This window comes from Alligator mississippiensis, chromosome 14 (genome assembly GCF_030867095.1).
Source record: "Alligator mississippiensis isolate rAllMis1 chromosome 14, rAllMis1, whole genome shotgun sequence".
In the NCBI taxonomy this organism is placed as follows: Eukaryota; Metazoa; Chordata; order Crocodylia; family Alligatoridae; genus Alligator; species Alligator mississippiensis.
In genome coordinates, this window is record NC_081837.1 from 31,670,156 (window position 1) to 31,881,319 (window position 211,164).

Sequence of the window (211,164 nt, forward strand, 5' to 3'; positions counted from 1 at the left end):
CGGAAACACAGTAATGACTACACTCCAGCAGACTCGATTTAAATCAAGTTGGCTCCGACACACTGCAATTACAAAGTGTTGGAACAGCAAGGATGTCTACAGGCACCCAAAGAAACTAAGGGCTGGAACCAGCAAAGAACTTAAGCACCTAAATGTTACATGCTGCCATGCCTTACTTAAGTGCTTGGTGCCCAAAGTTTTTGAACCCGAAAGCTTGCTTAATAAATATTCTCCAACTATTTGGGTTGGTCTAGTAAAAGATATCAAATTCACCCAAGGAACCTTGTCTGCCTGGTGCCCAAAGTGGAATTCAAAATCTTGAGTGAAGCACCTTGATCTCATGCACAGTGCAGAAGGAGAGCTCCCTCAGCTGGACTCCAAAGCCCCAAATACACTGAGCATGAAGCCTTCTAGAGCTAGTCAGTAGGAAACATTGCAGATAAAGGTATGTCTAAAATCTAGCCCCTCGCTGAGAGTTAGATACCTCACTCAAGACTGCTAGAAAGTGGCTGTTTCCATTTGCAGTCCTCAGCCTGAAACCATCTCCTAGGTGCTTAGCTTGTTCTTTGAAAGAATTGGGCAGAGCTCACTTTTTTCTCTTTAAGCGTGGCTGAAGGAAGACCTAGTGCCCACTGTTTTTTAACAGTGTAATGTACTTGTTCTTAAACTCTGGTCCTCAGGCCATCCTAAAAGGTATGTGGATCAGACTGGTACCACACCCCCTTTTCAATTAAAAGTTCAATTAAGGGCAGCTGGTGGAGTGTGGGAACCATTTATCTATTGGTTGCATGTATTGCCTAGGAAGTGGGATAGCTAGATTCAATTCACTCTTCAGCTTGAGGGTGTTCAAGCTCACATCTAATCTCCCAAGAGTCCTTGAGCCACCCAGCTTTCTGCTGTTGTGGGTGAGAATACTGTCCATCCCTCATGTTGCATTCTTTGCTGCACAGTCATATAGCTTCAAGATCTGCTGGATCAGTGAAAATGCCCCAAGGGGGATTGTGACTGTATAGCCAGTGGTTGGTTCACTTACCTGAGCGAGAGGAGCCCTGGGTTCTTCTCCCTGCTCCAGAGGTAGCAGAAATGGCCCTGGAAGGAGAGATCATAACCTAGCACTTCCCTACCTTCGGTGACTGCTCTAACATCTAGGCCTCTGGCCCAATTAATTTTGAATTGTTTTCTGCCTGGTAGTCCAGCTTCAGCACCCCAACTAGTCAAGTGTCTGGTGGTTGTGGACATCTCATGGGATAGAAATACCAAGCTGAAGAATTTGAACGTGGTCATTCCAGTTGCAAAACATGCTAAGCTCTAGGCATTATACACAGTGCACTGCTGCTTTGCTTTAATAAAAAAAATCAAGTGCACTGTTTCACTTTAGGATTCTGAGGCTCTGCATGTTACAGGTATGCTGGGCATGCCTAGTAGATGGAGCCTCTGAAGGACCTGGGCAAGAAATGCTTTAGTTCTGAATCCTGATTGGGGTTAGGCATGAAGCTCCCCACTCTTACCAAGGCTGGGGCTGTTTTACTATGGTGCAAAAACGAAGCTAGATGCCTAGGAAATTCCCCCTCCACCAAAAAAAATCAAAGCATTTTTAATGGAGTTTAGGCACCTCCAGCATTAAACGTCAGAATGAGAGGGCTTTCAGGACCAGTTTTAGACTGAGTTGCCTCAAATTACATCCTTTTTTAATCTATCCCTTAATAATTTCCCAGTTGTTTTGATGGGGTCAGTAATAGTCTGGATTTTTCAATTCTGTACTTTAACTGGGTCTCACTGAGATACTAGAAGCTACACAGTCTATCAAGCTGTACAGGCAAAATCATGGTGCCAAATATTTCTCCTAAAATGCCATTACATCTTTTGCCTTATGATCGTTTTGTTACTGGTTATATGATAGTCTAAGGGTATATGTGCTGATGCAGAGTTCTAGGGCAGGCCCAGAATTGAACCTGTTGTAATCAGTATTAATTGAACTTTTTGTGAGCACATAAGCTAATTGCAACAGGAGCATATTCTGCCTTTTAACTTCTAAAATAAAAAAAGCAAAACTTAGGCCAGGCACAGCTGTATTAGCCTGTAAAATGACCTCATCAATCATAGATGTGCTAATTCATATGGTCAGCTGCTCACTGGCTACAGTCCTGATGTGTTAAAATTCCTTTTGGCTTGGGAATATGCTGGTCTACAGAACTCCTGTTGCAAGCCAAGGGAACTTCTATGGGACCAGAGGAATTGTATGTTTCTACAGTCTTGATTCCTTGTTTCTATGCAACTTGTGTAGCCATTCACACTAGTGTGACAAGATACAGAATGCCGCCAAATGGCTCAACAGAGCACAAGGCAGGAAAATCAAGTCCCCACCAATCTGCAAGGGAGCTAAGAGCTAGTTATTCCTCTACTACTGTTACCAGTCTGATCCCAGGGGATACAAGTGATGTGAAGAATGCAGTAATGTTCCGAGTGAGGCCTGGGAAGGAGCAGGGCCAAGCACTCACTTTGGAAATGCATCTAAATTGAAGGCAGCTCATGCTCAGGGAATGTTATAAGATGATGCATTTTACCCCAAGCCTTTCATTTAACCTACTAGGAAGATGTTTTCATCTCTGTCCTGATAACACTTCACTCTTCCCAGGTGGTAGTGTTTGCTCCTTGCTCTTTAGAAGTGTTTCTCCTGTAATCTATGCCATGTAAAGCACACCCAGTTACTATGGTAATATATAAATGCCTGTAATAAATAATGGAATAAATAAACTCTACCCCCTTGCACTTATACAGTATGATACAGTCTTATTTATGCTGCAGGTTATCTTAGATATATGTATGGACATAAGACCATACAATTAAATGCAAAAGTGACCGGGATGAGCATGGGCATTATATTTCATGTGTCCAAAGAGACATCAAGTTGCGCATTCAACTCGAAAAACTTCCCCGTTTCTGTATTAACGAGCTACTGGAGGGGCTGTCACAGCAAGAGTCTACTGAACTTCCTGGAGCACCAGACAACGAGTACAAAACTCTTGAGAACAACATGTAACCTGTACCTCATTGAGCTAGCTTTCCCTCAGAAGCCACAGAGATGATGAGAAAATTTCCTGTGTGTGGGTGACAGAGGGAAACTGAGATGGGAGGGGGGGGTAAATGTATTAAAAAAATGCAGTGACAAGCTGTAAAACACAGACACTGAGCTAATTCCATGGCCCCCACCACTCTGAATGTATGCAGATGATGTTTGGCTGTGGTGCCACAGGTTACCTTGCTTTTCATTTAAAACAGAAATTCAACACTTGCCTTACACTGTGTTCCTATGCATGTCCCACTCCTCTGTCCTAGGCCAATATTATTACAGACATTGTAACAGGCATCTTTGTGGGTTTATAAGTAAATGCTCATTTGAATTAAAAAAAAAAAAAAAAGATAAGAGAAAGTCCTTTAAGAAATGAAAGCTAGTTTCAGACATTTTTCCTCGGTCAACAATTCAGCAAACCAGGTAACAAAATGTTCGTGCTCGCTGTAATCAAGTCTGCTGGTTGTTCTGCATTGTCTTTATGGCTTTCCCCAACAGGTGAAGAATGGCTTTTGACGGCTTATGGACGTGGCTGAAAACGGCATGTGATGGCCCTTTTGAAAAAGGCACTTTTTTGTTGTGGGTTTGCCTGAAGGGGAAAATTCTGTGGTCCGATTTTGAACAAAAATGTTCTAACAAAAATGTAATGCAACACTCTAGAAATCTTAGTTCAGAGATGATACCTTTATTAGACCAACTAAGAAGTCACCAAAAAATTACCTTTTTCTGCAAGCTTTTGGGCACACACGCCGTTCCTCAGGCTCAGGGAAAATGGTAGAAAGTCCCCATCGGTAGAAAATAAACTTCATTTTTGCATAGAGGAAGCTGAAGGTGGAAGTCTGTTCCTCTGGGTCCAGGAGAGTGTCTTTGTGAATTGCTCTTTGATGTGCAGGTAAGGGAGGATTCCTGCCCTGGTGGTATCAGATGGCGGGAAGGCAGGGAGGTGTAGAAATCTTTCTTCTTGTTCAGCAATGAAGTTTAAATCCCAAATCAGCATCCTCTGTACAAAAATGAAGTTTATTTTCCACCTATGGGGACTTTTTACCATCCTGAATTTTCCATGAGCCTGAGGACAGGCATGTGTGCCCAAAAGCTTGAAGAAAAAGATACATTTTTTTGCAATTTCTTAGTTGGTCTAATAAAAGGTATCATCTCTGAGCCAAGAGTTCTAGAGTTTTGCATGTTTTTTGTCTCAGACCAACACGGCTACCAAATACATCCCTAACAAAAATGTATTCCTTCACCTGTAGTTTGTATCTAGGACTTACAACTCACATAAATCCAAGATAAATTTCTTCTACATCCAACTGAATGGGAACTGGACATAAAGGCATTTAGACTAGAAATCAGAGAAAAGTTACTGAGGATTTGGCTTCTGGCACAAATTTCCTATGGGAGTAGGAAGTGCAAAAAAGCTCAAATGATTTTAAGATGAAACTCAATAATATTACAATGCCAATGATAACAGGGGAATGGACTTAAGAATGGAATAGTTTCCTTCCAGTCCTTATGTTCTTACCCTCAGCAGTGTTCACAGGCCAAATCACTTACCTTTACATTTTTGGGGGCAGGGATGGGCATTTTCTTTTGCATTGGTGTCCTGGTCTGTGATGGGACTCTAGTAATAACAAATCGTAGCTTCAGCAATGTTTCAAGAACATATGTTGGACATCTCTAGAGTGTAAATGTAGCAACGACTTCATGCAACAGTGTGTAAGCTTTCAGCAACTTTTTGAAACGGTGCAGCCCGCTCTTCCAGTACAACCATCGCTGCTCTCACAGGATGGAATACCTGACCACATCCTGTTATGCCCTCCATTTGGGGCCAACAGGTAGTGGTTACTGCCCGCTCCATCTCACATTCAGGCAATGTACTCTAGAAGAATGCACTACTAGGGCATAGAAAAGGCCAGCACCTGCCTGTAAATCTGTTGCAAACATCACCTTTCAGGGGATGCACCAATGTTAACTCCGAAGGCTTTTAAAACTCATCTTCCAAAACAAGCACAAAAAAACCCCCATACAGTTGTTCAGCAATAGACACTGCTAGATCTGAATAACACTTCCTCCAAACTCCAACTGCAAAATTTCTCATTTCCTTTGCTGCAACACGTCCCACACAGCCTCTGGAAATGGTTCAAAAAAGCCTATCCATTTTAAATCCCTGTTCTACTCCCTCAGTCTGCTTTAGGATACTGTTTTGAACACCCAAGCAAAGGTGACGGAAACAAAACTACACCAAAACCAGGTGAGCTACTTGTAGCTCTTTCAGGTTCTGAAAAAAGAAATGTGTCTATAAAAACACAAGCACAACCACTTCAGAAATAGCAGGAGGCCTTCTGAAATACATACGCTGCAGGACACTGCTCAGCTGAAAAAAATTGTTTTAATTAAAATATTTTCTATCAATACATTCTATTGCAATAATTATTCTACATCCTTGGTCATTTCAGAGCAAGACCACAGTCTCACCTCGAATTCATTCAGTTTTCACATAAAGTCCATGCTTCTCTGCAGCACAGACAGCAATAGACACTTGTTACAGGACCTGGGTTGCTACTTGTTCAAACGTTGCAGGTTAGTTGGACTGCAAGAGCAATCCCAGGCCTGTTTGTTAGCTACATAGAAAAGAGCCTTCTAATGCAGTCATGCCCTGAAAAAGAAGAGACAGAGGAGGAATCGGGCTCCTGTGCTGACTCGGCTTCTCATTATTCACAGATAGGTGGAGGAGGGTAGAGATGCTCACAGCCAGCAAAGTCCACAAACCTCTCTGCCTTTGAAAGAGCCATTTGCCCAGTCCAAATAGAGTACAGCTATAGGCAGCAATCTGCCCAGCCCAGTTGGGCTCCTCTCTTTAAGAGCAGTAGTTCAGGAATTTTTCCTTTGTTTCTTTTGTTCTTGATATTCAGTTATTTTCTGCTGGAAGTAGCACCCTGTGGACAAGAAAAGGCTGGATCAGTCGTACAACTTTCCAGTTTCCCAATAATTCAGGTCATAGGTTGGCTTCTGTTGTATTTAACATGCTGTGTGCTACGCAAGCAGAAGTTAGCCAAAGAAATGAAACAATCAACCAGAGATCAAGGCACAGAACCCGAAGATGGACTGGAGTAGACTGAGATCAGGGCAAGGAATATAAAGGAGTGGAGGCAGTTTTACCATATCGATGATGGTGGGACTTAGATACCAAGGAGATGGAGATGCAGAGACTAATTTCTCAGCCAAGGGGCTGGGGGACCTATTTCACTGCAGGAACAGAATCCAGTGCTTCCAGCAAATGAGAATATAAACCACAAACTCCTCTCAGCCTACATCAGGAAGTGCACTATTGGCAGCATTTGATCTTCATTTACATGAAGCAGTAACAAAACCTGCTGCTGTGCAACTGGGGGTAAACCGGAGCTGAAACAAACTGCCCCACATTATGGGGACGTGAAGCTGACTTGAGATTATGCAAAACTAAAACCCCGTCAGTTGACACATGATGGCTGGAGAACAAAACTCACCGTCCAGCTGGCCTGCTGGAACTGGGACTGGTTGCAAGCTGTTAACCTGCATCCAACACAGGTGACCACTTCAGTTGGTGCATAACAGCTGTGATGTCTGAGAGAGGTTTAGCCTTGTCCAAACACCTATCTAAACCTTCCTCTCTCGTAGCAATCTTATCCTTTTCTCCTTGGCTATGCTTTCAGAGGCAGCCACACAAAACCAATTATTTCTCACCTGCACAAACAGATAGGTAAATGAACCCTCTCTGCTCTAATCCAAGCAATCCAAAGGACGATTTCTGCATATCCACCAATGTGATAATTACCCAACTCTTCTGAAAACACTTTCATTATTTCAGGCACCACTAACCCCCAGTGCTGGCACTGCAGCTGCCAGATTTCCAGGCATTGGCTGTGAGCAGGGCAAGGGGAGGAGATGGCACAATCTACCTTCTTGGGTTGCTCTGTTCCTTTCTGCTTCCTGGATAAACAAGGAAAACATCTGCGTCTTCACAAATTTTTTCACAAACTTGCGGCAGGACTTGGAGGTGATGGATTTGCAGAACGCTCGCTCCTGCAGGGTGCCCTGCCCGCTCTTGCTCCATTTGATGTACGCTGCATAGTGGCCAACGGTTCGGACAAAGAAGTGCACAAAACACTCTGAAACCTGGGCGTTCACTTGTTCAGAGGCTGGAAGGAAAAGAGAAATATGAACGGCTGGGAAACAGGAGGCGCTGTCTGTGAAGTTTTTACATGGTGCCCATTACCTCAGCATATTACCATGTTTAATGTACTTATCCCTGGAAAGAGGGCACTGCTATTATCCCCGTTTTTCAGATAGGAAACAGAGACTTATAGAGGCTACATGACTTGTTCAAAGGCAAATTGATTCTGTGGCAGATCAGGGAATTGAACCCAAGCCTCAGTCAGTGTACAGCCTACTAGACCATCCCTCTCACCCTCTGTTTGACATTGGAAGGAGTTGCCTTGAGAAATCAATCCACATTCTTTGGTTTAAATGCAGCAGTAACAAACACCTGACCGATGCCAGCTTGTATGGGTCCCCATTCCCAAGTGCAGAAGAAAAATGGGAGAAAGCCCTGGAGATCACATTTGCTTAGTAGCATGAATTGTAGTTGAATAAGTAGTTGAACTGAACTGCTGCTCAGACCCAGCCTGGTATTTAAATGCTCAGTCATGATAGTAGCAGCAGGTCTATGTGCAATGGACAGGTACCTGGAACAGCCATGCTTTGCTTTTCTTGTAACACCTTGTGTCCACAGACCTTATCACACTGCAGACAACCTAATGAAACTGTGCCTATAACTTTCAAACCAGGCATGCACTAGCTGACAGAGAGGCTGGAAGGATGATCTCATCTTACACTGATTTAATTCACAAACTATGCTTGTGTCAGAAGCAATTGTCATCACCTTCAGACACTAAAATCAGATTTTTAGAGATTAAATCAGTAAAGAGCTGTAACAGCCACTGGCATATGGCACTGACCTGCACAGACAGCTCTGGGCAGATAACTGTGCTAATGAAGCAGACATAATCTGTAGTGGCAGAAGGATGTCTAGGTGTCAGGAGGTTTTCCTAGATCTATATTTCACAAATTTTCAGGGTCACTGGCTCCTCTGCTTTACAAAGACAAAAAACCCCTACATCTTCTGGACCTTTGGCTGCCCTCTCTAGTAATGGATTATTTCTCTCCTTGTCTTTGCAATCCCTTCTGATGGTAAAAATTATGAAGCAAAATATTTGTCTCTGAATTTGTTCAGAGCAAGAGAGCTACAAGAACTGCTGGGTGACTTTGACAGTGGAGTATTACTCTGAAGTGACTCAATATAAATTCCACATGTAGTCTCTTCTCAGTTGCTTTAGTTCTATTATATACTTATTTTTGCAAAAAAATGACCCCTGACCCCTCACAGATCTATCAAAAATAGCCCATGGGCCAGATCTGGTCCCCTGGGGCTTCTTGTGGGCAGAACCATCCACCTCTGCAAGCCAGCTATGGCCCACAGCGCTTGCTACCATTGCTGCTGGAGCCCCTGCAACTGCAATGTTAATTCCTGGAGCTGCTCTTTCAGCACAACTCCAGTTAATGCCACTCACCTTCCCCTACACACCCTGATTTCAGCAGAGGGTAGAAGTTACCCCTGGTGACCAAGATGGGCGGCAGGGGACAAGTGCCAATGGCATTGACTCCTTGGGCTCTGCAGTCACACCAAAACTGCAGCTCTGGGAGCCATGGGGATCAGTGTTGCCACCACCACTCACCGATAGTCTGGCTCGTAGGAAACCACCTGGTGTGGATTCAGCCTGCGGGAGCCAAAAAAGTTTTACATACCAGCCTTAAACCATGCAAAATAAACTAACTTATGAGTTGCTGGGGTATCTTATTATATCATCACCCAGCCCTGGATGCTGAGCTTGGGATTGGACAGTAAGGCTGCACTGTTTCCGTTTCACCCATCATCACCAGTCATTCATGAAGACTGGAACTTTTGGAAGCCAGACCCATGGCCTTGTCGAAGAAGATTTCCTTTCCCTCCCCCACCTCTTCCTTTCCTTGCTGGTTCTGGATTTGAAGGATCTGCATGTATCACATCTCTTGAGGATGTAAAAATTGCCCGAGTAATTTAAACAGTAGGTAAAGCTGTCTGAAACAGAAGTCACCCCTTCACAGAAAGGGCAGTGATGAAACCATGGAGGCATTGGCAAAATCAACACCAAAAGGGGAAACTGGCTTTTATGTCCTGCAACAGAGTGACTGAGACTCACATCTAAAATGACGGGTAGGAGAGAACTAAATTAAACTGAACTAAAGCAAAAAGCAGGTCTGTAAAATGGTCGCTTCACATGGCGCAGCTAAATGAAGATCAACAGAGGATGAAGAAGACTACTCAAACCTGAGGTCTTCTGCCTTTGCTGCTAAAGCGCTTGGGGAAGGACAAGGAAAAAGTTATAAAGTCAACTAAAAATGTTATAAGAAAAGGCAATGGGGCAGAAGCTGTGATAAGAAAAGGCAATGAGACAGAAGCTGTGCAGAGCTTTGAACAAGCTGTAGGCCACAAAGCAGACTGATGGAAGAAGCTGCAATTTGGCTGGATAGTTGAGAGGAACTCAGGAGCAGGAGGTTTGCCTTGGCCTCAGCTGGAGAACTAGTTTTGGATACTGCTATGATGCAAATTCTCCCGTCAAGGCTCCAGGGCGCAACACCCATGAGACTGTCTATACGGACAATTACGCAAGGAACACAGCAGGCATCTCACCATCTGCAAAAAGACAACACTCCTGAAGGGAACGCATCCACCTCCAGGGAGCATCACGGTGAGCAACAGCAAGCTCATGGGGTGAGCAGATGGGGAAGAACCTCAGACATACAGGGAAGTGTGTTGGGATCCTTGGTAATTCAGACCTGTCTTTTACAGTATCAGTGTAATGGCATCTGAGGCAAATGCTCACTTGGTGCAAGCTGCCACAGCTCTACCTCCAATGACCTTCAGTGGAGCTGTAGCAACGGAGGCCGCAGAAAATCCACCCACACACCACAAGCTGCAGGGAGCTTAATCCTCCCCCTTAGGAAGGGTAAGGCCTGAGTTGCCTCTGCTTGGGTCTAGGCATGTTGTTCCAGGGTCTTGGCTGTGCTCTCCAAATCAGCAGCTTGCTCTTAAAGGGTGCTTGGGACTGAAGTACACATAGCCTTAGAGAATTGCAGCTAGGAGGCAGTGCAGACTGCAGGTCCCCGGGAAAAGTGCTTTGCCCGGAGCCCCAACAGTCGCTCTATGTAAGCTCAAGACGCGAGACTCCTCTGCTTACTCTGTACGTTGTTGTTGCTGTTGTGTCTACCCAAAGATGTCAGCATCTCACTCTGCAGCTTAGCAGGCAATACCTCCTCTTCATCCCCAACCTGAAACAGAGTGTTGTTAGGTTAGCCCGCTACTGCAAAGTGGAGCAACCTGGGACCATTGGTCTCTACAAGCAGTGGGAACAGAAGCACCAGAGAGAAAGGAGTCTTACTTGCTGAGTTTATCTTCAAAACTAAACCATCCTGGGAATTAAAACCATGTTCTTACCAAATCCTCTGAAATACACTCTACCACAGATCCAGGGCCAGGATCACCGCTGTGTCTGTGGTATTTATTAATCATCATTAGATGCCATCACCTATTCATTTTCATTCCAAAAGGTGATGGAGAGAGACCTTCCCCAGAGAATTTGGTACCTCTCTTTCTGATACCACCTCCCCTTTGCTATTCCTACCAATGCAACAACACCTGAGAAATCAATCTGCAATACACATCCATTGTTCTCTCCCTGGAGGGCAGTGCCCTGTGTGTCCTTAACACAGAAAACTCGTTACATTTCATCGTTTCATAGTTGGTAGAGGCTGGAAGGGACCTTACAGATCATCAGGTCCAGCCCCCCCTGCACCTGGGCAGTTGATCAGTAAGAATTCAGGGAAGAGGCCTCCCTTAAGCTTGCAAAATGCAAATAATCACTGTCAGGTGGGGCAGAGCTGTGTGTTATACCCTGACCAGCCAGTATTAGGGAGCCCACAGGGCCTTAAGAACAGTTTTTTTAAAGCCATGTAACAGCCTGAGAGGAAAACAGGTACGCTGCAGGCACCCAGGGCTGGGCAGCAGGGGCGGTGCTTCTGATACGAGGAACACCTACCGAGGTCAAGATCTTTCCTTCAACCAAGTTGACCAGCAGAACCTAAAAGCGACAGAGAGCATCCAGGGTTAGTACAGCAAAGCCACTTGGAAGCAGACATCGTTCAAAAATCAATCCTATGTGCCCCAAGTTGCTTGGCCCGCCTCCAAGCCAGGACTGCTGAGTAAGAGCAAGGCAAAGGGGAAGTGCTTGATAAACAGCAGAGGCAGATCTGGAAAGGCAGCCCCAGTGCCTAAAAAGGGACTTGCACAGAATGAAGGCCCCTAACAATGAATCAGAAACTCCCATTCCAGCAGCCTCAAGCCCCTTGGACATATATGTTCATTTGGCAGCTGTGTATTTGACTGCAAGAATCCCAAGCTGCCTAAATGCAGGGTTTTGTGCATACTAGGATAGCAGCCAGGCATCTAACTCCCCAGGAGATCCAATCCAGTAGAGAGCAGGCCTGGTACATACCAGCAGCACTGAGTCCAGCACAAAGAGCAGTCTCCATGGTCACAGTTATTCAAAAACACAGCAAAAAAAAGCAAAATGTGGCCATGGCACCTCCCCACTTCTGTACAACAGACTAGAGGCGAGGATGCTCCCCTGAGAAGTGGCTGAGCTGCGTTCTAGGCTCTCCTTTACCTGTGGGGCTTCAAACTCCCACCTCCCAAGACAGCGCCCTAACCAGTGCGGCAGCCACTGGGTAAAGAGGGCACTCTCCATCCCACCCCCGTGCAACAAGGTTCCAGTTCCTGGTCGAGACAGATCTTGCTTTTTGTTCAACAACGGTCTACTGCAATGTGTATGAGTAGTCCTGGGAGCAGAAACCAGAACCAGCCCCAGGTCTTCCAGGGCGAGTGGTCTAACCAAAGCTATATACAGGAGGGCACCATGGCCACTGCCACTGCCCTGTTACACTTGACCCTCACAAGAAGATGCTGGTCTTTGGCTCAAGTACTTTTGAAGGCATCTAACATATCTAAATCACACCAGAGATTTAGGCAGGGGTCCAGACATGTCCTGGAGCTCAGTGTTTCTATTGGTTCCCCCCTCACTATGCAAGTATTTGTGAATTGTTCTTCAAATAACCCTACTTAGACCTGCTTCCTTGAATCACCTTGCTAGAGCAAGATGCAAAATTCTTACGCACTGAGGCCAAAGATGGAGGTTTTCTTTGGATCTGGCCACCATTACCTTCCCAGCCTTCCAAACTACCTGCCTGCTGAAGAGAGACAGAAGAGCCTGCACTACAGGAGCACATCCAGCCCAGAGGGAAGATGCCCCCATCTGATGGCTCTTGGGAGGCTTGTGTGACAGGAGTTCAGGAGTTTCCACCCCAATCCCACTGACTGCCCCAGAAACCACCCCCAACCCCCATCCCCACAGAGGGGAGAAGAGGCTGTAAGGGCTTGGGATCCTGATGTCATGTACGATAGCTTTTCAAAAGCGCTCCCAGCACAGCTACCAAGCCCCACAGGCTGCGAGAGGAGGGAGATTCAGGCTTTCAGAATACAGGGTGAAGGGGAAGGGATGCCCCTTTGCTCCACAGAAGAGGATAGGGTCCCTGCCCATCTACAAGGAGTGATATCAGCACCCCATTAGCCTTACATAGCAGGTTGGGGGTCACCTTAGGACAGGGGTTGGCAACCTACAGCCTGCCAGCTGGACCAAGCCTGTGGTGCCATGAGGAATCAGTGGCCCTGCTATAGATCCCCCTCTCCCTCTGTAAGCCCCCTCTATGCCCTCTCTTGCCCCGCACTGCTTACTATGAATACTGATTTTGCCCCTCTCTGGGGCCAGGGGTCAGTAACACATGGTAAGGTGACAGCAAGGGGGCTTGGGCACTGCAGAGGAAGTCATTACACAGTGGAGTGGGGGCCCATAGTGACAGGGGAGGAAATGGGGGGGGGGGGGAGGAGGGAAATCAGCAGCTTGCAGTACTGCCTGGGTCAGAAGCAGTGACCTGCAGCTCCAAAATATTGATGGAGAGCAGATTTAGGTTAGACATCAGGAAGAACTTCTTTACAGGAAGGGTTGCCAGAATCTGGAATGGGTTTCCAAGGGAGGTGGTGCTCTCCCCTGCCTTAGGGGTCTTCAAGAGGAGGCTAGACATGCACCTGTCTGGGGTCATCTGACCCCAATGCTTTTTCCTGCCCAGGGCAGGGAGTCGGACTCAGTGATCTGCTAAGGTCCCTTCTGACCCAAACATCTATGAATCTATAGGATTGCCAACCCCTGCCCTAGGTAATAACTTGACCCATTGCTGTTCCCTTCTGCAGCAATGAGTAGCCCTGTTCTTTTTCCCCAGACACTGGAAAGCTGGTACAATCTCAGTCTTTCACTCAGGGGCCTGGAACAGTTATGAGGCATGAATGGGGAAACAGTTATCTTCAAAGCCAGTTGCCAGCACAGCCAACCCTTGATGCTGCACAGAGCGGTACCTCCTCCATAGGCTGATCCTGAACCTGCTGCAGGTGGCGTATCTGGACTCCAACCATGAAGGGAGTGGGGCAACACACAGTGTCGATCAAGCATTCAGGAACCACAGGGATGTAGGTGTGTGCCCAGGTGAAGGGGTAAAGTAGGGCCGCCACGGCATGGATGCACTGGGATAAGACACTGCAGAGCAAACAAAGGATCCAATTACAACACAGATGTGGCACCTTCGGGGATTCCAGAGCCACAGGTCAGCATACCAGCAGGTCAGCTCTACAGCTTTAAAAATGACTTAGTCCCGTAGGAACCCAAGTCCCAGGGGTTCTCAAAGACACAGAGGATCCTCAGTCACTTTGGCACTTTTGAAAAGTATGCCCCCAGTTCAAGTGGCCTAGTCTTATGAGCTCTCTCTGCCCCTCAACTCCTGGCAGCACTGCCAGCTGTTGACATTTTATCATGACTTGCTCGATATTAGGTGTTTATTAAAATCCCAGGTTCCTGGAATTAGCGATGATGATCAAACCTCAGCTTTTATTTTTGAAAAAGCTAAGTTTTTAGCAGTTATAGATATGGAGAAAAGATGGAAAAATGCCCCATTAAAGACTCAAACACTAGAGGGGAGAGAAAAGGGACTAGAAACTTTGTCTTAAAAAAAGTCATGGTTTTAGTCCATCTCATGATCCCGGGGGGTTGAAAGCATGGCTGTCAGCAGTGAGACACAACCGGTGCTCACAATGGCAGGGCACCAACACTTTGCATCTCTAAGTTGACTTTTTTGGTAGCAAAAATTTGTCCCATTAGAAAACAATGATTCTGTTTCAGGCACCTCCTCCCCTTAACACACACACCATGAAAAAATGCTGAACAACCAATCTGCCTCACTCCGCATGGGAGTGGGAAACCTCCTATTTCTCTTTCCCAACCTCCCAGTTACAGCACAGTTGGGAGAGCCATAACTCTCATTCTAATATGAAACCTGAGCAGTGACCTCAGCAGTGTAAAAGCAAACTAACTTCCTAGATGCAGGAAACTTGGGATAGTCAGATATGCTGAGCCATTTACACAAATTCAAAATCACTGCTAAGGTTACACATCAACAATAACCTGCAGAGCTTTCCATCAGCAGATCTCAAAACACATCCTACAGGAGGTCAGTACCAGCTTCCCAATGTTAGAGACAGGGAAAGTGGAGTGGGAAGGTGACTGGCCCAAGAAGGAAGCAGGGATTCCTATTTGAAATCTCAAGGTTTATCAGTGGCCACATCTACAAGTTAATTAAAGCGCTTTAGGTAATGTGCATTAAATCTAGTACTCCCATTGTGACATACTAGAAAAATGTACATTAGCCTATTTTTAATATGCATTAGCTAAAGAGAATGTTTTTTTTGTGACATTTGAATGCACAATGAATTAGGCTAATGCGCATTAAAGTGCGCATGTAGATGCTTTACACATTCCTGAGTCCTGTTTCAGTGCTTTGCCCACTAGGCCACCCAGTGCTAGAGTGCAATCTTGAAAAAGCTTCTGATTTGTGTCAGCTGGTGATTGCAACTAAAGCCAAAAAGGGTGGACAATATCAGGGTAGAAAGGAATATGGAATTCCCCTCAACTCCTTATTTTCCATTGCAAGGCTTCAGAGGGATGGGCTGTGTCCTGCTAAAGCCTTAGTCATCATCACTAAGAGGAGTCACTGTTTGCCAGCTGGACAGAGAGGATCCTGCCATGGCATCAATTCTCATCTCTCATTCTGTAGGGTGAAAGTCTGGCAGCCACAAGTCTGCCGAAGAGTCTGACGGAAGGAATCCAAGACAGAGGACAGATGGGAATCTGCAGGCTGTATAACTAATGGAGGAGCCTGTTTATACTTCCCTGCCACTGTGAGAGCAGAGCTCTGCTACTGCGTCAGGCTGTTCAGCGCACAGAGAATTAACCCGTAGGTCTCCACCAGGAACTAAGCCTGGGGGTCAGATTCCAGGGTGTGGTTATTCTGTGAGCAGCCTGTGTCCCTGGTGTACTCTTTCAGGCCGGCTACCTATCATGTGCACATGCTCTTTGTTGTCCCAGGGTGAGAGGTTCCTTGCTTCTCTCCTCCTCTGTATTTATGGTTGGATTTATCTTGTGCTCGTAGGAAGGCACAGAAAATTAGCCACCACTTGGGGCTTTTAGGTGTTCCTAGCCACACGCAGAATGTGAATGAGCGACCCGGAGCAGAGGTAGCTCATTCACTTTCTCCAACTTTCTAGCATGAATATATAGAACCATGGAAAAGAAGGGCTGGAAGGGACCTCTGGAGGTCATCTAGTCCAAACCCCTGCTGGACTAGTCCAAACCCCATCCAAACCACCCTAATCAAGTCATCTAGTCCAAACCCCATCCAAACCACCCTATGCAAGTATCCACCTATCCCAGTGGTTCTCAAGGTTCTTCGATTCAAGGCTTCCCTTGCTAGCCTCAAGGCCCCCTGCAGAAAATACTAGCTCTTAGCTTTCATTCACTTCTTGATTATGGAAAAATAATAGAGCAACTCTTCTACTGCAGAAAACTAAGAAAGACCACAGCAGAGCAAAGTATTTTTGACAATATGGACTCCTATTTGAAACTCCTGGGTTTCTCTTGTAAATAATGTGTAGGCTTTTGCACACCTAACAGTGCTAATATTGCATGGTACCCTTAAAAGGGTCTCTTGGCATCCCATGGTGCCATGGAAACATGGCAGAGAATCACTGGTGTAGCCCATTTCAAGCAAACTGCACAAACTACCAAGCGCAATGCCCAGAAAACATTAACAACACCTTAACTTGCCCCCAGTGATGCCAATGCAATGAGGCAAGTGCCAGTGCAAGGACAGCAATGTGTCAAAATCTGCTTGAGAGATCCAAGTAAAAGGAGCATGCTCCACAGGAAGGCAGAAGCGCTCACAGTCCATGTCAATCGGATTATGGAATAAAATTCCTTCCTGATCCCAATATGGCAGTCAGTCTGATCCTGTGCTTCTGACACATCGGGAACAAACAGTAAGGTTTAGAGCATACACAGGCTGTACTGCAAAGCTGGGGGAGTCACATGTGCCTAGCACCTGAGAGTTGAACAACTGAATTCCCAGGACAAATGCAAGGGCCCTACCTGAGTTCCTCTGCCAAAAAGATGATGCGACGCTCTAGAACTGCAGAGGCAAAGATCTGTATGATGATCCCTGGAGTGAGACGCTGCAAAAGAGCCTGAAATTCCACATGTTCCAGCCGGGAGTCCAGGGGCCGTGTCAGTTCAATGAGCTGTTGGGTTAGAGATTGAACATTTTGTGATCTAATGAGTCACAAATGAATGACATTAAAGCACTGGGCTGGCCCTTGCCTGCTACTACAGGCTGAAAAAAGGAAGCAGCAAAAAGGCAAGGTGATACTAGATGAAAAGCATGCTAGGAAGATTAACAGTAATTAGCATGGCTTTTATTAGCACCCACCATTGGCCAGACGTTTCACAGAAACTGTCCACCCCAAAGAGTTTCCAGTGCAAGGTGATGTCTATACCTACCTGCCTCTACCAGTGGCAGATCTGGAACAGACAACAGCTACATCCATAGGTCAAACTGCTAAATAGGAGGTAGATCATGTGGTGGATCACTTTGTCCACACTGGGAATCTAACTATTTATGCAGGTGATTGATCACCTTGTCCCCAGCCAAGTCCTGGTTTTCCTCTTGTGCCCCAGGCAGCCATGACATGGCTTAGAATCAGGACAAGCTCCCAATAAAAGAAGGTTTCAGTGAATGGCTGCTTTATTAACATAGATAGTATAGCTAGATAATCCCCAACACCAATGCTCCACAGAAGGGTTTCTGATAACAACAAGTCTTTCAGGAAGGATCTGAAGGCAGCACTGAGGACAGGAGCTGTATAGAGCTACTTGGAAAGGGAAGGACGAGGGCAAGATAGAAGAGCATGCACCTAAATATCTGGAGAGTCAGGTTTGGCCTGCCCTGGTTTGGCTGGAGGATTTCTTTGACCTTGTTCACATACAGACTTGCACTGATATAAATAGTTTAGCTCACAAGGCCACCTCCACTTAAAAGCCTGTGTGTAGACAAGTTTTTGAGGCTTTAGAGTACTGTGGGCCTGTTTTAAATGGGATGGTGTTAAATCCTTAACAAAAATGCCCAGTCCCCAAAGTGTTTATTAGCTGTTGGACTGTACTGATATTAAGGCCAGAAAGAACTATGATGACCATCACATTGGATATCCTGAATAATACATCAGGAAGCTTAATTCAGTTTTTCTAGTAACCCACAGGTAAGCTAAAGCAAATCTTTCTTTCTGAAGAGGTACACAGGCTCAATTTAACAACTAAAGCTGATGGAGAATTCACTGTGCTCCTAGGCAAAATGTTCAGATGGATAACAGACCTCAGTCCAATTTCTGCAGCCTGTTTTAGATTGAATTTTTCTCACTTCTGATGGTTGGAAGTCAATCTACCTTTGTCTGCTGGCCCTGTACCACATAGCTGCTCATAAAATCCAATGAAGATGCCTTCTAAACATATTTTCCAGAGGCCACAGCATGCATCATCACAAAAGAGATAAGCAGTTATGGGACAGGGACATGATCCACCTCTCTCTTACTTCACGTACATGGAGTCTCTCTACACATGCACTCTACTTGTAATGTAGTTTGAGTAAAGCAGCACATTCCCAAGATTTAGTACCTTGAGCAGAATTTGGTTTTGATTGAACTAAGCAGCCCCTTCACAGTGGAGACAGCTACAGAATCAGAGGGTTTAAAACAACACTGGGTTTGGTACAAGTCCTGGCAATTGTTTTAAATGGAGGCCAGTCACACAGTCCAGTCCAAGTAGTTGCTTTCAGACCATCCCACTATTCTCTAATCTCCCTCAACTTCACTCCAGCTGCCTGCATGTGCCTCCCACATCCCCTCCAGTAATGCTCCCAGAGCCCCTCAAGTCTCTGTAGTTCTGCAAGCAGCCAGAGCATTAAGCAACAGGCAACAGCTTTGCACAATATCAGCTCTCTTCCTGGATGATGAAATCTCCTGTGACTCAATGACAAGTTGGTAGGGATGGCCTGGTGCTAGAGTGTGCAGACAGAGTGATCTGCTAAGTTACACGGAGAGTCAATTTTCCCCCACATATATGTAACCATGTGGCTGTAAAGGTAGCAATGCAATGCCCCATTACCTGGAAAGACTCCTGTATGATTGCATGGCTGTAAAAAAATCAAGGCCTCATCTACACAGGTGCATTTAGCATCTATACAGACCTTGGAGCTCATTCAGTCTCCAGCACAGCTCCCACCAGTTCCAAACCAGCGTAAGCCATGGTGGTACAAACCTTAGTTTAGAACCACGTTACTTCAATGCAGCTATGCAATGCAGAGAAGGCCCTCCGGGCTCACCTCCGGTAGACAGCTTGTGCAGAGTGGATTTAGCTATGCAAATGCAACACTGACACAGGCACAACTTTACTAAATTAAGTTAACCACAGACATTAGTAAGGAGTAAATTGATTTTTATCCCTCTACATTAGATCTTTTTACAGTTTTGCTGGCTGGACACTTTTAGAATTGATTCAATTAAAAATGATGCAATTTTCTAATGTAGAACATCTAGCACTCAGAGCGGAGCAGAGCACAGAGGAGACTGCAGTGTGAAACAAGCTCCAAGAGGTGTGAATGCACCCTGCATGTCAGAGAGGTGTTAATGCGAAGCTTGATGGAAATAATTACATGTCAATGGTTTTTAACTCTCTCAGCAGATCGCTCTTGCAAAAACTTTGCGCCAACTACTTTTTTGTTGCTGAACTCGCTCACCCAAACATGTTTCCAGTTTCTGATGAAGCAGGGGTTTCCCCCCCCCCACACACACACACACATACCTCCACCCACACCTGCTCCAACTTCTCCTCTTCATAGCAATATTAAGTGCAGTGCCCAATGCGAAGGAAGCTGCTGGCCATATGGCTGGGCCTGACTGAGCACACAGTAGTAAACCAACACAAACCTCTGTCCCTGACTCTGGGATGAAGCTTTTGATGGTGACGGTTTTCCCAGGTGCAGGGAAGGGGGATTCACGGAGGCCCTGCATGAATGGATAGATGACTGCCATAGAGATCTGACGCCTCTTCTCCACTTCATCCAGGATCTAAGGGAAGAAACGACTCTTCAGACACAGCAAGGCAATGAAGCATTGACAGTCACCCTGCCTGTGGGGAGCAGCGGCTGTACCAGACTCATGCTCCTAGGTCCACGTTCTGAGCACCCAAACAGGCCAGAAGTTTCCCCAGGAGAGGTCTGCCCTGTTCACTTATTACAGCATACAGCCCCAGCTGCTCACTGCTCCTCAATCCTGTCCACTCCAGTGCCATCTCCTTCTCTAAACAGAGGTGGCCTTCAGTGCCTGTGGCATCTCCACCTACTGCCGCAGGAAGAAATCCTCCCCTCCACCAAAGCAGGGAGATTCTTACCAACACCCACAGACCAGCAGCTGCCTGGGCCAGGCAGGCAAAATGATTCAGCATATGGAAGTGTATGGGACTTGGTGCTCATACCTTGGAGAATAATCCAAAGCAGCCCAGACAGCTGATGATGCAGAAAACTTCGGGGAGACGAGCTCCACGGCCAACAGGCTGAAAGAAAGATGGGTGCACAAAAGAGTTAGCTTGACAATGTTAGGTATGAAGTACAAAAAGCCCCATGTCTACCGCATCACCCCATGGATCTGTTGGCAGGGCACTGCCAACAGCAGCCACAACTGCCTCCATAAAATGGAAGTAAGGAAGGTCATAGGACAAGCTGCTAAGGAGCCTGAGCCCAACCCTGCTCTCCTCCAGTCGGTGCACAGATACTTCTTCCCAGCACCGGTCACCTATACACATACTGGTCTGCAAGGTAAGAGGGATGACCATAAGAGCCCTCCTGTCCTGCAGTGCTCTAGGTCAGTGATTTTCAACCAGAGTGCAGCAACACCCTGGAGTACCACAAAATTCTTTCAAGGGTGCCACATCCTGTTAGCACTGTTAAGTGTGCAAACATGATTCACAAGATCAACCCAGAAATAAACCAAATGTCAGTGTTTAACACATTCTGACTTGCTGTGGTCTTTCCAAGTTCTTTGCAACAGAAGAATTACTCTATTCTTTGTTTTCATGCATTTTTTGACCACAGAAAAAGTGCTGGCATTTTTGGAGGGGTGCCTTGAGCCTAAAAAGGTTGAGAACCACTGCTCTAAATGAAGACTATGCAGACCTCCCAGGGTAAGGGTCAGCAACCTATAGTCCACAGGCCTGATCCAGCCAGCCAAGCAACTGTATCCAGCCTGTAGAGGCTACAGACATCAGCAACAATGTGGTGACAAGAGGGAGAGGCCCAATAGTACAGACAGGTGACAGAGGCACCAGCACCGCTTTACAGATGCCTCCAGGTCCACTCGGTCTGCTATGAAGCAGCTGGCCCTGGTGTATCCCCCTTTACTGCCCTGCTCCATGCATTTATTTGCACCTGAACTGTTTTTTTGCAGTGCTGCTTGCTACCACCCAACCTATCTTCTCTCTCTCTTGCCCTCCTACAGCAGCTGCTGCTTCTCCTGCTGACAAATTCATCACTGGTGGTATTTAGTGGCCACTCCATAAAGGTTGCCAACCTCTGCCCATGGGCAGTAGATTGCACTGAAATGTCCCCTAATTACACTCCCATGGGGATGTGGGGAGTAGGGGCAGGGGACATGGAAGGGAAGCAGAGCATCAGGAAGGCATGTGAGGAACACCCAGGCAGGTTTGAGAGATGGGGTCAAGGACCCATGGGGGATTGGAGGCCTAAAGCAGAGCAGAAGCATAGGCAGATGATATCCAGGCTGGGACAGCACACTGCAGATGCTACAGGAGAGCTGTCATTCTCCTTGCACCCTGCCTCACTTCCTGCAGCCTCCAGCACTGCGTGCAGGCAGCTGGTCATATAGGCCAGGAGGGATTCAGCCTTCCCCCAAGGTAGAAGTCAGCACTAGCAAAAAAGCCCATGTACAGTACAAACTACAAGGCCAGTCATGCGTCATTTGGTAAAGACTGGATTTGTGCAAGGAATCCACTAGAGATGAGCCAAGTAGCACAAGCTTGTTTTAGTTCAGTGCACAAAGGGGCTTCAGAGTGACAAACTGGGGGTCAGTGCTTTCAGAAAGCAGCTGGGACTGAGTCATCTCCCCAGCCACAATGTAAACCAACAGTTCAATGTTACCGTCCCAGAGACATTTGCAGTTTGACAGAATTGAACCAGACAGATTCCAGAGCCCGTGAGCAGCGCTGTGCTATTACCACGGTGCAAAATAATTGCAACAATTCCTGTTGCAGAGTTAACCTCATATTTTGCTACAGAATGTCAGGCCTTGAGTAAAATGAACAGCAGGGAACACGAGTCTTGCTAAGGATAGACACAGGAGCTTGTACAGTCCACAGGTCCTCAGCTCCAGGACTGTTCTCTAAAATCTTAGCAAAAAATGCAAGAGATTCTTTCAGGTCCTTCACTGCTGCTCCTGAGACCTGGGTCTCTGGCATGCTTGAGTGTGACAACAGGGCTTCATTACCTTACATTGCAGGTTGGGCAGTTGTGGAGTGGGAATACATAGATGGGGCAGGGTTGAGAGCAGAACAGACATCCCCTGAGGACTGGCAAGGAGGTTAGGTAATTTATGTACTGGTAGCGTAGTTGCAGTGCTGCGGGGAAGGAACAGCTGCTCTAATCACTGGTGCTTGTCACAGGAAGTGTACTGGTATAGACTATGCCAGCATAAGGTGTTTTTACACCAGAGCTGTTTCCATACTAAGGGTTTGTACACATACAGTACAACTAGTTCACTTCAGTAAAAATATTACACTCCTAACAGGAATAGTTACACTGCTACAAAAATATGGGGATGCCTTAAAAGATGACTGTGTAGATGACTGAATTATTGAACACGTCACTGCTGATCATTTTAGCAAATACTTCTTGCTTAATTTGCTTGATACTCTGCAATCCCCAAGCGCCCCTCCACCTCCACAGCACCTTCTGCATTACAGCTAGGCACTGTCACTACATAAATCTGTATCCTATTGAAAAATGGTGGCATGAAGCCAGCATACAGTATACATGCATCAAAGCTCCCTTGAATATCAAAATAACTCACTGAGCACTGTACTGTTATTTGTGTTCATATTTTAAACCCTCCTAATAAATCTAGCTTATCTCCTGCCATCCAGTTACAACCAAGGGCTGCAAAATCTCATGATCTTGCCACAGACTTGAGGGGGCCCTGCACCTGAGTACATGGTATCTTGGACATAGTTCACTGGTAAGAATCTTCTACTTCTTAAGCAGATGGGATACAACTCAGCAGTCAAGTAAAAATCAGTCTATCCTTCGGCCTCTCAGCCATCAATACCCTCGAATGTAGCTGTTCCAGTCTAGCCCACTCTCTATAAAGATGCTCCAAGAATAATTTACTCCACCGATGTTTCAGTTCGTTCTTGGTGGATAACAGTAGTAGCACCAAAATGCAAGCTCTCTTCTTCCTTTTGCTTTTTTGCACTTTTCTCCCCTCTCCTTTTCTCTCCACTAATACCCACGCATACATCACCTAGACATAAGCTGATGCTTACTGATAAAACAAGACTCTGAAGAAGCGCTGTCTGCAAGAGACAACCACAGTGCACTCCCTAATTAGTCTCTCTGCAGCTGGCTCCCTAAGGCAAGCCCAAAGCTGCTTGGCTTGTGTTGATGGCACAGTACATGGGGATGGTGCTGAGGTCCTTCTCCTGCAAGCAGATACTGCAGAGTAGCTCTGAGCTAGCAGGGAAAGGGATTATTAAAAAACGGGATATTCACCAGCAAACGCCTGCAGTAGCCGATCTTTCTGCTGCCATCAACGTTGGTCAGGACAAAAGAAAAAGTTTCACTGAAAGAAAAGAAGATATTTGAAGTTATTGCTCTGCTAAGTATCAAGCAGAGAGAGCAGCAGGCCCTGAGCAAAGGAAGTGGGGGATTTAAGGATAAGAGCTACTGCCTGAAGGTCCCAGGAGAACACCATCCTCTCCACAGCCTAGCTTCCTACCCTTCCACTGACCCATCCTCCCAACAGATGGACCATTCCCCTAACTACCAACTACATCCACTGAGCAGGAATTAGCAGAGGAGCTGAAATTAATAATATCCCTAAACAGCCGAGACAGAGCTCCTTTACAACAACCTGCCTTGGACAAAGTATTAACAAATCAACCTTTTCTTAGCAGAATTTCCTGTTCACCTCATAGCAATGCCCAGAAGTCCCACAGTGCTGCATTGAAAAAGAGACCTGGCCACAAAGAGCTTTGGAAAAAAAAAAAAAACCCTTTCAGTAAAATACAGCTGGGGAAATGCCTTACTCTTTGAGCACCCTATATAAATTAGCCAGCTAGATCAACTTTAACAATTTCTTTGCCTCCATTTCCCTGAGCAGGGACTGGGTCACCCCCCCACTGGGACCTACTTTGACACTGTCTCTCACCCCATTCTCATTAAAAAACTAGGGGACGGTGGCATCGACACCTACACAGTCAAATAGGTCGCTAACTGGCTGGAGGGCCACACCCAGAGAGTGGTGGTGGATGGGTCTTATTCAACTTGGAGGGATGTGGGCAGTGGTGTCCCCCAGGGCTCAGTTCTCAGACCCGCACTGTTCAATATTTTCATCAGCGACTTGGACAAGGGGGTAAAAATCACCCTGTTCAAGTTTACAGACCACACTAAGATGTGGGGGGATGTGAGCATGCTAGAAGGGAGGAATAGGCTGCAATCAGACCAGACAGGTTACAGGGGTGGGCGGATGACAACAGGATGGGTTTCAACACTGACAAGTGCAAGGTGCTGCACCTGGGGAGGAAGAACCAGCAGCACACCTACAGGCTGGGGAACTCCCTTCTCGTCAGTGCAGAGGCAGAAAAGGATCTTGGGAGTCATTACTGATGCCAAAATGAACATGGGCCTGTAGCAGAAAGCCCCCTTTTCCTCTTGCCTGCATTTGCTCTCCCCTCTTTAAATATGTTTTTCCTCTTCTACCTTTTCTTCCTTCCTCTTTCTTTCACTTTAAGATAAGGAACTGTGTTTTAAAATTTGTATGTGTGCATTTTGTATCTCCCCTTGTATTTTGGTATTTTTATCTATTTGTGTGCCATGGCATTTGTAGCTTATATTTTATACTCCTCACCTTTAGTTTCATAAGTAAGTTATACATTGTAACAATGTTAACAAGGGCAGGAATCAAACTGTCCTTCTCTGTATCGGGCTGGCCACTGAAAGAAGCCAGTGAGTCAGTCATTGAATGTGTAACATGGTAGCATGCAGCAATTAACACCTGGAAGCTACAGATCTGCCAAGGGAAGAATTCAATAGAAGACAATGTAACCACCGGGAAATCTCTAAACCTCACTGTTCAAGGGCTAGAAGCCCTGGTCTGAGTTAATCAACGCCGGGGACCAACTTTTGGGCTGAGTATCTCCAGATCAACTGCTCTCAGAGCCCTATTCAAAATTAATCAACGGACTCCCAAACCTGCACGTACATGCGGACAGCCCCGGGGCTGACAGATGCCATCCAATACCCACGCAGGGGGAAGTCCCACGAGGGTCAACGACCCCTGGATTGGGCAAACCTGAAAACTGGGGAGTCACCAAAGTCTGCCAGGGACAGATAAAAAGCAGTGAAAAGTGACCCTCAGTGGCACCCTCTTGATCTCCAACTTGACCAGACCTGTCCAGCCAGAAGGACCAGACGGCGACCCCCTTCTGGAGGATAACACCACGCTGAAAGAAGCCTCGACTGGCCATTGACAGCAGACTCCAGCGCTTGTAGGATAGGTATACCTGACTCTGTAGCCTGCTACTGTGTGTGTGTATGTGCGTGCGTGCATGCGTGCGGGGACCAGCCCCAAGGTTTATAATTTAACGTCATTACAGTGCTTCAATTCACCTAATAAACTAGAATTTTAAGGATCCTGAGTTGGACATTTGTAGCCAACAGGCCGACAGTGTGGGGACGTGGTCAGGAAGACTAACTGCACCTTGTCATGCATCCACAGATGCATCTCAAGCAGGTCCAAGGAGGTGATCCTCCTCCTCTATGCGACACTGGTCAGGCCGCAGTTGGAGTACTGCATCCAGTTCTGGGCACCGCACTTCAGGAGGGATGTGGACAGCATGGAGAGGGTCCAGAGGAGGGCCACTCACATGATCAGGGGGCAGCAGGGCAGGCCCTACAATGAGAGGCTAAGGGACCTGAACCTGTTCAGCCTCCAAAAGAGAAGGCTGAGAGGGGATCTAGTGGCCATTTACAAACTAGTCAGAGGGGACCAGCAGGCACTGGGGGAGTCCCTGTTCCCCCAAGCACTACCGGGAGTGACAAGGAATAACAGCCACAAGCTGGCAGAGAGAAGATTCAGACTAGACATTAGAAGGCGCTACTTCAGTCAGGGCGGCTAGGATCTGGAACCAACTTCCAAGAGAAGTGGTGCTGGCTCCTACCCTGGGGGTCTTTAAGAGGAGGTTAGACGAACACCTTGCTGGGGTCGTTTGACCCCAGTACTTTTTCCTGCCATGGCAGGGGGTTGGACTTGATGATCTGCTCAGGTCCCTTCTGACCCTACCAACTATGAAAGTATGAAACTTAGGGTAATTAGGAAGTTTAGGTAATTAACATAGTAACTTATTTTGCATGTACTATTCTGGAGATTTTTGTTAGAGTTAGAAGGCTGATGGAAGCAAACACAGGAGGCTGTCCTTTGAGGAGAAATAAGAGTGGCACCAAGAGCCACAGTCTCAAATGCATACTCCTAGGGGATAAATAAAGCTCTTGGGATAGACATATCTCCATGCCCTGCATTTACACAGTGCCTACCACAGTAAGGCCCTGGTCTAGAGCTGGGGCTCTTAAGTACAACTACTCTATGTGATCATCATGAACAGTAAAACAAAAAATAAACAGATCAGTATTAGGACAGTACCTAAGCCAGGAGAAGAAAATAGAGAGGGGATTACAAGGCATTAACCTGCTGCCAGGCAAAATTTAAAAACAAGGTAACAATGAGAAATCTGTCCCCAAGTGCTAGGCTGCTGCTCAAGTCAGGCAGGATGGCTGTCCCTACAGCACAGCTGATGTGGCTCCTGTTACCTCTAGGGCAGTCAGCATGGGTACCACGGCTCTCTTCCCCTCTCCTGTTCTCTGCCCCCACCTCCCCAGTCAGGCCAAGGCCCCACACACCTGCCTCCAGCACAGGTATCATACTAGTCCCTTTGCCCAATTCACATAGGAAGTTACCTAGTGTATTCTGTGAACGGAGCCCAGTTTTTGCCATCAGGGAAGCAGAACAGAGGAATGGCTTGAAGCAACCTCTCCTCCTCCTCTTTCTGGCCCCTCAACATGTTCTCACGCTGCAATGAAAATGAAGCAAGAAAGAAAAATCAAAAATGAAAGAGAATCCTAGACCTCTTGCCTGAGGGACCAGACCTGAACTCTCCAGCGGGGAGATGCAAACCAGGATAGAGACATGTCAGCAGAGCTAAAGGAACCACAGCTAGAACGTCATGGGGTGCTGTGTGTCAGGGTTCAGGTTCATTCACACAACAGTACAGGGACCCAGGACTGGAGCAAGACATGACCCAGCCCATCCTCTTGCAGCAGCATCCTCCTTCCAAATCAGTGGTGCTCCACCTATGGCCTGTAAATGACAGTGATGTCATCTAGCCCACGGGCTTCCCTACAGTCCGGACATTTCATGGTGAGAAATGTGCTCGCAGCTCTGGCTGCCATCATTCCCCCACTGCCAATTTCCAGGCCTGTGCACTAGATCAGGCCCACAGCCTGATCCTGTGCAGGAGATCCAGCCCCATGACACTCATCTGGCTCCCATCTGGCCAAATAGGTTGAGTACCACTGCTCTAGACTTTCCAGTGTGGACAGAAGGACCCCCCACAACAGCAGCTGCCTCACTCCCCAGGGATGCATTGCTTTTGCTGGTAGCAACAGGTCCATGTACATGGCTCAGAGACACCACTATGTCTGAAAATAAAGCATTCAAAGCTGGAAATGAGGCAGCATAAGGTCAATAAGAGGCAATCCAATACAGCAGCCAGATTCCCTAGCTTCTATAATGCACAATCCTACAGAAGCAGGGCCATGAACCCCAAAAGGACTCAAGGAAGACTATTACTTACAAGCACTCCATGCTTCCACAGGCTCTGCTGATAGTGGGAAGTGACCAGATTGTGCCAACCTAATTTACACCATAATGGTATAAACAATGTAGCCTCCTTACCATCAGAGGTCATAAATAACTTGAACTGGTACTAATGGGGCATGACCTAGCCCAAGTCTCCAAGGAAAAGACTCTTATTAGAATATTAATTAAGCCCTCATGTGGAAAGCAAAATAAAGCCTGCCAGCATTAATGGGAATTCAAGTTTTTCTTTTGGGGAGCAGGAAGAGAAATGCAGAGCTCAGATGCTATGAATTGTCATGGGCAAAAGAATTTGCAGCTATAGAAATAAGAACTGTTTTACTCTCCTCTTCTTTCCTCCATTCACTTGCGACTCAAGGACTGCTGCTCTCATTGTTCCCATCAGGGATTTGTGTCCTGCTTTCCAGTGTTAACAACGAAACTTCTTCACAAACCTGTTGGTACTATGATAAATGCAGCAAAGATGTGCCCCAGAGCAGGGTGCCCCTCCTAAGGTAATCTAGCTTCCAATAAGAAGCACAATTTTTGCCTCCACATTTCACACAAAAGGTGTCAATCCCCTTGAAATCTTCCATGCTACAGCTCATGCCCAGTGAAGCTCAGGGCAGGTGAAAAGAGAATTTCAGAATGTGGGGTTCCTCTTTTCAGTTTGGTCTCCTTTGTTTCCTTATTCTGAATCCATTTGGGGACCAGTTTACTCCCCACACGAGTAAGTTATAAAAGCCCTATTGCTTAGGGAAGCCCATGGGTTTGGCGGTGATGTCTAATAAATACACGCACATTCTGTTTGCAGGGCAGGCCCAGCTCCTTACCTTAGGGAACTGATAGGTTATTGTGGGCTCATAATCTCCTCCTGACTTCTTCTTTAGTGAAACCACAACTAAATACTCAAAGAAGAATTGTCCTCCTAGACAAGAGAGGGAACTTCGCTCTCCTGCTTTTCTTGGAGCCTCGGGTGCGCAATCCTCAGCAGGTGACTCCTGATTTCCTTCTGTAACCAAAAGTTAGAGTGAATGATGACAGGACAGGCAGTGAATTGTCCTTACACCAGAATGAGAGGTGCAGAGCAATTTCTAAACTCTCCCCACCCCACATCAGTCCTTAAGATGGCTTCAATGATCCTGAATTCAGCTCAGACAGCAGAGCACAGGCCACTGGGTCCTGTATGAGAACCAGGAGATGGAAATCATGGACACAGACGCTGGGTCAGAACTTGGACAGAAACCAATAAGGACTGCTGCTAAGGCAGACTGAGTTAATACCATACAGGGAGAATAAAAAGGGCTTTTAATGAGTTTGTTAAGGGAAAAAGGAAATCCTACTGGGTGTAGGAAAAACTGCCTGGCAGCTTCCGGAGAGCGGGGAATTGGAAACAGCAGCAATACTGGGATGTGAAACTGTGCTTAAGGTTGCCCAAGTCACTCTCAAAAAGTCTGCTGCAAGCCTGTGGATCCTGTAGTCACTCAGAGCTGGGTGTGTTCAACTTCTACAGCTGATTCTGAATGCAGGGCAAAGTAAGTGAAGAAAGGACCAGGATGAGGCACCTCCTAGCAGCAACACAGCCAGGCACACGGAAGATGCAAAGGGTGTCAAGGCCTGTGTTACAATACCACCTCACCTAAAAACCGTCTTAAAATTAAGCCAGATTTTTAAATAAATCAAAACGTTTGGGGCTATTTTTATGTGTCTTCTGGTTTCAGAGACTCAAGAAATCAAATTTCTACCAAGGAGCTGAAACTTAGTTTCCATTTAAAAACGCGAGATTCTCATGAAATGTTTTGTTCTTAACCATGCAGGTCCTTAGGCCCCTGCCAGGCATTACACTTAAGATGTGAATAGTCGCAACAAAATGGGGAGTAAGCCATAAAGTGATCACATAAAATATGTGTAATAATTTTGTGGCTGGTTCCTATCATGCCTTAAATTGAACAAGTGGCCGGTGCACTTCCAAGGCTAGGAGCACCAGCCAGCTGAAAGGGGCTCCCAGCTTGCTGCTTATACTGTGTACCTGGCTTTCTACTTACTCATGCAAGGGAAGCCCAGGATCACGATCAGGATCCCAGTGCTGGCAATAAGGGTGTGATGGGGATCTGATTACTGATGCCACAATGCACATGCCATGGAAGAAAACACAATTATTGGGATCAGATCCCATTGCACCTTTAACTGAATGTCTGCCAGCGGCCTAACCGTCAGCCACCATCACAGCCCCCTTGTGACAGGCTGTGACCAAGCACAGAGTAGTGGACAGCTCCCAGTCTAAACTGACTCGCCAGTGTGGGAAAAGGGGACAAGTGGGGATTAAAGAACAATAGCTCAAAACTGAACATAAAAAGCTACAAGGACTAAGAGCACCATAGTCCCCACAAATTAGCCCTGCAGCTGTGCTGGGAGCAGGTGACACAGCCCTTAGTTGGCTTTTGGAGTGTGTCTACACAGCACAGTGACGGTTCAAATATAGCTTTAATCTGGCCAGCCAGGATAACAATAGCAGGAAAGAGGCAGAGGCTCTGGTTTCAGCTCAGGCTGGCAAGCCTTGCCTCCTGGGGACCTTATGTGTTAGTAGTTGGGTGGCTAACCTTATATGTTAGTAGTTGGGTGGCTAACCTGCACTGAAGCCTAGGCCACCACATCTTTGCTGCTCCGGGTCCCTGAGCTAGCTAGTTAAAACTAGCAGAGTCAAGCCCACCTGTGCTGCCATCACACCGTCACTGGAAGTATAGAAATACAGCTAAAGCTCGGTTTCCAAACCACTCTGAATTTAGATTTGGCTGTGCTGTCAGCCCTCACGTAACATCAAAGGTCAGTGTGCCAGGCTTGGATGCTTGAAAGAGAATGAAAAAGGTCTTGAAAGGAAAGCTGAAGGTGAGAAAAGAGTGCAGTTTTCATTATCATTTAATTAAAAAAACCCGAACAGTTCATGTTCAAACTACCCAAAAAGACTCCAATAAAAATTAAACCAAATCCACAGATTTCATCAGTCAGTCCTGACAACAGGTTCTCAACTCTCATGCTTTTTATAGTGGTATCTCTTGGGGGTTTTCTTGGATTGTTTTGTTTTTTTTTTTGAAGCTCCAACTCTGGGAAACAAGTGATGCCACAAGACTCTCATTTTTCATTTCAAAATAAGTTTCCAGCTCTGCTGGTTGTGAAGAAAGGTGGGAAAATGTTCTACCCAAAGGCTCAGAACTCCAGGGTCAAATACAGAGAACCCAGCACATTACCCTTCAAAGCCTCACGGTGTTTAAGTCGAGCGAGTGTGATCCTGGAGGAATACAATTTATTGTTTTTGAAACACAAGTGATTGGCAACACTGGAACCAGGTTAAATGTATTATCATGGTAAGACAAGGGTTATTGTAGTAACTTCCAGAGTTTCCATAGTAACTTCCTCGGCTCTGCAGTTGCTCGTGGCTTTCCAAATCTCTCACCTGAGACTAGGAAATTCCTCACCTGCTCCCAGCTCCAAGGGCCAGGGGCAAGGCTTGCAAGCTGGAGCAGGAACACTCAAGCCATTCCAGAGAGCGACGAGCTGGGGTGTGGGGAGAACAACCTTTTTCCAGGATGAAAGTTGCAAGTTTTTAATGTTTTTAAAACAAAGCCATGTTGTCTACTGGAAATTTCGGAGCTATGCTCCCACTCTCATGCCACTTCTGAGCCTGGCTAATTTACAGTCTCTACGGCCAGTGTCTAAAACCCACCACCCGCTCTGATCTAGGGTTCAGTGTTGGTCAGATATCCAGCTAGCTGAGACCTGCCTGTTCTTGACAAAACTGCTGCAAGCAGAGCTGAGCACACATGGCATGGTGATATCTGGGCCTGGTGTCTGCCCCTTTCAGAATACAGCAATAAAAAATGCTAACTATGGAGCCATGCTTGCAGCTGAGTTGCTGCCCTGCAGCTCTCTTGGATGATACCCATCTTATTTTAAGCAAGAATGATGCCTTGGTTCATACAACTTCAGACTTAAAACTGTAGCTATCATTACAAAGTACATTGTTCTCCAATCCCTATCCCTCTTCTTGGCATCAACTGCAAGTAAAGAGGAGGAGAAGGAATCTGAGGATCCAGTGGTGGCTCAGTCCCTATCTCATCAGCTTATGGAGCATGTGGGACCTACGATGCCCAGATGTACGGTAGAGTACTGGACATCCTCACGTCCCTTTTCCCTCTACCTGGAGCGCAAGGGCTGGCTTTCACATCTGGCATCAGCCCTCTCTAATGGCCTCTCACATGTAGGGTGCTTCTAATAGGCCACTGACAATCCTATTCCTCTCCATTCAGAGGAAGAGCAAGGGTGCAGCACGCTCCATGTAAGCTGGTACCTGACCTCTCCCAGTCCCCATGCTCTGGTTATGTATTCTTAAGGAAGGAATATCCTTGTCTTAGGTGGCACTGACAATCTTAGGTCAGAAAGACATGCTAGAGCCTGATCCAGATGCCACAGCAACATCAGACCCCGTACTAACGCTGAAATGCCAGAACCAGCACAAGGAAATATGACACGAGCAATAAGCCAGCTTTGCAACAAGATTCTCCCTATTCTCTCTTCTCTTTCCCTCCCCTCCCCCTTTCCTTCCTTCCTTCCTTCCTTCCTCCTCACCCCTCCCACATGAGTGTGGGGGAACCTTAAGTCCTTTGATTGCCTGTCTCCCTTCAGCTCCCAATTACTCAATGGCCTTCATTCATGCTGCTCTCCTACCTCTGTGCTTACACTCTCCAATGCAAACTTGTCCTGACAGAACAGATTACATAGGTGAAGAGAGGTGGCTCACTGGGGCATCACCTATTTTCCTGAGCAGAATTGCATCACCTATTTCCCTGAGCAGAGTTACTTTCAGCGCCAAAACCTGCCACTTTTGCTCATCTGTTTACTTCTGAGATGGTGGGGACAGAAAGTCTCTATATATCCACAGTGCAATTCCAGTGTAGACAGCAACCCTGCTATTACCATCTCCACAATGCCTCCCACCACCAGTGACCCAGGAAGGAACAGTCCCCTCTAAGGAAGGGAAGAGATTTATTTCCAGGAGCCAAATTCGGAGAAGCCAGAATGGGATAACAAAAAGCAATCCATTTCCCAGATCTGCTCAGTGTTCACCACGCTCTTCCCAGCGAAACTTGAAAGTTGTCCCTCTCGGGAAGCAAATTTATCTTTACCCCCCAATAAATTCTCGCACGCAGGAAGGCGAAAAACAAGAGGGCAAATCTGACTTAGCTGATGGAAAGGGCAGAAGCAAGAGAGAAGCTAGGAGCAGGGGAGTGTCTCGAACAGGAGCTAGGCAGTACAAACACATCCCTTGTTTGCTTTGGGCAGGTGGACTGCAGCATTACAGGTGACACACTCCTATCCCTGGGCAATAGAGCAAGCCTGTACTTCCCTGTGATGGTTATGCAAGGTGCATATGCCAGCAGTATTGCCACTGGCCTGACTGTTGCTTGGAATTGCCATTAAATGCAGATGTCTCTTCATCCACTGGGCACCTAGACGAATATGTTCTTTCCTAAAAAAAGATTAGATTTGCCATGTATAGGCTGTGGCCAGGCTCAGCAGTTGGCTCTGAAGTTCCTGGAAGAGCAGCGTTGTCACACACAATGGAGGGCACGTGGCAACTGATAAATAGAGAGTGAATGTTTCGGGCCAGTTCCTGTGTGAAGCAGCTCTGGGTGCCTTTTGACTGGAACGCACTCTCCTTGTCAGCAGATCAGTAAGCTGTTGCCGCAGCTAACTGCAAGACCCGTGTGAACTGGAGGAGGCAGAATCCAGGTATTTGTTTTCCAACAACACAACTCCCACATGTAAAACGAAGCCTAGTTCCACCACATCTAGCCTATCCCTACAGAACCATGCAGTTTTGATCGCCACTGTATGTCCTCTAGAGCTCAGTCAAGTCTAGATTTAAAAGAAAAGTACTACCACGTCAGTATTCACTGGTGACAAGATAGAGAAGACTTCTGTCCAAATCCCTTCACCACATTCCCGGGGACTAAGCAATAGCAGATGGCTCTCTTTTAAAATCCTGCCACTTGTAAAACAGCCTGGGTTAGGTGCAAGTATAGTTTACAAAACTGCACCTTGCAAATGAGTCACCTTCATTAGAAACAAGTTAAACAGTTCCTCATACTCCATTAAGCAACTCGGCAGCCACCAAAGCCACAAATACATCCACATCTACTCTTATGACGTGTATTAGATCAGAGTATGCTGAGAAAAATCTAAGCAGCTATCCCAGAGTCCCTTAGCAGGACAGACTACTCTGCACAGAAAATCAGGAGAAAGGAGACCTAGCCAACCTGGTGAGACCAGCGTGGTTAAAGGTCCCATGCACACACAATCAAATAGTGCACTGAACTCACACAGTTACAGCCAAGGTCATAATTCCCTATGAGGGAAAGAACCAGGAGAGTGGATGCCATTACAACAGCCTAAAAAGCCAGATGTGAGAAGAACTGCTCACAAATTCAATTAGCACTACAGCATGGCCAAATCCTTGATCTACAGTGCACTTTTACAAACACTAACCAATTCATATGACACTGAGGAAGCTTCTGAGCCTGGAAGGGAAGATCCCTGCTTCTGTAAAAAAAGGGTTTAAGGCCAGTACAGAGTTTAAGGCCAGGGAAATACAATCACCCAAGACCCTTTCCCTTCCCAGCAACTCATGAAGCCTGCCCTGTTGACTGCAGGCTTTTGGGTGGCTGGGGCAGTGAATAAGGGGTTGAGGTGGTCAGCTGAAATTGGCTCCCTTTGGTTATTGAGATGTGGAAGCAGCTACCAGGGTGCAAATGAATGCAGGAAGGATTCTGAGGAAGGAAGAAACAGGTCTCTTCTGGTTTTAAATGGGTGATAGGAATGCACACGGGAAACAGCCCTGCCGGGGAAGGTGTGGTACATAAGAAGGCAGAGAGCAAGGTTGTGTCGTCATCCCAGAAGAGTCTCCTTCCTATTCGCAGAGCTCTGTCTATTTGGCTGGAAAAGGAGGTGCTTGGAGTGAACAGAAAGGGGTTCCAGCACCGCAGCTGTCTGCTCCATGCAGGTGCAACCAAGTTCAGCCTCTTTCTTGCCTTGCCTGGTACAGCACTATTGAAGGGCAGGGAGAGTGTCAAAAAGACGTCCAGTCTACTTCCTGCAATTGCACCAGCCTAACTAGACTGGCTTCTGACTCAGCTGCATTAAAAATCCATGTAAATCCCATTTGCAGATAAGCCCTACCTGCATCCCCCTAGATCCTTGACAGTGTTGAAGTATGGGGTGCAGAAGGGAAGTTTTCCTTCTTGCCTGTGTGAGATCAGAACTAGAAACAATCTTCAGGCTTCCTACACCCCTGCCAGCTCCACAGGGCCTACTGGTTCCCACAGTGAAGCCATCAGGGCTTAAAACAAATAATTATTGTAATAGTTTAGAATCATTTGCATAAAAAGTTCCAATTCTCCAGCTGCTGTTGTAAAGCAGCCGAGTTTTGCTTCGTACTCTGTTTGCAACATGCAGCCACCCACCTGCCCAGTGAAGAGGAAATGGGTTTTGTTTTATCTAACATTTTTGATTCCACAAACATTTAAAAAAAAATATCAAAACCAGCCTCCCCCCAAAAAGCCAGGGAACTCAAAGCTTCAGCCCACGCAACACAGAGGAAATAGGCACACACACTGCAGCAAGATTGGTTCGTCGGCTCTGTTTTTCTCTGAGTGACACCTCAGCCCCGCATGGCAGAAAGACTGCCCAGCCACCACCATGTCTCAGGATATAGCTTCTTCCTTATGTCTATTATTCAGCCAGGCCATTTCCCCCATTCAAGGTATCTAGGATGTTAAAAGCAGGTGGTAAACAGCCTCTCTAATTGCCAAGGCCAAAGTCCTGTGACAATATCTTGTAAAGCCACCATAAATGGCAAATGCTCACAACTCCCAGTTTTCTAATTAGGGTGAAAATATTTGCCCAGAGCTACAATTCTGACCTCCTTATTGAGGCTGCTATCTCCAGGGCTGATGGAGCTGGACCCAGATAGGGGCAGAGTCTTGGAGGCAAGGGGTTTAGTTCAGTGCATCCGGTGCGACTCTTTCTGCCTCATTCACCATCTGGAAAATGGGGATCAGAACTGCCCTGCCTTAAAGAAATGCTGTGAGATGCAAGGCCTTCCTGGGGATAGCTTTACTGATCCAATAAAATCTATAACCAATAAAACATATCACCAAAAACACCCGCTTCAGACGCATTTTGCGATGGCCACAGCAATGCTTCAACCCTATTGCAGGAGCATTATTCACAGTGTAAGGGCCCTACTACACATTCAAATTAAAACTGGACAGAAAGCAGCTATAGAGTTGTTACACATTTTCAAGCACTAACTTTAAAGCTGGTTGGTTCTTTTGATAGCTGGACAGTCATTTTTATCATGTGATAATTACTGGTCGTTCTAAATTTATTACACAATTAACCAGTTAATCCCACAATAATTACTTTGCAAGCAAAGCCAGGCTTCCTTTGCACCTGTGACCCATCTAAATATATTATACTATTAACTGCACAATACATGTAACATGTAGCAGGGGCTTAAACAAGGGAATTAAAGACTGCAGAGTACTGGGATACTTCCCTACCCTAAAGTCTGGACAGATACCACACATGACCCCCGCTTTATGTTACAGAAATTATCTAATTAACTGGTTAATTCTGCAATTAATTCAAGACAGGCTGCACATACAAAGTAACTGTCCCACCACAAAAAGGTCCATCCAGCTATAAAGCAAAAGCTGGAAAATGTGTCACAACCCTATAGCTAGTTGCTATGCAGCTTGAATTTGCACGTGTAACAGGAAACATAGCTTTCATAGAGGTTAGGGCTGGAAGGGACCTTGTAAGATCATCGGGTCCAGCCCCCCGCCCCAGGGGCAGAAAGTCAGCTGGGGTCATAGGATCCCGGCAAGATAAGCATCCAAATGTTTCTTGAAAAAGTGTGCAGAGTAGATGCCTGCACCACTTCTGGAGGGAGTCTATTCCAGGCTTTGGGGGCTATCGCTGGATCTTTGTGTTTTATCATCCCTGTGCACACGCAGCCAGTCCGCACGTACTGCAGGACTCACCGGTCAATGGCCTGATCCTCGTACCTAAGGGACCCGCTGCGCTGCGCTTCCCAGCGAAACCTGGCTGCAAACCAGCCGTGGAGCCGCCGCACCTTTTCAAGCGCTAACTTGAGGGCACTTCCCAAAGGCATTTTTCTACCCGGTGATCATTGCCCTGCACGTGTGTGTCCGCAGGGGCGCGGTGTAACGCGCGGCCGAGGAAGGGGCCGGTGGAGGGGAGGGGAGGGGAGGGCCCGGGTGCGGGGCTGCGAGCGAGGCTGCCCCGGGCCCGATCCCGCCCCGCGGCCGCACCTGGCCGCGCTCTGCTCCGCGCCCGCCCGCCCGGCCGGCCTCACCTCTGCGCTCCAGGCGGCGCCGGAGGCTTCTCCGCAGGCGGGTGGTGAAGCCGCGCACGTCCATGTCCGTCCCCGCCGCACTTTCGGTTTCCAGCGCCGCGCCGCGCAGCGCAGCGCCGCACCTGGGGGAGGGAGCGAGCGAGCGAGGGCCGGCCCCGGCCGGCATCCCGGCGCCTCCCCCGAGGGCACCGCCGCGAGCCCCGCGTGTCCCAGCCCCGCCGCCGCCGGGCTCTGAGGACAGAAGCGCCCGGGCGGCCCGAGCGGGGGCTGAGGGGACGGGACTGCCCCGCGCCTCGCCCGCCTCGCTTGGTGGCATCGCCTCTTCAACGGGGGCGCTGGGGGCGAGGCGGCATTCCCCCCCCCCCCCCCCCCGGGGCATCGCCGCAGTGTCACATGCAGCCGTAGTGCCACCACCCCGTCCTACTCCAGACACCTTCCCTGCAGCAGTAATGCCACCCCCTAATCCTACTCCAGACATCTTCCCTGCAGCAGTAATGCCATCCCCTGATCCTACTCCAGACACCTTCCCTGCAGCAGTAATGCCACCCCCTAATCCTACTCCAGACATCTTCCCTGCAGCAGTAATGCCACCCCCTAATACTCCAGACATCTTCCCTGCAGCAGTAATGCCATCCCCTGATCCTACTCCAGACACCTTCCCTGCAGCAGTAATGCCACCCCTAGTCCTACTCCAGACACCTCCACAGCAGTAATGCCACCCCTAGTCCTACTCCAGACGTCTTTCCCACAGCAGTAATGCCACCTCCCTAATCCTACTCTAGACACCTCCACAGTGGTAATGCCACCCCAGTCCTATTCCAGACACCTCCACAGCGGTAATGCCACCCCTAGTCCTACTCCAGACACCTCCACAGCAGTAATGCCACCCCTAGTCCTATTCCAGACACCTCCACAGCGGTAATGCCACCCCTAGTCCTACTCCAGACACCTCCACAGCAGTAATGCCACCCCTAGTCCTATTCCAGACACCTCCACAGCGGTAATGCCACCCCTAGTCCTATTCCAGACACCTCCACAGCGGTAATGCCACCCCTAGTCCTATTCCAGACACCTCCACAGAGGTAATGCCACCCCTAGTCCTACTCTAGACACCTCCACAGCAGTAATGCCACCCCTAGTCCTATTCCAGACACCTCCACAGTGGTAATGCCACCCCTAGTCCTACTCCAGACACCTCCACAGCAGTAATGCCACCCCTAGTCCTATTCCAGACACCTCCACAGCGGTAATGCCACCCCTACTCCTACTCCAGACACTTCCACAGCAGTAATGCCACCCCTAGTCCTACTCCAGACGTCTTCCCCACAGCAGTAATGTCACCCCCCTTGTCCTACCCCAGACACCTTCCCCTATGAACACATCCCAGCTCCTTGCACTAACTCTCTTCAGGGTACTCTGCTCCCCTGAGGGTGGCCCTGCCCTTCCGGCTCTGCGCTAGCCCCATGAGACAGTGAAGCCAGGGTACGTCCTTGGCTAAGCACCCAGAGAGCAGTCCACACACCCACTTCTTTATGGGCCTGGAGTTTATGCTTCCCCGGTTTCTACCATGACCCCTATGTCCTTTCCAGTCATGGTTTTCCAGGATATGCTGCCTTGTTTTGTTAACATGACCTTCATTCTTTGTTCCTCCCTGCATGTCCTCGCATGCAGCACTGTTAAAATGTGTGTTGTTCAAAGAAGCCAAATTTAGCACATGATCCAGATTGCATTGTGCCACCTGTAAAGCTGTACCAACCATGGCTTAGATGTTTGCTGCAAGCTTATTGCTAAAGATATGAAACAGGATCGAGCCATGAGCAGAACTCAGCAGATCTTTATTAGAACCGTTTCTTTTTAAAATACTTTTTGAAGTATAGCAGCTTTTTTTTGTATTAAAGTTATAAGATACTTCATAATAACGTAAACCTTTAAATCAGAATGTTTCGCAATGATAAACCAAATGCCATTTATAAGGCCCATGTGCCCACCGTTATCTTTATGAGCTAAATTTGTGATCTTATCAAAAATGCTATTGGATTTGTTTAATGTAACTTAATTCCCCCCCCCCCAAAATGTGGGTGTGCATTAATTATTCTCCCCTGCTTTCATTCTTTTCTGATTACATCTCAGACCAGCTGTGTCCTGATTTTGCCTGGGATATACATGTATGTCAAGCTAAATGGCCTACAGTCATCTGCATCAGCCTGTTAGCATGACACAACATGGGCTTTCTTCCATTCTCTCAAAATTTGTTAATCAACATTAGAGATTCAGAGAGTTGCTAGGCCAATTCTTCTAATACACTCATTTACAAATTTGCTGGGTGTGCGGATTAAACGTTTAACTTAGTAGGCGATGTTTACCATCCTCCTAGTTACGGTTGGAGTGGGAGTATTTGCTTATCACTTTAAACTGTGATAAGCTATGTAAAGCACACTTTTTTTTTCCAAATACAGAACAGAAATACTTATTGGATACCTTTGCCACTTCTGCACCATTCTTGACAATTTTGCCGCCTTCATCTAGCAACAGGCCTAACCTATAGCCAAAATGTATAGGATATTTTAAAGAGTCCCTGCTTATTGTCATTCACCTTATGGGGCAGAGGTTTTTTTACATTGACATATTTTGCTTCCCTTTCACAAATGCCATCATTTTATAATGGCTAATTCGTGATCATCTTGATCAGCTTCCCCTTTTTAGCTCTTGCTTACACCTAATCTCCTTTATTACTACTTTTATTTCCTTTAGCCAGGATGTTTTGTTTAAATTGAAGTAGCAAATGGGACACAATCCCTCAACTGTGCTTTTCTTACATGGGAAGTGTGGCTGGGCTGGAGCAGTACTGAAACTGGAGGAGAGATCTTAAGGGAGAGCCTGGATGCTGCAGGCTTTGCTTGTGTATCATTTCCTTGAAGGCCTTGGTGTCTCAGAAGGGGGCCCCCTCTACTCTGCTAAACTCAGTGACGTTGTTTCTGCTGATGGAGCTCAGTTTTGCACTCGTGACTGTCAAAGATAGTGTGTGCACAGAGAAGCAGCAGCTGTTGTGGAAATCCTTACTTCGGCTGGCAGCAGACAGGCCTGGAAATTCACTCTATGGTGAATTTCAGACGTTAGAACAGTACAGCGGTGGGTGCTTTAAAGACGCACAACATAAGAAATAATCAATCATCATCATAATGATTGTGCTGACTGAGCAGCATGCTGCTCCAGTGCTGCTCAGTGACTCAAGGGGTATCAGATCAATACCCAAACATGGCACTAGGTGGTGGTCTCTTCCAGAAGCTGATGCTGGAGAGTTGTAAGTATGGAATGAATACTGGGATTTTTTTCTCACTGAGGATCACTTAGCTCATGGGTGACCAACCCGTGTCACACATGCCCCAAGTGGCACACGGCAGATCCAGGAAGGGACAGGCAGTGTGCAGGAAGCAGAAAGCAGAGCTGTAGATCAGGCAGTGGGCACGGGGTAGGAAGCAGAAAGCATACAAGGCAGAGAGGAGATCATCATAGTGGTTTTTGCGGAAGATGTGAAGTTGGTATGTGGCATGCCTGCAAAAAGGTTGGCCCCCACTGACTTAGCTGCAGGAGGTTATGCTGGGGACAGAAGGCAACCGTCGTGATGACAGCCTGTCCCTTGGGTGCTCAGGGCCTCAGGTCAGGACAGAATGGTTAAGACTCAGCTGCACTTCCAGAGGGAAAGAACTCAGCGATATAGCCACAGGTTTCATTGTGCACAGAGAGGGGATTCTCTATGAGACTGTCATCTTTGCTTAAGAAAAAACCCCCAATGCTTGTTACTCAGTCCCAGAGGAAAATCTCTCTAATTTCATTTCCTTGGGAACAGAAGAGAATCACCCTCACAGAATAGATGTTGCCACTGCCCTGGCATGAATTCCAAAATGCATTCTTTTCTTCGGGGCTTTTATACATCTCTTTTCTTTTCCAGCGCCTTGACTGTGCTGAGGTTGCTTCTGGCTAGAAAAGAATAGAGCCATGTTTTTCTCTATAGAACAACCCTACCCTTGGAGAAACACTATCCCTTTGTACAGATAACACAATTGAACAAACTTTGCAACACTAAAAGAACTGAACGTTTAACATTTGCACTGAAAGCTGCTTTCTGAGGGATTCCAGCCACAGTGACAGCAAAATCTACACTTGTGGGATGTGAATTGTAGTCGTTGGGCTTGTTGCCAGGGCAGATGCAAAATTGTCTGTCAAGCTGTTTTGTCACTGATGGTTAAATCATTTCAGTTCAGGGAATGAAATGTATTACGCCAATGCTTATAAACAGAGGCTGGGCTTTTGGTGTCTGCAAACAGCATATTCTCTCAGGGAAAGGTCTCTTTGTTTACAGCGCACCCTGACTTTGGTGGCAAACAGCTGCTAGTGGTAGCCTCTGAGTGCAATATAGCCTTTATAATCCTTTGAACAACCAACCCTAACTAAATAAACTCAGAAACTGGGTGGGTCTAGGGCAGTGGTCCTCAAACTTTTTAGGCTTAAAGCACCCTTTGTTAGACTTGAGATACCCCTCAGAAAATGCCAAGTTTTAGTATTCACTTATTTTTTGACTACAGAAAAGTAAATAAAAAGGTTTCTGTTCCAATGAACTCAGAAAGCCCACAACAGGTCAAAATGTTTTTACCACTCTGGATTGATCTTGTGAATCATTTTTGCATATCTAACAATGTTAATTTTGTATGACGTCCTGCAGCACCCTTGAAAGGATCTCAAAGTACCCCAAGGTGTCACAACACCCTGGTTGAGAATCACTGGTCTAGGGACATGGTTATACCATGCAGATTTTATCTAAATCCCTCAGGACCTGAAATGAAGGTGCCAAAAGTATTTCCCAGATATGATCAGCTACCTCACATACGGGAGATACTTGGACACTGTGGTGTAACAACTTGACTTACAGATGAGGAAGTAGTTTTTCAAAGGGATTACAGAGGTCAAGAGCTTAGTCAGACTCAAAAAGAGGTTATAGTTTATATGGATAACAAGAACTTGCACAGTCATTATAATGAATGCTAACAGAACAGATCAAGGCTTGGGATAGGATCTAAATCTTTTTACTTCAGAACTTAACCTGACCTCTAACTCAAGAGCTGGAGGACAAGCCATCCCATTACTGCACCTTTTTCTGATGCTTCTGCCAGGTAAGATACTGGGCTAGACAGACCCTAGGGCTGATTCTGTTTGGCAGTTCTTGTACTCCAAAGTGTATGCAGTGACTATGCATGGATGTTTGAAAGAGCGTAGCTATACCTCCCTTGTCCTTCATTTGCAGATCTTTCCTCATATTAATCAGCATGTTTTCTCTCCAGATGTTCTTTTAGTTTCTTCCCCCAACAGGTCTGTAGAAGCTCTTGCAATTCCTGTTGAACCTTTCTATGGCTGTTTCCCAATCCATTCTGCAGACTCCTGCACTCTAGTCTGATCGCTTCTCCTTTCCCATTCCCCATGTGGGTTTGTGCTTTTACCATCAGCTCTTTGGAGCACTTTCTGGTAAATCCACACTGCCTGCTTCCAATTTCTGGAATTCTTATTTAATAGGGAATTGCAACCTGCTGCCCTTTATTTATAGTTTCTGAGTCAACCCTAGATACTTACTTGGCCCCCTGCACTGTAGTATCTGAACACCTCAGGGTCTTTAACATATTTATCTTCACACCCCCTCCAGTGCCATTGTCTACACTGTACACATAGGGAACTGAGACTCAGAGTTTAAGTTAGGGGCCAGATTTCTAAAAGGACATAGGTACTAAAATAGACGGCATCATACAAGAACTCTCTGCACCTAAATTTCCATTGATTGGTGCTTTCAAAGCAGATTAGGCAATGCTGAAGTCCTGCAGCTAAGTGAGCTCTTCAGAGCCCAGTGGTAGCTGAAACCCCAGAGGCCCCAAAGCAGCTAATTTAATTTATGAAGGAAACACCTGTCGCCAGTGGAGCCCTATCCCATAGGCATGCCTAGAGCATGCCTAACTTTCTATGATTTATCGTACTGCCAACAGCAAGGCACAATGCAAGCCAACCATTGGAAGTAGGGCACAAAGCACCCACACACAACCCAGCCAGGGCACAGGGCAACACAGGTGAGCCTGACAAGTAGTGATCATAAGCAAGGGCAAGCAAAAAGGGAAGAGGGCATCAGACCACAGCAAAGCAAATTGGGGGAATGGAGAAATCTAGCAACAAAGTGAGCAGGAGGAGGTGTTCAAATTTCCGCCTGTGGGAAGAGTGGAGAGTTCTAAGCAAGAGGGATGGAGGGAGGGAGATAAGGTGGTGTACTGGTCAGGGCATAATGCCAGGGACACTGTGTGTAGATTGTCAACAGCGGGCACGTCTACACGAGACACTAAATGCTCAGTAGACTAATTCTGCTGTGCATTAGTGCATCACAGCAAAAGCTGTACTAATGCCCGGTGGGATTAGTCTACTACGCATGAGCATCACTAAAAGACCATGCACCAGCTCTACTGTACAGTAGCATCAGTTACTGTGCATTGAGTTAACATCTGTTATGATAGGTACTGGTACTAAGCTTAACAACAATGCATTAATGCACATGTAGACACGCCCAGTGTGTATATTATCTGTCATCTTCACTACTTAGGCACTTCCTCTAAATCTACACAAAGCTTCCTCTAGTGGTAAAGCTTTATTTCTGATTTAATCTTGTTCATAAAAATGCCTGTCTCTAAGTATGTTTGTGGACAGCATGACCGAAGTATGCGGATGCTTCACAGGGCATTTAAAGTAGTTGCCTCTCAGCACCCTATAAGGAAAGGCAGATGGGAAACTGAGGCACAAAAAGACTAAGTAACTTATTCAAGGTCACACAGGGAGTCTGTGGCCAAACTAGATGAATTATCTTTTATCTTCTGCAAAGTTGTTTTCAGCATAACTTACAAGGAAGTTCTGTGATGCCTGGCTTGCTGTGCTGCCTCCCCAGCAGAGATGGGTGGAGGCAGAATTCATCTTGACTGCAGGGCGGGCCTGTCTTTGAGTTTTTGAGCGTCTGCAGGATTGCTTGCTTTAATGAACTTGTGTGTCATGTGGGAGAATCTTTCACAGGAGCAAAGCCCTTGGGAGAACACATACATGCTCCTTGGAGCCAGCTTCTGAACCTGAGGATACAAAGCAGTTGCCTCCACACAACACCTCTTGCCATGACTGAGTTGAAGGGGTATAGCAATATTAGTGTGAGTGCAAGCCTCACATAGTACTCAGGACTGGAGAGGGAAGATGTCCAGTGGCAAGAACATTAGTTTAGGACTTAGTAGATGGAGTTCAGTTCCTTGTTTGGCCACAGGCTCCCTGTGTGACCTTGGGTAAGCTACTTAGTGTTTCTGTGCCTCAGTTTCCCCATCTGCCTTTCCTTACAGAGTGCTGAGGGGAAACTACTTTAAATGCACTGTGAGGCATTCATATACTTCAGTCATGCTGCCCACAAAAATACTTGGAGACAAGCATTTGGATGAGCAAAATTAGACCAGCACTAAAACTTTACCATTAGAGGAGGATTCAGTGATACAAATCCAGATTTCCTTACTGGAAAATGCCCTGGTTCTGATATCACAGAGGTCTTTTAAAACCAAACTCAAGTTGAAGGAGGTGTCTGCAGAGGATCCAAGTTCCTGATTCAGTCTGTTTTTCTATATCATTTCCCCCGCAGGATGGCAGTGTTACAGCAAATAAACGGACAAGTGGGGAGGTGAGAGCAGAGACTCAAAAGTTTTCTGGCTTGAAAAACATACACTCATGGTTGCCAGAGAGAGGAAAATCCCTGAATAAAGACTCCACCATTTTCCTTTCCTTGTTCTGCTGTTTCCTGTTATGCAGATCTGGCTTTTTGCATATCTTCTGTAGTATCTGGAGGCTTGTGAAGTGGAAATGTATTTCCAGAAAGTGCTATATGACTATTTACAGTACAGAAGTGACTGTACTGCCCTTGCAAGGGTCTTGCAACTGGCCTGTTCCTGTTCTGCCACTCTGAATTTCCTGCTGACCTTACCCAGACTGTCTTGTGGGGCAGGACACCATGTGCTAGGAAGACTTACCTTTGTGCCCGTCCTGGGGGAGATGCCTCATGGAGGTGAGATGATTCATAGCCTACTTAGCTCTTCTCCACAGGTTCTCTTCCCTTCTCTCATTCCCGTATTTAGTTCTGCTCAGCTCTTCATGAATAAGCGAAGACAAGGTACACAACTCCCCTACACCTCTGTTAACTCAGTGCCTTTTAAACTGTGGCTGTGCTCAGCATAAATAACAGCTTCCTCTCTGGCTGGTTTTATACCACTGCGGTATAAATCAGTGAGGTTATTCCCAAACCATCACATGCACATGACCCAGAGCACTTCCAGCCCCCACATCCTTAGTTCTCTACTTCCCCCTCAGCAGCAGCCGCCCTACTGAATAGTAGACATGGGGCTGGTCACTGGAAAGAGCTACCTGCATCTCCCCCAGGCCATGTCCTAGGAGGCCTAGTGAGCAAGCAGTGATTGGCTGGCGCACCACAGGAATATCCCCTGGGGTTAGTTTAATAGATGCTTTGCGGCAGAACCAGAGAGGTTAAGGAAATGGTTTCGTAGGACTGCAAGATATTATACATTGCAGAAGGCACAGGGGATCATGGGCAATGCATTTAACTTTCCTTCATGTTTGGGTCTAATGAAGGGAGACAGGACCTTGCAAGAAAAGGCAGGGTGCCGTGACAAGGCAGTTTCAGGGAGGAGAATTGTTAGTTGAGAAGTAAAGAATATAACCTGGATCCACTCATTTTGGAACATCCCGTAGAGTGACACTGTTGGCTGTGTGGACCTTTGATCCTCTGGATTTTCAAAGACAAGTCCCTGTTGTCATATCTAGGAAATTCAGGTTTGGTAGTGGAAGCTGTTGCAGGTCCCTCACGCTCTGTAGGGGACCTAACCACCCCCAGACGGGGGTTAGAGTGCCACAGGGAATGGCTCAGGGGTGTACCTGGTAGTCATTTTGGTCTGAGACAAGAAGACAAAAAACTAGAACTCTCGGTTCCAAAATGATACCTTTTATTAGACCAACTGGGAAATGGCAAGAAAATTGCCCCTACAGGGAGCGGCTGTAGGTTACGCGCCCAACCTAACGATGCAGAAGGGAAGAAATCTAACGGCCTAATGGGAATAGCTCAGGATCAGTCAGGTGCTATTGGAACCATTCCCTGGCCGGCGCAGGCTTCCTCCGGTTTTTCATTTAGTCACCCATCTCCCATCCTAATACAGGCTGTACTTTCTCAGTTATTACCTGTATAAACTGAAAGGCTGTGAATACATCTGCTTCAGGGCACAAACCAACCATGGTCTGACAGGTTTAAGAGGAAACTTCTCTCCTGGGCAGATTTTTCTATAATTGTGTCCTGGGAAAGGGGGGAACGGGGAGGGGGCTGGAATGTACTCTGAAGCAGCTGGTGCCGGCTGAAAAGACTGACCTCAGCGTCCCCTTTGCACTGAATATTCCCAAAGACAAGCACTATATGTCAGAGTAGAGGCCAGCTCCACATGGGTATTTCCAGGGGCAGATCTGTGAGGTGGGGAGGATGAAGTGATGCAGTGGCACCCCTGCCTTTGATTCCTGCTCCCCCCAAAGTTTAAAACAAGCTGTCTGGCAGCGGCAGCAGCAGCATTTCTATTCAGGCAGCAGTGACAGTCACTTGCGTTCATGGCTCATTATAATCTACCTGATTCTTCTAAACTCTTCATTCCACAGGTATTAATGACCCGCTCCCCTTTTAATGGTATTAATGTTCCACTAATCAGGCTATTCTTTCTTCTGCAGTTTTGCTCTGTCTTAGATCCTCCTATTCCATAGCCCTGCAGACTCTTTTTAACTATTTTAAAAGTAACTGAAGTGTGGAAATAACTTTCAGTGAAGTCTTGGATGCACTACCAAGATGCTCAAGAAGCTCGATATTATGAATTAAAAGAGATGCCCATTCAATTTTAATGGCTACAGGACTGAACAAGAGACAATTTCCGATTATTTTTGCCTAGCTTGTTGTGTTTTTTAATACAAAATATGTGCTATAGGAAACTAATGAACTTTCCAATAAAGTTATATTTGTGCTTGCTTTGATCTTAAACTGAATAATATAGACTGAGCCCCCTACCATATTAGCAAGAGCTCCTAGTTTCTTTTTACTTGGAGAAAAATATGCATGGTCTTATATACAGTGAGGCACCACGCCATCCACACCCCTCTTTTCAAAATTCTAGATCTGCCCACGGATATTTCTTTACCATCATATAGTCAGTCACAGGGTGATTTTTTAGAGCAAGAGTGAATGCATCCAGTTGATAAAAGTTTCTTTCCTGCACTGTCCCATCAAAGGATTTCTGCGCAGCAGGGTCTGACTATATACACATCAAAGCATGTGTGAGGCCCAACTGGTTGAGTTGCTATTTTTAAGTGGACTGTAAGTCACTGGCTAGACATCCTCCGTCCTTCCAGATAAGCCCACTGGGCTGATGCTCTTCTGCAGCCTGTTTCTACTACTTCCTTGGCTGACAGGTGCAGCAGCTGTGCCTTTTGTTCCGACAGAAACATAGTGCTATGCTGCATCAGTGTCAAAGATAGTCGTGATCTGATATTCCACAGTCATCAGCTGAGGGGAGACTTGAGATATTTTGGTAGTGAGGGTGCCCCACTGAGTGGAAAACTCATGGCTCCCAGGATGTTAATGGGAGCAACAGCTGCTTCTTTATCTTGGGTTTTGGGTCAAGTGCAAGAACTGCAGAGAGCTGGCTGAGTGATTGCTTGGTAGAGACTTTGCACGTGGGCCATGTGGCTCAAGAACATCTATCAAAAAAAGGTTGGTACAGGTGACTTAACTAAGAGAGGAAACAATGCTGAGCAGAAAGCCGGTGGCAGGTTCATAAAGAAGTCAGCAAATTGGAAAGAGAATTCCCAATGGGAGCTTTACTTGCAGGGTGTCTGTAAATATTGAATCTCATCTCATGGCAAAAGTCCAAATGATTAAACCAAATTGACTGGGGATGGAAGTGGTGGTAATTTAACAGCCTGTAAGCTAAGGCCAAAGATTACGTGATAGAACTATGAAATAGCAGTAATGTGTTTCTTATCAAAGTCCTTGGAAGAAAAAAAAAAGGGTAAAACTTCTTCAAAGATTCCTGACTCCTAAGGAAGAAAGTGGCCTGTTTGCACCCATCTCCACAGATAGTGCCTTCCTAACTACTCCGTGCGAGAATCAAAGGACCCTCATCTTAATCACCTCCTGACTCTGCTTGTTCCAGGTATATTCATCCTACCGGGAGGCAGGACTCCTGTTATAAGTCTCTGAGGGACTGAGAAGTCTGATCAGACAGTGAGTAACCCAGACTAACGTAAGTTGTTCATTGACTGAAAATTATCCACATAAGCAGGCTTTATAGGTCTCTAGAGAAGGATGTGGTGAAGAGATGGAAAGGAGTCTGAGTAGCTGAGTCCCTGCTGACCTATTTAGTGCTAAGGAGATTTCATTGTATTGCTAATTATTTGCTAGGGGGCCTAGTCTTTGCATAGATACCCTGCTAGTCATGGTTTCCCTTGGCTAAAAGTGAGGATTTACCTGGCATTAAATACCTATGTGCCTGGGCCATCTTGCTGTTCAGCCAGAACATATCCCTAATTGAACATGCTTAATGCACCTTTATGTACCCAGAGCTGATTCCCAAACTATGGGTAAGTGTCCAAAACTTCAGTTATGCAGCTGCATACATGCCATTTAGGCATGTCAAGTGAAATAGGATTTAGCTGTTAGCATTTTGCTTCAAACCTCATCAGCTGGAGGCCGACGATTGCTTGGAAACGTTAGCTTTTATTTTTTATTTTTTAAACCATCTTCTAGCCCTTGCAGGAATAGAGGGAAGCTTGAAAACAAGAGTAACCCTGATCTATCACAGACCCGTGGTCTCCAGTGCCAGTATTTTGTGTTTTACTATAAATCTATAAATGGGGGAGAGAAGGGAAAATCTGGGACTTTCATCTCCCCCAGTTACTTTCAAGTCTGTCCAAGTAAAGATTAGTTACAGTTAATGCTCGCAGTTTGGGCCATTTCCAGTGTCACCCAAGGAAGAAATGGAGAGGTGGTGTTGATGAAAGATTAATAGAAAGTTCATTTTAGGGGTGCTCTGGGGAGAAGTCGAGAAGTCGAGTTGGCATACAGTCCCCTTCAATGGGAGATGATTGCAATGATGCCTTGAGAGAAGAGGTGGAAGGATCAGGTTGGCATGCTAGGGTGTAGCTTGCCTGCCTGGGTAAGCTGGAAGATAATTACTGGGGCTGAAAGCCTGTTCCCATCAGATCTGAGCTTTCACCCAAGCTGCTTTATAAGTTTTGATAATCCCTAAGTATTTGTTGGCATTTGGAACAGTGATTTAGTGCGTGTTTCACCACTGCGAGTACTTTCCAAAAGGCCATGCTAAGTTTACACTAGAGCTGACAGGATCAGATATCTGGATGCTGGCTGTTCCTCCAGTACTCTGGCTCTCAAGGTCCAGGCTGAGTGCTGTATGCACTCCTAACTATCAAAACTTCCCAGCTTCTCAGAAAAATGAGTAAGAGCCCCATCCAACAACACTTGGAAAGTTGGGGAAGTGAAAGCTGCCTCACACAATAGTCAGCAGCCCCGAGCAAGGTTGAGGAAGGGAGACACTTTCAGTTTAATTCATAAACCATAAACTGACTTTCAGGGAAATATTAGCTCACCCTGTGGCCTCCAACTCCCTTTGGAGTCACACAGGCAGGCACAGAAAATAAACCAGCCCTCCACATGCCAAAGTAGCTATCGGCCCACAGGGTCCTTAACGGCTTTACAGGCTGTGAAACTAAACCAGCTTCTCACCTTGTATGACACCTCTCAACTCGGGGTGCTACAGCATTTACAGGGTGGGCAATAATAACCCAAAGCCTTCACACTCCTACATTTCTCAGCCTCCTCCCGTGGTCCTGAAGAGAATCAGACTGCAGTTATACATCTCCCCCACTCCCTAATGTGTCCTATAGGCTGTACAAGAACCACATCTGCCAAAGTTCACTTCTGTTGAGTAAGTTATTGCCTATTTAATTTCCTACAGAGCCCTGCTGGGATGAGACACATTCTCTGTGGCATCTACGTCTGATAAGAGCCGAGTAGTATCACAACTCATGGAAGAGACATGTCACAGTCTCACCTAGTGGCTTCACATACATATTAAACAGAGGGGTTATAAATAGAGGCCTACTTAGGGTCTCCAAGGAAAATGGAGTTTCTTAGATAGAGCCGTTCTTCCAAATCACAGGTGAGGAACTGGCACGGCATAGTCAGTTGGACCTAGAGTCTTAACAGCCCTCAGAGACTGTACCGGGACAGACACTTACAATAGAGCCCAATAAGATTATGAACAGGATTGCAGGATGTGGTTGCCTGCACCTTCCTGGGCACCTGACCATGTCATTATACCAATACTTCAATATCCATATGGCCTCTGCTTCCTACTGAGACTGATAGCTATTCACTGAGCACCCAGAGACTATCGCAGAATAGTGAAGTTACAGTGTTAGCATGCATGTCTGTCTACAGTTCACACTGGCCGATAGGGTGGAGAGAGGAAGGTGGCTATTGGTGTAGCTACTCAGACTGTTATGAGCTTATCTTTAAGGTCCTTCTACATGTACAAATGCAAAAATGTGTGAGGTCAAAAAAACTGTGCAGTCAAAAAAACTGATCTCACAAATCCTTGCATTCAAGGAAAATTTATGAAATATCTTCAAAGACAGGCTGAGGGACAAAAATAATTTATCTAGGTTGACTTCATATGGTTCATTATAATCTACAAGCTCATCACTCTGCACTCCACAAGTGATAATGACCCTCTTCTCTTCTATATGGTCTTGTTCTTCCCCTATCGGGTTATCCTTCCTACAGAATTTCTCTTGTTTTTTAGCTAATCCTGATAATGCCTCTCTGCTTTTTTTTTTTGTTTTTGTTTTTTACAGATTTTCTCCATTCCTTTAAGCCTATGGTCCTCAAACTTTAGATTCAGGGCACCCCACCCTAATGTTTTTGAATCCCGAGGTCCCTTCCAGCCTCACAATCTATGAATTTCATAGTTTCATAGTTTCTAGGGTCAGAAGGGACTTGAATAGACCATCAAATCCGATCGCCTGCCCTGGGCAGGAACGAGTGCTGGGATCATAATACCCCAGCCAGTTATCTATCCAACCTCCTCTTGAAGACCCCCAAGGTAGCACCCTAGTTGAGAACCACAGTTGTGCTCAGTGTACCTCCATGGTGCTCAACCTGAGTCCTGCTGCCACCATTGTGACTGGGTGAAGCCAGTCTTCTCATCTTCTTTATGCAACAGTGTTGTCTGTTGGGTTTTGGTTATCTCCTTATCAGCCATACTATAAATTCTCATTCAGTGCTGCTAGCATTTCTCAGCATTCCTTTGTCCCTATATCCAGCAGTTCTTTGATGCCTTAGGGCTTGGCTGTCCATGCAGCAAGAGCCTCTGAGTGTTTATGGGACAGAGTCCAAATAGCTGTGTGTTCTAACAATGCAAGGGTCAGATCTTTTGAGCAGCTTATTTATTTATGCTTTATAAGATTTATGAGCTGCCTTTCCCAAAGGCTCAAGGCAGCTTACAGCGAGAGTCACAAACAACATATTAATGTAAATGGAATAGAATATGAAACAAAACTTCCTTAAACAGTATCCCAGCCTAGCGTGGCTTGCTAAATGCCTACGCGGATAGGAAGGTCTTACACCATCTCAAGAATATGTCCAGGCTCAGGCTCTGGTGGGCCTCCGAAGGGAGGTAGGTCCAAATCTGAGGACTGACTACTACTGAAATGTGTAATGAGAGAAGCTCTGATTTAGAGATGTTCCCTAACTTAAAAGGCTGAAGAAGTTAACAACTGGGAGATGGTCCCTGAGTGAGAGGTTAGTTAGGGACAAAGGGACTGTAGAAACTTGCCTACTGCTGCACAATAAATGTTGTGGTTTAGTTCTTTCATTCATGCATGATTGCCTTTATTGGATGTGATGCATGTTACATGGTGTCAGAAGTGGCGAATGAGAAGGAACTTGAAATAATTTGAGATTCAAATGGAAGAAGTTGGAAATTGAGGGCCTTGTTACATATTTACTGGTTCCTGGAGCTCTTAACCCCTAGGTTATCCTCAAATTAACACCTGAAAGTGGTTTTAAACTCACTTTAGACAGCTTAAAGCTTTGCTGCTCCAGGGCAGGTTTATCTCTAATCTCTGTTACCCAGAGTCTATTCCGTTAATGTGTGGCCACTCCCCACAGATGAGCTGTCCGACTTGCAGTCCTTCTGCACTGCACTCCAGATGCAGCATCCCCTCTTGATCTGTATGGACAAACTTTCCACCCCCTGAACTGTACCCAGGTCTGGCACCAAACCAACTCCCTGTCCCACCTCTGGAGGTGTGACCATCTCACCCCCAGGGTGCAACCCCATGCAAAGTGCACATGCCAGCTAGCCAGGTTGCAGGGCAGACAGGGAGTAGGGTCTAGGCGGGGTGGAGGGGAACAAGGTAGGGGGCCATATTGGGTCTCCGTAAATTGGGGCTTCCTTCCCAGGGTACAGGCAATATCTCCTCTAAAAGTACTTTCCCTCACCACTCTTACCTTCCATCTACCCTGGGAAAGACAGCCAAGAGGTGAAGGAGAATGGAAAAAGTAGTTCCTTAGGTACCTAGGGATCAGATGGGTTAGGGCCTTTAGGGTTAACCTAGTACCTTGAATTGCAACTGGAAAGCTATTGAGAGCCAGTGCAGAACTGGGGCACTGAAGCTGTGCTCCTGATGGCCAAATGCCAGCAGAAGTGTTCTTTACCAAGCTTCTGGGCAGTCATGGATGGCAGCCCCACATAAAACAGTGTGGTAATTTAGCTTTGAGGTTACAAAAGCATGATTTTGGTGGCCAAATCCAAGTCTGAGAGAAAGAGTTGTAGCCTTCTCACCATGGTGAAAGGCACTCCTTGCCCCTGCCACCAACTGAAGGTCCACATGCAGCAGAGGATCTGGGAGTACCCCTATGCTGCAAACCTGAGTGACAAGGGGAGGCTGAACCCCATCAATTATTGGTGTCCTAATTCCCCAAGCAGTCTTCTCACCACCATCACATCTATCTTGTCTGGATTCAGCTTTAGTTGGTTCAGTCCCCAGCTTAACTAGGTACTGGAAAAGGTCCAAGATAAAAGAACCTAGGTCAGATGAGAAAGAGATAGATGGCATACTTATGATCAGGGATCCTGGTTTTCTCTGTTTAAAAATCCCAACTTCTCTAATTTAAAACCCCCAAATCTGCATTTCTCTGTGATTAAAACTGGCCCTGTAGCATGTGGATTCCTTCAATAACATGAGTCTGTGTAAGCAACAGGGACAGGAAAGAGCTTCCCTTGTGTGTAGTTCAGTTCATAATTGTGCATTATACTGTTTCATATACTTTCCTCTGAAGCAGAAAGTGGTGGCTGCTATTGGAGATGAAGTTGGACTTCAGAGATATCTGATTTGACCCCTTCCAACAAATTCTTTGCTCTTAGGGAGAGACTAATGCACACAAAAAATCCTATTAACTGTCTTTAAAGAAAATACTTGTAGGTAGATTTCCAAAACAGAGTATGGTGCAAAGGGAATATGTACATTAACAACAAACCAGGATGTGCTGTCCAGTAAGATTCCCCAAATCACCTCATTCTTGGGCATTCCCATCTAATCTGGATGAAGATCTCCCCTTTCCTTCTAAAATAGGGTAAGGTGCCTGGTGATCCCTGAGGAACCCTTCTCTATTCATCACAGGTGTCTAGTGAATCCAGCATGAACTTTCATGTTGTTCAGGCATACTACGTTCCCCTTGCCAGAAATAGAAATGCTTGAAATTAGGTGCATGAATACCCTGCATCATCCCAAAGTCTTTTAATGATGGAAAGAAATGAGCAGCAACAAAGTTAGCTTTCTAGTCTCCCTGCTATTCCCTGCAACAGGGGATTTAACTAGTGGTGCTGGCAGCCAGGGGAGGTCATTATGGCTACAATTGTTTGATATGATAGTTTTCTGAATAAAACCTGAGACACTAAAATGGCCTTCCCTGTTGCAGGATGCTGTGCAGAGCCCAGGGAAATAAACTCACAGCCACTACTACCCCCATGTTACATCAGCCTGTCCAGGTCTTTCTGACTTGGAATACACCTGCACAACAGAGAGAAACTTGAAGCCCAGCAGTTTTTCTTAAGGCCTGTGCCAAGCATCACGGTCAGTCCTGCAGGGGTGATCCCAGAGGCTCCAGGCACTTTTCCCAACACTTCTGCTGCATGGCCTCAGGTACAGACTAGATTTTGTTTCCCTGAAGGCTCCTCTACTGGGGTCTAGGGGTTCATAGACAACCATTCTCTCCCAAAAAAGGTATTAAAGGGAAGCTTATCTCCCCATTATTTCTCAATTCAATTCTTGGGGAGCATGCATATTAGGCAGATGATTTCCTTCCCCCTGACCAGCATCTAGGCTAGGTGCTCTTCCTATTCATTTTTATAGTCAAGAATGACAACACAATTACTGTAAACTCCTATCAGATTTCCCTCAGCTACTATTTATCTTATTCAAGAGTGAGAGAGATATCATTCTCTACATAAGATTTATTTCTGAAATGTTCTTAGTCATCGTCTAGGCTAATGGAGACATTTCTCTTTGAAATGTATTAAGCCATTTTTGATACACCCTCTGATCCAGGAAAGCATTCAGAGTCTTGCCATCTCCATGGTTGATCGATATGTTTGCCAAAGAAGAGTCACTGTATGCAGAAGAGTCGCTATCTGGTGAGAAGGAGTCTTGACATCTGATTTAGTGACTGATCATCTTTTGATTAAGTCTGATTACAAAAATACAAAAGATACATTCATACGAAATGCCATGGTCTGTACCAATAAAAATGATAGAAGTGAAAATAGGTTAATACTAGCTGTTAATAAAGACCAAACATGGGAGTAATACATCCAATTAGGGACATTTATTTACTGTACAAAGATATGTTCCCCAAAATCAATTTCTGTACACAGGGGTACTTCAACCATTGCATAGAACAATGCGATTCAGTCAGAGCTCTTTCAAAGGACATGCATCCTTTTTTTGTTCACCTACGGGGTATATTTGAAACTGCACCTTAAATTTAATGCTAATGCTCTCAAGTGCATACATGCCTCTACCAGCTGAGTTACAGGCTACTAAATTATATCTATTCCTGCACATAGACTGGAAACACAAGGGGACACAGTGTGACACACACCCTTTATCTGTAAGTTTACTGCCACATTTGGACAGCAGAAGAAAGTGGGGACTCGGGACTTGTGGGGTCAATTCTAGGTTCTGGAGGGGCATGTGGTTTAGTGATAAGCTGTGCTCTCTTCTTCATGCCACCCTCTGCTTCTCCACACACTCCTATTCCAATCTAAACTCCTAACCTACCCTTGCTTTTATCTGCATGGATCACAAAGCCCCCTACAATCTTTACTAACAGATTGACTTGGCTATTTATTGCAAGAATCCCTTTGTCAAACTCTGGGCTATACCCATCTCTAAGGTGGAGGATGGTGGCTACATAACAGTGCAAAAAAATTGGAAGCAAGAAGGTGGGCAGAGAAAGAGATGGATCTTCAAAGAGCAAAAAAAAAAAAAAAAAAAGACAAGGTGACATTGGCAGGGGAAAGGAGACTGGAACAGGTCAGGAAGTTTGGGGGAGAAAAGATCAGATGAGCTTGGGAAGAGTTGCTTTATTATGTGGAACTCTGTCTAGGACCCTCAAATGGGGAGCGCTCAGCCACCCAACCCCATACTTTACGTGGAGCACATCAAACAGGTTAGCAGCATCAATTTTCAGAAGTGACTGGTTACTTTTGGGTGTCTTGGTTAAGAACCCATTACAGGGGCCTGATGTTTAGGAAAGCTGACCACCTGCCTTCTGAAAAATCAGGCCCTTACTAGTTCCTTAAGTTGAGCATCCAGAAACACTAGTCATATTTGAAAGCATAGGTCCTCTTCTTTTCCCCTCTCTCTGCCTGCTGGCAGGAAGACTTATAATCACTGTGAAAGGAGCTTGGAGATACCAAGGGCAGGTAAAATGTAATCGTATTATTGATTGGATACATTGTATAGAAACAAATAAATGTCAAGCAAAATGGCATTAAAAAAAAAAAAGAAAGATTCCAGTGAAGGCTGAAAACAAGGGGCACCAATACATGTGCAGAAAGGCTGCTCTGATGCATTGTAATTACAGTGCATTGGAGCAGACTCAATTAAAATAGAGTTTGCTGGAGTGTGGCAATTACTGCCCTCCAGCAGACTCAAGCATCGTGTGTATCAGTGTCTGTGCACTAAAAAATGGCAGGAGGGGCACTTTAACTAAAGCTGAATCAACAAGCTTCAGTTAAAGCAGCTCCACCGCCATTGTTCAGTACGGGGACACCGATACACGCGATGCTCTGGATGCTTTAATTAGAGCAGCTCTCGGAGCTCCTCCAATTAAAGTGCCTCCCCCCCCCACCTCCTGGAGCACATTGAAAAAAAACCACCCAAGGTGCCCTGTGTAGAGGTGCTAAGGAACAGGGTACACTAGAGAGTTTGCAGGTTGAACCCCATCCTACTGTTCAGTCTCAGGATATTATTCATGCCATCATTGTTTATGAGTGAAGTAAGCATCTAATTGTGTGACACACAAAATGGGAAACTTTTCTCTGTGTACAAGTCCACCTGCTGCATATCTAAGGGATTTGACTCAGCCTGCTGTGAATATCATGATGACACTGTGCTTGGAAATGCCTCTTCTTGGCACTCAGGGACACATGAAATGACAAGCGCTGTATTTTGCCTTTAAGGGTTTTGTTTGCAGTGACATTTGCAGTTGGTCTCTGTGATCTTTCCCCATGATCTTAGTTTTTGTAAAACTCTGACTGTATCATCCATGAGAACAACACAAGAGCCAAACCGTGAAGTAAGTGAACAAAAGGTGGGGGAACCCTGTGGGCTTACAGCTCAGAGACACCAAACTGTAAATTCACACCCACTACTTTTCTACATCAAATTGTGTAACACATCATGTCCCTTAAGGGACCATAAACACAGGTAACTATATACAACATAGACGATGACTTCTTAGTGTTACAGACTGAAGACAAACACCTTGGGGTTAGACTGTCTTCTATACTATCTACAAAAGAGATGCCATACAGAAGAGGTGCCTAGTATTCTGCATTTCATAGTGGCATAGAGCAGATGCTAAGGGGAAGGGTACTTAAGTAGGGCCTAGCCAGGCTAATCTGTTCCTGCCTCTCTTCCTTTGGAGCTTCCAGTATTTAGAGGCCAGGAGGTCCTAATTTAGAGCTTGTCCCAAAAACTATAGTGTTTAATACACAGTGATGGGCCTACCTACCTTGCCCAAATCTGTCTAATCTCTTTTGAACCTGGTTAAATTGCTGGCTTCTGCAATATCTTGTGGAAAGAAGTTCCATAAGTTATTTACATGTTGTGCCATTATAGCTCCAAGCCTTACGTCAGGACTTGCACCAAGAGTCGGCTACACCGCATTCATAGATTAATTATGGGATGACCCACCTGGAGAAGTTCTGGGACATTGCCCCATCGGTACAGCATGGTAGCCTTATGAATACAAACAGGTAGGGTGGCACAAAACAGGCGTGCTGCTGAAGTCACACCCCAACAGTCTAGGTGTAGGTCTTGTTGCATCCCAAGGGGTGATACAGGCTGTTCTCTAAAGGAACAAGAAGGGGCAGTTCAATAGGGATACCTCTTGAACCAGGACTGCATGTCTCTTGATCAAATTCCATATTGTAATGTACACCTCCATCTGGTGCTGAGATACAAACACATTCCAGGAAAAATCCACATGATAGGTTACCTGCCTTACAATAGAAGAAGCAATATTCATATTACCAAGGATAGCATATCCATTTAGCATCTTAGGAAAGCCATGACCCAGAGAAAACAGTTTTCCCCATTCTGTTCAATCACTCTCCCTTTTCCTCTTAAAAGGAAAGTAGGTGTCAAGGGATGTGGACAGTTGGGACTTAGCACTAGCAAGCTAGGAGCCTAACAGGCATCTATCCTGCTGAGTAGCCTGCTAGGTACTAAAAGGACTGCTGCTTATAAGCAGGCAGCAGTGCCCATGCAGGTAATTAGCTAAGCTGTGGTGGGCAACAAGACTCATTTGGGTAAACACAGCCACCTGGGGCTAATTAGCTTGTCTGCTGCCCGGGCTCCTGCCCTAGATGGGAATTAAGGGGTGGTAGGTAATTTCCCAAATGAATTCCATATAAGAGCATTGAGAGGCAGACTAATGCCTTCCCACTTTAAGTGGCATCTTGCATCTGACACTTTCAAAACATTTTGTAAACAGTAATTAGCAATGTCTCACCACTTTGCCCTATGGGACTGAAGGAAGTTGTCGAAGTTTTGGTAAAACTAAATTATATTTTAATCTGTTGTCTGATGATACCAATGTCATAGGAGAATTCAACACGACCGTTTCTAATCCTGTGGTCCTAACACTCTTATCTTATGTTAAGTGGGTCCATTATGGAGATGGACTACAGTGAGATACATTCCTGCTTGGGGAAGAAGTAGTAGTCTCTCCAGAATAAAGGCATGAATCTTACCTCCATCTAATTCCAAATACTCATTTAAAAAAATACATGGAAAGCAGCTATGATTGATTCTTCATATGATTCTATGATCTTTTCTTTCTTTTAAGAAAACACTAGATTAATATAAGTAGCTGCTTTCCATGTATTTTTTTAAATGAGTATTTGGAATTAGATGGAGGTAAGATTCATGCCTTTATTCTGGAGAGACTACTACTTCTTCCCCAAGCAGGAATGTATCTCACTGTAGTCCATCTCCATAATGGTTGAATGGACCCACTTAACCTAAGGCCCAGGAAATGGGGTATCTCAATCATAAAAAGTATTGTTTTCTTGGCCCTTGGTGCCCCTATGGGCCCAGTTAGTCACGTGAGTTGAGCAAAATGAAGCACAATAGAAGGCAACTCAAAGACAATTGGAACAAAGTAGGAGCTAAAATATATGAATATGAACCAAGATTTTTTTTCAGTTGAACATCATAGTCATAGTGGACAGTGACACTGAGATACTTCTTCTTCTCTGCTTGATCAGTCGCTGAGTCATAACCTTCAGAATATGAACCACTTTGTAAACCTGATCTGGTTCCACATTACTGCAGACACAAGTCGAGCTGTTTGACGTCCGTTCTCGTGAGGAATTGCTAATATACTTCCTGACGAAGATCACCAGCCACAAAAGTGACACACAGATCCAGAGCCATGCTTTGCTTTCCCTCTGTGAAGTTCAACCCTTTAAAAGTAAAAACAACCCCCTCCGCCAAAAAACAAACAAACCCCAAAGGTCTAGTGGAAACTGAATGATTCAGAGCCTTCCCCCTCCTAGCTGGTGAATGTGATTCAGGAACATCTGGGATATTATTGAGACATTTTCAAAGCCGACTGAAAAGTACTATACAAACCTCTCACCTTCGTAAGCAGGTGGACTCCAACAAGCCATCTCTTGATCTCACAGACCTCACCTGCTACTGCTCAGGAGCCGCCTGATTTTGAGTTTGATGACTGCAAAATCAGCCGAGTTACCTAAACCTTCACTTGTCCCTTGCCAATATTGTTTCCCCTTCTTACCTGGGAGGTGGAGTGGACATAATAGGGTATGTGCTAAAGAAGAGAAGAGAAGGGAAGGATGTTCATCTTGCTAGATCTCTGCTTGACTTTTAGTGCTAGTGCTCATGATACGTGTTTGTCCCAAGTTTAAACATATAGCAAAGGTTAGCAGAAAAGAGCTAACCTGGTGCCAGATCTTCCTTTTTTCAGTTCTCAGACCAAGGGTAACCTGGCGCTTGCTTGCAGAGTTCAATGCTATGCTCTTCTTTTTCTTCTCCCGTTTAATACATCTGAGGCCCTGGAAGGGACATGAAAAGACACGATGGTCTCAAGCATCAGCAACATGTGGCTGACACCCTAGTTCAGTGGTTCTCAACCTTTTTCAGATCCAAGACACCCCTAAGTACACTCAAGATGTCCCTCGGAAAATACCAGATCTTAGCTTTCACTCGCTTTTTGACTACAGAAAAATAATAGAGCAATTTGTTCTGTCGGAAAGAACTCAGAAAGACCACAAGTGGTCAACGGGTATTTATGATGCTGTGGATGCCCATCTGAAGTCTCTGGGCTTGTTTTGCGAACCATGTGTAGGTGTTTGCTCACCTAGTATTGTATAGCACCCTTAAAAGGATCTCATGGCACCTCTGGTTGAGAATCACTGCTGTAATTTAACAGATGATTGACATGCATCACTTGGGAGTGCTATTATTACCTGTCAGCAGTGTAGTGCCTGGTTGGGATCTGCACCTGAATCAAACCGGGATCAGGACAAAGGTGCCCGAAGAGGAAAATATTTGGAAGATGTGACTTCCTCTACGGACGCTGGAGAAGTCTCCTTTCAGCTTGCCAAATCCGTTTGCAGTCTCATGGTGTGTCTGGATCCTGTCCTGCTGCCGCTACCCTGCCTAAAAACATCTTCCTCCATGTGCAGCTGTGCAGGAAATCCTATTAGCACTGACCTGGCTGTGGCGTAACCTATTCCTGCAGCTCGGGAAGGAGCGCCCCAACATTAAAAAGCTTTACTTTGTCCGTGACAGAGGTCCAGTTGCCGTGCGACCTCTTTAACAGCCTCACACGCTCCATCCAGGTCCTCCCTAGGCAGCAAAATCCCTTAGCAGTTATGAACCAAGAGCCAAGCTGAGGAGAGGTTTCAGAGCAGCTGTCCCGAGCGGCGGGGAGCAGGGGCCAGCCCGCAGCCGCAGCAGAAGGGGGGGCAAGGGGAAGAAAACCCTCTGGCTGCTTCTGGAGGGGCACAAACCTCAACCTTCCCACAGGGAGGGGAGGGAGTGATATTATTACGGGGTTTTGGCTGTCCCCATGTCGGTCTAAGGACGCGGGCAGGCCAGGTACTTCGAGTAGAGGTGCTCTCTTTTATTAAACCCACTGAGTAGCTGGACAAAAAGTTGGTAGCAAGCTTTGGGGCGCAGTCGGTGTCTGATGAGGCGCTGGAGTGACCCGCCTGTGCCGTGCCGGGCGGGCTGCGGCTGAAGCGGAGCCGACCTGCTCGGCGGAGGGACAGGCTAAGAGGCGGGGGGCCGGTGGGAGCCCTCCTCCGCCCCGGGGCGCGGCGGGCGTGTGCCGGGGCGCACGTGCGGCTATTCCTGGCGCCCCCCGCCCCGCGGGCGGCCCGACATGTGGCAGCCGCGGGCTATAAAAGCCCCGAGCGCCGCGGCGGCCCCTGCTCCGGCCCCGTGCGGCCATGTCCGGCACCCAGACCGCCGCCGCCCCGCCGTCCGAGCCGGCCCCGGCCCCGGCCGCAGGAGCGGAGCCGGCCGCCGCGGAGCGCGGGGACCCGCCACCAGGTGCCGGGGCCGAGCCGGGCCGGGCGGGCGGGCGGGCGGGGACCGGGGACCGGGAGCGTGTGCTCACGGGGCCCTTGTCCGCAGAGCCGCCCGGGCCGCCGGCGCACGTGGCGGTGCAGGACGTGGACGACAGCTCCGTGACCCTGTCGTGGGCGGCCCCCGCGCGGCCCGGCAGCGCCGGCCTGGACGGCTACGTGGTGGAGCACCGCGCCCACGGAAGTAGGCGTGCGCACACGTGTGCGCGTGCATGGGGGGACGTGTGCGCGTGCATGGGGATGTGTGTGCGCGCGCACACGTGTGTGTCTGTGCATGGGGATGTTTGTATGTGCACATGGGGGCACGTGTGTGTGTGTCCACGCATGGGGATGTGTGTGTGTGCGCGCATGGGGACCTGTGTGCGTGTGCACGGGTGCTGGGGGAGGAGCATCTCGGGAGTTCAGAGCCGGCTGCCGCTACCCCCTGGTGCGGGTTTAGCTGGAGGAGCAGACCGCAGCTCCCCGTGTAACCCCTCGGTATAACGAGGCAGGCGGGTGCAGCCGCGACCCGTGGGGACAGCAGCCACATTGGCTGTGGCGGGCACATTGCACGGCTCTGGTGGCCACTTTTTCCCCCCTTCTCCCCCACTCCCACGAGTTGGCACCAGGGCGGCTGAGCTGGCCACCCAGCCCTGGTTAGGTGGGTGCAGTGGATGCGGCTCCCTCCCCGCAGCACCACGGCTCCTCCCGAGCCACGCGCTTGGGCGGCGGGACAGAGGTGAGACCACCCAGCGCTCCCATTACTGGTGCCAGCTCCTGGATGAAGGTCTGAACAACTACAATGAACGTAAACCTAGTCCTAGCAGGCGCAAGACAAAAGTTCAGGTCTTTCCTTCGTTTTATTTTTTTTATAGAAAAAATAATAGAAGGAAACTCTGGGAGTGCTCAAAAGCGTACGTCCAAATGTTTACGCTCGCATGCCTCATGCAAGGGCCCCTTTATCGAAAAAAGCAGCTTGATTTCCAGGGGTCTGCTGAAGCCAGTAGGAAACACGGCAAGTTTTTTGCCTTTAAAAACCAGGTTGCATACTGAGGTGCCTAAACACTGTCAGAGCCTGCAATTGAGGGTCTCAGGTTTGAGCAGGGTGAGCTTATGTTCAGTTGGCAGATGCAGTATATTTTGGCTTTGAACCCAGGATGCTTAGTTAAGGGGTGGCAGTTAGGAAGGAAAAGGGAGAGGAGGTAGGAGGAATAACTAAACCTCTTGGGCCTGAAAGGAAGTTTAAGGATTAGGAAGAGATAGGTGGTGTTAGCTAGCAAACCATGTCTTTTGAGGGTATAGGCACTGGTCCTAGGGTTTAGGGCACCTGGTAAATTAGATGACTGGGAGGTGTTTTCTGAGGTTTGGACATTGCAGCCTATGGAGGCTCCCAAGCCTTGCCTGTCCAGCTAGTTACAGCAGGGCTGTCGTGTTGTAGCCGTGCTGGTCCAGGAAACATGCAAGAAACAAAGGCTTGTAGGTGATATCTTTTATTGGGTGACCGTGCAGCTGGGAGAGGTGATAGACACGCTTTTGGGCGCAAAGTGACCTTCTTTAGGCCTGGGAAAGGAGCAGATGAAACCTAATCTAAAAAAACAAATAAAGCAACATTCATTCCATTATGGATGGCAGAAAGTAGGGCAGGGTGGCACCTTAGGGTGCTTGTAGATGTGCCAGAAGGCTGCTGTAATTGCAATGTGTCGGAGCAGGCCGATTAATTGAGTCTGCTGGGGCATGCTACTTAGCCAGCCAACATCTGCTTCTTGCACATCAGAATGGCGGTGGGGGCACTTTCACTGAGCTCGTACCATGGGCTTTAAATAAAGTGCTCTCCCACTGCCATTTTGAAGCACAGGGATGCTGATACACGAGATATTTTTAATTAGAGGGGCTCTTGGAGCCGCTCTAATTAAAGCACCCCACCCCTGGAGCACATGTAAAGATGCCCTTAGAGAGTAACTGCTTCAGAGAGGTAAGAGCTTTTGTAAGCAACAACCTACTTCATCAGCTACTCTATGCGAGCATGTTTCGGCCACTATGCGTGCTCCTTCGCCTGTTTGATATTCACCGTTCCCTTGTTGAGCAGTGTGACTAACCACCTGTAGTTGCATGGTATCTTTTTGGCCTTAATGCCGGTCTGCTGCTCGTGTCTCAGTCAAAGTTGTTTGTGCAGTGCAGTGACTCATGACCACGGGGTGAGTTATGATGAAGCGGTCTGTGATCATTGGGGCCATTACAAATGCTTACGTAAATTGCATGAAAGAAAAGCGAGCCGGTGTCACAATGAAAGTCTGATCCCGTTTACCACAATAGCATTATTAAGTCTTGCTAATTCTGCATGTGGGCCTTGCGGGATTGCCTTTTACTGGGGGTAAAGCTGACAACTGGCTAGTGAGGATCACGTTGGGAAGCAAAGGAAAGTTCATAAGAGGTAAGCTGCTGAGAAGGTTTTTCAGTGAAGTAGGTTTTGAGAATCGTCATATAGAAAGAGTTAGGTGGACCCAGCAGACCACACTGCAGACCCATTAGATCGCTATGCCACTCTGGATCTGATCCTGCATAGACCTACTGTACATTGGTGGTATCCATTTATCTCTGTTGCACATTTCATTTGGCAGCTTCAGTCTTTTGCCTGTAACTTAGTGTATGATTAGTGAAGATCTTTTGTATGTTTGTTTTAGCTACAGAGTGGGTGACTGCTAACAAGGAGCCCTTGCTTTCCCCCCGGTACACAATCCACAACCTTACATCTGGAGATAAACTTGAGATTCGCGTAAAGGCTGTGAATTCTGTTGGAGTTAGTGTCCCAGCTGTCCTGGAACAGCCTGTCGCCATCCGGGAGATACTTGGTAAAGTATTGTTTCCACTGTACAGATTCCAAATAGTGCAACACTCATGCGATATAATAGTCGTACAAAGAAGGACAGAAGTCAGCATGTGCTACTTGAAGGTTGAGTTCCTTGTACACCCTGACTCTTCCCCTTTGTGCATTACAAATTAGATCAAGATCAAACAGTATTTTTTTTTAATAGTAAAATTAACAGCTGAAATTCCGTTTTGGTATAAATGGGTGCAAACTCCATTGACTTTAAGGTACTCTATTAAGATGGCCCTGACCCAGGGGTGGGCAAAATGCGGCCTGTGGGCCGGATGCGGCCTGCCAGGTCATTCTATCCGGCCCGTGGGGCCCCTAAAAAATTTAGAAAATTAATATTGATCTGCCCCTGACTGCCTGTCATGCAGCCCTTGATGGCTTGCCAAAACTCAGTAAGCGGCTCTCCGCCCGAAATAATTGCCCGCCCCTGCGGCCTGACCTATGTTAGGATTCTTAACTATTTTGTGTAAGACAGAAGATGTGTCATGAAATGATCACGTACCATCAGAGATTCAACAAAAGGCTTTGATACATGTCCTAATTATTGAAAAAGGTATTTGCTGTGTTATTTTGCTCTGAGCTCTTAGAAGCAGATGCACACACACTCATCTCTTAGTGAACACGTGCTTTCCACACTCATCTATTTTGTGGTACTTATTACTTATGTATGCATGTGTGCAGAAGCACGTGTGTGTGTGTGTGTGTGTGTGTGTGTGTGTATACACACATCTGCTTGGACCTGGAGTGATGCATGTTTATTTTGTTAAGGAATGCTAAGCAGTGTTTGTCTGCATTAGAAGAGGTTTAATTGCTTCTAACTTGTTAATCAATAGTTATTCCCATGCTTAGCGAGACTCGCATTCCTTGCTGAGAGCTATTAACATGCCAGATCTGATATACAGATACAGAGCTGTATTTCAGTTATCCAAGAGCATAAAAAGGCTAAGCTCTTTCACAAGAATTTGCAAACATGCCTATTTTTATATTTCTCAAAGACCCCAGCTGATTTTTCTCAAACAACACCCTTCCCCCCTGCAAAAAAAAAAAATGACTTTAGAGACATCTCATCCCACAAAGAAACATTTTGAGAAAGCTACAAGCATTTGTAAAGAGGGTTATAGCTGGAATGAACATTGTGCCTTTGGAGCAGTGCTTTCCTTGTCCTACGGTGTCCCATATCAAATATGAAATGATGGGGCTATATATTACACTGGTAGGATGACTGAACTGTGTGGCTTCATGTAAGTTCCAGATAATATGGTTTGTGTGTTTGCTGTGGGGAGGGATTATTTTTAGACGATTGTGCTAGTGGAAAATGTTTTCAAGACCGATATTTTTCTCCCACAATCCGATTTCCCTGCTGTAATTCAGTTTGTAACTATGTTACAGGGGAGCACAATCAATCTGTGCCTTTATTTACACATTGATTTTTTTTTTACCAGTTTTCTACAAGTGCTGTCACTACCCTAGTGCCAGAAGTGGGAGCATTAACATATGCAGGGTTGCAGGTTCTTGGCAGGAATTTGTCCAACCCAACTCACAACAGATGTACATAACACTGCATTTAGTAAGCTTGTAGCCACCAGTGGCTTGTCAACACCATATGCTCCAGCTAACATCGCTGAACCAAGGAGCAGTAGTAGCAGAAATGCCCTAATGTAGACAAGGCTGGTTTTATTCATACCTGGTGCTTTTCTGTCATTTTTTTCAGTATCGTTACCCTCATGTTACAAATAGGAATACTAAAGTACAGAGAGGGGGATATCAGTTGTCCGAGGTTACTGAGCAGCCTCGTGTCAGAACTGGGAATAGAACCACTTCTCTTGAACTGGTCCAGTACCAGTCCAGTACTCTATGTAGTGAACTACACTATCTCACAGAGCCAGCTCTTGTCTTAACTGTTTCAAGAGTGTTCACTGACCCTCTTGTGAGTTTGTAGTCTACTCAGGACCTTATTCCTGTAACAATAATCTCTTTTAGTTTTCCACTTGTTCTGTGTCCAGCTCTGTCAAATACGACCCCTGGAGTGGCTATTTTTCAAAAGAACATAAGTGAGTTAAATACCCAACATGCATGAGCTAAGTACCCAACACAGTCCTTGCTGAGAGCTATTAACATGCCAGATATGCTATGCAGATTCAGAGCTGTATTTCAGTTATCCAGTTCTGTTCAGTGGGAACACTTGTGGGCCCTATTCAATTCCAGATGAAGAGCACTATGGCTGCGCTACCACAGCATGAATTCAGGAAACTGAAAGATGGGTCTTGACCAAACTGTAACATGCCCACAATGGATGGAGTTGTGCATTTCTGTATCAATGAGATGTTAGTCAGTTTTATGGCTTTGTGCTTATGTAGAATGGCCAAGTTCTAGCGTGGTCATGAACACAGGATTGAACTTCCTGGCTTTTGTTGATCTGTCTCAATCAGAAAGTGGCATTAACTTAATCTTTGCAGTTATTTCTATATACAGTAAAAGCTCTGTTATCTGGCATCCCCCGGGAACGGGGGATGCTGGATAACAAAATATGTCAGTTAATTGAGCGGCCCCGGCTGCTGCTTCTCACGCCATGTCTGGGGCATCCCTCCGCCCCTCCCACGGCATCACCGCCCCTCCCGTGGCATTGCTGCCGCTCTCACGGGGCCCTGTGGGCTCTGTGGGACAGGGAGGCAAGTCCCGCACAGCCCTGCACAGCCTGATATGCCCCCGGGCCATGGGGGCTCGGCAGCACAGACTGCTTTGCCCCGAGCCATGGGGGCTCAGAGAAACCAGAAGTGCTACGGTGGGCACCTCCGGTTTCACTGTATCTTACAAGCCAGCATACGAGTTTGTGGAGCATGCCGGCTTGTAAGATGCCAGATAACAGAACTTTTACTGTATGTGCTCATGACTTCTTTCTTTGATCTCCTGGGAACATGTCATACTGGGTGCGTCTACATGAGATGCTTACTGTGCATTAGCCTAATAACACTGTGTAGTAGCATGTCACAGCAAAAACCATGCTAATAGCGTACTGCACAGTGTTATCATTAGGCTAACATGCAGTAAGCGTCAATAAATAACCATGCGCCAGCACTACTGCGCAGTAACTTTTAGGTACTGCACATTTAGTTAGTACTTTATTAAAGAAGTCCTCAATTAAATGTGCAGTATCTAAGGCACATTAATGAACATGTAGCTGCACCCACAGGGATCGAACATTGCATTTTTGGTTACCAGAACCAAAAACCTACCAGAACCTACAGTAAACTAGAATAGACTAGCATATTTCACTCTGTCCTGAACCTTCCTTTCTGTCTTTTTCTTTCTGCGCTTATTTATAGAGTTTTCTTATTTCAGTTGATCATGTACAGTGTTTTGAGGAGAACAGAAGGGATTTTTAAAAAGCAGAAATGTGGCAGACAGATGGTTAAAAGCAGGTGGGATGGGAAGAGAAATATATCTTTTTGGAGACCTGAAAAACAAAGGAAGAAAAGGAAAACTATCAATGTCTGACATGCATTTGGGATGTAAGTAGGGCTCGGAGAATGCTTTCACACCTGGAGAAACAATTATGAGAGCTCTGCCAGGGCATGCCACACCTATCGCTCCCCAGTGATGCCTCTGTGTAGGAACTGAGAAGGATACACATGAATTAACATTCTTTCTTGGAGTGTCATATTTCTGTGCTCCATCAAAACTGATAAGGGCAAGTGTCAGCATCAGCTAAAGATTCCAGGGCCAAATAGAAGAGTGCATGGCAGAGATGCAATATCAGCTGTTGGCCAGGCCATCTGGGACCGTCAGGCATTTCTCTACTACCTCAAATATGTTGCCTGTGCTTTACACTCACAGCTGTTTAGGCCTCATTCTACTCAGATTTAATTCTAAATGCTCCTAGACAATATCCCTGCTGGAGTTAAGCTCCTGCTTGTTTAATCCTGGGAGATGCACAGTTCTTTCGTTATGCAGTAACATAAATTCTCGTCCTGCAAAAGACCTGCCACCAGAAATGGACACGGTAGGGTTACACCACTGCTATTTTGACTCTCCGAGGCAGCAGCAAGTCCATATACATTCACATGGAAACTATACATTCACAAGCATTTTCTGCGTATCTCTAGGATGTTCCCTAGGGGACATTAGATGCAAGTTTCCAGCACACACTGTTAGCTTTTCAGCTCCTATTTACAGTAACCCCACACCATTTGGCTTACAGACTTCTCCAAGCTCACATCTAAGCAGGAGAACTTCCAAATGAAACCCAGTTGTTGAAGGAAGGGTGTTACTGGACTATAGGAAGCCCTTATCCCCTGAGTCGGCAAAGAAACAATTTCCCAACTGCGGGGTGCTGTGATGGAGGGACTGGTGTCACATGAGTCTAGGGAATATTTTCCTCCATGTCAGCATAGCATGATGCTAAGGGGTGCTGAGCTGCAGTGAGTTGTGGGGCTGCTCTGCCTTGTGAGTCAATACTGACCTCAGTGTCCCAGCATGATGCTGGCCAGGGCTGGGCTGCAAGGGAGTGGTGCGAGTGACTTCAGGACTCAGCCCAAAGTATGGTGCATAGGGGAGCTGTGTCCAGGGGTTGGTGCCATTGACAACTGCAGGCACTCTTCTCTACATGAGTACTTGCCCCAGAGACTTAGCGGTAGGGTTGGTTGGTTCAGTACTGCAGGCGACACAACCTAAAAGATGAACTACAAGACATGCAGGCAGTAAAGACTTCAAAGACCTGTGCCATTATAGAGAGGCCCAGTTGCAATCTGCTTCCACTAACCTCAATTGGCTTCTGCTAGCCAAGTAACACCCCTGCCCCTCCTCAATCCCTTTGCATTGTGTTACTAGGTGGCAGTGGCTGCATTTCATTGCGTGTGAAGTAACCTCTTGCTGCCCAGGTAGGGGAGATGCTTGGGATGTCGGGGTGGGTGGGAAGGAGTTATGGGAACGTGAGGAGCTGCTTTAGGCTAAGAGCATGAGGTTGTGATTTTCTGGAGGTCTCTGATGAAAATGACAGGCAAGCGTGACTTCTGCTTTGCCTAGAGTATCCCAAGATCCGAGTGCCACGCTCCCTGAGACAGACATATGTCAGGCAAGTTGGAGAAGTAATCAACCTGCTGATCCCTTTCCAGGTATGTTCCCAGTTAATGGTTACTGGAGCTTGTCCTGTGCACATTAAGCAAACTCCCCCGGCATGGGAAGATACTGTGGTCCTTGCCTTCCAGAACCAGCATGGGCTCAAAAGGAGACCACGGTTATGGACAGGTGTGGATTACTGGTGGGGGGAGAAACATCTCTCTTGAATTTGATGTGGTGAAATGGGGGTGGGGAAGCAGTGGAGGGGCCAAAGGCACACAATGACATCAAGGCATAAGAGGGAAAGGATGACTCTACTGAGTTAACTGAGGACTTGAGAGGCCTGGGTTTTTTTTCCCTGATCTACCCAGGGCTCCTTTTGTGACTATGTGACCTTTGTCTGAGTTCCTCACTGGTAAATGGGGACAGTGACACTTCTTTCCTCTGTGGGACACATGACGGTGGTTGTGGTAAAAGGCGAGTAGTAATGGGGTCAGGTAAGTACGGCCGATGGATCCTAGCAGCTGTATTGCATATGGCTCTGAGGTGGACAGCGCAGAAGTTACGATGGCACAGAAGAGATAACAGCAACCAATGCAAGAAATAACAGGGGCTTGGATTAGGGTTTTGGTCACTTGGACAGAAAGGGAGGACTGATTTGTTCCCCCTTCCGGAGGAACAAGAGCCTGCCAGTTCTTGCAACATGAGGCAAAGGAGGCAACAGAGTAAAAGATGAACCCCACACTGGACTTCATAGAAAGCGGTGATGGTGGATTCACCAGTGACTGAGTAGGGGGCATGGGAGGAAAGATTAGGATGGCACTTACGGTTGAGCCTCCCTACAGGGGGCTGAGATGTGGGGTTCAGCGGCAGAGGACGGCAGGAGTGGAAAACGAACTTTACAAATCTAGTGCATGGGAATATGTACCCTCTCTCCATATTGCTTCTCCCCTCAGTCCTATCACTTCAGCACCCCAATATCCCTGCCTCCCCCCCCACATCAACAGCATTTGCTTCCTTCTCCAGCTCCACTGCACTAAGCCTTGGAGTGGCCCCCATTGGGATACTTCCTGCCCCAGTGAGGCCCTGGGAAAATATGTAGTTTTGTGCTGGTGTGGGGGGACAGAGTCATGCCACCAGTTTTTTTTTTTTTATGCTCAGCAGGCTGGAGGGAAAGATGGATTTCTCATTAAACAAACCTCCTGACCCCTGAAACCCCACAAGGGGAAGAGGGGCTCACTGGATGCTTCCAGCAGGAGTGCTGAAGGTGGGCTCTAAACAGTCCTGCCTCCCTGCACTCTGGGTGCTTGGGGGAGGGCTAGGAGGGGGCTCCTTTAGCCCAAGTGTCATCTCGTCTGTTTGCCTAACTGAGCAGCTGCAAAGCTCTGTGTTGCATACTGAACAATCCTCTTCTGCTGGCTCTCATGGCTATGTAGGTGTCTGTGAAGGGCTGTGCATACTCCAACTGGGTGCTTAGTGCCCTGATCTCTTTACCATGCCAGTAAAACCCTAAACACGAGGAACTGTCCTTGCCCTTCAGTAGATGACACCTAGTGTAAGTCACTACCAGGGACCACGCGATCAAAGGGAGCAGCCCCAGCTGCCTGCAGACTCTGGGCTAATGTGTCTCCCATTGGGTAGGTGTAGCTAGTGTTGAGGGACAGGGCAGGCAAGCAGTGTGGGGGTGGAGAAACTGGGAACCTCTTGTGCTAAGTCTTTGGACTCAGAAGTAGTCTGAGTCCATGAATGCCTTTCCCCGGAAAGTAAATCCTTGTGTTTATTTCCCTTGGTGATGATTTAGGCAATGATTTTCTAGCTAGCATGGCCCAGGCAGGCTGTAGAGGGGACCCCGTCCACTGTGCTGAGGGATGTTTGCTCACAACAGGTCAGGCATGTGCCAGGGGCATGATGAAGATTGGAGAGCAAAGGCTCAGAGATGCCATGCTCTGAACTCTCTGGTTTTTAGACGGCTATGTTTCCAGTGCCCCTGTTGCATCATTGGCAGAGCTGAACTGTTACCCCTGGGGCAGTAGCTGGCTCTAGGTGCTGCCAGAAGCATACCACAACAGCTACGTTTAAGTCTGCTAGGGATGGCCAGCCTCCTTCCCCCATCTCAACTTGTATTATATGGAAGGTTTTACATGAATTCTGTAGCCTCTAGTTGTCCACCTGAGCCCACCCTTGGATAGCTTGATCCACCTCCCCATAATACAGCAAAGAATTGAGCCCAGATTTCTCAAGTTTCAAGCTAGCCCTCCATCCACTGGACCACCCTTCTCTTCCTTGTTGCTGCTTTTGACCTCATCAGACCTCTTGGATCCCTCCACTAGCTTCCTCTGTTTCGCATAACCCTTTCTCTGTGTGTAGCCCAGGTTGGCCAGCCCTGTGTCCCCATCTCCGTGTGTGCCCAGGGTTTACTCTGAGGTTCCTTAGCACTTCATCCCCAGGATTCAGACTGTCACATGAAATATGAGTAGCTACATTTGGAGCACAGTTAAGGTTGGGAAGAACAGTTCATTGCTGAGAAGAGGGACTTCTCCCCAGTCCTGCATTGTCAGCCCTGTTCACTGACTCTCACACGGGCTGGGATCTTTAGCACTGGCAGCAGGACAGTCCTTTAAGGGACGCAGACTAAATATTGCTGCCTTGCAATGTATTCATTCCATTCAACGTGTATTGTTCAGGTTGAGAGGCCCAGCCAAGAGATGCTGCACATTCTCCTGGGTCAGCCTGGCACAGGGCCCAGACTGCCTGCACAGAGAGAAGAAGGGGCATTGCATTCATTGTTCTGTCCAGTTTGGCTGGCGGCCTGGCTCACGTGCCTGGGGTTTGGGCATGCCACAGGTGTTCAGTGCACTCTGGTGACAGGTGGGGAGGTGCTCCCAAAAGCTACAATTGGGCAATTTTGCAACACGTGATCCATCGGATCCTTTATCTTTTAAGTCTGCTGCTGATCTTGGTGTAGAGAAGCCTCTGCACTGAAACAGCCCTGTGTCAGTATGAAACAGCTGCTTTATCACATCTGTGCTACGTCCAGAGATGAAGCTGAGCACACAGCCAGCCCAGAGAGAGTGTGCTTTGGTCTTCTGGAGAAAAGTCAGCAACTTCTAGCTTTTAGGGATACAGGAACTGATGCTAGCTGAGTTTAGCCTGCACACTGGCACCCCAGGATGGGAATCCATGAAGACTGCAAGCACAGCCCCGGTGCCATCTCTGCAGTCCCTCCCCAGCCCCACAGACTAGGGCCCATCTTCACAAGCACTCATGCTACCAAGGTACAAGGAGCTGGAAGGATGGTCATACAAGCTTCTTGCTGTGCTTGGGTTCTCTGTGATATCTTCTTCCACTTATAGCACATCACTATCACTCTTCCTCATTCTTTATGGCATGGAGGGGGGTCTGAGTACCTGAATGGGTCTGTAGCCCAGTTCTGCCAGCTGTCATTGCTACACATGAGATCAAGGTGAAATCTGGGCTCATGAAAGATGATGACTTCATTTTGTTACAGAACTGGCAAGTCCCAGTACTAAGCATTGAAAGTACTTTGGGGTCCTTCAGATGCTCACTTAGGCAGTGCTTGGGTCACTTCAGACTGTCTCTGTTATGGTGATCCAGACTCCAGGAATTCCCTAGATCCCTGGCATGGATCTATCTGACTGACGACCTGCTCCTGTTTCACACTCATGTTCCTTCTGGGACTAGAGAATGGGGCAGGAGCTGCTGATATCCTTAAACATAAGCCATGGTTTATCTTCCAGGTATCCCTCCTATCTGGCTTTTTTTAGTGAAGTATCAGAGCACCTCATATTTATCCCAGGACACTCCCATGGTGTTGGGTAGTGTTGTTATTCCCTTTACAAAGATGCAGCTAAGTGACTCAGCTGAGGTCTCTCAAGTTCCAGGATCCTGATGTAACCACTAGGTCAGGGGTGTCAAATATATGACCTGCATGCTGGATCCAGCCTGCGGAGCTACTTTATCTGGTTGGGCCACCAGTGGGTCACCAGAAGCTAGGGAGCATGGCCAGGGAGAGCGGCCTGTCCCAGAATCCAGGGCCCTGAGGCCCCAGTAGGCATGATGATGGGTGATAGGAGGGCAAGGGAGGGCTTACACAGCCCTGGTCACCCTCCAGCCACTTCACCTGACTGGTGCCCACTGTGCCCTGTGCCTGAACTAGAGCCAGACCTGGAGCTGCAACCCTGGCATGAGACATGTGGCAGCAGCAGCTGCAGCTCCTGCCCCCCACCCTGCCTCCATCCTGCCAATGCCCAGAGTCAGAGCTACTGCTGCTGTCACTGCCATCGCTTCCTCATGACCTGGGCTGGTTCTGGCCCACAAGGAGCCCTGTGTTCCAGATCCAGCCTGGGGCTCCCTGCATTAGGCAATCCTTCCTCTCCATGTCTCCAGCAAGGCTGCATTAGGGTGATGTGGAGACACCAGAGTCTTCCAGCAGCCCTGGCCTGATGTTTTTCTGTCCCAGCCTTCAGAGTCATTCCCCACACAGGAGGACGCTGTTGAGCTAGCAGTTCTTCAGCTGGCCCACATGCTCTCTCCTTTCTGACCTGCAGCTGGGCTTTGTTCAGGCTGGGGAACAGGAAGGCTTCAGCCTCCCATTCTCCCTTGGACATTCTGGTGTCTCCCTGTTCCCAGTCTGGTTGTGGATGTCCTGAAGGTCTCAGACAGGGGAGGATTTAACTCTGAGCGGGGGACCCTGCACAAGGGTGGGCTGCAGAAGGTTCTGTCGGTGCAGCAGAGAGCCCTTCCTGAGCAGGCTTCTCCCCACGGGAGAGGCTTGGCATGCCTTGCCATCCTTGTGGCAGCCCTTTGTGGGGAAGACATTCAGAGTAGGACAGCATTGGCAGGACCCTCTGTTGCTGGCTGTGGAGCCATCTGCTCTTTTTGCAAGCATTAATTACTGCTGGTTCTCACCTTCTGTAGGGGGGCATTGCTTCCTCTCACCCAGGAGGATGTACCCATAGCCACTGCCATGCCTACAGTGCCTCAAGACCGCATGCACCTTGGGGCATCACGGTGGTCAAGACTGGATTGCCTCCTCCCCCTGAAAGTCAGTGTGCAACCCTTGCCTACATCAGTGTGGATAGATAAATCATAGACATGGCATGTGGGGCCTCTCAACCCCACTGTGCTCTGGTTTGGTCCCCGTGCTTACAGTGCTCAGTGATTCCCTTCTTCCAAGCAAAGCTAGCTGCAACTGGACTGCTCCCCTGTTGGGAGAACGTACTGCCTGGGTAAATGTGCTGAGTGCTTTGGGTGCAGTTAAAGGATGAAACGCTCTCAGCCTAGGACTATGCAGTGAGAGACATACAGGCAGTGTGATCTAGTGGATACAGCACTGAAGCGGGAGTCATGACACATGGGTTCTGTTCTTGGCTCTACCATTGACCTGCCGGGTGACCTGGGATGTCTCCTGTCTCCTTTCTGTGCCTGTTTCCCTTTCCACGCTTTGTCAGTTTTGTCTGTTTAGACTAAATTCTTTGGGGCATGGACATGATCTCATTGTGTCTGCGTACCCTGCCTAGCACAGTGGGGCCCCGGTCTCTGTTAGAGCATATAGGTGTTATTGTAATGTGAGCAATAAACAGAGAAAAAGCTTTGTTAAAGTACACAGGATTTAAAATAGCACTCACCCTAAATCCTAGGCAAAGTAGAGGGAAGGCGAGAGTGTGAGCCTACTGCATGCACAAGCCATAGCCATGAGGGCATGGAGGCTGGCCTCTGCAGACCCTATCATAGGAACAGGACCAAAGTTTGTCAGGTCTTTGAGGCTCTTTTGGCACCACTGCTGCAGCGTTATAGGTTCTTAGCAGTGGCATGAGCATGGGTTGGCCCAGTCTGTATTGCTAAAAACCAGCTAGCCACAGCCACTCCCAGGACATAGCTGTCAGGGAACATCACAAGGGCATGAGAATGGACTAGCGTCCGCAATGGAGACTTACCCACTAGGCAAAGCTAACCACCCTACTCTTCAATTTGCTATCAGAGAGGCCATCCTACTTCCCCTCCCCTCCATCCCCATCCTGTACATCACTCTAGTAGAGACCCCAAGAGAACCACTGTCTTGGAGCTGGCTAGGCTCGATGCAGTCCAGGAGGTAACAAATTCTTCTTTGGCTGTGTTCTAGGGAAAGCCAAAGCCACAGGTGACCTGGACCAAAGATGGGCAGCCCCTGGATCTCAAGAGAGCGAACATACGCAATAGCGACAAGGATACTATTTTCTTCATTCGCATGGCAAAACTTGCTGACTCCGGCAAGTACGAGATGACCCTCAAGGTAGATGGGTTGGAGGACCGAGCCACCATTGAGATCCAAGTCATTGGTAAGCACAGTGCATTCAAAGGACTTGGGGCAGTACTGGGATGGGACTTTACTCAGCCTCTGCCCTGTGTCCTTATGAAGCAGGATTCCTAGCAGCCTGGTGCCAGTAGGGCACATTTCTGCCATAAGGCATCTGTTGCTGGGATAGCAAATCCCTGGGACAGCTAAAAAGAGAATTAGCAACTTAATTCAAACCCCTTACCTGACCAGAACCCCCACACAGGACGCCTCAGCTGAGCTGGCAGGAGCCTCAGTGCTTTTTTTCCATCATCCCAGCCAATGCCTCCTTTCTGACCTGCAGCTGGCATTGTTCAGGTTGTAGAACAAGAGGACTCGGGCCCTCTCACCCTTGAGCATCCTGGCATCTTCCTGGCAGGTAACCCTGTGGGCTGAGGGTATTCCAGGGCCAAGAAGTTTGCTGAAGACCTCTTTGTTCTTGTCTGATGTTGGGGACTCCCAACAGTGACTTGCCATGGTGGGTGCCATCCTTCATGTGCAAGGGACAGAGTGTTTGCTTGAGGGTCTTTGCAGGCATTGCTATTGGGTAGAAGGCTAAGATGCTCTCCTAGAGTGGCTGAAGGTGGCTCCAGATGCCTGTATGTTCCTCCCAGTCTTTTGGAGGCAGTTGTGTGCCATTGCAAATGCGTAAGGCATGACATCAGGCAGATGTATGTGCACATCTCTCCTCTGCCCAGATGCAATAGTTAAGGGCATGCTATAAAACCATAGCAGATAGGACAGTTCTGGGGGAGAGACAGCCAGGATTACTCATACCCCTTCTGGGTACCCAAGGTCACAACTGTTGATGTGCTCTGCAGAGCAGCTACCATTGGTGCAGGCAGATGGAGGTGCAAGTGGCTGGTCATTTCTGTGAGCAACTGTGTCCACTCTGCACCTGGTAGTAGATGGCACCAGGCTGTGAAATGAGCTTCTGATGTGTTGTATCATTGCAGAGAGGCCGGGCGTCCCAGAGAATCTGAAGCTGGTCGACGTGTGGGGGTTTAACGTGGCACTAGAGTGGAGCCCGCCAAAGGACAATGGGAACTCAGAAATCAAAGGATACACTGTCCAGAAATCAGATGAAAAGAGTGGGGTGAGTCCTGGAGCTCTGCCTAAATTGTCCATATTAGCCATGGGTCACTGGTGTGGGTGTACAGCCTGAGCCAGCTTAGGCCATGTCTATACCAGCTTTAATCCAGATAAGTTGTGTCCTTACTGTAGGGAAACTGCAGCAGAACAAGCTCCAGTGTAGACCTCTTCATCAGTCTGCTGGGGACCCTGTGCATTGCCAGAGCAGCTGACGCTAATGCTGCTGCAGCTTCTCTGCTGAGGGTACCTGAGCTAACTCAGGTATACCGACACCCACTGCAGTCATGTCTCCCATAGCAGTGTAGAGAACCTAATGAAGGCAGATGTGATGAGCATCTGTATGTCATGAGCAAGCCTAAGAACCTCACTCAGAAGGACAGGCATGGAAATAGACTCTGCCTTGGGAAATTTGGGTTATGTATGAAAGTGTCTTTCTGCTTGGAACATGAGTGGTTTGCATGGAGCGTTTCTTGGGACCACAAACTCTATTTGTTTCTCAGCTCTTTTCCTCTTCTTATTCTGGGCATTACAGAGGGCTTAGGATCCCCAGTCCTGGTCCTGGGCTGGACACGAAACAGATGCAGAACAGAAAGACAGACCAGGCGAACAGGATGCAGTGTAGAGTTCCTGATATTGCAGCTAGCTTGTGACCAGTACCTGAGCTATCTCTGTTGCTGTTAAAATTATATGCATCACAGTAACTGCTAGAGGCCCCAGTCAACCTCAGGGCCCTGTTATGCTAGGCACTTTACAGAGTTGAATATGGTCCTTGCCCCAAAGAGACTACAACCTATGACAGGACAAAGCAGATGTGTCATAAACAGCTGGAAAGGATGGGGGCAAGGGCAACTCATGACTTCACAAAGGCCAGAGCTGGTCCCAGCCTGCTCTTCTAAATCAGTTACTTTGTGGGGCGGAAATCAAGGAGGCAAATAAATACGATGGATTCCTGAGTCCCTGTTTAAGAGCTGGAAGTCTCCCACAAGAATTACAGGAGGAGTGAGTCTGGAGGAGAGATCTGAGGATAGCAGTAATTCTTGGGAGGGAGGGTGTGGGGAGGGCTCTAGGTCTGGAGGCTGCAGTTTGCAGTCCATGAGAACACATGTGAGAAGCAGAGAGACAGGGAGTGGAGCTGTGAGTTGCTGGGGGTGGGTGAGGGCAATGCAACGTCATGTAGCTAAATGGGGAGGCTGAGGCTAGAAAGAGCCTGAAAGGTCTGCCAGCCCGGGGCTGCTCTCCCTGGCTCAGTGTGCTGCAGGAGTGGCTGGGGCACGAGGGTGCTCCAGTGCAGGGCTAACTAGCAGGCAGCTCCCTTAAGCCCCAGCTAGCCCTGTCATTATCTACACATATGTTGTGGTGCACTAAATAATGCCACCTCTGGATAGTACTTGTGTTTACAGCTACTAACCTACAGTGGAGTGAATTAGTTGACTGCGGCCAAAAGGGCCACATGTGTAGATGCTGAGACTTTACTGTGGAGCTAATTAGGCAACTCCGCAGTAAATGTTTCTTGTAGACGTGCCCAGAGACAGTGAAAGGATGGTACAACAGGCTATAAAAAACCTCATAGAAGACAGTTAGGTATGTAGGTCTGGAAGGGTCTTCCCTGAGTCATTGAGGCCAGTCCCACACCGTCACGGGCACTGTCTCACATAACGATACGCTGATTCAGTTCCATCTGAAAAGCAGTTACGTGGTTCCCTCCCTGCCTCTTGGTTGGTTGTGCCAAAACCTATGAAATTCATGTGATTAGAAGTTTTCTAAATTTATACATGGGCTCTTTATCCTCATTTATTCTTGCATTGGTATATTTCCTTTAGTTTAAATAGCACTTTTCTTTCCTGGGTGTTTGCCACTGTCATGTATTAGAGACGGCAGTCGGATCCCCTCTCAGTTTTCTTGAGGAAATGCTCTATACGAAGCGCTGTGGCACTGACCAAGGTGTTGTTCTCGTAGCAGGAAGAGCCCACCAGGTTTTCAGCATGCTACTGTTCTCATGCTGGCTGACAAATAGGTGACTGCCCACTGATCTCAGGAGGCAGAGCTCTGATGGCTATAAACCAGCAGGAGGTCCCGCAAGGGGGTGTGCTCCTGGATTGACAGCAATCCTTGCTGGGTATCTCAAAAAGGACCAGAAGATAGCAACACAAGTGACTTACTCACTGGATGCATTGACTTGAGCTAAGGGAGAAATGGTAGGTGGGGAGAGGGAGGCCAGAGGAAGGGAAGGGAAGGGGAGGCCAGAGCCTCTTGGATTGAATTAGTTAAAGCACTGAGAGTCCCGTGCTTGCTCCCCACAGGCACCTGTTGAAAGACCACTTGGTGCTGAAAGATGCCTGTGTGCAGGCTAAAAGGAGGACTGTCACACAGTGTGGTGAAGGCAAAACCTGCAACCAAGACAACTGCTAAATGTTGTGTCAACAGCTGTAGCCTCTCTGCCGGCAAACTGCTTATTTTGAGCATTAAAGGCTTATCCTGGCTGGGATTGCCTGCCTGTGCTTGTCTTTGCACAGCCTCACTTGTCACAGCTCAGGGTGGTCAGTGGCTCATGCTCTGCATCTAAGTGAATTTTCTCCAGTGTGCATAAGGTGTGGGCAGGTCTTCCTTTCACCTGCAAAGTATTGGTCAGATTGTCCTAGCTTTAGCACAGAGTAGTTGTCCACTTCTGTGGAGTGACAGGGCAGTGTGGGGCTTGCATATCATCCCTGCCCTGAGCTGTTACAGGCAAGCAGTGTGTTGGGGAAGGTAATGGCAAGGCGAATAGAGAGAGAGAGACCTTTGCTGTCATCCTGGGGATGCTGGGAGCCCGGGTTGACCCCACTGGGTTCTGTCATTTGCTTGTAATGACATTTTTGTTGTTTAAAGGAAAAGTCAGGATTGCAAGCACAGGGCAGTGGTGCAGGGAGCAGTCCTGCAGGTCACAAGCACACAATGGCCTGGGCCAGCTGTCTGGGTTGTGTCCAGTCCTCCATCTGGAGTGGAAAGGGGTACCTAGCTCCCCCAGGAGTCAGTGTCTGAGGGCATTTTTACACGTGCTCCGGGAGCCATGCTAATTAAAAGTGCCTGAGTGTCACGTGTATCAGCATCCCCAACGCTGATCGCAGGGTATTTTGAACTAAATAAAGCTCACGAAATGAGCTTTAGGTCAAAGAGCCCCATCGCTATTTTTCAGCACGGGGACACTGATACACATGACGCTAGAGCCTGCCGAAGTGTGTTAATTTCTGTGCTCCAGCAGACTCAATCAATCGAGTCTGCTTCGACGTGCTGCATTTCCAACCTATTGCAGCTGGCTCCTTGCACACGTATAGGAGCCCAGAGTTGCTGCGACTGCTGGCATCAATCACGCTGTCTCGGCATTGGAACTGCTTCTTGAACATGTGGGGTTTGCAAACAAAAAAAGAACTGGGGCTAGGCTATCCCTGTGCCCCTCAGTCCACCTGTTAACAGCATGACACCCTTTGGCTTTCAGAAATGGTTCACTGTGCTGGACCGCTGCACCCGCACCAACTGCACCGTGTCGGACCTCATCATCGGCAACAGCTACTTGTTCCGGGTGTTTTCAGAGAATGCCTGCGGGCTCAGCCCAAAAGCTGCCATCACCAAGGAGCTCGCCCATATTAAGAAAATAGGTTGGTGTGGGAGATGCTACCGTGGAGAAGTTGCCGGCTATTCCCTGTCCTGGGGGAGTAAATGGCGTTGAGGCCAAGAATGTCCTAGATGTCAAAACATCCTGGTGATAATGTTCAGCGCCATGGGGTTAGGGTCCAAACATCTCTTAGCCCTGCTGGGCCCCAGACAGGAGCCCTGTCTTGTGGGAAGAGGGATTCCCAACACAGCTCTTGCTTCTAATCCTGCCGAGACCCAAGAGAGTGGGTGATGTTTTAACAGTCACACAGCTGGTTCAGATCATTGGGGGAGGGGTTGGGGACACCCATTGGACTCAAACTGTTGGATTTAGGTGACTAACACCCCTACCTGTACAGGCAGGACACAAAAAATAGTCCCAATAATTTCTCCCGTAAGCCATACTAAAACAGGTTGCCAGGGGTTGGGCTGATTTCCCTAATAGCTTCCCCTACCTTGAAGCATGCTAAGCTAGCTTCTCCCAGCTGCATGCTTCTTAAGCAGGGTTGTTCTGGAGTATCCAATGCTGAACTTTCCAAGGAGGGTCCCCAGACTGTACCACTGCTTCTGCCCAAGCCCCAGGGCACTGCCCGTCATTGCAGCAAACTGTTGTCTTATTTCTTAGAAACCTCCTTCAAGCCTGAGACGTACTTATGCAAGGACTTCTTGGAGGCTCCCAAATTCACCCAGCCCCTGACAGACAGAACCACCACCAATGGCTACAGCACCCATCTCTTCTGCTGTGTGAGGGGCTTCCCCATGGTAAGCATCTAGCCTTCTCCTTGCCCTGCTTTCATTTGCCCTCCCTTGTATAGTGCACCAGGGAGGTGCTTGGCTTAGATGCTGGGCCCTCTAGCATGACCCTGCCGGGCACATGCATTGAGCCTGTTGTTGGGCAGAAGAGGCTGGGGTACCCTGTCATTAGTGAACTCAGGGAAGGTTGCTCAAAGGAGTTTCTGTGCTGATTAACAGGTCAGCTTCCCTCCATTGTGAGTGAGGGAAGGTTAGGGGAGCACCACAACCCTTGCTGAATCTCTGTGGGTGCAATGAAGACTTCTGCATTTGAGAGGCAGTGGCTAGAGCTCAGGGCCTGGTCACCCTGCCTTGGTCAATGGCTTATTCTTTGTCTTCAGACAAGTTACTTCACCTCAGCCCCAATTTTTCCATCTCTCAAATAGAGCTGCTTTCCCCAGCAGAGCTGTGAATGGCAAGTGTTAGTGTCCAGGCTGCCCACCTCTATGGCCCTGGGGTGCTTTACCACAGCTAAGATAATGGTACTTGGCATATGGTTAAACCCTGCTTTTTTGCTGTGTCAAAGCCCCATTAGTCACATGTTGGGAACAGATTTGCCAACTGGTCAGTGCTGGGTGTTGTGCCCTGAAGGGCTGTTGTTCTAGGGATCCGCTCGCACATTGATATATCAGAGAAGCTGGGCTGCTTCTGGTTCACTGCAGAGTATGGACAGAGACAACAATAACTGGAGTCCAGCCCACACAAGCCTTTATAAATCCTAAACATCACTTTCCATCGTGCTGGGAAGCCTTTGAGCAGTCGGTGGAGAGCAAAGTGTCACGTGCCCCTGGCGACCCTTGCTAGGAGGCAGGTTGCTGCATTCTGCAGCAGCTGAAACATCTAGAGGCCGCCTGATCAAGTCTCCTTGTAGCCTTGAGGAAGATCAGAGCCTGCAGGGAGCAGCCTCAAACTTGGGGTGGATGAGGTCCCTTTGTCTCACCACCAGCAGCTCTTTGAGAAACCAATTAATTCCTGCTGCTAATAAAAACTTGTGTCTTTTAGCCCAAAATTATCTGGATGAAAAATCAGATGGAGATTCGGGAAGACCCCAGATATATATCCATCATTGAGCAGGGAGTTTGCTCTCTGGCAATCCGTAAGGCCAGCCCATTTGACGGTGGGGTCTACACTTGCAAAGCTGTGAATCCCTTAGGTGAAGCCTCAGTAGACTGCAAGCTTGATGTGAAAGGTAAGGCTGACATGTGTATGAATGCACCTGCTTGTGGCTCTCTGCCTTCCCTGGTTGATCAAGTCCTTTATCCTGGCACAGTTACATTGCAGCTGTTTGTTTTGCTATGAAATTCCAGTATAATTTTTTTAAGGGAGCGCTGCACTTAACTCCTATTGAATTCCAGTAGACTTGGAGCCTTAGGCCTGGGCAAAGCCGAGCCTTAATTTGCTTTATTGAGCTCTGTCTCCCGTGGCTTGTGTATCAGTGTCCCCGTGCTTCAAAATGGCAGTGAGAGCACTTGAACTAAAGCTCATCGGATGAGCTTTAGTTTTAGTGCCCCTGCTGCCTTTTTGAAGCAAAAGGCTGCTGATACACGAGATGCTGAGGTGCTTTAATTAGCACGGTTCTTGGAGCAGATCTAATTAAAGTGCCACCCCGCCACCCCTGGAGCACATGTAAATGGGCATTTTTATGTGTGCTCCAGGGGTGTGGGGGGGGTGGCACGTTAATTAGAGCAGCTCTGAGAACTGCTGTAATTAAAACACCACAGTGTCTTGTGTATCAGTGTCCTTTTGCTTCAAAATGGTGGTGGGGGTACTTAAACTAAAGCTTGTGCTATGAGCTTTCTGTTCAAGCAACCCCTTTGCTATTTTGAAGTGCGGGGATGCTGATACACAAGATGTGGGAGGCTGCTGGAGCGCAGCAATTACCACGCTCCAGCAGACTCAATCAAGTCTGCTCCAAGGCGCTGTGATTACAGCGTGTCGGAGCAGCCTCCACGCTCATGTACAGGCTCCCAAAGTGCCCTAGCCGGCACCGTGGTGGAGCTTATCCTCTGCAGATCCAGGCCAGAGGGGGCCTGTAGCACACACATATCAGTGTCTTATGTATGAGGGTCAGGAGTGAAAAGTGTTATAATTAGCCCAGAGCTAGAGAGCCGAGGTGGGCATCTCCTGTGCCCAGAAATATTGCTGCAACAACCAGCTGGGACATTTCAGCACCTTCTTCATGCTTGGTAGAGAGATGGGTGAGTGCTAGGAACAAGACGTGAAGTGACAGCACTAGAAATAGATGTGCTTCTGTCTGCGCCATAGGCACTGGTTCCATGAACTCCCCCATCCTGCAACCCATATCCCAGGGGAAAGGACCTCAGCTCTGCCTGTCCTTATGCTTTTGTTAGGCACTGCCGTACTACAGTAGTAAGGGCCATACAACCCCTAGCTGGGATGGAAACAGGAGACCGTCCTCCAAAGCCTGCCCAGTCCTTGTCTTCCATGTGGAGGCTGCAGCAAAAGGGGCCAGTGAAATCCTGATTCGCAAGAGCTCAGCAACCAGTGTACTCAGTGAAAATCTGAACCCAACTGTGGGTGTTTTCTGTGATATAGAAACCTGCCCATTAAGGAATGGATTGAATCAACCTCTTCCTGCCACTCCCTCAACAGCTGTTGGAGCCCTGAATTGATTTGGTGACACACCATGCCCTGCACTGTCTCAGTGGGAGAAGCCCTATAGACCGTTACCACTCTGTGTGCTTTCTCCTCCTCCGGGAGAGAAAGAGGTGCACTCTGGTGCTCATAGGTTTCATAGGTTTCATAGGCATTAGGGCTGGAAGGGACCTCGGAAGATCATCGAGTCCAGCCCCCCGCCCAAAGGGCAGGACGTCAGCTGGGGTCATAGGATCCCAGCAAGATAAGCATCCAGTTTCATCTTGAAGGTGTTCAATGAAGGCACTCGAACAACCTCCGGTGGCAGGCTGTTCCAGACCTTGGGGGCTTGGACAGTAAAGAAATTCTTCCTTATGTCCAGCCTGAAATGATCTTGTAGTAGTTTGTGACCATTCGTCCTCGTCATCCCTTGGGGCACTCTGGTGAACAAACGTTCCCCCAGGTACTGGTGGTCACCCCTGATAAACTTGTAGGTGGCCATCAGATCACCCCTGAGCCTGCGCTTTTCCAGGCTAAAGAGCCCCAGGGCTCTCAGCCTGTCATCGTAGGGTCTGCTTCCCTGACCTCTGATCATGCGCGTGGCTCTTCTCTGGACTCTCTCAAGCTTCTCCACATTCTTTTTGAATTGTGGAGCCCAAAACTGGACGCAGTACTCCAGCTGCGGCCTCACTAAGGCGGAGTACAGGGGGAGAATGACGTCCCGGGATTTGCTTGAGAAGCATCTATGGATGCAAGCCAGCGTTTTGGTCTGCCTTTATAGTGCATCTTCTATTCCAGTGCCCAGATGCAACAGCGATGGGTGCTGCAGAGCTAACTGGGAAGAGATGTAGCTGTGCCTGGCTCCCCCAGGCTGCCCATGCTGGTTGGAACGAGGAAATACCACGTGTTGGTCCTGATCGTGTTCCCTCCCTCTGGAATCCCGCAGCCTTGCAGTATTTTCTTAACATTATCCCTTTACGCTGAACTCTGCAGCGGGTATATTAGGTGTCTCCAGGAGTGGACTATTGGCAAAGAGCTTTCTGCTGGTCTGGGCAACTGGTCCTTTCCACTTGCTGCAGAAGCCAAATGTAGTTGCTGTGATTTATGTCTTGCAATGCTATACGGGGTTTCCTGCTCACATTTCCCTGCTTCAGCAGAGACAGGCCCCGGCTCCTCCAAGTCCATCCTCTTTAATGCAGGTGCCATGTTTGCCCTTTTTTAGGCAGCAGATTTCCCTTCTGGATCCCTGCACCCCACCCTGGGATAGGTGAAAGGTTGCCTTTTCATGACTGCAGTGTGTCAGTGCGCTGAGTTAGCACAGTCGCACACAGACCTCGAGGCAGGTCATGGTTCCCTGGTCACTAGATGTTCCCGATGTGCAGCTGCGAGGAGACTTTCTGTTCTGATTATAACTAATGTATCTGTGATCTGACAAGACCTTGGGCACTCTTGTGCCCCAGTGAGGCTGTGGGGGACATAAGGGTATTTGGCACAATGTAAGGAAAGGTGCTTAGCTTTTAACACCTGGTGCCAGGGCTGCGGGAGGGAATGTACTGTGTAGCCAGCTACATAATATCTGCCAAGCTGTTCCTATGTCACAGCAGTGAGTATAGCAACTCAGTCACTGGAATGGGAGTTGAGCGAACATCCTAGACAACTTCTCAACAGTGTGCCAGTCACATGGAGGTTTAAAATACACTCACATAGTTACTCCTTGTAGCTATGGAGGCAGGGGAGGAGGGGGGTGGTTAGGCAGGGAGTAGAGCATCATTGGGGACAGTCAGCGAAGAGGCCAGCAGCAGAAGAGAAACTGGGGTGGTGTGAGAATAATGGTGGAGGGGCTGGCAAAAAAGTCCCTACAGCTGTCTAGCTGAGCATGGCCCCAGCACAGCAGCCATTCAGGGGCAGGGGAGAAGATGGTGGAAGTGAAGCAGTGACACATTCTGCAGAACTAGTGACCGTGACACCAAGGGAGTTTTTCTGACTCCGCTGTACAATTGTTGCAATTTCCTGTGTTTTTTCACAGTGCCCCAGTGAGGATGGTTCGAGGGGCTGATGATGAGAAAGGTAGGTTTGGCTCTGGGTCTTGGGAAAGGAGATCTGATCTGTTTAAGTCAGGTGGGTCAGTGCAGAATCAGTCCATATGGGCTGCTGTGGCTGAGGGTGCTATTTCAGCAGTATTTGGTGCTATGGTCAGAGCAGCATGCAGGCAAGGTGGGAAGTAGCAACGTCCTTCCCTGCCAGGAGCTCCAGCTTAGAGCAAGGTAACCCCTTGTCATTACTGAGAGGTTCTCATAACAACGTAAACCCTGCTAGGGAAGCAGTCTGCAATACTCATGACCTTGGTGGGCCTTTATGTGCCAGTGGCTGTGAGAGTCCTGTGGAAGATGGGGGAAGTTGTGAGCATGTGAGCCTTGTGCGAGTGGTATGCCAGTAAACACAGATCCCTTGAGCATGTGGATATGGATGGGGGAACCAGGGCAGGGAGGGAACAAAAGCATGGTTAGACATGCGGGGGAGTTGCGCATAAAGGGCGAGACAAAGAGCCAGTGGGATTTGGGTCAGGGTGTGTGTTTGAGCATGTGCCTGTGTATGGGAGACCAAGTCTGGGCCCCAGGTGACCAAGTCTGCAGTAGTGGGGAGATAAAGGAGTAGTATTGTAAGTTGGGATGTACTGTGTGTGTGTGTGTGTGTGTGTGTAAAGGGCCATGACTCATCCATTGAAGGAAAAGCTGGATCCTATGACAGGGGGTCCATGCAATGTCTGGCTCCCCATCCTGCAGGCTCTGCTCTCAGTGAGTCCCTTTCCTCCTGACTCAGTCTTGTCTCTCTGTCCCTTAGAAAGAAGCTGCAGCTTGGAGTGAAGTTGCCCCTTTGTAGCATACCAGACAGAAATGCAGCAGATGGTGATGCCTGCCAGCTTTCTTCCTGCCGCAAGGCCTGGCTGTGCATATCCCATCAGTTCTGGCTTGTGTGAGCAGCATCCCATCGGGCGGACCTCACACCTGCCTGTGCATTGGCCCTGCTGTGATGTTGTAACTTGAGAATGTGCATTTAGCTGTGTTAATAAAAAGATGCCTGTGGGAAGTGTGAAGACCCACCAGTCCAAATAATAACCTCCTGTGTGCAAGCCAGCCTCACCGATGCAGGATGGGGACCAATTCAGAGTGGCAGTAGGCTGCTTGCATGGCTCTACTGCTCTGGGTGATAAAACAGTCACAGATACTTTTATAGGACCCTGCTCATTGATTTCATAGAGCCTTGGGCATTGTCTAGGCAGGTGTCCAGGGTCACTGACTGGCCCTTTATCATTGTCATCATTAATATTAATGTAGGCTGCTTATTAACATAACGTGGGATCCTGTGGCACTCAGCACTACACAAGCACTAAGTTTTTTCAGTGTTTGTCACGAAGGTGGGCCCTGCCCCAAAGCACTTCTAATCTACGTAAATCAACCAGATGCAGGGTGAAGGGGGACAGGGTAGAATCTGGTAACAGAGTGACTCACGAAGTGGCAGCAAGTGACAAGTTGAGGCCAGGAGATGTTTTGAGGAGGGTTTAGTTAGGAGGGAGTCAGTTAATTGGAAACAAAAAATGCTTAAACCTGGGTGACAGGGCTGGATAGAAGAGGACAGGAAGGGCTGGTGGGGAGGAGGGCAAGGGAAGGAGTCTGGGAGGGCTGAAGCAAACAGGCAGCTGGAACGGGGCTGAAAATGTCCAGATCAGCTAAAAAAGGTATTTTGAATAGCTGAAAGTGCCACTTCCCTCTCACTGGTGGGATGATGTGTGGCAAGGAGAGGAGAGGAGGCCAGGGTGGGGAATGCAAGTGTTGGCCAAGTCATGAAACTCAGTGGGGAAGAGGAATGATTGGGTATGGGATGAGATGGTGCTAGTTGGACTGGTGGGTGTGGATGGGGAGCATCCAAAGGGAGGAAGGTGAGAGGGAAAGCAGGAGAGAGCAAGCACAGAGTGCAGACTATCACTTAAAAGTCATGGGCAGGCAGATCTAGGATTTTGAAAATGGTGAGGTACATCATCTCATATAAAACAACACGTATTTTTCTCCAGTTAAAAATAAACTAGGAACTCTATTAGTATTCAAGGGCCTAGGGCTATATTATTCAATTTAGGATTGAAGCAAAAACAAATATAACTTCATTGGAATGAGTTAAAAGCAGCCTGCAGGGCTATGAAATAGGAGCTTCGCTACCAGGAACAGCTACCAGACAGCAGAATTGCAGAAGAAAGGATACCTTGATTGGTGGAAGATCAAGACTGTTAAAAAGCAGGGAGGGTCATTAGCACCTGTGGAATAAAGAGTTTAGAAGGGATCAGGTAGATTATAATGAGCCATGACATCAATTGACTCCCTCAGTGCTGCCTGACTAGAAATGCTGCTTCTACTCCCTGGAAGTTGGTGTTAAACTTTGGGTGGAGCAGGAATCAAAGGGGTATGCAAGTGCACCAGTGCAACTCCCTGGACCTGCCCCTGCTTACAGTGACAATTTACCCCTACCCAGCACTGGCTGCAAGGTAGTCAGGAGCCCCAGAGCTGCTTAAGGAAGTGACAGTCCTGGAAGGCACTGAGCAAGTCAGCACTCTGCCGCAGGCCTCATATTGCTGCTGTCTCTCTCGGGAGATGTAGATCCAACCTCTGGATCGTTGAGAGCTATCGCTTCTGCTTCTCGCCACCCAGCAACTCAGCCACTGCCATGCACCCACTGTGCTGAACATGTGACAGTCTGGCCCCAGATTTGGGTGCTGAGTCAATTTTCAAGTCAAACCTTAGTGCTAATGCAATTCCTTTTCCCTTTCTCAGCCCTCCAGCACCTCCGGGGCTACATTGTGTTGCTTGCCCTCCCAAACGGGGCATGGGATATCCCCTGAACTGAAGGGTCCCCCTGCTCTGCAGGGTTAAACACCAGCTGTCTTTTGTCCTGGAGGGCTGCATTTGCTTGGTCTATCAGTATGAAGTCTTGAATATCCCTCAGTCATTGTGTGAAGTGATTGCTACACCCCTGCCCTGGGCTCACCTGGAAGCTCACCTGTGCATGCACAACCCACGTGCAAGCCTTTGAGATAAACAGAAGTGGAAACAATATAGCACAAGGGGCCATAAAGGGTGATGCTGGAGGTCACCAGTGGCAGGGATCCTCAGGAACCATTTCACCAGGTGGTTCAGGATAATCCTGAAGGTTCGCCTCCCCCAGACCTGTGCATGGAAGAGCATCCGTTTTCCCTCCTTTCACCCACTTCCCCACTCCCCTTGTGCCCAGTGCTGATCACAAAAGCCATGTGAATAATGTTTTTTCAGCTGGTGGCTATCCAAAAGTCAGAGGAGCAGTCCCTCAGGCTGACCCCAAATGTTTTACCTTGGGGTCTTCTTTTTTTTAAAACTCTTTTAATAATTGAAGTGTCCCGATTATATACACAAAATCATCTATTTGAAATGCTAGCTAAAAGCGTTCCGTTTGGATGTTTCTGAATTATTTCTCCCCTATATTTTTATCTCAGTCAAAACTTTCCATTGATTCCAGCATGGCCAAATGATCAGGTGACCCAAAGCTGCATTTTTTTCTAGCAAAAATTTAGTCACCAAAAAAACCAACCAAACAAATAAATAAAAAAATAAAAAATAAATTGCAACCATCCCCATCACTTGGCTGACACCATCTTTCCCTCCTCACCTTTCACATGGGGGGAGCCAGGATGCAAGGACCACTGTGTCCTGTACATGGGCAGTAGATGCAGCTGCTCCCTCTTAAGGTCTCAGGGAAGGGCAACCACATACTCCATAGAGGAGACATTTTCTTAAAGAACTGTTGTTCCCTTGAGTTAGCATGATGATTGCCTAGGCAATAGCAAAAGAGAAGAAACTCTAGGTCTCCCCCTTGTGCAATATGAGAGGACAATGCTCCAGTGTAACAGAAAGCACAGCACAGATGACTGGCACATCTGGGAACCCCCAGCTGAGACAGACTGCTGGGATCAGGAAGAGATTGCTGCTGCAGAGCTCCATGAGCCTCCTTTCAATGCACAGGATACAGGCACAGGGTTTCCCTCACATGGGGACCTAGGGCAATACAGCCACAGGGAAGGGAGTTTCATAGATTTCATAGACATTAGGGCTGGAAGGGACCTTGTGAGATCATCAGGTCCAGCCTCCTGCCCAAGGGGCAGGAAGTCAGCTGGGGTCAGATCACACCAGCAAGATAAGCATCCAAGCATTTCTTAAAGGTATCCTGAGTAGGTGCTTGCACCACTTCTGTGGGGAGTCTATTCCAGACTGGAGAGTCAGACAGTAAAGAAGTTTTTCCTTCTGTCTAGTCTAAAATGGTCTTCCAGCAGTTTGTGACCATTAGACTTTGTCTTCCCCTGGGGTGCTCTGGTGAACAGACATTCTCCCAGATCCTGGTGTACACCCCTTATATATTTATAGGCAGCCACCAAGTGACCCCTGAGCCTTTGCTTCTCCAAGCTGAAGAGTCCTGTACCTCTCAGCGTCTCCTCATAAGGCCTGCTCTCTTGCCCGCTGATCCTGCACGTGTGTGGCTCTCCTCTGGACTCTCTCAAGCTCCACATCCTTTCTAAAGTGTGGTGCCCAGAACTGGATGCAATACTCCAGCTGCAGCCTCACCAAGGCTGAGTAAAGTGGGAGGATGACTTCTTGGGTCTTGCTTGAGATGCATTGGTAGATGCAAGCCAGAGTTTTATTTGCTTTGCCAGCTGTGGCATCGCATTGGTGGTTCATGTCCATCTTGTGATCAGTCATGACCTGTGCATGCATGACTCTTTCGGTCATAGTGCTACTGAGTGTAGCACTGCTGAGCCTATAAGTATGACGTGGGTTTTTTCACCCGAGGTGGAGCACCTTGCATTTCTCCGTGTTGAATGTCATCAGGTTTTGATCCACCCACCTTGCAAGCCTGTCCAGGTTGGCCTGAACTGCCAGCCTATCCTTTGGTGTGACTGCACTTCCCCTTAATTTGGTGTCATTTGCAAACTTAGCCAGTCCGCTTCTGACACCTGAATCCAGATAATTTATGAATATATTAAAGAGTACTGGTCCGAGTACTGAGCCCTGGGGGATGCCACTGGTCACCACGCGCCATGTTGACTCGGTTCCATCAACTATGACTCTCTGGGTCCAGCCACAGAGCCAATTCCCCAGCCATCAGACTGTAAGGTTGTTGAGGCCACAGTTCCCCAATTTTACCATGAGGACATCATGGGAGACCAAGTCAAACCCTTTTTTGAAATCTAAATACATGATATCAACCTCTTCTCCTTTGTCCAGGTGATGAGTTAAGTCTTACTTAGCTCCATTGGCCCATGCAACATGTCAAAAACCATTAAACTTGAATCTAGAGCTCAGAGAAACTCATTAGCCAGGAGTTTATTCACCAAAAATGCAGTTTTGGGTCAAATTCAGCAAATGGGCTGAGCCAAAAGAAAAAACCCCCCCAGCTAAAATCAACCAATACCAAAATCCCACTCAAAGTGATTTTTTAAATTCATTTTTGTGTCTCATCAAGTAAACAGACATTCTTCCATTTTAGGGCAACCTGAAATGAATTTTCATATTTTTCCCCAGTTTGGTACGAATGTCCTCAGGTGAAGGGTATATATTTGCGAGCAGGCCCCTTGTGATCTTTCATAGTCAGGATGGTAGAACACAGATTTCGTTAGAGGTCTAACCTTTGGACTTCAATTAACACACAGCAGCTACATGGGAGTCAGAAATGTATTATTCCTTTAATCAGAAATATCCGCAGCAGACCATTCAATAACCCAGCACTGAAAGGTGCAATCTATATATGTAGAAAAGAATATCAAAAGGGATAGCAGCAGTCTTAGTACACAGCCATCATTTGGGGCCCAAATTCTCCTTTAGGCATTAATAAACCCCATCTATTCTGTGTAGCAAGAGACTGCATCATAAAGTACATAGATTTGTTACCTGGAGATAGAATTACACCCATTAGCTAACAATAGCTCACATGCAGAGAGAAAGCTTCATTATTTACTGATTCCAGAGAGCTCAGTTCAGAGGCTGTTTATTAACAAAAATCCTAGAATGATTCATCGGATTAACGAAACGCGCTGTTCACTGAAGGTCAACAAAACACTTTTCTCCTTGCTCTGTAAAGTCTCCACATAATCACTGCTTGATTGAGTTAAGGCAGGGTCAGAGACCCACAACACTTTTATTCTGATGTCACATTGCTTTTATAACCTGATTTAAATGACTCAGCTATCGAGTGGACAGAAGAGCAGCTCTTCCAGGATTGCTGAATGCAGGCGGGCGCTCGTACCATGCCGTGAAGGAAAGAGCAACCCCAGGATACCGTAAGCTGTGAACACCCAACACCTATACCTGGGTCACTTGTAGTTTTATCCCTGATCTTTCCCAGGGGAATTTTCTACCACACTCAGGTAAGGTACACTGGAGTAGGGACATATGCAGAGTGCCTACTTCCTTCTACACCATTTTAACAAGGGATTATATGAATGAAATATGTTATGTGTCCAAGCCCTGAGTATAGCAGAGTGCCCTGGAAGCTATGCATCACTTCTCTATCAGCGATGGTTTGTGCCAGACACAAAGCCATCAGGCAGGGAAGTACAAATTCTCTACTACAGTGTATTTGCAGGCACTACAGATCTGGGCAACTGTAGCACTGACTTTGCCTCTCCCTGTGGCCTTGTCAGGCTAGAGAAGTAGTAATTAGCTGTGTTAAGTAAGCCACCGCTTATGAAAACGTATGCATCTATGACTTAGTCTATAAGGCGCAAATTTACCCTGCCTTCTGCTCATCAGACTAGTCAAAGGCTTGGGAAGGTGTGTTCAGGGTTGGGACTGCTAGTCACTTCTGCAATACGAATAGCAATATTTACATCAGCAGTAGCAGTTATGGTGCCTAAGAGCCATCCTCATGTAGCAGGGCACGTTGCCTGTCTCTGTTGTCTGTGTGTAGGGCCGAACACAGAGTCAATGGTGTACTGCCACCCCTCCTGCCCGCTCCTAGGCAGCCCTGCTGTGGGGTGTGGAGTGGAGGACTACCTCTGCTGCTCTGGCCTCCTGCTCCCTGCCTGGCCTCTGCCCACCTCAATCAGTTTACAATCTAAATAAAGGGCAAGAGCCAACAGCTGGCTGCAGGGAGCTGGGGGTGCACAAGGAAACAATGAGACAACGCCAGTCAATACCAATCATCATCTGGGAAAAAAACAGCTCCTGTATTTCATATGGAATTTTTTAGCAGCTCTTGGACATTAGGAAATGTCTCATGACAGAAGAGTCGCAGCACTCAGTCAGCATTTATAGAGCGCCTTACGTGTTCAGATGGGAGCTGCTGAATCCTCACCCCCACATCAGCGAACAGAATAATTTTTGCTTCCTCCAGCTAAGATCATATTGATCCTGGGCATCTGCAAAGGCTCTGGCAATAGAGCTTTTACTGCTCAGACCCTTATATAGTCCTGCACACAGAGTGGCCTCCCCACAGTAAAAATTTCTGATCCTCTGGGCAGAGGGTGAGGACTTCAATAAAGAGAAATGGTTTCCAACCTTCAGGTTGTTCTGCAAGGGATGAGCAGGGTGGGTACCACCAGATTTATCCTGGACAGATATTCCTTCTCTACACTAGAGGCATCCCCCAAAGTGTGTGTGTGGAGGGGAGAGATTTTCAGCTCTTTTGGGGTCTTCTTTTTGCAGGAAAAGGGGTTGCAGCAGGGCACTGATGACTTCCCCCATCTGTACTGAATGCTTTGTGGGTGGAGGGGCTGCAGGCTCCAGACCTGCATATGGGGGAACATCTGAGAGACACAGACTGAGGTCAAAAAGGACAGGGCAATCTGTGTAAGGCACAGCTGACCAGTCTCCAGACTGTCAATAGAAACTAGAGTCCCTTGGGTACCATGAGAGCTGGGTGCTTATACAGACAGCATCCCCCCTTCCTTCTCACAGCCATAGGGTAGATAGGGCTCCAGTCTCAAGGTCTCCAGCCATGAACTTACCAGCCTCAACAGCACTGCTTCTACCGCATATCATTATTTTTACCACGAGAGGGCACAGTTACACCAAATTCCAGCCCTGCTGTCTCTCCAGGTAGCTTCATCAGCTTGGATTATAGATGCCAGAGAGTCAAGAGCAGTGGCCCAGCAATCTAGACAGCAAGTTGAGGAAGGTCCAGCACCACTGGGCATGGAGAGCACACCTTCTTTGGTCCCATTTGTACTTCTCCTCCGAATCTGAACAGAGCCACCGCTTCCCAGAATATACATAGCACCTAGGCACACAGAACTGGGTGATGCCCTCCGGGGGCTGGCCATGCCCCTGATGGGGTTAACAGCAGTCAGCACCTATTTGTGATAGCCCAGCCATGGGGCATGGTGTCACCAACCCCACAAATTCAAAAAGCCAGAGCCTGACCCCCAAACAGCATTAGACTGGCCCAAACACTATGATGACTTTTCAGATTAACTAACAATTTTCTCTCTGTCTTCTGATCTTTGCCTTTGCCTTCACCCGGCCCCAGTGTGTGGGTGGCAACAATCCCAGTGCTGCTAGGTCTAGCGAATGAATGGGAGTGAGGCAGTTTCACCCCTGCTCATTGAAAGACCTTGACTCAAAGTGAGCCCCAGGCACCAGGTGCTATACAAACATGTCTGGAACAGCTTGCAGCCTTCTGCAACGACTGGTTAGGTTTGTGGTGCAGAAACTGGACCCGAGACCCATCAAATTCATTTCATACAAGAGATACCAAAATCTATTGCATGGAAACGCATTATAATTCCTCTTCACCTGCACCAGCCTCACACTGGCTGCTCCAGTGACAACTCAACAAACATGAGGCAGTCCCCAAAGAAAACTGTTTTCAAGTGCTGCCCAGTTTGAAGCTCCAGTAGCCCTGATCTCCTCTTTCTGGTCAAACAAGCAGGGTCTCCTGCACTTGCTGCAGTCACCAGCAAACACCCTTTCAGGCTGCTGCCTCTTGTTCTGAAAGCATTGGCTCCCACTATCACCATCACACACGCGCACGCAAGGTCCAGCAGTAACACAAATCCCCATGTGCTTCCAAACACTAAAATCACCTACTTATCCCTTACTCTCCTTTTATACCTGAAAGTTTTTTCCCTTGGCTTATGCCCTCAGAGTGCCACCTACACAGACAGAAGGAGCTCAGAGCTGAAGGTACCAGGTAGTGGCATGCAGTGTCATTTGGGGGGCATCTGAGTATATCAGCACATACCAGGTACCTACCACTGAAGCTGTCTCATCTCCTGGTGTTTAGAAGCTGGAGGAGACCGCTTGCTGCAGTCTCTGAGGTCAGACAGACCCCTCCCCAATCATGGCACTACTGCCAGCTCTTATGATTTTATCACAAATGGCTTGAAATTTGAAGTGAAAGTCCAGGCGCTGGGAGACAGGTGCCCCGTTGCAAGCTCAGCCAGCTTGCTGTGTAAGAAAACAGAAAAAAGCTTCTAGCCCTCGCGGGGAGAGAAGCTGGAAAATCTGAGCGTTGATGCTTCCAGCCCCACACAGCAAAGGCAAGGCATTTAGTATCTCTCTTTTTTTTAAATCTCAGAACTTTTAAAGCCAGTACCATGGTGTGGGGGCCTTGACATGCATTTTGGACCATTGGCATTAGCAATGCTGTATAAGTAGATCTCAAAACACTTTACTAAGGAAGTTACCATTCATTCTCTCATTTTACAGATGGGGTAAACTGAGGTACAGAGAATGGGAGGGATACACCCGCTGGGCGTGTCTTCACGAGACAATACACCGCTGTAGTCACGAGCTACATTTGCATAGCTCGTCACTTCGGTGATGTAGCTTCAGCAGGCATAATAACCATGCCGCTGCCACTACTGCGCAGTAGGATCAGAAACAACCCATGCACCGCCAGGACTGCGCAGGACCAGTGGGTACTGCACAATCATTTAGTACTTGCAAGTACTAAATGAGCGTGCAGCACCGACTGTGCAGGGGGGTGCACATGTAGATATGCCCACTGTCACCCAGAAGGTCGGTGGCAAGCTGATGACTGGAGCAGGTCTTCCAAGTCCCCTGCGTCCATATAATGGGGTAGGGAGAGCTCCAAAGCCATGCTACTGCTGGGTGTGCAGGCAGCAGAGCTGTACAGCAGTGCAGCAGATAGCACCAGTGGAGGGTTGCACTGCAGGGTGCAGAGGCTGCCGGCTGAAAACCATTACATTGGGTAACATGGAAGATCCCTGCCCTCTTGGGAGAAAGGCCAGGTGATCTGAATGGGCGGAACGGGGAGCTATATAAGCCCAGTTCTTGGGGTGTTGGCTCGGTCTGGCCCAGGACACGGTAGAGAAAGGAGCTCCACATGGAGCATTGCAAATCTGGCTCTGCAAACCTGAAGGAAGCAGCATTGTGGTGAGAGATAGGGCATAGTGAATAGCCCAGAGTGTGCTGAGGCTGACAGAAACCAGTAAGTGAGTCGCTCAGGGCGGGCTGAAGCTGGGGCCTAGCCTTAATCAACAAGTTAGTAAGGAGAGAGCTTTTGGACAAGACAACCCCCAGGTTGCAGACAGACAGGGGAGAGCCTAAAGGAAGGCAAACTCCAGTTCAAGCTGAGGGTTTTGTTCCTTGATTTGCCGTGAGGTTTCTGGGGCATCGCAGGCCCCTAACAAAGGGATGCTGAGGCTGTTGTGGCTGCCGATCCATCTAGTGATGGGGTCTGGAGGTTGTCACAACTGCTAAGGTAAAAGGCTCTGGGTTTCTAGTGTTGGAGGTGGGCTGTCCAGTCCTCGTGGACTAGCTCAGAAGTAAGCCACCCGGCTAGGAATCTGTCTTAGGGAAAGACCAGGCCACATGGAGATAGCCAGATTATGAGCAGCATTTGGGATCTCATCCCAGTAGACTGAGGGCTGCCTCTCAATCTTGTGCTACTCAACACGGAGGTGTGGAAGGTGAGGACAGGGCAGTCCCCAGCGAGGTGACTGGAGGGCACAACAGGCTTCGAGTGGCTGCCAGAGAGCACCAGAGCTACCTTGGAGGTGGCGCCTACATCGGCCCACTGCTGTATGCAGGAGGCCACGCTGGCATTGTATGAGCACAGAGAAAATAGATTTGCTGTACTCGGAAACCAGGGGTGAGGACACGGACTTCCATCCTCAGTCGGCGTCTCCCTGGGGGCACCGCTGCTGGGCATGGAGCGGAAAATCTGTGCGAGCTTTTCTGAGAACTCTCCAAAATACCCTGAGATTTACGAGCATCCCTGCCCTGAGGCTTCTGGGTGCCTCCGCAAATCCCCAGCAAGCCCACGAGTTACAGGAAATCTAAATGGGCCGCAGGGTGGGAACAAGAGCCCTTGATCTGCAAATGACATCAGAACTGAAACACAAACATCTTGCAAGGGAATAACCTGTGGCTCTGACGGCAAAGGGTCTGCCCCGTTTCCTCTCCTTATGCTTCCCAGAGTAAAGCCTTGGGAAAGACAAAGCTAAAGCAGTAAACAAAGAGGGGCCAACTTGACTCCGGTACCAGACTGGACCTTCACAGGGAAGGGATATGGAAATGGAGAGAAACTAGAAACCACATTGACTCTGACCCCAGCCCTCCCTTCCCACTTACACACCTTGTCCTCTCATCCCGAGCCTACAGCTCATCCAGGGAATGGACAGCTTCATTATTTGAGGTGAGCAAGTTCAAATATAATTCACCCCATGGTAGTCTTTATCCGTGTCTCTCTTGTTAGCCACATGGCAGGTGGGAGATGAATGCAAGTTAATTAATGAGCCCTCTTCTGTCTGTGATTTTTTTTTTGTCTCTTAATGAGGTCACTGGGCCAGGGAATGCTCCCAGGTTGTGTTACTGGGGCTTAGGTGCCATCAGGAACACCACAAGCAAACTTAACATTTGAGGTTGGTCCAATGCTGCAGTCCTGGAAGTGATCTTTGAGGGTGCTTGGGCCAATGGAGAATAGCTTCTAAAAGGCTTTGGGGGGGATGGCAGGAATTTCTTGGCAGACTGCCCCAAAGCCCAAGGAAATCTCATTACGCCTACTGATTCATAGGTTCCCTCCCTCGCACCATTTGCAGTAGACCTGAGGCTGTCACAGGGGCAGCTGGTGAGGCTTAGCTCAAGCTCGTAGCTCTGGAGGCTGTGGGCTTGGTGCCCAGCATGTCTGCCAGGATGGCAGCCACCACCTTTTCACCGTCTGGGGTTTTGACAGACTCAAAATGCACAAACCGTCCCTATACCGGGGCTGTGTTTGAGCAAGATTTATACATCTCTTGCCATGGAGAACTCCCTTCCTCTAAGAGGTCTGGCCTCCCAGTAGGAGTACTCCTTTCTCCCTTGATGACTCCAGTGGCAGCCAGTTGGTGTCCAGGAATGGGAAGAGAGTATCTCCCCACTCCTGTGAAAAGCACTGTGGGGAAGGACACATAGTGTAGCTTCAGGGGAGCTGCCCTTGGGAGAAGCTGATTGCTGCTCAGGGGTGATGCCTGAGCTGGAGCTGGCTCTTGGGTTTGGTGAGCGCTGTGTGCAGCCTCCTTCCTGCACTCAGCTGGGTCCTGTAACCTGAGCAAGGGCCCCGAATGCTGCAGGGGCAGGTTCTTCTCAAGGCCTCCCAACCTGCCTGTCATATCACGGGCCCAGTGAACCATGCTGGCACTTTCTACGTGCCATTATGTATGTGCCCTTGGAGTGTGTGTTGGTGCAGATGGGGACATATTGTCACATAGATCACAGAAGCTTGTGCTTTGACGTGATCGTACTGTACCTGCCTTTGGGTACAAACACCAGCTGTGCCTCATCCTCCTGCCCTCTGCAGGGATCAAAGCTTCTTCCTCTACTTGGGCATCCAGTGCGGAGGTGCAGCTTTCTTCACTGTCACCCTTTGTTTTTTCTTTCCCCCCATAGTTTCCCCTCCCCCCTCTCCCAATCCAATTCTGTTATATTAACAAAGGTTTCTGAAGACCTTGGTTTAAAGATTTTATTCAGGTCCCAGAGCTGAGCTTGTATGCACAGTGTTTTGAAAGCTGACAGTCTTCCCCGTGTCAATCTTCCTTCCAGGAAAATGAGAGCGCAACATCCCACAGCTCATCTGATGTTGTTAAATGCCTTATCCACATTGATGTGCACATCCTCCACCCCCAACAGCCTCATACCATGATACTCTTCTCTCATCCTGCACACTTTGAAGCCAGTGACAAAATGCAGTACCATTGCTTAGTTCATTATTGGTACCATAGGGCCTTGTTACACATTGTACTTTGAGCTGTTCAAATGTTGATTGGTGTTACTGCTAGTTCAAGTGTGGAGCAGTCCCACCTTAAGGCTAAAAACCTTCTCTGATTGTCCCTGACCTGCAAAGCTGTGACCTGCCACTGGAAGTTTGGCAAGCAAGGGCTGGACCAGGAGCTATAGCTGTGAGTTGCTGCTGGAGAATTGGTGAGCCCGGGCAGGTTTCTACTCCTGCTCTGGGTGAGGAATGTGAGAGATGGGTTGGGAGGGCCAGAACATGAAGCTAGGAGGTGGAGAGTTAATGGGATGGAGATGAGTAATGAAATGGGAGGTACAAAAGAAATGGGGGTGGGAGAAGGGTGGTAAAATAAAGAAGTTGGCTCCTGAAGGATAAAATAAAAAGCAGTAACAAAAAGAGTTAAAAAGAAATAAAGAGGAAGTAAATTAAAGATGGTCTCATGTTTTAATAAGCTGGGAATGGGATTAGAATTGGGGAGTGGGGTGCTGGTTGAGCTTTCTAGGGAGCTGAGGGAAGGCGCTTTTTGCAGAGCTACTGCCTGTGCCCTGGGGAGGAAGATCATAAGGACCCAATCTGGCCCCCTATCTTGTTCCCCTCCCATCTGCCCCCAGATACTACTCCTGGACCTGTTCATGCCCCGTTAGCTGGCTAGCTGGCATATGCTCTGCAGGCTGTTTGCACAGGATTTCACTCCTGGGGAGGGAAGATCACACCCTTCGGGGCAGAAGCAGGAGTTGGCTTGGTGCCCGAACCCTCCTCCCTGATGGGGGAAGTAGAATTCAGGAGGTGGAAAGTTTGCCCGCACAGGAGGGTAGGGAAGAGGATGCTGAATCATGGGATGCTGAAGGACTGCAACTTGAGCAGCTCATCTGTCAGGCATGGTCACACAATGGAACATGAGCTGGGTAACACAGATCAGAGATAAACCTGCCCCAGAGCGGCGTAACTTTAAGTCACTTAAAGCGTGCTTAAAACTAGTTTCAGGTGTTAATGGGTGGACAATCCAGGGGTTAAGAGCTCCAAGAACCACCTAAAATTAATGTGTAATAAGGCCCTTAGATATGGCAGTTAACACCTAAGATTAGACTTTCAGGATCTCTGCAGATCCAGGCAGATACCCAAGTCCCACTTATACTCACTGCATATTTTGAAGCTTAACTGTACAGTCAAAACAGCTGAGGACTTGCAAAGAATATTTAGTGACTCTCTCTGTCCCAGAATCTAGTGCATCTCTTTCCCAGCAAATTATGTGTTTGGGAAATGCTCCCCCAGTTTGGTGTGAGCTCTGATCTACCTGTGCATTTGTAACTGCATGTTCCGGATCAAAAAAAGAGAAGAATGAGGCTGATACAATAGCAGCTGTACTTAATGACTGACTATTTATGCTCAAGCATAAAATTATTAAGACTGCGTTATAAAGACACCCAATCTAAAATGCAGTCTGTATGATGTGTGCACTTGAAGGCAATTGAGACTGCGTGCGTACGTGTGTGCACTCTGAGCCCGTAGCAGCTTTTTGGCCCATGTCAGAGGAAATATAAGTCATGAGAAACATGAAGAAAAAAGAGCCTCAATATCAGAGCCAATGAAAATACTGATCCTGCTCCCTTTAGTGCCCCCAGGACCCCTGGAGTTGCACCCAACCTCCTGAGAAAAACCAAACTGGCTTTGGTTAAAAAAAAAAAAATTGAATTCCAGTAAAACGCATTGATTGCAATAAATAGTTTTTATTCCAGAATAGACTGAGAGGTGAGAGCTCTGCCTGAGCTACTGAGGGCTACTGAGGAGATAGACAAAAGCAGAGGTGAGAAGGGAAACTTTGGATGTCACAGCTCCCTGACTCAAAATTCAGCGACCAGGAAAGAGGCTGTGGCTGTCACGCCACGAGCTTCCTCTGAAACAGCGTCCAGGGCAGACGTCTGCTGCTCTGAGCAGTGCTCCAAAAGGGCAGCTTGCTGCAGCATCTGAGTTTCTGCCAGACCACAGATGCATCAGACTATGGTCCTTCGTGCCATTGGCCTGGCAGCACTGGCTAAGGCTGACCGTGTACTCCCAGGACAGACATTATTGGAGCAGGTCTTGCATTCAGAGCTTCCGCGCAATCAATTAAGGCTCAAAACAGGACAACTCAAACAGGAGGCCTTGTTTTCATGAGAAGTGACCCCAACTCAGTGCTCAGACTAAGGTGAGAAGGAGGTTCAATGCAAGCAGAGGGTAGCTGAAGTCTGTGCAGAGCCCTGAACTCAAGCCCAGAGCCTCCATATCTGCGGACCTTGTTACATTTTACGCTGTAAGCTAAAGACATGTTAATCGGCTTAGTGTTGTTCAGTTTAGTGGAGCAGTCACACCTTAAGGCAAAAACCATGAGACTGAGACTGTCCCCCACCTGTAGAGCTGCGGCTTGCCACTAGAGGCTTGGCGAGCAGGGGCAAGACTAGGAGCCTATAAGTTAAATGTTTCTTAGTGCAAACCAAGGCAGTGCTGTCAGCCACAATGTCTTCACGTCTTGCGTGTTTCTTTTTTAATCGCTGGAATTTATTGGCATTGGCAGAGCAGGCAGAGCCAGCACCACAGCCCAGGAGTTCCTGACCACCACAGTGCTCCCGCCACCATCTGGACCAGCTCACGACTTGAGCTCCAAGGGGCCTGATCCATTTTTTTTCACCAAATCCCACTCACCCCGCCTGGGCTGCCAGCTGGCCAGGTGCCAGCCGAGCTCTGAAAAGGATCGGGCCCTTCCGAGCTCAGGCAGTGCCAAGTCAGCAGGCAGGGCAAGCTCCAAAGAAAAAAAGGATCGGGCTCCTCGGAGGTGGGCCGGCTGGACACCACCTGAGCTCTGAGGGGCTCGATCCTTTTTTCCTCCAGAGCCTGACCCCCTGCCCAGACTGGTTCACTGCTCCCACTGGCAGTGGCACAGGGTGTTCCCACTGTGCCCTGGCATCCCCACTTGCCCACTGCATCCTGGGATGCTGGAAGACTTCACTTTGGGCAGAATAGCTGTGGGAAGTGGCCACATCTTAATGGAACTGAAGCAAAATTAGGCAGTTTAGAGATAATCCTACCCTGGAGTGGTGTAACTTTTAAGACGAGTAACGACTGCTTTAAGCCACTTAAAAGGTGTTCAAGTGAAGCGAATCCAGGGTTTAAGAGCTCCAGAAGCCACCTAAAATTACAGTGTAACAAGGCCCTGTGTCTACCCTGGTAGTTTTAGGTTTTCACAACTCCCTATTTGCTAGAGGAAGCTGTAGGGTAGACAGGATGAGGGCAAGTTACTTCCTGTGTCATCTACCTACACATGGTCAGAATACAGTTTTTTCCCCCAAATATTTTGGCTGAAAGCTGAAATATTTGCATTCAAAATGGTGCCTCAGTGCCCAGTGGAGTTGTAAAGTGCCTTATGCTTCTGTTCTCCTATATGGGCCGACCTGTCTGCCCAGACGTCTCCCTCCCTCCCTGCTCAAGAGAAGAGGTACATCATGAGACATGTACAACCTGAAAGGTAAATGGTGATACTGGAAGCCTCAATCTGCTTCCCATTGCCCTGGTCCTTGCCTCCTTGCTCCTCACTTCGCCTTTTCGGTTCCAGCAGCCTCCAATTGCCCCAGCCCCAAGGCCGAGCCCCACAACACAATCCTGGGAGCAGGAGTCCATAGTTCATGCTGCAGAGCTGCTTTCTTTTTTGTTTTATTTGCATTGAAAGTAAATGGCATCCCCAGCTGTACAGTTCCTCTTTAAATACCCAGACACGTGTCACCTGCAAAATAAAAAGTAACAGTGCAGGATACAATATCAAAACAGTACAATGGTTGTGAATAAATAATGCCCTTCACTAGCTCAGATAAATGTCTGGTTGGACTTGGAAAGGGCTGACCATTGCAGATCGCCCAAGTCCTCTTTTTGACCCTCTTCCTAGGACCAGTCCATTTACAATGTGGGCAGAGCCAAGGTGGCCACTTGGTGGATTGAAGGGACCCATGGACTTGGTGGGAAGGAGCAGCTTGCTCTGCTCCTGCTCTCTCAAGCCTAGTTGTCCAGCTCAGTGTTGTTGATGTTGTTAATGTTCATGTTAGTTTTACAACAGAAGTACTGGTTCCAGATTCGCAGGAATGCCGTCCTGAACTTTTTGATCTTGAAGGCGTACACGATGGGGTTCATGGCCGAGTTGCCATGAGTCAGGAGGATAGCGATATATATCAGGATCATGGGTTTTTGGCAGGAGGGACAGAACAAGGTGATACAGTTTAGGATGTGCAGTGGGAGCCAACTCAGCGCAAAGAGGAATAGCACCAGTGCTAAAGACTTTGCGATTTTCAGCTCCTTCCCATAATACTTCTGAGGATCTGTCGAGTTGGACGAGACCTTCTTGTTGAGTTGCTTGCGGATCAGGTTAAAAACCTCCAAGTAGATGATGAACATCAGCAGCAGAGGAGGCAACACCCAGACGAAGAAGTTGAAATACACCATGTATTCCATGCTGATGACCGTCTCGAACTGGCACTTGATGACAAGCCCCACATGGCTGGCATTGACCATCTGAGACTCCCTCATCTTGTTCAGGTTGTTCCAGCCAAACATGGGGGTTAGTCCTACAAGGAAGGAGACAATCCAGCAGCAAGCAATGGCCACAGCTGCTCGCTTTGGGGTCACCACGCTCTTATACCTGTGGAGGAGACAGAAAATATCCAGAGAGCTTACACACCGGCAGAATCATGACTGGGTTTGGTTCTTAGCTCCGAAGTCTGCGGCTGGGGAAGAGGACTGCCATGTAATCTCAGCTTCCACAAAGCCCCTAAACTAAGACCTTGTCTATGTGGGGCACGCTAGAAAATTAAACCAAATTAACTGGATCGACAGAACCATGTTAAACCTGTATGTGGACACTCATTCAGAACGAAAGCTTAGTTTAATTTACCTTGGAAGTGAATTCAGCTAATTCAAATTAAGGCCACTTTAATTTTGCATTTGAGTGTCCGCACTGAGGTTTAATGTGGTTTAACTAATCCACTTTACATGCCAAGTCCTATAAATAAGGTTAATTTGCTTGAATGCCTCCTGTGTAGACAAGCCTTGGGTGGCCCAAGCTGCAGAAGACCATGGCTGGGAGCATGCGGGCCATGGACCTCCCCTAAAACTCTGGTTCCACATTGAGCATCCATCCCTAGGGGAGGACAGGTGTTGGTGTCCAGGGGAAGGAATACAAATAAGTGGTAGGGTGAGAGCTAGGATATGATGGAGAGTGAGAGAAACAGAGGGTTAGAAAGGGAGGTCATAAACTATAGGGGTGAGACTTCTAGTATGCAGACAGGGAGAGGGCCTGAGTCCAGTCTTACAGTCTTGACCTAAGGGGAGTGACTCCAGATTTACAGAGCACATAAGATGAGGATCAGGTCCAACATGATGAGTTTGGACAGAGCAAGGCCACCGACAGATTTAAAACCAATGTGGGTGAGGCTTCCTGTGGACCTTTCTTCTCTAAGTCACCTGCTCACTTCCAAGCCAGGCTAGCAGAGGGAGAAGGTCTTCACACACGAGTGGTGGCATTTCACCCTTTCAGTGCACGGGTGCAAATGACATCCCTGGGCCAGGGAAGGGAGACGTAGGGCACGTCTACAGTGTGTCAGACAGCGCTGCTGTGAATACATGCCTCGACCACTCACTCCTGCCAAAATACGTTGTGTAACTGTGTCCCAGCACATGCAAGGCACACTCAGTGCTCTCAGCCCCCGACGAGCAGGGATGGCATGCTGAGCACTGCTCTAATGGCAGCTACATGACACCTTTTGTGGGGTATGTGCTGGCAGGCATGTTGTTCCTGGTGCTCCCCTCAGGTTGCCCAAGGTAGCCTAGGCCTGCCCTCAGGCCTGAGCTCCTTTAATAAAGGCTGCTGCCCTGGAGGAGATTTAAAGGGTTATCCCAGAGCAAAAATCTGACATTTCGTGGCATCTTGACATTATGTTCATACCAGACGGCACCATGTTATGACAATGCAAATGTTTCAAAAGGCAAATGATGATGGCACTGGGTGGTGGCTTCCTGTCTCTCTGGGCAGCTGATCTAGGGAGCTCTCCAGCTGCCAAAAACTAAGCTCTGTGGATGAGGAGAGTTTTGTTAGCACAGCTCAGCTCGCTCTGCAATGGGGCTTGGGAAGCCTCTTAGAAGAGAGCCCTGACACTGGGCAAAAGGTCCCTCCCACATCAGCTGGCGGCTTGAGGAAAAACTGGTCAGTGTTGATGGCTGCCAAGGATGCGTCTGGCCAAAGTCTTTTTCATTTCCTAATGTGTGAAGTCTTAAGGACAAAGGCTGCTTTTCCCTACGGGCTGGTGCCAAGGGATGCAAGAGCAAGAGCATAGCTTGGCTTCAGCTCTGCTTCTGCCAGCTCTGTTTGTGTTTATCTCCAGCATGAGCCTCTCCTAAAGGGAACCAGCCAGAGGAGGAGACTCTGGGGTTTTGCCCCTTGGTAAAATATTTCATAAATATAAGTAAAGCCTGACGGGTTTTATCTCACCTCCAAAATACGACAATAGGACGACAAAGTCTTATCCTCCCTATTTTTGCAGGAGGGCTGCTTGGAGGGCACAGAGATGTGAAGAAACACCATTAGCAGCTCTCAGCTGACGAGAAGAGGATGCCAAACTTGAACAAACAGCTCTTTGCTCCCAGCTCTTGCCTGAACGTTTGAATTAATTCATAGAAAACGAAAAGCCTTAAACAGTCGGACTGAATTTCCCTTGCTTTTCCATTGCTCACTTTTCACTTCTTTGGTCACTGTCCCAACAAGTCTCCCACAGGGGCCACAAAAAACCTGCTGGACAAGCCCTGACATCCTTACAGAGAAACCAAGTAGAAAGAGACTCGCACTCTCACTGTCCAGAGTTTTCTTAATATGCCAGCAAGTAAAATAAGGACCCAAACCCAACTGTTCCCCACTGAACATTTTACCATGAACATCAAGGCTTGTGCTAGCTCCTCAGTAACACGTGTGATCTCAATGCGAGGAGCGAGCGTAGCCCTAACTGAAGCAGTGTGGAGGGAAGTGTGAAAGGAAAGGCTGCCAGTATCATTAATGCGCAGGCAGCATCAATTATTAAGTAACTCTCAGCATAGTCTGGTGTTTCTCATCCAAGAAGGGTTTATAGCAATCAGTCTCCATTTGTTCCCCTTATAACCACCTCTAGTGTGGGAAGTGGTTCCCATAAATCAAAGGGGTAGGCTGGCTCCCATGGGAAGACATTGGGACTGAGAATTGCTCACTGTTTCCTTCTCAAGATGAACCCTTTTTCTGAGTCAATGATTTATACTCATAGGAGGGAGCAGAACATCATACATCTTCTGGCGGGGCAGCGAGAGACCCAGGAGACAGACACTGTGGCAGCAGGATCCCAGAGCACAGGGAGCGGGAAGAGAGGAGGCACAGAAAGCTGCCTGGCAGCGGGCACAGAGATGCTGCAGAGACTGCGGAGCGGAGATGAGGAGACCCTTCATGGGAGACGGGGCCCCTTCTCCCCCGGCCTCTTGGTTGAGGTTGAAGCATGGTTCATCCTGCTCCTGCTCCCCTCTGCACTATTGCACTGTGGGGAGAATTCGCTTGCAGGGAGTGGAGGGAGCATCAAGTGGATTTGGGGGTGGCTTGGAAATGCTGTGGGGATGAGATGCTGGAGTTTTCTGGAAGAGCTGGGTTGGGGGGAGAGCAGAGGAGTGGGTAGCGGGGCTTGCTCCAGCTGCCTATCATGGGGCCTCCACCTCTGCACCCCATGGTTTGGTCATGGGGCTTGGGCTGCCCCGGTGAGGACCCCTTCTGGGGATGGAGTGGAGGCAACAGCCAAGCAGCTGCTGGCAGACCACCTCTCTCCTGTTTTCTGTTTAGGTCCTGCCCAGATCTTGAGGATCCGAAGCCCAAACTCAACTGAGTCAAGAACGTCTACGGAGTGAAGCTACGGCAGCACCGCGCCTCTGTAACCGGTGGCCCTCCCCCAGCATGAGGGCGCGAGGTAGCACGTGCACTGCTCTAGCTGGAATTGTCCCGCACAGGAAGGGGGAGGGATGGAGGAGGCTGCAGGGGACTTGCCTGTACTGAACGTCCTCCCCACATTGCACCAGAACACATCATCCTGCCGTAGATGATAATCAGTCCAGCTGCCAGGGTCATAGAGACCTCGGGCTCTGGGTGTGTTGTGTACAAGGCAGTGCTGACCAGAGGAAATGACGGGCTCCTCGCTGTGAGAACTCATCCCTTCATTCCCTGGGCTCCCCCATGTAACCGGCCCTTTTCTCACACCCCTTTTCTCCCCCATCTCCACAGCACCAACCCCACACTCTGTCCTCTACTTAGCAATCACCACCCATTATACCCTTCTTCATTCTTCACGGCCTCCTTTTCCCCAGGACCCACAAACATACATTTCTTCAGGTTAACAGGGACGCCGCTCACAGCACATTACTTGCTCAGTTTTGTTTCCCACGGGTCACTGAAAACTGGAGACGACTGAGCTATGGCATTTGAAAAGGGTTCTCTCTGCCACACACCTGCCTGGTTGCACATCACCTACCACAGCCTCTGTCTGTTCCCCATGTGTCTGCATTCACACACAATTCACTCCTAAATATTATATAGGACTGAGAAGTTATATACCACTCCCCTCGTCACCCTGTATACACAGAACCAACCCTAGGAGCCATGTGAATTGGGTATCAGCCTAGGCCGAGCTGGTTCATTTTCACATTTCAGAAGTGGCCTGTGCACTCAGATGCAATCAGAATGAGAGTGTGTGTGTGTGTGTGTGTGTGCATGCACATGTGCGCGTGTGTGCAACACACACCCAGTGGAATGGAAACAAAACAGCGACATTTCACAAATGAATGAAAAATTTTCCCCGCAAAATTAAGGGAGTGGTGTTTTACTGGAAAATACACTCAGACAACAGAGTTGTTCCCTGAGGAGTCAAATCTGAATGCTAATTTCATTCATTAAATTTGAATGGCAGAGGGATTCTCGATCTGTACATCCAATGCAGCGCTAGTGCGGAAGTCGCTGTCAACGTCTCTGCCTGCAGACCTGCCACGACGAATAAGCAGGCTGTCTGCTCCCTCCCTGACTGATTTCCAAAGGCTCATTCATGTGCAACACACAGCCACTTGCCTTCCCCACACAATGCTCATCCCCTCTACTGGAGCTTGGTTCATCAGAGCAGAACTGCCAACCCTATGCACTCATAAATGGGGCTGGATTCCTTTTGTGTTTGGCTTGTCTTTTTCCACAGCCTTCGCAGTGCTGCAGGTCACATTTTAAAACTTTTCTGAAACAATCACAATGACTAAACAAAAGCTGAGATTCTTGCCTAATTGTTCATCTCCAGGAGCTGGGGCTTGAGGTGAAACCTCAAATAGCACAGACAATACCACTGGGAGAGTTGGCAGTATTCTCACCATGTGTACATTCCTTGGGGTCACACACGGTATTAGTAATCTTCCCCCGCTTCCACTCCTGCTTTTGCACTAATTTGCTCAAATGGCAGCACTGAGGATGGAGCTTTCAGAAGAGCTGGGCGCATGTATAACCAAGCCCAAATACTCCAAAATATTGTGAGTGCCTTAAAAATAACACCATTAAAAATACATAAGTAAATGCCATGCTCATTTTCTTGCTCTCCTGATTTTTGGAACTTCAGGGTCACATTTTGCAGAAATGTACCTTTTTTGTAAACGGGAAGGGGAAATGTTGATACAATCACTTGATTCCAGGAACTAGGGCTTACAGATCCATGCAAAATGTTCTGAGACTTGCAACAGGCTCCTGAGAATGGAGGGCATGGGATAGCACCCACAGACAGGGTCATATTCTCATAGGACTACAGCATATTGGGTGCTGAGCTCCTTTGAACCCTGGCCTGCAGGAGAGTCTACAAAATGCTGTAAAGTCCCCTGGGGGGCAGTGACAAGGGTGGCATCCTGGGCTGCTCCAGAAGCTGAAATTAAATACAACTAAATACAATACCCCCAGGATGCTCTAATGTATGACAGTTCCACCTATTATGCTGCCTATGACTGCAAGGCAGGTCAGGATCCTTGTAGCACTTTGTACTACACAACTGACCCCTCCTACCCATAATCCTGCACTGATATGCCCCATAGATGGATGCTTACAAGGGGAAAAAATGTAGTCACTTACTGTACTGTGTACCATATCTGTATTGTGCCCATATCGTTATTCTCCCCCAGCTCTTTGCAGAACCTTTACAGATCCTGTGTGCTCCTGGAATGACAAATATAAGTCAAGGCAGGAGTCAGAAGCCTCTTTAAGCCTGTGCAGCCATGATTCATGGAAGAACTAACGCAGGCAGGACTCAAGGAAGTTTGCTATTTGTCTTCCTTCCTTTCTCATGTCGTCTTGTGACAAGGTGTTTAGCAGAATTTGCAGATTTGTTGGAATCTGACAAGGCCGTGCCATAAGCGCTTCTGCTGTGGCCTCAAATGCTCAACCTCTGTGCTTCCAGCCACTCACCCGTGTCCATGTCATCCTTATTCAGGGTAGAGTTATTAGGGTCTCACCACACGGAACACTTGTAATGTGTTAAACGTGTGCAGTATTACAGTTAGATTGTGGACCAGGCACCTGGTAATGTTTACTACAATCTCTAGCATGCACAGATCACTGACTGTTGGTCTCAGCACCAGCACCACATCAGTCTTGAACCACCTCTGGTGCATTGCTGGGGCTGGGATCAATAATCAGCTGATTGTTGGTCCCAGTCTCGGGACCCTCCAGGGTTGTGAGCACCTGGCTTTCAACTTGATCGGGGAGGAACCTGACAAGGGAAAGATCCAGGATCCTTCTTCTTGACATGTGGCTTGGTACAGCAGAAGGGTCCATGGCACAGCCAGGTGAGGACTCCAAATTGCTCCTATTATCTCCATGGAGCAGTCTGACAGTAGCTGAACATGTTACTTAATATGCTCTGGAGATCCTCTTTGCATAAAGTCTTAACTTTATTACAATAGGAGCACATTTAGCTTGTGTTTTCATAGATTTCATAGACATTAGGGCTGGAAGGGACCTTGTAAGATCATCGGATCCAGCCCCCTACCCAAGGGGCAGGAAGTCAGCTGGGGTCAAATCACCCCAGCAAGATAAGCAACGAAGCACTGCTTGAATGTGCAGTCGCTCACCTTTTAAGTACATTTAACACATGGCAAGTGTCATGTGCAACATGTCCCTTAGATAATGTGGTGGTGAACATGCCTGAGGGACATCTATGCTGCCACCAATGGGGCAGCCCAACTGGTGAATGAGAGCTCAGATATCTGATAGCTTATACAATGCCTCTGGCAGCCTTGTCCTATGATGTCTCCATCGTTCCAATTTCTCAGTAGTTCCAAGAGCAAGATCAGAGTCCTTGGGCCAGGGAAGGAAAGACAACGCGTCTGTAGTGTCTTGCAGTCATCATTCACCAGCTGGGCATTTCCCACTGCTAGTGGCAGATCCATTCTGCTACAACATGCTATCTTGGCAACAGCATGCAGCCTCCGCTCTTTTTTGTTATGCCTATCTCTTGCTTATCTAGCACCCTGCATGTGCATGGCACACTGTGCTATAAATACAAGCAGACTTGCCTCCTGGAGAGTGTACAATCCAAACTGAGGCATGAGGAGACAGCAGTCCTAGAAAAAGCAAAGGATGGAGCACTGTGTTAGGCATTATTGTGATGCTGCTGGGGAGTCACTAACACACAAGCCTGAGAGGGGCGAGCAAAGAAGTTAAGAAATGGGAATCTGCAACAGCTGGAAAGATCACCTACAACCTTCCTTCCCCTTTCACCAGAGTCCTGCCCCTGCAGAGAGGTGTCAGAGCTTTCTTAAAGCCCACTAGAGACTTCATTATTCTCCAGAGAAGATGCTGAGATCTTACAGTGATGGGAGATTCTTGTCAGCCACTGCTGTGTGCTTTGTCTCCTCTGCTCAGGCTGACCCTGAATATTCCTCTTTTCTTCTTTCTCCTCTACCATGCTCCCTATGGAGGGAAGATCTTTATTTTGGCACCTCTCCTGGCTCATTCAGACCCCTCCCAAACACTCTACTCCTGCCCAGGAGAAAAGGAGGGAAGAAGGGCCAAAATTCTGGACCATCAGGGTGTGGATGGTGAGACCCTCGTGTGCCTCCATCCCCATGCCTGTTCTGTTTTGTGTTTGTCATATTGAATCGAGTGTGCCTGGGCCTTAATTTGAGACATGGCTTAAAAACAACATGAACAGCAAAGACATTCATTATTGTGATGCTTACTTCTCAGTGGAAGAAAATTAGAAAGGCACAAGAAGCAGTGGCTGGAAGTTCAAGCCAGCCAAAATGAAATGAGAAATAAGGCACACATTTTTAACAGTACCAGTGACTAACTATTGGGACAAACTACTGAGGGGAGGGGTGGATTCTCCATCTTTTGATGGCTTAACACCAGGACTGGATGCATTTTTTAAATATATGGTTTAATTAAACACAAGTTATTTGGCTCTCTGAAGGGGTAACTTGATGAAATTCTATAGCCCTTCTAATACAGATGTCAAATTACACAGTCTAAGGGTAATTTCTGGCCACCGAACCAATGAATCTCTATTTTTATTACATTTCCTTTTATTTACACACACACACGCACACACACACACGGCGGGTGGCATTCTATTCTCCAGCTGTCCAGATCTGGCCGTCTGCCTGGCATTTCTAGTTATCTAAGTGCCAAAAATGCCATTTACACCTCAGATAGGAAGTCAATTCCTGGATGCTTAAGCAACAGCATAACTAGAGGTAGGCGAACGGGGCACTGATTTAGGGGGGTGCCAGTGGCAGCAGCCAGCGAAGAGGGGGCCTGTCCTTCAGCCACAGGAGCCTGAGCCTGTGCTGCTGCTGTTACAGCAGCATCCCGAGTGCAGCGAGTCCGTGCTGTGGCAGGTAGGATCTGATTGTGCGTGCCTCCACTCTAGAGTTTCACATGATATTATTAAGCTCACCACCCCCCAGCCCCAGGATGCTGAAACACCTATCTACACCTCTGCAAGTGAGCCTGTACATGCACGCAGTCCTCTCCACACACAGCCTAGGCATTTGCACTGGCAACTAAATGGCAGGGTGGGGAAGGAAGGGACTTTCACTATTTCAGTGCCAAGTGCAAGGGCTAGGGCACTCATCCTGGAAGCCAGATCCCTCTCACCCAGCAGGCAGGCTGACTTTCTAGCACAGCCCTTGAACCTCACATTTCAGGCCAGACATTAAGTCCCTTCTCTGGCACTGGTAGTAAAGCTGGCCCCCGGGGCAGCCTTGAGAGGGAGACACGTGGGGTCAGGAGGACCAGACTAAGCCAGAGGTTGTGTGGCTCAGCGAGGAGGCTGCTGGCCCTGGCTCCCAGCGAGGTAGATTCTTCCCCCTGCACGGCCCTCTGAGAATCGCGTTTTCCACTGACTTGGTTTTTTAAAAGCCAGGGGCTACGTGTCTAGGAACAGGATGCTGACCTGGGGAGTAAGTGCCATGTCTGTCATTCAGACATCCAGAAATACTACGTGGAGGACCAGGAAGGGAGCAGTGTGTCTGTGTGTGTGAGAGCGTATACATGCACATCCTTGTCTCTCATATGTTTCCTGGACAATCATTGCTACAACAACACTCCTACCCTACTATATACATAAAATACCACCAGTATATTTTCCTTCTTCCTTGGTCCTATATTGTACCTGTCATGGGATCATGGCAACATAGGCTTGGATGGGACTTTCTAGGTCATTGAATCCAATCTGCTCGCAGACACCTTTGATAAATTGATCATATTCTGTCTTAACACCAGTCATGCTCATTACCCTCAACTTAGCATCTGAAATTCACATAAGAAAGGAGAGTGGTCTCATCACAATGTTTCTGATACAATGCCCAGAGTTTTAAAATTGACATCCATGTTTATTCATGCCATCCAGGAAGAGCACACACCAACTGCAGAGACTTCCTCAGCCTGACAAAGGGTTTTTAAACCCAAAAGCTCGCTAAATTTTTTTTTCCAACTATTTAAGTTGGTCTAATAAAAGATATCAGATTCATCCAAAAAACCTTGTCTGCCTACATCCATGTTTAAGCTTTTTCAGATTCTGTTTTCAGCATCTTCTCAGAGTCTCAGCTCGTAGTCTTCATCCCTGCAGCCCTGCTGATGCCGGAGGAATTAACACAGCAGCAGCCACCTCGGCTCAGCAGAGTAAGAATGGAGCCGGCCGCCCTGTTTTCACCAGTTTTTTTTTGCCTGCAAAAGTGACTTTTTGAACAGTGCAAACATCTTCATAGAAGATGATGTCATTGACAGTCCTCCGTTTTTGTGGACACAGAACTGGATGAAACTGTTCAGGTTGATTTGCTTTGAAATCATTTGGTTTTGCTCTGGGGAGCCTCAGCCACCACGTTCCATTGGCAAGGCAGCAAATCCCCTCCCAATTTGAATCCAATGTCCAGCCTGAGCCAAGAGGCTTATCAGGCTGATAAGAGTAAGATAGCCTTTGTCTGCAGCCAGTGGCACAGAAGAGAGTGGCGGGGCCACCATCGCTGCTGGCTGGCTGTGATTCACACCCACCAGGTATCCACTCCCAGCTGGGATGGCTGGGACCAGCCCTCAAGGCAGAGCTGGAAACGACTTGACCTTGTGTCCTTGGAGCCATAGCAAGTCAACTTAACCATTCTGTCACCTCATCCTCTCCTTGCACCCCTGCATCACTTCTCTGAATTTGGTGGCAACTCAGCTGCGAATCACTGCCCTGCAATAACAACACATCCAAACTGCCTGTTTTCATTGAAAGCAAAGCAACAGCCTTCCCTTTTGTTTTGCTCACAAAGCCTGATCATTTTTGATGGACTATTTTTGGTTTTTGCAAACCTTTTTGCAGAAAATATTTACTAATTTTCAACCAACCCTAACAGCTGTGCTTCCCTGAAACAAAGCAGGGCTCTTCTAACAAGTCTTACTCCAATAAGAAATTCATGTAATTAAATCAGTGAAAATTTCTCCATAAAGACAGGGCGTTGCTAATTAAATGAAGCAAGAAACAGTGAGGGGAGAAAGGATGACACAGCTGACGTGCAGCTTATCCAATTCTAGTTATGATTCTGGGGGAGAGGGGTGCAACAAAAGCCATAACAGCAACTCATCTAATTGAAAATCTCCTGACAAACCCCCTTTGATCTCTCTCCGCTTAGATTTCTGTTCCTCTTCCTCCGCATATTTTTGTTTCAGATCTTGCCGCCTCCTCTGTGCCACTGCATGAAGACTTGCAGGGTGAGAACTGGGAAGAATTGTGCAACTTCAGATACTTAAACCAGGAAGGGTTTGAAGGGTACTTTGTAAAAAAAGATAAACATTTATGAGGCTGGAGCTGGATCCTCATTCCTGGTGAAGTTAATTATTCTCCCCAGATTCCTAATGTGAACTTACTAATTGTTTCTACCCAACTTAGTTGCTGGACACTTTCCAGACACCTGGAAAGTCCCTGCTAGAGAGAGCTGATGGGATCACTGTTATCTTGATTGATACCGGGGCCACCCCAACACTGGAAGCAGGCAACACTTCAGCCTGAGCCAGGCTTATCAGCCAAAAACTGGAACAGACCTACATCAGACTGAAGGGGGAGGAGGACAACGAGGAGGAGCAGAGAGGAGATGGAAGATACAGCACTCACGCTGACCAGAGGGTTACATACTTCTTCTGAACAGAGTGAGCACATGCCAAACCTCTAAGGTCCCCAGCTCTTTTAATCCTCCACCACATGAAAGCAGCCATTTGGGATAATAGCCAGGCTTGAACCACAGGTCTCCAGAGATAAAAAAACATAGGTCTCACAAGCTTGAATTAAAAAGCTAAGCTCTGAAGTCAGCATTGCAACAGACTTATATCCTCTATAGGATGGGCACAAAGGGAAAACCTACACCATAGACCAGGGGTTCTCAACCGGGAGTCCATGCCCCTCTGTGGGGAGCTATGAGTAAGTTTTAGGGGGTCTGCCCAGCCAGGCACAGGGCTGGGAGGAGCTGTTTTGGCCCCCTGGGGCTGAGGCACATCCCAAGGAAGGGGTGGGAGCAGGCCTGTTCACCCAGCCCCACGGCCCCCATCTCATGGGCTGGCAGGTGGGTAGATGCGGCTCCATGCTGCTGCTGCTCCGGTGAGTGGGACCCCGGGGCTCTCCGCCACCAAGACCCACCTGCTGCACCCGGGGCTGGGGAGTTGCATAGTTTTTGTGGCACAGGTGGGCCATGGAGCTTTTATAGCATGCTGGGGAGGGGGGCTCAGGAAGAAAAAGGTTGAAACCCCCTGCCACAGACTGACTAGTGTGCTACATTTGCACATCTGTGACGGAAAGCATGGGAAAGAAGGAAGCTTGAGCTTCACGCATGGAAAAGAGTCCATTGTAGTGAGACCCCAACAGACAGATCTTCAAACGCTCACCACGGGCATGAAGGGTGAGAAGAGAGCCAACCTTTCCTCTGCCAGACCCACAGCAAAGTCATGCTTCACTGAAATGTATATATACTCAAGCTTCACGCTAGCTAGGTGCCTTCCCTTGTTTTCTGACTTCATAAAGAAGCACAATTTTCTGGGTGATGCCTTTCATGGGACCGATTTCAGACTTAGAAGAGATGGTGGAGGTTAGACAACTTTTAGGCACATGAGTCCCTCTCTGCTCTGAGACACTGATACAATCTAAGTTAAATGCCAGTTAGAACAATTACTTTCGTTTAACTCTATTATGTTAATAAAACTGCTCGCTGAACAACGGAAGTGGCAGTGATCTGTGGTGCCTAGATAAGTTATCAGGAATACTTACAGCCATGGCAAAGTATATTAGAAGGGTTAGCTTTCTAAGCCCCGTCCAAAGACGGGGGTATCAGAATTAACTGGGGGGTACGCAGAGCCCCAGAAAACAGCTGTGTGGGACCACTGAGGTGTAACGTAACAGCCCTGCAAACGGCAGAGCTTCATTCTTCATTTGTCCACCCACAGCAAATTAAGTAGATTACAAACCACCCAGATACGGATGAGCCGAGTTCTCCTGTATAGCTAAACCTAATGATGTCAAAGAAAAATCATTCAAAAGGGAAGATGACTACTATCACAACACTGCTTCATACACAAAGGCAATCACCTCAGGAATAGCTTCCTGAGCCGCCAAGAGCAATAAACTGAGATTAAGACCAGAGCACGGCTACCTTCTCTGAGCAAGCCATCCAAGCACACAAGAAGTTTCAGGTCGACAAGCCCTATGATTTGGAGCTCAGGCCTGCCTGGTAAGGGAAGAGAGAACAGCTATGACCCGAACTCAAGGGCACTATCAGCATCTTCTTCTATGACGGAGATCTACTACCCTCTCTGGCACATGCAAAAGCCTGAGCAGTGATACAGAAGCCATCAGTTTACATTAAAAATGTTGAGAATTACTCTCCACCTTCCCTTCTTCTATGAATGTTATTCGAAAAGATAGCCAAGTTTTCAGAACTATCTTCTAGTATCCTGGACTCCTCTATCAGGCTTCAGGCCAGGGAATGGAAAGGAAAAGACATCTCTTACTTTGGCAGAGGGCCTCCTCTTGTCCATAGACAATGACAGCTCATGTACTCTCATCCTGCTGGGCCTCTCTGCAGCTTTTGATACCAAATCCTGCTGTCCTTCCTACAAGAAGCTGTAAGGGTGAACACACGTTCCTGAAAAAACTCCTGTCCTTCCCAGAATGAACCTGGACAGAGATTAAAAGCAATTGCTCTTCCTTCGCCAAATCCCTCCTCACCTGCCGAGTGGCACCAGACTGAGCCCTCTTCTCTAGATCTCCCTTTTCACCAGATGGCAACAGCTCCACTCCCTAGCTTGTTCAGCGCCCCAAATCAGCACCTGGATGTGAAGTGGCTGATTGATAGTGAATCCTGGCAAGACTGAACTGGGAAGGAGGCAGACTAAGGAACATGTGTCCTCCAGCATCCCCTGCATGTTGCTAAATTAGTTCTCAGACTCAAACTCAACTTAAAAACTCTCACTTCTTGCAAGAGAAGCATCCATATGGCAGCATCCAACACCTGCCTGACATCAGTGTAATAAAGTGATTTTCAATTTTTTCATTTGCGGACCTCCAAAAAATTTGAATGGAGGTGCAGACCCCTTTGGAAATGTGATTGATCATGGTCATCTTTTATGGACCCCTTAGACATAGTCTGTAGACCCCCAGGGGTACATGGACTACAGGTTGAAAGCCATTGGTGTAAGACAAGGAGATAAAATGGGCAAACAGCGGTGCAGCCTTGCCTCTGCATAAGAATAACACAGCTGAATAGTTGATCTAAGAGTGTGATGCTCAACCTATGGCTCATGGCCAGATCCAGCCCATGGATACACATATCCTACAGGCCACGGGGCTCCCCATTGGTCCAGAAATTTGGCAGCTGGAGAGCAATGGAAGCATTAATTAATACTGCCACTGCTCCCCCACCACTATATTTCTGGATCTGTAGGAGCCCTGGAGGGCTGGATGACATGGCGCTGCATGCTGGATCACATGGGTGCACAGAGCTAATCTGCAGTCAGATCTGGCACATGGGGCCAGGCTGGTGCGTGGTGCTGGTCCATGGTTGGATTCAGTGTGTGGGGTTGATCTGCAGCCAAATCTGGGGAACAACGCTGGGCTGCAGCTGGATTCAGTGTTCAGGACTGGCTGTGGGGGAGGGCCAGCACACCAAATTGCACAGACTGACCCTGTGTGCTGACACCATGTGCAGAATCCAGCCTGCACACCAACCCCACACCACTCATCCAGCCCAAGTGCCAACCCCACATCACTCATCCAACCTGTAAGAGATCAGGTAGGTTGAGCATTGCTGATCTAGGAAACCAGTTTCTGAGCAGTAAGTACACACAGAAAAGTAGAAGTGTCCACCAATCACACTGTAGCTGTTATTTTTTAATAAATCCGTTTTCTCATAAAGCCTGTTCCAAATCCCAAATCAGAGTGTTTCTGTCGGGGCATAACAGTGTCCATTAATCTGCACATTAAGCCATAACAAGAACACAGCAGAGTTTGCTGCTCATGAAAGCCAGCCTTCTGTAGAGAAACTTCCTTATCATCCTGCCACAAACTTGTGCCAGAATAACTGCATCATTAAAACACATGCCTCTGATCCTGCATAAAGATACCAGAAAACCTTTTACAGACAGGTCAGATACGCACTACAGATTTTTGCTGCTATAGATGCGTCAGATGTGGCCTCACCTCTGGCCTAAAGCCAATCCAACAAGTGGCCCCCTAATTGCTGCTTCTCCTCTCCTCCAAAGGGCCAAGAAACAAAATGCATATGCCAACAGTGCATCAGAGCACTGCCCATCATCTGTGACTTCAGAAACTACAGCAACTGGAACCATGGGAAAGCTGGTTAAAGTCCACAGTCAGAAGTCATCCGAGCTTTTCTATTCTTGGCTAATCCTGAGACTTCTTGTGTGACCTTGGGCAAGTCATTTAAAGGTGACCTGAAGAGGAAAAACACAGGTTGGACCTGTGCCTTTGCTTAGTACATTAGGGTGGGGAAATGGAGTGGGAAAGGACTCTGCACATACCCAGGCAAGGTTTCTTTTCCTTTTTTAACCTTAGGTCTGAGCTACAGGCATGCCGCTGGAAGAGTGCTAGGAGAGTTTTGCTGGTGTAGGGGCTCCAGGGGTCTACCCCAGCCGAACCTTCCTGGTATGGATGCAGTTATGCTATCAAAGTGCAGTAAAAACACCCTGATATTAAACAAGCAATACTTGTAAAAGCACAGCTTGGCTGATGTACTCACAATCACACTCTGGACCGTTGCCAGCCAACCTTTTCACATCCTCAACTGACATATCTAGAGAAGTAGAAATCTATAGTGCAGATCTGACCTGCACTTCAAAGGTTAGTGATGTAGCTAGGTGGGATCAGGTGTGAGAGTTTTTATAGGCATGGTCGTGCTGGCACAAGCCCTGTTGTGGATGCAGTTCATTGGGCTGGTTGTTGATAGCTTGTTTCCTGGCATGTGTTGAAGGAAAGGAGGCCAACCTTTCTGGCAAGAGTGCCACAAATTAGCCTGACCCCCTCCCTAAGTGCCATTTCAATTCCCTTCCCCTGCCCAATCTGCTGCTCTGCTCTTTGGCCCCATCCTGTGCTTCCTGCCTGATTTGCTGCTCTGCTTTCTGCTTCCTGCCCTATTTTCTACTGTGCTTCCTGTCCCTGATCTCTTATGTGCCACACACACAGGCTGCCCATGGCACTTGTGTCACCTGTGAGGAAGGTTAAACAGCCCTGAATAAAGCAATGGATGGAGAATGGTGTCTCTTCCAGCTAGTGAAGAGGAAGCAGAGCTCCCTCCTGTTTTCCTTTATGCTAATCTCTGAATACTCCACTTCTGCCTCTTCATCAGGTGCAAGCCTGTCTGAGATCCTCAGAGTAAATCTTCTCAGTGGTGGGCTGCACCCCAGGACACAGTGCTTCAGTCACTCACCCCAAGTGATGGCCTTCTTACACCCACTCCACACACGGGTACTTCACTGGATTTACTGATGCAAGCCAAATTCACGTAAGTCTCTGGCATGAAGTGACACTACATTTAGACCACGCTAAGGGCACTTAAAAAGTGAGCATTCACCCATTCAAGGTCGTTAACTCATGCAAACTGCCCTCTGAATATCTCAAACTTATGCCACTTTGGGCAAGGGTTAACCCTGGGCTGTGCTACCTAGCTCATGTTAGGGTAACTTCAGTCTGCTCCCAGAGATAAAATGACTAATTTGCAGTCCTCCAGGATCCCAGAAGACACTGTGGCCAGCCTCTCCCCTGCAACCCTGAGGAGGGATCCAGCCTACATGTCCAGGCTTATAGCCTTGCACCTGCTCACTTGCCATCTTGTGACAAGTCAGAGCCGTGTACGCAAGAAAAGGTATTAACCCTTACAGTGCAACTGCTCATAGCACGTTCTAAATTTAACACTGCTAAATAGATTTAGTGTGGTCCAAGTGGCACACATAACTTTGCCCCACTGCAAACGTGAATAAGAACATCCCCACAGGAGTTACAGCAGTTTAATGAAACTGGTTTTTAAACCAATTACACTGCAATCAGGAGTAGCTGCACATGCCCAGGACTAGGAGTGCAATGCATTATACAGTTATTGCATGCAACATAGAGAACAAAGATACTGTTCTTTGCAGTGACAAGTCTGCATTCAGTAGTGCTCATGAACACCAGAGGTCACTGATAGCCAAGTGGAGCTGCAAACGTTGATGGAAATTTCTAACCAGGTTTAATTGCCAGTCACTTTACTGAATAAAGCTGACTGGGATTACAAGGAATACGAGAGAAAATCGATACTGCAGAAACTGACCTATCCTGACATTTCCTGATGGTTTTGTGTTTGCTTTGTTTCTCTATCAGTGGAGTCGGAGCTGAGCTGCACAACACTAGACAAACAACAAACAACTGCCAAACTATCAGCAGAAACGCAACCAATTGTTGTGCTGCTTGATGAACTGTCAGTGCACTGAATTCCAGGGTGAAACCGCACTACATGGAGAGCAAAACATGAATATGATGGCTTCATTTGCTTAGGCCTGATAATTGAAACAGAGAACAATGCATCGGGACATCTGTATGGAAATAACTGTCATTGGAAGAGGAGGAAAAGGCACTTCTGTTGGCTGAGGGAGAGAATTAATAAAGCAACGGACAACAGAAGGGACAAGTTGGCTGGAAAATAAATTTTTAAATTAACCTGCACACATGGAAATTACAGCTGGTGACATAAGTGGAGCAAAGAAAATTGCCACTAGGGAGCAAACAGCTAGTGGGGGAAATGGGGCAGAATATCCAGGTGAAATTTGCAGAAGACCCTGAGCCAGGTCCTGAAAGGATTTGGGTGGCAAATTATTTTTAGGTGTTTAATGTGCATTACAAATCAGTGGCATTTAAACACCTAAATTGGAATTAGCTGCTTAAATATCTTTGAAGACAGTGGCCCTTGTCTACTCCCAAAAGACTATATCACTTTCATCATACTAGGAGAGTTATGGTGGAAAACCTTACTCCCCAGTCTAGATGCAGTTTTGTTGGTATAAACGGGTTAACATCTTCCTCCACAGGATGGAGAATAAGTTATTTATAAGGCATCCTTATACAGGCCACATACTAGGGCTTGTGCAGTATAACTACTGGCCATGTGTCCAACTGGCAGTCATACTGATACAAAACCTGTGTGTAACTGACTTTGGAGCCTAAGTCCAACTGACTGTCCCTGAGATTTAAGCTCCTAAATCTTGTAGATGCTCTTGAAAATGTTATCCAATGTCTATCAGAATCTGCTGAACACCTGAGAAAATCAGGCCACTGAAATGCTACGGCATCACTGAGGCCCTTCCCACTGTATTTATAATACAGGCCCAAGCTGTTCCAGTTTGTCAGCTGCACTGCTCTAATTTTCCATCTGCCTTGTTTGCTGTTCAAAGCAAACGTTAAAGCTTTCTGTTCTGGACTAGGAGCATTTCACACTTTCCCTTTGCACTGGTGCAAATGCTGTGCAAGGTGAAGGGCCGAGGTGACTCAGGCCCCATCTGCTCATGTATACTCAGCTGTACCAACTGTTGGGACTGCAGTCTCCAAGCACTTGCTTATGAGTTAGAGCAGGGTGGTGCCACTGGGCTACCTGCGCTCACTTGTGTCCACGGTGAATCTTCTTTAGCATTCGGCCTTAGGAACCCTATTTCCCTATGCGCTCACAGGGGGACAGAGGAACAGGAGCCCCATGGGACAGAAAAGGTGGCATTCTTTTCTTTCCTAGTCATCCAACTGGCTGTTTTTGGATTTCTATATGGCATTTACATATCTAGGAGAACTCTATTTCCAAATGCATATGGCTGACTATTTAGTTGCACAGACTAGGCAACAGTAAAACAAGAGGGAACTCCTACCCTTCCCACAAATAACTCAGTGGCTAAGGCACTGACCTGGAAGCTCAGAGGACCTGGATTCTAACGCCCCCTTCATCCAGAGCAAGGACTGAATCTGGGTTTCTCTGATTTTCTACACAGCACCCTAGCTATAATGCCACAAATCAGCTATTATCCAGTCTAGTCACTGGCACTCTGTTTTTAGGCATCTCAGGGTCATTATGCATTCACATATGTAGAGGCCCTGGCTGCCAGTAACCTAGTGAGCTGGTCAAGCAGACTGAGGTCTGCTTGACTACACGGTCACACAAAATTGTCCAGGGCTGCACATCCAGAAACAGAATTCCCCATGGCACATAAGTGGCAGAAAAGCCTGGATTGCCAGACTGCCTTGCTTACCAAAAATGCCATGCAGATGACCAAATCTGGATACACAAGCATCCAGAAAAGAACAGAACGTCACTCAGGATTCCCACAACCAACCCCATATACGAAGGGAAGTCCGCCTGGTATTCTCTCCGGCCCTGCAAAAGCCCACGAGTGACCGGTGAACATACTCTAGGTCAGGATTCTTAGAGTCATTCAGACCAAGCTACGGACTCTGCATGTCTGTACGGGGATGATACCAAAGAAGAGCTGGCGGTGGAGGTTTTTCATAGACATTTAGACATTAGGACTGGAAGGGACCTCGGAAGATCATCGAGTCTAGCCCCCTGCCCAAAGGGCAGGAAGTCAGCTGGGATCATAGGATCCCAGCAAGATAAGCATCCAGTTTCATCTTGAAAGTGTTCAATGAAGGCGCTTGAACCACCTCCGGCGGCAGGCTGTTCCAAACCTTGGGGGCTCGGACAGTAAAGAAATTCTTCCTTATGTCCAGCCTGAAACGATCTTGTAGTAGTTTGTGACCATTCGACCTCGTCATCCCTTGGGGCGCTCTGGTGAACAAACCTTCCCCCAGATACTGGTGGTCACCCCTGATAAACTTGTAGGTGGCCATCAGATCACCCCTGAGCCTGCGCTTTTCCAGGCTAAAGAGCCCCAGGGCTCTCAGCCTGTCATCGTAGGGTCTGCTTCCCTGACCTCTGATCATGCGCGTGGCTCTTCTCTGCACCCTCTCAAGCTTCTCCACATTCTTTTTGAATTGTGGAGCCCAAAACTGGACGCAGTACTCCAGCTGCGGCCTCACTAAGGCCGAGTACAGGGAGAGAATGACGTCCCGGGATTTGCTTGAGAAGCATCTATGGATGCAAGCCAGCATTTTGGTCGCTTTACTAGCCGCCGCATCGCATTGCAGGCTCATGTTCATCTTGTGGTCAATGATGACCCCCAAGTCTCTTTCTTCCATAGTGCTAGCCAACATAGCACTGCCGAGCCTATAAGGATGCTGCAGGTTTTTTTTCCCCAAGGTGGAGAACCTTGCATTTATCAGCGTTGAACACCATCAGATTCTCGTCCGCCCACTTGCTGAGCCTGTCCAGGTCAGCCTGGATCATCCGCCTGTCTTCTGGTGTGGATGCTTTGCCCCAAAGTTTGGTGTCATCGGCGAACTTGGCCAGTCCGCTTCTGACTCCAGTGTCCACATCGTTAATGAAGATGTTGAACAGTATGGGTCCAAGGACAGAGCCTTGGGGGACCCCACTGGTCACAGGACACCACGATGAGTGACTTCCATCAATTACTACCCTCTGGGTCCGACCCCGGAGACAATTTTCCAGCCAGTGGATCGTGGAGGACCCAAGGCGACAATTGGCCAGTTTCTCCAAGAGGCAATCATGGGACACCAGATCGAAGGCTTTTTTGAAGTCAAGATATATGACATCAATCTCTTCTCCCTTGTCCAGGTGATAGGTCACCTGGTCGTAGAAGGAAATGAGATTGGTCAAGCAAGACCTACCCGCAACAAACCCGTGCTGGCTATCCCTTAAGATGTTGGCGTCGGCCAGTCCATTAAGGATGGCCTCCTTAATAAACTTTTCTAAGATCTTCCCCAGGATAGAAGTCAGGCTGATGGGCCTATAGTTAGCCGGATCCACTTTCCTCCCTTTCTTGAAGATAAGCACCACGTTGGCCTTCTTCCAGTCTTCGGGCACTACACCAGAGCACCAAGAGTTTTCAAAGATCCGCGCTAGAGGCTGGGCTATGATGCTCGCCAGCTCCTTGAGTACCCTGGGGTGAAGATTGTCAGGGCCGGCTGACTTGAAGGTATCCAGCTTCTCAAGATGCTCCTTCAGAAAGTCAGCATTAATGGAGGGCAGGGGATCACCCTCACTTAGGTTAGGAGGTTAGGAGGTCTTCTTGTCTGTTATCGCCTTGTAGTCATGCACGGATATAGCATTTTGACTGAAAAACCTGACTGGGATTTCTAATGCCATGCATCGTACTGAGCAGAGTAAGGATGGAAAAATTAAAGTGAATTGCTGCACCTGGGGCCTCTACTGGAGCCAGGGGAGAACACGTAGGGAACCATCTGGGAGGATTTGCTTTGTTCCACGCTCCTTCCACCACTAGCCTGGGGCTTGAAGATGAAAAGGAGGAGAATGCTCCTCCCAACATTTTCTTCCTGCAGAGCAGCAGGCAGTGAGGTTTTGGCTGGTACACGCTACATAATTGCTACAGGCACCTGGCACGAACACAGCAGGAAGCAGACGCTTAAGGACAGAAGATAAAAGGATTCCTATGTCCCTCACAGTATGGTCTGGCCTGTACCACAGCACTCTCCAGAGCATTACTCTCAGGCACAGACTTGGCCAACTCTGTACGTACCCCCTGGAAATGAGGCAGTGAAGCTGTTCTGAGGGTGTCCCCAGCTCCCAAAATTTCTGCCATCAGAGTGCTTGATGGTGGCAACAGGGGTGCTCTTGGAGCAGCTTCCTTGTCCCATTTGTGGGTCTGGCAGAGGTGGAGCAGGAGCAGATGAGAGTCTGTTGGAGAGCAATGTTCTCATAAGCCCTGTAGAAGGAAAATAGACATACCTCAAGTCTGTCATATTCTATTTTCAAAAGTGAGGAGGGTCCCTGCACCCAGACCCTCATAGGTATTGAGGCACCCAGCTCCCACTGAAATCAAATATTTCTGAGGAGCTGAACCTTTGTGTCTAAGGCACTTCTGAAATTTGGACTCTGCTCTCTAAAGCACTATAGTTGCTTTTGAAGATATCCCTCTGAGCACTCAACATTTAGAGCTGGTGGAATTACTTAGCCATTATTCATTGCCCCCAAAATGTTGCTCTATTTTCTTTCCGCAGTGCGCTTGCAAATAGCTCTTGATCTCCCTGATTCATAAGGATCTGTGGGAGCCTCTGAGTGAACAATTTTTAGTTTTTGGGATGTTTGTGAATCCTGCACTTTGCTATTCACTCTTGGCAGTATGTAATTAGTCACCAAAATCACACAGCATTGTTACTGTTATCTGATTGGATAATTGAAGCTTTCAGTACTGAATGAATAATGGATATAGAGTAGAACACATCCTCACAACCACAAGACTATCCCGGAAATTTGCATCCCAGAAGCCAGACAAAAGCCTGCTGAGATAGTCACAAATAAGGGTTAGTAAAAGGACACTAAAGTGGTTAAACATACAGCTGTTCAGGAACTGAATAAGCACTAGCTCTAGTGAAAAGGATGTGCAGAAGACACCTTACCCAAAACCAGGATGGATTATAAAGGCAGTTAAGTTGCCTAGTCTGACTGTAGATTCCTATATTTCAGCCCTATTTGAATGAGAGCATGTTTTAGAAAACCATTTCATCTGGCTTTCTCCAACATTACACTAAGTGGGATGTCCTCACTGACAAATTAGAAGATAAGACCATACCTTAATACCATACAGAATTGCCCCAGACGTATCTGATACTATCCAAAGAAGATGTCAGTCTACCCTAAGCTCATAAGCCAAACTAAGAGTTGACATAGATAGGGTTGCATTCAAAGTAACTGGGCACATCTATATGAGATGCTTTACTCAAAATTAGAGCTAATTACTGCTCAGTAAGGGTCGTCATCTATACATGCAGATCCTTACTGTGCAGTAATTTGCTCTAATTGTGAGTAAATTTACTACCTGTATATACAAGTAGCAAATTTACTCTTGATTACTTACTGCACAGTATGGCATGTGTAGGTGGCTGACTGAGAACAAATGTGCTCCCAGTCAGCTGGGCAGCAGAGGGTGGGAGACTGCTCCCTAACCCCAAGAGCTGCCTGCTGTTGGGGCAGGCTCCACCACCACAGCCTAGGAGTGGACAATGTGCCTCTGCCTTGGCAGCAAGGAGCTTGTGCTGGGAGATGCTTATCTCCCCGCCTGGGCCCTGCAACCGTGGAGCTCGGGTTGGGAGATAAGCATCTCCCAGCCCAGGCCCCCCAACCGAATCTCCCACCCCCATTCCCCGATCACTATTGGGAAGCGGGAGCTGGGAGCTTCCTGCTGCTGGGGCAGAGGGACACTGTCTCTGGCTGAGCTCTGGTGGCATCAGGCAGCTCCCAGGGGCAAGGAGCAATGCCTCAGCTCCTGCCAGGAGACAGCTGTCTTCTAGCCCTGTGCTCCCTGCCAGCCCCTGGGCTAACACCCACGTAGAGCCTAGAGCTCCCCCTGGTGCAGGGGCAGGCAATTATTTTGGGCGGAGCGCTACTTACCCAGTTTTGGCAAGCTGTCGAGAGCCACATAGGTAGCCCTGCCCCTTGACAGGTGCCCCACCCCCTGGTCACCATCTTGTGACTGGAAGTTCCACCCCTTAAACCCTGACCTTTGCCCCCAGAAGTCCCAACCCTCACCCTTGGAAATACTCCTTTGAACAAGGCGTTTTGCCATCTCGGAACCAGAAAAATACCAAATTATATTCTAAAAAGTGAAATCTAAAACATTCATTAATTTGATTTCAAAAAGTATTTTGTCCTGGTTTACATGTGTTTGTGTAGTATACATAGAGGTGACTGTATATAATAGCTTAAAATGAAGTCTTACACTTGCATATTGTGGGGGGTATTGCTTTGTGAGGGGCTGTGGGTGTGTGGGTATGTGGGGCATGGACAGATGTAGGGGGTGTGGGTGTGGGGTGAGGGAGCATGTGGGTGTGTGTGTGGATATGTGGGGTGTGGGTAGGTATGGGGTTTGTGGGGAAATGTGTGAGGAAGGATGGCTGCGGAGAGTGAGGAGGTGTGGGTATGGGATCTGCGTGAGGGGGTGTGTGGCTGCATGTGTGTGGTGGGGTGTGCGTGTGGAACTCACCCTATGAACACACACACACACACACACACACACGGTACAGGTGTGGCCCCATGCTCCCTGGTTGGGTGATGCAGTCGGGAGCCCTGTGGTACTGGACCAGTGCTGGGACAGGAAGACAAGAAAATGGCTGGAGGTGGGGCGGGGCTGGGCTGCCTGCATCCTGGTGTTGGCTCCCCCTGGGTCCTACTGCCCCTGGCTCCTGTCATCTTTGACAGGCAGCCACGTGCAGCAGGCCTGTGCGAAGCAGCTAGTATTCACTTAGGATTCAGCCAATTCAGGGGACAGCGATTCGATTCGGTGATTTGAATCACCGTCCCAATTTGATTTGGCCGAATCTGATTCAGAGATTCGGCAGCAGCCAGGCCAGGCCCATCCCCTGCCTGCTCGCTCAGCCCAGCAATGGCTGCCCCACCCGCTCCAGCTCCTGGCACTTGGGGGGAAAAAAAGCCCCGGCTCAGCAGGTGCTGCTGGGTGGGGGGTGATCCTCTGGACTCACCGCTCCTGCCAGTAGGGGGCGATCCACACTGTCCCCCGCTGCCCTGCACCATGCAGGGGGCTCTGCAGGAGCCCCTGAAGCCCCAAGGCCGCATCAAGAGCGGAGAGTCCCAGGGCTTTTCTCGGCTTTTTTTCTCTTAAAGGGCCAGAGCCCTGGCAGGTGGGGCAGCCATGGGAGGACCAGGGGACCGGGGGGGGGGTTGAGGGGGATCATGCAGAGCCCCTCACACAGTGGGGGGCAGTGGGGATCACCCCCCCACCTGGCAGCACCCGGTGAGCACTGGGGCTTTTTTTGAAAGTGCAGAGCTGCAGCAGGTAGGGGCAGCCATGGAGGCTGGGGGAGTGGGTGGGGATTGGGGGGGCTGGAAGGGATCCCGCCATGGTCTCCTGTCCCCTTCCTCAGCCCCCCCCTCCCCTGCCTCTAGTATTGACCAGCTCAGAGTGGCTGCAGCTCCCTGCTGCAGCCACCAGGAACTGCCCGAATCATCAAAGCTCTCCGAATCTTCGGCAAAGATTCGGAGAGCTTTGAATCGATTCAGACCTTTAAATCGGTCCCCTGATTTGATTCGGATTTGGAGATTTGGCCACCGAATCGGGCCGAATCTCCTCCAAATGGAATCACCACCTGAAGCTTCACATAGCCCTAATGAGCAGATAAATCTTTTCTAAATTTGTAGGGGTCCTGCAGGCCAGATAGAATGGCCTTGGCCCACAGGCTGCATTTTGCCCACCCCTGTGCTGGCTGCTGCATGGGCCTGGTGCAAGACCACAGGAAGCAGAAGCAGTCTGCTGCTAGGAGCAGCAAATCTGCTCCTGCGCCCCTGCACATGTAGACATGTGTCCAGGATAGTTTACTCTAGAGTAATTTGATTCCGCATTATTTGCACATGTAGACACACCCAGTGGGTGGGATGTTATGCTCTGTGTTAAAAAGGTCAGAATATATGCTCTGCCTTCATAAATGAATCTATGACTAAAAGTCCAGATTCACAGCTCCAGAAAAACTTCCAGGAACCTATAGATCTTTTGTGAGATTGGCAGATACTGTCCTCTGGTGCAGTCCAGACAAAGTGAAGAGAGAAAAACATAACATCAGCAGCCACTGACAAACCCCTACATGTCAGTCTACACTAAATGTACACCAGCAGTCAGAGAAACAGTGATGAAGCATTGCAAGGCCTTTAGGAAAAAACAAAACATAACACTAGAATATAGGGAAAGTGGAAACAGAAGAATGTGAGATGACTGTGATGCAAGCTTGGAAACGATCTCTGATCTTTTTTAATACTACACAGAATTGCACAGAATGTATCTGAGGCTCCCAGAGAAGGCAACACAGGTCATCAATGATAAGTGTGTTATATGTGCCTGTTCTCAGAGATTTCACGTAGCGTCATTCAGTCAAACAGTAAATATGACAGTTTAAGGGTGTTAATCTTTATTTTCTGTGAATGTTTTATCTGCATCTAGCCATCTGGCTTGATTTATAGCATTTTGCTCTTTTCCTGATGTCTTTAAAATAAATTCTAAGTTATAAGCAGTGACAGTGCATAAAGGCTAGATTGCTATCGCCTAGTCACACAGCTTGGCTGCCTTCAGATGCAGTGTCCCTTGGAATGGAGACATAATTTCAGATGTACTGTGTTTTTGTTTAACAGTATGCAGGTTGCAAACAAAATCCAGAAGATCATAAATGGGTAACTGGTACCAGGATCTACCAAATACCATAGGTTTTCCAAGCAGTCTATTTCAATTACTGTTGTTGCTGTTGTAGATGTGCCTAGAAACCCCAGTCACAGACCAGGGCCCCACGGGGTTAGGTACTATATTAACACAGAACGTAAAGAGGTCCATAAGGAGAGGCGTCAAAGTCATGGATCATGACCACTCAAGCAAAGCCATGAGAGGAGGCAGCACTGAACTCCTCCCACCAAATGCAAGTGCTAGATTTGCTTTAGAAATACCTGATGGGGGATTATAGAGAGGGTAGAGATGGGCTTTACTCTGTGGTCATAGGGGAAAGGACTAAGAGCGATGGCCTTAAACTGCAACAGAGGAAATTTAGATTGGAGATTAGGAGGAACTTTTTGACAACGAGGGTGGTCAAGCATTGGAACAGGCTGCCTAGAGAAATTGTGGAATGTCTGTCCTTGGAAATTTCCAAGAGCAAGTTGGACAGACATGTGGCCAGCATGCTTTAGTCAGGGATGATCCTGCCTTGAGCAGGGGGCTGGTCTTAATAACCTTGTGAGAACCCTTCCAGCCCTACTTTCCTATAATCCTACGATTAGCACTGGCACACTAGGCCACCAGGGCTAGGGACAGACATTACACATAAACTGGTTTAAGTGATTAGAAACTGGTTTAAACCTGTAATAGAACAGAAGTTCAGTGCACATAAACTAGTTTGAAAAGGGCTGAAACTGGTTTGGGGTAAACCTGGTTGAACGTATTTTACTTGAGCTTGAACTGTTGAATCCCTGAGGGTATTGAACCATTCTTTAAATTTAGGCCACTTCAAAACAAACATGCCATCTCAAAATGAAAAATTGAAATGTTTCACTGTGTTTCTTTTCAGTCTCCATTTTTCTGAAATGAAAGTTTTACTAGTTTTTTCTAGGATGGAAGTTTTTTCTTCCCCCTGATAAATATATTTGCTGTACTCAGACAATTTCAGTTCCCCCAAGCTGGCACTCTTCAGCAGCTTTCTATTCACTGGAACACATTTAATCCAATACTAAGTCTTTCATCATTAACCAACAATAGCATCCCACTCTTGGGTTGTTGGTATTACAAAGTCTTGCAATTTTATCTCAGCTGTCAAGATATATTGTACACACCTAAAACTCCCACTTGTGGAATTATGTGACCATGGAAAAATCCTGGTTTTCCTGAAAAACAACCCTCCTGGCTGCAGGGGAAAGCTGGCAAGCATGACCACTATGACACAGGAACTCAAAGGGAAAAATCCCAAAATGTATTTTTGTACTATTCCATTTAATCCCAGCTGGTGCATTTGTAACATTATGCAATTTAAAAAAATGAATAAGCACAAATGGAGAGTATTCCCTTGGTTAGCAAAAGAGTTCCAAAGGCGGTGTATAGATTCAAGTTTTCAAAATATTTAATGGGTACATCCCATGAGTGCAGTCAGGGGCAGCCAACCATTCTTTAATGAATAAAAAGTGTAAGCGTGCAGCAAGATTAAAACAGACTACAATAAAAGTCCTGTTATCCGGCGCGAGTGGGAAATGGGGGGTGCTGGGCATCTAAAAATTCTGGTTACCTGAGGCTGGCAGGTTTTGGCAGAGTGGCGGCAGCTTAGGGTGGACATTTTGACCGGATGCAGAGCAGGGGCAGCAGGGAGGGAGGTGGCGGCCACCGGAGCGGCAGCAGCACAAGGTGGATGTTTTGACCAGATACAGAGCAGTGGCAGCTGGCTGGCCGGCCACCGCTTGCAAGCTTACCCACGCCCCACGTCTGGCCGGCCAGACAGAATTCCAGTTAATAGAGTATTCCAGTTAGTAAAATGCCAGATAACAGGGCTTTTACTGTATTTGAGGTTTCCCTGTTTGGGTATTAAAATAATTAGGAAGTTCAGCAAGCGAAACAGCCCCTGATTTTCATCAGAGTAGCCAAGAGCAGAACCGTATACCCCCAAGGTCAGCAAGTACAGTGGAATCCACCAACAGATGGATCATTGTTTCAGTAATTACAAACAATGCTTCTTATTCATCACAAAGGCCATTAAGCCTGAACAAGGAACAGTGGATACACCTGACCACCTGATTACTGTCCAGGTATCTAGAACCTCCAGGCATGAGTGAGTTTTTCTCACCAACTTTGTATGAAACCAGGATGACCTTCCTCTATCTCACTGAGACTGTTCTCTTTTAGCATGGAAGATACAATGCTTATGGTCTGCTCAGGCCTTTGGAACAGGTTGGGTCTAGGTCTGCATAGGTGGCCAGAGTGAGGGGAAGGGTCTGGACATATTAAATGCTGCCTTGCAGAGCAGGGGTTGTCCACAAAGTCCACCTGTTCCCTGAGCATAAGAACTATGCCAGCCGTCTATCAAAGGCTACAGCAGTGGCTCTCAACCTTTTTAGACTCGAAATACACCTTGATAAACCCAAAGCACCCTTGAAAAATGCCAGCTCCAAGTTTTCATTTGTTTTCTAACTACAGAAAAATAATAGAGTATGTCTTCCATTGCAAAGAACTCAAATAGACTACAACAGGTCAGGATGGTTTTCGACACTGCAGATTCCTATTTGAAATCTCTGGTTTTATCTTGTGAATCATAGATTTCATAGACATTAGGGGCTCGAAGGGACCTCATGAGATCATTGAGTCCAAACCCCCTGCCAGCGGCAGGAAGTCTGCAGGGATCAGATGATCCCAGCAAGATAAACATCCAAATACCTTCTGAATGAGTCCAGAGTAGGTGCTTGCACCACCTCATGTTTGTGCACCTAACTGTGCTAACACTGCAGCAACCTTGAAAGGATCTCAAGGCACCCTAGGGTGCTGTTTCACCCCAAATGAGAATCACTGGGTTGCAACCATCTGCTTCCCAGGCCAGCGAAGCACAGCTGTCATAGGAGTGGCTTTTAAAGCCCTCGTCATAGGTTGCTTTAGTCAATGCTCCTGAAGCCAGTGGGCTAGCCTTACACATTAGGGGCTTCTCCATTCCTTTCTCCCCAAGGAGGGATTTATATTAGTATGTGCAGAGTACGTACAAAGTGAAGGTTTGGAAGGTATGGTGGACCAGTCTGAGTGGCAGTGTTTTGCACTGGGTAAATGATCCCACAAGAAGCAGGGAATGGAAAATTTGGTCCAAGGCGCCTGGAGCTTCCGCCAAGCTATCTGGCTCCTATCACACTCCATGGCTTGAAGCCACACCTGACACATTTGAAAGATCATGGGAATTGCCTGAGTGGGTCCACGAAACCAAAACCTGCTTAGGTCACCATCTTGTACAGTTGCTAGTGGAGGATGCTCCTGAGGATCCAGACTAGACCCTACAGCTGTAGATACCATACTTGGCTGATTTTGTGTGTTGCTGTGACTACATTGCTTTCAGTGGTGTGAGTCCTGCTTTATGCCTGTGCAAAGGCAGAGCTGGGCCTGCTCTCAATCTTCATATGTCTCTTATCTTTCACCAAAATAAGTACAGAGCTTGCCTATGCCATTTATACAGTGCACCTCCCTGAACAGACATTGATTTCAAGATAAGAGCAGCTTATTTCAGCTTAACTTAAGTCAATTGGAAATAAATGCAAGGAAAATGGAATAAGCCCATCTTCTATGGAAACGTTGCCTTTGGCAATGGTTTAACAACACTGATTTAAAATCATATCTTATAATATCTTGAGGCCACTTTCCCACACAGATGAGCTCTAGGCTATTTGCTTCAACAGTGTTCTGAAGAGTGAATTACCCAGTTCAGTTAGTCACTGCATAAAATTATGTTTCTCTTAAAAACATTTCCTTTTGAAAACACCTTATTTCTATTCATTAAAATGATAGTCATTAACTGCAGGGAAGAACACAGAGATGTAATAAATAAAATAAAGTACTAATACAAATACTAACAGCACCTTCCCTTGATACAGTATTATTCAGTAGATCCCCTCATACATTACAAAGGAGGTAAGTATTTTCAACCCCATTTACAGATGGGGAAACTGAGCACAGAGTGAGAAGGGGCAGGGACTTGCTTAGGGTCACTCAGCAAACCATGGTTAATCAAACAGCAGAAGGAGTTGTGTCTTCCATGAAGAGCTCATACTTTGCTGGTTTAACCCCAGAAAGAGGAGAATAGGTGAGGACAAGCAGAACGATTTACCCAAGTCAGATACAGATGTCAGCTCAAGTCTGGAAACAAATGAGGATGCAAAAAATTGACACAGGACAATTTCACAACATAAAGACCGGGTTTTAAGCTCTCATTAGGTACACCTTCACAAGTCCTGTCCCAGAAGAGCCCATACCCAGTTTGGTAGCACTAGGAGAAATCTCTCACTGGGTGTGTCTACACAAGAAATTACCTTGATGCAATACACTCAGGTGCAATTCATGGTGGAGTCAGCTGCTCCTGGGTGCATTTACACATGTGCCTGGGATCATAACAATTCAAGCCAGGGCGGAGCAGCCCTGGGCTGGCAGGGGCTCTGGGAGGATGGGGGTCAGCCCCGGGCTTTTTATGGTAGGGTCGGGCAGCAGAAGGGCTGGCTGGGGGACGAGAAAGCTATAGTGCTGGTCTGGCTGGCAGGCAGCCCCCTGCACTGTAGCACCCTCATGCCCAGCCAGCTCCAGTCACCATCTATACCTGCTTTGCAGCGGAGTAAGTTACTCCACCACAGGATAGTATTCGTCCCAGAAAATACTATCCTATGGTGGAGTTAATTAATGTACTGTGCACTAATATGGGTGCACATGTAGATAGTAATGCTTTACTGTGGAGCTAATTAGTCAACTTCACAGTACAGCGCATGTGTAGATGCACCCACTGTATGATTTGGATTCAAGTGGCTGAAGTTATCCCTGAGGAGAGGGCCACTTATGAGGCCTGTGCACCAATGGAGGGCTTACCTGGGACTTGTCAGCTCCCTGAAAAAGAAAGGAGCCCACCCAGGGTAAAATATTCTTTAATCTCTTTTCCTCATCCCATTCACACCCCTTTCCTCTTACTACTGCTTCACAGGTGAGAAGAAGTAGCCAGTGAGGAGGCAAGATAGTTATGTAGTTATGGTGCTCACCTGAGACCTCCTCTGCTACAGACTCCCTCTGTGATTTGAGTTCCTGCATGCCTCAGATCCCCACCGGGAAACTGGGGATAACGGCACTGCCTTCCTTTGTCCAATAAAGATAATAAATGTACTCAGATTGGGAGATATTCATGGGCAAGGAAGCCCAGGTGGATACCATAAATAGGAGAAGATTCAGTGGTGAGTGTGCCCCATCCAAGACTGACCTTGGGATCACTGATCATTTTGGGGCAATCCGTATATATGTGCCTGTGTATTCTGTCCTAATTAAAGCCTTATGCTGTGCCCATCAACGTAGTATCTTAGTGCCCCTTTGTGTGATCTTACCCACAAGAGGAGAGGGCAAGGGAAGAAGAGGGGAAGATGGCTGCAGGCGATAGCCTAATAGGCAACAGTCAGGGATGTACTGTGGACAGACAGGAATCCAAAGAAATCTGGAATAGAAGATGGGTATGCAGGTGATTACTCCACTTGGGTGAGGAGGTTATGGGCCAGGGGATGGAGGAGAAGAGAGTCTGAAAGAGTTTGAACCTGAGACTTAAAGCACTGGTCCCTGAATGCTAAACTCTTGTTAGCTGACAAGAGCAGAAGTCTGTAGTAGCCCCTAGGATGGCCACTACAGGGAGACATGGCATATGCACTGCACTGTTTTGTAGCAGCTCAAGATGCTGTGGGGAGAGACATAAGAAGACCCAGCTCTTTGGGGCCTGGGAGAGGGGGAATTTGGTCCAAGTATGCCAGTGAGCAAAGGAGCTAGGGTAAGGATGGAGCTCCAGGCAAGTTCCTCTGTGCATTCATTTGTGCCACAGGCTTCCCGTGGAGAGCTGCTCAGCAGGGATCAGTCAGGTGCAGGATTTCCCCATCTCTTCCAGTCCCTGGGCATAACGATTTACATTAAAAAATCAAGACAAACACACAACCAAAGTGCCTGCTACAGTCAAAACCGCTTTCAGAAACCACAGCTGGGATACAGCATCCTAATTAAGTCAGTAGAAGAAAACAGGGCAGAGAGTGCTCATAGCACACAGATCACTCACAATCTTACCTGGGAAACAAAGCCCAAGGAAGAAGAAGAGCTGGTGGAAGGAAAGACAAGGCAGTAATGTGCCTCTGTCTAACATCACTGCAGCACTACTGTGAAATCCTGAGCCCAATGAAGCGAACATACACGTCCCACTGACTCCTGGGATTTTGCTCTAACTACCATACATCTGTGCACTTCCATGTACCTGCATGGCAAAATCCACTCGGTGTACGCAGGGCCAGTGCACAAGGACAGCCCCCTGTCCCTGCCGAGACAGCACAACTGTGCACAGGATTTCTGGTCTAGGGGAGAATTTCACCTACAGACAATGGATTTTATGCCTTGTAGCCCAATGCCAATGGGGTCCCAAAAGGCTTTCTTTACAATCAGGATGCTATCTATTCAAAGTTGGCACCAGGCTCCAAACAAGTTTACGTGCCCCAAGGCAGGCTGTGGAGGGTGCTGGCTGGATAGCAAGGGCGGGTGCATTTGCCTCATTGCTATGCAGGAAGGGACCTCAAACACTGTGTGGTTCTTTGTGGCAGCTCTGGATTTGGTCAATCGTTCTTTCCTGTGATCACCCTGAATAAAAGCCTGGGCTTCAACCAAGCAGCTGGCAGGAGCCACCCTGTCAGCATCTGAGGAGTTTCTGCAATTAGCACACTTGTTCTGAGCCAGCTAGTCCTGTTCTCTGGAGCTCCAGTCTAAGTGATGCTCAGCTCTGAGGACAGAAAAAGGCATGGCAGGGCAATGAAAAAGCTCAATGTAATTAAAACCCATGCACCTTAGAAGGAAATCAACCTAGATGCACAAAGAAGCAACTGGTACCTGATCTCACTTCTCTCAGCTGATCACCCCCCTGGTTTCTGCACCTCTCCAGTCCAAATGCAATCCTGGATGAAAGCAGTGTAGATATACACCTTATAGACTAACTGAATCAGAGATGCATAAGTTTTCATGAGCAAAATATCGTGTCATCAGATGCTATGGAAGGACATGCAGACAGCAGGCTATCAAATAGAAAGAGCGATCTGAATACAAAAGACAAGGAAGGGAGGGAAGGAGTTGTAGTACTGAGGGGCAAACAAGTAATAAACGGTAGGGGCAAAGGGATCACAAAAAATAATCCAGGCAAATTGGAGAATGGGTTTTTGCACCTTCCCCTGACAGAGTCTGCCCTGGGCACTGAGCAGGGACAGGACACTGGACCAGAAACAAGAACTTGGGTTACGTTGCTAACTGGCATGCTCCGTTACAGCAATCCCTGTGTTCTTACATCACACTGATGTGACTCTGGAATAGCAGTTCTGGATTCAAGCTTACATCAGTGCCCTGAGATCAGGATCTATTCCCTAGTCTATCTGCTCCGTATGTTTCTATACAGAGGAACCTCTGTTTCAATTTCCCAGGGCAATTTCTGTTCTGAAATGGAACAGCCTCAGGAGAGCTCCGTTTCTGTTCTTCAACAAATGTTTTGTGACCTGAACAAGCTCACAGTGTAGGTCATTTAACCAAAATGTGTTTTCTCCAATACTTTTACTTCCCCTTTTTGTTCAGTGCGGGCATACACAGACCTTCTGCATTGCCTGTGCCTCTACAAAGGAATTCTGAAACAGATGCCAGGATGATTGCCTGGATTTCCATTCCCTAATTTTTCTTTTCAGGCCATTTTAGCCAACTCCCTCACTCTTTTTAAACCCTCATTCCCAGAGATGAGTGGCACAGACTCCTTGGTCTGAGTCACTCTTATGGCTATCAAATAAAATGTTACCACATCTGCTTTTATTTCAAGGTTCAGCTATCACTCATCCTCCCTGAGCTAACTCCTATGTATTCAAGGGAGGGTGGTCAGAAGGTTCTGTGTTTTGTCCTAACACCAGAACAAAGGAGGACATCCAATGAAATTAAATGGTAGCATATTTAAAAATGACAAAGGAAAACACTTTTCTTCCCATGCAATTATACTGTGGAACTCACTGCCACAGGAAAATGCAGAAGCCAAGAACTTACCCAAATGTAGAAGGGAATTATGTGACTCACAGAACCACATGGTTGGAAGAATCTCTAAGGTTATCTACTCCAATACCTTGCACAGATGTGGGATTCATTGTCCCTAAATTATCCCTTCTTGAAAACCTCCAGTAAAGGAGATCCTAGGGCTTGGGCTTCATAGGTGCCTGCTGTGTCTGTAATAAAGAGACTGGATAGGACAAGTCTGTTAGATTTCAAGATTCGTGGTCTATTCCACTAGTCCAGAGATAGTAGGCAATGACAAACAGTGACTCAGGCCTTCAGCTAACACCTTCAATGCCTGCTGGGCCACTAACAAGGCTGGCACCAACTACTGTTTAATGGCAGATGAGATGCCTGATCTTGCATGAATCACTCCTACCTAGCAAATGATTCATTTGGCTCTGTGCTGGCTCAGCTACACATGTTCTGCGCAACAGGATCAGAGGGAGGGAGGAAACGGGGTGACTGTGCTTGTACTTTCTGCAGTCAGCGTTCTTTGAGGAAATGGCTACACATTTTAATACATCTCTTGAATATGGGGCTCCTAGATCCAGGGAACACTGCATCATACAATCAGATTCCTATAACGACAGGGAGCTCTTGTCAGGCAGGGGGTTGGGATCAGACAGGCTTACTGCTCTGACTGGTATCCAAACTGGTGGGGTCTTTTGTATGCAGCCTTCAAGATATCCATACATCCATAAGCCAGTCACAAACTGTAAAGGACAGCTCATGCCAGTGGCAGACTGTGGGCCTGATTTTGAGGGTGGCTGGAACCCAGCAGCTTTGTCAGGGTCAGAGTTGCTGCTGTTGGCTGGGTACCCTTGCATGCTTTGGGATTTCTTGCTCCAAAGCTGTTTAGACACCTACCTCTCATTGAAACCAATGGGATAGCAATGGGATTCAAATTCCCAACTGCCTAAGACTCTTTGGAAAATGGGATTTATGCCACTAAGGGCGTGTGTAGACGAAACAGGGACCCTAAATTGAAGCGGTGGGTTTTTAAAAACACCACTTCAATTTAGGGCCAATTAAAGCCCCGTGTTGTGCACACACATGACTTACCTGCCTCTCCAGCAGTGGGGAGGGGAAGGCGAGCTGCCAGCGGGTGGAGCAGTCCCTGGGCTGTTGGGGGGGAGCTGGTGCTTCCCTCCGTGGCAGCAGCAGCCCCCACCCTAGGTGGCACCTCCCTGCAGGCACTTGGCTCCAGCGGTCCGGGGGGCACCGCAGCCGCGAAGAAAAGCACAGGACCCCTGGACAGCTCAGGCAGGCAGGTAGGCTCCAGGGGAGGAAAACCAAAAAAAGATCAGGTTCACTGCTTTTTTTTTTCCTCTCTTGGGCAGAGCCTGCCCTCCTGGGCTGCTACCGGGCTGCCTGCAGGGCTTCCTGCAGAGCCCCTGAGCTGCACAGAGCCTGGTGCTTCGCTCCGCAGCTGGCAGGGCAGCAAACTAAAACTCCTTGGAGGAGTTTTAGTTTGTTGCACCCCAAGTCATTTAAGGAGCATTATGTCACCGAATTTGCTCCAGCGGCTGTTATTAATGCGCAATACGTCACCAAGGTGTGCAAATACTGACACCATTAAAGCAGTGCAAAAGCATTTAGAGTGCTTTAAAGTGTCATGCACACACCTGTCATTTCATCTACACATGGCCTAAGTCATTAAAGTGCTTTAGAAAATGTCACCTGTGGTCAGTCCGCTAAGCCAACAACCCTGATGTCCCAGAGTGCTCTGAAGGGTTTTACTACTCAGTGAAGTGCCAACTGTGCCATTGGTCTAGTGAATTATTACACCACTGAACATGCAATGCCCTATATTTTTGGAGTCCCCTTACTGGTCACTATGATATAAAGGCAGTCAGTGACAGATGCAGCGACAGAGGAGAAGACTGGAGTCTTTGTGGCAGGACCTTCCACTGAATTTTTTCCATTTTTGGACTGTGGCCTCAGTCAGGGCATTCTCCTTGGCCAGAGGACTTCTGGGGTAGGAGCAGGAGAGGATACACCATCAATACTATTTGATCCTGAGACAGATTTTCTTTCTGAGGTTTGTGATAAACCACCCATGAAAGGCCATCTAAAGCCCATTATTGGAGGGAAGCATTAATGCACCTCTTAAGGAGCTACCGGACATGCCAGACAAGCAAGGAATAGGTTTTTGTCGAAGAAGCCATTTATGAGCATCAACAGCCTCAACAGCTGTTCTCTCTCGTGGTGAGTAGTTGCTGTCATTTTTCTAACTGGTTTGCTTCATCTGAAAATCCCTCAGGTTCCCATCTATGTCTTTAGGGGTCTAAAATCACTGAAAATCTAGTCTTCAACTCCTTAAAGGTAGCAGGCATATAAACTGAGGATGTAAACCCATTGGTATGGGAGAGAGAGGTTCCTCCAATCTGTCTGCCATTTCCTGCTGATTCAATCCCACTGCTTCAGAGCCAGTCCATCTGGTGCCTACACATATCCTTTGCCTTTTGATTTTAGTCTCGTATCATTTGCTCCCTTTTCTTGGCGAGTGGTATCAGGGCAATATATACACAGCTACTCAGATGCCAGGCAGCTACACTTCCAGTTTTTAAATTCATTTGGCCTTAAATCAGAATGACACTGCATTCATTCATGTTATCAGTCTAAGACCTAAGAAGCCCTCATTTTTCCTCCTCTCTTAGGACTGCTCCCAACCATTTATGACCAGGGCCATTTTGATGACATGGAGGTAGGGGACACTATAGCCCTTGATCAATCCACTGAGCTATGTCATTTCTTTTTGAATGATGCAGATGCAGTGGCTGGGAATCAAACCCAGGCCAACTATGTACAAGCCAGCAATGCTTACCATTACACCACAGACCTATCTTTTGACTCCCTATGAACAGAGAAGAGAAGTAGTTAGCCATGTTAGTCTCTAAGGTGCCACCCTGCCCTGCCTACTTCCATGTGAAACTGGTTTTATTCGACCATATATGGTACCATTAATAATTAACGGTTTAACTGATTTTGTTCCCTTTCCCCATTAGTCCAAGCAAGCCCTGATGCTGCAGTTCACTTATGAGAACCATTCCCACCAGTTATGTGTCAAACTGCTTTTCAAAGAAACAAGATCTTATCAAGCTCCCGTTGTCCAATGTCCTAAATGGCTCTGGAGGGCTGTGAAAGGCCCATTTCTAATACACTCCAAGTGCATTTACTTCCTGGCTGCTTTACAAATTAACTCTGCTCCTACATTTATGTATTTATTTTTTTTAATATAAATCATAGTATGAAGAGATGGCCAAGCCCTGCTGGGTCTCATCCATCCGTCTCTCTTGACCAGCATTTGACTGTTGACTTTGCGGCAGGATTAATTCATGAACATGAAGTACTTTGATGATAGAAAGGCCTCTATAAATGCCTGGGCTTGCTTCAGCTCTCCAAATCAATGGTGTTCAGATACATTAACTCCTGCAGCTCCCTGAGTTGATACAGGATTGCTGCCGTTCACCCCACTGTTGGAGGTGGCTCTGAATCCAGCCCACAAGGAGCTCCGTGGTCCAGGTCCAGATCCAGCCCAGGGGTCTAAACGAGTTTGACACCTCTGCCATAGGTTCAGGGATCTGAAGGCCTGAAGGAACCATTAGGCTACAAACAGACATTGCATTTCTCCTGGGAGACATCCTTTTGTCCTTGGAGCCTACAGACTTGTCTTGCTTCAAATCATTGTCTCACTTCAAGTCCCTGTGAATTATGCTTGTTAAAATGCGATGACACTTTTTTCCTGGGACACTGCTGTGTGTGGCTATAAATTAATTGTGGCTCATTTAATTGCTATATTTTCCTCGCATATCAACCCCCACAATCCAAATAAGACATGCATCTTGTTTATGGCTTCACAGAGCAGGGACAGAGCTGACTCACTCTCCCTTTCCTACTTATTTAAAAGCTGAAACCTTAGCTGCTGCCGAAGCCTGGTCTCCATAGGTGAGTCTATAATTTTGAAAAGAGCTACAGAGTCTTCAGGGCTGTGAAACAGGAGAAGAGAGATCGGGAGCAGACAGAAAAACTGCCTGCAGAAAGTGGATCATCAAAACCATTAAAAAGTATATATTAATTAACTGAGTAATTAATTATGTGTCATTAATGGTTCCTTCTGACCAGTGGAGCGAAGCCATTAAGTCAATTAACTCCCTTAGCATCCTGAACAGAAATACCTCTGCTGCTGTCCAGTGGAAGAGGCGTCTTCTATTCTGGGCAGAAAATTAGCTTCCTTGCTCAAGACATGCATCCCTATTTTGAGCGACTGATGGGGGGAAGGGAGAAGTACCGATGGTATGCAAGTAAATATGGTAATCGCAGTTCATTTCAGGGCCAAGCCTGTCAGGCTGTGTGATCTTGCTGGCCATCTACTGTCAGAGGAGCAGCAATGCAGCTTGTAAGGGCTACATGTGTAAAGGGCCGTGCTGCTCCTGTTTTGATCCCAGTCAAAACCCAAGATGGTCAGGTCCACCCCAAGTGAGACATGCTTACAGCCTCAGATCTTCTTATCCTGAATAACAGAAGCCACATAATTTTGCCCAGCTGACTGTGTATCGAGCCCTGCAGTCTGTACCAGCATGATCCAGAATCCCGGCAGACTAGTGTTGAGGGGCTAAGATCAGATACCCATGTGGGTTAAAACAGATGGAAATGTCGATTCTGTGCAGAATCTTTTAAATTGAATTTCTGTCTAGATTTCCTCTAGTGCAGATGAGCTTTCATAAGCTTGATTATGTAACAACAGAAGCTAATGCTTTCATAAAGGTTATGGCATAAGAAATCCTCCCATCTTTAATGTATTTGGAAAATAAAAGCAGGGATAAACTAGTGACTTCCTTAGTAAAGCACAATGAGATCTACTGATGAAAAGTGCTATGTAAAAGCTAGGGATTACTCTTCTTGATGGTGTGCTTGATGAGTTATTTATAACACAATATCATGCATTGAAGTGTGGCTAAAGTCTGTTTTCTTGAGGTTCCTGCCCCTTTCTGCATCTGACTTTGCAACCCACACATACGGTGTGCTCACATGAGAGTCCCGCTGGGTCCAAGTCTCTTCCCACAAGCACTTCTGTAGGTCAGGGATAACTCCACTGGAGTCACTGGGGAAGGTTTCCTCAGCACTCAAGTCACTGCCAAAGTATGGAGCAATCCTGGAAGTCTGGTCCAGTGCTTGCAGGTTGGTAACCATGGGACTGTAAGCAGTGGTTTGGCATAAAAGTGAGAGCCGTGCAGTTGGATTGTCTGTCTCTAAGGAGCCACCCTGCCCTACCTACTGCCTCTCTATGTCCCAGGATGGAGGGCCTGACTGCACAGAGAAGGTGAGCTGTGTCCTCTCTGGAAGACACTGTGGCCATCTGTTATATCAGGGACGTAGAATCGGAGAACCACAGAAGAGCAAGGGCTGAAAGAAACCTCAGGAGGTCAATAAGCACAACTCATCATCCCTGTCTAAACTATCCCAGTCAAATGTTTATCTAATCTGCTCTTAAAAATTTCCAAGGATGGAGATTCCAGCACCCTCTCTGGGTAGCCAATGAACCCCTAAATTTCCTCAGCTGCAATGAAAGCCATCACTCCTTATCCCATCCCCTTTAGCCATCTTCCATATAACCACCTCTCAGGATGTGAAGACTCTTTGCAGGATCATAGGAAAGAAGGCCTGGAAGGGACCTCACAAGGTCATCCAGTGCACTCCTCTGCTCAAGGCAGGACCATCCCTGACCTATGGAGACTGTAGAAAAGCAAAGTAAATTACAGATCAGCCCATCTGACTTCCCTACTAAAATGGCCAAGTTTCCACTTCTTTTCGATTCCTTTTTGATTTTCATCTCCTTGAAGAGCTCACATTTTAGTCAGGCTGACCTTGTACTGGATATCCTATACTTCCTTTGCATCAAAATAGCTTGCTTCTGTGCCCTTTATGAGGCCTCTTTAAATACTGTCAGCACTCCTGGACTCCTTTCCTCTCAGACTTGCCGCCAAGGGGATCCTGCCCACCAGTTCTTCGAGTTTGTTAGCCTGTTTTTTCTGAAACCTGTTGTCTTAATTCTGCTGATCTCTTCCTCCCTTTCCTTGGGATCTTGAACTCTGTATTTCTTGGTCATTGCTGCTCAAGTTACCTTTCACTTTCAACCGATTCTTCCCCATTTGCAAGCAGCAAATTGAGAAGAACTTGAGAAGAACTCTTTTAGTTCTGTACCTAAAAGTTATCCCTAACACAATCCAAGAACTGCTGCCCTGCACTGCTGGGTTTCCCTCCCGTGAGGACTAGATAGAGCTACACCACCAATTTTTCCCCCTGCTTGTTGTTTCCCTATTATCCTAACTGCACCATAATTCTGCAATTGTAATAGGACTTCCAATTCTCTCTGGATAGGCCAGCTGGCAGCAAACTCAGTGCTGCTAGTTTACCCAACAGGACCCTTGTACCACCATAACTGTTCTGACTGACCCAGGATTAAGGAGTATCCCAAGGAACCTGAACAGAGGCATTTATCGCTCTTGAGCCATGCATGGCAGTTGCTCTTGTGCCATTTCTTTCTTGGTTTCAGTCAGTTCCCTTAAGTGACATTCTTGGTCTGCTCTGCCATTCAGCTCAGATGTGATCATTCATCACTGCCACAGTTTCAAGGGAACCACTTTCACTCTGACCATCAAAAGGCATCCCCCACCAACTGTTTGCCTGAGAGCAAACCTTACGCAGACAGAACTGCCAGCCTGAAACATGAAGTACATGGTCTTGACTGTCAGCTGCTCACTGGGCAGGAAGGACTCTGAAGGATAAAGCATATTTGCGATGCTGCTTGTTGTTCCCAGAAAACACCCTTGCACGCGCACTCTGGCGTGCAGCAAGTTTCCTGGGTGGGGTAGGGGAGGCTGGGCTTGCCCCAGCAACCTTACCTGGGCTCCTGGGGGCCTCCCTGGGCTCCAGCAGCAGCAATCTGGGAGCACAGAGCCTAGCTGGCAACTGGAACGTGGCTCTGGCTGGCCAGGCTTCAGTTTCGGGTGGTGCACACTGCTACCACAGGTGCCACCCCACTTTCTGACGCATCTCCCAGTGTCAAAAACCCCCCTGCCGCACTGCAAATTTGCAGCACAGCAAATGCCTGCGTGTGTGGCATGTGCTGTCTGCAGCACTGCAAACTGCGTGTGCACGCTCATCTGGATGTGCTCTGTGGGCCACAGCCGTGGAGAAGTGCTGTGATACAGTGTATTCCTTCAGACTCTCACCCCTTCACCCATTCTTTTTCTTTTCTGACAGCTCTCCAAATACCAGCTGGGCTGGCATGCTGTTTCTGCCATCTCTAAGGTCCTGTCACTCACCTGAGCATAAAAGGTCCATAGTGTAAATGAGAATTGAGGCCTGAATTATCAGGTAGAGCTGAGTGAAACATTCCTGACAATTATTTGTCTATTGGAAAATGTCTTTTCATCAAAATCAAAGCTTTGTGTGGGAACACATTGGTTTCAAGAAAATTGTGTTTCAGAAAAATAAAATGAAAGCGGCGTGTTGATGCAAGGGATTTTGATAACATTAAAACGATCCATTTCAATGTGTTCATAATGGAATGCTTTGATTTTTCATTTTGAAACAGCATTTTTGTTTGGAAATGTGTTTCGTGTTGTATTGTAAAAATAGTAAAAGAAATCAAGGAGTAACAATCAAAGCAGAACATTTTGATTGTCCAGAAACAATACCTTTTTATGGAAATTTCTAAACAGTTTGTTTTCATGGAGTAAAGAATGCAATTTCCTGGCAAGCAGAAATGTCAGTGCTGCACAGCTGTTTAATCAAACATGCTTTGGGTTGCAGCCTAGATGTTAAGGTTGCCACAGGTCTACCTCCTCCATTTTCCTGGAAATACTGTGCCCTCTTCCTCCTGGTCTTCTCTCCAGCCAGGCATTAATCGCACAGCTTGCCTTTCCCAGCAGGTTTAGCAGCCTGGAATGTGTGCCAATGCCCAATGCCTGTGCCGTTTCCTTCATCCTTCAGTTTTTGCGGCCACAGTCTTTTGCATCCCTTTTCCTTTCTTAAAAATAATTTTGCAACCAGTTGTGTAGGAAACTGAACAAATTGTTCCCCAAATGCCAGGGAGTTCTGTGTTTGGTTTACTTCATCATTCAGAGACCCAGCATCTCCCTTCTGCAAAATCAAAGTCAGTCAACAAGCAACTACCTGATACTCCTACTGCAAGGCTCATTGCAGCTCCTCACTAGCAGGGTGGCTGCAGATCATCTGGTAGATTCCCTGTTCCCTAGGACTTCATTTTTTGTTTTTGGCTTGTATTTTGTTTTTGGAAGGGACAGCTCTTATTCAACCCATTAAGTGCTTGAGTGGACTAAGTGTTATCCAATTCCACCCTTCTCATGTCTCTAAAATACCACCTATTTTTGTAACATGTTGTCATCATAATATTAAGGCTAAGTTGAAAAAAACGTGCTGGGGTTGGTGAGGAAGACCTATCCACCTTCTGCATTAACAGTTTTTCAAGGATCTAAGCAGCACTTAGGTGCCTAAGAGGTAAAATAAGATTTTCATTCTAACACTTCTGGACAGATTTTCATGTAAGCCCTGCACCACACATACTTGAGCAGCCAGACTCTGTGAAAAGGTCTTCCTCCAATCTGTTGCTTCCCTGAGAGACTCCATTCAGGACTTAAGTGTCTCAGAAGGGCAATTAATTCAATAGACCTACAGCATCCTTAGAACTTAACATGCATTTCTATAAGCACAGATGTCCCTCGACCTCCAGGATCATGCATCAGGCATATTGAAAAGGCTTGGGCTCTTGGACAGGGTGATTTGGATTCACAGGTGGAAGCCATGAACATGAGTCTGACTGCAAACAGTCCTGAATGCAGCATTCTCCATGACATCCCGCTCTACTATCCTCCCCTGCATTCTGCTGAAAAATATAGCCCTCAGCATGGGTGATGCGTAGTGGGGGCATGGGGGGGGGGCACATGCCTGCCCTGACAAGGCTACCACCACTGCCACCAGCAGCGCCTGTGGGAGCTCGCGAGCTCCAGCCCTGCCGCTGAGGTGTCCCCCCAGACTTGGGAGGCAGGCACCAGTTGCCCACGGCCCTCATCCTGCTTCTCTTGAGGAAATCTCCCCTTCAGCTCTACCTTTTGATTCTTCCTTACTACCAAGCACAGCGGGAACGATGCCAGTGCTCTGGCCAGCATCAGTCTCAAACATACCCAGGAATGAATCCTTAAGGACCTAGCGGGCGAAACGCAACTCTACTTTTACGTCTGTTGGTTGACTTCCACAGCTAGCTTTGGGCCACATATGTGGATTTTTCAGAAGGTACATAACTCCATGTACAGTATAGGAAAACGGAGGAGAAAGGCAGTCCTCATACCTTTTTAGCTCGGTAGCCCAGTGGTTAGGGCACTTGACTAGTTTTTAGGACACCCTTACCCTTACCCAGAAGGTACACGTCCCTCCTCCCAGCAAAGTGCCATAACCACTAAATCAGGGGCTAGGCATTATCAACAACTCCCTCCACACCTCTCTTCAAGCTGGCCTCTTGGGTTACAGGGCCAAGAAGAACATGTAGATAGGTGAACTAGGCCCTACCCTAGGAAGGAGAGTGCCGTGGGTTCTGGTCCCTGCTCTAGTTCCTTACTAAAATTTCTGCACTTAAAATCATTGGATGAAATGACTGTTAACAGCAGTAGAACAGCTTCTGTCTGTTTGAGCACTTGTCCTAACCACTAGGCTCCTAAACTAAGAAATAGGGAGGGTTCTTCTCCATTTTCCTGCGACTTGTATGGAGCTATGCTCGAATCTGCATGCGAGGCCCAGAATACCATGTGCCTGGAGGACGTTAGCCATTATAAGTGCTAGTTAGCTCTTCAAAGCAGAGCTGGATTTGGGCCCTGCATGAATGGTGTGTGCCCCCGGAGGCTGGGGGGGGGGGCACGGGGACTGCCTGCAGGCCGCAGTGGCAAGCTCCCACAGGTGGACACGGTGGTGTCAGCAGCAGGGGGAGGGGGATGGCGAGTGCTGACCAGCAGTCAGCGACCGCCTGCAGCCGCCGCTGGCGGTGTTGGCAGCGGGGGGGGTGAGCAGCAACCGCCCACAAGCACTGCCGGCAGCATTAGCAGTGCTCCTGCCAGGGGGTGCATTGCCAATCTCAGGAACGTAAGAATATGAATGGCTTCCTGCTAAGAATCACCTGTAAGGGCCTTGCCCAGCTCTCACTTAATACAGTAGTCCAAATCCATCACAGACTCATGTTGTTTTGCCCTTCATCATCTAGGTACAATGCACACCATCCAAAGGGAGGACTTGGATGTAGATTCTCTAGATTCAATCATTGATAGTCCCTTAAACTCACAGGAGGTCCCAATCTCCTGCTCCAGAACAGAATTCGGTCTTGAAGTAATGGGGATCAGGAGGAAATTACCCAAAAGGCAGACTCTGCTGCTGCTGCAGGGTTTCATGCACTGTTCTTTGAAGATACAAGCCACTGCCAAGTGAGTCACTGCTCTGAGCTGGTCCATGGGGGAGCTTTTGGCTCAGTTCAAGGGAATGATTGATTTGTGTCCTGTGATGAAAATCCCTTTCTTTTCCTCTCCCCAACTTCTCTCCCTTCTCTGAACACCGTATGTGCCAAATTGCTGTTCCGCAACCCTTTTACATGCAACAAACACAATGCAACTATGAGAAGCATCTCCTGAATGGTCTCCGAGTGCCACGGCAGTCCTATGTCCTATCTGACTGTGCCTTGTCTTGGGGCCTAAAAGTCCTGAAATGCTCGAGCCCCTTCCCAACGCCCTGAGATGCCAGCACCCAGCTGCGTTGTTCTCTGGGGGCATCAGTGCAATTCCACACCCTTCTTCCTCCTTCCTGCTCTGTCAGGGCTCTTTCATCTGGCCCTCCATCACGGGGAGAGTTGCAGATGCCAAGGGAAACCCTGAAGCTTGTTGCAAGAATACATTAGCAGACACGACCGAAGCCCACATTCATTCCCTTGCAACTGGATTGGTGTGTTTGTGACTTATTCAGGTGACCTGATTCTGTATGTGACTGTCAACAAATACCTCATGGCAGCAGAGCAGCAGCTGTGCTCCCCCAGGGAATCAGCATGTGCAGTGTAATCCAGGCACTCCTCCCCCCTCCAGCTCTTTCAAGGGAAGAGCCCCTGCCAGGCACAGAGGTAGCTTTGATCACTGGCTTAATGAGCAGGCTGCTGAAAAAATTACCAAATGGATCATACTAAAATCACAGGTATGATTTGCCTACATGGGGCAATTTATTGGCATCACTATACCAATATCAGTTGTCAGTAAATTTCCCTGTGTAGGCAGGCCTCGGCTCTGACATCCCTGCCCTGAAAAGGGATTTGAATGTTGCTTCAGTGCCTGAGCCAGCCATCTCCAGCCGGGAAGAGCACCCCCAATTTCTCTAGAGCCTGCTTAGCTGGGATCTAGCTGGTTTCATTTTCCTGGTAATACCCCAAAGGACAGAGAGCTCTTACAATGCCTGGCAGCATGAGCTCCAAGAGGAGAGCAGATTATCTATCTGAGCCTCTAGCATCTTGGCCTCTAGCCAGTTAATTTATTGCCAGAATCTCCTGTCTTTAAACAGAAGCCTATATATAGGACCCAAACCTCAGGGGTTGCATTGGCAGTCAGTATCCTACTTTGAATGGAAGCTGCTCGGGGCAGGGATTGCCTCTTATTCTGTACCTGCACAGCCCCTAATACCTTGGAGTCATAGTCCATGACTGAGTGTTGGTGTAAAACAAATGATATCTGAGTCGGCCTGATCTCAAGTGACCCAGAGGGAGTATCTAGTCCTGGCACCTGGGTGATCCTTGGGCTCCCTTCCCGCCTTGGTAATCACCAACACACCTGAAAACTAAAGCTCTATGGCACTAGAGGCAGAAAGAAGAATTTCTCAGAAGTCTCACATAAGCAGATGGCCGAAAGGCCTATCTTCATGCCTTGCAAGACACTGGCGGCTAGGTTTTCTAAACAGCAGTGCTCCCTCTGAGCTGTTTATAGCTAGATTTAGCACTCAGTCTGCCAAACCCCAGAAAATATGGCCCTGACTGTGGGTGGGGAGTGATGTTGTTAAGACACTCAAATGGTTCTGGCTGCAGCTTAGCCATGATCTGTCTGTGTCAAAATCTTCTGTGCTTTGTCCTCAGTTATGACGGAGGTTACAATAGAGCTACCTATTTGCTAGAAAAAGAGGTGCCCTCTGAGCATCCTCAACCACTAAGCCATCATCCTGCACATGTGGGAAACAAGGGAACAGACTGGCATTGCTCTAAGGGAGCCTGCCCAAGTAGGTGAGCAAGTTCTGAAAGGCTCCCTGCTCTTAGAAACGCAGCCAGAATTTTCAGATGCACGCAACTGAAGTGACAGGAGCTATAACTAGATCTCAGTCTGGATTGTAATTGGATTCATCACAACCTTGCTCTCCCTTTGTAGATTTTTCTCTGCATTGCAGAAGTAGGGCTGCATGGGATTTCTGTAGGAATGTACAACTCACTTTCCTGAACGGTGCTCTATCAGTCCAGTTATTATTACTACACTCAGGCAAAAAGGAAAAAACAAAAATCACATTTTCCCCTGGAGATACTTGTTGTTTTCCACAAGGTGTAGCTTTTTAATAAAAATAAACATTAGATTTATCAACTGCACAAAAGTGACCACATGGGTTTCACTCTAGCTTGCTCAGGTACTGACAGCAGTGAAGCAGCATTAGCAGGAGTTTCACTGTGGGCTCCACAAACCTGCTTAGTCTTTGGCCTGTCTGCATTGCTTCTGTGCTGAACATAGACACATCTCCGAGAACTACACTCTATCCACTAAGCTTTGCTCCTGCTCCATGAATACCAAACACACTGAACGGATCCAGACAATGCCGTGACAAGAAATGTAAAACCTGCCAACATATCTCCTCCAGCCCCACAATTACTATACCCTACAACAGAGGCATCACCATTCCTGGATCTTACACCTGCACCTTCAGGAATGTAATACATCTCATCCAGTGCACCACACGCCCTGATGGAAAATATGTAGGAGAAACCAAACAGCAATTGTGCACCAGAATGAATGCACACCGGAAATCTATCAAAGACAAGAAAACCAGTTACATGTGGGGGCACATTTCTTGCAAGGAAACCACCCTATCTCCAATCTTTCAGCTCTAATCCTCAAAGGGAATTTACAAAACACCTTTCACAAACAAGCCTATGAACTTCACTTCATAAATCTACTGGATAAAAAAAATCACGGACTAAATATTTAGGATTGGATTTGTGATACATTATAACCCGCCTGACATCTGAATCCCCAGGTAAACCCCCCCCCCCCCCCACTTTTTACCAGCTATATTCTCATTCCCTTCCTCACCCCACCCCCATCCATTGACTACTGCTACATTCATTCCCCTTCCCCCCACCTACCTATCACCTACAGGTCATTTCAATTCACATTTTATCTGACTGGTTTTCTTGCATACGAACTGGCCTCTGGCTGTTTTACCACTACATCCAGGAAGAGCACAGACCATCTGCAGACATTTCCTCAGCCTGACAAAGGGTATTTGTACCCAAAAGCTTGGAAAGAAGATTTTTTCCAACTATTTGAGTCAGTCTAATAAAAGATATCAGATTTACCCAAAGAACCCCATCTGCCTTTGTCCTTAGATCAACACAGCCACAACCTACACCCCTGAAATCCTGGAAATGAGGCCATGTAGTCACCTTTGAACAGCCCTGAGTATACATCAATAAAAGTGCACAAGACCGAGAGCCTAAGAGCAGCTCTGGGCATGTGTTCAGGGCTGCCCTAAGGCACATATATGGTCTCCTTTCTAGGACTTGGCATACAGGGAGTGGGAGCAAATGGGTAGGCATACCCCTGCTCATGCTTTCAGTATGAAGGTGCCATAGACTTGCTCTCAGTGGGCTGACATTTGAGTCACCTCAGTTTCCATGTTGTGTGTAACCCCACATGGGTTACACACCCACTTCTGACTGCAGGGACAACATGCTCATAGGCTTCTAAAACCAATGAGATGCTTTGGAAAATGTTCCCTAGATGTTAAAAGTAAGCAGTTGGAGAATCACTGAATATATTTTAAGCCTTTGATTAAGTAACATTGCTCTCCATTGTTCTAGCACATTCTTGCTGCTTCTTCCACTTAGGCATGATATGTCAGAAGTGACTAAGCTTCCAGACTTTCCCATAAAAAATTCCAGTCTAAATCTCTCTTGTAGCCAGGCGGATTCTCAGCAGACTCAACACAGGCTGGCCTCTCTGACTGACATGCCATCACTCCTGGCTGAGGTCCTGGTGCCACTGTGTATCATTTCTCTCTGCTTTTGACGTTTTCACCCTTCAGAGTCATCTCATTTCTTAATTCGTTCATCCCCAGTGAATTCACTCACATAACAATGTCTTCTAACCTTCCCCTCTCTCAATACACTCAGAGCTCTACGTAGGGCTGCCCTTGAAAACTGTCTGGAAGCTGCAGTTGATAGAGAACATGGTGGCTCCACTTCTGCCAGGGGTGGGTACATAACTCCAGTCTTCACTGGCTCCAGCCTTCACTGGCTCCCAGTAGCTTTCCAGGCATAATTCAAAGTGCTAGTTTTGACTTATATGGCCCTAAATGGTCTGGGCTCTACTCTTGGCAAAAATGTATGACAGGTCATTCTCAGTTGTTGCTGCTCAGCTCTCTCAGGCCCAAGACCCCAAGCCTGGGCATCTCTTGGAAGCACTGTAAGACCTTCTCATCTGGATGGGCATTTAGCAAAGTTATTCTGCAACATTTTTAGAGGGGTCTCTGTTTTTTGTTGATATTCTAGTTCTCTCATAAGTGGTTTCATTCTCTTGCTGCTCCACTGTTTTATGAATTATTCTGTCCTCCTTATTGTAAGGCACCCTGGGTCTTTGTTGGAAAGGGCAGCACATAAATCAAATAAATACCCCAGGGACAGACTCTATGGCGCTTATAGACGTGCTCTGGGAGGTGAGGGGTTGATTTAACTAACGCAGCTCCAAGCACTGCAAGTTAAGTGTGCTGGAGCAGCCTCCGAGAGCTGTAATTATAGCACATGGGAATAACCTCCCTGCATGTGTATAGGAGCCCAAAGTACTCAGCACCCAATTTTTGCTCTGCTCTTGTAATAACATACCCAATTTCTTTGGTGCCTTAATGGGAGCCAAGTTCTTCTGAAATTCCTGGATGGAAAAGTCTTGGTAGCTTGTCTCCAAACTTGTGATTCTCAACCAGGGTGACATGGCACCCTGGGGTGCTGCAAGATCCTTTCAAGGGTGCTGCAAGTTGCCATACAATGTTAGCACCATTAGGTGTACAAACACGATAAACCCAGAGATATCAACCATGAATCTGTAGCGTTGAAAACATTCTGACCTGCTGTGGTCACTGTAACAGAAAACTTGCTCTAATATTTTTCTGTAGTCAAAAAAAACAAGTGAAAGCTAAGAGCTGACATTCTCTGAGGGGTGCCTGGAGTCTAAAAAGGCTGAGATCTGCTCCTCTAAATACTCTCCACCGAGTCATCCTCTGCCCAGTGCCCGAGGTGCCCAGAAGAGGTGGGAGCACTGTACTTTTGGTCACCCCAGGAACAGAGAGGTCTAGAAGTAGGGTGGCCGTTGGTCCTGTTTTATATCAGACCATCCTGTTTTTAAACCCTTTGTCCCCTGTCCATTTCTAAATGAGGAACAGGCTGCAAAATGTCCTGTTTTTCAATTGATTGGTGGAAATACATGTTAAAACATTTGTCCTTGCGATTCTATTGGCTGTGCCTAGACGTAGGGTGGTGCACAGCCAGGAGGAGCAGGGTTCTGAACCAGCCAGGGAGGGAGGGAGGTGGCCTTTTTGTGGTGGCCCCACCCTTTGATGCTGATTGGCTGAAGCAGTGGTGGCCCTGCCTCTCACCACTAATTGGCCGAGGAAGCCAGAGATTGTTTTCCCCCACCCAACTAGGTGATGTCCTGTATTCTGGGGATGGGTCAGTGACCACCCTATCTTGGAGCTACTCGTTCTCCATGCTATGACATACATGAATATTGTGCAAAAATATCACAAGTCTATTTTACCACTGTATCACATTGCAAACTCACATCTTGCTGTCTGCAGCCTCTCTGCCCTTAGTCTATTTTACCAGCACAGCTTCCATCTGTCAAGTATCTCTTTCTTGGATTACTGTTCCCTTGGGTGTGTTACCATCTGATTTTTCCCATGATGGGTTCCCTCTCCTTTCAGACCTGTCTCTCTAACCCTTTTAGCTTGGATAGCTCAACCTCGCAGAGCTTTGGGTTACCCAGATGTCTCAAATTACTTTATGGGCCTGCAGGATTTTCAGAATACTTTAAACTGAAGGATTTTCTCCTTATAATTTGAAACCATGGGATTTTTTTTCCCCATTTCAGAACCACATTTTTTTAAAACCCTCTTCCTACCCAAAGATGAAGCCTATATTGCGTGATGCATTACTGCATAGAAGCTGGGATGGCATGTGTCCCTTGAAGGATCTAACAAATGCAACCACTATGACACAAGAGATGGCCTACTCTGGCCTCTTCAGTCCCACTAGCATAAGATAAATGTGCACTGGGGTTACTGTAATGCATTGCACACCCACCTGGTGTCACATGTTGTTCCACCGTAATGCTGGCTGAAGTGTAGACAGAGGTTGAAGAACCTGTTGAAGTTTTGGGCAGCAATCCAAAGAGTACTGTGAGCCATGTTTCTGGATCTTGAACTCACAAGTTTAATCCCATAGCTGACAAATCACGTGGAGGTGCAGTATCCCATTTCCTTGCCTTTGACAACATTTCCAGCAGACAATGTAATTTATGCCATACTGTAAGGAGCCTGTGAGCCACTCAGTATTTCCAGAAAACAACCTCACGTGGGCATGGTGCTAAATTTGTCCTTTCTGGTTTAGCTTGATCTGGTTCCAGAGTGGATTAAATTACAGGAGGAAAAATGCACTTTTACTTCGGAATAAGTGTGTCCCCACAGAAGCCATTTCCAGGGAGTTATTGTGGAATAATCTGCAATAACTGTTCTCGTCATTTTCCCCAGCACAGACAAATCATCCCAAGAAAAGGACGATAAGCAGAGGAGATATCAATTTACCCAATTCTGTGTTGTAAGTCTTGGGTGGCTTACCTGGTTCTGCATAAAATCCAAGTGTCCCCCATAAATTACTTTATGGGTCTGCAGGATCCTCTGAAATAGTTCAATCTGAGGAATTTTCTTTCTAATTTGCAAACATGGGTTGTTTTTTTCCATTTCAGATTGACATTCTTTAAAACTCTCTTTCTACCTGAAGGGAGAGCTTATACTGTGCTGTGCTGTGCATTAGGGCATAGAAACTAAACTAAATACAAATCTGCTTGACTAAATTAAAATATGCTTGTGAGGGAAGCCCAAAGGGTTCACAACTAGCCTGCGCTCTTTGATAGTTAAAGCCCTTGGTGGTGGAACATCGGAGCAGCTCTGTGATTCAGAACAATGGCAGTCATTCCCCCTATAGTGAAATGCCTCCTTTCAAGGGCTTATCTATATCATGTCAATGGTGCGTCTTGAGAGCACAGGGCTAAGCAAATCCTACCCATGCAAATCCACTGACACACTTTCACTGCCAAACCTCTGGCTCCAGACTCATATCCAGCAACTACTCTCAAGCACTCAGTCTCCCACAGGTCCAGAATACTTTCCAAATGAACTTCCAGCTTTGGAGTGCATCAGAGGACTCAGCCAAGTGGGATGTGCCAAGCCCTGTCCACCCCAAGACCAGCATTTGATGCAGTATAGACAAACCCCATATGTCCAATCTCCAAAGCTACTGGAGTCTCTTTTCAAAAGCCCTGCTCCAGCTCATTGAGAAGCCATGGCTTGATGTAGGAATCCCAAAATGAGGACTTTCCCACCTAGGTTATGCAGGACATCACAACAGATGGTTGGAATCATTCCTTCTTGCTTGTTCATGCGTCTTTGGGCGTGTCCTTTGCCTGTAGTCGGCTGTGTTGCGGCTTACTTATCATGCAGCTGACACTGTCCCTGATCACCTGCCCCCTTGTCCTACCATACCTTTATCTTCAGGATTCAGCTTGCAAGCACCTGACCTCAGTCCTATGAGACACACATTCTGAGAAAGGACATTGTAGTGGATGCTTGTTTAACCCAGATCGTAGACCATATTCAAAGCTATTGCCACTATTTAACATGCTCCACTCCTTCCTTTTCCTCTGGTACACAAGGAAGGAAATCCATTGGACTACAACAGTTTCCTTAAAAACAAGATTTATTAAACAACAGAAAGAAAATGGCAGCAAGGAAATAAATGGTTTCCATTAGATCTTTTAACTGACCCTCCCTTCACAGTAAGATAGATTCTACATTACAATCTCTTGTGATTTTATTGCAGCTTCTGTGACAGCTGATGGTTTTCTGAATGCCCAAACACCTGGAGTCAAGCAAGAATCAAGAAATTCCAGCTTTCTGTCACAACCCAAAGTTGTGATTTTTTGTTTTGTGTGTGCTTCGGCACTGCTAAATTATTTTCCCGCCAAATTTGTAGCTTTCTTTGCAGTGTGCATTTCTTTTTGCATCTGAGAAATGCTCGTTGCAAAGAGTTCCCGCCATCTGTATTGAAATTCGAGCCACATTATTGGTTCACATTAAATTATGCACACGTGGCGGCTAGTGATTGGCTTGCTAGCCATATAAAGAGCTTGGGTGGTTTCCACCCAAACTGGAGAACTCCAAGGAGACCCCCGCAAGGGAGGACTCCATGAACACCAGGAGGAGGAGACTTCATGCTGTGTGAAGATCTCTAAGCGCTGCGGAGCCTTACGGACCCAACGCATTTCAAGCAGGCAACAGGGGCCTGATCAGCCTCTGGCCTCTCCCCGTCGCCGATTGATTCCTAGACGTACCCCTCCCTGCGCGCAAAAGAGATGGATCCACGGAGCTTCGACAACTCCGTAGGAGATCGAGCTTGTCGTAATCCTCAAACGAGGATTTAAGCAGAGCTGTGCCTGGAAAACTGTCCAGCCTACACCACAACCATCTTCGGTGTAAGTAAATAATCTTAAATCAACCACTAAGCGTCTGTGACTAATTCTAGCTCGTCCCCGGTTTTCCCCGACCCCTCGTGCCCGGGCTGCTGGCCACAGCCCGCGTGCACAAAAAGGGCCGCGGATCGCTCCTGGCCCGCACACTTTCATGAAAATCCTGGAAAAGCTCATTCAAGAATCTATATGCGGTATGCTCGCACAATGTACAATGCTGAATGACAGCCAGCATGGCTTTGTCACAGGTAGGTCTTATGTTACCAATCTCATCTCCTATGACCAGGCCTCTTACCACCTGGACATGGGAGACATGATAGACATTATATACCTAGACTTCTAAAAGACTTTTGATCTAGTATCCCACGATATCCTTGTGGGAAAACTGGAAGATTGTGTGCTCAGCTGCTTGACGGTTCAGTGGGTGGGAAACTGGCTACAGGGTAGGACCCAGAGAGTTCTCATGAACAGATCTGTGTCACCCTCGTGAGAAGTGGCCAATGGTGTCCCTTAGGGATCCGTGCTTGGACCAGTGCTTTTCAACATCTTTTATCAATAATTTGGATGGGGGAGTGAAAAGCTTGCTGGCCAAGTTCGCAGACGACACCACGTTATGGGGCAGTGTGGTCATGTCAGAAGATAAGTTGCAGATACAGGCAGACGTGGACAGGCTCAGGAGTTGAGCAGACCAGGACAAGATGAAGTTTAACACTTCCAAGTGTAAGGTACTCCATCTGGGGGAAAACAACCCTCAATGTACATACAGACTCGGTGGTGACAGCCTGACTTGCACCATGGCTGAAAGGGACCTAGGGGTAATGATTGACTACCATATGAATATGAGTGGTCAGTGCGAGGCAGTGGTCAGCAGGGCAAACAACGCACTGGCATGCATCAACCAATGCATCTCATGTAAAACTAAGGAAGTGATACTCCCACTGTACCCAGCACTAGTGAGACCGCAGTTGGAGTACTGCATCCAGTTCTGGGCGCTGCACTTCAATAAGGATGTGGAAAAACTTGAGAAGGTCCAGAAAAGAGCCACCTGTATGATCAGGGACTTGCAAGACAAGCCATACGAGGAAAGGCTGAGGGACCTGGGCCTCTTTAGCCTAAAGAAGAGAAGGTTGAGAGGGGACTTGATAGCGGCTTACCACTATATCAGAGGAGCACATCAGGAGCTTGGTGAACACCTGTTCACTAGGGCATCTCCGCGGAAGACCAGGACCAATGGATACAAACTCCTGGAAGGCCACTTCAGGCTTAATACCAGGGAAAAACTCCTTCACAGTCAAGGTGTTCAAACTATGGAATAACCCCCCTGCAGAGGTGGTGCAGTCACCTACCCTGGAGGTTTTCAAGAGGAGACTAGACAGTCACCTTGCTGGGGTCACCTAACCGCAGCTGTTTTCCTGCCTAGAGCAGGAGGGCTGAATCCAATGATCTGCAAGGTCCCTTCCAGCCCCTAACAACCTATGAATCTATGAAAGAGTATATTTTGGGGCCTCACGATTGCAAAGAAATATTGGATAATGTGACCCCTGCGGTTTCGATCCCCAGAAGACAAATTAACAAGAATCTGAGCATTATTCATTTGTGAAAACGAAAGATTTTTAAGCTAATCTCATTATTTTGCAGGGAAAATTGACTCATGTTCTCCGAAGACTTGAGTTTAGCAAGAAATGGAAGCAGTGTTATCGATTCCATCTGACCACCCGTCGTTCAAGCACTTGCTCCTTCCCCTTGTTATCTCCAAGGTCAACCCTAGTGGAGCAGGAAGGAAGCAGATCTGAAGCTCTACCAGCCCCACACCAGCTTGTGGAGCAAGTTAGATGCACGGACCCTATTGCAACTTTCCTATCCTATTGCACCTATTTCTGAGTTCCTGCTTAGCCTCCAGCAATGCTCTTCATTACCTTGAGACCCGGGGAGCACCTCCAAGGCAGCACCACATACTCCGTTACTGCTGAATTCAAAAGGAGACTGCTAGTAAAAAAACACAAAGCTGCAGGGGTGCAAAGTTGCTTGGGTAGTCTCTCTCCTACGCTACACTGTTACGGGTATCTTCCTGCAAAGATATCTGGAATTCACCCTGCTTCCTGTGCTCTGAGGCTGATTAAAGTAGCTGTGCAGGCAGAGGCAGGATTTATCAGGAAAATTTATGCCCCTGGCTTAGCTCTGCTGTTTTATCTTTGAAAGCTCGGTTGAATGCACATCTCGAGGATGGGATGGTAGTGGAGTTACCATACATAGAGCTGTTTCTCTGCAGCTGCCCTGGTGTCAGTCATGCAGACTCTCTATTATCCTTAACCCTGCACTTCACCTCCACTTAGCTTTTACTCTATTCTCCTCCCCACTGAATTTCCAGTTTTCCCATCCTAGCCATTTCCAGCCTTGCTTGATATAATTATACCAAATGGATTCATGAGCCCTCCTCAATTGCCACTCAGCAGATTAGACCCGGGAAGCTTTGCCATTCAAAGCCGTCACAAACTAAAACGGTAATGCTTGGTCTAGAGCTCCTCTGGCAGGAGGGGAATGTAACGTGTGCAGAAAGTATCCAACAGACGATTTCTGAGTGCAGGGCTCTCAAAAATAAACATTTCTGACTCGAGAAATGGGTCTCTCCCCCATACACTCCCCTTTCAGTCCCCATCCCCAAGAGAACAAGTGCAGTGAAGTAGGGATGCTCACAAAGCAACAGCAACAAACAAAGCACAAACACAGCCCTGGGCATTTTCAGTGACCGTCACGAAGACTGACCCAGCCCCTAGATACCTCCAGCCAAGGAAAATTCTGCACCTTGCATCACCTCTGCTTAGAAGGAAACACAGCCACAACTTTCAAAGAAATCCAACAAGCTTGACAAGGGCTAGGCCTCCAGTGTGCTGAGCCTGCCGCCTGTCCAGCTGATCAATGCCATCGCTATAGTGTTCCCTACCTACCGGACTCCATCTGATTTCTCATTTATATTTAGACTGGGAGCTTCTGGGCATTTTCCTCTGGATGTGTTCAGTGTCTCACACAACGGAGGTCTGACTTGGGAGGACGTGCTAAGTGAATAATAAATACAAGGAGGGGAATGCAGAAAGTCAGCCAAGGATTAATTATCGCTCCTGGTACTACATGGAAAAGACTGAAATTCTAGAGCAGAGCTGTCAAATGTACAACCTGCACAAGCAGGTTATCTGTCTTGCAGGGCTTTTTGCTGAGACTGCCAGCGGCCGCTCTATCACTGGGGCTGCTACAGCCATGGCATCAGCCTGGCCAACACCCCGGGAGTGACAGCCACCACAGTACTTAGTGGTTTTGGTCACCGCTGGTGGGTAAAAACAATGACGTTCAGTACTGTGGCCTGGCACATACAGTGGTGCTGAGTGATAGCAGCATGAACTCCTTAGCTGCTGGAGCCAGTACTATAGCAGTGGCAGCTGACACCAGAGTGATAGTAATACCATGGTCCAGTTTCCTCTTCTAAAGCAAAGCAGGGCTCCAGTGGGTCCTGTCTCCCACCTCCAACAGTGGGCAGTTCCCAAGGTTACAGAAGGTGCAAGAAACACCCTAGTGAAGAGCTATGAATGAACCTGACCTTGCAGGAAATATCCTTGTGACCACCATGGGGGAGCAGCTGGTTTATGGGATTTCCCACTCCTTATAAAACTTTTACTGTATTTAGTGTAGCCAGGTATATTCTCACTATACTTGCAGACAGACTTAGCTATTAATCTTTCAGCATTGATCTCCAAGTACTTTAAAAAGGAGACATCATTAGCCCATTCTTTCAGTTGAGGGAATGAAGCACTAAGCATGACCTCAAGGTTACCCATCAAGGCACCAGGAGAGCCAGGAATAGACCCAGGTCTTCAGAGTGCTAGGCCGAAACACCAGTCACGAGGCCATCCCATCCCCTGTACAACACTGAAATCCTTTTTCAAGCTGACCTGAATTTGTGGCTTCACTGACAGGAGGTAGCAGGGAGCTCCATGGGGTAGCTGTATAAGGCATGACAAAGTATTTCCTTACATTGGCTTTAAATGGTCTACTTTTCAGTTTCATAGATGTCAGAGCCAGAAGGACCCATGGTGACCATGACCAGTCTGACTCACTGCACAGAACAGGTCTGGAAGTTTCTGCCTGCAGCAAGACAGAGATCCAAGACCCTTTCAGTTTTGGCCTATGGCCCCATCTAAGCTAGTGCCCAGTCTCTGAAAGAAGTGTGCACCAGAGTAGTTTGTATGAAAGGGTCCTGTGTGGCCCAAGCTTTGTAAGTGCAAATACACTCCTTTGCAAAACCACTAGCAGGTCTTTCAATGATGTTGGGACAGTAGCTCCCAAGTACCATCTACAATATCCACTCAGATTCTGCCACCCTTTGCGTTGCAGCTTCTTCCATGACCAACCCTGGTGAAAGCAATGAGACAACCAATACTTGCCAAAGAAGGTACCAACCAACAGGAGCAAAAGGGGGGCAGAATCTGGTCCTTGAGAGCTGCCTTGGGTACTGCTGGGAGGAGGGTTGGAACCCACCTTTGACATGGCCCAAAATGCTCATTCCCATATGCATTTGACCAACCTGTGCTGGTACTGAACTGTATCATTTATTATCATTTGTGCACACTCAGGATCCCCTGTCCTGAACCAGCCTCCACTTACATAAGGTGCTGTACAGAGACCAGACAAAATGAAGCCCCTGTCCCAAGGAGTTTACAGAATGAGAGAACAGGTGGGCACAGACAGATGGCAGGGAGCACAAAGAAACAATCCCCCTAACTGAATGCATTCACTCTTGCCATTTATGAAACCCCTTTTCTGAGCTGCTGCAGTGGAAGTCGATTGACTCAATAAATCATGTCCCTGATGGATCCTGTCCCTTCCATACCAGGTCCCACCCTGCACAGAATCCACCAGCCCCTTTGCATGCCTACCTGGAAAGTAGTCTTCATGCTGAAGCTGGCCTACAGTTTTGTGTTTGAAGCCTAGTGCAGTAATAGTATCAGGCCTGGAGCCATGGCTTAGATAAGAGGTGTAGGCTCTGTGCAGGCAGGCCTCCACAGCTTGCCTCAACATTGCCACTCCCCTCTGGGACCCTGAAGGAAGTCAGGATTTTAGTGAAGACACAAGGTAGCCAGACACACCCATGACTTTCCTTTGTTGATGTCTCTACTGGCATTGGCATCCAGGATGGGGAACCAACGGGTGGGGGAAGTGCTCTGTGGGGAGGGGGAAGTCTGTTCTTGCCAGAGGCTCCAGTTTGGTTGTTTCCAGTTACTTTGAACTTGACTCATTTTCCTGTGCTAAGCACATTGATCAAGAGCATGGTCCCACCAGAGGAAGCGCAGGCCTGCACGAGGGCAGGAGCACACATGTGCTGCAAAGGAGATTCCTGGAGAGTCTGCTAGAGTGACACTGCTGTGAAGTCAGAAAGGGCAAAGAAATGAGGGGCAATAAGAGAGCTCCCAGCTTTGAGTAAAAAATCTGCTTTCCCTACAAGACTTCTCCAACAAATCACAATTAACCCTTTATCTAAAGGTACGTGCATGACCATTAGGCCTGTGCAAGTCGGCAGCGATCCGATCCGGCCGCTTTGGATGGCAGTGATCCAATCCGGAGATCTGGACCGGGTTTCCGCCTCGATCCGGCTGAAGCTTCGGAGCCGCCTCAGAGATCCGGCCATAGGGTATAATGGGGGAATCAATGAAATAGCTATAACTTTGTTGGTTTTTGTCCAATTTGGATGGAACTTGCAGGGATGGTAGCCTCTGCTAAGAGCGTGAAACCTGCCACATTTCAAGAAGATCGGTTCAGCGGTTTGGGGGGAACTGTACCCCAAATTCTTGAAAGCAAAACTCCTGTCACGTCTACGTGTTACACCACAGGGGGGTCAAAACTGCAGGGCTGGTAGCTCTTGCTGAGGCCACAAAGCCTACCAAGTTTCAAGAAGATCGGTGCAGGGGTTTGGGGGGAACTGCCCCTCAAGCTGCAGACAGGCAAAGCTCGTGCCATGGGTGACCCTGCATGTGTAAAGGCGCAGCAGGGTGACAGTGCAGGGATGGTGGCCCCTGCTGTGGGCACAACACCTGCCAGCTGTGGAGGAGATCGGTGCACTGGGGTCCTGGGGCCCTGCACCCCTAGTTGCTGACAGACAAAACTCGTGCCATAGGTGCTTGTGGGACTGACTGTGTCTGTCTTGGAGCAGCTGATTGTCTGTATTGATACTTTCCTCTCCTTAGCCTGGTTTTGTAGGTGCTAATTCAGGGGCGGGCAATTATTTTGGGCAGAGGGCCGCTTACTGAGTTTCAGCAAGCCATCGAGAGCCACATGACAGGCAGCCCAGGGCAGATTAATATTAATTTTCTAAATTTTTTAGGGGCCCTGTGGGCTGGATAGAATGGTCTGGCGGGCCGCATCCAGGCTGCATTTTGCCCACCCCTGTGCTAACTGATGGCAATTAACTGGCTACATTAGCTAGGTCCTGTGTATTGAGCTGGTCCCCGAGTGATCACGATTGATTGGTAATTGGTAACACAGTAGTTTAGCAGCCAGGCCTGCAGTAGTGTCTCCCACACCCCCGGATGGACAGAGTCAGTCCCACAAGCACCCATGGCACAAGTTTTGCCTGTCAGCAGCTAGGGGTGCCGGGCCCCAGAACCCCCCTGCACCGATCTCCTCGACAGTTGTCGGGGGTCGTGGCCACAGCACGGGGCCACCATTGCTGCAGCTGTCACCCCGCTGCACCTTAACACACGCAGGGTCACCCATGGCACAAGTTCTGCTGGTCCACAGCTTGAGGGGCACCGATCCAAACCCCTGCACTTATCTTGCCCAAACCCTTGCACTGATCTTCTTGAAACTTGGCAGGCTTCACGCTCTCTGCAGAATCTACCACATTTTTTTTGGATAAAAAAAATTTATCCAAATTGGACAAAAAACAAAGTTATAGATATTTTATTGTTTCCCCATTATACCCTAGGGCCGGATCTCCAACGCTGCTCCGAAGTGCTTCAGGAAGCCGAACGAGGCCAGCGCTTCCACCCGGACGTGCTGCTTTGGACCCCGAAGCATCCAAAGCTTCTCTGGATCCAAAGTTCTGTTCAAAGCCTTGCACAGCCCTAATGGCCATCCCTGGTGCACTTCGCAATGTGTTTAGCCTTATATATCCCCATGAGGCAGGCAGGTGTCACTACCTGCATGGGAAACTGAGGCTCAGTGACTTGCCTAAGTTTTCAGAATTCATTCATAGCAGAGTAGGGAACACACCCTCCTAGCCTGGGAGAGCATCCTAAACACAGGGCCATGACTCTGTGGATAGGCAGGCAATACTTCCTATGAAGCATTGTTAATAAATCATACAGGCAAAGAAGTTAGTGGCAAAAAAAAAAAAAAAGACTGCCCAAAGCCAGCCAGCATAGCTGGAATTAGAGCCAAGTAAGAATTTTTGAGAAAATGTTTATTACTGTAAAATGTGATATGCAAAAAATTTTCAGGGAAAGGATTTGGCTTCAGCCAATTTCTCACCTCTGATATTTCAGGAAAAAAATTCCAGAATTGCTGAAGTGACCTGTTTTGTCATTTTCTTCATGAACAATTAATGTGTACCCTTTTGAAATGATTTCTTGATTTGAAGTTTAAGCTAACTGATGTAAAAACCTTTTTTAAAATAAAAGGTGGCCACAAGCAGAACAAAACCATTTGAAATTATCAAAATGAACTTTCATTGACTTGAACTGACGGGTTTGCAGGGAGAAATCAATGCCCCTCATTCACTGTCACAGAAAACACTAACAATCCCTGCCCCAAAGAGATTGCAACCCTCTCTCTTCTGACATCAGCAAAGGCCACTGGAAATCTGTGTTACTTTTCTTTCCTTCCTTCCATTTCCATTTATCTGTTTATTAACCGACAGGACAAGATTTTTAAATTTTGAATCCTGTATTTACTGTCACTCAGGTGCAGATGAGGAACAAAATTGGTGACAGTTCTGGACTGGTCGGTTGCGAAAAGAAGGTCTCAAAAAAAAAAAAAAAAAAAAAAAAGAACCTAAAACTCCCATTTGCCACAGTAAATACAGTAAAGAGCCCCTTGACCCCACTGGGCTTGTCAACACTGCAATGACAAATCCAGTGATGATGATGGGGCTAAGCACGTCCAATGACATGTTGTTGCCACTAGTTAGACAAGCCCACTAGAGCCTTAACTCCAGGTGCTGAACACCTGCAAACCCTGCCCTGATTTCTACCAGATGTGGCTTCATGAGCGTTTGATAAAGGGCTAGAGGAAGCTGCTGCCAAAACTGCTGAACCACACATACCACTCCTGAGCAAAGATTTCTTCTCTGCCACTGCTCAGCCCTGTGTCTGTGAGTACTAACTTGCTGAGTGACACGTGCTCCCAGCCAAGTAGATAGACACCAGGCATTTCCCCAAGAGCAAGCCAAGCTCCTGGCAATCCTCAGTTAAGGTTAGGGTTGACAGCAGTAGAGATAACGACCAGGCAGTGACTATCTCCTTTGACTGACAGCTGGACTATTTGATTAGCAGCTGGCACGTGTCACACATGGCTTCTTTCTATCAAAACAGTGGCAGTGCAGCAATGAAAATGCTCAGCTGTCAGCATTCACTCACGCCTGCTGCTTTGCTCATTAGCTTAATTTGATCATGCAGGATTTCCCTGAACATGCACTGTCAGGAGGGGAGGAGGCTGGGTTCAAGACGAAGCGGAAGGTCTGTAGCCACTTGAATTACATGGTAAAACTGAGAAATTTCTTTCTGGGATCTGGAGACAAAACCTTTTTTCCCCTCAATGGAAGAGTTTGCCTGTGACATGGCAATAACAGGAAAGACTGCTCCCCTTGTGGGCAGTTGTCCTCCAAGGTAATACTTTGCCTTTCAATGGGACCTTCTATCTAGGGCTCCTTTGTGAAATGTCCCTTTAAAATTGCAGGACCATGATTCCCACATGAAGAAATGAAAGCAGAGATGATCATCGGGTCAGAATCTACAAATATGGAGACGAAGATGCAGCTATGAGTTTAAAGACCCACGTTAAGCACCTACGTTGGAAAATGTTGACTTAAGTCCATAAGCCAGACTTCAGACATATGTCTGACTTACAGCCTGAAGTCAAGGCAGGGACAGAATCCACGGTTATCCTATTGCCCCGACCTGCTACGTCAGCAGGTACCTGGACCGCACAACACAAGTGCATTGCCTAGGGGCTGTGGTGGCAGAGTGGCTATGGACTTGTAGCACAGGTTGAACCCAGCTGTGGATGGGTACCTGGTTACACAGGTGCAGGGAACCAAAGGTAGATGTATGTGACACTAAACACATCACTCCCTTGTGTGTTGCTGGTGACAAACTAGTGGATGCAGAAGAAACTAGTGGACACAGAAGTGACATTTTTCATGCTATCGGGCCCCTGAAAGCACTCTTCAGCCATGCTGTGATGCATGTGCATGACTGCAGAGCTCTTTTAAAGTGGCTGATCATGGGAAAAATTAACCCTCCTCAAATGAGGTATTAGATTAAAGCATTCTACTTTAGAGCCCCTTAGGGAACTTGTGTTACGTTGGGTAAATTTTTTGTGCGTTCGGGGCTGGGCTGATGGAGCCCATCCCCATGGACATCAGCAATGAGGGATACAGCAGTGAGCTGCCAGCGGGGTTTTTCCCAGTCTGAGCTGGAAGTGGGGGAGGGGGGGAGGGGGGGGGAAATCAGAGCCCGCCCACCTTGTGCCCCACCCCCAGCTTCCCCAGCTGGAGTACTGGGGGGAAGCTAGGCCAGGTCTGCAAGGCAGGAGAGGGCTCTGATCTACCTACCCCCTTCCAGCTCAGGCCAGGCAAAGACCAGCCAACAGCTCACTGCTACTGGCTTCCCCCTCCCTCCCTGCTGACAGCCCCAGAGCTGGGAGCAGGGGGCAGGGTTGGGGAGAGGGGCAGCTCCTCAACTCACTGCTTGCTTGCAGGCAGGTTCAATTCCCCCCACCCTGCCCTGACCCAAGCTGCGAACATCTGTTGGGTTGTGGGGGGCGTGCTCTAACTCATGGCACTTCATGTAAAGCGCCATGAGTTACAGTGGGGGCCTGCATGTCTGTTAATGTTCAGTGCATCTTAGCCATATTGGAATTGGGATGGACCTTGCTCTTGATGCTCCACCCAATCAAGTATAAGTTAACAGACAAGGTGGACACGTCCTCCCACTAGCTGTCTCATGTAGCTGAGGCCTTTGACATACAGTACTTTTGTGGTGCTAGATGGGTGCTTTTAGCGAGTCTGCATACGGTCATTTTTTGTCGTGCTCTGTGCTGCATTAAAGAAAAAAAGAAAATAACCCACCCAATATTAGAACGGTGGATCAGTGACAAAAACAAACAACAACAAAAAACACCGTTTCAAACACCAACTTTTGTTGCAGGAGACTTTTCTGCCACAAATGTAATGTATGTGCAGGGTTGATATCCCAGTATGTCACCCCCAGTATCCTACAGTGCTCAGTGTACCTACCTCTCCCCTCCATGAGGGAGAGAGGGAGAGCATCCAACTCCCTGATAGTCCACCCAGCGGCAAGCTGTCAGGTAGTCCTGCAGATAGTCTCGTCACCCAGAAGCCACCCAATCAACCCGAGACCATTCAAAGGCAGCATCATCACCTTTCCTGCTGGGTGGCAAGGATAACAGGGGTGCAGCGGTAGCAGGGTCTGAGCTGGTAAGTGCTAGTAGCCCTTTACATTCCCAGTGGTTTAATGGGTCCTGGTGCTTTAGAAGCACCAGAGACCATTAAAGCACTGGGAATGTTCAACTGCAATAGTGCTTTAACTGTTTCCACACTGCTGGTGCTGTAACAGTAGCAGAGGGAACAGCGGAAGCACTGGCACCATTAGGGTTGAGATTCCAGTGCTTTAATGGGCTGCTGATGCATCAGTGGTTTTCTGTGTTTTACTGCTTGAACACTAGAAGCTCATTAAAGCACCTGGAACTTTAAACTGTAATGGTGCAGGTGCTCTAACCATTCCTGAGATTGCACAATCAGACCTCTATGGGTTGCAGCTTCATAAGCTGCTGCCACTCACCAACTCCCTTGGTGCCAGCAGGGAATGGGGAGCTAAGAAGCAGGCCCCTATTGCCCTCTGGCTGGAAAACACGTGTCAAAATACTCTTTAAAAAAAAAGAATGCTACAAAAATAACATATGCTTAGGGCCAGAGTCTTAAGGCCGAGATGGAGCATTACAAACAGGTGCATTCCCTTTTTTTCCAGGGACTCAAAACAGGGAATAGGATCACACGTAGGTGTCTCAGTTCACTTAGACACTTAATGGGTCGTATAGTATCTAGCCCAAGGGTAGGCAACCCCCTGCACATGTGCCAGAGCATGGCACGTGAAGCCATTTTCCTTGGCACGTGTGCCTTGGGGCAGAGGAACTGCGAAGGTCCTGACCCTTGTTGTGGCAGTGCAGCCCTGGCCCCTTCCCTGCTGTCTGCCTAAAAGCACACATGTACCTGCCACTGGCAATGAGCTGGGTCGGGGCTACACGGACCCCAGTGCAGCTGTTTGCAGACTCTCTGCTGCCTGCTGTGAGAAGGCTGGGCTCTATGGCAGAGCCCGAGCCAGCTGTGGAAGGCAGCCAGGAGACTGCAAGCAGCTGCGCCGGGGTCCATGGAGCCCTGGCCCGGCTCACTGCTGGCAGCGAGTGCACACACACCTCATGGTGGACAGCAGGAAAGGCGCTGGGGCTGCACTGCCACAGCAAAGATCGGGCACATTGCAGCCCCCCCACCATCTGCCCCTGGCATGCCAACATCTTAAAAGTCGGGGCTATGGGTGTTTTTGGCCCTGCCCAAAAATAGTGTCAACTCCTGATCTAGCCCGTGGGGTCTCTCTCCTCTGGGCAGTGCTCTTTTGCTCCTGCGGGCTCTCTGTAAATGACTTGAGTGTGAAGAGACCTTAAGACCAGGCTGTCCTGGGTCTAGAAATACAAGCCAAACCCTGCGAGGGAAGTCCTAGAACTCCGATAGAGGTTGCTTCGGGCTGAAAATCTGCTTGGTCCCTGGCACAAGGATGAAGGCAAAGTGCTGGCCAAGGACCCTCTTGCTCTCATTCCCTTTCCACACCTCAGGAGTCAGCAGCATTGGACACGCACTGCTGCCAGAGCACCTTCCTGCCAGCAAGCACGGAGCCAGCACTCGCTGCGTAAGCCCCTGATAGCAGGCATGTGGCAGAGGAGGCTGCTAGTTAATTTAAGAACAAACAAACGTGCCAGATGGATTGACGTCACTGTCCCTCACTTGGTGAGACAGGCAGCTCCTTGATAGAGCTACACATGCTTTTGGTGTCCACTGAGAAACTCCCTCCAGTGACACCAGTAACCCGTGGTGACTTCCCTGGGAGGCATTCTGCCCATCTCATCACAGGTATCTGATGGCTTGTCCCCCCGTGCATGAACACATCACACCCCTCAGTATATGGTCTCCCAACACTATTAAGTGCTATTATTCCCAGAGAGGCACAAAGAGAATAAGCAATTTGCCCAGTGTTACTCAGGGAGTCTGTGGCAGAGATGGTAAGTAGTCCAGGTCTCCCACTTCTCCAGCTAGCTCCCTAATTGGTCGGTCAACCTTGCAGCCTAGTACATAGCACAATGCTGGCTACCAAGCCTGGACATGGCAAAAAGTTGGTAGATTCACCTCTGTACTATGCATATGGTGCTTGTTTCTTCCTGGACTGCTCTGCCTCCATGCTGCACGCTGTCTTTGTGCTGTCAGTCACCGGTCCTTCATATCCCCGAAGGGTGGAACGTGCTGGTGCTGAGCTACTGTAGGTGAGTAGCCCTGGGTGCACCCACTGCCCTGGTAGGGAGCAGCGTGTCTCCCTGTATGTAAATCTCTGCTGTGGTTGTTAATAGATTCCAGAATCAAATCACAGCCTTGTTCTCAGCTCTGTACTGTTCTAGCGCCCGACCTGCTGGAGATGCAGTCCTGAGCTCACAGCTCTCCCTGGTCTCTCCCACCATACGCTGCAGCCCACAGGTGCTGGACTTAGGTTTGGCCTGTGCTCTTGAGACTGCACCTAGCAAGGAGGGTAGTTCAAGATGTGCCCCTCTGCACCTTCCTGTCCAGCAGTCACAGCCTACTTATCCCTGCTGCTCAGTCTGAGCAAGACGCAAAACCCACAGCCAAGAATGAAGCACCATTCTCACTGCCACCACCAATCCCTCCTCCTGTTTGTTCACAACAGTCACAGGACGGGATAAAAAAAAAAAATGGCTCAGATTAGGTTACTTTAAACAGAACCCACCATGCCTTTACACAAGAACATTTGGATAGTCATTTGGATAATCCAGATGAGCATACAAATAACTTGGCCCCTATATGAACCTCTCCCAGCCCGCATCTCAGGCACCTGCACTAACCACAGGTAGATCCCAAGTTGGGGCACAGAGAAGCAGCAGTCCTCACATCCACCTTCCCTGGCCAGGTCCTGCCTTTGCATCACTGCTAGAGGATGCCCCCTCTTTGGGGTAAGCATCTCCACTTCAGGAACCTGAGCACCCAGGAATTTATTCTCAGAGCAAGGACTGCAAAGAATCCAGGCTCTGCCCACAGCACCCAGCACTCCCCCTTGATCCTAGAGCAGCTTGTGGGTGATCATCAACCAGGACTGCTGAGAATTTGCCCTGAGATCTCAAACAAGTCTCCCAAAAGATCCATAGCCCTTTTAAAAGTCTGTGGGTTTAGTGTCACCCTGATTAGCACTGCAGTGACACAGCACTTAAAGCTGACTCACAAAGAGCATTTTGGAGCACATTTTCATAACACAGGAGCCTTTTTTATACAACAAGAAGCCAGGTGAAAAACTGTACTGGGTTTAGAGTTTTGAAAAATCATTTAAAAACATTTTTTTGTCCCAACCACAAACTTCAATATTGTGTGACTGAAGTCATAACTTCTACCCTGACAAACCAATAGCAAGGTAGCCTGCTCTGCTTTGACCTTATGAGAGTAAATAATCAAAAAGGCAAGGAAATTCCCAAAGCTCAAAAGCTTTTCTAAAACAGAGATAAGTAGTGATTAAGCAAGGACACAATTAGCAGGGAAAATTTCTGCTCCACCTAGCCCTTCTGTGCAACTACCTCACCACCACCCTCCATATGAGCAAGAGACTGCCTTGCACTGCTGGTGTAGGACTAGAAATACATTTCCTTTGCTCTTCCCACCCTGGGCAGGACATTCTCTCTTCCCTGTTTGTGCAGCACTTAGGTGGGCTCAGACTTGGGCTCTTAGGCACTATCACAGCAAAACTTAGCAATGGTTACATCATCGCATAAGAAAAATGCCTGCTAAATAGTAATGGTCAAGAGGGAATAGAGTTCAGTTTGGTGTTGGGGACAGCCTTCTCTCAGGAGGTGCACAGGGGACTGCATCAGGGGCCAGATGGCAAAGGATCAGTTGGTGCTGGACCATTTGCTAATAACCATTGCCCTGCCCTGCTCTTTCCCATTCAGGCACTAAGAAGTTATTTCACTGCAGGATACATAATATTTTCTTAAGAAAGGAAAGGACAAATCAGGTCATTGTGTTCTTCCCAAGAGATCAGGATCACAAGTGGAGGGGACACCTGGCCAGAATGCCCTGTCTAAACAGACAAACAAATCATCCCTGCTTATACAGCCGGGTTGTGGCCACAGCAGGTTTTGTGCCGCACAGGCTGTCATAATTGGTACCTGCAAGTAGGATTAAAAAAACAAAAAGTGCTGCAGACCACATTACAGGGGTGTAGGTTGTAGCCATTTCACTCTAAGCACATAGGCAGACAAGGTCTTTGGGTAAATCTGATCTTTTATTAGATCGACTTTTTAAAAAAAAAATATTTTTTTAAATTATTTTTTATTTTTAAACTTTTATTAGACCAATTTAGTCCAGATTGGAATTCAACCGCTGTTGGGCTTGTTCCATTTAGTTGGGTAACCCAGGCCACTTTGCAATTAACATTCTGGGCTCTGCTGGTCACGTGTTCCCTTCTGGCTTTGGCTTGGCCAGGTTTGATCGCAGGCTTTCATTACTTAAGAAAAGTGCATCAGCCTTACCCCTGAGGCAGGGCAGTGCGTAATCTAGGACTGCAAGGTGGAAAACGTGCTCCTGACTTCCACTGCCTCCATCCTCCTGCCCTCCCCCTGCACACACACACCGTTAGCATCTTATCACAGACTGGGGATAGGAACTAACTGCGCAGTAGCCTAATACACTGTGCAGTAGCATGCCAGGCAAAACCCATGCTAATATACTACCGCGCAGTTAGCATCTGTGAAAACCCATGCCCTGGCACTACTACACAGTAGCACCAGTTACTGCATATGAATTTAGTACTTGGTTATGCAAGTAAGAAATTTAATGTGCGGTAACTACAGTGCATGAATGAATGTGTAGATGCACCCCCCGAGAAACCTTTTCTTCTCAGCCTAGACCCCCAGCCACTCACCTCCTCACAACTCTATACCAAAAAAATCCCACAGCCCTGACCAGGACTGAAACTGGTAAAATACTATAGAAATGACTAAGTAAAAGGGAGCTCTTCTATTACATTTTCTATGACTTTTCCATACAAGTCGAGGCACACACAATAGTAAACAAATGGGTGACCTATCACTGCTCCGTGCCAGCTTGCTACTCCACTGCTTCAATTCTGCAATAATTATGTACCCAGTAGCCATTCAATCCCAGTGTCACAACATGCCCAGGACACATAGCAGCCACACAGCACCAACCTCACAACACATACCTGATGCACCCAGCAGCCAGCAGCTCCTCCATCACCACCTACACCTGGGACACAGAGCAGCCACACAGCACACCATCATCACAACGTATCTAAAGCACCCACCCAGCATGACCTTCAAGTCTTCTACCCATACCCGGCACAGCAAACAGCCACATTTTGCATGAAATGGCCATGAAGCCTCACAGCACGGGGGCACACAGGGAGCAGTGCAGAAGTGAAGGGGTTAAACATTTCGTATCAGCGCTCCGGAGTTCAAACAGCACATTCCCCGATTTATATTCAGCGCTCTGCCCTAGTTCAATGTCATGGCAGTCAGGCAGCACTTATTACAGGCTTGGCTTTGTCTACAAACAGACTGACAAGGAGGTAAGGGACTCTGAGATTTCCTAGCTCACAGGGTGTCTCCATCACCAGCCCTTCCTCTGGGAAAGCATTTCTGACCCTGGGCTGACAGGGAAGCACGGTGCCAGCTCTGATTAGAAGCACTGGGCTTTCTCTCCCTAGCCTCAGTGCAGCACCAAGCACGAGACCATTGTGTGCTCTAAATACCCCGGGGACTTTACAGCAGCTCCTGGGATCCTGTGCTCCACTCAGCAGAGAGGTAGTGGCAGGAGCTCCTGAGCCTAGAGTCATGTCTGGACTGTCGTCACATTCCTGCTGCCAGAGGCAAGCCAGGGCCATGCTGCTAATCCCGGCTCTGGTGGCACTCAGCCCCAGGACTCACCTTCGTGGGTACTAGCCACGGGGAGCCGGGGAAGAGGCAGGGGGAGGGGGTGGCAAAGCATCCAGTGCAGCTGCAATTTGCAGCCACACTCTAAAAAAGAAAAACAGGTCCTGGGAGGATGCATTAAATCAGAGCGCTGCGTGTGGGCTGTGCACACCGCACGGCAGGCAGCTCCGCACCCCAAACTGTGCTGTCACCCAGCCCCTTTCCCGCTGAGCGGGTAGTGCTCGGACACAACCAGCACCCCCTCCCCTGCCGTACACAGTAGATGCACTTCAAGTCCAGTTTGCGGCCACTATCTCCCTGAAGGGCAGGCTCAACCTGGAGCAGGGGGCCGCCCTATGGCACTGGGGGTTCCCGATGCCACCAGTGTGTCCCCCCGCTCTGCCGCAAGGTGACCGGCGAGTCCCTCCTGCGCGTCCTACCTGACAGGTATCTTCACCCGCAGGTACCGGTCCACGGCGATGGCCAGCAGCGCCAGGATGGAGCTCTGGGTGAGGATGAGAACGGGGCAGGCCACCATGAGGCAGCTGTAGAACTCGGTCTGCGGCCCCACGTCGATGATGATGGCCAGCGGGATGACCAGGGCGCCCACGGCCACGTCGGCCACGGCCAGCGAGACGATGAAGCAGAAGGTGGCGTCCCGCAGAGCCTGGTTCATCTTCACCGCCCAGATCACCAGGACGTTGCCCGGCACCGACACCAGGGCGATGAGCACCTCGATGGAGATGTAGGCGACCTGGAAGGCTGAGACGGGCTGGGCCATGGCGCTCCGGTCCTCCGCTCACCTGCGGGCGCGGCACACGGGAGCTAACACACGTGCCAGCGGCACCCGCGCCGCCGCCCGCCCGCCCGCCCGGGGAGGGGAGGGGAGGGGAGAGGAGCGCTGCCGCCGCCGCCGCCGCTGCCCGTCCCGCCCGGGCTCACCGTGTGGGAGCGCGCCCGCCCCGCGCCGCCCGCCCGCCGCCCATGCCGGCCGCCGCGCCGAGCCGAGCCGCACAGCAGCCGCGCTGCCCGCGCTCCGCCGCAGCCTTTCAAGCCGCCCCGGACGCACCGCCCTGCGCTCCGCCCGCCTTTAAAGAGCCAGCCATCTCCTCCTCGTCCTCCTCCTCCTCCCCTCGCACCTGCCCCTCAGCCTCCAGAGAGCCTGCGCCCCGCCCGTCTCCAACCTGAGCTCCCCCAGAGGACAGCCCCGCTCCGTCCAGCCTCTCTGCAATGCCCTGGAGGGCCCTGAAGACTCTTATACCAGCCCCGCTGTCCTCCGGGCTAAATGCCCCTAGCTCTTTCAGCCTCCCCTCACAGGCCCCTCATCATTTTTCTGGACTCTTCCCAAACGGTCCACCTCTTCCCGGGAGTGCGGCCCCAAAACTGGTGACGCCCAGTGTTGAATGGAGAGGAAGAATGGCTTCCCTTGACCAGCAAGTGACACTCCTGTTCATTGGACCCAGCATTTGCTTTTCTTGACTCATGTTCAGCTGATGGTAGCACCCAGGTCCTTCTCTGCAGTACTGCTACCGCGTCTTCAGGACTGCTCTTACCCACCCGGAGCCGCGTCCCACACTCCATCCCCACCTCTGCTACTACATGTGCGCCTTGTACACGCTTACAAATCTGGCTGGTAACTGCGTCCTATGCCAGCTGCACACGGCCTGAGCTGGAGCGCGAGGAGCAGGCTCTGCGGGCATTGCCAAGGGCTTTCTCTGGGGTTGCCAGTGGTGCCCGGCACAGCAGCCTCCCATATGCCAGGGCATGTACACTTGGCTACTACAGCCTGGCTGTAGGTCTGCTAGTCAGGGCAGCATTTCTGAAGGAAGATGGCACTTACTATGGTATCTTCTCAGGCAGGCAGGTGCAGTTTCCAAAATCTAAGTCCCAGGTGAGCTTGACTAGATAGAAGTGACTAGGAAGACATGTTAGAAGAGACACAGAAGAGTAACTAATGTCATCTTTCCTTGTGCTTTATTTGTCAGAGCTGGTTTCAGATCCCCGAACAGGGGGTGGGTAGCACCTGCTTCCACAACAAAGATCTGGTGGCTTTGGTAGGGCTACACATGAGCAAGAGTATGATCTGAGCAGGACTTTAGTCTGGAGGAAGAGATAAGCCTAAGGCTGTGCCAGATCAGTCAGGCTCTGCCCTGTGCCAACATATTTTCAAGACAGCCAGAGCCCTTTTGTGTGCTCCCCAACAGAAAAGCAACACCTGCATTTGCAAAACAACAGAGTAACCTGGAACCCCTGGACTGCACCGACTGCTAGGCCCTACAGTCATAAGATGTGTTTGCAGACAGCGGGGAGACACAGGATTTACCTGATTAGATTTGTTTCTAATTAATCATCAAGTGGTGCTGAAGCCGAAGTCTACAGAATAGCACAGCATAACTATCCAGTGAGGCAGCTGCTATCCAACTGCATTGCCTTTACATTTTATGTCCTGCACCTTTAAATAGTTGAGTAATCTCCCTTTTTGCAGAGCTCAGCAGATCTGACACAGCCAGAATTCAGTGGGGAGAGATCTGCTGCACTCTCTCTGATGGGGAGCTGGCTTTTCTTCTGCCTTTTTTGTGGGTTTCTTAGAGCTAAGTGAAAGGTTCGTCTTTGCTCCCGGTCCATCCGTTCAACAGTGCTGAATAAAATCTTGCCACAGCTCTATGCTGTTACCTTCCTGGCTTCATTATCTGAAAATCTTTTTATTTCACATTAGTTTTGACCGAACCTGTCTAATGCATCCTTGATCTTCCTCCATTCCTTGTTCCCTGGTATAAGACTGCTGTGGGCGGTGCTCCTTCCTGGACAATTCTTGATATGAGCCCAAAACATCACAGCTATCTATCTATCTTGTGTAATACAGTTGTTCCTTGCCCAAAGAGTTTTATTATCTCTCCTTTTTTATTTTCTGTGATCTTGAGGCTCTCAGCCAGCACATTCCAGGAGTCTTTATCTTCTGTTCATCAATTTACTTGGATTAAAGAGATCTGTTTTGGGCACTCTTGAGGATAACAGGCAGTATGAGGGGGTGGATGGATTTGCAGAAACAATTTTTCCAGCTATGGTACTTCCATGGCCTCATTACCAGAGTACCTGGGTGCCTTATGATTTTTACCATTTTTATCCTCACACTTTCCTGTAAGGCAATGCAAGGTTATCAATCTCATCGCAGAGCTTGGGAATTGAGGTACACAGAAGCTGAGATTTGCTAAGAACCCATGGCAATTAAAATAGGTAGAATTTAGGCACCTAAGCACTTAAGATCAGTTGACACTAACCACATCTAACTCTTTATGTGCCTGAAACCTAAGTGCCTAAGCACTGTCCAGCAAACATACTTATATTCCTATAGTTCAGCTACTGCACATGCCCCATGCTGTCTGAGCAGCGTATCTCAGCACCTCTCTCTTTTCCTACCTAAAGCTATTTGGGATTCACAAGTGAGACATCTCTGCCCCAGGTTCTTAGAGGGGCATCCTCTATTAGGTGCACTCACAGCATGCCGGATGTGTGCTAGCAGAATTGAGTTTGGCACCCTTGGCCCTTTTAAATAAAAATCATGGCTGGAGAAAGAGAGAGTCATCATCTTTTCTATAATAACCTACAGGTTAGATCGCTTGCCCAAGACACGGGAGACCTGACTTCTAGGCCTTTCGCAGCCCAAGTAAATTCAAAGCTGTATCTCTCACTTTTCAGGAGAGTGTCTAAATCCCCAAGCTAGGCAGGATTGACAGCACCCGCCTATGGAAGTCGTGTAAAGCGTGGATGATTCATTGGGGCAGACAGAAAAAAGAATAGGCAAGAGGCAGACTGATTCTGTCACCCCGTGTGGGGCATGCTCTCTTGTTTCGTAACAGGGGAGTGGGGGGTGGTCTTGGGCTCTGGTCACTGATCCTAACATTGTCTATACATTTTATTCAAGGACTCTCTGATGAAAAAACACATAAGCAGTCCTTGGGACAGGGACCAAAACCCAGTACTCCCCCCTTACCAGGGGAGCACCTTTCCAGGACAGCATGTTTCCTTTCCCTTGCTCTCTTCCTTTTCCCTTTTTTTTCATTCCTTTTTGCACAGAGGTCCAGCTTCACAAGGAGAGATGGCTGGTGCTCTCAGGCCAGCCTAGCCTCTACTGGTGGTTAGGGCATTTTTTTGGGCAATGGATGATGTGTTTGAATCCTCTCAAGCCAAAGAGGGCCTGCCACTCATCAGGAGTGCTCAAACCAGGATGCTGTATTATAAAAATTAACCACCACTAGCTGTATCTTAAATGCACGAGCCAGCGGCTTGTACATACAGGGATGAGTTAAATACCTCCGTTTATGCGCAGGCTTTAGGCTGTGAATATCAGTCTCACATAGGTACCTACCGCAGGGCTGTAGGTAGCTACTTAAGACTGAGAGAAAGGCCTGGGTTTCCTAGTGTGTGGCACAGGAATGCCCTGTGGTGAATGACAGACCCAGATTCAAAAGAGATTTATGTGCATTGGTCACTTTTTAATCAGAATTCATGTGCCTTTTCTCTAATGTGCAAAGTCCCACCTAAATGTCTTGGGGCACATGAAGTCCTAGGTGTTTCAGCACAGAACTACACATTTCAGTGCCTATGGAAAATGGACGGAGGCACTGGAAAGCATCGCTGTTGTGAATTCTCGACAGGTCCACCAATACGTCAAAATGAAAGGTCCATGTGTGGTAGCATCTAAACTCTGCCTAAAGTAGTTTGGGTTCAGTAACATGTCATCCTCCCACGAGAGGCCTCTGGACTGCCTAATGCATTAGATGTAGAGAGGAGGAGCACCTACTTACCTTTTGCCCCACAGCAGAGAGGTTACAGCATTTCCCCAGGGAGGGAAGCATCTGGGTTCTTGGCCCTGCTCAGCCGGAGGTGGTTTGACCTACATCTCGCATTTCCCAGGTAAGAGCTCTAATGACCAGGCTCCGAGCTATGTGGAACGAAGGGCATCTCCACAGCTTTTGTTGAAACTGTCCCAGTTGGCAAGCAAGAACACAAAAATCACGGGGCCAGAAAGACAACAAGCAAGAGGCAGTATGACTCAGTGTGCCAGTAAGAATAGTGTTCCCAGAGGAGGGCAGGAGGGAAGGAGGGGGGGAGGAGCCCTGAGACGCAAACCAACTCACAGTGCTGTGCATGCAATGACTATCTGATATAAGATGCATAAAAAGTCACAATTTCCAGGGCTCACGGCTTCCTTCCTCCCAGGGGAGTTTCTTCCTCACTGGTCCACAGAACCAGGTTGCTTGCGCTCCTTTTGGCCCCTTGATTCTTGTACTCTTGCCTGAACGCTGCAGTAGGGGCAGGGGTTGTCCTCAATCCTGCCCAGCTCGTGGCCTGATGATTAAGGCATTTTCCTTGGGAGTAGGAGACACAGGTTTAAAACGCCCCTGGCTGAGGAGGGCCTAACATAGGCCTCTTACTTCCTGGATGAGAGCCATAACTACTAGGCTATTATTCAAAATGTGGGTGTCTGTCTTTCTTGGCAATTGGGCCTCGGATTGTGCACCCTGCCATAACAGAACCCCTTGACTCAGGATTGTAAGGGCAAGAAGCTGGTAACTCCAAAGAGACAGCAGAGCATTTATGCAAATCCTAAGAAGGGCAAGGATAAAAATAATCCATTTTTCTAACACCGTTGTGCCAAATAGTATTTGCAAGGCTACATTTTCCACCTCAGCCAAGTGAAATAGAAGCAATTTTTGTGAGAGGTTCTTACAAAATAGGCTGTGCCGACAGTTTAACTCTCACTGAAAGAGGCAAGTTCTGTCTTAAGGACATAAATGGAAAGAGAAAAAACCTCTCTGAATTGCTAGCCAGCCTGGGAAAACTTCCCCTGTGCTCTGGCAAAGATGACATTGATTTTGCAAAAAAACCAAACAAAAGTAAATGCACTCACTTGTGGTTGATGCTTATGCCAGGTGGCCGCACAAAGAACGCTGCTTTTTGCCAGGCCTGTGGAGATGTTGCCTGATGTTTACCACTCCCAGGTCACCTGAGCAGATCCTTGCAGATAGTGGCTCATGGTTTGTATCTGAGTCATTTCAAATACTCCTTAGGAGACATCAATGAAAGCATGCTAGATCTGCCGATTAACATCAAATGGGGCAGCAGCGTGTTCTGCAGAGACACTTGGATTTGGAAAGAAAAACATAATAAGCATAGAATGGATCCAGAATTTCCTGCAGAAGCATTGCAAGAGTCAGTTGCCAAGTTTTTAGCATATATTATTATCCTGTCCGTGACATAAAGAACACCAGTGGTCACAGCGCTTGTCCAAAGGGAAGAACAGAGAGACAACAATACAGGGTATGTCTTCACTGCAGACCGCTATGCTGCGCAGAAGTTCCTAAGGCCATGTCGACACAGTAAACTTCTTGTGCATAGCAGTAGCACCCTCAAACAAGCTCTTTTCTAAGCTGGGAGCAGCATAACACCTCCAGCAGCACAATTAGCATTAATGAGCCTACTGCAAGCTAATGAACCTGCCCAAAGAGCCGCACAGACGTGACATGGCTACACTGTGGAGCCAGAAGCAGCACCTTGATAGTGCAGATAGGGTAGCAGGCAAGGCAGGGATAGACTGGGATGGGCCAAAAGCAAAGCTGCCTAGCTTGTGTTTGATGTGGTAGAGAAGGGAAGCTGGTGCAGGAACAGAAAGGGCTTGTCTAGACAGCAGCAGTGGTGGGTCCATGTGTGTTTTGCCCAGTCAAATCCAGTGATGTGCTCCAAACCCAGAAGTTCACCAGAGAGGGGACTTTGGGTTTGCCTGAAGCTGGTACGTTCAGAACTGCTGGTCACTGAAGGTTCAAGAGTGGGTCCAGAGGTGCAAGCTCAAAGCAGCTTGCACCTCTGATGCATTTCTGGCTTTGGAGCAAGCCTACAGACACAGGTAGGGAGGGCATAGTTGGAGCCCTCAGTGGTGAGACCTGCTACCCCAGCAATGCAGACAGGTGCGGAGAGGGGTGAAATGGCTGAATCGACAATCCTGGACAGCGACTGCAGCAGCAGCAGTTAGAATACTGTGAGTAGGAGGTGGGACTCATCATGCCCAGGGGGAGGAGGTCGCAGTAATCGAGACACAATGTGATGAGAGCCTGGACCAAAGCTTTTGCAGTGTGGAGGGAAAGAAAGGGCAGTTGTTAGAGATATCTTGCAAGAAGATGAGGGATTTCAACACAGCACGAGCTTATATATGCCAGAAAAATAATGTGCTTTACATTCAGAAGCTCGGTAAGGCAGTGGAAAGTTATAGCCACCTATGCTCTGCCCAGAGGTGTACCAGAGAAGCACCGTGCTCTGTGCAGGGCCACCTGCTGCACTGCCAGTGGCAGTGATGTGGCCAGCCACTAGTCACTGCAGTGGCCGCTATTTTTTCATCCCCTTACAAAAGGCATCACCTGGGGCTGCTGTCATAGATACATAGATGCTACGGTTGGAAGGGACCCCGACAGATCATCGAGTCCCCCTGCCTAGGCAGGAAAGAGTGCTGGGGTCAGATGCCCCCAGACAGATGCCTATCCCGCCTTCTCTTAAAGACCCCCAAGGTAGGGGGGAGCATCACCTCCTTTGGAAACCCATTCCAAATTTTAGCCATTGCTCTCTTCAGTTACGTGGCTGGCTCTATCACTAAAGGAAAAGGCATGGGCGGGTAAGTGGTGGGTGCATGTGTATGCATGAATTTGGGTTCACTCAGAGATTGGCTGGGGTTTCAAATCTGCCTACAGATTACAATGTTTACAGACCATAGGCCTCTTGCTAAAATGCTTGGGTTTGAAATCAGTTTCTAGCGCCAGCCTTAGCAGCTGCTCCATGATGGAGTCAAGCTCCAAACTAGCATTGGAGTGAGGGCTAGAATTTCTCAGGGCTTCTCACCACACACCTTTGGCACCAAGTTTCAAGAGAGAGCTCAACATCCATTAGCTTCTACTGAGAACAATGGAGACATAATGGAGGGCAGTGTGTGCTGCTGGCTGCTAAGCACTCTTGGAAATCTGGCTCCAGGGGACAATAGAAGCCATCTGCTAATGCATTGTCCCTCTTGCCTGTACATTACCTAGGCACTTCCTGTTTGCAGAAGCTCCATTTAGGGGAAAACATGGAATAAATTGCTGATGAGGTTAAAAATGCCCCCATCTGAGCAAGATAAATTTAGGAACTGCTGTAAGCATTTTAAGTGATGAAGTGAGTCCATGTAGAACCCAAACTGCCGGGCTCATAGCTGCACTGTATGGAGTGGGGTTCCCCTCTGTGACTCCAGAAGCTACATGAGAAAGGAGCAATAAGCATTGATGTAGGATGTGTTTGAGACCTGGCTGAGACTTTCTGAGATCTGAGACTGGTGTATAAAAAGGCTAAGGACGAAGGACAGGTCAATTTTATTAAAGGAGCAAAGGAAACCCTACAAGTTCATTGAATTAGTGATAGAGCGAAGCCTTTGAGAAGGGAAATGTCCCCTCAACTACAAGAGGACAGGGAGTGCCTCTGTTCACTGCATGTTTTATGCATGGCCTTCTAGTCAAGTCCTGAGGAAAACACGGTGCTGAGCAAGACTGTTCTTGCTCATTTGTTCATCTACTTTACATTTCAGTATATCCTCCAAAAGTTTCTGGCTGGCACAGATGACACGACTACACTTCACTGCAGCAGCACCTAGATTGCCAAGAGTCCTGGACTAAAATTAAGTCACCTTGGGAGAATATGCTTCCAGAGCTTATCTACCCTTCAAAGGGAAATAAGCAAAGCCACAAAGAAAAAAAAACAGCAGACCCACATGAGGTGATAGCTAGACTACAGCCCTTTCAGGACCTGCTCTCTGCTCACCTTGCTGCCTTAGTCAAAATTAAGCCCAGGCACCTGAAATTTTCAGGGTCACTCAAAGGAGAGGTGAGGGTGAGGCAGGCTGGGGAACTGGATAGGGTACTCATAAGATTTGTCGGGGCTTTCAAGTCAGAAGGATTTCTTTATTTCAGTTGTCCTCACTTTTCATGATTGCTCTGTCCCAAGAGTGAGTTGGCGGAGAAAGCCCAAGTTCAGACTTGCCCATGCCAGGCATTCAACAATCATGAGTGAGATTCCAGAAAATCTTGAGTCTGCTGAAACTGTCGCCTGCCCTACCTTATGTATGACCCTCTCAGGGCCAAAATTTAATGGCACGTGCTTGCACAACACCACGAGCTGCTCTTCCGTATAACATAGTCACAAGATAAAATACAGAAACAGTCCTGGACTGGAACCCAAGCCTTCTCACTCCCACAGGCGTGCTTTGACCACTAGGTTAGACACTAACACACCTTTTTCTCTCTGGCCCAGTGAATCTTGCATTCTTTTCTGCATATTGGAGCAGTTTCATGCAGTGGGTGGGGTGGTTGGGGATTACTCCACCCTGCATGCCTATAATAGCCTCTAGCCTGATGGTTATTAGGGCATGCTAGAGACTGCTCAGGTCAGGCTGAACCTCTGCAGGCAGAGAAGGAAACCAAACCTGGATCTCCCAAAGTCTGGGAGAGTGTTCCCACAACCAAGTGAATGTATAAGGGGCAAGCACTAACAACAGCTCTTTGAAGAGTAAGTCACAGCCACCACTGTTTTCTGAGAAGTCTGAGCTTGCCGGCATGTGTCAAGTGTGCAGTGAGAATCCCTCCAGACACAAGCTGGGGAACGCCTAGTTTTTGCATCCTGATCAGGCTTGGGTGTGAGCTAGGTGCTGAGCTGCTCAGCTTGTCAAGACTCAGGCAGTCCTGGGCATGCACAGAAGCAAAACACTTCAGTCACTGGGGAAGTTTAAAGTAAAAAATCTCAGGTACTTGTGGAGTTTAGGCATGTCCAAAGCTAAACAGCAGCTGAGTGGGGTTTTCACGGTTGTAATTTTGAGCCTAGATGCCTACGTTCTGCCTATGTTCACTTTAGGCACCTGCATCTTTTTTCTTGTTTTTTTTTTTTTGGACTGGCCTTTGTCTGCCTCAGCTCCCCATATTCTGTCTTGGGGGCAGTTAATTATACTGCTTGATCACAAAGCGGGGCTTTGAGGATAAACATGGTAAAGTTTGTGAAATGCTCTGCTACTACAACAATGAGGGCCAGATAAGTCCCTAAGACAGATAGCTATCATCTCAGTGCTGCTTAATGAAGATGGATCAACCCTTTCTGGTCAGACAGTCCCTCACTGGAAGGGGTGAGTCTTGCTTTATGATCCAGAAAGTTAATTAAAATTGTGACCTGTGGCAACTGAATGAAGGTGGTTGGTTAGAGGGCTGACATCACAGCAATACATTAATAAGAATGACTGGCGCACAAACTTGATGCTACGCTGAGTACAGACAAGATGGAACAAGCAAAAGACAGAGAGAATAAGGAAAGGCCTCTTCCAATACCAGGTTGTTATACAGGCTTAAAAGCAACAGGGGAACAAAGAGAGAACCCATGGGTTTGAGTGTTGGACATACGAACTCCAAGGGTGGGGGGGTCAGGGAGGCGGCAAGATATTCATTGTAGTTAGCTCAAGTTACAAGGAGTTAGCTCTGTTTAAGGGTGACTGTGCAATAGCGCTTGAATTACATCATCCACATGATACATTCATTTGCAGCGCATTGTGGGCATTATTATGCGTCCTCTCAGCACAAGGAGGTGGGGAATTGCACAAAGGCATCAGAAGTGCACTACAAGCACTGCTCTGCAGGCACAACGGGGCAGCTGGGTTAGTAGCTGAGATGGGTTCACTCTCCCTGTGCACTCTCTTGAGCTCGAGCTCAACTCACCTCTGCGGTAAGGACAAGCCCTAAGATACATGAGCCATTCCTGCTTCACGTTAATCATGGTTGCTAGCTCAGGGCAGGTTTCGAAGAGTCTCAGATGCGGGCGCTATGGAACTTTTCATTGTCTTTACATTTTTATCTGTTTTCTGATTTAACTGAACCTTGTTTTATGTAAAGGAATTTGGATCTGAGCGCCAGGTGTACACGTCATGGGTTCATTTCTAACCTGGATTCTGCCACTGACTCACTGCATCCCTGTGGACAAGTCACTACTCCAAATTTATATGGCATAGTTTGGATAAGGACGATCCTGCCTCAAGCAGGGCTTGGATCAATCACTTCTAGAGGTCCCTTCCAGCTCTATTTTTTCTATGAGTCTATTTTTACCAGTATTGCATCCCTGGGCCTTCAAAAATCATGAGACAAGTTTCAGGGGCTTTAAAATTTCACATTTTAAAATAATAAATGTTGGGTTCTTTTCATTTGCCCAAGTCATTAGCTCACATTCCAGTCATGTTTTGAAGCTTTTCTTTACAACCATTTTTGCTAGAAATTACCCAACTCCTGGAATGGAGGTTTTAAGAAAAACACAGACTAGTGCAAGAGTCATGATAAAAATCTTGCAGATTGGCAGTGCTGCTTTCCTATTTATCAAGTGAGGACAATAAAATCCAGCTCTTCTGAAGTATTTCCCCATCTTTCCGTCTCCAGGCATTTTAAATAAGAGGTGACCGTCATTATCCACATTTTATAGATGAGGAACTAAGTTACAAGGAAAATGACAAACCGAAGCTCACCCAACCTACCACTGTAAGAGATAGGAGTGCCCAGGACTCTTGAGTCCCAGACCAGTACCCTACCCACAGGCCACGCCACCCTCCAGGAGTGGCATTGACATTTCCGCACAACATGGACTTGTGAGGAATAATTCATCATTGCTAACTGTTCCTAGGGGTTACAAGCTTCCAAAGAGGAGGAAGAGGCCAAGTTTAGCATCAGGAGTCTGAGTGGAGAAAGTGATAATGCCTGCAGGAAGGCATTTGCTCAAACATGTGGCAAGACAAAGTCCTATTTCTGCCAGGCACCACCAAGACGGTGGCTGTGACCTGCTGGGTTCAGCACTTTAAAGACTAAGATCAGCAGCAGAACAGAAACCTCTTACATCTTCTCTTAGCTGGACATGCCTTAGTGGGTGATGCTGTCTTGTTCCTGGGACAGTAGCTCATGGTGAGGAAGGACAGGAAACACAGACTCCCAAAGGTTACACGTAGTGTATGTCTCCCAGCCTCAGCTCCTTTACCTGAAAGTGGGGGAAGCAGAAGGTGTTACTGAGCCACCTCTGAGGAGCTGCTCATTATGTTCCCTGGGGCTGTAAATAAAAAGGGCTGAAACATCAGTTCATCTAATAGAAAGTAAGGGAGCTCTCCAGACAGCCAAAAACAACAAGATCTCTGCCAGTGTTGTCCTTGGCATGATCGCTGGTAAAAGAGGGGCATATCTGCACTATGCATCTGCTATGGCTCAAGTCAAAATGTCAAGACCCACCCAAATTCTGTGAGCTTGACTTGCTCCAGATGTATTATTTCCTGAAAAAGGTGACAGTCTGCTGTCATTTCCGTGATAAAAGAAGGTTATTTTCCTTTTAATTCAGAAATTTAAGAGATGGGCACAACGTGCACGGGCTCGGGGAAGGGTGAGGAGGGGAGGAAGATATTTTATTCATTCTATAAACTACAGTATGCTGACTTTTTCCAATATAACCATTTAACCTGTGTCTGCAAAGCTCCAAACGTTAATTTTGTTATAAATTAGGAGTTACTCCTAATATCTGTTACCTAAACAGGTTACCTAAACAGATCATCAGGTCCAACCCCCTGACCTGGGCAGGAACGAGTGCTGGGGTCATATTTGGCTTGGGTGTTATGACCCCAGCACTTGTTCCTGCCCAGGGCAGGGGGTCAGACCTGATGATCTGTTTAGGTCCTTTCTGACCCTAAGCACTATGAAACTATGAAACTGTGAAACTCTTTTTCCATGACCAGAGCTTTTCCTAATTCCAAGCCATCAATGAAGAGGGTTGGTATTAGCGCAGTCAATCTGGGAGGCATTCCAGGAATGAATCCTAATAACCATTTATAACAAAATTAACGTTTGGAGCTTTGCAGACACAGGTTAAATGGTTATATTGGAAAACGTCAGCATACTGCAGTTTATAGAATGAATAAAATATCTTCCTTCCCCCCCCCGCTCAACCCTTCCCTGAGCCCATGCACGTCGTGCCCATCTCTTAAACAGAAACAAGACTGCCTCTTCTTTTTACAGAGAACATAAACTCATTTCTTTCCTTGCAAGCTACTGATCGAGGGTTCAAATGCAATGCCCCGGGGAGATGATTTTGCAAATGTAATTGTTCTAAAGTAGATTACAAAAAGTGATGGATTTTTTCGAAGCAAAGACTTGTGTATAACAATAACTTCAAAAGGAAAAAAGAAAGAAAGAAAGAAAAATTTCACCAGATGCTTTGCATTAATGCCCACATGACTTGCTGCTTATTGAGGAAGATTCACGAGAAAGTAAACTGTTTCCTAAATGTACCCAAGGGCCAATTTAATCACTTTGGAGCCAATCATTAAGGGAAAAAAACAACACGGAAGGGGAAGAGAGAGAAGAGCTAAAAACAAGCATGAATCCAGGAAGTGAGCAAGTGTGTGGGCTTGATGACAGGAAATGCACAAATACTACTGCAGCATGGTCCAGCAGTCAGAGCACTAGCCTAGACGTCTGGGTTGTATTTGTGTCACTTTGGGGTAACCTTCAGCAAATTGTTTCAACTCTCTGGGCTTAAGTTGTTGGACTTATGAAATAGGGATAATGATAGCATTCTCCTTCATAGAGTCCTAGAAAAGTAAGGCTGGAAGGGACCTCTGGAGGTCATCTGGACCAACCCGCTGCCCTCAGGGAGGTTCAGTCCTATCCAAACCTGTGGTTAACCTATTACTAAAACTACACAAATCAACCCTGCAACACAAATAGAAGGCATAGCACCCCAATCTGCCACAGGTAAAAAAAGGGGACAATGGTGGTATTTGTCCTGCTCCCAAAAGGGCTCTTAATATATACCCAAGGATGAGGGCTATGCCCTTACTACAGAGAAAGGCATCCTCCACTCCTCCCCCCAGTATGTACCAATTTGGCCATAGGGTAAAATTACTCCCTGATTCCAAATGTGGCAGTAGGTCCAACCCCGGGTGGAGGGGTAAGACCCTCTAGCCAGAAACCGCTGGGTTTGAGTCCCAGCAGCAGCACTGTGCCACTCAAAACCTCCAGCTGTGGCTGCAGTGCAGCCAACACCCAATGCTTCTGAGGAAGGCAAAAACCCTTGACACATGTAGCAATAGGGTGGGAAAAAAAAATCTTTCTCAGCCCCATGTTGCAACCAACAAAGCTCAGAAGCCTAGGACATATTGATAGCATAGTATAGGCAACCAGTGCTGACTAAAGAGGCACTATCACCTCCCATGTTTTGCACCTAATGAATTGGTGCAGCCTGACACCACATTTACCTCTCATGAAGCTGCATCAAACTGCAGACTCATATTGAGTCTGTGATCCACCAAGACTCCCAGTTCCTTCTCTGCAGTGATGCCATCCAACCAGTTTTCATCCATCTCGTACTTGTGTTTTTGATGACTCTTCCCAAGGTGTAGCACCTTGCATTTGTCAGCACTGAACTTCATCCTGTTAGCTTCAGCCCAGCTTTCCAATTTATCAGGACCCTTCTGAATTGTGCTCCTCTCCTCCAGTGTGTTTGCAGTACTTCCCAGGTTTGTATCATCTGCTTAAGAAGCAATCGGTTCCAGCATCCAAACTGTTAAGAAACACAGTGAACTGCACTGGCCCCAGGACAGGCCCCCGTGGGACTCCACTTGAAACCTCCTGCCATTCTGACATGGATCCATTTATAATCACCCTTTGCTGCTGCTATCAAGCTATTTGTCCGAACAGCTTATAGGAGTACTGTCTAGCCCACATTTCTCCAGTTTGTTTATGAGGTTATATGGGACTTTGTCAAAACCCTTGCTGAAATTCAGATAAATTATATCCAGTGCATTCCCTTACTCCATTAAGCTAGTTATCTTGTCAAAGGTGATCAAGATTTTGGGGGCATGATTTGTTCATCCATGCTGACTTTCTGCAGCCTTGCCTTCTCCAAATGCTTGCAAATGGAATTCCTTACTATATGCTCTAGTAACTTCCTGGGTATTGAGGCGAGGCTAATTGGTCTACACAGATCCTCCTTTTTTTGTCTTTTCTAAAGAGGAGGACTATGTTGGCCCTCTTCCAGTCCTTCAGTACCTTGCCTGTCTCCTATGACTTTATAAATATTGCCACAGGTTCCAAGATCTCCTCTACCAGTTCCTTCAGTACCCTGGGATGAAGTTCATCCATCTTCTGACCTCACTCATCAATCAATCAAGTTAATCAATCTTCTGACCTATCAACAACTCTCTGACTGCTCTCTTTCTGTTGTTGTCTCATTCCTCAGTGTGTCCCCTTCTTTTTCCAAATAACCCTTCTGATGAGCACTTTGAGATCTGCCACAGAAAAGTGCAATGGAAATGATGGGTGTTGTTGGGTAAGGAAGAACGCACGGGGAAGAGAAGAGCAGAGAGCTATTCTGAGATTACTGTAGAGATGACAAAGCTAGAAGAGACCACTAGGACTGCCTCATCTTACCTCTTATAACACAGGCAGTCTCAGACACAGCGGTGTGGGATAAGCTTATCAGAACCCAAGTAGACAAACAGGGAGGATGTTTAACTTCCCCTCGCTCCCTCAGTTTTCTGGTTCAGAAGATGTGAGACTATGTAGAGGCTCCTTTACAGATCAGCACTCAGGGGAGCAGGGCGCGTGACATCCTATGGCTCTCCAGGGGCAGCCTAACATCTGCATACAGAGCTCGCTCTCTATCCATGGCGTTAACCATTTTTAAGTTCAGAAGGAATTGTCTTGTCTGCCCTCCTGTGTAACATTAGTTATCCTTGTACTGAGCCAAGAACTCAGGTTTGACCAAGGTGCATCTTCCAGAAAGGCAGACAGATATTATTCGAGGACAATCCACCTCATCAATTTGGTTTAAATTTGTACCTAATTCTAATTTGAAGTCGCCTGGTTTTAACTCCCTGCCATTAGATCTTGTTATGCCCTTCTTTGTTAGATTAAACAGCCCTTCACTCCATATTTGGTATTTTCTCTCCATTAAGAGACTTTCAGACTGTAATCAAGTCACCTCTAAATCTTCTTTTTAGAAAGCTAAATAGATTGTGCTTCTTCATTGTCTGGCTTAAAGGCATTTTTCCCAGCCAAAAAGTCTGAGACTTTGCTCCAAAGATGCTTTTATTAAGTGTTTTCTCTGATTCTCTCATAGCTCCGCAGTATCTGCTTGTATCAGAAGTTCAACCTGGGACTGAGTCTGGTTTTGGCTAGCACCCTTAAATTACATGCACTGATTATTTCTAAAACCTGGTCACACACCTACGTGCATGTACTTAGACTGAAGATTCATTACTGGGATTATTCATGGAATATTCATTATTGCTGAAGGATGCTGGCTGTGTACTTATCCTCATTTCCTTTAATATAAATATTCAATCTTTTTGATTTTTGTATCTAAAAAAAGTCCCTGGGTCAGCATTAATGTTACCAAAACATTTTATTTAAAACTAAAAAAGCTACCATAACCTTTTTTCTACCGAACCAGTTCTCTTTACTTAGGATTATGGACTTTGATGCAGCTTTGAGAATATGTTGATGCAAGACATGATATTTTCATTACCCAAAAGCCAGAGATATTCAGCACAGAAGTTCCCACAGAAACATTGGCTCTGTTCCTTGAGTATGCAAGCGCAAACAACTTCCATGACAGGATTGCAAACATACCAGCAATGAGACAAAATGCTATATAGCTGAATGAACCTGATGGCTCCTTGTTGGTTGCTTCTCCCCAGATGAGTTGAGGGCAAAGGATCCAGCCAAGGGAAGGCATTGTATTATTTAAGCCCCTGAGTGCAGAACAGACTCAGGACAAAGACAAGAGGCTGAGCAAGAGCAGCAGCAGTAGGCCAGAGGCAGCAGTCTGGGTGATGGGAATCAGATGAGGAAGGATCTGATAGGATTAAGAGGAATACCACAGGATGCTGTGTGAATACACATACATGCTTCAGAGTGTGGGTGTGAGCAAACAGGACTGGATTAATGCATAGGCAAACTAGGCACATGCCCAGGGTCCTGAGCTGCAAGGAAGCCCAGTCTTTCTCTCCACGGTGGCACGAATAGCTCCGTCCACTTTCCTCGGCTGGTCTTGCTGCAGTGGCAGCTGCCCCCTAGCAGCAGCTCAGCTGGCAGCACTGGGATGGGAAGGGAGGTCCTGACCAGCCCAGGGCCCATGAGTTTGTTTGCCTAGGGCCGACTAAAGGGTTAATCTGGCCCTGTGTGCAATGGCTCAGGGGACTGCTAGTTAGGCTGTATGACAGCCTTTGTCCTGCTGAGCAGCAGTGAGCACTCTGGGCCCTAGCAGAGAGCTGTACATTGGGAAAGGCCCCAACAGAAGTAGCATTTGTTTTCTGCCTCCAAAAACCATCCCTGCAGGTCGGGGCTGAGGCCTTGCGGCAGGGCTAGCTGCACTTTGCTTCTCCCTGGATGTGCAAGAGCACCAGCCTCAGAGTCTGTCAGCCTTGGACTTCCCATCAGAACAAAATTTGCTCAGAATAGCACATAAGACCCAAGTAATCCTGCATTCTCCATCTTATCTCCAATTTACCAGCTGAAATGGGGAGCTCTGGCAGAACACAGCCACAGCATTACCACTGTGGAAGTCAAGCACAGAAGCCATATGGGGAATACAATAATGCCTTGCACCAATAACATCCTAATTGTATTTTATCCCCACGAGGGGCCATGGCATTAGCAGAACAACAGATGGCAGCTATGACTCCCCATAGGTCTGTTCAGACTCTCTAAGGGAAATCTAACCGCACATAAGCTAATGAACCATGCACTGAAAAGAGATGGTGTGAATGCCCTAAAAGGGCTTCCTTGTTTGGCAAGTGAAGTTTGAATTGCTACCTTGCAGAGACACAACGACTTCAGGAAAGGTCCCTGGAAGGCATTGAGCGCAAGGATCGGAAGTCACCCTGAGACATCTTGAGCAAGGGACTTTGACTGCCAAGAAATTCTGCTCCTGTCAGCACTTTGTTCATAGAAAACAATTAACTAAATGGATCAAAAGTGACCAGCTGACATAGACATGGGCAAGAGCACCCTGCAAAGAACATACTCAGTAAACTATCCACTTCTACGTTCCTACAGACATGAGAGACGCTTGGAAGATGCAAGGAAATGTCTGTGGCTGGGGGATTTGAGAAAGGGGTTTATGGATAGGAATAGACTTTTGCCAAGTTTCTGTCCTTCATAACCAGAAAAAGATGGAGATGCTACACAGTAAAGGCTCAGCAGCTATTTAGCAAGTATAGCTTTTCGGTGACATTCCTGCCTGGGATATGGACTGTCAGTTTCAAATCATGTCCCATGACACAGTCTTTTGGGATGAAGCACTAGAAGGTCAAAGTGTCACCATCTCTTCTTCAGATAGTCTGTTGGATTGAGATCTTATCTCCAGCATCCACCCAGGGGGCATTTTGCATCTTCATCAATGGTAAGGGGACAGGGTAGCTATCGGATAGAAAATGGACAATGGCGTTATTCATCACTAGACTGCCTATTTCGGTTGTGCTTGGAAGTCGTTGATCATGAGATGGCTCTTTGGTGACCCATAACATGTGGCATGAGCAGAGATCTCAAGGCTGACTTCCAGATGTAGCACAAAGAAGCTTCCTAAACCATGTTCCCAGCAGAGGACTGAGTGGGCACTGGAGGCGAAACTTTCCTTTCAGCCTGAAGGTGCTGGGAGATGCACTAAGCTGCCCATATCACCACTGCTGTACATAAACTAGGCCCATCCATTTCTGAGTCTGCCAGCCCAGCTTTGCTGTTCCTATTCGGATGGTCCTCGAGAGAGAAGCAAGAGTCGAGCCTAATGTCACACACCACATTTTACAGCCGCTTTTGCATAGACCTTCACTAACTCAGTACTCTAGGAGAAGGTGCTTCTGGGCACCCACCCCAACACGTCCTTGGCTGCTTTGCTGCTGTATGGCATAGTGCATAGCACCTTCCTGCCACATTCACCAGCCCCTTGATTGCCAGTTTACATGGCTCATTACCATTGTCTATTTTCCACAAGTTAGAAACAGCTGCAGGCAAAGGCTGGAGTGATCCTGGGTCTCTTCTCAGATGCTCCTCCCACCCCTTTCTGAGCCCTGCAGCCTATTCCTCTCTCCCATCTGCTTGTACCCTATCGATGCCTGCAGTATCCAGCAATCCTTTCTGATGGCTTAGTGCAGACTAGCCAAGTGGGGGTGGCCTGGGAGAAACTCTAACTGTACCAGCAGCCTTTGGGCTTCTCTCCTTAGTCATCCCTTTGCTCCTTTTCCTTCTTTCCCCAGTGCTAGAGGAGTCCACATGAGCACCAAGCCATACTGGTAGTCTGTGGGCATCAGCCAGTGCCTCCTGTCCCTCTCTCCAGGGGACAGCTCTTGAATGAGGAGCAAAAGTAACATCACTCCTGAGCTGAGTAGTGGAGCAGCAGTGCCTGGGTGGGATTCACCTCTGACCTAGCATTAGGGCTGGAAGGGAGAGAAGCCGACCAAGCTCTCCTACTTCCCTACCGCCTACCAGGCAGCTCTTGCTTGGACCAGGCAAAGGTGTGTATGGGTCCCCCTGTGCTTCCATGAGCTTGTTCCCACAGTGCATTCGCTCGGGTAGGCACAACTATTTCTAGATGCAGCTACTGATCCTCAAGCGCTTTCTTCTCATCAACCACAGTGTATTTTTAAATCCTCTGAAGATGGTTATCCCTGGGGGCCTCGCTGTCTGCAGGAGGCATTCCAGGATACCAGCCCATCAGGGGACTGCAGGGAGGAAAGAGGACCAGACACAGCCTTGGCCTCCCTTTCCTCCTACATTGCCCAAGCCCTAGGCCCCCTGAGGAAGGTTTATCCAGGCCAGAGTAGTATTGAGTCCAGTACATCAGAGCAGTCCCCACTTCATCTTGCCAATAGCCTAAACCCAGAAGAAAATGTTTCCTGGAAATTCCCTGGGCCCTCCTGGAAACGTTGTCTCCCAGAAGGGAAAGTCTCTGTCCCAAAGGAGGGAGCGAGAGAAGTTTGGGATGTGGGGCAGAAGGGATCACAAATGCCACCATAGCCATAGAAGACAAACCCTGGAAGTTCCTCTATGCCCCTCAGCAGGGAGCGTGCCAATTGTCTGCAGTCAGAGGAAACACAGGAGGAAAACTGCTCCTCCGGGCTTATCTCAGCACACTTGAAAGACTAAAGGCTGGACTCATTCCTGTTGTGATTGCAGTGGATGTACACCAGGGATGGGCTTGTTCCTTTGAGGACATTGCCTGTTCTACATTTCCATCCTCACCCTATAAGTGGGTACAGCATCCCTGAGGGTACTGGAGTCCTGAATCAGGCATTGGCAATCAGGACTCGTAGTAGAGATGATATCTTTTATTAGACCAACAAGATTTTTGCAAAAAAACATTTCTTTAATTGCAAGCTTTCAGGCATTTTTCCTCCAAACCTATACAGTTAACACCTTGGATACCTGAATCAGGCATTTACACCAGAGCAGAACAGGGTTTAGTGACTTCCTGGAAAAAGGCTTGATTCTTCCTACCTGGCAGGTGGTGAATCATTCACACCTGATTAAACCAGGTGTGAAGTCCTGGAGCAATTGGAGTGAAATGGGCTGAAAGGCACATTTGTTTGCAAATATGTAGTTGCTTAAATAAAATATATCACTTCTTCCATGAGTTTTGATTCCTTTTGCCTCTAACCCAATAATGGCTACAGCCTGGATACCTGACACATGGAAGATAGCATGTTTTAGCTGTTTTTTAAATGAAAAGTTCATCATTCTACAGGAAGGAAGCATTTTACTACTTGATTTGCTAACACCAGGCTCCTGCTATTGTTGGAGCGAATTTGCATCTCACAGAGCACAGGGACACTGCAGAAACCTCACCGCAAAAGAAATTCCTGCTCTGAAGAGCTTTCCATCTTTGCACTCTTCCGTGAGATACAAAACATGATAATCTAAAGGAAATATACTTTTACATCCTGCTTGCCACCAGACAACTTTGAGGTAAAAAGACTTTTTTAATCTTTCTCTGTGCCTCACCTGGACAAAACAAACTAGCCCAAACAGGAGACTATACCACACCTTCAGCTCTCCTGTGAAATATGAATTTTCTTTTCTGCCTAGGAGACCTTTGACAATCTTTGCTCTCTTTTATGTTTAATGAAGGGTGAGTGTGCCTGAAAGCTTGTCCTTGGACCAGTTCTCGTTAACATCTTTATCAACAATGTGGACATTGGTGTCAAAAGCACACTGGCTAAGTTTGCCAATGACACTAAACTTTGGGGCATAGCGTCCACACCTGAGGACAGGCTAGTGATCCAGGCTGGCTTGGATAAGCTTAGTAAAACCTGATGATGTTCAATACCAATAAATGCAAGGTACTCCACCGGTGGGGGGGGCCCACAGCATGCTTATAGGCTCGGCAGTGCTACGCTTGCTAGCACCACTGCTGAAGGAGACTTGGGGGTCATGATTGACCACAAGATGAACATGAGCCACCAATGTGATGTCGCAGATGGTAAAGCAAACAAAACCCTGGCTCGCATCCATAGATGCTTCTCAAGTAAATCTCAGGATGTCATCCTCCCACTGTACTCTGCCTTGGTGAGGCCGCAGCTGGAGTACTGCATCCAGTTCTGGGCTCTGCAATTCAAGAAGGATGTGGAGAAGCTTGAGAGAGTCCAGAGGAGAGCCATGTGCATGATCAGAGGGCAAAAGAATAGGCCTTATGATGAGAGGCTTAGAGCCGTGGGACTCTTCAGCCTGGAAAAGTGCAGGCTCAGGGGGGACCTAGTAGCTGCTTGTATGTACACAAAAAATGTGCATCAGGATCTGGGGGAACTTCTGTTCACTGGAGCGCCCCAAGGAAAAACAAGGACCAATGGTCATAAACTCCTCCAAGACCGTTTTAGGCTGGACATAAGAAAAAATTTCTTTACTGTCCAAGCCCCCAGGACCTGGAATAGACTCCCTCCAGAAGTGGTACAGGCACCTACTCTGGACTCATTCAAGAAACATTTGGATGCTTATCTTGCTGGGGTCCTTTGACCCCAGCTGACTTCCTGTCCCTGGGGCAGGGGTCTGGACATGATGATCTTCGAGGTCCCTTCCAGCCCTAACGTCTAGGAAATCTATGAAACATACATAAAATAATTTGTTTGCAAATAACTAGTTGGTCTAATAAAAAAGGTCACCTCTTCCATGAGTTTTGATTCCTTTTGCCTTAGACCAATATGGCTACAACCTGGATACCTGAAAGGCAGAGCTGCTCATCAGTGGCGGTATAATTAGGGTTTTGGTGCCCTCTCATGTTCTAACCTTGAATCACAGAAGCTGGCAATTCACGTGACAATCTTTTTCTGTGAGGCCAACGCAGAATTGCTCCTTCCATAGCACTTGCCAGTGCACTGTTCAAGAGCACAGCCTACAGCAGTTACAGACCGCTGGAAGCGGGGTTGCAGTCAAGATGTAAGACTGGGGCTCAGAAAACCAGGCTACAGGACCCAGCTCAGATCTGCCACAACTCCCAGAGACAGCATGGTATTCTTCTTCCCTTTATGAAATGGGGTAGTTACCACTTCCCCACCTCATGTGCATGCTGTGAAGCTAAACTCTTTCATTACTGGAGGTGCTCACATCCTACTGCAAACCCACACAAACAAAGTCCTGTATGGGATTAACTAGGGGTAAGTTGCAGACATTGGTGATGTGTAGGGGGTGCATGTGGGTGCACATGCACCCACTGAGATTGGTGGGGCAACCCTGAAAGAAGCGCCGCTGATGCTGCCAGCGGTGCCTGCGGCAGTCGCCACTCACCACTCCCCACCTCCTCGCCACGGACACACCACCAGCAGTGTCTGCGGGCGGTAGCTGACCACTGGTTGGTGCTTGCCACCCCCAACCCCTGCCGCCAATACCACTACGGCCGCCTGCAGGAGATTCCCACTCGCTGCCACCATACCTCTGCTGCCACCACTGCCGCTGCCGCCTGCGGGCAGTCGCCGTGCCCCGCCAGCCTCCAGGGCAAGTGTCATTTATAGTCGCAGATAGAAAACCTGACTTGACTCTCTTGGTCCTGCCTGGGAGAGGGGAGGAGATGGGAGGACGGCAGCATGTCCCAAGACACAAAGACCTGCTCTCAACAGCAGTTAAGGTAGGTTTGAAAGCAGGGGAGGAAAACCTGGCAGGGGACACTGTTGGCTGTGAACATCCTATTTATTATACTCCAGAGCCCCAGTGAGCCATTTTGTTAAAAATGCCAGTCTTTCTCCACCAAGGGATACTGCGCACACTGGATTAAGGTCAGATGCTCCCTGATGGCTCCCTAGCACAGTGTTTCCCAACCAGTATGCGGCGGCACAAAAGTGTGCCGTTAGAAATGAACAGGTGTGCCGCAGAATTTGGCCATGGCAACGAGCTACAATGAGCTACAATAGGTACGGGGATGGGGAATGCCTTAACAGGTGTGCCGTGGAAAAAAATGTATTAATGTAAGTGTGCCTTGGGTAGAAAAGGTTGGGAAACACTGCCCTAGCCTCACCTCAGCTCTTTCTCTTCACTTCTACAGGTATGTGAGTGCAGATCAGGGAAGCTTGGAGGATGGGAGGCATCCTGCTCTTCAGCCCTGAGCAGAAAGCTGACAAGTGGGCACAGCCCATCTCACCATGCTGCACCCTAACTGCAGCTCCGCAGACCAGAGGGAAGGCACGCGCATGTGAGGAATGGGCAGATTGGGACAGAAGAGCTGCATGGAAGTGGGGGATCTTCTGGAGCTGAAAGAAACTGGGGCTGAGCTGGGAAGAAAGCCCAGCTCCTATTCTTTGAGCAGAAGCCTCTTGCCCCCAACAGGGTAGGCAGGTACTGAGGGGAATGCAGGACTACCCGCAGTCACAGGGAGCACGCAGCCTCGAAGGGTGACTTCCACAGGGCTAGAAAACAGGCTTCCCCTTAGCCCCCTGGCTACTGGAAATAACTTGCTGCTACCCCCAGCCCCTGGCAGCTGCTTTCTTTGCTATGTAGATAATGGTCCTAGTTGCTGTGGCACATGTCAGCAGGTGGTGCTGTTAGGCATAATTGGGCAAGTTCGTCTTTTAACATTCAACAAAGGTTTTAGTCTCTAACCCAGTGATGCTCACCCAGGGGTGGTGACACTCTGGGGTGCTGTGAGATCCTTTCAAAGGTGCTGTGGGGGCCACACAGTATTAACAACATCAGACATGCAAACACATACTTATGATTCACAAGATAAATCCAGAGATTTCAAACGTGTCAAAACCATTATGAGCTGTTGTGGGCTTTCTGAGTTTTACAGAATCACAGAAAATGAGGGTTGGGATGGACCTCAAGAGGTCGCATCTAGTCCAACCCCCTGCTCAAAGCAGGACCAGCCCCAACCAAATTATTCCAGCCACAGCTTGGTTGATCCAGGCCTTAAGAACCTCCAAGGAGGGAGATTCCACCACCTCTCTACATAACCTGGTCCAGTGCTTCACCACCCTCCTAGTGAGAAAGTTTTCCTAATATCCAACCTAAACCTCCCTTGCTGCAACTTGAGACCATTGCTCCTTGTCCTGTCATCTGTCACCACTGAGAACAGTCCAGCTCCATCCTCTTTGGAGCCACCCTTCAGGTAGTTGAAGGCTGCTATTAAATCCTCTCAGTCTTCTCTTGGGCAGACTAAATAAGCCCAGTTCCCCCAGCCTCTCCTCATAAGTCTTGTCCCCCAGCCCCCGTACCATTTTTGTTGTCCTCTGCTGGACTTTCCCCAATTTGTCCACATCTTTTTTGTAGTGGGGGACCAAAACTGGACACAGTACTCCAGATGTGGCCTCACCAGTGCTGAATAGAGGGGGATAACCACTTCCCTTGACCTGCTGGCAATGCTCATTCTAATGCAGCCCAGTATGCCATTAGCTTTCTTGGCAACAAGGGCACACTGCTGATTCATATCCATCTTATTGTCCACTGTAACCCCCAGGTCCTTTTCTGCAGAGTTGCTGCTAAGCCTGTAGCATTGCAGGGGATTCTTGTATCCTATGTACACTGTACAAGACTTTGCACTTCTCCTTATTGAACTTCATGAGATTTCTTTTGGCCCAATCCTCCAGTTTGTCTAGGTCAGTCTGAAGTGCTTTGCAACAAAAGAATTGTTTTATTATCACATTACACAGTGATTTTGAGGCAGCTTCTAGGGTCAAGTGGCTTCCTGGGACTTGACATTATCATCTGGCGAGTTCTGGATTGTCTTGTGCACTATCTGGCCACTTGTGTCCACGGTTATGGAGCATATAGGTACACAGAACTGATTACACTTAAAACATAACGAGAGTCCACATCCCACTGACAGCTCTTCCACTGGGAGGCAGATCTGCAAAGTCCCAGATTTCTGTTCAAATGCAGCAGAGGAGCAATGCTGGGGTCAGCAGTGGGACACGGTCAGATGGTGGTGCAAGTGCTGGAAGAAAACTGCAAATTCAGTTCCTTTAACAGATAAATTTCCCAAATTCTCTTTGAGTGCCCAGACCCACGAAGAGAGTAAGTGCTCCCCAGCATTTTAGCACCACAAAGGGAAACTGTCCCCTTCCCATCTCTGTCATATCAGGAAACCCGGCTTTCTTCTCACGTGCAAGCTTTCTCTGTGAAAGTAGCCATACTCGTAGGCCTTGTGTCCACTAAGCAGAAGGAAGTCACAACACTCCATTGACTAGAACCACGGGAGCTTGCAATGCACGTGTGGGTGGCAGGAATCCAGACACAGCAGCTTTTCTAAGCAATTTTCAACCTATTTAATGCCTGGGACTCAAACTTTAGCGTACATCTATTGAAACGATGTCGACTGCCATGGTTTCTTTTCAGTGCAGATGGCAAGGGTCCAGCTGCTGCTGCTCATTCTATCCCACAAAACACCGCTTCCCATCTGAAAATTTCTGAGCGCTATGAGAGGGGTGCATCCAGAAACCCAGATTACCATAGGGCAGTATTGATGATAAGCAGGAATCCAGCTTTTCTGTTCACCATGGAAAAACACAGTAAAACCCAGATGTTCTCATTTCAAGGTGAAAAACCTGGATTTTCTCCTTTAAAGGAGAAAAATGCAGGAAATGGTGGGTTTCCCCTTGCAGGCTGGCAAAGTTCCCCAAGGAGGGCGGTCAGGCAGGGGGTGCCATGTGCATGTGCACACATACACATGCACATGGCAGCCAGGCAGCCTGGAGAGCAGGTCCCACATGTAAGTCTGATGGGGGGGGGGGGGTTGAATTGAGGCCCCAATAGTAAGGGAGGGAGTTGTGCAGGGCTGAGGCTGGGGCTGCTGCTGCCCAGCCTAGGCAGTGCATGGGATTTGGGGATGGGTTGGAGTGAGGGGATGCTGCATAAAGAATAGGCTGAGGGCCCAAGCCCAGTGATGGGGAGGAGGTGCGACATGGTAGAGAGGGTTCAGTCCCTAGTCCTGCTTGAGGATGCACACCCTGAAGGGAGGAAGGGGATGAGACCAAGACCTGGAGAAAGTTTGGAGAAAGGACTGGAAACCTACCCATGCCTACAGGAGACGGAAAGTAGAGGGGGACCAAAATGGATGAGAAGTCATCCTAGGATAGGTGTAGGGTCCAAGACAGGTATAACTGGGACAGTTAGGGTGGGAGCAATGTCTGATACAAGGGTGATTGGGACAACCCAGCACTGGCCCAACAGCAGCACTGATGTCTGCCAACAGGGCCGGGCTTTACCCGGCAGCCGAGGGTCCTTACACTGTTGCTTGGCCAGATCTGCGCGAGAGAGAGGTCTGCAGACACTTGACCGGGCCTGACACCACTTGCAGAAACACGCGACAGCTGAGCATTCAAACATGACTCAGTGTGTTTATAATGCTCTTTGCTGCAAAATACAGGGCACGGCTCACATTCAGGAGCTTATTTATCATCCTGCAGGCCCAGGGTTTGGAGTGAGGGAGGGGTACGCAGCTGCCCTGGAGGGAAAGAAATGTGTTTAGATGCGTAGGAAAGCTCTGGGAGGGAGAGAGAATGGGTTTCCCACACCCTCTGGGGGAAGAGAGGGTCAGGCAGAGAGAGGGGTGCAGGCTACTCCTTTTATGTGGGAGGAATTTCTCTGGGTGAGGCCTCCCTCATTTACTTTGGTCACTACAGAAAGATCTCAGCTGACTCCATCTCATCCCATCCCAACCCAGCCCAAGGAGGCTGCTCATCTGTCACTGCTATGGGGGCATCTCTGCGTGGAGCTGTCACAGGGAATTCTACCTTCTGATCACCCTCAGCTCCCACCAAAGTATCCAAGGAGCATCCCCAGGTCCTGCACTTGCTCCCCCACTTTTTAACTCTTGGGCATCCAGCCTGAGATGTCCCCAGGTTTAGGTCCCCGGGTCTGCCAAACCCTCTCTTTTAACACACACATGCTCAGCACTCATCCAGCCTGCCCTGCCATCTTCTGCACCAGCCCCTGCTTCCACTGCTGCCAAACCCAGACCCCAGCCAGCTGTCAGACCCTTGAGAAGCTGCCCACCCCCTTCCCACCCACCTTCGTAATTCAGGGCTTGCAGCCCGAGGTCTGGTCCCAACTGAGGCCTGGTTTAGCTCCTGTTGTCTTCAGCAGAGTTTCACTTGGGCTGCACACATGGCACTTCCCTGGGGCTATCTTTAACATGCCATACCATCTTTCACAGGGGTCCCCCTAGCAGTTCCTCCACTAACTCCCCTGTCCTGGGTGGGCACTTTCACCCCCAACCTTGGCAGCCCAGCTTCTCCTCCCTTTTGAGATCTTTTAGAGTTTCATCTCCATGAAACCTAGTCTCAGCCTCCAATCTCCTTCAGAGATGCAGTGCCAAACCCTGCTGAATGCTCATATTCCTGGCTCCCATCACTGGCCCTTGTATCACCCTGATGCCCAGACAGCTGTCACTCCCTTGGAATCCAATAGCTGCCATGTGTCATTCAAGAATCCTTCACATTCATGGCTCTTCCCCCCGGATACCCACCTGTTCTCCAGTTCGGACAGCCAGACCCTCAGAACACCAGGAAAACAACCCATAATTGACAAGTCAGAGTCTCCACAGGTTCCTCTTAGACCAATATTGAGAGCAGCTTGTCAGCAAGTGGAGCTAGTGCCTGTCTGTTTTCAACACCCTCCAAAACATGTGCCAGTGACCTGGTAGAGCACCGAGTCCAGCATGTTGTCTGTAGTGGGAACTGGTCTCAGCTGCCATGTTCTTTCTCTGCAGAGCAGTCATTCATTTCTGTTGGGTCTTCAATTGTACTGGATCTTCCATGGATCCTGATAGATTTGGAGGTTCCTGACGAGTGATGAGACAGGTGCATTGCAATTTCCAATAAGCCAAATCCACAGTCTGGAACACCTCGCTGGGAGCCCATGCCTCTGAGTGGCAAAAGCCAAGTCAGCTGTCAGGCACCCTTGGGTGGCTAGACTTAGTAGCACTTCAGTCATTCCCACTCTTTTCTCTAGAAGAATATTATGCCCTCACAAAGCAGAGTCCAAACACTTCTTTTAGTTTCAATGCCAACTCCCCCCATGCCAAAGGGAGAGTTGGCAGGGACAATGTCCCCCCTGCCCTGGCTGCACAAAGCTCCCAGCCCCTGCTCTGTGATCACGAGGCTGGGACTGGGAAATCCCTTATCTCTCAGCCCGGGCCCCACAGTTGAGCGGCCCAGGCTGGGAGATCCTTATTTCCTAGCACCAGCTCCGCAGCTGTGGGGTCAGTGCTGGGAGAGTCTTCTCTCCCAGTGGCCATGGGACAGTGCAGGGAGATCCCAAAATAATAGAGCTGGTACTGGGAGATCCTTATGTCCCTGGCCCTGTGACTGAGGAGCTCGGGCTAGGAGATAAGGAACTCCCAGCCCTGGCCCCATAACCCCAGGGCTTAGGCTGGGAGATAAGGATCTCCCAATCCCCACTCCCTGATCACAAAGAGGGGCCTGGGTGCTCCCTGCTGCTGGGGCAAGGGGACATGGCCCCCATCCAAGCTCTGGTAGCAGAGCCCACCCCAGCAGCAGGCAGCTCCCGAGGGAAGGGAGCAATCTCCCGCCCCTTGCTGCACATTTGCTCCCAGTCAGGCATCTACATGCGCACTACTGCACAGTAAGTAATCAAGAGTGAATTTGCTACTTGTGTTTGCAGGTAGCAAATTTACTAGTGAACACAGCAAATTACTGCACAGTAAGCATCACTTCTCTTCAAGATTAACTCTAATTTTAAGTAAAGCTTCTTGTGTAGACATGCTCAGTATGTTTTTAAAATATAACATATCCATTTTTCATTTTAAAGTGATGCTTCACTTCAAAATTTACCTAACTCTAATTGAATACCCCTAGAAATGAAAAGGTTCATTTTAGGTTGCAATATTGAAGGTGTTATTGTGCAGAAGCCTATATTCAAAGTTGTTTACAGTCCAACTTGGCAAAAATGAAAGCTAAAAAGGCTGAAAACTAACCATAAAAAAAAGATTATGGTGGTAATCTCAGTGGTCACAGACACTGACTTCAGTTAAATCCCAAACAATTCAACACTTGTGTTAATGCTTTACCCACATCCTCACGTCTTTTTCTATTCATATCTGTCTTTTGCCTTCAGTTTAAAATAGTCCAACATAGCCAGCCAAGACCACAGGTTTGCCACACTGCCCTGCCTAGAAAAGCACATACCAAAAGAACTGCCAGACTAGGTCAGACCAAGCGTCCATCTAGCCTAGTATCTTGTCTTCAAAAGTAGCAAGTAGTGAACAATTTAAAGAATGAGCATAAGAAACAGGACATGTGTACAGTGATCCTTCCCTATCAAACACTCCCAGTTACCAGCAGTCATAATATTAGCAATGTCCTGGACCTAAGGTGACACCTTTGACTGCTTTGTTTAATAGCCCTCAATGTACCGATCCTCCATAATTTCACCTAACCAGTTTTGAACCTGCTTATACTATTGACCTTCATAATGGCTTCTCACAGACAGTTCCTTAAGTTGGTTATGGGCTGTGTAATAATGTACTTTCTTTTTCTTTTTTTAAACCAATCTGCTAATTTTATCAGGTGCCCCTACCTCATTCTTATACTATGAGACATAATGAATAAAAGTTCCCATTTCACTTTTTACCACACCATTCATGATTGTATTGACTTCTTGTATTCCCCCGCCCCCCCACTACCACTTCATCTTTTTTTCTAGCTGAAGAGATTGAGCCTTTTCATTTCAGCCTCTCTTCATATGGAAGCCATTTCATACCCAGAACATCTCTGTTGACCTTCAGACGTTTTCTGGTTCTCCTACTTTATGAGATAGGTTCAACAGATCTGTGCGTGATACTCAAGTAGGTGCACCATGGATTTGGGGAATGACATTGTGTCATCTGTTTGGTTTTCAGGTCCTAACCTAATGATTCTGCCTGATATTTTGACTGCCACTGCACACTCAGCTGAAGTTATTAGAGCAAAGTCTTAAACAACCCCTGTGCTGGTTCAAGTTTGTTGTGTCTCAGAGCGACTGACAGGACCATGTGTTTCTCCAGCAGTGATGTTGCAAGCATGAGAGGTAAAAGGGGTGTCAGATTCCCATGGTAACTACCTCCATGCACATGCTTACTCCATGATAAATTAAAGCTAACCCATGGCAACTTAGCCCTAAGTGTAAGGGAGCATGGGTTAGCCTTCGCTCACCACAGGGTAAGAACAAGTGCATTGGCAGTTACAGAAGAGCATTTGATGTGCAGTAGGTCCCTGCCCCTTTTACTTCTTAGTAATTTGCCTGCGTGCCCATGTTGTGAGAGTTAGCACAAAAAAGGTAAGTTTTATTTTGTGGTTTTGCTATTCTTTTATTCTCTTTCCTTTTCATAGCATCATACGGCTTGAAGGGACCCCGAAGGATCATCAGGTCCAGCCCCCTGTGACCATTGAGATTGCTACTTTTGTACCCTTGTATCTTTTGCATCCTTGTAGAAGAAAGTATATTATTACTCAAGGAGTCTATCTGTGATAAGCTTGCAGAAGGTAAGATTCTGAATGACGGCCAAGATGGCTTCATCGCAGGCAGGTCTTGCCTTACCAAAGTCATGTCCTTCTATGACCAGGTAACATGCCACCTGGACACGAGAGAGCAGGTTGGCATTGTATACCTTGACTTCCAGAAGGCCTTTTATCTAGTATCCCGCAATACCCTTGCGAGAAAATTGGAGGATTGTGGGCTTAACTCCAAGACAGTCAGGTGGGTGAGAAACTGGCTGCAGGATAGGACCCAGAGAGTCGTAGTGAATGGATCTGTGTTATAATGGCATAAAGTGGCCAGCGGTGTCCTGCAGGGGTCACTGCTCAGTTCAGTACTTTTCAACATCTTTATTAATGATTTGGATGTGGGGGTGAAGAGCTCACTGACCAAGTTCACGGATGACACCAAGTTATGGGGAAGCACGGTGACACTTGAATATAGTCTATAGATACAGGTGGATCTAGACAGATTAGCAAGTTGGGCGGATCCGAATCTGATGAAGTTCAATGTTGAGAAATATAAAGTGCACCACCTTGGGATGAGCAACACTCAACACACCTACAGGCTTGGCGGCACCAAACTGACCAGCACCATGAATGAAAGGGACCTGGGGGAAATAATAGACCACAGTATGAATATGAGCCAGCAGTGCGATGCTGTAGCCAGTACAGTAAATAATACTCTGGCATGCACGAATTGATGCATCTCCAGGAAAGCCAAGGAAGTGGTTCTGCTCTACTCAGCACTGGTGAGACCGCAGCTGAAGTACTGCGTCCAGTTCTGGGCACCGCACTTTAACAAGGACGTGGACAAGCTTGAGAGTCCAAAGAAGAGCCACCCATATGATCAGAGTCTTAAAAGGCAAGCCATACGAGGAAAGGCTGAGGGATCTGGGACTCTTCAGCCTGAGGAACAGAAGGCCGAGAGGGGACCTGGTAGCAGCTTACCACTGCACTACATCAAGGGTTCAGTGAACAACTGTTCACAAGGGTACACGAGGGGAAAACAAGGAGTAATGGCCACAAACTACTGGAAGATCAATTCAGGCTCAGCAGTAGGAAAAACTTCTTCACATTTAGGGTGTCCAGACTGTGGAATAAGCTCCCTCCAGAGGGTGCAATCATCTACCCTGGAAATCTTCAAGAGGAGACTGGACAGTCACCTTGCTGGGGTCATCTGACCCCAGTTGTCTTTCCTGCCTGGTGCAGGGGGCTGGACCCCATGATCTTCCAAGGCCCCTTCTGGTCTTACAATCTATGAATCTACATCCAGGAAGAATGAGAAAAAGTTCATAAAGATGTGATAAAGTAGCAGTTGTTGCAATCTAATCTTTTTATCAAGAAGGACAGTTATCGCCATCTTTATTGGCATCTAAAGCAGTGTCAAACAGGACTGGCTTGCCAGTGGAGAGGAGGTTCCTTATAAAAAACTCCATATAAAAGTAAAGGAAATGGAATAAAGCTATTGTTAAAATACAAGCCGTATTTAATATGCTACATTGTAAAATCCTTTTCCTTCTTATTCTGATCTTTAAGACATTGTTAAAAGGATTTTAATGGTCTTGCTTGCTTGCAAGGGACTAAGAAGACTGAGGTCTCTGTGAAATTCTGAATCTTGTGCAACTGTCTAGAGGTGTACAGTAATGTCAGGTGAAATGCCTTTGATTCCCTGGGCCCATCCGTGCCACCAGAATTGATATACCACTATTGAAATGGGAAAAAGGAGACCTGCATTGCCTTTCTGATTTTGCCCCTCCTTTGCAGCGTGCCTGGCAGGTCACTTCTCCTCACTGATAACAATTCAGAGAACAGCTCCAAGAGCACCTCAGGTGAAGGCTGCCAAATATTATTTACATCTTCACTGCTTAACTCAGCATCAGCCGGCTTTGCAACCATAAAGATACACTTGGAAAGTGATGCCTTGCATTTTGTGACAAATCATTTGGTGAATTCCTCTCATTTAGTAGGATCAGTGTAGTAGTATGATTGACCATGTAGGAGCTAACCAAGAATAGGGTCCCTTTGTGCTTGGCAGAATACAAACACACAGTAGTAGTGGGCTGTGTCTGTTAGTAGTCCATCCATCCTTTCCGCTCATCTCCAGTGTGCTGGCATATACTGCCTTGGGTAGGATCTTGGCCATACCACGTGATTAATAGTAGTATTCTCTTTTTTACCATCTCTGGAAGAAAAAGCCAACTTAAAAAGATTTTCCAGCTCCTCTCATATTTCAGGCATCATTGGCACATGGATTTTAGTCCAACTGTGTCTGATATATCAGCAATACAGTAATATTTTTCTGTGAAGCATATGTTAGGAAGACAGAAACATGGGATTGTGAGGGGCTTCATGGGCAATTGAGTCCAGTCTCATATTTGAGACCAGTATTTCACAGCAAGCAAGCATCCACTAAAATACTACTTCAAACCATTACAGGACAAAACTAGAAACATCAAGAGCACTCCACAATATGCTGGAGGTCTGTTCAGGATACAGCCCAGGTGCCCTGACTGCCTCAGTACTACCACGCAATGAGAGGCTGGCCTACAAGAGCACCAGTTAGAGCTAAACTTATTTTTCTTGCCTGGGCCAGGGTTACAGAAATTAATTCTTCCAAGCCCATCATAGAGGTCAGCATTCACTAACACCCAGAGAAGAAACTCCCATAATTAAATGCAAAGAAAGCACAAGATCACACAAAACCACAGCCTTAGATGAGTGTTGCTAGTGCTGCTCCCCCAGGAGAGGCCTGGGTTGCAGCCACTGGGGGCGTCAATAGCTGTTTCTACACCTAAATTTTCAGCAAAAAAGCATGTTCCTGTTACCCTTGTTTAATGATTAGCAGATGGAGAGTTTCAGGAATGGGTACAATGGAAGAACTTGGAGATGGACAAACACACAACCTGCTAGTGAGAATTTAACCAGTGACTTGAAAAGTTTCCCTCAAAAGACTTAAAATGGTAGTTTCTCCAAGTGTGGCCTTGTTTATAAAGCTATGGTAAATGATCCACAGCTGGTCTGGGGATTGCCACTGAACTTGAGCTCAGAACAGCTCTGTTAGAGGGCACACTCCCTCGCTGCAGTATGGTTGGGACTTGATGCACCCAGAGACCAGGTACAGACGTATCCTTTTACCTGTATAAGCAATCGGAAACTGGTCTATACCCATAATAGAACAGAAGGTTGGCACAACACCGGTCTGCATTGGTAACAGAAGAGAAGTTCAGCACACCTAGACTGGTTTAAAAACAGCAGAACTTGGTCTATGATTTGCACCCCCCACCGAAGGGCAAATGTGCATTCTGTTCACCACTGATCTAAACTACACCACTTACAGAAAACAGCCAAACTTAAATCAAATCCGTCTCAAGCTTTTTCAATGTCTGTACCTAGCCAGCACATGGGAAGATAAGCATGGGAAAAGTGTAAGCAGGGAATATTTGGGTTGGTGTAGAAGACCTCAGATAGACGGGGTGTGTTAGGGGGATTTTAGGGGTGAAACCCTCTCTTGCAGGGCAGGGTGTTCTAAAAGGGGAAGCCCCTGTCTCCCAGCTGAGGGGTGCATGGCGATTCTCAGAAAAATTGGATCAACAGACAACTCTCAAGCCTCAAAAGAGTTGAGCACTGCTGGTTTAAACCAAAGAAAGCACAAGTCACAAGCAGGGGGTAGCTCTCAAGATCGCAGCTTTCCAGTCCCTTGCACTCTTTGAGCACTGCTTCCTTGCAGGCCAATTGTCCTTGAATGCAGGTTACTGACTGTTGCAGCCCCATCTTGGCAGAGCACCTGTTCCCATCCCTACAAGCTGAATCTGCACTGAGCAGGCATGTCGGAAATCCCGTATTTCGGAGCGCAAGGAGAGGGGCTGCTCTGCATTCCACAGCCGGGGGCGTGGGGGAGTGGGCCAGGCATCTCCGTGCAAGGAGCAGCTGCTTCCAAATATGTTCCCACTTGTCATTGTCAAGGCAGCAGGAATGGATATTGGGAAGCCTGGAAAGCAAAGGGGACTTGGGGCTTTAGGGCGGGGGAAGGAGTCTCTGAAATCAGGAGACTTGAGCTCCCGGGGTGGAGCATGAGTGCCAGGGGGGCAGCTGGAAGGGGATGCATATCAGAGAGGGATCTTGTGTCCCTAAGTTGAACAGGCTGGGGCCAAGAAGTTCAGGAGATCAGGAAGGGGCTGGGTACCTTGAGGAGGAAGGGCTCTTGGATTATTCTATACAGAACCTTTTTATTGCTCTTCTGCCCGATATTCATTTAAATTGTCACAAACCAAGGGATTTTGGTCCTTCAGTCCAATGTGTTTTGTGTCCAGATATTTCCTCCTCAGATTGAGCTCAATTGTCCCTTTTCCAAAGACATCCTGTTACTCAAATTCCATCCCATTACCCCTGCATAATCCCTCCCCGTCAGTCAGGGTCATCTTCTTTAACTGTCACCCCCCCCCACCACAATGATTTCACCGTGATGTGTGACCTAGGAGTGAATGCACCATTTTCTGCACTGGCCACTTGTATCAGTTTTTAAAGCAATTTCATTAAATTGGTACAAAACCATTGTGTTCACTCTCCAAGTCTGATTAAGACTGGCTGGTGGAAGGGCTGGAAGGGTGGGCTGGCTTGTCAACATCATTAAGCAAAGCTTAAAGGCCTTTTTTTCTATCCTGCCTTTCTCCAACTTGAGGGAATAGCATATTGTCAGCTCTTTGGGGCAGGGGCCGTCTTTATGTTAGGTATTTGCACAGCACCTAGCACAGTGCAGTTTGCTCCAGGACTAGGACTACTAGGTGCGACCACACAACAGCTAGAAAAGGCAAATCTGAGACAGAACAGGCTAATTAGTCCTTGGTCTCCTCGCTTTGTGTTGTCTTTACCAAACATACACTTTCCAGTTACTTTAATGGACAAACCTGCTGTACCCAAGACTTGCTCGTGGTCAGTGGTAACATAATGCGTTTCCCTGTGCATGCCTGTGCCCCCCCAAGCTGTAACATGAGCCCTGAGGAATAAAAACACCGACAGGCCAAGGCAGCCCTGAGCTACTTACACATCCTGTCCCAGGGGCTTCTTCTGTGTCCACTTCAGCTGACTTCTGATTGACTTAAGGTGAAATGAATTATGGTAAGCCTTATTTAGGCTATACCAAATGTCTCTCACAGCCTGTGTGCTGATTGATTAAAGTAATTACATTAACTTGATTAAAAAAATAATCACTAGAAACCAGGCTAAGTGTCTTCTACAGAAAGGCCCTCAGAGGGGTGTAGGCAGTAATATATATGGGGGCGGGCAACCTGAGCTCCAGCCCCAGGGGGTGGCAATTGTGAGAGGGGCACAAGAAAGGCAGCTACTGCTTGTGGCACTGCTGCTGCACAGGGCGCAGACCCTGCTAGTTACGCCTCTGGGTGTAGTTCCTCACTTCTTTCACTACAGGCTCCTTTTCTTTTCTTTTGAACTTAAAATGCCTCTGTTTTTCAGTCTTTCTGGTACTAATTGGCATCTATAACTGAGCACACTATTGCATGCACGGTAACATGAGCAGAGGTATTATCTTTCTTGGTCATGACCTGGTAGGGTGGTGTATATAACCTCAAATCACGTCAGGGCATTATTGCACAAGGGGATTGCCTCCTGAATATGCCACTCTTAGTGGAAGATCCACGTGACGAAGCCCCAGCACCTTCTTTCAGCACCAGCCCCTCGCTGTCTCCAGGTCCTCCTGGCTCATGCCCATGGTTTCCCTGTCCTAGTCAATGCCTCTCTCCCCTTTAGATCCAGCTGAACGAGGAACCATCAGGGTATCTCAAATTTGGTCTTTCCCTGCAGCTCAGGCTGATATCCACATGTTAGGTAGAGACTCACATCCTCTACTTGTTCTCTTCCAACAAGGTGTTAACAACAACTAGCAACAACCACTCTAAACTCAGCCTCACACTATTCATTTACCATTAGCCTTTGGTTGTAGACTTCTGTCCAGTTTTTAGTCCATCCTGGCCACGCTAAATTTGAAATTTCCTTCCTTGAAAAAAAGAAAAGAAAAAAAAATCAAGAATGCATCCAAGTCCTGTATTTTGGAAATGATAATATAGGATTGGCCAGAAACCTCCCCATCAGGCTCAGGACCCACTGTAATACTGAGAAACAGTCTCTGCTTTGGAGAGCTCTCACTCCTAGGCTCTCCAGCTTAGGAAGACTAAAGGGATGTTTGTCCCCTTGAACCCACTATTTGTCACCTTGAGCCCCAGTGGATTTGTCACCCACTGAGGCCATAGAGCAGGTAGCATAGTTAATGGAACAGGTGTGGTCAAAGCACCTTTCTTACATGAGGGGGATGGAGATCTCCATTGTTAGATTGAGGAATTCAGTTTAACTTCCCCCCAAAGAAAAAGAGCTGAACTAAATGCCAATTCTGTCTGAGCCCTTTGTTGAACATATACAGCTTGGGGCCCCAGTCCTAGCCTTATAGGATTAAGCAGTTCGTAGAAAACTGTAGGGCTACCCAAAAAACTACAAGATATCCTGGTCCGATTGAAGTTTACTTTAGTGCGGCCAGGATTTTGCCCACCATGCTTTACAAATCATGCCTTCTTCTGGTAAAAACCATTTATAA

General features: G+C 47.7%; 3 protein-coding genes and 2 long non-coding RNA genes across 7 annotated transcripts; 2 read left to right on the forward strand and 3 right to left on the reverse strand.

The window, feature by feature from the left end:
* Nucleotides 1-5,437: 5,437 nt before the first annotated feature.
* DENND2D (DENN domain containing 2D) lies at nt 5,438-45,519 on the reverse strand. 2 transcript variants are annotated; one of them, XM_019492551.2, is made up of 12 exons: nt 45,393-45,519; nt 28,715-28,893; nt 26,984-27,096; nt 23,522-23,591; nt 20,218-20,295; nt 19,671-19,811; nt 16,786-16,934; nt 13,668-13,845; nt 11,242-11,283; nt 10,384-10,474; nt 7,006-7,245; nt 5,438-6,003 (listed from the first exon to the last, which is right to left on the reverse strand). In XM_019492551.2, the coding sequence occupies exons 1-12, from the start codon at nt 45,439-45,441 to the stop codon at nt 5,939-5,941; spliced, it is 1,395 nt and encodes a 464-aa protein (XP_019348096.1). In that variant the 5' UTR covers nt 45,442-45,519; the 3' UTR covers nt 5,438-5,938. The 2 variants fall into 2 exon arrangements, with proteins under 2 accessions (XP_019348096.1, XP_006266157.2); XM_006266095.4 differs by lacking the exon at nt 45,393-45,519 and adding an exon at nt 37,318-37,488.
* A 7,610-nt stretch (nt 45,520-53,129) lies between these two features.
* LOC109284352 (uncharacterized) lies at nt 53,130-61,706 on the reverse strand. Its single transcript, XR_002091776.2, has 4 exons — nt 60,771-61,706; nt 60,243-60,356; nt 57,970-58,126; nt 53,130-55,234 (listed from the first exon to the last, which is right to left on the reverse strand). It is a non-coding gene; the product is annotated as an uncharacterized LOC109284352 (long non-coding RNA).
* A 36-nt stretch (nt 61,707-61,742) lies between these two features.
* Nucleotides 61,743-87,344, forward strand: MYBPH (myosin binding protein H). Of its 2 annotated transcripts, XM_059717667.1 has the most exons (11): nt 61,743-61,860; nt 61,945-62,079; nt 64,556-64,723; nt 69,772-69,860; nt 75,947-76,142; nt 77,095-77,234; nt 80,703-80,862; nt 81,483-81,619; nt 82,652-82,838; nt 86,271-86,311; nt 87,086-87,344. In XM_059717667.1, the coding sequence occupies exons 1-10, from the start codon at nt 61,758-61,760 to the stop codon at nt 86,279-86,281; spliced, it is 1,326 nt and encodes a 441-aa protein (XP_059573650.1). In that variant the 5' UTR covers nt 61,743-61,757; the 3' UTR covers nt 86,282-86,311; nt 87,086-87,344. The 2 variants fall into 2 exon arrangements, with proteins under 2 accessions (XP_059573650.1, XP_059573651.1); XM_059717668.1 differs by lacking the exon at nt 61,945-62,079.
* Nucleotides 87,345-91,756: 4,412 nt separating this feature from the next.
* Nucleotides 91,757-109,427, forward strand: LOC109284353 (uncharacterized). The gene is made up of 3 exons (XR_002091777.2): nt 91,757-92,681; nt 106,795-107,011; nt 107,355-109,427. It is a non-coding gene; the product is annotated as an uncharacterized LOC109284353 (long non-coding RNA).
* Nucleotides 101,198-174,537, reverse strand: ADORA1 (adenosine A1 receptor). Its single transcript, XM_059717042.1, has 3 exons — nt 174,476-174,537; nt 173,974-174,336; nt 101,198-104,150 (listed from the first exon to the last, which is right to left on the reverse strand). The coding sequence occupies exons 2-3, from the start codon at nt 174,312-174,314 to the stop codon at nt 103,514-103,516; spliced, it is 978 nt and encodes a 325-aa protein (XP_059573025.1). The 5' UTR covers nt 174,315-174,336; nt 174,476-174,537; the 3' UTR covers nt 101,198-103,513.
* Nucleotides 174,538-211,164: the final 36,627 nt, after the last annotated feature.

Coding starts and splice junctions, on each gene's coding strand:
- DENND2D (XM_006266095.4), bottom strand. CDS start 37,483: ATGCCGGCCGGGGCCGGCCCTCGCTCGCTCGCTCCCTCCCCCAGGTGC. Junction 19,812..20,217: donor GCTTTGGATTATTCTCCAAG/GTATGAGCACCA, acceptor TTCTTCCCTTAG/ATCCTGGATGAAGTGGAGAA. Junction 16,935..19,670: donor TCCCAGAGTCAGGGACAGAG/GTTTGTGTTGGT, acceptor CTAACCCAACAG/CTCATTGAACTGACACGGCC.
- ADORA1 (XM_059717042.1), bottom strand. CDS start 174,314: ATGGCCCAGCCCGTCTCAGCCTTCCAGGTCGCCTACATCTCCATCGAG. Junction 104,151..173,973: donor CGGGTGAAGATACCTGTCAG/GTAGGACGCGCA, acceptor TCTCCTCCACAG/GTATAAGAGCGTGGTGACCC.
- MYBPH (XM_059717667.1), top strand. CDS start 61,758: ATGTCCGGCACCCAGACCGCCGCCGCCCCGCCGTCCGAGCCGGCCCCG. Junction 64,724..69,771: donor CGCCATCCGGGAGATACTTG/GTAAAGTATTGT, acceptor TGCTTTGCCTAG/AGTATCCCAAGATCCGAGTG. Junction 69,861..75,946: donor ACCTGCTGATCCCTTTCCAG/GTATGTTCCCAG, acceptor GCTGTGTTCTAG/GGAAAGCCAAAGCCACAGGT.